Raw genomic sequence first — 258,282 nt, 5'->3', positions numbered from 1 at the left:
AAACCATTTTCAATTTTCGAAATTAAGGTGGTCGTATTAGGGTGGTATTAGGGGGGCCCCGAAATTGAATTTAAATTTTAATCGCACTTTGGAATGACTGTAATTAAATTTTCTATTGCTTTTTTTTTCGAAATACTCTTGTCATTTATATATTTAAAGCAATCGTTATCACCCTAATGAATATTCATACCTAACGTACCTCCAAAGCACATTCGGAATCGAAAGAAAACGGGACGATCCTTTGCGGCGAAAGGAAATGACTGTCGCCCACTCCAACTTCCATTAGATGAGCAAACGGGTGCAGTATTAAAGGTTGAGCTTTCGGAAACACAATGGGATATGGATTTTTTTTTGTTTTTTCTCTCCGTACTTCCTAGTGCACTGGGTGCTTTATCGAGCTCGAAGTGGAGTGGCTAGTGAGAGTGGTTCAGTTTCTTTTTCTGCCATTTCGAAATTGGATTTGATCAATGACAGTCCCATCCCATATTGCTTCGGAATAGGGTGAATGAAAAACAGTATTCAATTCAAACAACCTCCTCAAGATGCTAACAGTTTGGCAGTACTCATTGCACGTATTATCAGAAAATTCCGTTTTTACCTCTTCGCTTTACTGCCTTTTTTGTGTTAATTTTTTCCTCTCCGTGGATCAGGAAATTTAGGATACGGAATACCCGAATCGCATATGCATTATCAAGCCAGTGTTTGAACAGCTGGATAGCATATCTCACTGCTAAAAGCATTCAACCGAGGCACGTTTCAGATGGCAACGAGCAAGCGAATAGTTATTAAATAACCTGGAAAGTGAAAAGAAACGAAAACTGTGACTGGAGCGAAAGTGCTGCGAAAATGCATAACGTACCTATAATGATATTTTTTTATTTCGAGTTTACTCGGATGAGTCCTGAGAAAATATTGTGCTAAAAGCATTTTACGACGTATTTCAATTAAAACTTTTCCCTTCTGCAACAAAAGTGTCCGGCGAAACAATGTTATTTCAGATTTATGATTATGTTTTATAACGAAGTTTTGTTGAGCACGACTTCGGTAAACTGTTTTGTTTTCTAATTTGGCAAAGCTTCCATAACATAAGATTTAAATGAGAGTGAAACACATTCAATCTTGTTCAAGCTGAAACAGTTTTTCCATGTCTCAATGTTCCGATTTTGTGTGTTCCTAGTTTCTCAATTAATTCAGAATTGATGATAATGAAACCGTACTTGGGAATTCAGACAATGTGATGTAATTTAATAAATCTGCTATACTTATTTTTTTTATTCGTTACACTGATTTCTAATTCCACTCAGGATATCAGAAAGGGGATGCCTAAGCTCGAAATACAAGCAAGCAGTGGTGGGCACCATTCCGCTAATTCGCTAATTAGCGACACTAAAATTCAGTTAGCGATTTAGCGATTTCGCTAATTTTTGAGCTGGTAAGCGAAACTGTTAGCGTCGCTAAAATTTTGGCCTTCGAAACGCTAATCGCTAATTCGCTAAATTTGTAGAAAAGCGACAATAGAAATATTTAAAAAAACTGTGAATTGCTGATGGCGTACGTAAATTGCTTCGAAAGATGAACATACTTTACTGCAAAAGTTACTTTTGTCAGTTTTTTTGCCGTAGAATGGAGTTCCAGTTATCGTACAAGCCACAGGAGCATTTTGAAGAACAAGAATTCTCGGTACACCAAGAACTTTGGTAAATTGCAATGCGCTTGAAATTATGACAACTTTGGTTCTACTTTGTCGATTCAGATAAAAATTGAATTTTTATGAAAACATTCCTAAGAGTATCTATTTTCAATGCAAGCTAAATAACTTTTGTTATTCTTGTTTCTACAAAATCAAATATGAATACCGTTTCGTGAACCTCTTACTGTAAATAGCTTTAAAAAGTAATTGTTTTCGTTTGTTTAACCAAAACAGATCAAAGTTGTTCAAATCTTACAAAACACGAGCAATAAATATAGCGATATGACTATTACATTTTGAAAGTTAGCGATTAGCGAAAGTTCCGCTAATGTGGGTTTAGCGTTTAGCGTTTAGCGATTATCGAGCTCAATTTTCCGGTTAGCGACTTAGCGATTAGCGTCGCTAAATTTTCGGTTAGCGGTGCCCACCACTGCAAACAAGTTTAAATATAACTTGGAAACGTACTATTTTCCTTACAATATGAGACAAGCCTGCTTCATCAAAACATAAAGGTATTGATTTATTTACTAAAACAATTTGTATTGAATCTTATAAAACTACAATTGGGTTGTTTAGCTATATCAGTTTTTATGTCATCTGAAAGATCTGCATTTTCTAAGTAAGGCCGTTACATATTTTATTTTCATTTTATGTGTTATTTTATTTTGTGTCTCAAAATTTTGAAATCATAAGATTTTTTGCTGAAATTCTCTACAAGGTTCAATCTATAAAAAAAGGGTTGAAAAAGAAGTATCACTGAAATTTAAAATAATTTCCATTAAATTGATTAACCCCGATCGAGTGTATTCTCAAACCTTTTGCAAAAAAAAAAAATATTTTTGCAAAAAAATTATTGAAATTAGACAGGCTGTCGTAATTCTACTTTAAACTTGCGAACGAGTCTCATAAACAACCTCTTCACATATTTTTAGATAGAAAAAATTGCTCAAAACTCTTTTGAACCCTTAAAAATAAACCCGTTTAAGAAAAAAAAGGTGCGAAATCAGTCACATCATAAAGACTTTCTTTGCAAAAAAAGATTTCAGATAAACCAAAAAACTTTAAAATTCCACAATCCTTAAGCCTCAGTATTATTTAATCTCAAGATTTTTAATCAAAAGACCCTGTAATTTTGAAACCTTTGAGTCTCACAATCCCAAGGTTTTTTAGATTCCAAAATCTGAAGAATTCAAAAAATTCTTAGATTCGGAAAATCAATGAACTCCAAATTCTAAGATCCGAAGCTCTTATAGTTTTAAGTTCTGAATCCTTAGATCTTAAGATTTTCAGATCCCATAATAATATAATTCCAAAATTCTAATCCTAAAATTACAAAAAAATAAAATCTGAATAACCCTGAAAATTAAAAATTCTATAATCCTGATATAGGATACGAAATCCTCTACATTCCTTAAATCGTAAACATCAAATCCAAAATCCTTGAATTTACAAAATTCTAGAACACTAAGCCTAAAACTTATAGATACAAAAATTCTAAATCCTTCAAATCCTGAGATTTCAATCCTGCTATCATAAGATCACTGGTAAACACAGGTTTTGTTCAAACTGGAGAAAATGAAAGATTATAGCTTTATAAAATATAGACTTTATAGATTATCATTCCTGTGAATTTTGGTGCCCTTAGTGAACGTATCCTTTTCAGAGACTTAAATGAGTTAACAGATGTAGAAACGATAAACCCGGCGAGCACTTTTATACACTAACGTTTGTGTTAAAAAAAATGAACAAAATTTGACGATTTTTTATGAGTTTACCTTTACACGCACTGACGAAACTACGCATACTGCATCAATCATATTAACCCATAAGTCAGCAGACAAAAATTGGCAGCTCTATCAGTCGAACTCTAACCGTTATGGCGAAAACAGTGAAGCTACTCCGTTCAGAAGTGTGCGCGTTCAAAGAACGGTGCCCGGTCGCGTCGAAAAAGGACATCGTGCGGCTGCTCCTGGGCACCGAATACGCCCTTTCCGGCATTTACAACATCTTGGCACTATCGACAACACTCAGAGCATTGAAAGGAAGCCCGGTTCCGGACGGCCGACGACCCTGAGCGACAAGAAGCTTCAAAGGATGCTGAAGAGGAAGACTGAGGGAAAAGTGGTCACTTCGCCACGTGCTTGAACTGTCCTGGGTCGGTGGTTTCATTTGGCGAACATGGACATACATGTCAGCAAGCAGCAGTCCCGTTCACTAGTCTAGGAGCTGCAGGCAACGACGCAGCGGCAGCGCCTGAATAAGATGGTCAAATCGATTTTCCTGGCAAATCACGACGTGGCGGTTGTGATGGACGACGAGACCTGTCTCATCCTGAATGGCAACGACTAGCAGGGCACTTTGTATTTTACCTACCCCACGAAGGAAGCGAGTACTGAGGTGAAGTTTACTTTTCACACCAAGTTCCCCAAGAAGGTGCTGCTGTGGCTGACAAACAGCGATAAAGGGATGTCAAAGTTGCTCTTCTTTCGCTCCGGAGTGGCCGTGGATGGGGAAATTTATAGTACGAAGTGCCTGCCGGAAGTTGCGTCGTTCATCAGGGCACTAGTTAGGGGCACTAAAATTCACAGGGACGTCACAGTGGTTTAAAATAGCAATATCGCGAACTTAATTCTATAGTGCCTAAGTGCTTTACTTTAGGACTATAGTGCCTTCGAAGCAATTGTTTGTATTGTAATTGCCCACGTGATGGTGCTATGCAACAATAGCCATAGCCTACTATGCAAAAAATAAAATTTTTAACTTTTTTGTTTCTGCATGAAACTAAAAGTTGTCTTAGGCAAAGTTGTAGATAATTTCTTTACAAACAACTTTGCTTACAAGACTTTTGCTCTATATACTGTAGATTTTGAAATAACTTAAGTTTCGTATGACTATGTCCGTAAAATCTGTTTTTTGCTTCTAACTTTTTGGTTTGATTTTTTTTATAAACACACTGTTCTAGAGAATTCTAGGCTTTATCATGTTTTTAAAATTCCATGAAGACATTATGTTAAAATTCCTTTTGGTTTAAAAGATAAAAGCAATATTAACAATAATTTACCCTATTTTCAACTGTGGATTAGAGAAAAATGGGGACGCCCGGAAGTACACACTCACCGCCATTTTGAAGCTTCAAGTTAGTACTACAAAATGGTGGAAGAGTTACTCGTCCGACTCGTCACAATTTTGAGAAAGAGCGTTAAACATTTTCGTAGTTTTGCGTACTCTTCCTTCAGCGGAACGAGATATCTTCATAGTAACACGGTTTTGGACATTTTGAATATGTATATATGATTGCATATGTAAGTGTGTATCTCTCTGGACGTATGTGTGTGAATGTATGTGTGGGCATATCTGTGTATGTGAGTATAGATATCTATAAGTAAGAATGTCGTTATATGTTTTGAATTATTTAGAATGCTGTAGAAAACCTGCCGAAAACTTCACTACCGAAGTAGTCCGATAACCTGCTGCAATTTTCATTGATAGGTATAATCATATTCTCTGATCTCATACGTAAGTGTAAAAGCAAGAAGCAAATTGGTATTAGTCTCTATCTCCTGCTTATTGGTTTTCACAACCGCTTGCTGACGATACACACACTGCATGGCTTTTTACGATATCACACACAATCACCCAGATTTATTACATAATCCTAGCAGTATTTAGAAATAAGAATCTGAATACGAACCTCACATACACTCATTTTTCACATATATACGATTTTAGAAACACACACTTACATTTGCAACCATATATACATACACACAATGTCCAAAACCGTATTACTATGAAGATATCTCGTTCCGCTTAAGGAAAAGTACGCAAAACTACGAAAATGTTTAACGCTCTTTCTCAAAATTGTGACGAGTCGGACGAGTAACTCTTCCACCATTTTGTAGTACTAACCTGAAGCTTCAAAATGGCGGTGAGTGTGTACTTCCGGGCGTCCCCCTTTTTCTCTAATCCACAGTTAAAAATAGGGTAAATTATTGTTAATATTGCTTTTATCTTTTGAACCAATAGGAATTTTAGCATAGTGTCTTCATGGAATTATCAAAGCATGATGAGGCCTAAAATTCTCTAGAACAGTGTGTTTATGAAAAAAATCAAACCAAAAAGTTAGAAGCAAAAAACAGATTTTGCGGACTTAGTCATACGAAACCTAAGTTATTTCAAAATCTACAGTATATAGAGCAAAAGTTTTGTTAACAAAGATGTTTGTAATGAAATTATCTACAACTTTGCCGAAGACAACTTTTAGTTTCATGCAGAAACAAAAAAGTTAGAAATTTCATTTTTTGCATAGTAGGCTATGGCTATTGTTGCATAGCACCATCATGTGGGCAATTTCAATACAAACAATTGCTTCGAAGACACTATAGTCCTAAAGTAAAGCACTTAGGCACTATAGAATTAAGTTCGCGATATTGCTATTTTAAACCACTGTGGGACGGTTAAAAATCTATTATTTTTGTAGAGCAACTATTTTGAGCTTTAGAGAAACTTGTTTTTCGTTTTAGTCGACCAGTTTTATTTTTAACCGTTATGTGCTCGATGAAAAAGCCCTTATGTGCCCGACGAGGTACCCGGGTACCCGCAAATTAAAATTTTTGTAACTTGCATCAGTGGTGGCCCGAAGAAATTTCCTCATACCCGGAAATCAGGTTTTCCGGGGATATGTTCCGAAACTAAGGAATTTCATGAATATTTGAACAAAATCTCCCAAGTAAATGTTGGTTCAAAGTTCATTCAATTACTTCCACTGGCCATTTTTATGATTTTGGGTGTTATGTTTATATGCCCTCAAAATGGTCCGTCCGGAATAGGTTCTAGTAGGGCTTCTAGTGGCCATAGAAATAATTAAATGAAACAAGGTCAAATACCACCCAACGTGGGTATTTCCAGAGCAGGGATGATATCCAGAGACTGCAAAACGACCCCAGATAGTGACTTCCGGTTTCCGGAAAATATGCAATAATGATCGAATTCCTCCTAATTGAGTAATTTTGAAATCGGGGCGACCCCAGACGACATTTTTAATTTCAAAATGCCGACTTCCGATTTCTAGAAGAGCACCAGAAATTACCGAATAACACCTAATATCGGTATTTTCGGAATCGGGATGATACCCAGGGACCGAAAATTAACTTCAGATGCCAGCCGGATTTCCGGAAATGAGAGAATTATTACGGGGAGACGCTTATTTGAAAGTTAATAAGTTACTAAATCTTTTGGTGCTAAAGCTATCGGAATCGAATAAAAATAGCAAAAATCACAACAATTGCTATTTGTGAATACCCGGGTACCCCGGGCACGGTAAAAAAATTCAAGTCCATTAACCCCCTTCCCAAGTAATAAAATAGGTTATATCTAAGATTTTTTAATGCTAGATACAACGAAAACATAAAACCTTCAATGCCGACCACGCGGTTTTTAACAACCTATTAACAACAGCTATATACATCTGTCATGGCTAATTGGCCCAGGTTTATTACAGTCATAAAATCTTCATATGTGCTTCATCATAGGACCAGACGTTTTCAAAAGGCCGATTTGCTTGCCATAGAATGGCCCCGGGATTTTAACTGAGATATATTCTCCAAATTAAGTGTAAAGCAATAAATTTTATCTCGGCTTCTTTTTTTAATGACAACATTCATGGGCGCAACTACGGGGGGGCTTCAGCCCCCTCTAGAAAGTGTTTAGCCCCCCTAGAATTTCCCAGAGAATGATTGTATTCAATATCAATACATTCCATACTACTTATCAGAGCATCATAATCAACACAAATTGAGATGTCGTCATTCATTGGCTAAGAACTAGTTCTGCACCCAGGATCGTTTCTCAAACCTAGCTCTCTTACTCATCTTACCAGTCAGACAAGAGCTGTAGAAGCTCGTGCTGTATCAAAAAGTTGTCGCTATTTTACTCGGTTTTGGGCTGTGTTTCACCAGTTCCTGCGCCCCTTACTTTCTGGTGCCGGTAGGGTTTGCTGCTATTGCCATTCGCCAGGTGCACAATGGTGTTCTCCCCAAGCAGCGCTTGTAGCTAATGGTTCATGCGCTGTCGCCGTTATCCGTCGTCCGTTTGTACTCCACCGTAAATAGTTCAAAGCACCTTCCGTTCGAAAACACCAAGAGGACTTCCGTAGAGGACTACCGGTTATACCAGGGTTTTGTAGTTTTTTGTATTGAAGTAGTCATGTCCGATCAGCACTGTAATTGGTGCGTACGTATGTAATGTCTGAGAAGAACGGGCCGTCGGTGAGAACGTGGTCAATTGTTTTGCTGTACGTTGGTCGAGGAAAGAAGGGACTTTGGACTGCCAGCCCGTGGGAAGCTGCGAAGTTGGTGCATAGCTGGCCGTTGTCGTTCGTGACGGTGTACAAGCTGTGCGGGCCGATCACCGGATTATATAAGTCTTTCCTTCCGTTAATGTCCCCAATGACGATCTTGATGTCTCTACGCGAGCAGCTATCGTAAAGTTTCTCCAGCTGTGCGTAGAACGTTTCTTTCTCTGCATCAGGTCTTCCTTCGTGAGGGCAGTGCACATTGGGAATAGTGTAGTTGTAGAACCAGCCTTTTATTCCCAACAAACATAACCTGTCGCTGATTGCCTGCCACTTCATCACACGACTCTGCATCCTGCACAGCACTAAAAAACCGCTACCAAGCTCATTGGTTGTGCCACCGCTTTGGTGGTACTGTGCCTTGCGGTCACAAATCCACCGTACCTTCTCTTCTTTCAGGCAAAGCTCCTGGAGCGCAACGATGTCGAAGTGGCGTTGAGCGATCTACTGTTACATGTACCGAGCTCCTAATCGTCGTCCTTATTTCGTCGGCTGGGTCATTGCCTATTGTTCCGGTTCGTTTTGAATTCTTGATTCTTCGTAGTATGTTTATTTTATTATGCTGCCTTACTTGGGCTGCGATGCCTAGTCTCGCGATGGGGCTGCCGCCATAGGTGTAGCTGGCGAGACACCGCATTTCATAGTTCAGCCGTTCGGTCCGGATCAGTCGCTGTTCGAGCCGCCCCTAGCCTGTGGGGTTCAGACAAGCTGCTCTCTAAGGAGAACAACTACCCCTTTACTGTCAGCATACGACCAAGTTCCCACCGGTTAACCGGTTTTCCCTTGGTTGCTCGTATCGCAGTCGGTACCACGTGGAGGTAGGAATAGGGCATTATGCCTTGAACCACACTGGGGTCTATTTAATTCCAGCTAGTGCGGGTGTGCTGTTAAAAAGCACTGCCCAGCCATTTACCAAACCTGGCTCTCCTCAATATCAAATCAGTGTTGCTGGAAGAGGTTGGCGTTGGCGCTGTGTTCAAGATATTCAGTACATCTTCGGAGATTCTATCCCGAAGTGATTTTTTCTGCTGTTACGACACTATTTTAAGCGTTATTAAATAAGCGTATTAAAACTCCTTTTCCTGTTTTTTTAAATTACATACATGAAAACTAGCCCCCCCTAGAAATTTTCCTTAGTTGCGCCCATCAACATTATATTTCGACAGTGTCGTGAAAACAAAAAAAGTGTGAGTTTTTTTTTCTATAACGATTGATTATTGTCATTTAAATCGTTTTCGCGCATGCAAAAACACATGCCGTGAAACATTTATGGTGAACCCGGCTACGAATTTTATCGTGATAACTGCGCGCCGCCGTAATTCTGTTGAAAGTAAATATTCAATGAAAATTGAATTACTCTGCGCAAGGGTGATGATTGAATAAATGCCATGATTTGTCATATTTTGTTAAATGTATTTAGTATAATCTATTATTCGAATTCGAAAGCAATCCTATGGTATCGGTAATATTGTAAAATAGAATGCTGATTTAGGATTGATTTTTATAATTTTGCCTTTTTTCATTCAAGGCGACATGTTGTTTTCGGATAAATCCTTGAACGCACTAAAAATCCTCCATCAAAACTAATTCTCTTAATTTGATCAAAACATGGCAAACATTAAACCAAACAAGCCTATCATGGTATTCATCTGCCTAAGTTACGATTCCCATGTTTTATATTAGCCACAATTTCAGTTATTATAGGTTATTATTATATTAATTAAATAGTTATTATTATAGTTATTATAGATTTTTAGTTTCAATTGGCCATCAGAGGGACCATCATACAACCTCATGCATATGGCATAGGATGGCTGTAAAGAATACTTGCGGATCACATTTTATAGCTATTAAAAAAAACCAAAATACAAACAAAGACTTTAATGTAAGTTAACATAAAACGAAAATAAAACAATCTAAGTCCTTGAAGCATTTTGATTATTACTTGGGCTGTTACTATATAAAAACTAAGGTTATCAAAAGATGCCTCTTAATGAGTTTTGAGATGTCACTGATTTTAATCACTGGTGATTGAGGTGAACTATGAAATTTCGTCCTATGAATCCTTAAAAAATACCCGGGTACCCTGTTGACTGTTAAATTCTGAGATTCTAAACTTCAAGATCTCAAAATTCAAAAAACGTATGATCCAAAATTCCTCAAACCTCTAAATCGTTAAAATCAGAAGGTTATAATCTTAATCTTATTATAATTATAATTATCAGTTAAAACAATGGTATTTCGCGCCAAAAAAGTTGAAATTCGCGGGTGGCAAAACAGAAAATACTGAAATTTCGCACTGATTTTGCGGCCAAAATTTCCTTCAGAAAATATTGAATAAAGTTTTTTACATATCTATCGAGTTTTCGGGAGTCGATGAATATTTGAAGTTCAGAAAAACGTTCGCGTTTCAAAATGCTAGTGGTTTCACATTGTCGGGTACCGTAAACTGGGGTGACTTTGATCACTTTTTTTATTGTATCTCAAATATTTTCAGAATATACTGAAAACAATATTATTCGATATTTTTGAAATAAGTACTGGCATGCATTGAAGAAGATTCAGTCACTACTCCAAAAGTTTAGCAATAATTTTGCTGTTTTTAAATATGTTCTAAAAATTTAACACCAATCATCATTCCGGGGTGACTTTGATCACTTCATTGTTTTGATGAATTTGGTGTAACACTTTGCTACTTTCACTAAATTGAACAGCCCTAAACGAGTTTATAAATATGGAAAGCAATTTAGGGGCCATTTACATTCTACGTGAACAGTTTATAATGGCGAATGTACAAGATTCATACAAAATTTTTAGAATATATATGAATGATTATCCACTGAGAGAGAAGGTGGTCTAAAATCATCAAAAACTAGTCCACGAGGAATATGACTTACAAAATTGGCCAAATTTGCATGTTACTTCTCATCTTGGGTTTTTGTTAAGAAGAAATATGTAATACGCTATGGAGAATATTGGGACTCAACATTGTCTTTGAGGAAAAACTTGCAAAAATAACAATAAAATGTATTGTTATAATATTTGTTCATCTTAAGAACTAATCTGGGAACAAAATAAAAAAACTTTACGTATTGCAACTTGTTGTTTCGAATCTGCTTGAACCGATTGTTTGTATGCAACAAAAATCGCCAAAAATACACTTTATTTTCAATTGATATTTAAGCATGAAAAACACTCTTTAAATAGCAGGAAATGCATCAATAGTAGCAATGCGAACATATATCCACGCAATCAGTGAAGATTACGACAAGTCCCAAGCACTACGAGCGCTTTTTCATCACATTTTCAAAAAAGAGGTACAGTGATCAAAGTCACCCCGGTGATCAAAGTCACCCCAGTTTACGGTATTTCTAAATTTGCTTTCTTGTAGATTTCTTCATGCAATTTTGATTTTTTGGCTGCACACTCTGAAATTGTTTCATCATGCAGGTCATCAAACCCTACGCTTAAATGGATCGAAGAATTTTTAATCCAGGCTAACAAAATCAAATGATCGACATAAATTGTAATTGTTTTCAATTGATTTCACGGTATTTTGCGTTTTTTTTTTTTGTAAAACTCGCGACCAATATGAATTTCACGGAATGCGCGGCTTTCGTGAAATAGCAATTTTCCACTGTCTTTAATCATAAGATAATAAAATCTTGGAAGCTTAAAATCCTAACATCCTAAATCCTTTAATCTAACAATTGCGAAACACTTAATTCTCAAAAACTAAAAATCTCCAAATAATAAAATGCTAACATTTGAAGTTCGCAAAATGTTACGATCTCGAAGTCCTTAAATCCTTGAATTTTTAAGTATCAAATACCTATAATGCTCATATTCTGAAATCCTGAGATCCAGAAAATCATAAACAATTTGTAGCGTAGAGTAAATACGATATATTCCGTAGATTGCAGACTGATGACTATCACTTCCAATCAAATTGCTTGAGGAGCTATGTTTTGGAGTAACATTTGAACCAATCTAAGCTGAAGTAAGCCTAAAAGTCTTCATTGCTGGCCACGCCCATCTTTACCATCGATTGGGGATATTAGAAAGGATATTGATGATGCGGTACTTAATTAATAGGAGGCTACCGACTCAGCGCCACTCACGTAAATACTACGGAATTGAAGGAAATTAGGGGATTCGATAGAATCGATTGTTAAGTCCGTTTAACGTCACTCAGGTTCCACCAGAATTCTTTTGCATGAAAAAAAATAATAAACTATTTGCTCAGGCAAAAACTCCGAACAAATGATTATAACTTACTTAACTTTACTTTTTTGGCTAACGGACCGCTAACCGGTCTAGGGCCGAACGAATTAGAGATGTCCAGCTTCTTCTGTCTTGGGCAGCCGTTCTCCAGTCTCCCCGTACACCAGCAGATCGTGCATCTTCTTCCACCGCGCAAATCCACCGCGTGCGAGGCCTACCACGGAGTCGACGGCCTCTTCCTGGTTCTCTACTGAAGATAGTTTTGGCGGCTCCGTCGTCAGGCATCCTGGCTACATGTCCAGCCCACTGAAGCCGGCCCCGCTGTATTACCTTCACTATATCAGCATGTTTGTATACTTGGTACAACTCGTGATTCATGCGTCTGCGCCACACTCCGTCTTCCAGTTTACCGCCAAGTATCGATCGAAGAACTTTACGCTCAAAAACTCCGAGCACTCGTCAATCAGCTTCCTTCAGCGTCCATGCTTCATGTCCGTAAAGGGCCACCGGGAGTATCAGCGTTCTATACAGCGCTAGTTTTGTGCGAGTTTGCAAACTACGGGACCTTAGCTGGTTACGCAGTCCGTAGAAAGCCCTGTTCGTAGCTGCAACTCGTCGTTTCACTTCACGGCTCAAATCGTTGTCACATGTCACAACCCAAGTAACACACGTTGTTATAGAGCAGTTGAGATAACTCCTCTAATACAACCAGCAGTTATAGATTTCAGTTGACATAACCTTTCCCAAGACATCTCTATCACCAGAAAAGCGCAAAAATTAAAGGCTACTAGAACAAGTACTGGTACTTTATGAAGTATTATAAAGCTTCATGAAAGCAAGCCAACATGTTAGACCGAAAAAAAAAAAATACATCTCGAGTACCAATATGGTAGAAATACGTTGAGAATAGGTTATTTTTAAGTTGTAATTGCTAACTAATCAAAACATCGTTGACGCAAGCATAAAACTTCAAAATAAAAAAATCGCAGAACGACACTGATTTATATCAGAAACAATAATGGAAAAAAAGTGATTATGGCGTTTCGAATAATCAAATAAGAAACAAAAATAAATCAACCATTTGATGCTTTCAATGCAAAGTTTTACGTGCGCGTCAAATTTTATGGTGAAACATTACGTTCTACTTCTGAAAAAATTATGCGCCATTCATTGGATACGGTTTTCTATTTGTCAATCGGTGGAAAATAGATTTTGCATTACAGAATGTTCACTGATTTATTTCATTGCGAAGAGTCAGTTTACCCCACCACCGCATGGGCTTAGTTCGTGAACAACTATCTGGCATCTCTTTCTTACATGCGTAGTAAACCGCAATGTTCTTTCTTTTTTCTTGGGTAGATCTGCACTGACCCAGTGTAATGAAGAAATTCGCGCATTCGTGGGTCAGAATTCGCCATAACAAAGCGCATGCGCGAATGCGTTGCTATGACAACATTTACCCAGCGCATGCGCAAATGTATTGTTACGCGCAGTGCAACCAGTTCGATGATCGTTTTTGTCAGTGGCGCTTTCAAATCAATTATAAATTGATGATGAAAAGCAATGTTCAACCTTTCAAAAATAATTGTTTCTGTCGCTTGAATATTGAAATTGTTTTCGCATAGTTTAAACGTTATCTAGACATAAAATAATTCAAAACTAGAAAACGTTGTTAGATATACGGTAACAAAAATTAGAGTGATATTGGTAGCACTGTAAGCGTTTTGTTTACCTTTTCATGGCACATTTCGACCCATCTCGAATAGGTTTATTAAAATCGTTTAAATAATTTCATTAACAATTTGATCAAGTAGTTTTACGTTGGTTTCCGAATACCAATAATAGGAAAAGTACTTTACAGGTACCGTGCTGGATCGAAATCCGTACACCTAAGCACATGATAATCTTCGACGGTCAATATAAAATCAAGAAATCACATATTGCTTTAAACTGACATGTTTAGTTATAGGTCTACTTATATTTTATCACTATTTTCCAGTAAAATGATTGAAATCACTCCGAAACTCGAAAAAATCATGTTTAAATAGAACATGTTTTGAATCGAAATCCGTACACAGTTTTTTGTCTGGATCAAAACCCGTACACTTTTGAATCGAAATCGGCACACACGCGATATAGACTGGATCCAAGTCCATACAACAATAAATCAAACTCCGTATAGATGAAGAAGTACAAAAATGAGCATCTTTATTTATAATTTATCTTTAAATTACCGAATAAGTATATTTTGAGGATCAACTGGCACCTAAAGTTTCACACGGTTTTCTAATTTTTGATATCAGCTGAAATAGTGCAATTTTCGTAGCGTTTCGTAGTAACCGGAACGCCGGAACCTCTCGAAGCTTCCTGGTACGACTTTCCCTTGCGCACCTCAGTCACAGCTCGTTTAAAATTGTTTGCCGTATATTAATACTTGTTTTCTTCCATTATATGCTGAAAACAAGAAGAAAGTTCAACAATATATGCATGATACACACGCTGTACGGATTTCGATTCAAGCAAATAAAAAGAATCAAAATCCGTACGGCAGAGTTTTTGTTGAATAAATACAACTTACACTATTTATTAGACAATATACAGCTCGAAAATGACAAAGACTTACCTTTTCCATCAATTTTAAAAAGATTCACAGAGTAAAACACTTATATCCCACTTGAAAATCATTTTTATCTGAAGAAAGTTTCCTTAGTAAATTCTCTAACGATACAACGAAATGACAACTGAAACCGAAACACGATTGATTTTTCATTTTTAATATTTTTGTTTCATGGCCTACTGGCGCATAGTTTAATTTAACAGAAGGCCAACAACTCAACGGATATGTACATGTAACTATCATATGAATTTTCACTTTTATAATGCTTAAAACTGAAGAAAAACATCAAGGTGTACGGATTTCGATACTGTACGGGTTTCGATCCAGCACGGTACGTAGTATTGTTATTAGGCGTATAATATTGAACGCGCGCGGCTGCCCCGGCTGGGCATTTCATACACAGTTTTTCTAATACATAGTGAAAACATCTGGAGGACAACTTTAAGACAAGTGTCATTTGTGTCATAGATGTTGTTTGTTCAACTCATGTTATTGAAAAAACATCTCCAAAACCAGGAAGAAATGAGTTTGTGTTCGAAATGTGGTTGAATTACTGATGAAAAACATCTCGCAAATGTTGTATTTTAAGTTGCTTTCTGTACTGTTTTGATAACATCATAAGCACAAGTTACAGATAAGCAGCAGCAGTTTATATTCGATAATATATTAAATACACTTATGCTATGAAATAACTTCTCGAGAACAAGAATATAACAACACAAGTTTTAAATTGCGCTTATAGTATTCTTGTATGACTACTGTCATTGTGAATTATTTTCTAACATGTTTTGTGTGTTACTTAGGAAGCGTACCAAGATAAACGAATTCGTCAACCACTTCAAATCGTTCCCCATCTATCTCCACCTCAGCACCAACACCACGGAGACTCCCACGCTCTCTGCCAGCTACCATGTACTTCGTTTTGGCAGAGTTAATGACAAGTCCCAATCTCGCTGCTTCTCTCTTAAAAGGTACGAAAGCCTCCTCCATGGCCTTACGGTTGATACCGATGATATCGACGTCGTCCGCAAAACCAAGAAGCATGTGAGATTTTGTGATGATCGTACCGTTTCTTTCGACGTTTGCTCTTCGTACTGCACCCTCAAGAGCGATGTTAAACAGTAGGTTGGAGAGCGCGTCCCCCTGCTTCAGTCCATCCAACGTTACGAATGCGGCTGATGTCTCGCCAGCTATCCGCACGCACGATTTTGATCCCTCGAGTGTCATACGACTCAGCTTTATTAGTTTCGTAGGGAAACCGTGTTCCAGCATGATCTGCCACAGTTCGTTTCTTTTCACTGAGTCGTAAGCCGCCCTGAAGTCCACAAACAGATGGTGAGTCGCTAAGTTGTACTCCCGGAACTTATCGAGGGTCTGTCGCAGGGTGAAAACTTGACCCGTCGTGAAACGCCCTTGTCGAAAACCAGCCTGGTATTCGCCAACAAATGATTCCGTTAACGGTCTCAATCTAAAGAACAGGATACGAGAGAGCACTTTATATGCGGAGTTGAGCAACGTTATCCCTCGATAGTTGCCACAATCCAATCGATGGCCCTTCTTATAGATAGGGCATATGAAGCCTTCCAACCAGTCGTTCGGCATTTGTTCGTCCGTCCCAGATTCTTAGTATTATCTGGTGGATCGCATAGTACAGCCGCTCGCTTCCCGCTTCTAGAAGTTCGGCCGGGATACCGTCCTTCCCAGCGGCCTTGCCATTTTTCAGCTCACTAATCGCCTTTTTCACCTCCTCCCGTGCTGGTGGCTCCACAGCTTGTTCGTCACTCATAATCGTAATCCTGTTCCTGCTCTGCTCATCCGGCTCCTCACCGTTCAATAGCGCCTGAAAATGCTCCTTCCACCTGGCTACAACCGTCGGTTTATCAGTAAGCAGGTTGCCGTCCTTGTCATTACACATGACCGGCACAGGGAAATTCCTGCTTCTGACTCTGTTGACAGTTCTATAGAATCTCCGCACGTCGTTTTCAGCATAGCTGTCCTCTGCGCTGGCGAGCACCTGCTCCTCGTACTCGCGCTTCTACCGACGGTGAGTTCTATTTTCGGCAGCTCTTGCCACCCTGTACCTCTCTCTGTTCTGACGCGTAGCCGCAGTGAGCATGCGGCTCCTGGCACGGTTCTTCTCATCTGTCGCTCTCTGGCACTCAGCATCGAACCAGCCGTTAGGCTGTCTTCCATGCGTCATACCTACCACCTTTCTCGCAGTCGTTTCGATGGCGCCGTGGATACTGCTCCACAGCCCATTTATGTCTTCCACTCCTTCCTCCTGCTGTTCTGCGATCCGTTGATCCAGCTCTCTGGCGTATTCTGCTGCCACGCCATCAGCTTTCAACCGCTTAATGTTGAAACGCGTCGTCCTCTTTGTGCGAGATTTCAGCACGCTCGACAACTCGACAAATGATTATAACAATGAGTTCAAATTTATAAAAATAGGACGGATCATTGATGCCCGCGGAAAACAGGAGTGAAAACCTTCGCAACGATTGTGAGTCTGGGTAGCTCGCATTGGCAGAGACCGCTTAGCGTCAAGCAATTCTTCGGTAAACGGTACACGGTGCTCCCACAGACCGTTATTATAAAATAAAATGCACCAAAGAATCTGAGTACACCATTCGATTTGTTATGACGTCCAGGATCTCTGGTCAAAATTTCAAAATCATCGTACGGTACATTTTTGAGTAATGCCCTTTTGAAGGTCGTAAAGTACAAAAAAGTGATATAAAAACGACGAAATACTTATTGTAAAGCACGTTATTAACCACCATTTCATGAAATAACTTCCAAAATAGTTTCTACACATTCCAAGGGTTATATTTCAAGACATTAACAATTGGTGAAAAGATTTATTTGAAAATCCCACAAAGCACAGTGCTCAAAACTCGAAAAATCGTGATCATCTAGATTTAACTGTGAAAAATTGATTTTATGCACTCAATGGCTTCAGCAAAATTGTTTCATAGAACAAGGCCTTACTTTTGGCGTTTTCAGTTTTTCGATCAATCCACCTAACAGTTAGATCAAAAAAATATTTTTTCTAATTTTCAATATACCAGATAGCCTCCTTCAGGAAAGTTTTTTGTCTATAACTTTTTCTATGATTGTCAAAACAATAAATTTTATAAAGTTTTGAGAGAATCTTAGTTGAATGAATGAAATCTTAGAACATTTTGCATTGTTTTGACCATTACAGACAAAATTATAGACAAAAAACTATTTTTGAGGAGAGGTGTTCCACAAAAAACTCTATTTTGTCGTGTCCAACGAATAGATAGGACATCGCAGTATTGAGCAATTGTTTTTCTTTTAAAAATTTCCTCAACTTTGCTGAAGGAAGCTATCTGGTATATTGAAAATTAGAAAAAATATTTTTTTGATCTAACTGTTGGGTGGATTGATCGAAAAACTGAAAACGCCAAAAGTAAGGCCTTGTTCTATGAAACAATTTTGCTGAAGACATTGAGTACATAAAATCAATTTTTCACAGTCAAATCTAGATGATCACGATTTTTCGAGTTTAGACCACTGTGCACTGTGGGATTTTCAAATAAATCTTTTCATCAATTGTTAATGGCTTGAAATATAACCCTTGGAATATGTAGAAACTATTTTGGAAGGTATTTCATGAAATGGTGGTTAAAAAACGTGATTTACAATAAGTATTTCGTCGGTTTCATATCACTATTCTGTACTTTACGACCTTCAAAAGGGCATTACTTAAAAATGTACCGTACGATGATTTTGAAATTTTGACCAGAGATCCTGGACGTCATAACGAATCGAATGGTGTATTCAGATTCTTTGGTGCATTTTATTTTATAATAACGGTCTGTGGGAGCACCGTGCGGTATTTAATGTTACGATAAATAACACTTTTTAAATTTTAAAATTTTCAAATATTTTTAATTTTTAGATCGCCAATCGTCGAAAATGTTAATTTTATAAAGTTTGGAATTGCCTAAATCCTTAAATCTTTCAGTCACAGAATTTTCCAGTCAAGCCAAGTCTTCAAGTTTAAAGTAATCAATACATCGAAACTATTAAAAGCGAACGCTATTCTGCAGTTTTAAGAAAATCGATTTTTTAATCGAAATTATGTTTTTTTCAATCAACGTGTATGATAACTCTCTCGATTTCATCAGACCATTTTTTCAAGATTAATTGTTACATACTGAAAACGCGTAGATGAGAATTTTTCAATAGTTTTATTAGTTTAGATTTTCCCCATTCCACAAAAAAAAAATCAAGAGACTGTCATTTTCTAGGAAAATTCTGGAATCTTTTTCTAAAATATACTCTTGTGAAAAGTTAACAAAAAAATGTTGTAGGAAAATACGAGCTTATGCTATGTTGCATACCATTTCACTTGACATTGTTAAGGTATCAACTTCGTCACTATCTTCTGAACACGGATGTTAGTGTTTTGTTATAACAATCTTTAAATATATACCTATAAATTACAAAAATTGATTTTGTGTAGTTTTCTTTTTTTTTGATACAAAAATATCTTACAAACCTTTACAAGGAGCTCTCTTAAATACCGAAAGTTTTTACCCCAAAAATAGGGTTTGCAATCCCGGGAAAGATATCCCGGAAATTGCCATTTCCCGGGATTCCCGGATCCCGGGAATAGGAATATTGATTCCCGGGATTTCCGAGCTCCTCGGAAAATTTTCCATACAATATTGCAATAAAACTAAATATTGTATCAAAACACGAAACTTACGTCGTAGAAGTGTAGAGCAGCTTCATAGTGTGCATTATACGAAGCAAACATTTGCTTGAAACGACGATCAATATTTGCTTGCCGTGTAATATCAAATTATTTGCTTAATTTATTTGTCAAAAATATATGCTGTCTTATTCAGTAAACGATGAATTGAGAAATATTTTCTTCGTCTCATGTCTTTTTTTGCTAGTGAGGTTACTACTAAGCGGATAGTTGCTTGATTTTTTCTTTGTTTATTGACAAAAAATTTTGAAACCTGTAAATTGATAAAAAAAATTGAAACCCCTAAATCAATGCGACCAGAAATAAATAAATTAATAAAACTCAATCAGTTTACACTGACTTGGGTCCTAGCCGCGATTTCACATTAATTACGAAGGCATTCAAATGCTCTAAAATCTGGTTGCCAAACACTCAGATTTATCTTCAACAAACTAAAAGTATTGGTCACTTCAGTTTCTAATGAAATGTAGCAAGAGCGGGAATCAGTGATTTAGAAGTATTTTAGAAATCAGACAGCAGCGGTGATTCTGCGATTTTAAACAAAGTTTTACAGAAGGGAACTACATTATTTGGCCTAACGAAAATTGTCAGCGGATCTGAGGCGATTGATAGACGATTGTTCATGAATTTCTGGAGTGAACCTGAATAAATTTTGTTCTTCAATTGATAATTGAATTGTAAATGTTAGTTTGAATTGTAAATGTTGAATTGTAAATGTTAGTTTGAAACTTTTTATTAATAAACTTTATTTGAAATCTCATTTTTTCTAATGTTCCGAAATAGCGGAGTTGTATGAGGAACCGAGTTCTTTTTAGCAGCACGCAGTTTTTAGCGAATGCAGCTTTTAACTGTGAAATATTTATATTTAGTTGATTTTTTTAATATAATCTAATGCGACTTTCATCAACGGTCTTTCCTACAGTAATACAGGCAAATTCTGCTTTTTCTCCACTTGGCGGTAATCTCTGCTCAGACACAGTCTGTTAGGTTAGATTTTATTTTATATAACTTATTTTTTCTCAATCCTATTTTTTAATCTACTTTAATTCTATAATATGACTAATTTTATTTAAACAAATTTTAATTTATCTTTAGCTGTAATTCACTATTTAAATTTGGACAATAAGTTGTGGTTTGCAATTTCACTCTTTCACTCGACGTGTATGCAGCTGGTCTCCTAGTTGTCGTCTGGTGCTTCCGCCCGCTTGACAGCTCCACTTTCGTTTTGGGTAGCAACTTCACTATCGGAGATATTGGTAGCTGGCATAGCAGTGTCTCCAGAGCCAACAGCTAAGGATTTTTCCTTTCCCGGTTCCCGGGAATTCCCGGGAAATGAGATTTTTCATTTCCGTTTCCCGGGAAATCTATTCTCGGGAATATTGCAAACCCTACCCAAAAACATGGAGGTTCATGATTTTTTATTCGATTTTAAGAAATTATTCAATTCACAATAAAAAAACTCACAAGTCGATATTCCCGAAGTTTTTTTCAACAGAATTTTGCCTTGTTCACGCATTTTATTACGCGGATTTTAAAATTAACGCGGTAAAAGGCGACCTTATATATTTCGAATTGTATAGAATTTATGGCAAGTTGACAATGAAAAGCTTCTATAACTTTTTAGTAATCGAGTCCGCTTTTTGGTGGTGAAAGGAATTTTCGCTGTTGAATTTTGTGTGATTCTAAAAGATTGCGGATTATTGTAGCAAGTGATAACATCATTTTGTTTTTCAATTTAAATACCCTTACTTTTTTCGCTAGGTTTGAGATGCTAATAAATTTTTTGTTTCTTCAAGGCAGTGCATCAATTTATTTTGTTTTGAATTATACCATTCGTCAACCATCAAACTGATAACGATATACAAAATTTTGTACACATGAGATTGCTTTCATCAACGGTTATATTCATTTGAATTGGGCAGATTAGGTCATTTTGCCAGAACAATGGAGGCATGGAACAGGGACCAATTAAGTCGATTCCGAAGTGAAAAACACCGCTATAGCTTCGAATTACGTCTAGGGTATTCTACTTATACAGTTTCAATTTAAAATCTTTTAACTTCTTTTGGGAGAGAAGTTAAAAGATTTAAAATCGAAACTTTTTAATTCATTTGAAATAGAAAAGAACGATTATCGGAGGTACATAGCTGCTATTAATCAAAGTTATTTCAACCCGACGGCAACAATCGGTTGTAAAAGGTTACAAAAAGTTGAAAAAGATCAGTTATTTAGTCATTCCGCCAACGGGCCACTGCTGTGCGGAATACAGGGTGAACACAACCGCTACTCTACCATTCTCCTCCATAATGCACCCTAAGGCGCTACAGACACATAAACACACACAAGCATCTGAGGTGGAACCCAGCGGAACCATAAGTAGGTGTAAGTCAACCTCAAATAGCTTCAAGACGTTGCTACTGTTGCTGCTGCTGCTGCTACTACCTACTGGTGTGACTACTGGCAGTCGCGTTGGCGAAAACGAAAACAAACAGGTTTGGAATGGTGTGTAACCTCCAAGTGCCCTTCAGATGTACGGCCATTATTGTGCTAAACTATTTACTGTGCATAACAAGATCTTGTCCATTGACTATGAGGCTGCCTTGTTCAGGCAATGTGATGCAGAGCCGAAGTGAGGACATATCCTTTCCATTATACAAACGAACGAGGGAAGGATTTATACATATTAAAGATTATGCTATTTACATAGGATTTTGGGGTTTTGTGGAGCTTCGGTAGAAGACGTTTAATAAAAAAATACCGAAAAAAAACTTACAGTCTACAGCAAATTTTTTGGTATGTTTTCGCAGACGAATCGTTGTTATTGATCAGAGCAACAAATTGGATTTGCATTTGCGACAATAATCGTACCGTGTCAGAAATTACGTTAACCAGCGGACCATACATTATTCATAAAGACTTAACCGCAAGTCCTTCCTTCCTTCCATCACTCGTTTCCCACAACGTGACAAAATTCATTTTCCGCCGAAATACCGTGTAAAAGCAAACTGAGCGAATTTTTTCGTCTGCTTGCCAAAAATAATCAGAGCATCTTCCCGCTATAGGTGCGTTGAATTGACGATGGCAGTGTGATTAACGAAATAAGCTTCGCTAGTAGAACCCATATTTCACCAGTTGCGAAGGCTTTATCATCACCAGCTAGACGAAATGCGTCTCAGGCTCCGGCGCGGTAACGAGAATCGCTGCGATGAAAGAGAGGGCGTTGATAGAGAGTGAACATAAAGGATATTGCCCCAACGGGAACTGGGTTTGTTGTTGAAGGGGAATGTTGCACGACGATGCTGGGAGATGTATGTCGCACGACAGCATCTCACGAGACGGCAGTGAGAGAAGAGCTCTAGGCGGAAACCATGCGTCTCCATCGGGATGCTATGTGAAGCACCAACAAATGTGCTCATTTGGCCATGTTGGCGTCGATCTGGGAATTTTATGGTTGCTTTTGGTCGTTTTTCGCAAGAGCGTTTAATCAATTTACATCGTCTGCGCTTCGAACGCTCAATGGGGTAGCACTAAATATGATTTTGTGTGTTGTCGTTTGGAAGGTCTTCATAGAAGAGACTAACAAACTTTGTTGCTGGAGTGGCCCTAGATCGGGATGATCGTAATCGTGATTTGTTGAATTTATGGTTAGTTAGTTAGTGACTAAGTTTACCTAAAGAAACACGTTATTTATTACAAATAAAATACAATACACATATGCCTTAAAGTCAAACTACTCGGAGTTATTCAACTTTTAAAATTACATGGCTAATTTGAAATAAATAAGTTTCTGGTAGCAAAGATGTTCAAAAGTAGTACAGCTTCAAACGTATTTTAATATTTTCTCACAGAGAAAACGTGGTTAACGTTATAGTTTTTAGCTCAAACTGAACATTTTAAAACGCTCTACAGTTCGTACTTTGAATTTCAATGCCGCATGTTTGATTGTTTGATTGCCTGCTAACCATGTTTTTTCGTGAGAAAACATTAAAATACGCTTGAAACAGTAGAGTAGTAAGGGGCAAAAGTACGCACTTAATTGTTTTCGCACCATAACTATTGCAAAAAATTATCATAAAATTCGGTTTTTTGTATTTTTTTGCAACTCTCAATGAAAATTTGTATCTTTCGCAATTTTCATCCAGTTACGATGCTTACAGTACCGAAAGATTCAGTAACTTAGCTACTTTCAAATCAGCGTCGTTTTTTAATTTCTGGAAACCCGGTTTTCCGGGGATATGTGCCGAAGCATTGTTCGATATTCATAAAATTTCTACCACAGGCCGTTTTATGGGTTTGAATGGTTTGGTGATATGCCCCGAAAATGAACCTTCCGAAATACATTCCTCTGGGGTTTCTAGTGGCCACAGAAACAATTAAATAAAACAAGGTCATATACCATCCAATATGAGTATTTCCGGAACCGGGATGAAATCCAGAGACCGAAAAACAATCCCGGACGCAATTTTGGACTCTAAAATGCCGACTTTCGGTTTCTGGAAAACAACAAGAAATGGCCGAATAACACCCAACATGGGTAATTCTGGAATCGAAATGATGCTCTGAGATCGGAAATCAATTTCAGACGCTATTTTTAAGTTCAAGACTTCCGGTTTCCGGAAAAAGCTTAAAATGGCCGAAACACCCAAAACATGTATGGCCAGAATCGGGATGACACCCAGAGATCAGAAATCAACTCGAGACGCCAGTTTTTTATTTAAGATGGTGACTTCCGTTTCCCTGAAAGTATTCAAAATTGACCAAGTACCGCCTCATATGATTACCTTCAGAATTGGAAAGATGCCTTGAGACCAGAAAACGACCCTAAACGAACCGGAAGTCACTATGTTGAGTTCAAAAATAGCATCTGGAATCGAATTCCGGTCTCAGGGCATCATTTTGATTACGAAATTTCCTATATTGGCCATATTTTGTTGTTTTCCAGAAACCCGGTGTCACCTTTTAGAATTCAACATGATGTCTGGGGTCGTATTCTAGTCTATGGACACCATTTCGATTACGGAAATACACATATTGGGGGGTTTTCGACCATATTCATTTGTTTTCTAGAAACCGGAAGGCACCATCTTAGAATTCAAAATGGCATCTAGGGTAATTTTTCCTTTTCAGGGCATCATCCTGATTCCAGAAATTCTCATATTGGCAGGGATTTTGTTGTTTTCTCGAAAACGGGAATCATCTTTTGAAATCCTAAATGATGTCTAGGGTCGTTTTCCAGTCTCTGTACATCATCTCAATGCACATATTGGCTGGTATTCAACCAAATTAGAAACCGGAAGTCGCCCTCTTGATAATCAAAATGCCGTCTAGGGACATGTTATGGTCTCTGAACATCATCCCGGTTCTGAAAATACCTATATTAAATGGTATTTGATGGTATGTTCTGAAACAGAGAAATCATCGAATTCCTCAGTTTTAGAACATATCCCCGGAAAATCAAATTTTCGAGAATAAGAAAATAGTTTTGGCGCACTGCTGAGTAATGATTTAAAAGTAAATAAATTGCTGAATCTTTTGGCGCTATAACTACCGAAATCAGATGAAAACTGCAAAAGTAACAAGAACTTTAATTTGTGTGTACACGGGTGTCTCGACGGTTACGTAAAGGTGTTTTTGTCTAGTAAAGGTTAATGAAATATGTTCTTCTGCAATCGAATTGTTACCTTTATCTTTGAAGAAACATTTTTTTCACTTTTCTTTGTATCCCTAGTTATTCTCTAAAAATTTTAATACAAAAACATCGTCATTAAACACTTTTTTCCTTACAACTACAGAAATTTAGTATGTACATACTTTTGCCCCACAATGATATTTCCAAATAGTTTGATTACACAGTGCAAAAATTTTTTTGCCTTGGCTTCTATGTATGATGTATTTTGATGAGGTTTGATGCGAAAACAAATTTCCCCGAATTTGAACATATTTCAACTTAAGGGGCAACAACAGCGCCATTTTGAACTTTTGAGAAATCGAAAAATTTTCATGTTTTTTAGACGCCATTTTGTTTTAAGACCAAATATCAAAATTCCATGAGTTTGTCTACATATTAGCATTTTCTTACCCATTTTCTAAAAAAAACAGATCTTAAATCGGACAAAAACTGAGCTCAAAACGGTGATTCTACGAAACCGGGTTTGGCATGGTTTTAATATATTTCACAGAGCAAAATAATATCGAGTATGTATGAGCATTAGCGGTAATGCGCTAATATCTAAAAGTGGTAGTCGAATGATATCTTGTATTGAGTAAAAAAGTCTCAGAAATCGATTGGTAGGTGACTAATCTACGTAAAATGTCAGCAACATGTCGATTTTACCCATCAATTTTTGTTGCACTGTGTTATCGGCAGAACAAAGTCACCCTACAAACCTCAATTACACAAGAGTTTTTTACTTTTTTCGAGTTCCTGTAGTTAACGAATAAGTAAATTGTTGTTTCCAAAACCAACAAAATTAGATCAAAACAGCCTAAAACAAAATTAACCTCATAACTTCGCGAATGTATTGTGTTTACATGTGAGATACACTCAAAGTTAGAGCCACTTTATGGAAGAGCATCTAAAAAAAGATTAACGTTAGGGCAGATTTTGACGTGGGACTACGTCTTGGTTTTTTATACTGGGATGCATTCTGTAAAATTTGAAATGACTTGGCAAATGTTGCGTCAAATTTCAAACGATGATAACATCATAACCACATATTGAATAACAATAACCAATGTGTTGTTGGATAGATAAAATGTTGAACAATGTTGTAATACGCTAGTTATCGTTATTTTTTCATTGCTAAGCGCTAAAATTAATAAAAAGTATCAAGTATATTTTTTCACGAACAATGAACCAATCACATGCGATCATTCCTAGCACAGACGACGTGAATAGACACCAACCATTCCCTGTGATATTATCTGTATCAATATAAAAGAATTGACAGGATCTCCCCAATAGGTCAATTTATGCTTGCTTTCATGAATTCAGACTAATTTGATGTTTCGAAGGTAATAGTTCTCCAAAAAGTTTGAAACAACCCTTTTTCATGAACAATTTTTAAACCTGGTGGTAGTGCGAAATAAAAACTGATGTCTTAAAAGAAAACATACTGGTAAAAGCAACACAATATATGTGATGTAGAATGCCGCCAGTCTCTCGTCGTCTATGATTGCAGCGGTACACTTCTGTTCGTACATTTCAGCAGTACACTTCTATTCGTATTGCAGCGGTACACTTCTATTCGCACATTTCTATTCGTGTGCAATCGAGAAACAATTGCAATGCTGCTGCTGATGGTGATTAAAAGTTTATCTCATGAATATGATTAGCGTAAATTACGTAACAAGAATTGAACATTTTTGCAACGATTATAAGTTATTTTTATTTCATTTTATCTTTGATGTTCACTCGTAATCGTGACCGGCATAATATCGAATGAGTAAATTCCTAAATACACTAAGGTTGCTTCTTACGCGGTTTTTTTACGCGGGTTTTTTACGCGGGTTTTCACGCGGCTTTTTTACGCGGATTCCGGAATTTACGCGGTTTCTTTTTACGCGGATTCCGGAATTTACGCGGTTTTTTACGCGGATTCCGGAATTACACGTTTTTTTACGCGGCACGTATCCCCCGCGTAAAAAGCCACTTTAGTGTATACAAATTCAAAGAAGAGTAAGAGTCGGCGAATCTCCCAGGTGGTCCCGAGGTACGATGCTGGCCTAAAAAGTCAGTCGTCATAGGTTCGCGTCTCAGCTCGGAAGAGACTGTTAGTGTCAGTAGGATCGTACCGCTAGCCCCGCAATTGTCCTGTACACTAAACAGTTGTCTGCGAAGTTTGTGTATTATCAACAGAAGGTCGAGTTCCGAATCGGAACGTAGCACCAAGGCTTTGCTTTACTTTAAAAATTCTGGGAAGAAATTAAATCAAATTGACGTGTGACTGCATTTTCAATTGGACTCACAAAATTCAAATTTGAGTTATGAACACTCTCAAACTGCTGAGCAAGTCTTTGAGCCTTTTGTTCATTGGATACAAAGAAACGTTCACCATCTTTTAAAACTGGAATAGGCTTTGAAGGTTTCTTAAGAATCTTCGACAGCTTCCAAAAAGGTTTTGAATATGGTTTCAATTTTTCAACTTTAGTCTCAAAATTTTGATTTCTCAGAAGAGTAAATCTATGTTTAATCTCTTTCTGTAAATCTTTATAAATAGTGTTGAAAACAGGGTCACGAGTACGTTGATATTGACGTCTGCGGACATTTTTTTAACGAATTAGAAGTTGAAGATTTTCGTCAATTATTGGTGAATCAAATTTCACTTGAGCCTTTGGAACAGAATAATTCCTGGCATCAACAATTGCACATTTTAATGCTTCCAAAGCGGAATCAATATTCACTTCGTTTTGCAAATCAAGCTCATTATTAAAATTTTTCTCAATATGAGTTTTGTATCTTTCCCAATTAGCCTTGCTATAATTAAAAAGAGAGCTCATAGGGTTTAAAACTGATTCATGTGATAAAGAAAAAGTTATTGGAAGATGGTCAGAATCAAAGTCAGCATGTGTGATCAAATCACTACATACATGACTTTGATCTGTTAGCACCAAATCAATTGTTGATGGGTTTCTTACAGAAGAAAAGCATGTAGGACTATTCGTAGACAAAATAGAATAGTATCCTGAAGAACAATCATTGAATAAAATTTTGCCATTGGAATTACTTTGAGAATTATTCCATGATCGATGTTTAGCGTTAAAATCGCCGATTATAAAAAATTTCGAACGATTTCTGGTGAGTTTTTGTAAATCACCTTTAAAATAATTTTTGTGCTCGCGTGTGCATTGAAATGGTAAATATGCTGCGGCAATAAATAAAATCCCAAGTTCAGTTTGAACTTCAATTCCCAAAGTTTGAATAACTTTCGTCTCAAGATGGGGAAGAGCACGATGTTTGATTCGGCGATGAATAACATTTGCAACTCCACCGCCGGAACCCTGAATCCTATTAATCTATGAACCACGTAATTGGGATCATATTTTAATTTTATGTTGGGTTTCAAAAATGTTTCAGTAATAATTGCAATATGCACATTATTTACTGTTAAAAATAGTAGGAGGGTGGTATCCGGGATACGACCGCATAGTTGACGTAGGACTACAATAGTTTTATATAGGGTCTGTTTGATTTGAGCTCGTTTTACTTTTGGCACGGTTCGATTTTGGCACACATGTGCCAAAACGAGCGATAATGTCTAAACACATTTCTTAGTCTTCTTGATTATTTCAACAAATTTAAGCTCACATCTTCCAAAAGAAAGGTATTTTGGTTCTTAATGTTGCCGGAGCGAATGACCGGAATCGGTTAAACGGTTCCTGGAACATGACCGGAACATGTGCCGGTAATATGTATAATGATCATGATCTAAGCAGTACTAAGCCTCTAATTATTCGGGTAGTAATATCAAGTATCTAGGTCATCAGCCTCAATTCATCAAGTGACACCTCAAACGACTTGGAACTAAAACTAGTTCATTGGTGGAAACATCTATGAAAAAACGTCATGAAAAGAGAACCTTTCAAATTCCGCAAACCGAACCGCAAATTCGCAGCCGACAATTGCGGGGCTAGCGCTACGATCCTACTGACACTAACAGTCTCTCCCGAGCCGAGACTCGAACCTACGACGACTGGCTTGTTAGGCAAGCATCGTACCTCGAGGTCATCTGGGATATATGTCTGTATTTTGATTATTTATTTGCCGCACTCTATTTTAGAAGAAAATATATTCTCTTCAACATTGATGAATACCTTTCATTCCAATACAGTAAATTTTCTTCAATACGCGAAAAGGTAAGCTTCTATACAGACCTACATTGAGTACAACTTAGTAGAAATTAAACAATATTTATTTGTCTTGTGAAAGATGGCTCACTCTCCGATCACCAAGCGGCAAATATGTCACACAATTAAATTTTCCTGCAGTTACAAGTTCGTGGATAAAATAACGATAAAAAATTACAGTTTTTGAACAAAAATACATATTTACAGAAAATTTTAAATGGACATGAGAAAAACAGAATGTAGAGTTCAAAAATAAACAACGCATTTTATCTGTACAATGAACTTAATTTATATACCCTGCTATCTGCCTCTACCGACACGTACAGAATTTTGCTGTCCCCGCTGGTGCAATGTATTTTGCGGCACCCGAATAATCATATTGAATTCTGATATTTGCTACTACATATACGAAACAATAAGAAGAAGAAGACAATTCAAATGGCAATTCGATTGTGTTCCAGATCGCAAAACGATACCTACGCGTTAACCCAACACGCCCTACTGTGCGTCGACAACGGCAATGTAGTCTTCACTTGGCTTGGCTGCACACAATTGTATATCGAGTTCTACTGCACTGATAGGCGACGAGTGACCAGCGCTCTATTCATACATTGCTCGGTGCAGTACTGTTGCCTGTTCCAGCATGTTTTCCATCAAGACATCAGTTTTAATAACATTCAAACAGCAGAACGTAAAACTGTCTGATAGTGGAGGTGGTTACGAACTTTCCAAAAAAGCTTCACCTTCAAGACATCAATATAGTCTAGGCTCATAGAAGCAAACGTTAGTTGACCTATTGGGACGGGGAGATTCTGTCCAATATTTTTTGCCACTGCTATACAGGATATCACAGCAAGCAGTTGGTGTCTATTCATGAAGTCTGTGCCAGGGGTGCCTGCATGTGATTGGTACATTGTTCGTGAAAATTCGACCTTGAAACTTTTATTCAATTTTCACTGTTAAAGCTGAAATGATAATGATAACTGAGGAATCAAAAAATTGTCCATAATTTTATCAATCCAACGACATATTGATTATTGTAATCCATCATGTGGTTACATCAGCATTACCGTTTGAAATCTTTCATTCCAACGTTACACCTTGGTTTTAGTTTCCGCAGAATGTATCTCGATATAGTGCGGTTAGACGTAGTCCTACGTCAAAAATTAAAAAGCTCATTTCATTGGCCTTCAATGAGCGAGCATTCCAATTTAAAATTTTGATCGGTTTATTTAAAATCATTGCTAAATTTTAAATTAGAAACAATTTTGATTGTGAAATTTGTACGTATTTGAATGGCTTCAAACATTGATTTCGCCTGCAACATGGCGTTCATGAGATCGAACATTGTCTGTTGCAGAAAAGAAAGTTTACCTGCCGTAATATCCACCCCTTCTTTATTAAAAGTGTAATTTTTCTTCATTAACCATTATTTTTTGATTTTTTTGCTATAAACACATAATGTCTAGGAATAAATTGATACATTAGTCAAGGATTCCAAAAAAACATCAATGTTAAGCGTCAATGTTGCCAGGTATGTTTTCATCAACTTAAAAAACTGTTTTTTTATGAATGTCAACTGGTAACACTTCCGGTCATAATTTATACACTTTTTGGATTCCTCGGCCAATTTTCTCCAAATGACATAATCCAGAATGACCATAATCAGAAAAGTTCCAGAGGTATTAGCAAAATAGGGATAGTAATGGCAAGTAAATTGGAATACATTTGACTCTATTTCTTAAAAACCTGTAACTCGAGTTTTGTTCATAATACCTCTGAGTTATAGGTGTTTTTCATGTAAAATTGTCGTAGAAACACGATAGAACTATAAAAATTTAATTTGGAGTATACTCAGGTACCAGGAAAAGTATTTTTATTTTCCACATGAAATCTGGCAACACCGTCGCTCATAAGTGATATTTTTTTTATTTATTGACTGATTGTCTTCAGAATGCAATTTCTGGAATATCTATTGCTAAAGAATATCCAGAGATATAAAAAATCAAAGAAAAAAAATTGCTCGCTACCCAAGAAAATAAGGTAGTGTTCCTAAAAAAATGCTGTAACTCGAGTTTTGCTCATAATTCCTGCTGGTGATAGGGTATCGGCTCTGTTATCGTCACGTTTTACCTATCCTATCATCGTCCGGGGGGTTAATGAAGTCATAGGGAACTAATGTTTGGAAGAGAGGTACTCTGCATTATGAAGAACGATCCTGGACATCAGTTACCCCACTGACGATAATAGAGCCGATACCCTAAATGTTTTTCGTGCAAATTTTTTTTCAGGAGCACGATGAAATTATAAAAAAAAGCAATTTAATTTTTCGAATGTCAAATATACATATCTGGCCACACTTTCGCTTGAAATAGATATTGTTTTGGATTCTTTGACTAATTTCCTTAAAAAATTATAGTCCATTTCAGTCCATTTCTAGACAAAATGAATTTGTAGCCACAATTAGAAGAAAAAAGTGATAAAACATGGTACTTCTATAATAAATAATATAAGGAACAATTCTTCAAACGTTGAGTTAAATTTGAGAAGCTTGTTGACACGTTTGTACCTTTTTTGTTATTTTGAGATGGAATGGCCCCTATTTATTTTATAGACTTCGGCTACCGAAGTTTTAATTAACTACACTGGTCGACAAAATAAAAAAGTGCAGTGCAGTTAGTGGCTAGGGACACCAAAACTCACAATAGCTATGATCTTTCATTTTTTCCAATTTCTAAATTCTTTTTATTTTTTTCTTTTCCAAAGTCGAATTCTGCTTTATAATATTACGACCTAATTGCAGTCGAACTTCTGAGCATCATCATTTAAAATCATTGCTAAATTTTAAATTAGAAACAATTTTGATTGTGAAATTTGTACGTATTTGAATGGCTTCAAACATTGATTTCGCCTGCAACATGGCGTTCATGAGATCGAACATTGTCTGTTGCAGAAAAGAAAGTTTACCTGCCGTAATATCCACCCCTTCTTTATTAAAAGTGTAATTTTTCTTCATTAACCATTATTTTTTGATTTTTTTGCTATAAACACATAATGTCTAGGAATAAATTGATACATTAGTCAAGGATTCCAAAAAAACATCAATGTTAAGCGTCAATGTTGCCAGGTATGTTTTCATCAACTTAAAAAACTGTTTTTTTATGAATGTCAACTGGTAACACTTCCGGTCATAATTTATACACTTTTTGGATTCCTCGGCCAATTTTCTCCAAATGACATAATCCAGAATGACCATAATCAGAAAAGTTCCAGAGGTATTAGCAAAATAGGGATAGTAATGGCAAGTAAATTGGAATACATTTGACTCTATTTCTTAAAAACCTGTAACTCGAGTTTTGTTCATAATACCTCTGAGTTATAGGTGTTTTTCATGTAAAATTGTCGTAGAAACACGATGGAACTATAAAAATTTAATTTGGAGTATACTCAGGTACCAGGAAAAGTATTTTTATTTTCCACATGAAATCTGGCAACACCGTCGCTCATAAGTGATATTTTTTTTATTTATTGACTGATTGTCTTCAGAATGCAATTTCTGGAATATCTATTGCTAAAGAATATCCAGAGATATAAAAAATCAAAGAAAAAAAATTGCTCGCTACCCAAGAAAATAAGGTAGTGTTCCTAAAAAAATGCTGTAACTCGAGTTTTGCTCATAATTCCTGCTGGTGATAGGGTATCGGCTCTGTTATCGTCACGTTTTACCTATCCTATCATCGTCCGGGGGGTTAATGAAGTCATAGGGAACTAATGTTTGGAAGAGAGGTACTCTGCATTATGAAGAACGATCCTGGACATCAGTTACCCCACTGACGATAATAGAGCCGATACCCTAAATGTTTTTCGTGCAAATTTTTTTTCAGGAGCACGATGAAATTATAAAAAAAAGCAATTTAATTTTTCGAATGTCAAATATACATATCTGGCCACACTTTCGCTTGAAATAGATATTGTTTTGGATTCTTTGACTAATTTCCTTAAAAAATTATGGTCCATTTCAGTCCATTTCTAGACAAAATGCATTTGTAGCCACAATTAGAAGAAAAAAGTGATAAAACATGGTACTTCTATAATAAATAATATAAGGAACAATTCTTCAAACGTTGAGTTAAATTTGAGAAGCTTGTTGACACGTTTGTACCTTTTTTGTTATTTTGAGATGGAATGGCCCCTATTTATTTTATAGACTTCGGCTACCGAAGTTTTAATTAACTACACTGGTCGACAAAATAAAAAAGTGCAGTGCAGTTAGTGGCTAGGGACACCAAAACTCACAATAGCTATGATCTTTCATTTTTTCCAATTTCTAAATTCTTTTTATTTGTTTCTTTTCCAAAGTCGAATTCTGCTTTATAATATTACGACCTAATTGCAGTCGAACTTCTGAGCATCATCATTTCTGTTACACAACAGTTGTGGGTTCACGAAAACTATTCAGGACATCTTAAACGCTCGATTAAGATTTTTAATGTGGGTGTTCGAAATACAATGTCTCTAATCGATGGAAGTTGACTGTACAACTTAAAAAAAAAACGGATCAATTCAAAATTTCTACCTTTGAGAGATAGTGGTTTCCAAACTCTGTGCAAATAAAAAATTCAGATACGTGTTCTCGGATTCTAAATGTTCAAAGTTCACTTTGACCAGATTTAGCGTAATCAGCCGACTACTTTGCAATTGCTTTCTGATTATCATGTTATGAAATCAACCCACCAGAATGTCCCCAACTGCGGCCGATCTATCGTCACTGGAAAATTGTAAAGAGCATGGACATGACAGAAGTCGAGAAGAATTAGTTTTGTCTTGACTGCGTGTTAAAACCAGATACACATGCCAAAAATAGAATTATTCGTAATTAATTCCTGTTGTTCGAACTATGCATTTTACATAAACTGAACTATTGATATACTCTTCAGTGCATAGCTAAGAACTGCTGCTTTATTGTCGAGTGATTATTCCAAACAAATTCTCTTAAACGGATGTTACATGTGATCGATTCCTTGGAGCATGTCACAAGTATGTCCGAAATGTGAAAGACAAAAGAGCAAAATCACAGCTAATGAAAAAATTATTCAACAGTTTTTGATTCGAATGAACCTTCGTACACGTACTTGGCTTGGCAAACTGAGTATTTTTCACACATGAAGTAATTTATTAATATTTTGCTCTTCATGCTCACTGCCGATAATATTGGCAGAAGGAACGAGGCTCGGAGCCGTTTTCTTTGCGAAAAGCATATGTAAAGCAAACAAATTAGACTCTTAATGAAAATTTTGGTTAAAGAACGACATCACAAAATCGTGTGTGGCTTTAGCTTCTACAATCTGTAGTTTGGAACAAGGGAGATAAGGAAAAGCATTGACCGAAAAAGCATTTTGATTTTACAATCATAACGTAAACAATTCATCCTAAAGGAATAAATGGCACACTGCTCACCAAAGATTATAAATCGGGCACGTGTCTGTCCGGCGCCACACTTATTAACCCGCCTAGTAAAAAAAATAAATAAATCTTGATTATCCAAAAGCATCAAATAAAATTAGAGCAGCTATTCGCTGCCAATTCCCAACCGGGGCGAAGACGGCCCCAACTCCACGCAACATTTTCCGGTTATCACATCACACATGATCTGCGTTCGGTTTAACCAAACAACCACCCACATCCACCGTACCGAGCCAGCATCGGGTGCAAAGCTCTCGTCGAGCAATATCCGCTGCCCGGTGGGTGGCGTCCTTGCGCTCTTTGCTCTTGTCGCTCTCGCTCGCAGCTCGTAGACATAACAGCAACAACTTCACCGTTCGTCAGTCTACTGCTGGCAGCAGGACGTCGCTTTCTGGCAAGAAATTCCGAAGTTTTTACGCTCCCCCCACTACACACACACAAACACGCACACACAACTGAACTGTGGAAATCCCTAGGAAAAGCGCCAGCTCAGTTTTCATTCCTTCGTCAATCGTCTGCCAAGTTAGACGCGTTACCCCACGCGTGTTGTGTGTCCTTCGTAGGAGGTGTGATCTTTTAAACCTGTTTCTACTGAAACTACTAGATCCTGGGAATCACTTTCCACACCGTCCTCGGTTCGGTTTTTTCTTAATCCGGGTTTGCGTTGGGCCGTTTCAGCGATAGTCTAGATAGTGTTTCGTTTGCATAACTGCTGCTTTTTTGGTTTTTTAGCTTTCCGCCCGCGAGTTATGACTTTGTGTATTTTTTCGCTTTTCATACAATTTGCGAACTCACTGGTTTCGGATGATAAGATTCGTAGTGCTGCGAGATGGTTTTGCTGGATGACGAATAAAAAAAGGCTGGGCAAAGCATCTCTTTAGTGACGGTGTGGTGCTTCTTTGAAGTGATTTATGAGTGTTAACAGGAAAATCCGAAGCTAGCTGGAGCTAGAGCTAACATCCAGCTGCGACCAGCTTTCACTAGTGAAAAAAAATTAATTTACTTATTTCATCACTTTTCCGTCCGTTTTGTTTGTCTTTATTTGGCTAGCATCTACATTAAGTGTAAAGGTTGCCATTTTCTGCTCCTTCAGGGGGTGCCCATTAAGAAGCAAAAAAAAACTTCTATTTTATCTACACCGTAAATAGCGAATACGCTCTAGTGTTCGCACCGTTCAGTACGTGCTTGTTCGGGAAAGGAAAAAAATAGTAATCTTCATAAAAATTTCAATCGATGAGTGCTCTCTGCGATGTAAATAAATTACATGTTCCGCGCGAAGAAAAACAATGATTGGGCAACACGTGATCCGGGTTGGAAAATTCTCATCCGGTTGTGGGTTTAATTTTAGAACAGATTATCGCTCACTTTAATGAAATTTGATGAATTTGTGCTGGGATTTAATTTTCAGCTTCACTGGAGATGAAATCAATTAGTTGTAGAAAGGAAACCCCCATCGTGCAGCAGCAGCAGCCGTCGCAACAGTGTGCAATGTAGGAGATTTCCTCAAATAAAGGTAGTACAGCAGTTTCGAAGGCATTAGTTATAGCAGCGCAAAGGACGAAAAACGGCTGTTGATTGTGTGGCGTTAGTGTTAAAGTGTTAACTTGCTTATATTAAGGTTGTTTGTTACTCTTTGGAATAAAGAAATAAAGGCTGCTTCGTTGGTAGAATAAATAAATAGTTATTCAAGTGTTTTATGCTAAAGATAGAATAGTTAAAACGGAACGGATAATTTTGGCGTGAACAATTATGCTCGGTAAGTATTTTTTTAATGTTTTTGATGTGTGACGATTACTGGTTAATTCTATATATCAGTTCTCCGGGAACTCGACCTAAAATTTTTCGATAGGCTTAGTGAGAATAGGTAGTTTCAATTTTCAAACCCGTTTTTTTTTCGAAACTATGAATTAGGCGTTGTGCAAGTTTTGAACAAAAATTACTGCGAACCAGTCACGAGAGCTCTGTTTTTTTTACTAAGATGCTAACAGTTCCTTGAAGTAAATAGCACTCCGTTTCTTGATAGTAAATTCGCGATTACTGTAGTGTTCAGAAGTAGAAAACTCATTTGTACTTCAATTGAAATATGTAGTCGTCCTTAAAACGACGATAAGGTTTACTTCATGAACTAATTACATTTTTTGTCCTATGACTTACATTTCAAGTTGTAACGTAGGCAATGTATGTCATTTTTTCGAGGCTGCGAAACAGGAACATGAGCTAAGGACGTAATTTGGACCTAGAAAAAATTTCCTTTCTGGACGAGGGATATTTTTTAAAGTCTAAATCACATCCTCAGCCTGTGATCATTTTTCGCATCCTCAAAAAAAAAACATATATTGCCTACTTTACAACTTAAACGGTAAGTTTTAGTTTCCACTAAACTTGGGACATGCCTGCGTGTTGCCGGTGCTTCCCACACAAAAGGGAGATCCAACATCTAGTGCTGTGGAAGGTGCTGTTTACTCTGTTTGTCCTCTGCTATGGGAGTCAACGAGATATTTGAAATCACCGTCTGCTGCAGCTCTGTTTGCTGCTGGCCGATTCAGTTCTCTTGAATAGAGCAAGGATTTACCAATGCCGTTACCAATATTGCTACCCGCTGCTGCTAAGTTGGGAACGTTATTACCACCATCCGTTAGTAAAATGATTGGTTTGAGCAGAAGCAGGTTTTTATATAGCCTCTGAGCAAAGATGACTGGAACAAGATACCTGACTCTTGCAGTACGCAGCGGACACGATTGTCGCTGCGCGTGAAGGAAAGTCGAACTAATTTGTGTATTGATAATTTGATGATGATGGTAAGGTGAAGCAATATTTTTTTTCAATAACCTTGTATGGTCCTGCCATCTAGTTTTCAATATCCTTATACGGTGCTGCCATCTAGTTTTCATTTTCATCTGGTGGATTATGCACGATATATCGATTTTGATAATAACCAGTTTTATGCACATTTAAATCATCCGATGGCATGTATGAAGAACAGGAGGTTAGATATCTTGTTCTAGTCATATTTGCCCTGAGTGTATTACCGGTTAACTAAAGGGTGTTAAGGTCAAAAGTTGGTCAAACAAAACTGTGTGTAAATTGGTCTTTGCTTATTGAGAAATCAAAACATGTATCTTTGTCAAGTTCAACTCGTACAGAATAAAGGAAAACTATTGACTCAAGCTTTCTTTTCAGCAATTGAGAGTTGCCGGACATTTCTTTTGGCTCCTTCCATCATGTTTTGTACAGCTTCCTTGGTCACTTTGTTCGCCGCAGAATGCCAGTGAGCCTTGAACTGCATCTCGTTGACAACTGTCTTTCGTGTCTTGTTGAGGTTCCGCTTTACAATAGGTCAGTATTTTTCTGTAGGGTGGAAATCTGGTGTATTGGAATGGTTCATGTCCTCTGGTACCACCTGGGCGTTGTTCGCAGCATGCCACTCTATGACTATTTTCCGTAATGGCAAAATGCCAAATCCGGCCAAAACGGATCAACGGTTGAGGAAAGACAACATATTCTTCTTCAGTTTTTTTTCCTGTGTGGACTCGTCACTGCCCCCAGAGATTAGATCTATTGTGATATTGCCCAGGTATTATCTGTACTCCGTACCTACTATTATTGGCAGCATCACTATTGAAGTAAGTGATACGCTTATCATTCATATCCGTGCTTGTGTGTAAGTTTTAGCTTTCCGTTTCATGCTTATTACTCTACTATACCGAGCCTCTGTCCCTCCTAACAATATCGCCTAATTACAATTCCCTGGAGAGAACATTCATACGCTACTCACACCAGTTTTATTATAACAGGGACTTATTTTTATTAGAAGGAGAGATTTAGATTGAAGGAAAGGTACTTAGTGGGAAGCCTGAGAATAAACCCATGCTAAAGTCTGTTGACCTGAGATTCTACTAAGATTCGAACCCACGACCACCAGCTTACCAAGGCGGACTCTGTAACCTTGCGGCTACGGAGCTCCCCTGCTACTTCAGCTACTCCTGCACATAAGTTTCCTGGTTTGCGGAACCATTTGCGATAAAAATGTTGCTCTTCAAACCACAGCAACAGATGGCCTGCCACACGAGATATTTCTTTGCAAACTTCGACAGCTTAATGTGTTCGAAAATCTCTGCCACCTTTCCTCTTCGAGTTGCCGTATGATATTCTTGTCCAGGAAGCTGTTTAAAGTCTGCCTTAATTAAAGTGACCAGACGTCCCGCATTCCGCGGGACAGTTCCGCGTTTCAACGAAACGTCCCACGAAATGTACCGTGTTCATCTAGAGTGTCCCGCGTGCCTTCGCAATGTCTCGCGATTTCAATAAAATTGAACCACCAGATGTCACTTATTTTCACTGGGACGGTTGTCAGTATCGAGTTTCTTTATGCCAAATCTCTTAAAAATACATGGAACTTCGGGATCTGGTACTATCTATGAAAAAAATTGACTTTCTTTGACTTGAACTGGGGCCGATGTAAAGTTTTCCAGCTCAAAAATTTTTGAGTCTCAGATACGGGTTTTGTCGAAATTTGTTTTTAGGTAACACCAGATCTCGACGTTTTATGCATTTTTAAAACATTTGCATACAAAAAATTTCTATATGTTCGGTATATATTCATGAACTCCATCAGTCAAAAAAGTAAAATTTTGACTGGTTTGAGGCAACACTTCTCGAAGACCGATTGAGCTGAACTCATGTATGAGAAAATTGTTCAAGAAAACGAAACTTTTGAACCTTATTGCTAACCGAACTTTACAGTCAATTTTTTTTCCATACAAGCCATTGCCCCCCACTTATGCACGTGTAATTTTTGACCATCACAGAATTAAATTGTAGTCCCGCGTTTAAGCTCTAACTTTCTGGTCGCTTTAGCCTTGATGTAAGTTTCATCATTCTGTAGCACGCAACCAAACTTCGTCAACATCTTCACGTATAGCTTTCGCGATCGTTGTCTGGCCGACTTATTTTACTTATCGTCCCGATTTGGAGTCCCCACCTTTTTGTAAATCGAGAGCCGGCTGGTTTTTAAGCTCGATTCACAGTTATAGACGACACTCCCAGCTTGGTTGCGACATCTCGGACGGAAACGTTGGGATTCGCTTGAAAATTCTAGCCACTCTTTCCGTCGTTTTTGCGGCCTTCAGATTTCAATTTCTTCTCGATTCCTGGCAGTTAAAAACGTTCTTAAAAACACTTTTATTACGAGTTAGTAGTTAGTAGTAAAAATTTGACAGCTCAAACAGTCGAACTCTAATCGTGATACCGAAAACAGTGAAGCTACTCCATTCAGAATAGTGCGCGTTCCAAGAAATACAGTTCTCCACCGTGTCAATTATAGACATTGGCGGAACTTTGTGGACGCCGGGTATGCCTGTTCCGGCATCCACAAAATCTTAGCACTATAAGACAACAATCATAGCATCAAAAGAAAGACCGGTGGCGAGCGACTGACGACCCTGAGCGATTAAAAATTCCAAAGGATGCTGAAGAGGAAAACCAAGGGAAAAGTGGCTAAATCGCTGCGTGCGCTTGGCAATCGGTCAAACAGTATCTGGTGAACATGAACATTCATGTCAAGAAGCGGCAGTTCTGTCCACTGGTTTCGGAGCTGTAGGAATGACACAGCGGCAACGGCTGAATAGGATGGTCAAGTCGATTTTTCCGGCGAATCGTGACGTAGAAGGGTTAAGGACAACGAGGTCTATCTCACCCTGGATGGCAATGACTGGCAGGGCATTTCGTATTGTACTTCTCCCACGAAGGAAGTGGGCTTCGAGATGATATTTATTTCACATACCAAGTTTTCCAAGAAAGTGCTGCTGGGGCTGATGTTCGACAAGAAGGGGATGTTAATTTCGCTCTTTTTTCGCTCCGAACTTGTCACGAACGGGGATATTTATAGTTCGAAGTGCCTGCCGGAAGTTGAGTCGTTTATCAAGAAATACCATCACGGTGTTCTAGCCGGGTCTAGCGTTGACCCGCTATTCGAAGCAATCGTTGGAGGAGATGTAGCCACTGAATATGGATGGGGAACTCAAGCTGGTGAACCCGCCTAACGTCCCCCAGCGTCTTATTGAGAATTTCTTGGCAAACCTGAAGCGTAAGATCTACTCCAACGATTTTGTTGCGAAAACTGAGGAGAAATTGATTAATAAAACGAAGAAAGAACTCAAAAACATGCCTATGTTTTCGTCTGCCATGTTGAATGTTCCGATTAACTGCCGGAAGGCCATCCGCAAGGGCGCAGAACTTTTTTGCGAGTTAACTAATATAATTACCTTCCATGGGAAATTTATTAAACTCAACTATCTGTCTTAATTTTCAGAAAAAAAGTCTATTTTTTAATGAAAACGTTAGGGGCGAAAGGTTTTCTCCTTGGAGACAATTCTCAATCGATCGGATGCGCAGCTTCAAATTCAGCAGAAATTTCTCGATATTTGAGCGTCGCCATTATCCATTCGATAATACAGTTGCGAAACGCATTGAGCTAATAGGATATATTGTGGAATGCTCCTCTAATATCAAGAAAAGCAATTTACTCAGTTTGAAGCGATTTGTCGATTTCATTAACAAGCGATTGTAGCCCCTTTATTGTAGATCTAACCTATTGGCAAACAATTTAGTGTTTGCTTAATTGAAAACTCAATAAGCTCGTTAACTTAATAGAGTCGGTCACTAGGTTTTTCATTGCCTTTAATAGAACAGAGGAGAGACTGATGGTTCTAACAAGGCTAGAAGACTTTTCATTTCTTTGTCCCGCTTACGGAACAAAAACAGCTCGAACCTTCCTCTAAGTCTTTGGAATGTAACGCAGACTAAAACTAGCTCTGAATAATTCGGTCAACAGGGGAATTCGCACTTCTTTTTCCTGTCGAAGTGATTCTGGAAAAATTTCATCTTTTCCAGTGGGTTTAAAGGGCTGTAAAGAACTCAATGCTCATGCAACCTGGGAAGGCGCGAAGATGTCACAAGCTTTAAGATAGACATTAGTTGTAGAGCAACATGTCAAAAGCACCTATCTACTTTCATCAATTTTCTTGATCGACTTTACATTTGTTTAATGGTTCAGTATTCCCAACGTGGTTTTCTTTTTTTTTTCTTTATATCATAAAGCGTGTTTAATAAGCCGTGGCGGCTGAAAGTAACCGATTGATCAAAGCAGATAGGCCCTTTTGACATGTTGCTCTACAGTTGATCATAGTCGTCTTGTCTCATTTAAGTCCTGCGCTTCACCAGATACGGGTCGATAGACCTAGGCAAGTGAGTTGTCATCATTAATTCCGGTTTTTTAGACAGGCTTAGTAAAACGACTGCGCCGACTCTTTCTTAAGCCGATGCCATGATGAACACGAATGAAATGGTTTCATATATTTTGTCATTGTTGATATTATTTCCCGAGACAGAACGGGTTTCGCACTGCCTCGCTTGCATTATAGCATCGGCCTTACTTTCGTGAAACATAATCACATGACAGCCCGCTCGGATTTGTGCCGAAAGATTTCGCGCTGTGAAGGCTGTCACTAGCGACAGCTAGAAAGAACCAAGATTCATAAGGAGAGGGAAAATAACAGCCCGTCCGGAGTTGCATGTGTGTGCTGTCGTCGTACACAAATTACGTAACGCATGAAAGGGGGAGGGGGGGTCGAGTCTGTGTTACTTATTGTTACATAGGAGGGAGGGTGGGTTAGTAGGGACAGTTACGTAACTATGATGTTGGCTCATATTGGAAATTTGGGGGGGGGGGTCACGTTGTTCAGCGTTACATAATTTTAGGGGGGGGGAGTCATGTCAAACGTTACTTATCGTTACATGGGGGGGTCTGAAATCTAGACTTTTAGCGTTACGTCGTGTACGACGCCTTAGTTGCTGTCGGACTGTTTACCGAACGTGTGGGGAGCAGAGAGAGCCGTGCAATTCAATAAGAGCCGGATTAGTTGAAAATTTGCTGTCACTGTCTTGCAGTCATTTTCATAACCTTGGTTTCAGAGCAATCAACAGTAAAACCGCCATCGTCTTTTTTAAGATTGAAAGAACTATAAGGGTCATTCCATACGAAGTGTACATGGCACTTGGACACGACTATCACAGAACAACAGTTGAGGGAATTATTCAGAACACAAACTTGAGGGAAAAAATAATTGTGAGATTGGAGATTGGCTCATATTGCCTCGAGCTGATAAGTGTTTCTTACGTAAAATTTTTCGAGAAATACGATGAAACTATCAAATAGTAAATAAAATTAGTTGAATTTGCCGGAAAATGCAAATTTAGTTTTAAAATACAAAAAAAAAAATCTATCTGACAACACATCTGGTTGAAAACAATATTTTTTCTGGATTATTTGGTTTGTTTCTTCAAAATCCACCTATCAGTATTTCTCGGGCGTCTTACGTCTATAAATTGCAAGAAAAATGAATTACGAAATTCACAACTATTTTCGTAAAAATGTTCTATCTCAAGATTGGCTCATATTACTTCGGGGTGATAATTGTTTCTTACGTAAAATTTTCCGAGAAATACGATGAAATTATCAAATTCAAAATGAAAATGGCTACATTTGCCGAAAAGTGCAAGTTTAGTTTTCAAATACCAAAATCATTTATCTGGCAACACTTCCGGTCAAAAATTATATTTTTCTTCAAAATCAGGATTTTTTTTCTTAAATGTTATCTATCAGTATTTATCGGACATCTTACCTTATTTTGCAACAAAGAGGGGGGTCCCACAGAACAGGGAGGTATTACAATCGACCCCAAAATTGGGTTTTTTTTTTCAAAGTGCCACTAGATGAATAATTCCCCCAACTTTGAGCAAAATCTGTAATGTTCGTGTCCAAGTTTGTGCTTTTTCGTGGTCACTTCGTATGGAATGACCCGTATGCATTATAGAAGTTTTTTCTTGGTCACATTGTGTGAAATGACGTAAATACTGACAGGAATAAAATCATTAAAAATCATGAATGTGCAATATGTGCAATTGTATTCCTAGACGTGTTTCAGGAAACTACTTTACAATGAGGTTGTATGAGAAACGTCCAGAAAATTAAAAAAAAACTACATCAAAACTTAATTCGAAAGGTAAAATTTAATGCAATGCAAATATATATATATATATATATATATATATATATAGCCAATAAAACCCAATACCTTCAATGGGACACCTGAAAAAATGTCCAATAACAAGAGATGGCGCTTTTTAAGTGGTAGTAAAATCGAAATTTCTCCGAGTATTTTGCTCATTGACCGAGAATACATCTATCAATTGTCTTCTATACATTTAATTCTAACTTTCTGGTACTTACTTTCACTAGACGCAATCTATTTTTATCAAAACACATGTTTTTCCTATACAACTCCATTGCGTCTTACTACCATTCGTCCATGAGCCCGTGGTGTTGATTTTGACAACAGCTCAAAATTAGGGCGAGAGCCGTGTGGTTGAAAGCGGAGGCGCACAATACTCATTAAAAAGGTTGGTCAAGGTTGCAAGAAGCAAGTTATCTCTTAGAAATCTTCATACAAATTTAAAATGCAAAACGATAAGCGGAGTCACCAGCAATTAACTTCCGATAAGTTTAGGACTTTTGAGGGCTCAAATGGAAGCAATGAAATTTTGTTCTGGCTGTTTGCAATCAAGTTTTAACATTTCCATCTGACGATGAACCGCTTTAATACTCTTAGCCATGCAATGACATCGAGTTCTGGTGTGAATGAAAAAATCGACAGTTTCTGCAATTTTTTAATAGATGGCAATACACAACAGTTGCGCTCACTCGTGTGATTTATTGGCAAAAATTAGCGGCGGTGTCCCATTTAAAAAGTTCTAAACTTATTGCATACCTTTCATTTGGAGGTCCATATCTGTAGCAGGTAAACTATAATCACCAATATTTAAAAATGGCACCGAAGATAAAAATATAATGCTTTAAATAGAGTTCATTCCAACGCCACACACCCTTTTGGAAAATTACTCTTGAGTTTAAACAAATTTTCCACCGGCGCAAAATACTCAGTTTCTAAGTGCAAAGTTTCATTCAAATCAAAAACGGTCGATGCTTGACGCTAGATCATTTGGCATGGATTTGCTCAAAAGTCGTTTGTGTTCAAATTTGCCTCTCCTGTTAAGAGGAATCGCTTACCACAGGGTGTTCAATTAGTTCGAATACACTTATCGAATACACTCGAACTTATTGTACATCAGTAGACTGGTACATAATTAAATGGGAAAAAAACGATGATGTTATTTTCTAGCTCCAATGCACTTTTCATGTTCCTATAACAACTGTATAAATTTTCAGATCGATCGGTAGCACTATTTTTTACATCCGATTTTTTAAGTTTCCATACAATATTATATGGGGAAATCCACTTTTTCAAAATTAATTTTCACACAATATTAGGAGAAAATTGTCCTGAAAAAAAAAAACACTTCTGAAAACAGTAATGCACTACGATACTTGTGAAAAAAATTATTTACGTTATAGAAGTTATTTCTTCATTTCCTATGGCAACTTCAGGAATATATTCGTTATTACTATCAGATGAAAAGTCTTCATCCCTCAACTTTCCCGAGAAACGACTAATCTCTTTATACGATATTTGTTCAACTTACTCGACATTTCAACGAAACAAACGCCATGTACGTGTCAAACCAAAAACCATTGAGCCCGTTTAGTATTTTGAAAATTAATAAAACATAGATAGATTCATTAAAAATAATTGTAAAATATGCACACAAAACAAAACCAGGAGCAATTTATTATTTTGAAAGAATCAGCTTTTTATCAGCCTAAACTCTACGAGTTTACGATGCAGTATCGAGATTGTGCTGACGAAGTTGCAGTATAGTGAACGCTGGCAAAATTTCAACAGAAACGTTTCATAGTTGAAGCTCTGACTCAACACATTTAGTTTGGAAAGGTGGCAACAACAAATTTTGTGTCATTCTATTAGGAATTCTTTGCAATTCTTATGAAGCATAAAAATGTAGAATAAAAAAATATACGAGATATTGTGCATTCACTATCGTTTCCGAGGTAACTCCACACTCTACGCTAGGCAGAAGGACTTCCATTTGAAGGTAGCACAGCAGGGCGTGTTTTTTGTCTCGTTCTACTGTGTTTCGCTCTACTGGTTGCTGTGCTGACAACCGAAACCGGCTTACACTGGAGAATAAATCACTTTTTTCATTGAATCTCTAACGCCATGACAGCTTTCCTCGATAGTGTTTTCTACTACATACCTACTTCTGCGAATTATATGACTGAAAAAAAGAATTCTTTTTTTCATCGTATCGCGACACTTCGGCTTCGGTCCGGTCCCAACAGTCCGGCTCAGCGTGCAATTAAATTCATTACTTGGGCAGTGACCCAGATGGATACGCTCTGACTACTACCTCGGGGTGGGGGGGACCCAATGCTGGTAATCGGAGACAATCATGCAAAGTGGATAATTATTGCCTGTAGCAGAAAAATTTGTGCGCAAAGATCCGGTTTGGATTGAAAATATTTCCGAGCAAATCAGAAAATAGATTTAGATAATGGAAACTGGAGGAATTTCTGATATTAAAGAGCCATTCCGAGACTGGTCATACTTTCCTACGAGGGTATTACAGTTTAAAAAGTATATTATCTCTATGGTTCGGTTGACGTTACAATCCATAGCGTCATAACGTGTACTCCAGCGTCTACTCTAGATTATAAACGTGATGACAGTCAGCAGGTATATAAAATAAAAGTCATTCGAGTGGAAAATTAGAAAAACGCCAGCCTGTGTGGCCGGGAAGTTTTACTTTATCCATATTTTAAAATAGCTCAATCTCTGCCGTTTAGGCTCGCGTAGCTGTCGTTCGAAGTGATTTACGCTTGACAGAACATTTGCATCGCGTCGCCTTGGGCATAGGTTAGATTTGTGTTAGACATTCAAATCGTGCGATCCTTACCTGTCGTAGGAATTGGTTAAAATATAGTAATTTATCACAGCGGACGTGTAAAATGGTCCCCAAGGGTCAGATGTTTTATTCGCTCTTGCATATAGCTGTAAATGAAACGAATTTACGGTCATTTCAGGATACAATCAAGCGCAGCTGTGATGAATAATGTTGGAAAACGTGTCTTTATATTCGGCTGAAAACTCGCTTCTTTTTGGGCGAACCTTTTTAGTGGTTAATGACAAATGATAGAAACCATCGCATACCGTTTGATTGTCGAATGAATTTACAAAAGAACTGCTGTATTCAAAACTTCGTAAATGGTCTCTCTCTTATTATTCATGATACCATTCAAGATTAAAACACGTTAAAGAGGAAATGACAGCCAAGATGCCAGTCTCGAAACGAAGTAATTTGGGATGTAAAGGGCAGTTGTTAAATTGCACAATTTCTGATTATGTAGTTATACAACGCAGGATAGGCTCACTTGAAATACGCACCATAAGCACTGCCGTAGTAAAAGCAGACGCCATAACAGGGGACATTTTTCTGCTTCCCTAATTGACTAGCTTTCAATCCCAAGCAAGCAGCTGACGCCGGTTGTCTGAAAGCTCTTGCTGGTGGGTCGCTTTTTATTTGATTCTGCAAACCATTATTTATGGTTCCCGGGACCGAAACAGTCGTTCCCTTTCCACCAGGAAGGAAAGTTTTTTTTACTGCTGGTGTCTGGCTGCTCGTACCAGCAGGAGTCATTTCCTGGAAACTTAATTGACATCGGACAATTCCCTGAGTATATTTTGTTTAGGTTTGTCGTGCGAAAATTTCGAATTATAGTATTATACCAATATAGACTTTAATACTATTAGGTAATTTACAGTCTTTTACATTTCATTTGAGAACGGGATCCAAGTCGCTTTTCGTTGAATAAATCTTCTTTACTAGGAAAACTTTATCCTTTGAAAAGATAGAAAAACATGTTTAATCCCTAATGGAAGATAATAAATTTAGAGTGAGATAGTGAATGTATCCTTTTCTAACTAGTTCATTATCGAGCCAGGGTACACCAAATCCTTTATTAGTTTCCCAAAGTATTATAACGATATTATTTTTGATTGCACAGGGCCCTGGACCCTGGTCTAGTCCTTCGCTTGGAACTTAAAAATATTGACTGGAAGAATTTAGAAACGGCTGAAAAGCTATGAGAAAGAGGCCCACGCTAGACCTTCAGATGAATGGATCACCTATTTGCAGAGCAAAAGTTAAAGAGGTTGTATGTGAGACACGACCGCAAGGTGACGTAGACTTATGACAGCCTGTCTCATGTCAAGGAGTACAGTCGACTGAGATTATTCGACATTACGATAGACTATCTTGTATCAAAATGTTTATAACATTAAATCAACACCTAACAAAACAACTTTCTGAAAATAATGTGACGACTCTAAAAAGATTGGGATCGATTTACGGCCTGTGATTGTCATCCCGGTTCGGAAAATTCTCAAATTAGGTGTTACAGGTTGAACTCGATTAGCCAGAGACACAATTATGTGAGGAAATTACATGCTGATGCTGGGCCTGGGGTCGATTTTCGGCCTAAGCATATCTTTTCGATTTTGTTTCACTTCGGACTGTATCGCTTATGTTGAAAACGGGAAGCAGGTGGATGCTGTATACACAGACTTGAAAGGAGCCGTTCCTAAACCACTTTGTCATAAATAGGGGGACAGGGGGGTTTGTCAAAAGACCACGAGAGACTACGCAGGGGGTGGGGGGGTTAACGAAAAGACCACGTGGCCTTTTTTTCTGATAACTTATTATTGCCACCAAGTCAAGGTTATTAATGATTCATAATTTATTATTGCCACCAAGTCAAGAATAAAGCTTTCAATTTTTTTGAATAAATAAATTTATTCGACACGGTTTGATAATTTATAAGTGTCATGGAAAATTTGCGATTTGTCAGCAATTAGCTAATGTAATCAAATTTTTGAAGTCATACTACATATTTTTTTCAAATTTATCAGAACGAAGAAAAAAAAGATTTTAAACAGGCTTTGTCAAATGTGACAAATTTGCCTCTAAGAAATAATAATTATATTTTGCAATGAGTCGAGATTTGTGACATTATTTCTGTAAGTATATTTTAATACTCATCGACAGGTAAAAAAAAGTAGGAGGGTGGTATTCAAGACACGACCGCATGACGTTGACTACCGTATTCTTAAAAAAAAATATTCCATTGAAGCAAATAGTAGAGGGAATTGCAACGCTTCTTTTACAAAACTTCTGTAACAAAATTTCGAGGCTCCAAAAGGTACCAGTTTCTGATTATTCTCGTCCAGAATTCCAGCCATTTTAGTATTTATTACTAACAACCACCAGCATCACGGGTCAAACCGGCACGAGATGACTGGTACTATTTTGTTTTTCCTCCTTTCAGCTGCTAACACCTAGCGCTGTCGTGAAATTAACATCAACATAAACATGCATTTTTGCAAGGTTTTTTTTCCGCTAGCAACAGCAATTGTAAAACATAAAATTCAACTAACCGCTTCTATTATAAAACTGCGAGGCACCAAAAGGTGCCAGTTGCCGATTTCTTGTTTACTGGTTTCCGTCCAGAATTCCAGCCAGTTTAGTATTTTGCAGTAGCCACCAGCATCACGGGTCAAACCGGCACGAGATGACCGGTACTATTTTGTTTTTCCTCCTTTTAGCTGCTAACACCGAGCGTCCGTATGTATCCGGTACGGTTTAATAATGAAACTGATGGGGTGAAATGTTCGAACGATACGTTTTATACCAAGGCTTCGTCAGATAAATAGAAAGAGGGATGGGCTACATAGATGATGGAATGGTAGAGACAAATGTTTCTTGAAAGCTGCGCCGGCCGCTGTCATAATATTAACACCAACACAAACATGCATTTTTGCAAGGTTTTTTCCGCTAGCAGCAGCATTTGGTAAAACAGAAAATTCAATTTGCCGCTTCTGTAACAAAATTTAGAGGCACCAAAAGGTGCCAGTTGCCGATTACATTGTTGTTTTCTGGTTAATCTACTAAAAGCCACCAGCATAACGGGTGAAACCGGCACGAGATGACCAGTACTATTTTGTCTTTCCTCCTTTCAGCTGCTAACACCTAGCGCTGTCGTGAAATTAACATCAACATAAACATGCATTTTTGCAAGGTTTTTTTTCCGCTAGCAACAGCAATTGTAAAACATAAAATTCAACTAACCGCTTCTATTATAAAACTGCGAGGCACCAAAAGGTGCCAGTTGCCGATTTCTTGTTTACTGGTTTCCGTCCAGAATTCCAGCCAGTTTAGTATTTTGCAGTAGCCACCAGCATCACGGGTCAAACCGGCACGAGATGACCGGTACTATTTTGTTCTTCCTCCTTTTAGCTGCTAACACCGAGCGTCCGTATGTATCCGGTATGGTTTAATAATGAAACTGATGGGGGGAAATGTTCGAACGATACGTTTTATACCAAGGCTTCGTCAGATAAATAGAAAGAGGGATGGGCTACATAGCTGATGGAATGGTAGAGACAAATGTTTCTTGAAAGCTGCGCCGGCCGCTGTCATAATATTAACACCAACACAAACATGCATTTTTGCAAGGTTTTTTCCGCTAGCAGCAGCATTTGGTAAAACAGAAAATTCAATTTGCCGCTTCTGTAACAAAATTTAGAGGCACCAAAAGGTGCCGGTTGCCGATTACATTGTTGTTTTCTGGTTAATCTACTAAAAGCCACCAGCATAACGGGTGAAACCGGCACGAGATGACCGGTACTATTTTGTCTTTCCTCCTTTCAGCTGCTATCACCTAGCGTCCGCATGTCACTGGTGCGGTTTTGGAATCAGAATGATGGGGCGCCGGCCGCTGTCGTAAAATTAACACCAACAAAAAGATGCATATTTGCAAGGTTTTTTCCGCTAGCAGCAGCATAAACATCGGAAACAGAAAGTGACAACAACAATTACAACAAAGTCAGATCGATTGTATCCGTTAGTGTCGACTGTGCTTGGGAAGAGAGGTAGTGATTGGCTGCGCGGTATGATTTAGACAATCGATATTAATTACCAATTTTTCAATAGTGTATCTCAAACAATAGTTTGTTTTTGTTACATAAATTTAACCGTAAAAGAATTTCTGATCGATTGATGCCAAAACCTCGAAAACCTGATTATAGATGACTGCAAAATAAGCGCTCAAAACCTGACCACTTTTCTCTGGTTTTCCCTGGTTGAATTACTAGATTTTTAAATTCAGGGGCCTAACTTCGATATAGACGTTAGTCAACGTCAAAATCAAAGTCTTGATCTTAAAACAATATATAAGATTTAGAAGTCGAAAGTAGGATGAAGCAAAAATTTTCAGGGACCTTATGATGAAGATGTTAACAAATATTTTTTTAAATGTGTATCTATCATTGAAAAAAAGTGCTTTTTGACACGTGGTAAATGAAAAGACCATGTGGTTAAAGTTAGAGGGGGACGGGGAGGTTAACCAAAAGACCACGAAAGACCACGGGTTTGGTAGGGGGGGGGGTATGAAAATTGATCAAAATATGTGGTTTAGGAACGGCCCCAAAGCTGATAGCATTTGATAAAATTTACCATCGAATATTACTCCACAAACTCGCTAGTGTCTCCGAATACCTCGTTAAGAGCAAGCGCACCGGTGAGTTGCCATTTGAGTTACGATTTTCACAACGCTGGCCGTTGCTATTTTGGATAGCAACCGATGTTCGCACCGGTCGTTGCTATTGGGGATTACCAATTCATCTATTTCTTTTTAACGCCGGCAGTTGCCAATTCCTAAAGACCGTCACTAGCTAGCGTTAGCAAAATGTTTGTGTGTGTCGTATTTCCCAGAAATTCTGCCCATCTAGTAATAACCAATTTATCTGTCCGTCAATTGTTTCCGGAATGATCTGCGTTGTTTCTGCTTCATAAAATGTCCCCTTTATTTCAAGCAACTCTGCTTCAACTTTGTTTCTGTTTTACCGTAAACTGGGGTGACTTTGGTTATACTACCCCTTTTTGAATTTGTGATAAAAAGCGCTCGAAAAGCTTGATATTTGTCGTAATCTTCACTAATTATGTTTAGATATGTCTAAATTGCTACTATCCATGCATTTCCAGCTATTAAAAGAGTGTTTTTCATGCTAGAATATTGATTTTAAAATAAAGTGGATTTTGAGCGATTTTTATTGCATACAAACAATCGGTTCAAGCAGATACAAAACAAACTACGTTTTTCATTATTGCTTTCTAATTTTGTCCTCAAAGGTAATGTTGAGTCCTAATAAACTCAATAGTACATTATATGTTTTTTTCTCACGACAACCCAAGCATCATTTAACATGCATTTTTGGACTATTGGGTAAGCCATATTCCACGTGGACTAGTTTTTGGTGATTTTTGACCCCCTTTTCTCTCCGTGGACAGTCGTTCATATATATATATATCCTAAAATTTACAAATTTTGGACGTTGTACAAAATGTACAAATTTTGGACGTTCACCTAATAGACTGCTGACGTGGAATGTGAATAACCCCTGAATTGCTTTTTCATATAAATAAACTCATTTAAGTCGTTTTCAATTATTCAAACTTGGTAAAGCAGTATAGTTTCACTTCAAATTCATCAAAACAATGAAAGGATCAAAGTCACCCCGGAATGATGATTGATGTGGAAATTGTTTGGCACCTTCAAAAACAGCAGAATTGTTGCTAAACTTTCGAGGTAGTGACATGATCTTGCTCAATGCGTGCCAGTACTCATTTTAAAAATGTCAAACAATTTGGTTTTCAGTACATTCTCAAAATATTTAAGAAATATTCAAAAAAAGTGATCAAAGTCACCCCAGTTTACGGTACCAAATTATCGATAACACAAATCTGTTGCAGGTTTCTTCGTTTGTGCGTGCATGGATTTTTTATCCTTGTTTGATTAATTAACGTTGCTTTCAATAACTATTATACTCAAAATGGGCGAACTGTCATAAATTGAATTTTTTACCTACTTCGTGCTTCTCGATTCCTACAATTTGCTATTAATATTTGCAAATTTGCAGCCAAAAAAAATTTAAATGTAGAACGCGGAAATTGTTCTCGAGTATTTGGTTTATTCTAGTGACGAAGAAAAGATTTCGTGGAACAAATGTTTTTATACGCGAGTATGAAAATGATTTTTGGAAAAATTCGGGGTGGCTCTCAGCCTGGAAAACGGTCAAATATTGACCGCTATGCTGAGGAAGTTGCCATCCAGCGTTTTAACATTTTTTTCTTTTCTCGGAAACACCGGTCTATACCGATGACCATTTCCGACGCCGCTTTCGAATTCGTCTTAGGTTGTTTTCGAAGATTAAAACAGCTGTAAATGCGAAAAATGACTTTCTATTTAACAACCGGACGCAACGGGAAAATTAAGACTAACATGCCTTCAAAAGAGTCAGCAGCAATAGTCGGTAATACTCACGAGCAATTCGCTCAAACCTTCCAGGTTTATTGCTTCGTTTATTGGACTTGAGCTTTTTGCTTCGTGTAGATGAGAGTGCCAACCAAAATGGTCATCTCGAATTTCAAAAAAAACTATAAATGTTTACCCGCCCGAAAAAACACCCTGTGCAAAATTTCAGCTCAATCGAAATTAAAATGGAGTGGTTCACTGGTTCGCGCCGATACTTGCGTCCTACGACGTGTTTAACCAAGGCAAAGCAATTCGTCTTCCGGGGCCGACCAATTATGTTCGAAACACTCATTATTTTCATAATATTGTTACGAACATTTATTATCGAGCACAGCAAAACAAACAGTCCTCACAGTTTGACATTATTCATCAAATAGCAACGATGCGGCACGTTGCTATCGCGTTGCCAAATTTAATAACTCGCTACTATCCGAGGTGGGGATTGCTATTTCCCAAACCAACATAGCAACGCCCGGTGCGGTTGCCGCGTTATGGTGGGAGTTGCCAAACTAGTTTTAGAAACTTCAATTTAGCCACTGGTGGGCTTGCTCTAAGTGATTGCAATCGTAACTAAATGGTAGAAGCCTAAGTGTCTAACTTGGATCCTACACATCCCGACGATTTACAAATACCTCCGGTGTTCCTCAAAGGAGTAATCTTGGACCGCTTCATTTTGTTTTGTTTATAAATGATGTCGTAGCCCGTTTTTTTTTTAAATGGACTTCCTCACTGCGACCAGAATCGTAGATCTATTGTGAGATATGCCCGGGTGTCTGCTGTATCCCGCACTTTTGTTAATAGCAATACCGCTATTGAGCAGTGGCATGCTTATTATTATTGTTCATCAGTGCTTGTGTGTAATGTGATACTCTTCCTTACACGCTTACTGTTCTACTATACCGATACTCGTTCCTCTTGTCAATTATAATTCCCTGGAGAAGTTTCGTCGTGCATCCTTCTGGCCAGTTTCATTGATAAGAGGGACTTATTTTTTATTAAGAGGACGTTACGCAAAGGTATTGTAGATTTCAGCGTAAAGGAAGGGTAACTGGTGGGGAGCCTGAGAATAAACCCATGCTTAAGTCCTTTTTGACATCGGATGGCCTGGTTCTACTATAAGATTCGAACCCACGACCATCCGCTTGACAAAGCGGACTCTGTAACCTTCCGGCTACGCAGCTCCCATCGCAGCCCGTTTTAAAAGAGGATGTAAGCTGTTCTATGCTGACGATCATTGGTAAATTTTCCGCCTGCCGCAAGCTGCAAGAACTGTTGGATTTTTTTAAGGATTGGTGTCAAAAAAAACCAATGACTGTAAGTGCGCAGGAATGTGTCGTAATTTCATTTCATCGATCCCATAAAAGCTACTTATACATTCGGACGTGCACCTCTACCTTGTGTCAATGAAATTAATAACCTTGGGGTACTACTCGATGATAAATTGACGTTTGGGCCGCATCGAGCCAATATCATTGGCCGTGCAAGTCGTCAGCTAGGATTTCTTATGAAGGTGTCTAAAGATTTTGCCTGATATCGTTATATTCGGCGTTAGTAAGATCGACTGTGGACTCGTCAGCTGTAGTGTAAACGCCATACCAGACAACTTGGTTTGATGAATTGAGAGGTTACAAAAGGCTTCCTTGGACAGACAAAGGTAATAGTTGCTGCTAAAGTTATTTTTGGTGAAATCGACTGCTCGGCTCTTTTAAGCAAGTTTTCTCTGAATGCTCCTGGTCGAATTCAGTCTGTATTAAAAATGTCTTTTGGATGATTCCTGATGAAAAATGCTGAAGATAGAGGTGTCGTATGCTATATTTTGGTGCAGAAATGTAAACTCCCACTACGGGTTCCTTCGAGGCATCCGGGTTGTTCCGGAGGTGGCCAATGCAGCCTACATTCAGAAATATATCTTTTGAAAGATTCCTGTTGAAAAATCCTCCTGAAGATAGAGGTGTCACACGCTATATTTTGATGCGAAAACGTAATTGTCCCCTACTACAGGTTCCTCTGGGGACTTCCAGATGAAAAATAGCCATTTCTCTTCTTGACCAATTCCGGATCTTGATGAACCATTCGCTTCGGAAAGTGTTTTGTCATCTATGCCAATGATGCAAATAACCATTTTTATCGGGTAACCCATTACCAAATCGATCCAAAAATTGGCAGGTTTGACATGTCTACCAGAACTCAGGAATATTTCCTAATTCCGGTGGCCTAGGCCACATTTGTAATCAGAAAATGAAACTTTGAAAGTTTTTCAATTTAATGGTGTTCGAATTATTAAAATCGAATAACATTTGACAAAGCTACAGCATTTCAAATTTCATCAAAATTTTGCCTATCTTACTTATTCTGACTATCCCCTGTACTTCGATTATTTATAAACAGAAATTGCTATCAGCTAGACTTTTTTAATGTATGTTAACCCTCTAGTGCCCAGTGCCGCCTTTAGACGGTCTTCAGTTGAACCTCTTAAAAGCTTCAATCAATACTTAAAAAAAAAGTTTATAAAAATTCATAGTGATTTTTTCGAAGTCCGTCTGGAAATTTACTTGGGCACTAGAGGATTAGGTTTAAGTTATTTAATTTTTAATTCATGTGCGAGAGTCATGTAGCAAAGCAGGATTAGAAAAACAGTGGATTAGTGCGCTCACATCACTCATTCTCAATGCGTTGTAATAGAGATATGATTGCGGGAAACTATTGCACAGAGAGACTAATAGCGAATTTCACTATTCCACTGCTGCTTGGCAAATCTACCGAGGAGTAAAGAAACGGAATCGTAAGACGCAAGTAAGAAAAAGATGACATGACAATTCCAGCTCAATCGTGCAGAAGTCTGCTTCCTAGAACCAGCTATAGTCACAAAATTTCATTCCCACAAACAGATAGATATTCGAAGCAGCCTTTGCTGCGACGTCCGCATTACAGCGAAATAAGAATACGCCGAAAAACAAAAGTAGCGTTCAAAGTCTTCTTTGTTGGTAACAATAGGTAATAGTAATAAATCTAAGAATTAAAAAGTTAGATAATGACCCACAGAAAAATCGGAGAAGAGAAACGTTTCTCCCTGGGGTTCGAAAAGATTAGGTTTAAGCATAATTTGTTTAATGAAATCAATCTAGCAACCGCCTTAATTCCGGGTGGTTGTTATTCTCTCCGCACGTACGAGGACTTATGTATTACAAGTCTTTGGCAAATATTTCCTAATTCCTAATTCCTAAATTTTAATGATTATGTTATTTTTGTAATCGGAGTTCCGGAAGTCGTGCCTCAGTTTCACTTTTTAACCGATGGGAAAAACGCATGAAATTTTCAATGCAGATTTTTTTATGCCTTAACGCTTTAGAAATAATTGAGTCGTCAAGATCTGGTGCTGTCTCAAAAAAAATGTTTGAAGAATCGACTTCGAACTGGAAGACTTTACCACAAAATTGTATCCTTTTATGAATTTTTCTAAATAACACCAGATTTAAAAGTTTTATGCATTAACACTTGCTTTAAAAAATCAATTTCAACAATTTCATATCGACAACAAAAGATCTAAATAATAGCCGCAGTGGTTCAAATCTTGCAAAAAAAATCTTACAAAATAATGGTCGCAGTGGTTCAAATCTTTCAAAAGAGTTTCATTATAGTTTTTGCATATTTTTCCTCAAAGGGATGCTCTGAGGCAGCATATAAAAGTTTATGGAACAATCGTAAGCACAACAAACTATTTTATGTCAAGATATGATGATTATAATTCTTGGTGCTTTAGAGTCACCATGAGCGGGAAAGGGTTAATAACAACCCGGGACGTCACGTAACATATAGGGGTAATAGGGGCATAATGGGCACCCTAACTTGGTTGCTGATTTAAGCATGGAAAACGACAAAAAATTTTAACTGTCTTCAGTGCAAAATTTGAATAAACTATCTATAATTAAAGGTACGCTATTCACAAATTGAAAAGTTTATCGTATAATGGTGAAAAACACAAATTAAGCAGGTATTAAGCAGGTATTAGACGAAGCAAATATTTGCTATTTTTCAATACAGATTTAATTTTGTGCAAATAAAAATCGTACCAAATATAGCAAATATTTGCTTCGTCCATTACCTGCTTTAGACGAAGCAAACATTTGCTACTTTTGGTACGAATATTATTTGCACAAAATAAAATCCGTACCAAAAATAGCAAATATTTGCTTCGTCTAATACCTGCTTTAGATTCATGCATCAAAAACTAGCAATCAGTCGATGTGTGGGGCACAATGAGCACCCCAATGGGGCATAATGACCACCCACGGGGTATAATAAGCACTCTTATAGAACATATCTTGAAACTGTGTAGAAGTACAACTAATGGGCCAACGTTTGTCGCGAGATGCCGTGATACTTGGCGGCTTGTTTCGTGAATGTCCCGTCGCGCCTTATGGTGGCCAAATCTGCCCGCAGTTCCTTTTTCTGACCGATTCGGTCTTAGAGATTTTCTAAAATATGTTCGCACCATCACTGTAAACAAACACTGACTATGGACACAGACGAACTCACAAGTCTACTGAGATGAATTTCACGTAAGTTTATGTGACAAGGTGTTCTCATTTCACCCCACCTTAAGGTGACCATTTCACCCCTATCGAACTAGTTGAAGTTAACATGAGATTTTAATACTAATTATAGCTTAAAACCAAAACTTCAATGATGGTGAAATTTGGGGTACGACCCATACGTCATATTGATGTGTCTACATACTTGATTGAGCCATTTAAACGACCGTAGAAGCTTATTTTGTAGTGCGCAATAATAATAATTTTTCCAACACCCGGGAACCAAGTTGATTTTTTCAAATTATTTCCATATTTTAAACAGACAAATCACTTTTGTTCTACATAAAGAGGTACTGTAGTAACTACGAAAAAGTTCCACACACCACATTGTATTAAAAATGCGTAGTTTCGTATAAAAGAGGGGTGCCCATTACGCCCCGTGTGCTCAAATAAGCCCCTAATCCCCCTAACTTTGGATAATTGCGTAAACTATATTCAAAGTGGACTAGTTTTTTTTCGACCACCTTTCCGCTCCGTGGAAAACGTTCATATGTATTTTATTTTGTAAGAATCTTAGACATTCGCCAACATAAACTGTTCACGTAGAATGTGAATGGGCCACAAATTGCTTCCCATATTCCTAAACATGGGTTTAGACGACAAGACGTTTAGGCTGTTCATTTTTTTGTTGAAGCAGCAAAGTTTCACAAAAACAATGAAGTGATCAGAGCAACCCCGGTATGATGATTGATATAAATATTTTACAGCATATTTAAAAACAGCAGAATTGTTGCTAAACTTTTCAAGTAGTGACAAGATTTTTTATTTATTTATTTAACTTCAACTGACATAGTCACAATAAAGTCACAAAGGGAAAAGCCGACTTGAGATGACAATATCAAAACCATTTTCAAATCGGCATAAAAACCAATTTAAAGTACGGTTTTACAAAATTTATAAATATAAAATTACAATAGTATGAACATATAAAATCGCAATAAATCAGTCAAGGATATTATAAACTACATATCTAAATAGTAACGAATCAGTCAGGAATATCATAAACGATTTACAACAATGACACACAGTAAAACAAATCTAAGACATCGCTGCTAAGAATTTTAAAAATATCAAAAAGACAATCAAAGTTTACCCAGTTTACGGTTTTTGAATATTCATACTATGATGAGTAATGTATTGATAGTGGAAAAAATAACTGCATTCCATCCAAGAGAAAAAGAGTAATATCATTCAGTGATGCCCCGTGCCGTGTCAAATAAACTAATTTAAAACTAAATTCAGTGATGGGAAATATCGCCCAAAACAGACATCGATAACAATCGATAAGTCCGGGGCTTTTATCGATATTATCGATAAGTATCGATAATTTGACAGCTAACGTTTGCGGTAAAATTTTTTTTTTCAGATGGTGAGAAAAAAAGTATTTCAGATGGTGATGAAAAAAAAAACTATGACAGATAGTTGAGTTGGATAAATTTCCCATGGAAGGTTATCATGTTAGCTTCCTCGCAAAAAATATTACGTCTTTGCGTGCAGCCTTTCGGCAGTTAACCGGAACATTCGCCATGGCGGACGAAAACATGCGTGTAGCCATGTTTTTAAGCTCTTTCTTCGTTTTTTTATTAATTCTTCCTCCGTTTTCGCGACAAAATTGTTGGAATAGATCTTGCGCTTCAAGTTTGCCCAGAAATTCTCGATGGGGAGCAGGTGGGGGACATTGGGCGGATTCGCCGACTTCGGTACCACATCGATATTCAGCCGCGCCATCTCCTCCAACGATCGCTTCGAGTAGTTGGCCGACGTCAAATCTGGCCAGAACACCGTGTCTTCGCGCTTTTGGTATTTCTTGATGAACGACGCAACTTCTGTCAGGCACTTCGTACTATAAATTTCCCCGTTCACGGCAAGCCCGGAGCGAAAGAAGAGCAACTTTAACATCGCTTTCTCGCTGATTGTCAGCCACAGCCGCACCTTCTTGGGGAACTTGGTCTGTGAAATAAACTTTACCTCGGTGCTCACTTCCTTCATGGGGGAGGTAAAATACAAAGAGCCCTGCTAGTCATTGCCATCCAGGGTAAGATAAGTCTAGTCGTCCAATACCACTGCCACGTCGCGATTCGCCGGGAAAATCGACTTGACCATCTTATTCAACCGCTGTCGCTGCGTCATTGCCTGCAGCTCCGAGACCCGTGGACGGGACTGCCGCTTCCTGCATGTATGTCCATGTTCTCCTGATACTTTTTCACTGTTTTAGAGCTTGCACCAACCTCTCGGCCAAGTGCACGCAGCGATTTAGCCACTTTACCCTCGGTCTTCCTCTTCAGCATCCTTTGAAGCTTCTTGTCGCTCAGGGTCGTTGGCCGTTCGGAACCGGGCTTTCTTTCGATGCTCTGATCGTTGTCCAATAGAGTCAAGATGTTGTAGATGCCAGAACCGGCATACCCGGCGTCCATAAAGTGCCGCACGATGTCCGTTTTTGACGCGGCGGGGTACCGTTCTTTGAACGCGCACACTTCTGAACGGAGAAGCTTCACTTTTTTCGCCCTTACAGTTAGAGTTTGACTGATAGAGCTGTCAAATTTTTTTTTGCTAACTCATGGGTTACAATGATTGATGATGCATGAGTAGTTTCGTCAGTGCGATTAAAGGTAAACCCATGAAAAATCGGCAATTTTTGTCCATTTTTTTTACCGCAAACTTTATTTGACAAATCCGGTTGTTTGAATTCATTCGCAGTGTCGTAAGATTTGTTATTCAAGGCCTTAACACAATGGATGCGTTTGCGTTGCGTTGATGTCAATGTGACAGTAAATGTATGGGCTAACTGTCAAATTGCCGCAAACGCAGCCGCAACGTATCCATTGTGTTAAGGCCTTGAATGACAAATCTTACGACACTGCGAATGAAAATTCAAACAACCGGACGAGTTAAACGGTTTGTTTTGGAAAGTATTCGGGTTTTACGCCGGGAGTGCTTTCTACGGAGTAGTTTCAATCCGAAGTTCATTTTGAAGGTTGTATAATAAGAGAAATAATTGAAGCAGGCAAAATTCTGTCAATTTTTAAATGGCCAAAACTTCACGAAAAATGAATCAATTCTGACAAAACAGGTTTCATTTTACTGGAAAACTGTCCTAGTTTTCTTAAATTACTTGAGAACTAGACGTGACCAATACCTTTTTAGTTACCATTTTTTCTCAGAAACTCAGTGACACCCGGGGCGAACCTTTACCTAGCGGCAAAAGTAACTCCTGGGGTAGGGTAGGTGAGGTCTTCTTCTTTTGGGTCTCCTCCAGTAACCAGCCGCACTGACTTGTGCTCATTCTTATTATATCGATAATTATCGTTAACGTAAAAAAATTAACGATAATATCGGTGTCCAGCATTTATCGATATTATCGATAAGTTCCCATCACTAATATCATTAACTGGTGAATGTGATTCAGACTGCTATGTTATATCAGCGAGCTGATGCGAAGGCGCCTTTAATTTGATATTTGCTTAGTTTTTAGAGCAATCACGTTAAACAAAAGAGAGGAGGAGATTTCGCCAACGATTGACAGTAATTTGTAAATTAATTCGGGTATCCGTTAATTGATAAAATAATACAAACAACCGATACTAGCGGAGTCAGCAGTGACATTTTTTTGCGAAACTCGTGTCAACAGGGTACTAATGAATAAGTAAAATATATTGGGACACTAAGAAAATGTGTTAGGGATTACAAACCGCTATCAGAAATCCAAAAAATTCTAAGTGCTAAAGGATTAAAAAATTAAATATCCAGAATAAGCAGCGTTCTCCAAAAACTGGTTGTAAACGCTTAAAACCGAGCGAGTTCGTGGATATATATTCATGTATATTCATCGTTAATTATTGAATGTTTTAAAAACTAAAATTTGCTACTGAAACATGTTTGTTTATTCCATGCAATGAGTAGTCATTTTATCTTAGCTCAAAAACAACGCCTTTGCTTAGTGAGAAACACCGTTCGTTTCGTGTAAGAAACTAGCAAAGAGTGAAGCGCAACATATTTATTACATCTCCCGTCGGATCTCTCTGGCAGACAATGAGGAAACCACAGACTAACAAACGTAACAGTTTCAACAAATTTTCAATAAAATCATCGTTCGGAATTGATGACACCAGTACATTACGTTAGTAACATTAGTACTATCTGCTGTCATGTTTGCGCTGCTTCATGTATTTTTCGACATCAGTGCCAGCGTACGTGCATGTGTCAAATTGGGATCTAGAAAATATGTATGAGATTGCCTGACAGCGCCACAAACGGTGTTGTCGCGCGATGACTGTGATTCGATTGGAGATGATAAAAATGGAAATAAAATTATTGTTTTTATTTTGTGACGATAGAGCTGGGTTCCAGTGTTACGTCTGTTAGTTTGTGCTAAACCTTTCGTCCGTTCATGACAGCAACGCAATAGCAGTGGGCTGATGAAGAAATTATACCGAACCCGAAGAAGGATCCCGGTTCTAAAACTTCGTTCGGTGGGTGGCAGTTTTCGTCTAGCCTCTCTTTCAGATAATGCCAGTGAACAGATAATTTACTGTGCGACCTATTGCAAGCGTGGAAAGTGTGTTTTTCTTGGCATGGCGATAATTCTCCGGCTAGCATCGTACTCTTCTAAGCGTCGTAGCAACATCGCACACCTACAGACGCACATACACCCACACATCAGCTAAAGTTTGGTGATGGAGAATCATCGGGTTGTGCCTTTTTGGGGTTCGCCCGCAGCGGTGAAACGAGCATAATGAAATTTCAAGAGAAATTTTCCATCCATTCAGGATGAAACCGGAACTCGGTCCAGGGAGATCTAACTGCAAAGACTGCTTTATCAAGATCTATTTTGTGTGAGAGGACGCGCGTTGAATTTTCATATTGTTTCCATTAGCATGAAGCACAACAATCTCGGCTTCGAGGATGTTTGCTTCACCAGAGTAAATACCAGCTATTGTTTTAAAGTTCCATTATTTTAATTTTAGATGCACGGCACATGAAAAGCAATAGTATATAGATAGCTGATAATCAGGATCAGAGCTTCTCTAATAGTACTTAAAGATAATTACTGGAGAACAAACAATTCCGGGTTTAACGTAAATGGTGGGCTGATGATATTTTGATAAAAAAAAACAACAAACATTAAACAGAGGATGTTTTTTATACAAATTATATATAATGTACCTAATGCTTACGTCGTTTTTTTCCTTTCTCCTTGTTCTATTATTTTATTACGTTCTTTCTAGTGTCCAATGATTTGATTGAACAAGCAGCAGATTATTTTTGCTTGCTCATTAAATTTTATATCTCAAAATTTAATGAGCAAATAGAAATAATTTTTGTACGATTGAAGTCGATGTTGCTAAATCTTTAAAAAAAAACTGCTTTTTAGTACTATATATTCAGAGTCAGAGAGTATTGATACGTGATGCATTTTTTTTTTTTTTTCAAATTTAAACTGTAATTGAAATCATTGACGTTTAGATTTTCCCAGCTTGAAGTTTTTCGCCGCAGAGAAAAGCATTTGTGTGAAGTTTTTATATATTATTATATTATGCGCAAAAAAATTCGCTGCAGCGAAAGCTTCTGCAGTTCAATCAATTGCGGTATTATGTGAGGGCGATTTGCTGTGATGGCGGAATAGATTAAATTACCGGACGGGACGGTATGCGGATGTCGCGGGAATTACCAGTTTGGCGCTTTGCCATCTTTGCAATTCGAAGCTCGTAGCAATATTGCTGTCGCTTTACTTTGTGTGAATCAACTAAATTTCATTTGACTGTGTCTATTTTCAGATGAATCGTTTGGAAAGCAGTTGATCGTCACTTTCAACAACTATATAGGATAGAAGCTGAATCTCCACCATAGAAAATCATACACTAAATAATACCACAAAATATTCGTTTTACAAGTAAAAAAGCTATCGTTAATAAACCGCTGTTCCTTAGGCAATATAGGCTGTAGTTAGTGCTTTGTTGTGCATTCTAGCCAGGCAGAAATAAATAGACAATAATCAAGATGGCTCAATTCGTGACCCACATACAACCGACGATGATGGAAGCATCGCAGGGACATTTTCCGCACCATCATGGCCACGGAATGCAGCATGCATCCCATTTGCCGCACAGTGGCCACAACATGCCCTCACCACCAACGGCCCAGCATGGCCATCCTCACGGTGGTGGTCATCATTCTGGCTCGCACTCGACCGGCCGGGAGACGACCAATGGGAAATCTTCCAAATCGCAACAACACCATACTTCCCATCAGCCACTTTCGCCGAAATCAGTAGATCAGCATCAGTACCAATATCAGCAGCACACTCATACACACCACCATCATCATCACCAGCAGCAGCCGCTGCCACTGAAGACCATACCGGCAATGGCTGGAATGCATCACGGTCACAGCCATGCCCATCATCGATCCAGTTCGGTAAGTGGATTAGTCAATCCTTTTTATAACTCTGCTCGCACGTTGATTTAGGCACTCAACATTGTTTGATTTTGTTGGCGCTGTTAAACGTTCTTTCACTTTTGGCAAAGTGATTTACTGACTTGTTTGTTAGCGATAACTTGTGCTCTTTTCTGGTCTTTTGCGATATCAATTAAGCATGCTTGAAATTCATCGACAAATCATCCTGAAGTATCATTAATCGCACTCGTACACCGATCCTATCGTACAGTGTTGGTGAAAGTGTCCTTTGCCCAAGTTGGAAAACCGATGAAGTTATGAATAAAAACCTAAATAGCGGTGAGACCCAGCCTTTCTCCTTGATTATTTCTGCTGGATTTGTTATTCATTCTAAACAACAAATTTTTGGTAGCCAACACACAACTATACCGAACATTTAAAATTTAACATATCATCGGCTTCGTGCAACACTGGCACAACTCAAAATTTTGCATTTTTGAGTTTTTGATGGCAAACGATGCCAATACTGTTAAGTTTCATCACACGAAATCCCATTTCGAAAATCACAAAAATTCCAGAGTTATGAGTAGAAGTGCCTTTGCTGCACAAATCGAAAATTCTCCATAAAGTTAGTAAAAATAAGGTTTTAACATGGACAACGTGAGCACGTAATATGTGCATCATAGACCCAAAGGTGTTAAATAAGGATTGGTAATCTTAAACTTTAAAGTTTTCTTGAAAATCGAAAAATAAATTTTCGACGCAAATTTTCAAACGCGTTTTTCTCGAAACTATGTTTTTTGAGTTGTGCCAGTGTTGCACGAAACCGACGATATGAATGTAAATTAACACATATACATGCGAATAATATTAAATTCTTTCAACTTTATGATGCGGTTTTGTTTTTGATTGTGGTATCATCGTTATGTACTCATATACTGCCTATAAATATTCAGATTCTTTAAGTCAACGTTAGTCGGTAGATTTCAAATAATGTATTATTAAACGTTGTTCCTTATACATTAATTTGAATGATCTTATCAGTGAAATTGAAATTCTTTAACGCAGTTGATATTACTGATCGTTTCTGAGAGGCATCCAATGAATGGCCAAATACCAATCAATTGGGGTTCTTGAAACTGGATTATAGCCAGTGGCCAGAAACCGGCCTAAAACCCAATTTTCAATCCATATGACCACTTCTGGTTGCCTGATAATCATAAAATCATAAAATCTATCATAAAATTGCCGAACTGCCTAATCTGGGTATTTCTATGGCGAAGATGGCGACAGTTTCCGATCAACAGCCTAAAGTGACAAATATCATCCAATACGATTTGAAGAAGCGGTATGATACCCTGAGGCCAGAAATCATCTTCAGACGCCATTTCAAATTTCTAGACAGTAGCTTCCGGTTTCTATCAGTCTAAAAGGGACAAACATTACCCAATGTGAGTTTTTCAGTACCCGGAATGATGCTCAGAGGCCAGCAATCAACTTCATACTTCATTTTGAAATCCGAATTTCGACGCCTGTTTTCTTCAAAAAAGTCGTGTAATCTTTGAAAGAAGAGATTTTCAATATTTTTACAATAAAAAATATAAAATAAAAGTCCGATTACACTGGTCAACACAAGTGTTGCCCCGAAGATCAAACTTTGAAAAAATGAAAAATTATAGCTTTTGCTGTGATTTTTGTTTTCTTGCTAGGGCAATTATTATGAGCTTTAGAGCAGCATTTTTTTCGATTTTGTCAACCAGTGTTATAATCAAATTAAATGGGTACCAATAAAGCAACTAAACCTTCAATTTAAAACTATTGAACTATTGTTGAAATCAGTTATGCCATCTTTGGCAAAACGAGTGAATTTGATAAAGTTTTCTGAACACGATTCTTTTCATAACCTTCGAACTACATGTTCAATCATCATAAAATTCATTATTTAGGGGTTTTAAAGACAGCCCGTTCATTTGATACCTATTTTGTTCAAATCGGTTGTGTAGTTTTTGAGATAATGGAGTTTCATAACTTTTACATTTTGATACATAACAGACAAAGTTACAGTCCGATTATAATAAAATTCAATAGGGTTTTTAGCAGGCAACTTTAGCAGGCAACTTATTTTGTGAAAATCGGTCCATCCATCTCTGAGAAAAGTGGGTGAGTTCAAACAGTCTTAGAAACATGTTTCTTGTCATAGCCTGATTTCACATTATTATACATAACGGACAAAGTTAAAATCCAACAACAATAAAATTCAATAGGGTCTTATAGGGCAACACGACCTTCCATATGACACTAATTTTGTGAAAATCGGTCCAGCCATCTCTGAGAAAAGTGAGTGAGTTTAAACAGTGTTTGAAACACGTATCTTTGCATAACTTTTGAACTACATGTCCAATCATTATAAAATTATTTCACAAATGGTTCTAAAAACAAGACCGTTCTTTTGATACAAATTTTGTTCAAATCGGTTTTGTAGTTTCTGAGATAATGAAGTTTTGTGATTTTCACATTTTGATACATAACCTCGAAACTAAAAATCCGATTACAATCAAATTCAATAGGGTCTTATGGGGCAACTAGACCTCTCATTTGCAATTAATTTCATGAAAATCGGTCCAGCCATCTCTGAGAAAATCGAGTGAGATTGGGAGACCGTTACATACATACATACACACACACATACACACACACATACAGAAAATGCTCAGCTCGTCGAACTAAGTCGACTGATATACGAGATTCGACCCTTTGGAGCACTTTTATACCTTTGGTTTTTTCAGTGATTGCTATTCCTTTCTAGGAGAAAGGCAAAAAGACTTTATCTGCCTCAAAAGTCAAACAAAAAGTTTTGCTGTTGGAGCATCTGGAAAAGGTTTACTGGGAACCGCTTTGTTGAATTTGGGAACGAAATGATAACAGTTGTAACCGCAGCAACAGCAATCAGCGCCAAGGCAGAAAACTTGCGAATTGTACTGGCACTCAAAAGATATAAACTTTTACATCTATCTATCAGTATTTTTGAAGTAGAATACTTCTCTCAGGAAGTTCGGCTACATAGGGATGTGAAATGAGAATCTAAAACCGGAAAAAGTTAAAAATATGTCCAATTTCAAATGCTAATAAATCGGTTAGTATTCGATGGATTTCCTTCGTTCTTGCAGCAATAGATTGGAAAATCTTCTAAGATTCTTCTCAAAAGAAGATAATTGTAACTTTATTATTCACACTATTGTAATATTGATGATAGCCAAGCCTTGTCAAAACGAAAAATTCGACCTCTGATTGGTCGTTATATGATTGCTTCCCAAGCACGGTCGACAGAATCATATACCTTGCAATTGAAAACATGCTATTTGGCCTATATAACAGCCTGTTTCAGCCGAAGCCGCTCATAATAGTTCTAGACAGCGAAAACAGCAGTCATTCTTTCTTAGCAGCAGCACTAGCCCTGTGGTTAGTCACCACGTCTCAGGAGCAGCGCGGTTCTTCTCAGCGTGTGTCGCCAGACTGCCATTATTCCCCCCGTGTTGGGGCAGCATGAAGATTGCCATCAGGAAATCCAATTTTGAACATCAAAATGCCTTTTTTCAAGGCAAATAAACAAGTCATTGAAAGTTAATAATTTTTGTCAACGCAAGCATGCATTCTGTGTTGCATCCTAGCAATTTAAATTTGTCGCACCCGTCTAATTTACAGAATGTGAAATAGCTTCCACAGTGCATGTTGTCCGTGTATCCTAATTCCCCCAATGTTAGGGCAGCTCAAAGGTTGTAATTAGCAACCGATTTTGAACCGCAAAATGCTTTTTTCAAATTTCAAAATAATTGAAGGTTAATAATTTTCTGGCATAAACACAAGCAGACATTCTGTGCGGGATGCAATCAAATTCTGTTTTAGTTGTCTAATTTTTACTTTATTTAGTAAACCCCCACTGTAGGGGCAGCGCAAAGGCTGCGATCAGCATAACCGACATTGAATAATAAACTGCCCTGTTAGAACGCATTCACAAAAGCAGTTAGTGCAACACGCAACAGCGAGCAAACGAAATCGCTTGATGTTACAAACCGCAATAAGATACGGGTTAAAACCGTTGCGTGTGTGAGAGCACCATCGGTGTTTATTCGCTGGATACAAAAATCAAATGCGAATTGTGGAATAATTCGTCTAAAGAACATAAGGAAATGGTAAACCTGAACTGAAAGGCGTGGCCTATTACGTAGCACCCTTCGGCTATAGAAGAGTGTTTCTGGGAAAACTAGCTACATTCATTAGTCGGAAGGTGAACTGAATGGACCGTCCACAACGTTGACAGCAGATATCAGCACTCAGCAGTAACAGCAGCAACACCACGTCTCAGGCCTCTGCCAGGCTGACTTTCGTACGATAGCGGCGGTATTAGCGGTTGATGCATTTGCCAACACTTACTCCAGTAAAGCCGTGTCTAATTTTCAATGTGAAAACACCTTTCTATTGTGTTGGCCGTGCGCATTAGGCCTCTGCCAGGCTAAACGCGAAAAGCGGCGCGAACCGATTCGCCCGGCCGTAGGTTAATGTACAGTCGTAAGTAGAGCTGTGTAAAAGTATTCTACTTCAACTTTGCGGTCGTGGCTTTGCACCCAACCCTCCAGTGATTTTTTTCATTGACTCAAGCTTCCAGTACAATCATCAAATAGCTACAACATGCCTGAAAATAATGAACATTGTTCTAATCTACCGTCCGTAAAAGGAACCATTCTGTTGTTTCCCAGATGTTCTTGAAATCTTTGGAATTGCTCAGAATTATGGTTTGGTAACCATATGGTAGCCAAAACGCATTCGGGAAACATATAAATCTACTATTAATGTTACAGCTCTCCAACTTTTCATATTCAACTGACGCACAGTATAGAAAAAAAACGAAACGACGATACTCAGCGTAACTAATAAACAACTTTCGTCAGCAGCAATAATTCTCCAGACTTTTGCGTGCCCAAAAATAACACCAACTGGTTACTGGATAAACTTCTGGTTCACTGCTACAAGTTCAAGCTTTACTGTGCCGAACCAAAATGAAAGTTATTCAAATTTGCTTTTATCATCTTTCTTCCATAGAATTATGGCTGGGGTCACCTGGGATGAAAGTTTAGGAAGAGGTAGCAATCGATTCAAACCGTTACTTTTGCAATGAAATTTTTATAAACACGTTTACAAAACTTTGATCCTGAAGCAACAAACAATATTGAACAGAAAAAGTTGACAAAGAAATCATTAGAAATATTTGAAGAAACAAAAGTCAACGATCAGTTTGTATTAAAATGTGATTAAACACAATGAGCAATGAAAAATTTAACAGTAACTTTCTGTGAACTTCATTGGCGAACAGTGAACAGAAAAGCTACCGACAACTGAGCAGATTTCGATACCAAAAAAATACCATGCGTAGAGACGCCATTTCTGTTAGTTTTTAATGTCTCCGCTTGGAGAATTGTATTATTTGTGATTTCCATTTTGAAGTAGAATACTTCTCTCAGGAAGTTCGGCTACATAGGTATGTGAAATGAAAATCTAAACCCGAAATAAGTGAAAAATATGTCCAATTTCAAATGCTAATAAATCGGTTAGTATCCGATGGATTTCCTTCGTTCTTGCAGCAATAGATTGGAAAATCTTCTAAGATTCTTCCAAAAAGAAGATAATTGTAATTTTATTATTCACACTATTGTACTATTGAAAATAGTCAAGCCTTGTCAAAACGAAAAATTCGACCTCTGTTTGTTCATTATATGATTGCTTCCCAAGCACGGTCGACAGAATCATATACCTTGCAATTGAAAACATGCTATTTGGCCTATATAAGAGCCTGTTTTAGCCGAAGCCGCTCATAATAGTTCTAGACAGCGACAACAGCAGTCGTCCTCCCTTAGCACTAGCAGTGCCGTGGATACCAGCGATGGCGGAAAGCAGCCACAGCTGTGGCGTAGCAATGGATAGCGCACTAGTTGCAGCGGATTCCTGCAACGATAGCAGCTGGGCCAGCTGATGCAGGGACAGTGGATACCAATGGCAGCGTATAGCGGCCACAACTGTGGCATGGCTATGGATAGCGAACTAGTTGCAGCGAATCTCAGCTTCGATAGCGGCTGATGCAGTGTGGCACTTTAGTGAAATGCAGTCTCTGTGCGATAGTGGGCACTAGTGAATGCATTCAATGAAATGTTGACTCATTTTGACAACACGTGAGCCGTCTAGTTTTGAGTGTTATATCAGCATATCATTGTTTTGATTATCACAAGGAATACTTTATTCGCCCTGTCAGTGATAACGCAAAGATGTGATCGGCATCTTATCCGATACTAAAATAAACAACAAATCGTTTTTTTCAGTATGAAATAAAAACTTGATTGAAGAGTTAATATTTTATAATGAGTTAATTAACATTTTTAAATTTGTGAAAGTTATAAATTTTACTTCATTTCCGTGTCTCAAAACGTACTGAATTATCTTTTCCTTCAGTCATGAGCACGACATCCGAAAAAATTTCATCTCAAAATTTAAAAATTGTCAAGCCCCAACCATGACAAGCAACTTACTATATTACTGAAAATGGTCAATCCTTGTTGAAGCGCAAAATTCGATTGATCTGATTAGTCAAGGTTTATTTACTAGAAAAAATTACTGACACGCAAGCAGCCGGGTTATCTTTCTTGTAGAAGTATTCTACTTCAACCTTGCGGTCGTGGCTTTGCACACAACCCTCCTGTTTTTTTTAACACCATAAGTCAAATATATTTAAAAAAGGCCAGTCTCTCTGGAAACGTCAATGATGTGATATGGAGAGCGCAATTTTCGCTACATGCGATTATCATTTCTCACTGCAATACAAGTTTGGCCACAGAAAATATTTATATCTGTAGCCTTGGACGGATTGTTTCATCATTTATATGAAACAAATTTTCCTTTAATATTTCCTTGCATTATTGATATTGTTATGATCATTCGGGTTGTATTTTTAGTACTACCAATTTTTATTTGACAGTTAAATGCCACATAAAAATATCAATAATAAATAAGTATAGCTTTCATTGCTGGATTTTTGCATTCAATTCGATTATAGCTAAAGTCATCTTTGTTTTTCATGTTTTACAATGAACATTGAACGTTGAGATTAGTTTCGAGGATATTTTAATAAAGAACTTGAAATGATAGCTAATAAAAAAAAGCAAAACATACATAAGGTCTCAAAGAAAGTAAAACCAGAACATCCACTTACTTATTTTACTTTCATGACGACAGGTCGTTAACGACCCACTGCCGATCCAGAATACGTCTCTACATCACTCTATCTTAGGCTAGTCTACTTTAGTCGTCCTCAACACCCGGTCAACCACAAAGTTACCAACTTATGGCTGGCTCGCTGCTCTTCACTGGTCACTCCTCCGACATTCTTGCCGTGTGGTCAGCCTTCTGTAACCTGCCATATTTTATCAGCTTGATGATATCTTGGTGCTTGGTATGCCTGAACCCCGAGGTGTACGTGGTTCAAGCGCCTGCAGCACACGCAATTCTCCAGTTTTCCACCAAATATTGAACGCAGGAAGACTCCTAGTGCTCGCCGGTCGGATTCACTCATGTCCGCAGAGTACCACCGGGAGAATCAGCGTCATGTGGGCGCAAATTACATGCGGATATGCATGCTGCTGGATCTCAGTTGGCTACGTAAGCCGTAAAAGGTCCTGTTTGCAGCTGTTATCCGTCGCTTCACTTCGCGGCTAACGTCGTTGTCACACGTTACGAGATTCTCCAGAAACATCTGCAAAGCCAAGAAGCATCCCAATCCGCACGAGAATCACAAATGAAATAAGGCTTTTGTCTCAATATTGTCCCCCCAACGTTTTAGAAAAAATGTGGAAAAAGTTTTTGTAATCCAGTAACTGTTACTTTTTATGGAAAAACTTGTGTGAATTTTCTCACAAAAGACACTAAAGCTACGATTGAAAAATAAATATTTCTTATTTTTGTCTCTGTGACAATTGAATTAAAATTTATTAGTTTTTCTCTAAAGAGTCACAAACCAAATTATTTCACTTTGGAAGCAAAAGTATTTTTTCATTAGGTAGTCACGGCGATAATTTCAAGAAAAAAAGACATTTTATCATAGAATAGTCACCAAATCGTTAAGAGATACGGTAGAATTTTTCTGATAAATTCATGGTGACATACAATATATAGAAATAGTTTTTTCCAGTTGGTCCATGTGACTTTCGTGGGAAAATATACATCAAGAGTTTTGTTTGGGAGAATATGTGACCTTTTAAAAAAATGATAAGTTTTATAGCATTATCACAGTGAAAAGTAAACATCGGGCTTTGACCGACAAATGCCACTGCTTGGCCACCGTGACTTTCGTGAAAAATGAATGTTGTCACATGAGTTTGAGTTATTATCGTTTTTCAATCAAACAACAAAGAAAACATTAGTTCAATATCACATATTCCCTCAGTCTAACGTTCGATTAGTATTGTCACAAGAGTCCCCGTATCAATTAATGACCATTTAAGGATCTAGAAATTATCTATGATCATTATCGGGAAGAATGAATCTTTTCACAGAAGTCACCGAAAATAATTGGTGACGAATACCTATAGTTTTTCGGTTCGTCAAGATGGGGGTGTTGAATAATAAAAGCGATAGATGTATATGTTACAAAATTATAACATAATATTATTTATAAATTTTCCAGGAAAATTTTCATATAGTTTGTAATAATATTAAACAGAGGTTGCATTAGAACAGACATATGTTTAAAAACAAGAAATGAATTTATTTTTTGTGTTTCAGAAATGTTCAAAGATTTCCAAATATTATTTAAATCCTAATTTTTCTGAAGGCGCGTGAAAATTTTAAGGGGTAGACGATATACTTTCACCATGAAAATGGGATTGTATTTGAAAAACCTTTGGTTTTTATCGCAATTTCAACTTTAAGGCTATTACTTTATAGATACACATTCAGTCATTTCTAATTTCCATCGGCGAAATAAAATAAAAAGTTAAAAGTAATGTCCAGGAGTTGGTCACGAATGAAATATTTTAATCTAGAACTTTATCACGAAAGACATTTATGAATGTATTGATAATAATACGACTCGCGGTGACAATTTGAAAAATAAGAAACGTTTCTGGTTTCTCCTATAAATATCACCAAGTTGTTAATACGAAAAAGCAGAATATTTCTAACAAACCACTTTGTGACGATTACCAAAAGTTTGTATAAGGCCCTAAGCCCCGCCTTTTTGACGCTTTTTCAGCATTCCTGACCATTTACAGAAAATATTCTTCGTACGAATATGAATTTTCTCTTAAGGGTCACCAACATGTCATTTGTGCGGACTGGGATATGATATGTTGAGGTAATAGTACCGCTTCTTAGCACGCCAGCTCTCGGTACTGCACCCTCCAAGGCTATTTTGAACAACAGGCTCGAGTCACGAACGGATCCGAAATTATACCTGCTATCCTGACGCATGATTAAAAACCGTCAAGGGTGGCATGAATCAGTTCAATCAGTTTCGTTGGGAAACCATGACCTAGCTTAGTTTGCCACCTTGAAGTCTATGAACAGATGATAAGTCTGCAAGTTCACTTCTCTGAATTTGTCAAGGATTTAATGCAAGGTGAACATTTGGCCTGTTGTAGATCGCCCTTCCCGGAAACCACACTGGTATTCTCCGACAAAGGCTTCTTGCAATGGTCTGTTAAACAGGATGCGGTAGAGGACTTGTAAGCGGTTGTTAAGGTGGCGGGGAAATCTGGGAGCAGACACCTGAGAACTCAGGATGTGGGGATGAGACTAGGGGAGAGATGCTGGGATAGTTTCACTCCCCCAAACACCTACTGATCCCTGTCCCGACCCACTAAAACCCCTCCAGTCTCCAGCCCTGGTCTTCCCGGAACAACGGTTAAGTATTACGTCGGGGAGTGGCTTTTGTGCGTGATGTACCCTCTTATAACCTCCTAGCAACTACCTTAGTTAGCTACCACTGGCGTGTTGGTGGTTGACCCACCACACACGTTGCAGCTCCTAGACAATCTGGGAGGCGGCCGCACAGGCACAGTTAACCGCGGTGACTGTCAGTACCTAGCGCTCTGGACCACACTGGCCCACCATACCTAAGTATGGACGAAACCATGCTGGCAAGAAGTCTTCGCTTGCTGCCATAAACCGCTGAGCTATTGAATATCATACGAGATAGTGCTGCAATAGCCGATGAGGTAAGAGGGCCTTGGCATAGCCGATGTGACTCCCGAACGTAATCTTATCGTCCACCATAACCCCCAAGAGTTTCAAAGATCACTTTGAGGTGATGGTGCAGTCTTCGACTCTGGCCACCGCTCCGATTTACGTTTGTTCACAACCGTGACCTCCGTCTTATGATGCGCGAGCTCCAGTTTCCTGGAACGCATCCAGTCTACGACATTGCGTATACAGTGCGCGGCTGTTAACTCGACCCCCTCGATAAACTCGCCGTAAACCTCCAGCGTTATGTCGTCTGCAAAGCCGACCATCACAACCCCTACAGGGAACTTGAGTTTCAACACTCCGTCGTACATGACATTCCACAGCACCGGACCCAGGATAGAACCTTGCGGAACTCCTGCAGTGATTGGGACGCACTTCTGGCCCTCCTCTGTGTTGTAACCAAGTACTCGATTCTGGAAGTGGTTTTCCAGAATCTTGTACAGCGACACCGGTACATGGATGCTCCTGAGCGCGAGCGCAATGGAGTCCCAACTGGCGCTACTGAACGCATTCTTCACGTCGAGCGTGACGATTGCGCAATAGCGTATTCCCCTTCTTTTGCGCTGGAGTGCTACCTCCACCATCTTGGTGACGGAAAAGATGGCATCCAGCGTGGACCAGCCCTTCTGGAAGCCGAGCTGGTTACTTGCCAGACTGCGTACACCCTCCGTGTACCTTACCAGTCTGTTGAGGATGATCCTCTCAAGCACCTTGCCCGTGGTGTCCAGCAGGCAGATATGCCTATATGCCGATGGGTCCTCTGGCGGTTTCCCAGCCTTCTGCGATAAGACTAGTTTCTGCTGCTTCCACCTGTCCGGAAAGAGACAGTCATCCAAGCACCTCTGCATGACTGCCCTAAACAGCCCGGGGACCGTTTCAATCGCCTGTCTGATTACCAGGTTAGGGATACCATCCTGTCCAGGTGCCTTGCTCACCTTTAGGGATTTGGCGATCACGATTAGTTTCTCAATCGTAACCCTTGCCTCCCCCTCAACCTCGACACGGCTGTCGTCGCTCACGGATTGGATGTTCGGCAGGTTGGCCAACCATCCCTGGTCTATGTATGAGATGCTGGAACGTCGGACGTGTGACTCGACCGCCGAAGGTCAAGGGCTTGGCTCGTGGCGCGGAAAGAGTCCCTCGATGATACGCTCCAGCATCGCTGGTGATCGAAGCAGGCCCTCTTGCTAGCCTTTAACGCACTCTATAGCATCGATCTTGCAGAACCGAATGCTGTGCGGCGTTCTGTCCTCTCTTCTTCGTTTCGCGCACGCTGAACCTCCATCTCGCACGGAGGCACGCACTGCGAAGGTCGGCTATCGCGTCCGTCCGCCAGTAAACCGGTGGCTTCGCATTCCTAGGGTGGCGAGTACTAGGCATGGTGGCGTCTCACGCCCGCGATAGCATGGCAACTAGTTGGTCAGCAGTCGGGCGGAGCCAACTGCCCCCCACGCGCTCTCTTCTCATTGCCTCTTCGAATACCTCGGCATCGAAGTGCGATGTCTTCCACCCGCGGACGGTCGGAGTGTTGGCTCTACCCGTCGCTTGCCGTCTCTCTTTGTTGTCTACACTATAGCAGACCGGCTGGTGGTCGCTATTAGTGTAGATACCGTATACCCTACAGTTCTTGATCAGTTCTGGGCTGGAGAACGTCACGTCAATGATCGACTCCGCACCATTTCTGCTGTATGTACTGTTGTTACAACATGCCTAGCTGACCGCAGCCTGCCAATCTTAGCGGTGTGGATGATAGATAGCTGCCTAAGCAGCTCCTGCAGTTCGTGGTTCATTCGCCTTCTCCACGTTCTGTTCATCCATCTGCAGTTCACCGAAGATGGTACGCAACACCATCCACTCTAAGACCGCAAGGACGCGTTGGTTCTCTACAAGCATAGTCTATGTCTCATGGTCGTAGAGAACTATCGATCTGATTATGGTCTTGTGGATGGTCAATTTGGTGCGGCAGCGAATTCTACTCGATCGCAGCGTCCTTCGGAGACCAAAGTTTACGCGATTACCTGCCATAATGCGTCGATGAATTTCACTGCTGGTATCATTGTCGGCAGTTACCAGTGAGCCCAGGTACACGAGCTCGTACTCGTTCTTCCTCGCAAATCTTGGCAATTAACCCAGTGCACGACTCTAGCTAGTTTTTCACGTATTTCAACAGCTCGCTGGGAAGTTGGTCTACTCTAGCAGCTTTATTGCTTTCCAGGCAGCATATCTTCTCCTTACCTCCAGAGATCAGAGGCTGGAATCCTGTTGTCTTTTGCTCGTGCACCAAGATCAATTCTCATACACGTCCTGTGCCTTTGTGATAGCTGTTCAGTTTTTTCGTGGAACTTCCAAGTGTCGTTAGCTTGGCACAGCTCTTTCATCGCTACGCTATTAGCTGTTCCGTGCTCGCGTTCGCTCTCGTACGGTGTAGCAGCATTCTCACCCATGCTGCATTCTTCTACTCGACTAACTGTTTGCATTTGCCGTCAAACCAGTCATTTCTATGATCCGGAGCCTTTGTACCTAGTGGCGCTATAGCAGCGCTACCTATGGTGGATCGAATGTTCCTCCAGCCACTTTCAAGAGTAGCTACACCAAGCTGCTCCTCCGTAGGTAATGTTGACTCCAGCTGCTGCGCTTATTTCTTGCAATTCCAGGTGGTTTTGTTGATATCTTTGCGGGGGAAGAAAGTACCTCGGACTACCATACCACGACAAGCTGCAAAGTTTACGCACCAATGACCGATTATTGAATACGGCGTACAGGCTATCTGAGCCGATTACCGGTCTTTACATTGCCTTTCGTCCTACCTGAGCATTCATGTCCCCGATGACGATTTCCAAATCTCGCCGCGAAGAACGCTTCCTTCTCGTCGTGGGATCTCGCTCCATGTGGGCATGATGATGTTGTAGTTAAAGAAGGTCCCCTCAACCTCTCAGGCGAGAGACTGTGAAGGCTGGAGCTAAGTTTAATACTCCTCCAGGTTGTCAATTCATCTTTGAAGCCCAAATATCCCCCTACTCTTTAGATTAATCCAGTCATGCGGTCTTTTATAATTTATACGAACGTAGTTTTGTAATCAACCTCCTCTTGTGTCCCGATAGTCCAAGTGGTTAGGTTGGCTCTATGCATACGGTTTCATAGTATTCTTCATGTGCATTATTGTAGACACCTGTTCATAGTATTAAACTCAACTTTTTGTATCTGTCCCAATCCCACCCTGGGAGACAGTATCGTCAATTTCGTTTGCAATGTAGCTGTGATTGCTACAGAACAGGCGTAACACTTCGCACGAACTTCCAATGAAATCACCATTCGAATCATAACAATACTTTACGCGAGTAACATCTTCGCCAGCCATGTGTCAGACTAAGAAACATAAGGCATAAATAGATAAGATTGCATAGCAGCGCCCCAAATGGCATTGGTCCTAAAGGGACTAAAGCCATAGAGTTAAAGTTTGGACGTCTGTCACTGAAAAGCTCTAATCGAACTGTCAAAATTCGTTCCACTCGAACATGAGAATGTTTGACATGTCAAGTTTGCCTAGTAGATGGGAAGTATTGTGATTTAGCAATAACGAAATGCGAAAAAATTACAGATGAAATTCTATTGTAACAAAAGAAGATATTGAGTTCCAAAATCTTATGTCGTTTTTGTTTTCGCGGTGTAGCTACACTCGGACTACAGTTTTGACACCGTAAATGTTTTATTTCACTTTCCGGACTACACTTTTTCTGTCTCTGATTACACTTTTTCTGTCCCGGACTACACCCGAAAAAAGCAGAGAGTACTGTAGGGAGTTACCAGCACATTCACACGTATGTGTCAAGATGGTTTTGTTTTGATAATCGTTCCACGTGGTAAAGTGTCAGGTAATTTTTTTTAAATTGCGAGATGGACATATGAAATGAAAACGAGACAAAATGACGATGGCGATAATGACCAAAACAACACAAATTGACAGCTATCCCTATTATTACGCATACCAATACAACTACACTGAAAATGTTTTATTTCAAGCTGCAAAGTGTAGTCTGGAAAAGTGTAGCTACACCGCGAAAACGTATTCGACATTAACGATATTTTATTTTTTGAATGGTTACAAATTTTTGTAACGCCCTTGGCCTCCTTTCTATTGGCTCTGATCTTTTGCTTCTGAATAATTTTTAATTTTGTTTTTCCTCATTGTTGACAACTGGATGAGATTCTGAGTTACTACGGCTGTTGGTGATACATGGAATTTCGAGCGGACATTGGGTAGCTTGTTCGGAGTGGCCGTAATCAATCGACATATTATCCAGTGTCTCACTTGCCACTTGAGCCACAAACTTATACACAGGTCTGTGTAATTACGTTTGAGATCGTATGACAAATATTGACAGTCGTATTGGATATTTATTTTGGTTTTTTATCTCACTACGGCAATCTGTTCATGGTGGATAAAGTAAAAGAGCAACCTGATCTGTATGACAAAGAAATGAACAGCAACTAATGACCATATTCTGGTTTTATGTACCATATAAAAATGAGACTCGCATCCGCACGAAATTACTCTTTGAATCTGCAATTTCTATCTAATGTATCATTATCCACAGTTTCAATTATCGCGCGAAAAGCAAAATAAAAGTTGTCACTGCACGAAGCTGCCAACTTCTTTTCAACGACGAAAAGCATAACGAATGGTTGCCAACAAACATTCAACCGGTGAAAATCGTGCTTCACAACTCTTGGCTGTTTGAAGTAGAGCATCCAGAGCCAAAGCAATTTATGTGCCACCCCTGGTTCAGCATTTTCCGGATTCTGCGACTTGATATCGAATGCAGGTCAGCAAGCAGCAGTTATTCGTGACCCTCAGGAAGCGTTATTGGCTGCGACGTGCACCATTTTACCGCTACGGCATACGTGAAAGCTCGTCCTGTCTGTTCCGTTCCAGTTGTAGGAAAACGGCGACACGAAGTCGTGCGAACCGTTCATTTGCGACCAGACCGTGGCAAACATTTTCTGCTGCCAAGAATTAGCTCCAACAAACTACATAACAGTGAGGCAAAGTTGGCACTAATGCGGTAACTTCCCATTAGTTCGAAAAAGAAGTGATGACGGAAAACCTACAGGGATTGAATAGTTTTCGATAACTCATTTTCTGAATTGTTGCAAAACAAGCTACAGGAAACCTGCTCATGGACGTTGTTAAAGTTTCCAGGCAACTACGTGGTGTCCTAATTGCGGTCAATTACATCGAACATGCACCACAAAGCCTTGGCGTGTCGGAGTAAAGTTAGTTTAAAGATATTAATCTCAGTTGAAATTAAAATTGGAACTGATTTGAATATCTCTGGCATGCCATCAATTGTTGTGCTCATGACGAACAGTTTTCCTGTTTCTATACTATCTTTGATTAGCCACAGGGTGTTTAAAACTGAAGCAAATTTGTGGAAGGCAGCTCAGAAACTTAGCGAAATTTTCTGAATTCGAGCCTGCACTGGCAGTTATTGGTGTTGGTGTGCACCCTGTCCTTACGCGCGTGTCAATGAGTGGTTTCTTTGCAAAGTGTTGTATAATACGCACTGTTTCTATTCGTGGTTGAGAAACAATGAGTATAAAACGAAGCCCAAGGTTGCCTTCGATTGTCCTTTGCGATAGTTGAAGGCTGCTCGAGTGGCCATAGCTTTTAGGTTGAACTGCTCGCGAAGGCCGATTGAAGAGTTGTTGGTAACCCTTTCGATACAAGCAGTGGGAGAAAGTTGCCATCGTGAAGTTTTATGAGTAGAGGCATTAGAAGCAATATTTTGAAGAAATGCTAAGCAACGTACGCAAAATAGAGGTTTCCGTCTGAGAGTAAACGCACAGGTTTTGTTATAAAATGTTTGTTATTAAACGTATAAACAGCTCAGCTTAACGCCTTTCCAAGAAGGGGAAATACGCTGATCAACCAATAAGGTGATCCTTGGGACTCCATATGAAACAGAGAACACACATTAAAATTATTTTTGAAATATTATTATTATATTCTTTCATATAAAAAATTTCCCTTCCTTCCGATTCCATTGGATCTATTGTACTAATTTTGGCAATGTGTTTACTGTTTAATCCTGACTAAGGGAAAACATAAACACTTCCGGAAAGGATTCAACAAAATAACAGGGAACATTCCATACATGGAGAAGTAACATAACAATTTAAAGCAGACAATGCTTGATTGGATGATACAACTTTTACAACACCACTCTGTGAACGGCAGCACCAAACTCTATTGCGCCTACATCACTTATTAACTGCGTTACGGCCCCCTAAGTGTTATTGTTGTTGTTCCCAGCATGTGAGGTGGCAAACTCGACAGCCATTCTGGTCTGCAATGCACCTTGCTACGAGTTCCTGAAAATATTCATTTCCTTCTCTGGCACTTACTACGTATAGTTTGCTTTCTTCTGGGGAGAAATTTTATAGCGCCTTAAGAGGTGGCTCAAACACGTATATTTTCCGCCCGGTTCGTTACTGAATCATAGCTTGGCATGCACGGAAAACCTCAGACTCGGAAAAACTAAACCAAAGTGAATGCAGTTCTACGAAGAAAATTCACTGTTGATATAACGTAACATTAGTCACATTTAGGTTGAAACGTCTTTAATTCTATAAAAACAATTCAAAACGCAACAATCCCAGAGTTTCCGTGCGCAATGTGCGGAATGCAAAATTAAAGCTTTTCTTTCGCCGCAAGCTGGCGTTCAACCTGGGCGCAGCTAGAACGGGGCGGCGGCGGTGCAATTGGTACGCCTAGCATAACACAGCTCACAACTCACACGGAATAAAATGCCGTAACTGAGGCCATAAAATCAATTAAATTGCAATGGCTCTATTGCGGGATTAGATAAATTTTTCCACCCAGCGGTGGTGGTGCTTTGGTTTTTCAATTTTCAGTGCAAACGATCGAGGAAGGACATTTCACGTTCGTAGAGAGCTGGCTAGCGTACACCCAGAGGGCAGCATAAGCGCAGAAAAAGTTGGAGGTACTGTAGCGAACGGTTTGCAGCGCATCAAGACTCGCTAAGCTAAGGGATAATAATTATTTTATGGTAGATTACGGTTTTCTGCGAGTGATGGATGCGATAAAAAGTTTTACTAGACCACAACGTCGACTTCAGCTCGGCACGTGGAGTTCCCTGGTCGAATGAAAATAGTTATCAGCATGCAGTCGGCCATGACATTTGAACTCGGGGAATTTATGTACTGGATGGAGTGATAAAAAGTAAACTGAAACTTCTTTGCTTGAATTCCACAGAAACACACACATCTCTCATATTTTACTCGCTCAGCTGCCCCATGGGTTTTTTGGAGTTATTGGATTACCGTACTATACCGGTAATGAAACGAAAAACATTTTCCCTTCATTAAAACTAGTGAAATTTCCTTCTCATTAAATATGAATACAATGTAAATCGTGCAGTCTGACCAATGACCATTAACTCGTAGTCATTCGTGAAGTGTAAATCAATCATTGATATCTACACCTGTGGTTGACCGTTGATGCGAAACAAATCGCGCCGGGTATTGGATGCTGGACAGTGAGGTGTGCTTTAACAATGTGGTGTTGGAATTACGTGCCTTTAGCAGCTCAATACTGTCGGATATCACTAACAACGGAGCGCACTACTTGCTTCGTGTGGTTTCATCATTTGGAACCGTAAAACTGTACAGCATTGAACGATTATTGAGATTTTTTTATATTGGTTAATTATTATGAAAAATATAAATGATACGTCATACATGAATGTTGCGGCGTTAATATTGGGCATATTTTTTTGCCTTACAAATATATAAAATAAAATATTTCAAAAATACCTGTTTTGAGCAACCAATCAGAATTGCCAAAAATGCTTAAAAGGATAAAAACAATATCACCTCAAAAAAAACCTAGGATCGCTAAACACACTTCATAAACACAGAAAAGGACTAAATAGATAACATGTTTTAGATGAGACTCAGATTGCTCAAAAAGGATTCCAAATCGCGCTAAGAATCATCAAATTCGCTAGAGGTTAAAAGAAAAGCTACAAAACAAACACCAAAAACGCTTCTGAATGCCAGAAAAGACCAACCTGGAAAAATAGTTGTAAAATAGCCACACAAAAAAAAAACAGATTAGGCCTAAATTCGCTGAAACGTTTTACAAGCCGAGAACCGATAACTATAAAAATAATCCCAAGTTGAGTTCAAAATCACTAAAAAACTTCTGGAGGCCAAAGCAAATAATGACCTTAAAATTTATCTGGAATCGTCAAAATATGCTTCTCCGGGTTAAAAAAAAAACAAAAATAGAAAATCTAATTTGAAAAATGTAAAACGATACTAGCAAAATGTTTTTATAAAGTTGGAACAGAAAATTCCGACATTAGGCTTAAAATGTTTGAACATTTTCCGATATAAGGCTTGAAATGTTTGAAAACTCTTAAGACAAGAAAAAGTCAACACGCGAATGATCTTAAAATAGAAGTTGAAATAGCCGCAAAGGACTTTCAAAACCAGAAAGGAAACAAACTAACAAACTAAGCTTTCTATCACTGAAAATCGCTTTTTTAGAATTGATTCTAAATTGACTTCAAAACATGTGTAGAAATTAGACTGAGCTTAGGATTGCTGCAAACAATTTTGAATATTAGAATAGATCTCAGAAACATCAAACAACACTTAAGAAGACCTGAGTAAAATTTAACAAAAAAAAATGAGTTCCAAATAAACTCAAAAGTTTGAAACCTCATACAAAACACATTTCGAAACCGCTATATCCGAAAAAAGTTATCCGTGTATGACTTCTAGAGAATTATCTGAAATTTCACTTAAAAATATTGAAAAAAAAAAAAATTTGAGATCAAACACCGAAAAAAAATCATTAAAAAATAAAAGTGATTTCGAAATAAATTGGTCATCTCAGATATTTTTTCAAAATAGGTTTTCAGGATAGACAAATAAGTTGCCTAAAACTGTCCTGAATAAATCAGAAAGGGTAAATTTTTTTATGGTTCTCAACAGTGTTTCACGTTGGAAATGTTTAATAGACATGAAAAAAAAAATTTTTTTCCTCTTTTTACTTTGATTTATTCAGAAGTGTTTTAGGCAACTGAATTTTCTATCTAAAACTTAATTTTTAAGACATCTGAGAAGACCTTTTTTTTCAATTCTAACCGAGTTTTTTAGTGTAGAATGTCAAGCTCATTTTTTTATTATTTTCAAATAAATTTCAGATAATTTTCTAGAAGTTATCCCTTGACAACTTTTCTTTATCCTCTGCCATTATTTAGATATTCTGATTTATGAAAAAAAAAATTCTCAAAAACTTCAGCCCTTTTCAAATGTTAGTACAGATCAATTTTTTAAACAAAGTACTTTCAAATACTATTGACATCATTTTGAATCACAAAATGGTTACTTCCGGTGGTTGGTTGCTTTTAAAAAACAGCATGAAATGGCTGAACATTATTTGATTAAGCGCCAGAAAGATAACAACAACATAACTTCATATCCTAATTAAGCCAAAACACGTTCTCATATTCCTAAAACCCAAAAAAAAAAATGAAAAATTTTGTCAAAGGTTTTTAAGAGCGAAAATCATGAAAAATCATTTTTTCTCTGAAAAACTAAAAAAAAACATCAAATGTCTCCGAACTAACCTTAAAATCACTGAAATCCCATATTTTAAAATATAATTTCAAGAATTTCGACTTGCTAAGAACACTTATACATATGGTCGGCGTGCGACCAGACCGAACCAAGCGCCAAAAACATTAATCGATGATCAAAGTTTTACCATCCCGTATACTTCCTGCAAGTTGCTGCAGAGAAATTTTGTTATAATACCATTATAAACTGTTCAAATGATTTCGTTTTTTCATAAAAGATAGATTATCAGTTTTAACATCTACTAGTGTTAAAAACTCAATTTTAAAAAAAATGGCGCTTGGTTCGGTCTGGTCGCACGCCGACCATATGTAATGTAAAGTCAATCACTAATTAGATTAAGATTCATTCGATAGAAAATGAAATAATGCCTAATTGCACCATAACGCTGAGAATCACAATGATTTCTGCTGATGCAGTGAACGAAAAGCATCTCCAACTCATTTTGGTCACACTTTAAGCACAGACAAACAGACGTACCTCTTCGAAGAAAAATCCTGAAAAATCTTCGTCCTTATTCGAAGCGTTGGACTCATGCGCCACTATGTGAGCTTATTGCCTACTAACTTATTCTCGCAAAACGGTTTTTGTCTTTGTTAATAGGTGCGTATGCTTGCTTAAATCAACACCTGCGGCCTAGCTGACGGTTTTTGTCTTTGATAATGAATATGCACGCTAGCCTATAGCGACACTATCGGCATTACTGCCCACTAAACAAAATTTCAAATTATTCGTTATTTTTCTGGTCGATGAAACCGTCATCGAGTGGCACGTCTGTTAATCTGTGCTTTAAGTTTACGACTTATTGACTTGAAGTTCGTAAAACAACCCCAATTTAAGTCGGAATTCGTAAAATAATAAAAAAAAACTGATTTCAAATCAAACTCAGAATCTCCAACAACCTTTCTAAAAGCCAGAATGATAAAAATCGAGAACGATTTGAAACTAAGCTTACAATATCTCAGAGGTTCTCTAATAAAGCAAGATTCTCAATTTAGATATAATTGAAACCACACTTCACTAAAACAAAACTAAAAACGACCCTAAATTAAACTCTTAATCACCCAAGAAGGTCAGGAAACAGCAAAATAGGAAATGCAAAACAAAAACATTTCTAACTAAAAACTATGCTCACAAATCAAGCTCAGTGTTACCAGAAGCGCTTGAACAGCAAACAAGGTTGTAAATTAAACTTGTAACCAGTGCTGTTAGTAACACTCTCAAACAGCATGCAACCCCTCAAGTGAGGTTCTCGTAGCTGCCGATATCACACACTGGAGAATTCACCATTCAAGCTATTTCTCGTTCTTTCTCGCTGTCTTCCTTGCCCGCATTCTCTCCCGAGCTCATATGCACACACGCGCGCCTACTCTTGTACTCGCGTGTAATTCCCTTCTCGCGAGCACAACCAGCCGAATACAATTGTTTCAAGATGCATTACGATAGTTGCGGAGGGACAAAAAAAAATATTTCAAATAGGGTAACGAACTACTTCGGTAACTTCGGTTTGCTTCGGCTAGTTTTGCAATAGGCCTTTGCCATGCTGAACGCCAACGCGAGCGATCGGGCGTGAGCCTTGCCGTAGGTTATTGAACAGCCCTATGCGTTCAGCATGGCAAAGGTCATAGACTGCTACAAAAACTTACCAAAGCAGTCCGATACTCTACACGTTCCAGTATGCGATACTTTACAGATTCTTCCCTCACGTTCGGCTGTCGGTGCACGAAGCAAAACCGGGTAGATGAAGAAAGCGTTTTCGTTTTCGGGCACATTTTTCTAAGCACTTTTCCTAGTCGAGCAATTTTAGTCGAGTACTCCTACTCGCTAGCAGGAACTCGCGTACTCTTTTACAGTCGCTTAGTAGCAATACAAAAGAGTTGTAGCGTGTCGGTGCGTGCTTGCTGCTACTCAGGGGAATGTATGAAGAAGAAAGATTATCTCGGAAGCGTGTGTGCAGAAGACTTGAGAAGCGTAGCATATGTCTCGTTCACAATCAGAAAGGAGGAAAAAGATTTTGTTTCTCGCTCGCTTTGCAAAACAGACCTTAAATCTGACATGTATAGAAGCCAAGGCAGAAGAAAAAGTTAATATTTGTTACACTGTGCAATCACCAAACATACTTCTGGAGCTCAGTACACGTTTTGAATTCCTAGACAACCAAAACGAGCACCGCCAGGACTACCAGCGAGTCACTAAAAAGTCACTATTCATGCCAAAATTACTAAAGTCACTATTTTACAACACAATTTTACAAAATGATAACAGAAGTCACTATTTTAGCTTTAAATGAGCAAAAATAACTATTACTGTTTTAGAACATACATTGGAAAGAATGTTTCTCATTCACCATATGTTTGGACAGATTGGTTCATTAGGCTTTTTCGTTCACTTTCCAATCCTAAAAGTTCCAAGCCACCTGATGTCCTCGAATCTCGCATTGTCACTAAAGTAGGCTTAGGAAAAAGACTGCAGAGCGACACTATACTGACGACTTTTCACTTTTTTCACTCTAAAAGTCTCATGAATAAGCTATTCATGAGAGCTCACATACAGCTACAACTTACACAAGGCAACGAAACTGTCTTGTGTTGCACACGATAGCTCGTTCTTGCGCATGTATTTTTTTTCGTTCGGACATGATAGCCTAGGTTGCTCATTTTGAGGATGTCTTGTTGGCTTGGCTTCCACTGTTGAGAGCCTGCTGATCGGCTGCGGCTGTCATCGACTCGCACTTTTTCGTTTCTCCTTTTTCTTAGGCCGGTGACATATTGAATACAAAGCAAATCGTTTCATATGTGTTTCTATTGCTGATATTACTCTCCACGTAAGAAAAAACGTGCTTCGCACCATCTCACTTTCATTCACGACAGTATGGCCGATGCTATGTACTGTCGTGAATCATAATCACCTGACATCCCGCTCGGATTCGTGCCGAAGGATGTCGAAGATTATAGGCTGTCATTAGCGACAGCTTGGACAGCACATTGCATGTGTGTGCTGTCGTCAGTTACTATCGGGTTATGTACCGGATGTACGGACAGTAGGAAGAGCTGTGCAATGCAGTGACGACCGAATTGGTTGAAAACTTGCTGTCAATGATATGCAGTCTTTTTCAGAAGCTTGCACTAAAGGCAAATATGCATGCACAAAAGCAAAGACAAGAACCGTCAGTAATGCCGCCGCCGGTGTCGCTATAAGCAGATATAAAAACCGTTTTCATATGGTGGCGCCTAAGTGTAGCGTTTCGAACAAGGACGAAGATTTTTCAGAATTTTATTCGAAGAGACACGTCTGTTCGTCTTTAGTTAAATAATGAAAAATATTTTTGAAACGTAGAGAAAAACCTAAAATGAACTTAGTTTCGTCTTCAAAGGAAAGACCAGAAAAGAGCAAAAACGAAAAAAATGCTATGTTAAGTTTAGAATCACCAAAACAGATATAGAAAAGGCTTAAAATCTCTAGGAAATCCGAACAAAATCCGAAATCCGAACAAAATCCGAACAAAATCCGAAATCCGAACAAAAATTGCTTAGAACCGATATATTTCTTAAAGAATAAAACCGATATTTTTTTTTTCAAAGAGTAATGCAATAAAGTATCTTAGAAAAAACTCTAAGGTGGTTGAATAGTCGGAAAAGACCGAATAAGGAAAAAAAAGGTTAACCAATAATGCTTAGAATCATAGAAAAAACACTTTCAAAGTAAAAGCACATTGAGCTCTGAATTGCAAACAAACAAAAACGTTTTTACAGCCAACAAAGTTCAAAGCAGCAAGTAATTTTAGGGTTACTGAAAAAATTATGAAGGGGTAAGTGGGGTTAGACCGCCCCCTTAAGCAATTCTGTTTATAAAGAAAAAGTTGCAGCTGCAATTTCATTTTTTCTTCGCTAAGAGGTTCTTCTATTCAATACCCGCATTTAAAAAATAAGAACTGAAATATTTTTGTTTATTTTCGATTTTTTCAGTTTTTTTTTCAATTTTAAAAATTCATTGAAAATGTGCAGATCTTTTTCATGCGGGGTAAGCCCGCCCACCAGCGGGGTAAGATCGCCCACCATTTTTTGAGGATAACAAATATTTTTAGGGCCAAAACGGTTGATTTTATCGGTATACGCTTTGACAAAGTTGTAGATGGTATTTTTTTCTTTTTTAATAAAATATACACTGTGAAGAATCTGAAATTTTTTTTTCTAAGTTTTAACTTTTTTTGTTTTTTGATTATACAAGTTCAAATCAATGTTTAGGTAACTTTTTGTGGTTTTCAAAATAAATAGATTTTTCAGAATTGGGGTTTTCCAAGATATTCAATGTAAAATAAACCTGTCTTTAAGCTAAAAATAGAAACTCAATAAACCTGTCTGTATGCTTTTTTTGAAGACTTATTATGTATAGAGTAATACTAATAATTATCATTTTTTATTCATATTTAAAATTTTTTTTAAGAACAAAATTACCAACGACACTATACATCAAACAAACCGCCCAAAAAAAAAATCTTTACAAAATTTGAACTATTTATATTTCTATTAATCCATGATCTAACAACCATCAAATTTCAGCTTACCTTTTGTAGATTTTGCAGGCAAAAACATGTTTTTTTTAAATAAATTAAAAAAAATTAATTCTGTTTTTATATCTTTTCTTTAGATTTTTTAACAGTGTAAATTTTTTCTCGGAAGTAAAGAACTACTATTTTCAAATCTGCCGGTGACGTAACACCGATCAAACAAACCGTCCTGGTTCTAAAATTATATTTGTTCATTAATACCATTTTTACACAGTTTACTTTTTTCAAAAATTAGTCGCGTTAAAAAAATATTACTAGAAAAGCTTCAACCAAATCGAAAATGGTCGATTAACATCAATGTCTTATGTGGCTTGAAATTGCTTTACTGATCCTGTAAATATTCCCTTTGTAGTGTCGAGGCATTTGGGTTTCGAAGTAAAACAACAAGCAGTTGTGTTATGTAATTATACTGTAATAGACAATGTAATATTAAAATGTAATAGATTTGTTTAAAAAAAATTTCAATTATTACATAACTTGGTAGTAAAACTACGAAGGGCGGTCTTACCCCGCTAGGCGGTCTTTCCCCGCTGGGCGGTCTTACCCCGTTTACCCCAACAAGCTTGTAAACGGTCAGCACTGTTATTCGATTTAGCTTCGTTAGTGTGCGTCGCAGAAGGCTTTTGCCCGTGAATATAGAACGACCGTTGGCTTTCGTACAAAGAACAAATAGTTCATTGACATTCAAGCATGAATCGAAAGCAAGTTGTCATTTGTTCTATGATATTGTTTTGTTTTATTCTCTCTACTAACTTTCAATCTCTACTCAACTCTTCACATATGATAAGGCCACTTTTGAACCGTAAGCTGAGCGGCGTTTGTTGTTATACACGTTTTAGCAAGAAAATTACATGCATAAGGTGAAATGGAAAAAATATATCATTTCTAGAGCCAGGAAATAAATGGAACAGGAAAAAACCCTTTCCCGTGCCCTTCACCGTCGATTCGTTGACCAATTTTACATAAGAAATGCTATATTTCAGGTTGGCAGCTCAGTGGCGTATTTTTTGGGGGAATTTTGGTTCATTTTTTTTCAGTTATACAATCGTAAGTGCCAAATATCTAATGATTAGTACGGTTTCATACCCGAAAGATTCGTCACTACGAATTCGTAGGACTTCACTAGCACCTGCAGGTTGATGTCATCTACTCAGATTTGTTGGCGGCTTCCGACAAGATCAATCACAACGTACTGTTGACCAGACTGTCTCATCTTGGATCTTCTTCGAGGCTGGTATCGTGGATTAGGTCTTACTTAACTGATCGTGAACACTTCGTGTTAAAATAGACTCCTGTGTTTCTAGTATCTCTGCAACTCAATCGGAGTGCCCCAAGGCAGCAACTTGGGACCACTGTTGTTCACGCCATTTTTTTATTTGTTGATTCGTTCAATTCGAAACTGCTGAATCAAATTGCAAAAATTTGCAAAACAAGCTGAATCTAATTGCGGAATGGTGCTCTTCCAACAAATTGATCGTTAGTGTACTAACATGTTTTGTCATGGTACTTCATTGTACAAAAACTCAATTTTGTTCAATTTTGTATTAACGGGACTTCAGTCTGAAGAGTTGACAAAATTACTTGGGAGTCGTACTGGATCTAACACTATCATTTAAATACCATTACACTTCGATAATTATCTCGGTTTTATGTCGAAGTAACCAAAGTTTACACTAATTCATACTGCTGGAAGTCTTTGTATTGTCTGCTGGTGAGACCTATTCTTGAGAACCCTTGTATTGTTTGGAATCCTGTACATGAGTGCTAGGTTGATAATATTGTAGGCATGCAACGAAGATTTATCTGTCTGATCCTACGTCATCTTCCTTCGTGAAATCCTCTAGTTCTTTCTGCATATGAGAATCAATGCAGACTTTTAAACTTGGAACCACTAGAAAAAAGGTGCAGAGTTTAACAAACGACGTTCGTTGCGAATTTACCCAGTGGGGGAGTTGCCGATCCTCGGTTACTTTCCATGCTGAATTTATGTGTGGCTCAACGTTTCCTTCAGTACTTTTCACATAAATACGAATATTAATAATTATAATGTGATTTCGGCTTTCGAACCAATCAGGTATCGTATATTAATTAATCAGTGCATTAGGCAGAAATCAAAATTTGCTTTGAAAACCGTACACCGTACGGGTTCCTGTTTTTTTCGTTTCCAAAATTCAAACTAAAATTCGAAATTGGAGCTCCTAAAAGGGGTAATGTTCAGGGAGAAAATCTATACTTCTCACTGAAAAAAATCAATTTAGGTGTAGGAATTGCTTAATTTCAATTGACCAACTAATTGATTAAAAATAACATTAATTAGATTTACTGATTCAAAGCCACCCCACAGTACGGCACGGGGGTTAAGCTGACAGGTGTAACTGCATTCTGCTACTGCGCAATCTGTGGCGTCTCGTAAAAATAGCATGTTTTGTTTTGAATTCGTTCGTAGAATGCTACATATTTTACTATTGGGATAGAAGCCAATTTCACACCAGTACTGCAGAAGTAATAACATACCTACCAGCGATTGGCATGCCGCAATTAACTTTTCATCTTTGATTTTGTCGCTTACCGGCGACTGTAAGTCTAGATTCAAATATTGATTGTGACAATTGAAACGGGTTTCAGGTCGGATCATCCGATCGATGATCATTGATCCATTCTGGTTGTTGTATTATCTTTTACGGTTGTCATCACGTCACACTCTGTGTGTGAATGCAGCACTAGTTACAGTATAGTTTCGAAAATACAACGATACTGACCGCTCCCGTCATCACAGTTACAGTCTAGACACGAGTCGTGCTCGGTGCTAAGAATAGCACGCACGCTGTGCCGCCGATCGTTTATTTTGGCTCCGTGGCATTCGCAGTTTAGTGGGGTCCGTACAGTGAACGATTCGTGACACGAAAATCGATAGTAAGAAAGCACTTGTTGAGTGGTGCAAAACTTCTAACTATTTCATCAAGCTCGGGAGCTCTGGCGAAAAATCGCGAAGGGTTTTTCGTTCAACTCTGATCTTCGGGCGAATTTTTGACCCAGTGAATTTTGAGGGGGAAATTTTAACCTGGTGCTCGGTGATACAAGCGGTCAGAAGCGTGCGTGCGTGCGATGTCGAATAGAGGTTGATAGAAGGGCGCAACCGGTGACCAGTTTTGCCACTTGTTCCAGCCGAGCGATTTCAGTGAACGTAGAGTAATGCCGTTGATTATTCCAGAAGTACCACACAAAACGTTTAATTCAGTTGCTTGTGACTCTTGTTAAATCCAAAAACAATTTATCTTGATAACAAAAGCCTTTTAAAAGTCTTTCACAACATAGTGAACATAACTGAAGGATAATTTGGTTGTGCACGTAAGGTAATGGAATATTTTAGTTTCTCCTTTAATAAACCCTCATTTCACCGTGATGTATTTATGTGATTCTTGCATCGAGTGTGGTCCTTTCTGCGAATGACGTCTTTCACAAACAAGGCAATCGTCGTGAGGTGATACACGAGCATCTCACCAACCTGCCAAGGTGTGAAACGGATCAGCCTATATTTAAGTGGTCGACATTTGTAATCTTTTCCGGATTTCTCGATGCTTGAGTGTGTATTGGGTGCTAGAATCTTTCACTGATCCCCAGAAGCGCTGGGTCTGCGGGTGGCAAATAGATGATCGTAAATCTCAAGAGTAAAACATTTTCCCTCGAGGGGCAATAAAGAAATGTTCGATCGATTTGAAAGTGTGTTTATCAATCGTTAGATTTTACAGGTTCTACAGTATACGAAAAATGTGCCCTCGGGCAGGTTGAAATCCGAATCCGAAATAATCTGAAGAACGCAAAATTCGAGCTATCTTTAATAAAAAAGTGCCAATTCGAAAAAAGTGACTAAATCCACTTTCATATAATCGGCGGGAGAAACTCAAGAACCATTACAACAGCAGAGTGGTACGCGATTAGCCGTGAAATTTCAACGGTACGAGTGACGAAAAATGCTGACCTTGAAGAAAAGATTTCCATCTCTGCAGAGTCTTGGCGTGAGTATATCATATTTCTTGGTAGTCAGCGTTTTCCCAACGGCTTCGGGTGGAACATATTGCTTCGTTATTTTTTTTATCTTTTAGCACTTATTCGTGTAGGGTGCGCTGAAGTTAAAGTGCACAGTGACATTTTCAAAGCGTACGAGAAATGCTGAGTGTGATGACGCCGTACGATAAAGTTGGTCTGTTGAGTGTTGTTTATTTTGAAAGATTTCAAACTTAATGTTTTCAAAATATTATGAAGCGAGCGAAGCTTTTAATGAACATGCAGTGGAACTATTCTTTGTAGTACCCAAATTGTAGAAAACTATTCTTGCATATTATATTCAAGTTTGTATATTCGAAAATCTAGAAAATATTACGCCTCACAGTTTGTAGATATAGAAACCAGATTTTGTTCTGGTTTAATCCTGGCAGCGATAAAATAAATAAAATGGGCCATTGCTGTTTGTGTTGTTGTAAGTTTTATCGCGTACACAAAAAATCCGGCAAACACTGTCATGAATTTAAATTGAAGCATTTTCAGCTTCCATGGACTTCTTCAGATTTCCGTTGCGTCACACGCCGGCCTAGTAGCGTCTCTTATTACGCAACAAAAAAAAAAAACAGTCCGCCCATGTTTGCCGGAAATGAACTGTGCCAAATCGGTCCCGGATATGCGTTTCCTCATTTCCGTCGAATGCCTCGAAGTTATGAAAAGATAAAACTGAGCTTAGTAGTTTGGGACAAAAAATTAAATATTTGTTGCCAACGCGAGTGACATAAAAAAATGCTGAAAGATACTAAATCTCTTCCGTTCTACGTTTTATCTCCTGGCTACGAATTGATTTGCAGCACGAAAATCATTCTGCTGTCGAGCTGTGATTTTATCGTCACCAGTAATAACCGGATGGCGCGGGAAACAGAACCAATGCAGTCTATAGCCAAGGTCAGTGGATGCGCTAGCAAATTGGTTGATGAAGCCAGGGCGACTAAAAGCTGGACATACCGCTTTCAGCATCACAGAAAGACACAATAATCCCCGTTTCGCCAGGCAATTAGAAGTGCGCGTGAGCTTGTCGGACGAAATGGTAATTTCATTGCCTATTTGAGTCAGATTATGGGAAAATTATTGCCAGCAGGATACGTTGTCGGCAGTCGGCCGAAAGGATAACAGATGGGACATTTAGTATCTCCCAGTCGAAATTAATAATGTGGAGTATTGCTTCGTTTGCGAACTAGGTTATTGTAAGTCTAGTAATCGAAGGGAAGGCGGTGATGAACGGTCCTTGCTTGCAATCGTATAACGGTAATTGCTAGTATGGTATTTATTGGGTGATCAATTGTGTTTCGTTAATTGGAAAAGCTTCAATCAGAAATGGTGTATGTTACAAAAATTAGATAATGAAATAGTTTGAACCGATGATTGTCACACATAGAATTCTTAACCAAATCTTAGTAGTATATAGCCGAGAACGACATCACTGAGAGCTTCATAACTTCGGTTTCGGTTCAACTTAACTGAAATTTCGACACAAAATGAACAAGGGGACATCCACATACCACGTGGACAGATTTTTAACGATTTTGTCCCCCCCCCTCCCCCTCCGTGGACAACTGCCAATATAAATTCTAAAAAAATTGTATGGACCGTGGACATTAGCCAACCCCCCCCCCCCCCACACGGTTGTCCACGTGGTATGTGGATGGCCCCCAATCACATTTTAGTATGCAATGTTACTGAATTAAGGTTTTCATCTTTTTACATTAACGAGCTCGCGAATCATTTTCAAGTTTGTATGTTTTAGAGCATTTTTGTATACATATTACTTTATTCCAAGAATTAATATCATCCGATGGCGTGATATAATGGATCATTTCAAATCATGAAGTTTTTAGTCATTAACTTTCTAATTCTTTTTCGAGATATTTCAAATTAAAGCTTAAAAATTTCAATTTTAAAGAAAAATACGAAAATTACTTATTAAAGTCTTGAATCTACAGCAACAACCGTAGGTTCAACAAATTGTGTTATCATTATTACAAATTTAAGACAATTTCAATATATATTGGCTGCCAATCTAGCCAGCAAAAAAGATTGGATGAGTAATTCAAAAGTTATTGATTTGTATTCAGAAATAAGGAGAGCTCGTAGCCTCAATAGTACAGATTCTGTTTTGACAAGTGAATGGTCATGAGTTCGAATCTTGGTAGAATCAAACCATTCAGTGTCAAAGGGGCTTTTACGCATGGGTTTATTCTCAGGAACAAACCAACCCCTAACCCCTTCTCATAAATGGTACGCATCAGAATTTTGCAAATTGGTGAAAACGTTATTAATACTACAAAAATATTGAGCTATTAAATTCGGTTTAATATGTTTCCATCAAGTTGTGACTCGTGTTAAAACAAAGTGTAACAAAGTGAAACACAGAAAATAAGTTTGATAACAGTGGGATCAATATATTCCCATGATGCCTCAACTATCTACGTCGGACTCTGGAACGAAAAATATACTATCGCTTTGTATATTCTGAAGGAAGCAATCAACAAAAAAATTGAGCGCATAACATTAATTCATTTGAAAAAAAAAATTATTGGAATCAACGTTTCACCGATACCTTCAGTCAGGCTCAATAAAGCAAAAAGTCTCTGGCAAAATAGGGTTTGAACATCACTGAAGGCATAAAAATTCATTTTTTCATTTTTGAAGGCATAAAAATTCATTTTTGCACATGAACTGTTAATCACCATGAGCTTTTATTAAATTTTTAAAATACTACAAAACATAATCTTCAAGAGAAAAAAAAATTATATTTCTTCACCAGGAAATGTTCAGCAAAATTCATGTTAAAACTTCACAAAATAAAGAAAAACTCGATTTACTGATTTTAAGTTCTTTTTTTGTTTTTATCAGTGCATATTTCTGTACAAAGCATTATTACAATTTGTACTTATAAAGTTTTTTTCTGCAGCCAAAATTGTCTGGGCTACAAGGATTCAAATATGATGTATACTTAAATGAATATAAATTTGCGTTCAAGTCAAAAAATTTAGATTCGAATATTGCGTACTCATAGTAAATTCTGACTAAAAATGCTCTTTTGAGAGCAAGTGACGGAATAACGAAGTCATCCCTGTTGATAGGCATCGCTTTGACACTCGTATTGTATTCTAACTAACTAGTAAACTTACTTGACGCAAACTCTGCTGAGATTCGAATTTAGGACTGTGTAGGCTTGCGGATATATGCGGTTGTCAAGGGATAACTTTGAAGAAATCGTTTGATTTTTTATTCAAAAATATTGAAATTCCACACAGTAACAATTTTATTTAAAAACAAAAATTGGGCACCAGACAGAAAAAGTTTTTCATGTTCAGAATTTTTATGTTTTTTGCTTCTGAACGCCCGTGCATCGTGACGACGTACGGTAATGACAAGAATTAGAGAAAAGTTGTTGGGAAATCTCCAGAACTTTATTTGAAAATATTGAAAAATCGAGTTTGAGATCCTACCCTATAAAAAATTGATTTGTAAAACAAAAATTATTTAAAAAAACAACGAATACCTCATATTTCTATTAACCTTAGTTTTTTAGATGAACAATTTAGTTGTCTGATAGGGGAGCTCGCATTTTCAAGTTTACAAAGTCTGCTTTGTTAAACACGAAATGGTCATGAGTTCAAATCTTAGTAGAATCGTACCGGTTGATGTCCGAGGTAGTTTTACGCATGGGTTTATTCTCAAGCTCCTTCTCATCTCCTAACTTGACTTGGAAATAAGTCACACAAAGTGAATGCATACCTCTCCAAGTAATAATAATTGCCGATACTTGGTAGAGGTAACTAACCAGGCTTGGTAGAGAAGAGCAGTAGAGTGTATATATAGGCGTGTAGAAGGAAGGGCAAAAGTATAAAAATTCGTCAACGATCACGGTAACAAAAATACCTTCCTATCCATTATAGTCGTTAGAGATGCAGAGGTAAACTTGGTCTCTGGTAGCAACGGTTCTAACACTTCCTTTTTTCCTTCCCTAACCGACGGTTCTTTGTATAACTTCACTAGTTTAGATTCATCACGGAGGAATAACTACAAAATGTGCGGTCGATCAAGGTCAAGCTCTCAAGCTGAATAATTTAGTTACCTACAACTCTTCTGATCATGTCGAAATGGATAGTTATTAGGAAAAAAAGTTTTTCTAACAAAACCACTTTATATCGAAAACTGTTACATGTTTAAAATATTGCATAGACATGAAAAAAAAATTGTAAAAAAAGAAAAATTCTCGAGAGTTCTTATTTATTTATTTATTTACTTTATTCATTTGGCATTGCGCCATAATGACATGCCTGATTCACGAAGGTTTTCCAATTCACTCGGTTATTGGCTGCCGCTCTCCAATCCCTGGGATACCGTGTACTACCCGCCAGATTTCGCTCCACCTGGTCTACCCATCTCGCCCGCTGCGCCCCTGGTCGTCTTCTTCCTTCCAGGTTCAAGGCAAACACCATCTTTACAGGTTAGTTGCCCGGCCTTCTTGCATTTTGCCCTGTCCAGCGTATCCGTCCAGCTTTGGCTACCGCTTGAATACTGGGTACGCTGTAGCGTTGCGAGAGCTCATGGTTCATTTTTCGCCTCCTTATTCCGTTCTCCTGCACGCCGCCAAAGATCGTCCTAAGTCCCGTCGTTCGGAAACTCCGAGAGTACAGGTCCACCTCGAGCTTTGTCCACGTTTCATGCCCGTAGAGAATAACCGGTCTTATGAGCGTTTTGTACAGGCTACACTTCGCACGGGTGCTTAGTCTGTTCGACCGCAATTGCTTGTGGAGCTGATGATACGCCTCCAAATCTCACGGCTGGTATCATTGTCCTCAGTTACCAGTGAGCCAAGACGAACAAGCTCGTCGACTACCTCGAACTCATCGCCGTTGTAATCCAATACTCGGTGCTTCCCGTTTCAGTCCGGTCTACTGTCCTGCCACCGCCGCTGTTGTTCTGCCTTCCATGTCATCAGCAAAGCAATGTTGAATAGCAGATAGGAGAGACCATCACCCTGTCGAAGCTCCCTGTCGAGTTCAAATGGATCCGACAATCACAAAGCACTGCGTTCCATCCACCGTAGCCTTTATCAGTCTAATCAGCTTCCCCGAAAGTCATATGCGGCTTTGAAGTCGATGAATAGGTGGTGGAGTTCTGGGATCGCTTTCTCCGCCGCCATGGTCCTCTGCCTAAGCGGCATTAAGGTGTTGTCGAAGAGCAGCCTCCACCTCACCGTCACCTCACGATCGTCTCTCAGAATACTACCATCTTTATCCCACCACATTTCGGCTCGCGGTACAAAGCCTTCGTGGGATGCGTTGAGTTTCTGGTAGAACTTTCGCGTTTGCTGAGAATAATGCAGCTGTTCCAGCTCTGTATATTCCTCCTCCTCCAGGCGGTGCTTTTTCACCTGTATGTGTCTCTCCACATTTTGACGAGGGACACTGCGCAACTTAACCACTGGCGCAGCGTTCTCTTCATCCATCACTCTCCTACATTCGTCGTTGAACCATTCGTTCCGTTGGGTTCGTCCCACATGCCTGATGACGTTCTGCACTACGCTGTTAATGGCTTTTTAATAATGTTCCAACAGTCCTTGAGAGGAGTTACCTACAGCTGGTCCTCTTCCGGCATTGCAGCTTCGAGCGAATGCACGAAGAATTCATCCTTGTCGTCTTTGGTACTTCTGAGGTGAGGGCTGTGCACGTTTATGATGCTGATGCTGAAGAACCGGCCCTTGATTCTTAACCTGTACATTCGAGGACTAATTGGCCGTCTGCGAGATTTCAGTACTTCGGAGGGCACTCGTGTGCTTTCTTGGAAATTGAGAGATCGGTAGTTCCAGGTCCTGAGTTTCCAATGGTTAGTCCGTTTTCCTCGCGTTGGGTGTGCCGATTGTTCCAGTCCGATTTTTTTGTACCTTGTTCATTATTTGTGAGTGTTTTACAGTGGCGGCTTGTAAGGCCTTCGCACCAACCTCCTGTCTCGCCGGAGTCCCACGCGGCACGAAAACGTTAATCGGCGCCCTAACCTGGAGCACAGACGTCGTTTTGAACCACTCCTAACATGAAAGGCAGACTCTCGAAAATTCAAAAAAAGCCCTACTTCCCTGTCAGCATACAACCAAATTCCCACCGGGGTTGGTTACCCGATCTTGTCTTGGTTGCTCGTATCTCAGCTGACATCGCGTGGAGACAGCAGTAGCTGTATAAAAGGCTAAGCACCAGTCGTTTACCAGTTGAAGAGTACTCATTTTGAAATGTTTAGAAGAGTTTTGGGCAACTAAAATAACCATCTAAAAAGTTTGATAAAAAAAATCAAAGATGACCGTTTTTTAAAATCACATTTTGTTTTCAAAATCAATTTTTTCAGTATAGGATCTCAAAGTTTTTCAATATTTTCAAATAATATTTGAAACGAATAACTGAAAGTCATGTTGTGACAACTTTTTTCTATCTCTCGTTAAAATTTAGATATCGATATCGAAATATCGATTGATAAAAAAAAAACTTCAGCCCGTTTCAGATGTTACCCCGATCACAAGAGCATAACTAAAAAATTACAGAATCCTATCAACACAAGATAAAAATAACATATTTTACGATTTTGTATATTTCCATTTGATAACAAAATTGAATCTGAATTAGTTATAATCCTGAAATAAAGTTGTTCTGAAACAATTCCAACTTTTTATTGTTTCTATCAAAACCTGTTATGTCTAACAATGGTTGTTATTATGCTGTTCTGTATACTATCTTATTTTGTTAGAATCTGACACTGTAGTAACAAATTTTGAAATGGGTTTGACACTAGTAGAATCATTTCTGTTATAATTTCTGTTATTTTAACATCTAACGGGATCACATCAAAAACATAAGCTGAAAGATTTATCCCATAGCAAACTAACAGCTTCTGTTATATTTTTGTTTCGTCTTTCTGATCGGGACTCCATCAATTACAATTATCAAATTTCGAAAAATGAAGTATGTAACGTTCTTTAGCTTAGTAAGACCCACCCACAAAGTTTTTTTAAATTCTGAGAAATCTGTCTGTAACATGTTTTGTGATTTTTATTAAATTATTATCAAAGCACATGGAAATAAATAAGTATTCTTCGAAAATAATCATTAAAAAATCTTGCACAGATGTTCGTATAGGTTTCAGACGTCATTGTGATCGAATAGAATATTTTAAAATCACGATTCACTAATAAATCTGAAGGTTATTCCACTGGAGCTGCTCTTCTAGACATAGAAAAAGCATTCGAGAGTGTTTGGCATAGAGGTTTGATAGCTAAAATGTCTAATTTCCGTTCTCCTCTTTTCATCACAAAAATGATACAAAGTTACTTGAAAGACCGCACTCTTCAGGTTAACTATTTAAATAGTAAATCTGATAGATTGCCTGTTAGAGCTGGTGTACCTCATGGAAGTATCTTGGGCCCAGTCTTATATAATATTTTTACTTCTGATCTTCCTGATTTACCACCAGAAATCATGATGAATCATGATTTCTGAACTGAAAAATATCAATCATAGCTAGTTTGGAAACGAAAATAACGATATTTCAGGTCAAAATTTATTCGTTTTGGTTCATAAGCGGCAGTTTGCTAAATTTGCTCTCATTTGATCATCATTGGATCGATTTCAATTCGGTTTGTTGCAAAAGCTCTAAAACTAGCTCTGAGATTACAATCTTTGTAGTTTCATGCGAATTTATCAGTGTTACTTTGATGGTATGGAATAATCATTGTTGAAAATTATTTTTTATGAGCTTTTATCAAACTTTTCTCACTTCTCCAAATTTAAGGTAATTAACCCCTAATTTAAATGATTTCAAGTAAATTCAATACTTATTTTTGTTATTTAGAAACTTGTTTGATCAAATTTCATTGAGTGTTGACTGATTTAGAAATTTTTTTCAAAAATATGTTAAATTGCACCGGGCATGCAAGGGTTAACTTTGACAGATATGCGAATCTTTCAAAAGTTGCATTTTAGGACACATAAACATTGTCTAGTGTTGTAAGGTCAGTATCTTTTGATTAGTATTTTTTATCACGAATTTTCAGGTGATCAATTTCGCCCCACTGATCAATTTCACCCCATTCCACCGTATTTAGGGCTTATTTATGATGAAAATCTTACCTTCAATAAGCACATTGAGAATATCCAAACAAAGTGCAATAAATATATAAAATGTTTGTATCCTCTTTTCAACAGAGATTCTAGACTTTGTCTCAAGAATAAACTGTTAATTTATAAACAAATATTTAGACCAGCAATGTTATATGCTCTGGACAAGTTGTTGTACAACCAGAAAGAAGATGCTTCAGAATAAACTTCTGAAAATGACATTGAAGCGTTCTCGCAGGTTTAGCACGAATGAACTACACAGGCTTACTAACGTGGAAACATTAGAAAATATGTCAAACCAAATTAGTTCCGATAAAAATCGTTGCAATCCTCAATTACAACGATTAGCTCACTTTATAGTCAGTAGAATAGGTGTAAGATTAGATCAAGGTTTAACTTTAAATTCATTTTTTTTTGTTGACAAGTAAGTTTACAATTTTCCTACAATTATATTCGCTTAACTGCGGAAGCAATTACAATCTTTCAATGAAATAAAAATCAAAATCATATGTAATCATAAAAATCATATGTAATAGTGTTGATATGTCACCGTTTGTGGCAGAACTCACAATATTAATTCTTGAATCAAGGCCGGATTTAGACGGTGAGTGGCCCGGGGCAAATTTGTTTGTGAGGCCCTCTTTTCTTAAAACATTTAGAGGTAACGTTCTGTAAGGTGACGAGCAAAAAAAAAGATCACCCCAGGCCTAGGGGGGCCCCTTGAATCGAGACTAATTTAAAAACAATGGTATTAATGTCTACTATATAAAAATGGAATTCCGTAACGTTTGATCTTATTGATGTTATTGCCTCCGTCTCAGTGGTGTACAGTCACCACCATCATTTGAAATCGTTCTAAATCAAAAAAATAAGCGGTGATATATGGGTTTTTTACATGAAAATGTTTGTTAACGTTCAGGAAAGACATGTGAGGAAAAATATTAGGTATCTGATTACTAAAACTTGAGATTTTATTCACAAAACTACGTAAAACTTGCAAAATAATTACTTTTTATGCTGAATTTGCCTCTAAATTTAATTTCAAAGCGATGACATGTGATTCTTTTTTCATTAAAATGTTTGTCAACGTTCAGAAAAGACATGTGAGGAAAAATAATTAGTATCCGATTACTGAAACTTGAGATATTATTCACAAAACTACGTGAAACATGCGAATTTATGACTTTTTATGCTGAATTTGCCTCTAAATCAAAATTTAAAGCGATGACATGTGATTCTTTTTTAATTAAAATGTTTGTGAACGTTAGGAAAGACATTTGAGGAAAAACTAAAAGTATATGATTACTAAAACTTGAGATATTATTCACAAAACTACGTGAAACATGCAAATTTATGACTTTTTATGCTGAGTTTGCCTCTAAATCAAAATTTAAAGCGATGACATGTGGTTATTTTTCCATTAAAATGTTTGTTCATGTTAAAATATAAAATGTATGTTTGATGATGATTTTCTGTATACAGCACAACAATGTTGCACGCTAGCCTTCTAATAGCGTTCTCGATCAACCAGATTAGTTGAGAAAATTCGTTATCGATATTGTTTTTAGCACATTTTGCATGTTGTCGGTTGAGTACAACGATACACCGTGCCCCAGAGCTGTGTCGAAAAAAATTCTAGTTCGAAAAGATTCTCTAACTGATCGGAGATCGAACCCGATATCACAACCGTGTGGGAGACAATCGACATCGCTAACCACAGAGCCACGAGGACCGTATGTCCGTAGCATACAGAATACAGAAAATCACCTGAAAATACTTTTTTCTAAATTTATACATATTATACGTATACATGCGAAATCTTGACTTTTTATGCGCAATCAAAATTCAATTATTTGTGTTTTTTTTTTCAATACAATGTTCGTTGTTCTTTCACCATTTACATTTTTTTTTGCAGAATAATCCATGTCTCAAGCATAAACATTTTACATTTCTGATGTTTTCGAGGTTTTGTGAATAGTTACAAATTACGGCATTCGATTTACTTAAGTACTTTTGAATTTGAATTTGATTTTTTTTAGAGAGCTTTTAATCAGAAGGTCATTCAGCTCTTAACCTTAGGCGTCTTACACAAATTACGTAACGCTAAAGATCCAGACTTCAGACCCCCTCCCCCCATATGTATTGATAGGTGACGTTCGACATGACTCCCCCCCTCAAATTACATAACGCTGATCAAATTTTCAATTTCGAGCAAACATCACAGTTACGTAACTGTCTCTACTACCACCCCTCCCTCCTACGTAACAATAAGTGATGCAGATTCAACCCCCCTCCTCCCCTTCATGCGTTACGTAATTTGTGAGTGACGCCTTACTGTTTTACTTTTTTTACGTTAATCCAAACTAGAACACTTGGGACATTTAGATGGAGGAAAGGTTAAGATTCATTGGTTTGAATATCGATTAAGAGGCAGCTTAAGCATTAAAAATCTTTTATTTTCTTATTTTCTACGAAGTTTTGTGGATTAAAAAATGGCGACTTCCGGTTTCAGGAAAATAACCTAAAGTGATATTTGGCCAACAATTTCAATACTTTCGAAAGTGGAACTCCATACGTCGTTTTATAGCGATGACACATATTTTTCTTTCATTAAAATGTTTGTTAACGTTCAGAAAAGAGATTCGAAGAAAAATAACAAGTAGCTGATTACTAAATTTGAGATATTATTCAAAAAACTACGTGAAACATGCAAATTTATGACTTCTGAAGTGATATTTGGCCAACAATTTCAATACTTTCGAAAGTGGAACTCCATACGTCATTTTGAAATCCAAAATGGTGACTTCCAGTTTCTGTAAATCAGCCCAAAATCACAAAAAACAATCCAATACGGGTATTTCCGTTCTGTGCGTTCTCAGAACATTGAAGTACTTAAAGTAATGATGGAAGTATAAGATGTGAATTATATTTTTGAAGTGAGTTGAGCTAATGCAGCAATGAAATATAAAAAAAAAACTATCTTTGACACCTTTGATCCCGAGCATCACCGGGAACGTTCAACTAGTTTTAAAATATTTCTAGAGCCAAAACGGTTTGTTTGATTGGTGTGCTGTTTCCGGCAAAATTGTAGGCAGTGAATTTGTTCTTCAAAAGAAAAAATACGCTATGAAGAAATAAAAAAAAAACTAATATTATTTGACACTACAAAATGGTTGTTCATTAAAAACCAAAAAAGGAATAATTCCATTTACAGTGTTTATTTATTGGAAGGAAAAAAATATATGCACTTTATCCGAGTCTTTTTTTAATTGAAACATTTGAGGCTTGCATAAATCAGCAACTGTTGAGTTCAGAAAAAAAAACTTATTCCTAATTGCTTGCTGTTTTGTTTTGGATTCTTCATGATAATCGGCTATGACTGGTTTCAAACTTTTTGATGGGTGAATTTTTTTAGATTTTCTTTCCAACTAACACTCGGTAAATTAAACATGGGCCGCCGGAAGAGATTCAGATCCATTGGTGTATCTATTTCCAGCCGGCTATTTCGTCCTATTTCTATTTCTTTGCAGGTTGTACGATTTGTTTTTGCGTTTTTTGGAATATTTTTTATTTAAAAAAACCTATTCAACAGTTTGAAAAGCTTTCCCCCTTTTTTTTTTTGCTATTGAGTAATACTTGCTTGGACATCTAACCACAATCTTAGAATAAACGTGACACGCATTCAAGATTGAAATTTCTTCTCGGTTTTTAGTTCAAAGGGAACTCAGGAAGGTCGAAAAATAATGAATTTTCGTGATTTTGTCTAGATGTTCAGTTTTGTGTATTAATTATTGATTAAGAGGTATATTTTAAGATGTATTTTGCATGTCGTGAATGCATGTATAGTGAGTATTACGCAGTTGACAGCTGGGAACGTGGATGCTTTAGATCAGTATCTAACTGTGGTCAGTTTTTCTCAGCATCTACTGAACCGATTTGGCTGATATTTTTTTAGAATGTGAAAAAAAAATTATCTAACTAACATGGCCTTTTTTGAAAAATCTGAAAATTGCCACAATGGCGGGCATTTTAGTAAAAAAAAAATCCTGAAAAATCGCTATTTAAAAAATTGACATTGGAAAATGCAGATATTGAAAAACGGCTGTGTAACAAGTTAGACAATCTATTTTTACATGCTGAAAAAATCAGCCAAATCGGTTTAGTACACGCTGAGAAAAACTAACCATCAGCTGAAAAAAAAAGATGGTTTCAAGAAGAACGCTGTCAATAGCGTAATATTCATTATATTTGCACCCACGACATGCAAAATGTATCTTTCAATATACCTTCAAATATACCTTAGTCAATAGCCAAAATACCCAAACACTTAACCTTACCCTAAACATCCGAAAAACAAATCACGAAAAATTATTATTTTTCAACTTTCCAGAGTAGGGTCCCCCCTTACGTGTAAAAATTAGAACAAATAAATATCAAAATATCCATATGTTGGATATACATTGATGATTATTCAGACGGATGTCAGTACTTTCTATCCTCTTTAAAAGAAATGAGGAATTCACATTTAAATTTTTTGGAGGAATCTTTTATGAAAAAAACTCAGAGGCTTTATCGACAAATTCAGTCCATGTTAAAAATTCAGTTATGCTTATCATCATGTCGATGGTAGATTTGATATAGCAATTCAGAAAATTAAATCCGAATGCTCTCACACAAATAAATATTCCAAATCCAAAGTCCAGCCAGTATCAAACAATTAATTGAAATGGCATCCAGTCACAAAATCAAGCCATAACTGTTGTGAGTTATTCGTTGCTTCCACACGAGAACGATGATGTCACGTAAAGGTTGCATTTGCTTTCCCTGCGTAAACGAACCCCAGCAAGGAAACGGCGAAGAAATGACACATAAAACAGCATAAAGAAAACGACATTAAAAAGCACCCCCTCTCGACACAGTTAGCGATGCTATGCTGAACTACCACTACTGACACACACACATACCTAACTGCCGAGCAGGAAAGCACGTGCGAAGTCACCCTCCCTAGTGTTGATAAGGCGCTTCCTTATGGGGCGCATGTTGTTTTGTTCACGGACCGGACGACGAGGGTGGTGTTGTTAAGAAAGGGGAACGTTTATGTTTATGCCGGCACTTGTCGCGTTCTGTTATTGTGCCGTTTCAGGCATCGTGTTGTCCTGTCAAATCATTCGGTTTCGAAATTGCAACAATGACGCCTGCGCTTCCAGGATCATATTGAAAGTTCGAATTTTCCAGCGTTCGGCAATTGTCGGCAAGGATATATCCTAGCCGCAGGGATCCATTTCTGTTCAGTCTTAGTACAGCTCCCGAACGGATTAAAACAAAACAAAAGCAAGGAAAGCCACACCAAAGGGAAGCGGCTTTCCTTCTAGTTAACTTTTGAAAAAAAAAACCTCTATAGATCTCTAGCTAGGTTACCAATCTAGTGCTAGTAATTAAAATTCATGTAAAGTGAACAGAAAAAGTGTTCTTCGTCGCTTAAAAGTTATGCAATCAATCATTTACATGTGAAAATCTTCAGTTCATACCGTTACCACTAGTTATTTCAACAAGAAGAAATCAATCGAATCGAATTTTCCACACCCTCGAGGAATCAAGCGAAGAAAATTTCTCACATTTATAGTGCAGTTATTAGCGATAGCTTATACAAATCATTAGCTGCCTAGCCATTTTTATGGGATTTAGTGCATAGTGAACGCTCACCCTGCAGGACCTTGCGATGGTCACCGAGAATGGGACTCAGGTAAATTTTTCCTCCGCAGACGAAGAAAATTTCAGTCCGTCCACCATCTTTTTTTCACTTTCAAGGTTCTGCTCAGTGCAGAAAAGCTAGGGCGCAGCACCGGGTGGGAAGGGGGAAAATCGATCGACCGACAATGGCGGCTTGCTCATAGGTCACACACATCCGAAAGGGCAGTTTGGTGGTGAAAAAATGACTGGCTCCTTTCCGTCTGGATGTTTTGGGAGGAATTGCTTGCAGGCAAGTGGCATTTGGGGCGTCTAGAGGCAGATTTTTCCGTGCAGAACCAAGCCTGCATTCCTGCGAGCGGCTTTAGTCCTTGTCGCAACGCGATCGATATTTTCACTTACGCTTCCGCGGGTGGTGGTTCCGGTTAAAGTAGCGCTACTGCTGCAGTCAATCTGAGCGGACGGAAAATGGGAAACGCTGCACAATCTTGGCAGTGCTACGCCCTTTATGGCTGAAAAAACTGCATTGCTTGCGGCGTAATGGCGGCCGGCATTGGGAAGGGCGTTCGTAACAAACGGCCCGATTTGATGATTCAATACTTCAGGAGTTGAGAAGGTCCAAAAAGATTTTTTACGCGAATAAGAGGAATTCAAAATGGCCGACTGCACTTTGTCAAATTTCCTGCAGTTTTTTCATCTGTTATGCGTGGTGTATTCGGCTCAACTTAACATTTCAAATAATAAAATAAAACGAGACACAAATTTAAAGGTTAGAAATCAATACTCTGAAACATCGCATCAATATGATGGTGAAGAAATTTAAATATGCTACGAAAGCTTAAAAGTTACGCTTCGTTTCGTTTTAACATTCAGCGAGAAAATATCACTTGATGAGGATAATCGCTACCGGCTGGCAATACAAATTTATTACGCAAGATATTACGACATGTGGATTTCAATTCACAGTAATACTTTTTATGCTTCGGTGAACTTCATGGTAACAGTTTATACGTTTGACATTTGATCGAGAATCAACAAATCGTCGTTACATAAGGTTGGAAACTGTTTGAACCTAGAACATAAAACTACTAAGCAATAGTTTTTTTTGTCTTATAACACTGTTATACAACTTATATTCAAGTGCTAATGAGCCGATAAACCAACTGAAAGCTACAACTAGGGCTGCTATCGTTTCAAATCATGCAACACTTTAATTGCACTTTTACGTCTGTATAGGATCAAGGTGTGTTACTGAAAGGTCAATAGCTGCTGTTATGCAAGTCATATATACATAATGGCACTGACTTTAAGTACCATCTCAAACTTTCACAGTATGTAATTAAAAGTTATAAACCATGATGAAATACATAATGGCTTGAAGTTTTGAAAAGATTCAGAAAACAAACACAATAAAAAATTCTAAAAATCGAAGCTTTATTTGCAATCTTTTCTAATGTGGATTGTAGCTTTGTTTTATCGTTTTCTGATGAATAATCGACTTCACCCTAATAGAAGCCTAACAATGTGAAGAGTTTGGTAACTGTGAACGAATAATTCAAAAACACTAGTAAAATAACTAAAAACTTCCTAATAGGGATTTTGGTTTCTAATTGGGAATTGAATTAATTTGTTTTGAGAATAGAATACATAAAAATGCTGCACAAAACGTTTCGAAGAAAGAAGCGAAAACAGTATTTTTGGTTGATTAAACTTTCTAACCTGTTTTTTAAGACATTAGGTTCCACGAGTTAATCTGCCTAGCGGTGATAGGATCGTTCACATGCAAACCTTATGATTAGTTAAAATTGATCAGCAACTTACGTAACCTTCTTGATCCCATGAACCTCTTGGCAAAAGAATTGCTTAAAGCACTCAGTAAAAAATTTTGCCAATCCACAGAGCAACAGTAGCCAATATTCATTCTTGAAATCATATTTGAGTAATAGGAAAAAATAAGTTACATAATGTTATGGTTGCATTTGTGAGAGTTTCTCGGAACTTTTCGAATAATTACAAATATTTTTCTAGCCGTTTGATTTGATTTGAGCTATTATTGATTGAAAAAAATACTTGTTCTAGTATATTTCAAGGCCAGCCCGAGCATGGAGAGCATAGCAAAATCATAACTCATGAATAACATATTTTGTTATGAGATTTTATCGTGCTATTGAACAGATATTCACGTTTCCAACACGCATATCAAAGGAATATCAAATTTTGATCTTTATACCTCTCATAAGATATTCAAACATATTTTATATATCTTATTGAGGACACGTTTTTAAGTAAAAATAGTTTGTTATTGATTATTTATAACATGTTCAGTTAGGTGTTTGATGTTCAATAATTCGGATATTTAAAAAAATTCGGAACCGGCTATTTTCGTGATTTTTAATACAAGCTATTGGTTTGCTATTCACAATATCAAGATTTGTTATTTTTATCGTCTTGGAGGAATGATATTTTGGTATTATATTTTGCTATTTTACAACTGTATCAACCTTATTTATATCAAAATGACGTATGTCACAGAGTTTCCAATATCTGGTTATGATATTATGATGCTGTTTTCTTCTGCTCGGGAGATAATGACAATATTACAAAAGTTATAAATCTCTGGCGACTTTTATCAACAAAAGTTACTTTGAATTGAAGCTTTAATAAAATAAGAATTTCGACCTTATACAAAATTAACTCTATAAACTTAAGACTGTGCTTAGAAATGTGTTTACTAGAAGCATTTCTGATTTAAATTACAGCGAAAATCGTTATTTGCAACTAAGATGTAGGTATCATTTAGTTCTTATTTTGAATTTCAAAAATGTACAAAAATTTGTTCTTTCTGCGACAAGGGTTTTGAAATTTGAACTTAACTAAAATTTCAAACTAACCTTGCAAAAAAAATTAGTTTTTGCAACTTTAGTAATATTTTTTCCAATACACAAAAGTTTAGCAGAGAATAAAGTTTTTAGGATACATATTTTAAAAGATTCATGATACTAAAACTCCCCTTTAGAATTAACGCTCAAGTCAAAATTAGCATGATCTTGAACGATTGCACGATTCGTAGTTGCTCCATTGTGGATCTGAGCTAGTGAAGTTGCACAAAAAACCTCTCATGAAAGTCCAACTGGGATTAACCCTCTAGTGCCCAAGTTAATTTTTTGACGGACTTCGTAAAAATCACTATGAATCTTTATAAACATTTTTTAAGTATTTATTAAAGCTTTTTAGAGGTTCAACTGACGACCGTCTAAAGGCGGCACTGGGCACTAGAGGGTTAATTTATCGTCTTCAATGTACAACAATTCAGTAGTTTCCGCTTTGTAAAGACCGATTACGGCGCCGGCTACTTCTTTACGGCCAGTTAGGGAAGGAAAGAAGGAATGTTACAATCATACAACAACGATTGTAAGGGGTTACTTCTGTCACTGTGGTCAGTGAAGGATTTTCATTCTTTTACCCTTTCATCTACACGCCTATATTTAGACTCGATTGCTCTTTTCACCGAGCCTCGTTAGATTAAAATTAACGCTTGAATCGAGATGGTTCGAATACTTGTTAAAAATCTTTAAATGTAAATCTTTTTGAAAGCAAACACTATACTAAATACTATTTCATTCCAGTTAAAAAGAGTTTTAAGCTGCTTTTTTACTACCAACGAACGCAGCACTCCTACAGGTACACTATAGATTTTCATTCCTATAACAAGCAAATATTTCACGCGCATCGTTCACGGTCGAGAAATATATCATTGTATGGAACGGCCCAACCTAACTTTTTTCACTTTTTTGACAGTTCCGGAATGTTTGTTTAGAGGGTGTTGAATTTGGAACGATTAAATGGTTTTTTCTTTGTTCTTACGAAGATTGTGACCTATTCCATTAGAAAATGCATGAGAAACTAATAAAAATTAATATATTTCTATTGAAGTAGCTCAATCCGAAAAAGCATTAGAAAAAAAATCTTTTTGGGGCCATCCACATTCCACGTGGACAGAAAAATCGGCAGTTCCCCCCCCCCCTACGACCCTCACGTGGACAGTCATGGACATTATTAAAAATAAAATTTTGTTAAAAAAGAGCTGAAATGTTGATCTCATATTGGTTGATGCAAAAAGTTTAATAACTTCTCTTCAAACCGTCAAAAAAATCCTGTACTTGAAAAGGAACCAAAAACTATATAATCACAAGTTATGCACAGAAAGATTGAACACTTTTGAACGCGAGAAATACAATACTACAGTTTTCTATGCAAAAGTGCAATGAAACTGAATACCCCTCCATTTGTCTTCACATGATCCTCCCCTCTTTTGCGGGGAGGGGGTTGCATTTTTGGCCAGGACCGATCAAAACATAAATATCTCGCTTCAGCTATGATACAGAATCCCGGGAATATTGCAAACCCTCTTCTAATTCAGCCTAATGGTTAGAGAATGTTTCTGAACAAAAGAAAAGGCCAAAGCAGAGATTGATTCCAAATTTAGCGAAACTCTTCCGTTTCCATAGATGAATGTAATGACAAAACTTAATTTCAGCTCACGGCTCAGTTGAAAGTGCCTCGAAGAATTGAAACAAAGTTAATGAATAAATGATTTCAAATTCGCCTGAAAACACTTAAAAGTACATCTTCTTGCAAGAGACAATAAAAAATATCTTATTGTACTTGAAATTCTTGGAAGACTCTCAACATGTGCTCAACATATCTGAAAAATGTTTCCAAAAAAACGAAAAGGTCACAAATGAAATGGTTTCAAATTTATGTCATGAATCTAAAAACAAGAATATCTGTGGAATGTTTATAATAAGTCAATGCATTTTTTGTCAGATTTCAGATTTTGTACACGTGTAAAATACATAAATTTACCTTCTTTCAATTAAACAAACAGCAAACGTTATCGAAATGAAATGTCGAAATTCATCCAAAAGTGAACCTTCCCGAGCCGGTTTCTTTCGGGGTAGTAGGGGTGAGCGAAACGGCTCTTTTGCAAGAGCGGCTCTGAACCGCTCACTCACCATTCCGAACCGGCTCATATAAACGGCTCGTGGTTCACAATGTTTCACGAGCGTTGACAGTTCGTGTTTTCTCGGTAGAATTAGGGTTCGTCTGGTGCGCTCAAAGAACCGTGGCTCTTTTTCGTGAGCCGTTCGTTCTTTAGCTCTTTTATGAGAACCGGTTCATATGAACGGCTCATGAGCCGTACGCCCATCCTTATGGGGTAGTATTGTTTCACTAGTCGCATAATTCCACTGTACAGCACACAAACCAAATTCACAAAGTTATAGTTCTCACAATAAAGCTCAGAGTAATAAATTTTCAGAAAATTTGAAACTAGTGCGTTTACACCGCAACTGACGTAAAACTTGACATGCTTTGTTCTACTAATCGGAACAAAAATATAACGAAGGAGGAGAATATAAACATTTCATGATAGTGAAATATTTTTTCGTGAGTGGTTTCCAGTTTCATGCAACAGTGCTGAAATATTACAGCACAGCTCTTATATCAGTATGGCAGTCTTCACTGATTATTACAAATTATAGCACGTTTTGCCAGGTTTTTGGTAGAGAAAGATCAGAATTAGTTAGTACAATTTTTTGTCATTTGAATAACACGTTTTGTTATAAATATGCTTTAAAAACACACACTTTTAAACATTCGAGTGTATGATAACAGATTTTGATATAATTGTGTACTTTTTATCATTCTGGAATGTCAAGAATATGACAGGCTTTGTTATTTCTATCAAGTTCAGATATATTTGTGTTACCCGTTTGCTATAATCGTTTGATCGGGTATTCCTTACCTTACTTAGCTATCAGACTATGTTTAATTAAGTTAAAAAAACAGGTTCTTGTCAAAACTCTTATTTTATACCACTATATCTTTGATATTTTCACTGAACTTTTAAAACAACATCATACCCTAATTTTTAACATGTTACAGTAGATTTTATTAAAATTGATTGGATTTCTATCAATTTTTCTTGCGAAAAAACTCTTTTTTGACAAGTTCTTTTGCGTACTAATTTCTATTTATTCCAGTCAACATTCAATTTTTTTAAAGGCAGACGGTGTGTGCCGCTAGGGATGTGAAAAACAGGCGAACTTAAAATATTATACTGACTAGGAAAAATATACCGCATCCAATATGATGAACGTCGAACGATTGAACGTCCAGGGTGTTGATATGTTATCTATTTCACTAATCGGATTGTTATCCAACGACAAAAAATCTAAAAGTTTAATCTATGAAACCCCTTGGAAATGAAATCTTGAATGACCGTCTTTGTTCATAAGTTACTATTTTGTTACCACAACATCTTGTGTGCGTCATCCGAATTGTTCGAAATTATTGTAAGCACTGTTGTTCTGAACTGCTCGAAAAAATACTTTTCCTCCGAACATGGATTTTTACCTGGTCGTTCCGTAGCAACGAACCTCATGGATTTCACTTCACTTCCTCTTTCGTAACGTGATTAAAATCATACGTGTGTGATAGAACGTTGCAAATTAAGCTGGGTTTTGTTGTCTCATCTTTTTTTACGCACAAATCTGGTGTACCGTAAGGCAGTAATCTTGGGTCGCTACTTTTCATAATTTTTCTAACGACTTTGCTAGCGCCCTAGGAATAGGCTGCAGACTTATTTACGTCGATGGTTTGATTTTTTTTTTTGACAATTCGTAATATCGAAGATTGTTACCGTTTACAGTCGCTACTGGACTGTTTTGGGACATGGTGTAAACAGCAAAATGTGAAGTGATTACATTTCACCGGGCTCAATCACCGATAATTTCTACGTACGCCATTGACGGGCAGCATCCAAAAAGAGTCGATCACGTAAACTATCTTGGCGTTATCTTGGACCAAAGACTGACTTTTGAGAGTCTCCTCACGGCGATAGTTTCTAAAGCCACTAAACAACTTGCTTTTAACGCAAAAATTGGACGTGATTTCAAAGACCCCCATTGCTTGAAAGCGTTATATTGCTCGTTGGTACGTCACATACTAGAAAATGCATGCGTGGTTTGGACTCCGTATCAACTATCTCGGAATTTGAGATTGGAGCGTCTGCAGAGAAGATTTATCCGTTTGGCCTTAAGAGATTTACTCTGGCGTGATCTCCCTCCTTATCCGGATCGCTGTTGTTTACTTGGAGGCATTATTCGTCGCTAAAATGTTGAATGGCGAAAGAAATTCTACGAAATTGCTGTCTACAATTAATTTTCGAGCATCACAACGCGTGCTGAGGTCAACTTCAATGCTAGTAAATCCGTTTCACTGTACGAACTACAGTTACTTCGACCAGCTGCGTACATGATCAGAATTTTCACAAGTGTTGAACAAGTTTTTAACTTTGACGAACCTGCGCACATATTCAAACAGAAAATTGTTAGTCTTAGTTTTTTTTGTGCCCCAAGTTCATCTCAATTCCATATATACCAGGCTTAGGAGAGAAATTAAACAAATATTTAAGACAGTTCAATATTGTTTCAGCTTTTAAACCAACTGACAAAATTAAAGACATTATTTTTACAAAATTAAAAGACAAAATTGAAAAACAACGGAAAACTAATGTGGTTTATGAAATACCATGCGGTGTATGTACTGGTAAATCGTATATTGGACAGACCAGTCAATTTAAAAAAAAAAGATTAGACCAACACAAAAAATGACATTAAATCCAAAAGTGAAGGGAACACAAGAATAGTACAACATACAATAAATGAGAAACATATTTTCGATTTTGAGAGTACAAGAATCTTAGACGAAATAACCAAAACTGACACGAGGCTCATTTCGGAAACATTTCTTATAAAAATTAAAGGTCATTCTGTGCCGAACACGCATCAGCATCGGTTGTGCTTCGAAATCGCTCCGATAAATTTCAATACGTGTGTGCAAGTGGTGGCATTTTTTGACCGGTCCCGGTGTCTTTTGTCTAGATTGCTGTGTCGCAAGGTCAAGCGCCTTTGTGTTACTGTGTCGCTTTGTAGCTGCCTGCTGTCGAACGATTTGGTGGTGAGTGCAGTGTACTCCTGTGGACGTTTATCCAACACGAAGGAGAGAAGGAAAAGAAGGTACGTGCTTCTTGTCTGTCCCATCGGCGCGCTAGTTTTAGCGCGATGGATGTAGATCCCCCACCTCCCGCACCTCCATCCTCGAATACCCCCGACCCTGTCCCTCCTGCCCACCCTCCTAATATTAATTCCTCAGCTCCCCCACGTGTCAGATTGTATCCAGATGGATCGACTCTTCCGGTGGCAGTTTACCTCAGGCCTAAGGCGGGGCCGAAATCGAAATCTTTGAACATTCTACAGATTTCGAAAGACCTGACGTCACACTTTAAAGCTGTGACTGAAATTTTAAAAATCAGGCCGAACAAGCTCCGTGTCGTGGTCAATGACCTTAAAGAGGCCAACGATATAGCTTGCTCCGAGCTCTTTACACGGGAATACCGTGTCTATGTACCCGCTAGAGATGTGGAGATCGACGGTGTCGTGACCGATTCGAGTCTTTCCGTGGAGTGTATATTGAAAAGTGCTAAAGGGTGCTTCAAGAACAGCACATGTCCCGATGCGAAGGTGCTCGACTGCAAGCAATTGTGGTCGGTATCGCTCGTCGGTGACAAAAAAGTTTACACTCCGTCAGACTCGTTTCGAGTTACGTTCGCCGGGTCTGCACTACCAAGCCACATCTCGATCCACCGGGTTCGTCTTCCTGTGAGGCTCTACGTGCCCCGCGTCGTGAACTGCCTGAATTGCAAGCAGTTAGGCCATACAGCCGCCTACTGCTGCAATAAGGCACGTTGTGGCAAGTGTGGGGAGTCTCATGCGGAAGGTTCTTGCAGTGTTAACGCTAAAAAGTGTTTTCACTGCGGGGAAAATCTGCATGAGCTCTCGACATGTGCGGTGTACATGCAGCGCAGGGATAAAATAAAACGGTCTCTCAAAGAGCGTTCAAAGCGTTCCTACGCTGACATGCTGAAGAAGACCGTTACCACTTCTCCCGTTACTTCGAACCCCTTCGATCTGTTGTCCTCTGATGAAACCGATTCTGACGATTCACCAGCGGGAACATCCTATGCCAATCCTGGGAAGTCTAGAAAAAGGAAAAATATTTCTTCTCCTAAACTTCCCCGAAAAGGTCCAAAGATTTCCCAAAGTGAAATGAATGGTACAAACAAACCTAAAAGTGCAGCGGAAAAACCGAAGCAAACTCCTCCTGGGCTTGCAAATTTAAAGTCCCAGAAGGAGTTCCCAGCACTTCCTGGAACATATAAAACCCTAGTTGTTCCTTTTGCACATCCAGTGTAAAAACCAAATGCTGGACTGGTGAAATTTTCTGACATTGTGGACTGGATTTTTGAAACTTTCAATGTACCCGATCCAATAAAAGTTTTTCTTACAGCATTCCTCCCAACATTTAGAACATTTTTGAAGCAGTTGACTGCTCAATGGCCCCTCCTTGCAGCGATCGTATCCTTCGATGCCTAATTCATCTGCTAATCTGAAGGATTCTATCTCTGTCTTACAGTGGAATTGTAGAAGTATTTTACCAAAAATTTATTCGTTTAAAGTTTTGATAAATAAAAACAAATGCGATGCATTTTCCGTTTGTGAAACTTGGCTTACTTCAAATATTGATCTCAACTTCCATGATTTTAATATTATATATCGCCTTGATCGAGACACCCAATATGGAGGAGTACTTTTAGGGATTAAAAAGTGCTATTCTTTCTATCGTATTAACCTCCCCTCGATTCCAGGCATCGAAGTTGTCGCATGTCAAATGACAATACAAGGTAAAGAGATTTGTATTGCCTCAATATATATTCCTCCCAGGGCACAGATTGGGCAACGGCTGCTCTTTGATTTAATAGAACTTCTTCCCTCGCCACGTTTGATTTTGGGAGACTTCAACTCTCATGGTGTGGCTTGGGGTTCCCCTTACAATGATAACCGCTCCTCTTTAATCTATAACCTTTGCGATGACTTCGACATGACTATTTTAAACAACGGTGAAATGACACGTATCCCGAAACCTCCAGCGCGCCCAAGCGCTTTGGACCTATCCTTATGTTCGACGTCGCTACGGTTGGATTGCACATGGAAGGTAATCCTCGATCCTCACGGTAGCGACCATTTGCCTATTCTTATTTCAATTACTAGCGGATCAACTCGCATGCGACCAATTGACATTCCGTATGACCTCACACGAAATGTCGATTGGAAGTTATACGAGGAAATGATTTCAAAAGCGGTCGAGTCGATTCAACATCATCCACCACTTGAAGAATACAACCTTCTCGCGGGCTTGATTCTCGATGCCGCGTTGCAAGCCCAAACGAAGAAATATCCCGGCGTAACGATCAAAGAACGACCTCCAACTCCGTGGTGGAACAAAGAGTGCTCCGATGTCTACACGCAAAGATCCGACGCGTTTTTGGCCTTCCAGAAGGGAGGTATACCTGGCGACTATATACGGTATTCGGAGCTTGATACCAAGCTTAAAAGCTTGGCTAAAGCAAAGAAACGCGGATATTGGCGTCGGTTCGTGAACGAGACGTCGAGGGAGACATCGATGAGCACTCTTTGGAACACAGCCCGAAGAATGCGGAATCGCGTAACGGTCAACGAAAGCGAGGAGTCTTCAAGTCGGTGGATATTTGATTTTGCCAGGAAAGTATGTCCGGACTCTGTTCCTGAGCAAAATATTGTTCGCGATGCGTCTCCGGGCCACGACGCGATAGAATCACCTTTTACGATGGCAGAATTTTCAGTTGCCCTCCTGTCCTGTAACAATAACGCGCCTGGGTTAGATAGAATCAAATTCAACTTGTTGAAGAATCTACCCGGCAATGCCAAGTGGCGCTTGTTGAACTTGTTCAATAAGTTCCTGGAGCAAAACGTTGTACCGCAGGATTGGAGGCAAGTGAAGGTGATCGCCATCCAAAAACCAGGGAAACCAGCTTCTGATCACAACTCTTATAGGCCGATTGCAATGCTATCCTGTATCCGGAAATTAATGGAAAAAATGATACTCCGTCGTTTAGACCACTGGGTCGAATCAAATGGTCTACTATCAGATACTCAATTTGGCTTCCGCCGTGCCAAAGGGACGAATGATTGTCTTGCGTTGCTTTCAACAGATATCCAGCTGGCGTATGCTCGCAAAGAACAAATGGCGCCTGCGTTCTTGGACATTAAGGGGGCTTTTGATTCCGTTTCTATTGACATTCTTTCGGGTAAACTTCACCGACAAGGATTTTCTCCAATTTTGAACAATTTTTTGCACAATTTGTTGTCCGAAAAGCATATGCATTTTACGCATGGCGATTTGGCAACTTTTCGAATTAGCTACATGGGTCTTCCCCAGGGCTCATGTTTAAGCCCCCTTCTTTACAATTTTTATGTAAATGACATTGACGAATGTCTGGCAAATTCATGCACGATAAGACAACTTGCAGACGACAGTGTAATCTCTGTTACAGGAGCCAAAGCTGCCGATTTGCAAGGACCATTGCAAGATACCTTGGACAATTTGTCTGTTTGGGCTTTACAGCTAGGTATCGAATTCTTTCCGGAGAAGACTGAGATAGTAGTTTTTTCTAGGAAGCATGAACCTGCTCAGCTTCAAACACAATTAATGGGTAAAACAATTTCTCAGGTTTTGGTAGGGGGGGTGGGGGCAAGACGGACATGTTAAGGAAACAGTAAATTTGTATGTGTAGAACATCATATTTTTTGGGATCTTAATTCTTTACACTTTAGTTTGACACAAGCACTTTGATGCGTAGTATTTGGTTTCACGATTGAAAATCGTTTTCTACGTTTTTTGAAACAATAAAAAAAAGATTGCAGAATTCGCTTTTTTTGAGTGTGCGGGTGAAACGGACAGGTGGTGTGGGTAAGATGGACAGGTAGGGTGGGTAAGACGGCCATGTTAAGGAAATTAAAAATAAACGACGAGTTGAGCTTTCATAACGTTATGAATTAGCGAAACGTGAAACGAAAACACACATGGAGGATATTTTAAGGTTTTTGGCCTTACTGGGCACACTCCGGGAACAGCAAAGTGAATCTCCGGAACAATTTCTCGCTTGACACGTTTAATTGGCCTTTTCATCTTCTTGATGAGTTTTATCTCTTTTGCAGCTTCAGCTATCGCTAATTCTTGGCGGTATGAGTCAGATGTGATCTCAACCGCTTTTTCGGTTTTGCGCTTCCTTTTCGAGCCTCGGGGTCTGGAAATTTTCGGAAGCGGCAGAATTTCTTTAGGCGTAACGTTGAAAGATGATTCCATGTCACTAACAGCTTGGTCGCCAGGAATTAAACCATCTTCCAACGTAGATTCAACTACACTTTTCTCTACCGTGCAGCTTGCAGGTTCATCATGATTCTCAACAGGTTGTACTTCAGGTTGATCTGTAACTTCGGACGGCGCAAAAGATTCATCCGAAAATACGTGACGATTGCAAGGCCATATTCCGGTTGCTTTGAAACCAGAAACGGCAACACTAATGCTGGCAGCCTTAACAAAAGCTTGCGCCATCAAATCTGCAACATCGTACAGCCCAATTACAACCCCAGGATGTTGGCGCAAGAAAGCGTCTGCTGCGTAGGAAAAGTTCTTCTTAAATGGTCCCATAAATGCAACGTCTAGAGGTTGCATCTTATTACTGCAGTGGGGGGGGCAATACAAGAACTGTTACAAAACTGTTCCTTGCCTTTTCAGCAAAAGCCAGATTCTTCGTGTGACTACTATGTCCGTCGATAATAAGTAATACTGGTGTTTCCTTTGATGGCTTAGCGTACTCCAGGAAGTGGTCGAACCAATCGAGAAATACTTCCGTCGTCATATATCCCGATGCATTACACCGAAACTTAGTCCCAGCTGGAGCACCTCTCTTCAATGCTTCATTCATCCGAGCTCGAGGAAAGATCATGAATGGAGGAACATATTTACCGGTTGCAGACATGCACATCATCACCGAAGTAGTTTCTCCACGTTCCGCAGAGGAAATCGATCCCACTTGCTTCTTTCCTTTTAAAGCAGCAATTTTTTGTTTTTTTGGAGGGACCTTTGAAGAATATTTTCATTTAAAATAGCTAAAAAGGTGTGAACTGAACTATTGAACTTACTGTGCTGATTCCGGTCTCGTCTGCATTATATATTTGGGTAGGAGCAAATCTTTTTTTCTTTAAGAAATTGCTCGAGTAAATTATAAAAAGCATATACTGCCTGTTTGTTGAAACCTCGTGCACGCGCGTAAGACGTGGCTTCAGGCTTTCGAAAGCTTAATTTTGGATTTCGTTTCAGAAAGCCGAGTAACCAATCGCGCCCTGCCATTTTTTGACTTTGTTGAAGGGATGTGGAAGGAAGTTTCTTTCGGCTAGCTCGAAGCCAAGCTTTTGGACATCCTTTTGAGTAAGGCCATAGAAGCGACTCTCTAAGTCCAAGAGATGCTGTACCAATTCATTTTCCTGTTCTGCAGTGAAAACGGCTTCCTTAGGCCCAATACTCATTGTCATTGTAGGAAATGCAATTCGCCTCTTCAAAGTGGTCCTTGGAATACCGTATTTTACCGCGGTAGCAAGAACCGAAATTCCGCAGGCCACTTCGTGTCTTGCAGCAGCCAGCTGACTTTCGGTCCACGTCTGACGGGTAGTTGTCCTTTCGTAGGATCGAGGCATACCTTAATTTGAAGAACCAATATTATAAACACTGACCGTCTTACCCACCCTGGTGGTGGACCATCTTACCCCACCAGTACACACAATTTTCAAACTTTCATAGTTTTTCAATAACAATATACTTTACCTGTATCTCTTCGCGAATAGATCAGCCAAGTTTCAAATAACCGAAAAATGGATCAACATCCAATAAAACGCGACACTTACTGGAAAAAAATCTTATTTTCTGACACAAAAAAACTACATCCGCACTCGAACCTGTAGCTTTGTTATAAAGTTTGTTTATTTATTGCACATTTGACGAATGTAACCATGGTGACAGTGGTTCGAAAACCATAAACTAACTTGATGATAGATTGGCCGAGACAATTTTGCAGAAAGAAAGTCGCTAAGCTTAAGAATAAGTCACATGTCCATCTTACCCACCCTGTCCGTCTTGCCCCCAACCCCCCTACACAAATATCTTGGTGTCTGGTTCGACTCTAAAGGCACCTGGGGTTGTCACGTGAGGTATCTGATGAAAAAATGTCAACAAAGAGTGAATTTTCTTCGTACAATAACCGGACAATGGTGGGGAGCCCATCCAGGAGACCTTATAAGACTTTACCAAACAACGATATTGTCTGTTATTGAATACGGGTGTTTCTGCTTCCGCTCCGCAGCAAACACACATTTGATCAAACTGGAGCGAATACAATATCGTTGTTTGCGTATCGCCTTAGGTTGCATGCAGTCGACCCATACGATGAGTTTGGAGGTCTGAGCTGGAGTACTACCATTGAAAAACCGCATCTGGAGCCTGTCTTCTCGTATTCTTATCAAATGTGAGGTCTTGAACCGTCCCGTGATTGAAAATTTTGAAAGGTTAATCGAACTTAATTCGCAAACCCGTTTTATGACATTGTATTTCAATCACATGTCCCAAAATATTAACCCTTCTTCGAATATTCCAAATCGTGTCAACTTATTAAATACTTCTTATTCTACTGTGTTTTTCGATACATCCATGATAGAAGAAACTCGTGGAATCCCGGATCATTTACGCGTGCAGCAGATCCCCAAAATTTTTTCCAATAAATATCGAAATATCAACTGCAACAATATGTTCTACACTGACGGATCACTTCTTGATGGGTCCACTGGCTTCGGTATCTTCAATAACAATTTAACCGTCTCCCATAAGCTCGATAATCCTGCTTCTGTTTACGTCGCAGAATTAGCTGCAATTCAGTACACCCTAGGGATTATCGAAAAAATGCCCACGGACCATTATTTCATCTTTACGGATAGTCTCAGTTCCATTGAGGCTCTCCGATCGATGAAAGATGTTAAGCACTCTCCGTATTTCCTGGGGAAAATACGGGAACATCTGAGTGCTTTATCCGAAAAATCTTTTCAGATTACCTTAGTGTGGGTCCCTTCTCACTGCTCGATACCGGGCAATGAGAAAGCGGACTCTTTGGCTAAGGTGGGCGCAACAAACGGTGAAATTTATGAAAGACCAATTGCTTTTAATGAATTTTTCGCGATTGTACGTCAGAATACGATCATCAGTTGGCAAAGTTCTTGGACCAGAGGGGAACTGGGAAGGTGGTTACACTCCATTATACCCAAGGTATCGACGAATCCGTGGTTCAAGGGGTTGGATGTAGGTCGAGATTTCATTTGCGTGATGTCTCGGCTTATGTCCAATCACTATAGATTTGATGCGTCGATCTCCGTCGTATTGGGCTCGAGGAAAGTGGTATCTGTGCCTGTGGTGAAGGTTATCACGACATAGAGCACGTTGTTTGGTCATGCCCTGACGCCAGGTCTAAATTAGTAGCTTCCCTTGAGGCCGGAGGTAGACGGCCAGCTGTACTTGTTCGTGAAGTCTTGGCGAGCCGTGACATACCCTACATGACCCTTATATACGTTTTCCTAAAATCCATCCATGCCCCAGTCTAGTCCCGTTCTCCTCCGTCTACACCCAACAAAACGACAAGAACACGTTTGAACCTTAAGCACAGATTTTGGAATCAGCAACTGCACCCCACTCGAATTCGCCACCCGAGGCCTTCAGTGATATCTTGGCTCAGCGGCACATACCATATGGCCACTTGAACACTAGCGAACAACAACAACGAACCATAACCAGTAACTAGACCCCGCACAATACCTCCAGGACCCGAGGATACAAGCCCCTGCCCCAGCTCATGACATCGGCCATTCGAAGAGCACCAGACGACCATTCAACAACAAAACACTGATTGAAAAATTCATGCTAGTTCTAAGTTAGACTTAATTTCAGCTCGTAGTCGGCAGCGAGGATAAAAAATTTGCTTTTAGTTTTTAAGTCACCAGATATAATTGGCGCCGTTAAACATTAAATTGTATTTGTGCCGTGTCAAATAAATGATATATGAGGAAAAAAAAAAATTAAAGGTGAATAAAATACCTTCAACCTACAACGTGACTCGATAAAATTCCGATTCGCTTACAACGGGTTATTCGAAACACTAAAAACAAAAGAGAGAGGAGAAAAAAAAACAGATAGATAGAAGTTGAAACACCGGTAAAATCTAGATTGTGTAGCAACAAAGATAACCTGAACAAAATACCTAACTTCCATATTTTTCATCCATTTTGAACACGACCGATTTCCGACGGTTAGTGCTGCCATCTGATGACTTAAATTCTCATAAAATTGTCACTATGAGCAAAACCGATTTATCGTGCATAGTCCGTCATCGATCGTTGAGCTGCTCAAGATTGTATATGAAAAAGGTGTAGCAGTTTGGTCAGCTTGACGCTTAAGATAAAATGCAGATTAATGATATTGTCATTTTTTGCGCTTAATGCTATTGCCATATTTTTTGCACTTTAAAGTACGAAAAGAAAAGTGTGAAATTGACTGTCAGAGTGGGGGTTTATATTGAAGAGTTATATTTATTTTCAGGTCCCATTCTACCAGAACTTAAAGTTTGATATGTCGCAATCCAGGTTTCAGAACCATTGTGCATATAGTCAGGTTCACCGGGGCACCCGATTTTTGCTATATTAACCTCGGCAAGAGTAAAAAACTTGGCTGTAGAGCGTGCTCATAGCGGTTATCAGAAAATATCTGATGGCACGCTTAATTTTAAATGATGCGCCGATAATTCTTAATTCTTCCGGAAAGCTTCATGTTTGAGAACTAAGCATTCGTACACATTATCATCATTTTTCTTATGGGAGTACCGTACAGTCGTCCACATGGATACTGAAAAAATTGTTTCACCTTTCAGCAGTCATGTTTCGGCGTTGTAGTCAGTTGATTTTGACGTTAAGTATACATCATATTAACAGTGTATAATTTAGTTCGACTTTTGCTCACGCGCAGCGACAATCATGTCCGATGAATTTTGCTAGAGTCAGGTATCTTGTTCTAGTCTTCTTTGGTAGCAAGTAAGTGTTTTTTGTTAAATTTAAACCGATAATTGTATTTAAATGTATTTTAGAATCCGCTGAGGATGACCGAAAAATTTGGTCGAAACGTTCGGAAATAATTGCTTTTTAAGTCTACTTTTCACCAAAAAATGTCGATGATCCAACATATATTTTTTTTAACAATAAACTCAATCCATTAAGACAACTGTCAGATGATGTAAATTAATATTAAGTGCAAAAATAAATAAATAAATGATTTCAAAAATTAGTTTTTTTGAATGCTGAATGATTCGTGATTTTAATTAAAAACACTATTTGAAAAACACTGAGTGATGCTAATAGAACATAATGATTTACCCCTTCGTTCGAATTTAGCAGTAAGCCGATTATTTGTTGCAAATAGAATCCTATTTGATTTATTTGAAGCGATTTGTGTTACATGGAGTGAGTAACAAAAGGGCTGTACCGAGATTCAATACCACCGCCATTTTGTACAGAACCTCGAAGACCCGCACAAAGTTATTTCTTCCGAAACTTGTTCAGCAAGCATTACGGTGCCTATCGATTTTTCGATTAGGAATAATAATAACAAATCGCTCGCGTGTAAACGTTCCTTGTCGTCGAAGGCTCACATCAATCAAACGGTTAACCTGTAAGACCTTCACGCGGCCAGTAATTATATTCTAATCAGGAAAATTGTAGGTTTTTTTCTTTATTAAGGTTTTCAGCCACCGTAAAAAAACTCACATTTCATAAAGTTTCAGAAAATTCTTCCATCTACAATGTAATGAATCAAGATTTTTAATTATGCATGTGGTAAAAAATCACGACACTGATACCGACACCCCTTCGTTAAGTCACTTCATTTGTCGGTGCACCCCTTAGCATAGGTTGAATGATATTTAACCCCCAATACGGAGACAGTTGGCACCTGTTCTGCTGCCACCAGACCGTGCTCTATTCTGCACAAAGAGCTTAGCGTCCCGACCACAAGCTTTCTTTCACCAGAGGGGAGGCGCAACGTTTCGGGACGTAATTATTACACACTGAGCCTACGTTCCGTGAAGTAATTTGTGAGCCGAATATATGTACAACACGAATGTGAAATCGAAATGCGGATAAAATTTTTGTTTCTATCAAAGAGTACGTGAATTATGAGTCACCATTAATGCTGCAATAGGCAAAGTGAACGCTCACCAGTCACCAGCATAACAAAAAGGGAGGATGAATCGTTGCGGAACTAATTATGCGATTTTCGAGTGCACTCGTGGGTACTTGAATAGAACAATTGAATATGACGCGAAGGAGTAGGAATATTTCAGCATAGACGATTAAACGTGTGTCTGAATAATTTTAGGAATAAAACAAAACTAATGAGTTCACAAGTGTTGTAAACAGTTTTAAATTGACGTTAAACGAAAATTGGCTCAAATTTTAATTATGTCTAGAAACGCGGGAAGACCTCCTAATGAAGACGTAGAGAGTTAGAAAAAATCTTTACTATGGCGGCAATTTTGGAAAATACTGTTTGAATGGTACACAAGGCAGGTTTTGAAGGATTTTTTTTATAAAAATCACTGGCAATTAAAATTTCAATAAACTTTTATGTTCCAGCGGAATCTTTATCACAATAAAACTGAGTTCGGACGACTTTTATAACGCAATGACTTCATTATAACGCAATGACAATTGTAATTTTAAATTGAAGAATCAACTTGTAAAAAATCATAACAAAAAACTAGTCTATGTTAGTCTGATATGCTAAATTATTCTTTGAAACCGAATTTGAATACAAGGGGTGAACACTGGGGTAGCAGTTTTTTCAATTGAGTTGGCAGTGGACTGACAGCAAAATATAACTCCGGTGCGGGATTTTTGACAAAAAAGTACCGATTTATGTGAGATACAGTTATATGCAATTCATTCAGAAATAAATAGAAAAAAATTGAACTGAGGATATTTCCGGGAAAAAACCCAATTACATTTTCACGGTTTTAAAATATACGCGAATCCTAAAACATGCATCGTAACATTTTTTTCTGTATTAGAGAGGCTTTTAAGCTTTTGGCTGGTTCGCCTCATCATGGTAACATTAATGTTCTTATAAAAGCTTGCCTTTCTATACTTTTTTGGCATTCACACTAAAAAAGCCACATAATTTTGCAAATAATTTAGCTGCTGACAATACAAGTTTTCAGAGCCAAAATCCAGGAAAATGAATGATTGTAATTTTCAATGTGACAGCCAGAACATTGTAGAGTTAACGAAAAAAAATGGTTATGTATTAAGTCAAATAAAACTTAGCTCAAGCTCAATCTAAAGATCTTAAAATCCATTAGATAAGCCTTCTGCCAAAATAAAAATCCTGCGCGATGTAATGCATATCACCTAATCAAAATTTGTCACCAGGCCAATATCTGCGGAAAATCTTTCCGTTTTACGAGCGTTCACTGCAGTACTTTTGCGTCAGAGTCAGAGCAGGGACACTGCTTTCTGTGCACTGCCAGAGGGGCAAAATTCTGCCGCACTACGGCAGTTTTGACGTTGGAAAATAAACATTCCTTGCGTTGCAAAGTTAATAATGTACTCTCCACTGCCCCGAAGACCTTCGATGCCCCCGAAAATAATCGATTTCCCATTTTTTCTCATTTCTGTTTTTGCAGTCTGATGGAAACACCTCGTTTCTACGCGCAGCTAGAGCAGGCAATCTAGAGAAAGTTTTGGAGCATCTTAAAAATAATATTGACATCAATACTAGCAATGCGGTAAGTAAGACCTGTTTGTTCGGCAAATATTTACACTATAAAACGAGCTGCCCAATAGATCAGACCTGCTGCTTCCTTCAGCCTGAACATGACGTCACCCTCAGCGCCACCAGAGTGCTAGTGCTCTTACATCACTATGTCGATATTTGGGTGGTGAAAAGTGTACCACCACCGTAACCGTGGACATGCAGACGCCATGCAGAGTTGAGTGCCCTAACGCTTAGTCCTGTCGCTGTAGTTAGAATATGAATATAAAGATTACAAAAGATTTGTTACCGAACAAACAACAAACTGTGGACACAGTCTGATTGCCCAGAGCAAACAAAGCTGGATAAAAGTTGAAAATGAGCTTCTCAAACATGTAATTTTTGTCTGTCTGACAGATCATCACGAATCGTGCATCGCATCGGAAAGCAACACCGCGCATGTTGCGGCCGAACGCGGCAACAGTTCGGTAGTGACATGCGCTTTAGTTCCATGTTCGAAAGCCCGAAGTCGTTAGCCGGCTTCCGAGAATGCCGGCTAGCGACCACGGCGTTTCACGACGGGTTAGGTTATGGTTAGGGTACGAAAAAGGGAAAGTGAAAATCGCCTTTGTGTACGGCGTCAATCAACTCGAACTCGAACTGAATGGAACCGAATGGCGGCCGGCGGTGAAGGCATGGGCAAGCGTGAAGGAAGAATGATTTATTACCGTGACCTGATTTTACATACTAACTAGGCTAGCGGGTACCTAACCTCTTCGATGTATATTTTTTACAGAATGGCTTGAACGCGTTACATCTCGCATCGAAGGATGGCCACGTGGCTGTCGTCTCGGAGCTACTGGCTCGCGGTGCGACCGTGGATGCGGCCACCAAGAAGGGGAACACCGCTTTGCACATCGCTTCCCTAGCCGGTCAGGAGGAAGTGGTCAAGCTGTTGATTCAGAATAATGCTTCCGTTAACGTGCAATCGCAGAATGGTTTTACGCCGCTGTACATGGCTGCCCAGGAAAACCATGACTCCGTAGTGCGATTGCTGCTATCGAATGGGGCTAATCAGAGCTTGGCCACGGAGGATGGTTTTACACCGCTGGCGGTTGCGATGCAACAGGGGCATGATAAGGTTGTCGCTGTGCTGTTGGAAAGTGACACCCGGGGAAAAGTTCGCCTACCGGCTTTGCACATCGCCGCAAAGAAGGATGACGTTAAAGCGGCAACCCTTCTTCTAGAGGTTAGTCACAGAATTATAGCCTCTGGCACGAATAACACTTACTTATTTTTTCAGAATGACCATAACCCGGATGTCACATCGAAGTCTGGTTTTACTCCGCTACACATTGCGTCTCATTATGGCAACGAAGCTATGGCCAATTTACTGATTCAGAAGGGAGCTGATGTTAACTATGCTGCAAAGCATAACATCAGCCCGCTGCACGTAGCTGCCAAGTGGGGCAAAACCAATATGGTAGCTTTGCTGTTGGAAAAGGGGGCAAGTATCGAGAGCAAAACTCGGGACGGTTTGACCCCGTTACATTGCGCAGCCCGCTCCGGCCACGAGCAGGTTGTGGACATGTTACTCGAGCGTGGTGCCCCCATCAGCGCCAAGACTAAGAACGGTCTTGCACCGCTCCATATGGCAGCCCAAGGCGAACACGTGGATGCGGCTCGTATCCTGCTTTACCATCGTGCACCGGTCGACGAAGTAACCGTTGATTACTTGACAGCACTGCATGTCGCAGCCCACTGTGGTCACGTGCGCGTCGCGAAGCTTCTGCTGGATCGCAATGCCGATGCTAACGCTAGGGCCCTGAACGGGTTCACTCCGCTGCACATTGCATGCAAGAAAAATCGCATCAAGGTCGTCGAGCTGCTGCTGAAGCATGGAGCTAGCATTAGTGCCACCACGGAGAGCGGCTTAACGCCACTGCACGTAGCATCCTTCATGGGCTGCATGAACATCGTAATTTATTTGCTGCAACACGACGCTAGCCCGGATGTACCGACGGTTCGCGGCGAGACGCCCCTTCATCTGGCGGCTAGAGCTAATCAGGTAAGTTGCGGGTCATATTTCAGTTGTTTTTTTTTGTCACTATAATCATAGTTCATCTACCAAGAATAAGTAAGTGAGCCTCGTCTGAAGGAGTTTGTTCAAGACAATAAGGTTGTAACACTTGCCCCAAATTGAAAAATTGATCGAATACCTAATCAGGTTGATATTTGTATCTTTATGCCACTAACAGTTTATGAATGTTGTGCATTTGCACCATAGAGAGAACTTTCTTATGTGAATATGAGCAATAAGACCGAGAAAAATAAAAGTAAAGCAACACGTCATTCTTCAGATTTTTTATTATTCATCTGCTTATCAATCGGAACGGGTTGCCAGTTTTTTTCTCTTCATAAAGATTTAGTTCAAATCAAGTCAAATTATACATATTTATGCCATATGGCACTCAGTATGACCCTTCCAGCTGGTCTCGAGGTACGATGCTGGCCTAACAAGCCAGTCGTCGTAGGTTCGAGTCTCGGCTCGGGAGAGACTGTTAGTGTCAGTAGGATCGTAGCGCTAGCCCCGCAATTGTCCTGTACACTTAACAGTCTGTGCGAAGTCTGTGTATAATAAACAGAAGGTCGAGTTCCGAATCGGAATGTAGCACCAAGGCTTTGCTTTTTTTGGCACTCAGTATGATGTTTGTCACCCCGTTAGCTGTCGAGTGTTTTTTATTCACGAGACTCAATGGTTTAATGGATAACACGCAACAGCAGCATGCAATCTAAATTCATTCGATTTAGAGAAGCACTTTTCCGAGATGCTAAGTGTTTATAGATAAACACAAGTTTCTTTTTTTCATAAAGAACTTTTTTTGAGCGGTTGAACCTAACAAACTAAAAGTGAACATAAAAATTGATATCCAATTGCCATTTAAATTAATTTCGAAAGACTTATGTTATAAAGATAGGCTTAGACCAGCGTTTCTCAACCTGGGGTACGCCTACCCCTGGGGGTACGCGAAAGCCTTCAGGGGGTATGCGAAAGAAAAATCAGTAATGGCGAACAAAGCATTTTTTCTTTATAGAACTTCATTTGTTGTTCTATACACCAGCAGATTGTGCATCTTCTTCAACCGCTCACATCCACCGAGTGTGAGGCCTATCACGAAGTCGACGGCCTCTTTCTGGTTCTCTGCTGAAGATATTTTTAGAGGCTCTTTCGTTTGGCATTCTGCCTACATGTCCAGCCCACTGAGACCAGTCATGCTGTATTACCTTCACTATATGTTTGTATACTTAGTACAACTCGTGATTCATGCGCCTGCGCTACACTCCATTTTCTAATTTACCGCTAAATACCGATCGCAGGACTTTACGCTCGAAAACTCCGAGCACTCGTCGATGCTTCAGGGTCCATGTTTGATGTCCGTTAACGGGCCATGTTCGAAGTTGCTACTGTACCAAGATAAACGAATTCATCAACCACTTCAAAATGTTCCAAATCAATCTCCACTTCAGCACCAACATCTCTGGACCTCTTTCACTCTTTGCCAGCAAGCATGTACTTTGTTTTGGCAGAGGTTATACCTCGCTGCTTCCTTTTCAAAAGGCCTGAAGAACTCCTCCACGATCTTTCGGTTGATACCAATGACATCAATGTCGTCCGCAAAACCAAGGAACATATGAGATTTTGTGATGAACGTACCGTTTCTTTGCATGTTTGCTCTTCGTACTGCGCCTTCAAGGGCGATGTTGAACAATAGGTAAGAAAGCGCATTCCCCTGCTTCAGTCCATCTAACGTTACGATCGCGACTGATGTCTCGCCAGTTATCCACACGCATGATTTCGATCCCTCCAGCGTCATACGACTCAGCTTAATTAGTTTCGTCGGGAAACCGTGTTCCAGCATTATCTGCCACAGCTTTTTTTTTTCATTTAGTCGTATATCGCCCCAAAATCCACAAACAGATGTTGAGTCTGCAAGATATACTCCCGGAACTTATCGAGAATCTGTTGCATGGTGAAAATTTGATCCTTCGTGGTACGCCCCTGCCGAAAACCAGCCTGGTATTCGCCGACGAAAGATTTCGTTGACGGTCTCAATTTGGAGAACAGGATACGGGAAAGCCCTTTGTATGCGGCGTTGTGCAACGTTATGCCTCGATAGTTAAATTCAGTCGGTTTTCTCTTTTGTAGATTGGGCATATGAGGCCTTTCAACCAGTCGCTCGACATTTGTTCATCCGCCCAGCTCTTAAGTATGGTCTGATGGATCGCATAGTACAGCCGCTTGCTTCCCGCTTTTAGAAGTTCGGCCGGGATACCATCCTTCCCAGCAGCCCAGGCCCGTAGGTACCGGGGGGGCTAGGGGGGGCTTAGCCCCCCTACGCGTTTGTATTGCCCCCCCACGCAATTTTCTCATGTGTGTGATTGATACTAGGTGAAAAATTCCAAAAGAAAAACCTGAAATATTAGCAATAAGCATTATTGAATAGTCACCAGTTTTTTTAATGTTAACGGTATCAGTCAATTTATAAATCGAGCAAATATGCCAAAAAAGATAAGTTCTTCAATCTTTTGGTGAGTCAGTATCCCAACTTCCTGCAATATGATCTTGTGATTCATGTTCATGTTCAGTTCAATATATTTTGGCCAGACTTTTCCACATCTCGGAAGCATAACTTAGACCGTTACCTGGCCCGAACAACTCTGTTCCGGTTCGGTCCGAAATAAAATCAGACTATAAAAATTGTAGTCTGACCGGACTTTTTCTAGGCATTTCACTCTCTACCTGGTCTGATGGTAAACACTGATCAAACAAAGCCTATCGTAAAATTTAGAATTTGGGCTGTCGGTTGAATGGCTCCGTTCTCTCAGTATTTTTTCGCGAATAGATTCTCTCAGTATCGTTGGTTGACATCGGTCGGCGACTCTCGAAGCTGGATTTATTTGAATTTCGTTTAACGATAGGGCTCAAAAGTATCGTCTTCTCGAAAAAATCATCCAAAATTTTTTTTTCCGATAAGGTACACCAGATCTTGACGTTTCATGCATCTTTTAGACATTTGGCATAAAAAATTCGATATCGACGATATCATGAACTTTTACCTGTGCGTTTCATCAGTCAGAAAGTTGAAACATTGATCGCTTTGAGGGACGTGTTCCCAAAGGCCGATTTAGCTGAAATTTTGCATGAGGACTTTTGAACCCTATCGCTAAACGATATTCGAATGACCTTTTTTCATACATCTCACTGGCGCCCTACTGTATATCTTCCATTACTCGTCAATTGAGTATTTTAACGGCTGGGTATTTGAATACAAGCTCGATATGAATATAAAGTAAATGTACGAAGCTCTTACTCAGTTAGAGTAAAACTAGCTGAACCTGCGTAAAAGATTGGTCCCCTGAAGCTCAATTACACAATGTAAACCTGCTCATTTAAGTTAGCAACTTGTAGATTTTTTTTCTTTAATAAGGAGGTTTTTAACCACAAGCTGGCTCGCCACTTTAAGTCAGAAATGATAAAGTTTATATCCCTGCCCTATTTCCGGGAAATTCCGGGAATATAAACCCGGAAAATCGGATTTTAGGGTATAAGAAAATTCTTACGGGACACCCCTAACGCTTATTTGAAAATAAATGAGCTTCTGAATCTTTGGGTGCTAAAACAATTTAAATGGGACGAAAACTGCAAACGGTATAAGAATTTTAATTTGTGAGTACCCGAGAACTCCGTTGGACGCGTAAAGATTTTTTTGCCTTTCTCCTAGAAAGGTATAGCAATCACTGGAAAAACCAAAGGTATAAAAGTGCTTCAGAGGGTCGAATCTCGTATATCAATCGACTTAGTTCGACGAGCTGAGCATTTTCTGTATGTGTGTGTATGTATGTAACGGTCTCCCAATCTCACTCGATTTTCTCAGAGATGGCTGGACCGATTTTCATGAAACTAATTGCAAATGAAAGGTCCAGTTGTCCCATAGAACCCTATTGAATTTAATCGTAATCGGATTTTTAGTTTCGAGGTTATGTACCAAAATGTGAAAATCACAAAACTTCAATATCTCAGTAACTACAAGACCGATTTGAACAAAATTGATATCAAAAAAACGGACTTGTTTTTTGGACCATTTGTAAATTAACTTTTTAGTGTTTGGACATGAAGTTCTAAAGTTATTCAAAGAAACGTGTTTCGAAGACTGTTTAATCTCACTCACTTTTCTCAGAGATGGCTGGACCGATTTTCACAAAATTAGTGTCATATGGAAGGTCTTGTTGCCCCATAAGATCTTATTGAATTATATTGTAATTGGACTTTAACTTTGTTCGTTATGTATAATAATGTGAAATCAGGCTATGAAAAGTAACATTATCCTGAGACTACTTGAACTCACCCACTTTTCTCAGAGATGGCTGGACCGATTTTTACGAAATAAGTTGCAAATGAAAGCTCTAGTTGCCTGATAAGACCCTATTGAATTAAAATCGGACTGTAACGTTGTCTTTTATGTAACGAAATGTGAAAATCACGAAACTTCATCATCTCAGAAACTACACAACCGATTGGAACAAAACAGGTATCAAATGAACATGCTGTCTTCAGAACCATCGATGATTTTTACAATGAATAAACATGTGGTCCAGAAGTTATAAATATAAACGTTTTCCGATGAGTTTATATCATTCACGAACTCTTGCCTTTCTTCAAGGACAGTATAACTATCTCTGGCAAAACCGAAGGTGTACAAGTGCTCCAAACGGTCGATTGGCATATATCACCCAACTCAACTCAACTCAATGAGCTTAGCATTTTCTGTATGTGTGTGTATGTGTGTGTGTATGTGCAAGCTTTCAACCTCACTCGCTTTGCTCAGAGATGACTGGACCGATTTTCAAAAAAAAAAATTCAAATGAAAGGTCTAGTTGCCCCATGAAACCCTTATTAAATTATATTGTAATCGGATTTTTAGTATGTATCAAAATGTGGAAATAACGAAAGCTCATTAACTCAGGAACTACACAATCGATTTTAACCAAATTGGTTCTAAATTAACGGGCTACCCAAAAAAAAGCCCTTAAAATTCGAATTTCATAAAGATTGGACATGTGGTTTAAAAGTTATGGAAAGAGATGTGTTCTGGAGACTATTTGATCTTACTCATATTTCTCCGAGATGGTTGAACCAATTGTCATAAAATCAGTATCATATGGAAGGTCTAGTTGCGCCATAAGACTCTATTGATTTTTGCCTTTCTCCTAGAAAGGTATAGCTATCACTGCAAAAACCAAAGGTATAAAAGTGCTCCAAAGGGTCGAATGTCGTATATCAATCGACTTAGTTCGACGGGCTTAGCATTTTCTGTATGGGTGTGTGTGTATGTATGCATGTAACGCTCTCCCAATCTCTTTCGATTTGCTCAGAGATGTCTAGTCCGATTTTCATGAAACTAATAATGCAAAGGAAAGTTCTAGTTGCCTCATAAGACCCTATTGAATTTTATTATAATCTTATCTATTATGTATCAAAATGTAAAAATTATGAAACTTCATTATCTCAGAAACTACACAACCGATTTGAACAAAATTGGTTTTAAATAAACGGGCTTCCTAAAAAACCCTTAACTTTTGAATTTTATATAGATTGAACTTGTGGTTCAAAAGCTATGGACAGAAGCGTGTTCTGGAGACTATTGAATCTCACTCATGTTTCTCAGAGATAGCTGGACCGATTTTCATAAAATCAGTGTCATATGGAAGGTACAGTTGCCCTATGATACCCTATTGATTTTTTCTGCAATTGAACAATAACATTGCCTGTTTTGTTTAAAAATGTGAAATCCAGCTATGAAAAGAAAAAAATATTCCGAAGACTACTCAAACTCACTCACTTTTCTCAGAGAATGTTGAACCGATTTTCACAAAATTAGTGTCAAATGAAAGGTCTAACTTTCTCATAACACCCTATTAAATTTTACTGTAATCGGACTTTAACTTCGTCTGTAATGAATCAAAATGTGAAAATCACGAAACTTTATCATCTAAGAAACTATACAACCGATTTCAACAATACTGATTTCAGATGAACGGGCTAGTTAAAGGTTAACTGACGAATTATTATGATTGTACACGTGGTTCAAAAGTTGTGAAAAGCAAGTCATATTTGATGTAGAAAAAAAAATCTTACTATAAACAATCGAATCAAAAATTATATTTTAACGAATGATATATCGAGCCTACATATAATCGAGTTCAACCTGTATATGAGTACAGTGACGTTTCGATTATACCGCGATCAAAAAAACATTTCGCGTCATATATTTGAAACATATTTATTTCGTGTTATTCGCATGTGTTAATGTATGTTCATATATGTTTGAAGATTATGTTTTAAATGTTCGGTATGGTTGCACTGCTACCGTAAACTGGGGTGACTTTGGTCACTTTTTTTATTGTATCTTAAATATTTTCAGAATATACTGAAAACAATATTGTTTGATATTTTTAAAATAAGTACTGGCATGCATTAAGAAAGATTCAGTCACTACTTCAAAAGTTTAACAACAATTTTGCTGTTTTTAAATATGCTCTAAAATTTTACACCAATCATCATTCCGGTCACGATCACTTCATAATTTTGATGAATTTGGAGTAACACTTTGCTACTTTCACTAAATTAAACAGCCTAAAACGACTTAAACAAGTTCATAAATATGGGAAGCAATTTGGGGGCCATTCACATTCTACGTGAACAGTTTATGTTGGCGAATGTCCAAGATTTATGCAAAATTTTCAGAATATATATGAATGATTATCCATTGAGAGGGAAGATGGTCTAAAATCATCAAAAACTAGTTCACGTGGAATATGACTTATGCAATTGTCCAAATTTGCATGTTACTTCACGTCTTGAGTTTTTGTTAAAGAAGTTATATGTAATACGCTGTGGAGATTAATGGGACTCAACATTGCCTTCGAGGAAAAACTTGCAAAATTAACAATGAAATGCATTGTTATAATATTTGTTCATCTTAGGAACTAATCTTGGAACAAAATAAAAAAAACTTTACGTATTGCATCTTGTTGTTTTGAATCTGCTTGAACCGATTGTTTGTATGCAACAAAAATCGTCAAAAATACACATTATTTTCAATTAATATTTTAGCATAAAAAACACTGTTCAAATAGCAGGAAATGCATGAATAGTAGCAATGCAGACATATATCCACACAATCAGTGAAGATTACGACAAATTCCAAGCACTACGAGCGCTTTTTTACCACATTTTCGAACAAGAGGTACAGTGATCAAAGTCACTCCGGTGATCAAAGTCACCCCAGTTTACGGTAAATACAAATTACAAATTTTACGGTAAATACAAATAATAAGTACAAATGAGAAAGGCTTGGTCTGACCGCTAGGTGGATTAATTTAGGTTTTTGACGTAGAATTACGTCTTACGGCAACATATATAGAGGTACAATTTTTTTGTCGAGCACATAACGGTTTTAAACTGCTTAATCCACAAAAAAAAACGTTTTACTAACAAAAAATTCTCTGACCCCCCCCCTCGCGAAACGGAGTAGCTACGGCTCTGCAGCAGCCTTGCCGTTTTCAGCTCCCTAATCGCCATTTTACCTTCTCCTGAGTTGGTGACTCCACAGCTTGTTCGTCACTCATAATCCTTATTCTGTTCATCCTTCGCTTCTCCTGTCCCTCACCGATCAATAGCGCCTGAAAATGCTCCTTCCAACTGGCTGCAACCCATTTATGTCTTCCACTCGTTCCTCCTGCTGTTCTGCGATCCGTTGATCCAGCTCTCTATCGTATTCTTCTGCTACGTCATCAGCCTTCTACTGCTGTATGTTGAAACACATCGTCCGCTCTGTGCGAGATTTCAGCACGTTCGACAACCGTGCGCGGATCTTACAAACAACTAGATAATGGTCAGAGTCAGCATGCTTGTCATTCTCCTCATTATGCGAAAGGAGAGGAGAAAAAATTCACCGCGCACTTCCCTTCCAGTATGTGCCTGCGTGTAGCAAATGCTTTCACCACACTGCTTCTTTCTCCACTCCAAAGTGTCTCAACCAGCTTACAGAGAGACAAACACACTTCCAGCTCAACCCACATCTGATAGAAACGAGAGGGGTGAATCACACTACAGAGAAAACGCAGAAATACACAACAGTGTCCACTGACGAGTAGTCCGGAAGGTGAAAAAAAACCTACCGGGCTAAAATGTAGTCCTCGTGAAGCTACGAACGAATTCCACCAGAGTAAATTCGACCGGCACGAGCGGCACGAGCAACGCAGTCTATTTTTTTTCTACCAATCTCTTTTCCTCTTCTACCATGCTCAAGAAACCAACTGTGAAACGCACCGCAGATAGCTCTGCAGTTTAATTATTGTGCGTGATGTCCAAACGTGTGAGCAGCGATGCCAACCTTTTTTTATAAGAAGCTGGAAGAATTCAAAATAAAAAACTGGAGAAAACTGGATATATAAATTTGAAGCTTTTACATAAATTCATTTGATTTTCGGTTTAAAAATGCTGCACCGTATTATTGCATGTAACCAAAAAGGCTGAAAGAAAATTGTTTACACATGGAGATTATAGTCACTGGCGTACTTGAAATTGAGTAGATTTCGAATAAAATCTTACAACCAAGGCGCATGAATGCACAAAATACTGAAAAGACCATACATGTGATGGGAATGAGTTCAAAAAATGTGGTGATAAACAGAAAACTGAATAAAACTGGAACAATTTTCAAAAAACTGGAAATATTCAACCTTCAGCTGTTTCGCTGACGATCTTCAAAAAAACTGGAGATATCCAGGAAAAACTGGAGGGTTGGCAACGCTGCGTGTGAGAAAGTACACCATAGTTCATTGTCTTGCAAGAGAGAGATTTCAGATTTCACCGCAGTGCGTTCAGGTAGCTCAACAGATAAAAATCGTTTGTCGCTCTATTCTAGCATGAGCGTATTGATTTGCTCTTTGGTGTGACGGCAGTTGTTTCCGCAGTGCAAGATGTTCTCCTGCACTCTAGAGGTTTCCTGAGGAGAAAAGACAAGCATGGGAGTCAGTATTTGGTCCCCGAAAAGACCTAACATTAGTAACATTTGAAAAGTGCCTACCGTCAATCAGTACGTGATCGAGCTGAGAACAGGCTTCTACATTTGGATGCCTCCAGGTGTGTTTCCGAATATTGAAACGTGGAAAATATGAGCTGCATATGGCCATTCCTTTGGCCGCGGCAAGGTTTATCGGCCTCAGGGCGTTTTCATTGGTTGACGAGTGAAGGCTATGCCTTCCAATGACCGGACGGAAGAAATCCTCCCTCCCAACTTGTGCGTTTACATCCCCGATGACGACTTTTGCGTCGTGTTCTGGACACTCGTCATAGGTTCGTTCCAGCTTTTCATAGAACCCGTCTTTGACTTCATCGGATATGTCGTTTGCCGATGCGTACGTGTTGATTAAACTGTAGTTGAAGAATTTGCCCTCAATTCTCAACACGCATATATGGTCATCTACGGGCCTCCACCGGATAATTTTGTTTTCTGATTTCCCAGCACTACGAAACCGACGCCCCGTTCCGCTGCACTATAGTCGGAAACGTGAAATTTCACGACAAAAATCTGTAAGTCGGAAACCATAGATGCTAGAGATTTCTTGTCTTCTAGAAAGTTACTCTACTAAAAGAAATCTATCTTTTGGTATGACTGGTTGCTAGGGTGGTCCTATTGTACTCAAAATAAAAATTGTAACTTTTTTATCTTACTACTTAGAGCAATATTGTCTTCCACAAAATTGTAGCTAATTTAATTTCATGAAACTTTGTTAAAAAAATTATTGCTCTACCTCGTTTCTTCACTGTTTTAGGTCAATTTTTCCAAATTCATTCGGGGTGGGTCTAAAAAAATTACTATTATTGCTCTAGTTTTCTCAGCTTTATTCGGATTTGAAAGTGGTGTTCGAGTGACTTTTAGGAAGTGAAAAACTGCATATTTTGACACTAATAGATAATTGCTAACTTTTCAGAAAAAAAAGTTACAGGTATTTTTCCGTTTTAAAATGACACTTTCTGGAGGCACCCTACTCCTTTGTTTGCACATATATACAACAACAACACATTTCGGATAAAAGTTCGAGTTTTACCTTCAAAATGCATTTTGTAGAATTAGTCAACTTTTGTTCCCTTTAGGGTTAAAATGCACTTAAAAACTTCGAGTTTTCACACAAAAATTTGCTAATCTAGCATTCAAAACCATCTAGTTATTCCAATTCGATTTTTATTTGGAAAATTTCTCGAGTGACTTTCGGGGCATGAAAAAGCGCTTATTTTGATGTCAATAAATAGTTTCTAACGCTTGTTAAAAAATTATAGTTGTTTTGAAATGTTGTTTATGTATCATATTGTTGTAAAAGCAAAATAAATGCATAAAATATACTCAAATATGGCGTTATTTTGTAACAACGTGTAAAATTCAGGTTTTTATATGTTGATAGCATTGCATAGTACTCTCTAGTAGTGTTTTTAGTACTTGTTTACATGTTCCTGTAAGCTAAAGATAACATTTTGTGCATTCGAGTGTTTATAAATGATCAAAACTGTTTCTAGCATTTAAACGGTTTGATTGATCGGTATAGTATCTCCGGCAAAGTTGTAGATAATAGTTTTGTCCTTCAAAAATAAAGTATTTGGTATCCCATGCCTGCGACACTTCATAAAATTTTAGCACATTCTACTAGGATCATGGCAAGTCTACCCCTTTCAACGGGATTTATTGAATAAGGCCCTGAAGCTGGAAACAAATATTATCGGAACGATCGCCAATTTCACGCCCGAAAAAATTCTAGAGCTGCGAATTTTACGGATGTGCTATGGATTCTTCAGATCTGCCAGAAAAAGAACAGATATTCAAAGGTCTACGATTGAGTGGAAAGAGTACTTGGATTAATATAAAAACAATTCAGGTTCGTAAATATTTGAATATGTAGAGAACCCTATAAAATGACGTTTTTCAATTTAAAAACAACGATAATTTATTTTCTACGAGCATTGGAAACTATTTATTGACATCAAAATAAGCGCTTTTTCATGCCCCGGAAGTCACTTGAAGAAATTTTCCAAAGAAAAATCGAATTGAAATAACTAGATGGTTTTGAATGCTAGATTAGCAAACTTTTGTGTTAAAACTCGAAGTTTTTAAATGCATTTTAACCCTAAAGGGAACGAAAGTTGACTTATTCTACAAAATGCATTTTTAAGGTGAAACTATGAACTTTCATCCTAAACGTGTTGTTGTTGCATATATGTGCAAACAAAGAAGTAGGGTGCCTCCAAAAAGTGTCATTTTAAAACGAAAAAATACCTGTAACTTTTTTCTCTGGAAAGTTAGCAATTATCTATTAGTGTCAAAATATGCAGTTTTTCACGCCCTAAAAGTCACTCGAACACCACTTTCTAATCCGAATAAAGCTGAAAAAACTAGAGCAATAATAGTATTTTTTTTAGACCCACCCCGAATGAGTTTGGAAAAATTGACCTAAAACAGTGAAGAAACGAGGTAGAGCAAATTTTTTTAACAAAGTTTCATGAAATTAAATTAGCTACAATTTTGTGGAAGTCAATATTGCTCTAAGTAGTAAGATAAAAAAGTGACAATTTTTATTTTGAGTACAATAGAGTTTACGATCCCGACCATAGTGCGCTGCTTTGTCGCCACTGTAGTAGATGTGGTACTTTGAAGAAGTGGGTGCAATAAGGTCTACTGCACAGATTTCCCGTTCTCAGGAAATTGGCCACCGGACCTCTTGAATCGCTGCGATATCGACTACCTGCCACTGTTGTTCTCGAGCACGCAAGCCAGCTCACGCCGGTTTAATAAGAGATCGGACGTCCCAAATACCCAATTTCCAATTGTTTACCTTTGCTGTTTCCGTGTTCGAATCCTAGGTCTTTGGCGATTGATCCGTTCCGTATTTCTGTTTTCGTTGTTCTTGATAAGGAAAGAGTTTGGTTTGCTACCTTACCAGGGTCGCGATACCTACAGGGGATAGTCGAAATAAGTAGGATAGGCAAAATTTTGATGAAATTTGAAATGCTATAGCTTTGCTAAACGTTATTCGATTTTAATAATTCGAACACCATTGAACTGGAAAACTTTTGAAGTTTCATTTTCTGACCCCAGATCTGGCCTAGGTCACCGGATATAGGAAATATTCCTGAGTTCCGGTAGGCATGTCAAACCTGCTAATTTTTGGATTGGTTTGGTAATGGGTTACCTGATAAAAATGCTCATTTGCATCATTGGCATAGATGACAAAATCATTTCTGAAGCGAATGGTTCATCAAGATTTGGAATCGGCCAAGAACTCATCGAGAAACGGCTATTTTTCATCCGGAAGTCCTCAGAGGAACCTTTAGTAGGGGACATTTACGTTTTTGCACCAAATATAGCGTGTTACACCTCTATCTTCAGGATTTTTTATCAGGAATCTTTTAAAAGACATATATCTGAATATAGGCTGCATTGGCCACTTCCGGAACGATCTGGAGGCCCCGAAGGAACCCGTAGTGGGAGAATTCACATTTCTGCATCAAAATATAGCATGCGACACCTCTATCTTCAGGATTTTTCATCAGGAATCATCCAAAAGACATATTTTTTTAAATACAGATTACGTTGGCCACTCTCGGAACGATCCAGATTCCCCGGAGGAACCCGGAATTGGGACATTTACATTTTTGCATCAAATAAAGCGTGCGACGCTTCTACCTTCAAGACTTTTCATCAGGAACCATCAAGAAGACATATTTTTGAATACAGATTACGTTGGCCACACCCGGGATGATCCGGATACCCCGAAAGAACCCGCAAATGGGGACATTTACATTATTGCATCAAATAAAGCGTGCGACACTTCTATCTTCAGGATTTTTCATCAGGAATCTTACAAAAAAAAATATTTCCTAATATAGGCTGCATTAGCCACTTCCGGAATAACCTGGATGCCCCGAAGGAAGATCCGGATGCCCGGAGGAACCCGGAATGGGGACATTTACATTTCTGCATCAAATAAAGCGTGCGCATAAAGCTGCAAGATTTTTCAAGATTTTTAATCAGGGTTCCTCCGGGGTATTTAGATTGTGCCGGTAGTGGCCAATGCAGTTTGAATTCAAAAATATGTCTTTTTGATGATTCCTGATGAAAAATCCTGAAGATAGAGCTGTCGCACGCTTTATTTGATGCAGAAATGTAAATGTCCCCATTCCGGGTTCCTCCGGGGCATCTGAATCGTTCCGAGAGTGGCCAACGTAATATGTATTTAAAAAATATGTCTTTTGGATGATTCCTGATGAAAAATCCTGAAGATAGAGGTGTAGCATGCTATATTTTGATGCAGAAATGTAAATTCTCCCACTATGGGTTCCTTCGGGGCATCCAGGTTGTTCCGGAAGTGGCCAATGCAGCCTATATTCAGATATCTGTCTTTTAAAAGATTCCCGATAAAAAATCCTGAAGATAGAGGTGTAACACGCTATATTTGGTGCAAAAACGTAAATGTCCCCTACTGAAGATTCCTCTGAGGACTTCCGGATGATAAATAGCCATTTCTCGATGAGTTCTTGGCCGATTCCGGATCTTGATAAACCATTCGCTTCAGAAATGATTTTGTCATCTATGCCAATGATGCAAATGAGCATTTTTATCAGGTAACCCATTACCAAATCCATCCAAAAATTAGCAGGTTTGACATGCCTACCGGAACTCAGGAATATTTCCTATATCCGGTAACCTAGGTCAGATCTGGGGTCAGAAAATGAAACTTCAAAAGTTTTCCAGTTCAATGGTGTTCGAATTATTAAAATCGAATAACGTTTAGCAAATCTATAGCATTTCAAATTTCATCAAAATTTTGCCTATCCTACTTATTTCGACTACCCCCTGTACATCCTGCTGATGAGGCTGCCATCTTAGGTGGGATACAGCATTTCATGATTCAGCCGCCCGCTTTGAGTCAGACGCTGTTGTACGCCGCCCCTGACATGGGGAGAGTCGCGTACGACTCCCTTTCCCAGTCAGCATACGACCAAAGTTTCCACCGGGGGTATGTTACCCGATCTCCGCTAAGGTTACTCGTGTCCCGGTCGGCACCTCGTGGAGGTTGGGATAGGAGTTGCTGGACAAAAATGAATGACCACAATAGGGTCTCAAATTACATGAGTCCAGCCGTTCACCATCCCGGGCAAAGCTATACCCGGAATGATATCCGGGCCCCTAGGTTGTGTTCCTTCGGCCCAAATCAAAGTTAGCAATTCCCGCGAGGACAGTTTTCGCATGTTCAAAAATTATACCAATTAATGCAGAATGTTGTTATTGCTATAGGTATATACTGTTGTTTTCATTCAATAATTCATTTAAACGAATCGACGAACAGTGTACCTAACGAAATTCAGTCAATTGATTAACCCGAATCGACCCAATGATATGACATCATTCGACACATTGTACATTTCTTGAAATGAAATGAATTTCAATGACATTTCTATCATTTGGAAATACTTTTATGAACACCAATAGATGCCACTAGACAGAGAAAATCATATCAAGTTAGTTGAGTTTGGTAAGTGGACGCAGTAGCTATCCAAAGTTGAAAATAGTTAAATATTCACGGAGAATTCTGGGCTGATTCGGGTTGGAGGCCATTAAGCAATAACAGTGCGTGGGTGCATTTACTGCCCATAAACTAGAAATACTGACTATCCACACCATACGCACACCACAGCGCGTCATGTGTTGAGCTGTTTTAAGCTCTATTTCGAAAAACGACCTGAATGGCAAGACAAACTCGATATTCGCCTAATTTTTTGTATGTAGTTTAAAGCATTTGTATCTCAGCTTTCTAATGGTGGTGTCAAATTTAAAATCAGTGGTCATTCGTCCTCAAAGCGGTTTCAAAACACGAATTCAAGAGAAATAGACAAAAAACTCCTAAAAACCGTTTACCAAAGTAGATTTCTCATTTTTCACTACTTTCAATCATTTAAACACAAAAATATCAATTTTTAAAGACTTCGTGTCACCAGTGGGACGGTTTCAGCGAGAATTGCTCTAGTGTAGATATGCAAGGATCTGGCACGGTTTTCAATCACTGAAGGTTGCCCCAATAAAGTGCGTCTTTAATGTAAAGCCTGAAGGAAGCAAACGTTCGTGAGCTTTTTACGCTGAAGTACACGAACATTCCAGATCGCGCAGTAGAGATGGACGGCGTGGTCATCGACTCGAGTCTGACCTTCGATTTGCCTAAGGCTGGATCTGGCCGTTTTAGATATTCCAGCCTTCAGCCGGTAAAGATACTGGATTTTAAGCAATTGCATTCAGTATCGCTCGACAAGGATGTAAAAACTTAACTCTATCCGACTCCTATCCTATCTGTATTGATCAATCCATCATTTTTTCAATGATTTACCTTCCACAACTTCCCTTAGAATGGTTTTCATTCAGAAAGCGAGAATATATCTTCCAGTTTCGAATAGTATATTGTGTCGTGGCGGTTGATGGATGGTTTTGAGAAAATAAATTTGGTATTCTCAGAGGTATATTAACTTCCCTAAGTATTTCCTTTTGTTTTGATCTGGGGATTTCAATACAGTAATGTCATAATTAACATCACTGAGATACAGTCAGGTTTTTAAGCTTTTTCTACGCGGGTTGCTTTGTTTAACAACTCAAAAACGGTACAAAACATCGACCTTATTCTAATTACGTTTTCCGGTTTTAGATCAAAAGTTTTCATATATCAGTTTTAAAAAAATCACAATTTTTGGTGTAAATACTGAAAATTTATAATATTCCCTTTTGGTCTTTATACTGACCAATTTCATATTCAGTAAAAGTTCAAAAGTTTTGGGACAGTTTTCTACGTCATTTTTTCAACTAAATTTAGTCTCTCTTGACGAGGTGTATACAAATTTAAACGCATCTAATCGCGTAAGAAAAACCTTACTGTGATGTTCGCACCCTTGCAGTCTTTCTATTATAACACCGTATTTTACTCCAACAGACCGACATCATCCGCATCCTGCTGCGTAACGGAGCTCAGGTCGACGCTCGGGCCCGGGAGCAGCAGACACCGCTGCACATCGCATCCCGTCTCGGTAACGTGGATATCGTGATGCTGCTACTGCAGCACGGTGCCCAGGTCGATGCCGTCACCAAGGACATGTACACCGCGCTGCACATTGCAGCCAAGGAGGGCCAGGATGAGGTAAAGAATCTGGTAGCTAAGAAACTGATGGATCACATAGATACCGTCTATCTGATGCAACTGTTCTGGATCAGACATCAGGAGTACTTTATCTAGGGCATAGGGGCGCTAGTTTATTTTTTGTTCTTCTTGTCGGTACTTTTTATTATTACATTTATATGCAACTTCCGAAACGCAACAAAACGAAACCATTGGTATTCAATAAAAAAAAAGTTCAGTAGCTGGACAAAGATATTTCGAGAACGAACGCACAGCATACGTATAAGCTTGTAAAATACGCAAAATGTTAAATGTTGGTCAATATCAGGCTCTAATCTAGTCCAATTATACTTATGATTTGTCCTGTTTATTTTTGTTTGTATTTTCAATAAATGTTTTATTACTTGCAAAAAGCCTTTTATGTTCGTTTATATTTAGCACTTTACCCTATTGTCTTCTGCTTACAAAGACTAGTTTTGCTCGTACTATTATTGAGCGCATCATTTTCAGCAAAGTTCTTCCAGATAGGTTTGAACGGGAAGCCTAGCGCAGGTAGTTATATTTATATTTTCATTATTTTTGGGTTTTCAAAAGAAGCATGCTTACGACTTCAGAGAAACTAAAAACACTAATTTTAAACTAAACCGTACCGTGATTGAGTGACGAATTCCCTAGTTTTCCTCGTTCAACTAAGCATCCCACAAACGTCCGGTAATGCATCAGTCTGGTCGAGTGATAGCCACACATAGAATTGTGTTGTAATAACATGTAAATAGCTTAGTTAAAAAATATCTATGCGTTTTCAGGTTGCCGGAGTACTGCTGGAAAATGGTGCTCAGATTGACGCGGCCACAAAGAAGGGTTTCACTCCTTTGCATCTTACTGCCAAGTATGGCCACATTAAGGTTGCCGACTTGCTGCTTGCCAAGAACGCCCCAGTGGACGCGCAAGGCAAGAACGGCGTTACACCACTTCATGTCGCTAGTCACTATGATCATCAGAACGTCGCACTGCTGTTGCTCGAGAAAGGAGCAAGTCCCCACGCAACTGCCAAGAACGGTCACACACCACTGCATATTGCCGCTCGTAAGAATCAAATGAACATCGCTACCACGCTGCTACAATATGGAGCACAAGCCAATGCTGAAAGTAAGGCCGGATTCACACCGCTACATTTGAGCTCACAGGAGGGCCATCACGAGATGTCGGCCCTGCTACTGGAACACAAGGCCAATCCGGATCACCAGGCACGCAACGGACTAACTCCGATGCACCTTTGCGCCCAGGAAGACCGTGTCAACGTTGCCCAGGTTTTGGTTAAACATGGAGGCGATGCGCACGCCGCTACCAAAGCCGGATACACTCCGCTACACGTTGCTTCTCATTTTGGCCAGGCTAATATGGTGCGCTATCTACTGCAACAGGGCGTAGATGTCAACGCTGCAACCGGCATCGGTTATACACCACTGCATCAAGCTGCTCAGCAGGGTCATTGCCATATTGTTAATATTTTAATCGAAAATCAAGCTGACCCTAATGCGGTCACCAATGTAGGTTTCTTACAGTTAAGTTTTGCACTGATTTACTTACCTGTATGTTATTGTTTCAGAATGGACAAACCTCACTGAAGATTGCCCAGAAGTTGGGCTACATCAGTGTACTTGACTCGCTGAAGTCGGTTACCGAAGCCAAGACAACACCGGATTCACAGCCTACTGAAGAAAAATATCGCGTCGTCGCTCCGGAAGCCATGCACGAGACGTTCATGTCCGATTCCGAAGAAGAAGGAGGTTAGTTCTGGAGTGTGCATTTATCGAACATAACCTCTACTAATGTTTTCACATTCGTAGGCGAAGATACCGTTCTTTCTGATCAACCGTATCGCTATCTAACCGTGGATGAGATGAAATCACTGGGTGACGATTCGCTGCCAATCGATGTCACCCGCGATGAACGCCACGACACAAACAGGATGGCTCAGAGCAGTGACTCGCACCAATTTCCGCCGACTGCCATGGAAGATTCCATCAGTCCACAGCACGCTTCAATGGTTCAGTCCGGCATTTCGGTTACTGATTTCGCTGACAACATAAACATCGAACGTCAGCCGCACGTCGGGTAAGTAGACGAAACCTGTCCCTTGTTCTCCCCTCACTGCATTGCTTAAGGTTTAACACAATAACACTCTAACACGCTGCTGGATTAACCCTTCGTCCCTACCATAGAAAACTACACTGGAAGAAGTGAGTATTGTAGCTTCCGCGTCAAGATCAACCATCAAAATAACACCGTTTTCATTCTCCTCGCTTAGTTTCTTGGTTTCCTTCCTGGTGGACGCTCGCGGCGGGGCGATGCGTGGATGTCGCCACAGCGGAGTACGTATTATAGTTCCACCCAGGTCGGCGGCCCAACCGACACGTATCACCTGTCGCTACGTGAAACCGCAGCGCACGATGCATCCGCCGCCGCTGATGGAAGGAGAAGCATTGGCCAGCCGAGTCCTGGAGCTGGGCCCGGTCGGTGCCAAATTCCTAGGGCCGGTTATCATGGAGGTACCGCACTTTGCTTCGCTACGGGGCAAGGAGCGTGAAATCGTGATCCTCCGCTCGGACAACGGGGAAACGTGGCGCGAACATAACATCGACATGTCGGACGAAATTGTGCACGACGTGCTGAACGAGTGCTTCGAGCCGGAAGGTGAGTCGAAATTGGAAGATTCTTATCTCATTTGGGACTTTTTGTTGTATTGTAAGAGAGAGTAGATTTAAAAGGTTACGCATGATTGAGAAGTTACTTAGTACTGTACTATTTCAGTACTTAAGAATTCTACACTGAAATCTACACGAAACAAAAGGGTTGAATTTAGTGAAGCGGGCAATGTAGGTAGATTTACGAGGGTGTGTGTGTGTGTTTTTACAATTCATCTCCCACTGGCCGGCAGTGCTTTTATGGAAAAAAACCTATCTGCATCTATTTCTATTTAAAGCTGATTTTTTTTATTGATTTTTTTAAATGTTACATAATACAAAGATGCAAATATTTTTAGCCCTGGAGATGAAAAGTGACAGCTCTAGTGTTCATCCAACGACCCATTTCAAGAATGCCTGGTAATACACGTACATTCCGAGATCGTCTTCATAAACACTAAGCCCCGCATGAATACGTTGTTATATCTATGGGACATAACATTGTATTCACACTTCCAGACTAATTTACATTAGTGGCTCGTATTTAATATTACTTGATAATACAGTTACAGTTCAGAACGATCTTACCAACGTCTTCTTAAAGAAATTCTTCGCAATTAGTTTACAGATTCGAATCTGCCGACGTTTTCCATGGCAGCTAATTCGTTTACCCGCCACCGAACGGCGGTGGCGCTGCGAACGTATTAAATTTTACTTCTTGGTCGATGAGTTTTGTGGCTGGTTCAAGTGTTCCTCAAAAACAAAACACTTCGAAAATATAGCGATACCTATCCTGCCCAGAGCGGTCCGTTGATGCTCTTCTTTAGAGATGGGAAATATCGCCAAAAGCGGACATCGATAACAATCGATAATTCCGGTGCTTTTATCGATATTATCGATAAGTATCGATAATTTGACAGCTAATGCTGGTGATGAAAAAAAAGCTATTTCAGATGGTGATGAAAAAAACTATGACAGATAATTGAGTTGGATAAATTCCCCATGGAAGGTTATCATGTTAGCTTCCACGCAAAAAAAAACATAAAGTCCTTGCGTGCGGCCTTCCGGCAGTTAACCGGAACATTCGCCATGGCGGACGAAAACATGCGTGTAGCCATGATTTCAAGCTCTTTCTTCGTTTTTTTATTAATTCCTCCTCCGTTTTCGCGACAAAATTGTTGGAATAGATCTTGCGCTTCAAGTTTTCCCAGAAATTCTCGATGGGAAGCAGGTGGGGGACATTGGGCGGATTCGTCGACTTCGGTACCACATCGATATTCAGACGCTCCATCTCCTCCAACGATCGCTTCGAGTAGTTGGCCAACGTCAAATCTGGCCAAAACACCGTGTCTTCGCGCTTATGGTATTCCTTGATGAACGACGCAACTTCTGTCAGGCACTTCGTACTATAAATTTCCCCGTTCACGGCCAGCCCGGAGCGAAAGAAGAGCAACTTTGACATCCCTTTCTCGCTGATTGTCAGCCACAGCCGCACCTTCTTGGGGAACTCGGTCTGTGAAATAAACTTTACCTCGGTGCTCACTTCCTTCGTGGGGGAGGCAAAATACGAAGAGCCCTGCTAGTCGTTGCCATCCAGGGTGAGATAGGTCTAGTCGTCCAACACCACTGCCACGTCGCGGTTCGCCGGGAAAATCGACTTGACCATCTTATTCAACCGCTGTCGCTGCGTCATTGCCTGCACCTCCGAGACCAGTGGACGGGACTGCCGCTTCCTGCATGTATGTCCATGTTCTCCAGATACTTTTTCACTGTTTTAGAACCTCTCGGCCAAGTGCACGCAGTGATTTAGCCACTTTTCCCTCGGTCTTCCTCCTCAGCATCCTTTGAAGCTTCTTGTCGCTCAGGATCGTTGGCCGTCCGGAACCGGGCTTTCTTTCGATGCTCTGATCGTTATCCAATAGTGTCAAGATGTTGTAGATGCCAGAACCGGCATACCCGGCGTCCACAAAGTGCCGCACGATGTCTGTTTTTGATGCGGCGGGGTACCGTTCTTTGAACGCGCACACTTCTGAACGGAGTAGCTTCACTTTTTTCACCATCACATTTAGAGTTTGACTGATAGAGCTGTCAAAGTTTTTTTGCTAACTCAATATCGGTGATCTCAGATTATTTTAAATGAAGTACTTTAGATAGACAATTGAGCTGCCTAAAACGTTCTATGCGTTGCAAAAATTTACACTTTACACACACTCTTGAAATCCGAAACATTTTCGGTGTAGGTTAGTCGCACCTAGTTCCCAAGTAATACTAATATGTTTTCCAGTGAAATGAAACCGGTTATCAAAATTGATTCATTTTTCGTAAAGTTCTGGCCATTTATCTCAATTATTTTGTCTACCCCCTGTATAAATCAGGATACTTTTTTTGGCGCAACAATTTCGTTGATTTGGATTTTTAGTGGAACTAAAAGTTCCACTAACAGATACTTTAAACTTAAACAATTCCAAGTTAAACTAAACAATTACCAGATAATTACCAATAGACTGCCGCTATGCATGTCCTTCATATTATAAGAGTTGGCAAGCCAAAAAAAATGTATTTTATTACAATTTCCAGGGTGGCCACTCTACCGGAAAAAACGGGAAAAGCGGGAAAAAGCCGGGAGTTTCAAATCACCGGGAGAAAAATACGGGACAACCGGGAAATTAGGCTTCACTCCGGGAAAATCATCCTCCTTCATTTCTACCGTTTCATTTGTTCAACAGTTTCTGAGGAAAGTTCAACATAAAAACCTGTTTTTTTTGCACGATGACCTAACTGGCATGATTCTGCCGGTTAGGGGAAAGCTGGTTGTTGGTTTCAGCCAAAGTCGACAACGGCTTCGCAGCAAGATCTGCGTCAAATAAAATCAGGCTTGGTCAGGTGGATAAACTTACTACTTCGTGACATATTGTCAGATTTTTAAAGAAGTCAAAAAGTAACCAGCGTCGCGGGAGGCGTATTAAAACTTCTTGTGAATGGTGTTCGACATCGAATCGGGTAGAATCCAGTCAAAAGTCAGATAGGACCGGACACTTCGAGTCTTGATTTTATTTCGAACCGGGCCGGAACGGAACTACCCTGTTTGTACTTCTCGATTTTTTATATGATTTTAATCACAAGCAGCACATTTATATTGCGGATCACTTTAATTTCATTTGCAAGTGACATATTTTAAAGAGAATATATATCAAATATTTCTAACAAACTGTGTTCGCCTGTCATGTTGCGGAAACTAGGTCAATATCTGCTGAAATTTCGTTATTAATATAAATAATCAAGACTCTGTTGTTTTCAGCATTCTCCATATTAAGTGTTTCGCAGAAAAATACAAGTTTTGTTGTATGCTGTGTTCGACCTTTGGATTCTGTTGGGGAAAGACGCCACCTTGAAGAGCTATTTGTTGAAGATTTCTCAGATTTTTTCTATATCAAAATCAAACAGTAACTAATAACATTTTTTCAAATTGTTTATTCAGAGTGTCAGTTGAATTTATTATACGGATCATGAGAAAATTTCTTATACATTCCTTTGGCCCCAGCTCGAAAATTTTGTAAGCCCCAGAATCGAAGTTTTTCGAAAAAAAAATTGTTTTGAAAGAACAGATCTCAACGTTTCATGCATTTTGCAAAATGCATCTTGGCAGTTTCATGTGTATTTTTTCATTGGTCACTCTGAGGCTCTTCTTCCCAAAGTCCGTTTGAAATTTTGCTTGAGGACATTTTTCGAGAAGACAAAACCTCTATGCCCCAACTCCTAAATTTATCCCATGCATTTCAATGCAAGCTCGAGAGTAGGTTGACAGAGAAGGAAGCAAGAAAAAGCGAGAAGGCGAAAATTGTCAACGATTTTGAGATAAAGAGGGCGAAAAATGTTCAACAGATCACTATGAAGGTACTTGCTAACGTCGATGAACAGCTGAAAACGATTAAGGAGAAATGTTTTTCATAGTTTTGTAACACTATTTTTGCAAGGCATAAATAAGCATGTAAAAATTGATTTTTTCTCATATGTTTTAAAAATAAAACATCGGGAAATTTTATTGTATATCATCGGGAAAACCGGGAAAAAACCGGGAAATCGAAAATTGATATTGAGTGGCCACCCTGAATTTCGTATCATTGCTTTTTATGAGATGGTGCAAAAAGTATGGATATTTTTTAAAGTTCTCCAGTATTAAGTTGTCGAATTAATCTGTTCTTAGGAAACTAAAAACTATAAATACCTTTTTAGTTACCATTATTTCTCAGAAACTTAGTGACACTCGGGGCGAACCTTTACAATGCTAAATCTTGTCGAAGAGCAGCACCCAACAAATACCTAGCGGCAAAGGCAACTTCTGGGGTTGGGTTGGTAAGGTCTCCTTCTTTTGGGTCTCCTCCAGTAACCAGCCGCACTGACTTGTGCTCACCCTCATAATATCGATAATTATCGTTAACCTCAAAAAATTGACGATAATATCGATTCCCAGCATCAATCGATATTATCGATAAGTTTCCCATCACTACTCTTCTTCACTTTTCTAGATATCAGAGGAACCGGAACTTCGCGATTTCACCAATAACTTCATTTGTAATCCGCGGGAAACTGCCTTTATCACTAAAATTTTACGTTGAGGTAGAACGCGCACAACACTCAGTTGGCCTTGTTCAAATCAAATGAATGAAAAACTATTCTCTAAAACTGGTTTTAGTTCATTATTTCTTGGAAAAAAATTTAGCAAGCCACTGACTGACTGTCACTTGAAAATCCACGAAAAAATATATAAATTTAAACAAATTTAAATTGGTTCCAAGTTATACTCAGCCGTTCCGATGTTGAACGAAGTTTCTTCACTGCCATCATCTGCTGGCTAGTGCAAACGCATTCACTCCATGTCACATATACACATAACACACAGTGATAAATAGCAAACGGGTGGCGTAGCACCACTCGATGCTGCAATTTTTTCGACCGATGCTCACGGTACCACCGTAAAAGAGTGAATGTTTCGTAGCACAAACAATACAGCTATACGTGAACTTTCCTCAAAACACTTGTAAATTTCGAATATGAACTCACTTCGCGATAACACTAATACCACAGACTAACAGACGTAACACTGGAACCTAGCTCCATCGCCACAAAAAACGTTCATTTCAAATTTTCAATCGAATAACAGTCATCGCGCGAAAACGTCGTCTGGTGGCGCTGTCATGCAATCTCATACATATTTTGTAGTTCCCCATTTGACACATGCAGTAACGCTGGCGCTGATGTCGAAATACATGACGCAGCGCGAACACGACAGCAGATGGTGCTAGTGTTATCAACGTAAAGTACTGGAATCATCCAAACGATGACTTTATTGAAAATTTGTTCGACGTGTTATGTCTGTTAGTCTGTGCTAATACCTTACACGAAATACCATATTAAGCAAATTTTATTCCGAAATATCGCGCGAGCGAAAATATTAATGTAGGTAGATTTACGAGGGTGTGCAAAATGAACGAGAACAGAACGTGTAACTCATCCTCATTTTCCTCATTCCGACGGGACTCGAACCCGCAATCTTCGATGTTTGCGGCATGGTTTTTTAGCCAATTAAACTAATGGGAATACAATATCATATCACCCTCTACTATTGTGTCCCGTTCCTAGCACGCCTCGATAAACCACACACGCTGCCTTATGGGAGTTATTTTTGTAATGGAGATTATCTTTTTTTCACACGCTTTGTATAGCGTCGAGAGTCTGTGAAACTCCCACCGAAACGTTCTAACCTTTTGTTCTAACCTTTTCCAGGAATTTTTTTAGTGTGAATATTTTCCGCTACTGGATTAGATTTTTATTTGTTTTATTATCTCTTTTAATCAGTTATTGAAGCCAATTTTGACATTCTTTGTATCCTCTAAAACCACTGTTAGTCTTACTCAACCAAATGCTTTCTACTGTCGCTTGCAGATCTTGCCCAGCTAGATGAGCTCGGAGGTGGCCGCATCTGTCGCTTCGTGACGTACGATTTTCCGCAGTACTTTGCCGTAATTTCCCGCATCCGCCAGGAGGTGCACGCTATCGGACCGGAGGGCGGTATGGTGTCCAGTACCGTGGTTCCCCAGGTGCAGGCTGTCTTCCCGCAGGGAGCTCTCACCAAGAAGATCAAAGTCGGTTTGCAGGTAAATTTGTTCAAACCACGTAAAGGCGTTGCGCCCGAGAAATTGCGAAAAATCAGTGTCAATCATGTACCGAAAAAGAAGCGCTTTTCGCTGATCTGGTAAACGCGGTAATGGCCAAAGCTATGACGAAAAAAAATTCTCATAACGGTTTAGAATCAAGGCGTTCCAGAAAGACAGCCTACATTGAATTTGGCTATAAGCGACCAGGGAGGCTTCCAAAGACATTTGAGATTGTGTTCACTTGTTTGGCTAAATTAAGTTGAGCTGATTTATAAGCGATAAATTCTTGTAACTGCATGGTATCAGAAATTGAATGACAGCTCCAAACTGGCTTCTATGACAAGCTTTGTACTCCTTATTGCTCATTGAATGAAGTGTAGTTTCTTGACAACAAGTATTTAGTATTTTTTCTTATATGTAAACTGAAATTTATTTACGAGACAAATACGTTATTACGAAGTTTGCAAAACCAGAGTGATTAAGAATTTCCATTGTAACGCATGTTACTGAGAATTGAAGTAGATATTGTTCAGTTTATTCTCTTTGAAATAATATTAGCAAGTATTCGATTAGCGAAATAGCTTACATATTTTACATCCAAACAGTAAAAGCTACAACGACACGATATATCTAGCTCTATCATCTATCAAGCATATAGACACCAAATAGAATCAAACGCGTAGATGACAGGAGTGATGAAGCATTTTGCTACATTTGTCACCAAATGTAACGATAAATTTTCATCTTCTGCTACGTCAAAAGATCACATACAGAATGTGCAATTCGAAACATTTACTGATATGAGCAACAGAATGCATATAAACGCCGGCAATCGAATCATTTTCGCTGTGCACTGCAGCATAATTTACACCCATACTCACGCGAGCAAACAATAGCATACTCTTTATCGCCCTTTCAACATTACAGCGAAGCTAATAGAATAAAAATAATGCCAAAGGAATACCAGGAAATAACTCTTGCAAACTAACTTCAAAACAATTGATATCAAATATTTTCAAACTCATCTCAATCTTAAAGGAACTCAAGCTTAACTAACCAATCATACATGACATAACCAAATCAGATAACCACTTGCTCGACTTTGACAGTTCAATTGTGCTAACAATGAGTGCAGAATAATTATACCAACTATTCGAATTGCTAGCCTACTCTAGAGAGTGCCCAATAAATTTAGTTCTTTTGAAGAAAACTAACCATAAACTGAATTGTTTCATTTCTGTACTTAAGTTTTGCGCGAGTTCTTGGTCTAAAAATTTCGATCCCATCATTGCAGACTGGAAGCAATCAAAACAAAAACAAATCTTGGAGGCAGGGTTGTTGTGGAGAAGAAAAAATCTTTGAACAGAAATGTACTTTCTAGTTATTCGATCAAATTCACTAATCATACCCGGAAAGCTTAACTGAGATTACCTACCGCCGCGGGAAGAGTTGATTCAAAATTGCTAAATTTATTGGGCATCACGAAATGCTCACGCTCGTACGTAAATGCCAATAGAAAAAATCTCGTAACAAAGCTAAACACAAGAGAAAGCACTTAATTCAATATTGAACAGTAAGCAATAAGAATAAAATCCTAAATACTTTGAGCTTTTCTTTCAAGCATAGCAATTATATCCGCATCATGTTCAGTTGTACTAACTCGTACATACTTTTGTTTGTGCCATTCCGTCAACTTTCAGTTTCGCTTTCACGTGCAACTAACAACTAGCCACAGTCTTTTCATTATTCTATGTGCCACCGTATACTTAATTTTCTGTTGCTATCTGCTTCTTGTTAAACTACTAGTCTTACTAATTGTTTGCTGGTGTCACTTAATTTCGCTGTAAATATGCAAAAACCTTTTGTTCATGGACACACGAACACTCATGTAGCGACGACTAACGAAAAACGCCTTGCTTCTAAAAATTTGTTTATGTTTTGATGGTAGCTGGTTGAAGGTTCTGAATTTCGCCTGTGTCCTAATGTATATCACAAAAAGGATCGGGAACTAACAGCGATGCAGCGATAATGTGGAGTGTGTGTTGAAATGCTCATAGCTAACAGTTTACTTTCATGAATACTAATTCAAGTACAGGTAAGATCGAATCGATAAACAAAGAAGAGGGTAGGAAACTTTTACCCGTGTTGAGTTTTTTAAACAATTTGAAAACTTTGAATTTTCTGTCAATAAGACCCAGTTACCCAGGTTTTAATCCGAATTGTTACAATCGAATTGGAGCATTAGTCATCATATTTAGTAATGTAATTGTCGTAAACCCCAAGATACAAATCAAGATGGGAATGAATTGCTTGAAAATCATCCCAAAAGTTTTCTGCATCCAAAATCTAATTTCTTTAATTTTTATCACGACAGGTAGTTATCGACCCAATCCACATGCGTCTCTACTTCACTCCATCTTGGGCTAGTTTTCTACAATCTACCTCAACACTCGCCAATCGGGCGTTTTCATCCATACCACACACCCAACGAGTACGGGGTCTACCACGGAGTCGTCGACCTCTGTTCGAATCTGGCTAGCCCAACTGTAGCCTACCGTGTTATATTAGCTTGACAATAACCACATATTGGTAGGCTAGATACACCTCGAGGTTCATACACCTGAATCACATTGCATTCCACACGTTTCGTGTATTGAACGCAGAACCTACGCTTGTCCTATACAGTCCTATACAATGCGAATTTCGTTTGGACATGCAGGCTGCAAGATCTCAGCTGGCTACGTAAACTGTGGAGGTTGTGTTCACGGCTGCTATCGGTGTCTTTACTTCATGGCTAACCTCACTGTCGCATGTTACGAGAGTACCAAGATATTCTTCGAGTACTTCAAAGATATACCTATCTATCACAATAACAGTACCAACACTCACTACAAGTTCACGAGGAATCCAATTAGTGAAGCTTCCCTCTTAAATTGCACGAAATCCTCTTCCAGTGCTTTGCGGTCAATATTTACAAAGTCTATATTATTTGCAGAACCAAAGAGGATATTCAACTTCGTGAAATTTAATTTCTTCCCTATGCATGCCTGCTCTTCAAGGGAACGTTAAATAGGAGTTTCACCTTGATTCAAACCGTACAACGCAACGTGACGAACGACATTGTGCCCGCTATCCTGATGCATGATAAACTGTCATGGGTGGCACTTATCAGCTTTATTTGCCACAACTCGCTTCGCTTAACTGAGTCGTACGCCGCCTTGAAGTTCATGAATAGATAATGAGTCTGGAAGACCCCTTCTTTAAACTTACAAGTTTCACATATAGTTTGCTGTGGATCGCCCTTCCCTAAAATTGCACTGGTACTCTTCAACGAAGGCTTCCTGCGACAGCTTAAGTCTATGAAACAATGCGGTAGAACATTTTGTAATTCTGAGGGGCCTCGTTAACGCTGCCCTTTTCCCCTTCCTGCAGACTGGATAAATGAATCCTTCTAACCAGCCCGCTAGAAGTATATCTTCGGCTCACACCTTTAACCCTTTCCGACCCAGCCCACAAAATTGTGTAGATAGAGGGTGCCTAAAACAAAACCTTGTTAATCTCTCTTTGAAAGTTAAATTCATTGGTTTTATCGCTCACAACGCTTGTGTCAACATTACAGCTGCGGAAAAAAAAACAATAGCAAACAAGTTTATTTATATACGAAAGACTTCGATTTAGGTTTTCAGATCGATCCTTGAACCGCCCGATTTGCGTCCGATTTTCAAAGCTTCCATACGATTTTATATGGGAAAAACCACTTTTACAAAACTTTTCTATAGAGATGTCCAGTTGGCTCCTAAAATTATATCAATACAAAATATTTATAGAAATTTTTCCTGGGAAAAACTCTTCTGAAGACCGCAAGGCGCTACCTTGCTTGTGAAAAAAGATATTCACCCCAGACTGATTGAATATCTGACGAACGGCTCACTATTGAATTTTACTAGCAATACTGTTGCAGCATGCTGCTGTTGCAAATTCAACCATGTGATGAGAAATAATATCGCTTAAATTTATCTTGGAGGCTTCCCCGAAGATACTATGAGCAAAAATCACACTTTGAAAATTAATTCCACGCGAAATTATTTGTCATACTTAAACAAGTTTGCAATAGCAGCATGTTGTAGCAGTGTTGCTGAAAATTTCGATGGTGAGCCGTCCGTCAGACATTCAATCAGTTTGGGGTGAATAGCTGTTTTTACAAGCATCGTAGCGCCTTACGGTCTTGAGAAGAGTTTTTCCTAGGAAAATTTCCTACAAATATCATGTATTGATATTTTTTAAGAGCCAACTTGACATCTCTAGAGAATAAGTATTGAAAAAGTGGATTTTCTCATATAAAATCGTATGGAAACTTTAAAAATCGGGTGCTAATCGGACGTTTCACCGATCGATCTGGAAAGTTACACCGATCGATCTGGAAAGTTACACGAAAAGTGCATGGGAGTTAATATTTATATTTTGTCCCACCCTAGTGTCCATGTTCTCCAGATACTTTTTTGACGTAGAATTACGTCTTACGGCAACATACACAGGGGGCCAGTTTCATTACAGGGATCCAATTTCAAAAACCAAAAACATCGAGAGCGTCACAAAAATTGTCCATTTTCAACCGTTTTAAGCTCAGTCAGTTTCCAACCGATTTTCGTCATTTTTGCAGTAAGCGATTGGAAAATCAACCAAGCACCCGTACAAATGGAGAAAGTTGTAATCTGATTGTTCGAACTGTTGTACTATTGAAAATTGTCAAGCCTTGTCGAAACGCAAATGTCGACCTCTGATTGGTCGCACAATGCTTCTTTCCCTAACAAGGTCGACAGAATATACCTAGTTGACTAAGAATGCGCGCTTTGTGTTTTATGTATAATTCATTCCATGATTGTGCCGATACCACACGGACTGCTAGATGGCAGCAGATAACAGAAATGCAGCACTTACGCTATTGCGTCTTACAACAAAACGGTTATAAATCGACATCACAATTTCCACCTTCATACTCATGTCTACCGTCGGCAGCATAAAACATGCACGATCTGCTTCCATGCGACTTTAGTCATATCTATTTTTTCAGTTATCCCAATCCACAACGTGCAAAAAATCTATGTCAGATCGGATATTGCGCGCTACTGGACCATGAAGCATCTATGCGATAATTGAACGAAATTTGCAACTACAGCAACCAGTCTTTCTCAAGGCTGCTAAATATATTTGGAAGAGCATAATGAATGGTTATTACTAAATTGCAACTTTGATTGCAGTTTGATGCTGCTGCAATTGCGCAGCAGTGTGATGTATATTACGATTCATTAACACTGTGCATCACAAGTGGTATATGCGAAACAAATCCGATTCCAAACAGAAAAGTTCAGCCAGTTCTGCTCACGGCGGTGAGTCCGTTTTAGAAAATTCATAACACTTCATTAACAAATATGTAACGTCTTAAAGAAGACGGTTGTTACGAGAACGGAAACATATTCTTCCTTCAAGCCGTGCAACACACGATACATGTTATATTGTTGCCTTCATAAGGCAACAATTGGTTGATGATGATGATGATGATGATGGTCCCGCCACATACCCCTACAAAGGTTTGAGCTGGACGATTTATCTATAGATAATTAATGTGATCACATTTTAATCAGTTATACAAAACAAAAAAAAAAAAAAAAAAAAAAAAAACGAACTGATTTTACCTCCAGATATAAACTTCTTCAAAAACTGTATACTTGATTGTGAGCAGCGTCTTTTTTAAGTACGTTGGAGAATGGCATAAACTGGAAATAATTTTTCCAGTTATCCCAATCCACAACGTGCAAAAAATCTATGTCAGATCGGATATTGCGCGCTACTGGACCATGAAGCATCTATGCGATAATTGAACGAAATTTGCAACTACAGCAACCAGTCTTTCTCAAGGCTGCTAAATATATTTGGAAGAGCATAATGAATGGTTAATACTAAATTGCAACTTTGATTGCAGTTTGATGCTGCTGCAATTGCGCAGCAGTGTGATGTATATTACGATTCATTAACACTGTGCATCACAAGCGGTATATGCGAAACAAATCCGTAAATGTCAATTTACTAAGTTTTCATCATTACAAACCAGTCACTTCTTACAGCATCTCGATCATACTCATGGTTCATAACAATTTACAGAAGGGGCATCTTTGCCGATTGAGGATTCCGGCCTTTCTCTGGTTAAACTCCGTCTTCTTACAGTATCATGAAATACAAACAATCTTCATATTCATATACTTGACCATGGATTCCGACGATACCTTCGGAAAATTAAAATTCTTTCTGCTTTGTTTATTTTAAACATTTAACAAGGCTGAAATTATTAACTGTTACTGCACAGTTTAGTTGTCTGGTAAATACAACTAATATCAAACATTTATGAATTTATTATACGATTTTTTTTATGTTTCTTTCAACAGAGTCGACTTAAGCACATCGGTTAGTGCGTTTTCGATGTAGAATTATGTCTTACGGCAACATATATAGGGGTACAAACTGTAAAACCGAAAGCATCGAGAGCGTCACGAATATTACCCACTTTCAAAAGTTCTGAACTCAGCTAGTTTCCAACGGATTCCGTTTATTTTTAAAGCAAAATTAATATACGAAACAAATACGGAATATATCGCTTCACACCATTAAAATGATTAACCCTAATCGAGTGTATTTCCAAAGCTATTGCAAAAAATTATTGACATAAGACAAGCTGTCGTAATTCAACGTTAACCTTGCGGTCGTTTCGTATAAACAACCTCTTCCACTTTTTTTTTTAAAGGGGGGATTTGTTAGTAGCTTAAGTATTTATGATAAATATTAGTAAATAATGAGTATGTGTGTCCAATCACAAATGGTAACTTCTCAACACTGTTAGAAATTTGTAATTTTAATTGTTAGGATTTGTTTGCTTTCGCAATTAGGACTAATCATTCGTAGGGATTTAAACCTACTTGTCAGAAAAGGGGAAGTAAACTTACAACTAACTTAATTGCTAACTTATTGGCTATAAAGAGAGCTCATCGTAGCAATTGAGGATTGCAACGATTTTTGTCTAAAATTGTTAATAATTTTATTTGACATAGCTTCTAATGGTTCTACACCAGTAAGTCTATGTAATTCGAGTGTACCAAACCAAGCATGACGCTTCAAAATCATTTTCAGAATTTTATTCTGAATCCTTTGGAGCGTTTTCTTCCTTGTTGAACAGCAACTTGACCAGATCGGTACAGCATAAAGCATTGCTGGTCTGAAAATTTGTTTGTAAATCAAAAGTTTGTTCTTTAAACAAAGTTTAGAATTCCTGTTAATGAGAGGATATAAACATCTCGTATATTTGATGCACTTGGCTTGTATACTCTTAATGTGCTCTTTGAAAATAATTGAAATTTATCATAAATTAGTCCCAAGTACTTAACCTTGTAGGACCAACTTAAAATAACCCCATTCATCTTGACAACGTGATTATTGTTTGGCTTGAGGAAAGAAGCCCTAGGCTTATGCGGAAAAATTATCATTTGAGTTTTAGAAGCATTGGGAGAGATTTTCCACTTTTGCAAGTAGGAAGAAAAAATATCTAAACTTTTCTGCAATCGACTGCATATGACACGAAGACTTTTTCCTTTTACGGAAATGCTTGTGTCATCGCAGAACAATGACTTTGTGCATCCTGGAGGCAAATCAGGAAGATCTGAAGTGATTCTCCAGATACTTTTTCACTGTTTAACCGCATGCACCAACCTCCCGGTCAAGTGCACGCAGCGATGTAGCCACTTTTCCCTCGGTCTTCCTCTTCAGCATCCTTTGAAGCCTCTTGTCGCTCAGGGTCGTTGGCCGTCCGGACCGGGCTTTCTTTCGATGCTCTGATCGTTGTCCAATAGTGTCAAGATGTTGTAGATGCCGGAACGGGCATACCCGGCGTCCACAAAGTGCCGCACGATGTTCGTTTTTGACGCAGCGGGGTACCGTTCTTTGAACGCGCACACTTCCGAACGGAGTAGCTTCACTTTTTTCGCCATCACAGTTAGAGTTTGACTGATAGAGATGTCATTTTTTTTGCTAACTCATGGGTTACTATGATTGATGATGCATGAGTAGTTTCGTCCTATTACTCGTATGTCACTTTTAATCTGATCAAGCCATCGTGCACTCTGTACTCCTCTGTTTCTGGTTCCAGAAGGGTTACTGAAAAGAATCGTTTTAGGCGGGTTGTCGTCCGGCATCTTTTCGACATGTCCGGCCCATCGCAATTTGTTAACTTTAACCAGGTGTACAATGGAGACTCTTCTAGCAGCGCGTACAGCTCATGGTTTGTGCGTCTACGCCATTCTCCGTCTTCAGTCTTTACTCTACCGTATATGGTTCGCAGCACCTTCCGTTCGAAAACTCCAAGGCCGCTGAGGTCCTCTGAGAGCAGTGCTGTCGTCGCTAGCCCATAGAGGACCACCGGTTTAACTAGTGTTTTGTACAGCTTCAGCTTCGTACTGCTCCTGCTCCGGCTCCCGCTTGAATGCGTCTTCGGATCTCTTTGCTGGTGTTGTTGTCAGCGGTCACCAGCGATCCTAAGAACAATAACTCGTCTATCACCTCAAGCTCATCGTCGTCTACGATGATCCGGGGTTAACATTGTTCTCCTTGGAGCCTCTTCCCTTCTTAAACTTTGTTTTTGACGCATTGATCAGCAGTCCAATACGCTTAGCTTCCACTTTGAGTCTGGTGTAGATTTCTTCCACCGTCGCAAAGTTTCGCAAGTAAGCTGAACCCGCTTCGTGAAAATCGTACCACTCGTGTCGATACTCTTCGTATAATACCTTCGAGGGCGATGTTAAAAAGTAAACAGGAAAGTCTATCACCTTGTCTCAGGCCTTCGGCACGACTCGAAGGGACTCGAGAGTATCCCCGAAACACGCACGTAACACATAACACGATTCATGGTAGCCTTGATCAGTCACGTCAGTTCTTCCGGAAAAATATCCTCGTTCTTGTGCATAGTTCTTGCCATAGCTGTTCTCAATCAACTGTATCATAGGCTACCTTGAAGCCGATGAAAATGTGATGCGTGGACAAATTGTACTCACGACATTTTTGCGAAATCTGTCGGATTGAAAATATCTGGTCCGTGGTTGCGCGGGCTCTCATGAAACCCACCACGTACTACCTCACAAACTTCCTGGTTGAAGATGTTAGACTCTGGAATAGAACTCGGGAGAGTATTTTATGAGCAGCGTTGATGAGCCTTGTTATAGATGGGGCAGACGACTCCCTCCATCCACTCTTCCGGCAGGCAGAAAACTCTTCCCAGATAATGACCTAGTGCAGAGCTCTACCAAGTGTTTCTTTAATTCGTGGAGGTCGGGAGATGATACCCGGTCATCTACTGCTGGCACTCCTAGGTCCGTTGCAGTTCCGCTTCTGTTTTTTGCATCGCTATTCAGATGTTCATCGAAGTGCTGCTTCCACCTGTCGACCACCTTGCTATCGTTCGTGATGAGATTACCTCCCACATCCTAGCAAAAGTCGGGTAGAGCACATTTTCGTAGAACTTTTGCGTATCAGCAGTGAATAGCTCTTCATGGTCACAATCCTCCTGCTGGCGCTTGTTACGTCTCAGGAACGTGGTTTTGTCGTTCTTTGCCCGTCTGTACTTGACCAGATTCTGTCTCGTCCTTACCTTCAGGTAATTAACCCAGGTCCGGCTTTTCTCTGTCACTGCTGCCTTACATTCCCCATTAAACCAGTCGTTTCTGTCAGACGGCGCCTCTGTTCCTAGTGTCGTCGTCGTGGATTCCCTGATGGCCGTGCGGGTCATGATCTAGCCATCTTCAAGAGAAGCTGCGCCGAACTCCTCTGCCGTGGGTAGTGCCGCTTCAAGCTGTTGCGCGTAGACTTCGGCAGCTTGCAGGTTCCGTAGCCGCTTGATGTTGAGCCGTGGGGATCGACTCTGTCGCGACTGATAGACAGTCGACAGTTTTAAACGTATACCATAAGCCACTAAGTAGTGATCCGAGTCAATGTCCGAACCTCGGTAAGTGCGTATGTTGGTGATGTCCGAGAAAAACCGTCCTTCGATGAGCACATGGTAAATTTGGTTTGTTGTTCTTTGGTCAGGTGGTTTTCAAGTGGCTTTGTGGATGTCCTTGCGGGGGAAAGATGTACTTCGAACTACCAATCCTCGGGAAGCTGCAAAGTTTACGCATCTTTGGCCGTTGTTGTTCGTCTCAGTGTGCAGACTTTCGTGTCCGATCACCGGTTCATAAAGGTCTTCCCCTCCGATTTGAGAGTTCATATCCCTGATGATGACCTTGATGTCCCGCTGCGAGCAGCTGTCGTAGACGTCCTCCAGCTGTGCGTAGAAGGCTTCCTTTTTAGCATTGGGTCTTCCTTCAACCGGCCTTTAATTCTCGATACACACATCCTGTAGCTGACCGCCTGCCACTCAATCACACGACTTTGCTTTCTGCCCAACACAATAAAGCTGGTAACCCGCTATTTGTTGTACCGCCGCTCTGGTAGTACTGTGCCCTGCAACCACACAGCCTCTGTGCATTTTATCCTTTCTGGCAAAGTTTCTGCAGCACTACCGAATGCCGAAGTGACGGGGTTTCAGCTGATCCAGTAGGATTCTGTCGCCACCCGGGATGTTTAGCGATCTACAGTTCCAAGTTCCGAGTTTAAACAAAACCTAAAAATCTACGTAATTTATGCATGCTCCCTTAGTAAGGCTAGGTTCATTGAAAGAAGATCCGTTGATGTTGGATCAAATGTTATCTCGTTTGTTTCGCAACCAAATCCAAGAAAGAAGTGATTTTGGGGGAGGGCGAGGGAGTTAATTCCAATTGACACTAAAATTGAGATTTTTTCGAGAGCCAAAGACTCGAAAATGATTGATGCACCACTAACCAAAGCTTTGTTGTGGTGATACCAAAGTATAAAAGTGTTTATACAGATGACGCTTTACCCTATTCTGAGTTTTGTGCACTTGAAAATTCAAAGTCGGCCATTTTTTGGCTCGTGCAATGCATCACCTTACAAAATACCGTAATAGGATTTTCAAAAATAGTGATATGTTAACAATGCTCCATTCAACACTTGAAAAAAGCTAACGGTGAATCGGGAATCTTCACGAAACATTTCATATAACATAAGTTCGCTCCACTCTTTGTTTTTTTATAACTAAGCATTTATTTTATTTTTAATTTGTAATCAGTACAACCGTGTAGCTTCGGTATTTTATTTTTTTATCAAAACTTTACTATAGTTGTCCAACGTTAGATTGATCAAAGCGGTGATGGATCGAGTGATGTGTGTTGTGAGAGTATCGGGGACACTCTCGGGTCCCTTCAAATCACGAAGAAGGTTACGACAATAGAACCATGTGATTTATTGTTTCCTTGGAAAGTGCTGAACACATAAGTGTGGTCGCCGATGATATCTATATGGTGGCACTAATCTTTGGAGGAAATGTTCATCACCAATTAAAAAAATAAATTATTCGGAATGGACTGGGTATTATCAGGTGTTTGCGGGGCCCCGTAATTAAATGATTATCAGGCTTAATTAGAATATAGAAAGTCGAGGATTTGTGACTTAGTTAAATCAAACTTTTTCAAAGGTTAAGATGTTTAAGCTTCCGTTTTGTAGTTTTTAGTTAGTTCCTGTTTTTTCACGCTGAGAGCAGCTTACTCTACGCATGATGGCGATATTTACGAAAGCACAGCGCAGAACATCGACAAGGCAGCCTATACCATCAAAACATAATCTCATCGATCGTCAGTATCTACACTGCATCATAAATTCACTACCTTCGCCTATTTTCACAGGCTCAACCAATCGACCCGGATCTAACTGCGAAACTGCTGGGTCGAGGTGTTGCGGTATCGCCCGTAGTTACGGTTGAACCCCGGCGGCGTAAGTTCCACAAGGCGATCACCTTGAGCATGCCGGCGCCCAGAGCCCACAGTCAGGGCATGATCAACCAGTACTCGGGTAGCGCTCCCACCTTGCGTCTACTGTGCTCCATAACCGGTACGTACGCCACTGTTCCTGGCTTTACTACACTACTAAGCTCTACCCATTACTTTTCTACTCCTTTTTCTATTCAACTGTCTGTCGAACTCTATTCTACAAGTTTCTATTGCTCACTGTATCGCTCCTGTTTTTTGTTATATTTTGTTTTGAAACAAGTGTGATTATGAACAAGAGTTCAGTGTTGCCAGTAAATCAAAAACAGTACTTTTTTAATTCAAACGATGAAACACGTTGGTATTATGACGTGTGTGTAGAACTGTAATATTAAGCGCATTTTGTTTATGAAAATATTTTCGGCCATATTTAATTTTTTTAGTACAGAAAACAAACCAAAATCTCATCCCTTCCACTAATTAGTGTTACCCTTTTGATTAAACATACTGGTAGAATTCATCTTAAGTCAGATATTTCAACAAACACACATACATGCGTTAATACGTTCACTAGCTCATTTTTACTGCATACAATATCTTGTGAGTTTCCTGTGCATTCTCCTGTTTTACGTTGTAGAGGGTTTGTTTTTTTGTTTCATTTTTCAACCTCGACCTCTTTCGAAATCAATCAAATTTCCCACATGTAAAAAAATGCGAAGAACCACTTTCGTACTAATCCTCCGACAATATGCCTGTTACCGCACGCATTCCTATTACCCACTTGAAGGTGTGTTTCGGAAAAGATCTCTGAAAGGTAACTAACACAGAAAAAGTCTACTAAAAATAACCAAACAGGAAAAAAGCGATCTGCAAAAATTGTTTGATTCTTACGATTATTTACGTTTTTGAATTTGTTTTTATTTCGATTTCGGATTGTTCCCCGCTCGAGTTTCGTTTCCACTTACGTTCTCTTAAACAGTACAAGTGCTAATTTAGGACCCGTTCAATTGCTACCCTTGAAATGGTTATTACAAAAATGCCTGCACTCGCTGGTAAATGTCAACTGAAACAAAACGATACAAACACTTTGTTTTACGAAATTTGGAAAAGGAATTCAACTATTGCTGCCTATTTTCTTATTGATATTGTTATTCCTACACGAGCACCTACTAAGATATTCCAGGCCACACAAAACGCACAGTTGATAATTGACGTATACTGCATTGAAGTAACATTTAAAACTATCTACAGTAATGATAACTGCAAATGTTATAAATATGCGAGTCCCTCCTAGTTTGTTACCCAAGTGACCAATAAAAGATAAATATGTGTATTATCTGATCTGTGACTGAAAAACATGCGAATGTTAATCTCTAACTCTTTTGCTACGCGAGTTACGCTTTCTTCAGTTATTCAACCGTCGGTTCACGGCGAAGCTAATCTCTAGTTTCCAAAAGAAAACCAACAATTTGATACCATTTCTTTCCCGGAAAAAACTTCCTAGAGATCGGATTAGTTTCGGCGTGATCTGGACTCCGTTTTGCAACCACATATGTAATTGTTTATTTTCCGATCATATCAAGCTCTGCCAAAAAGACTGACTAACTAGAGAATATCGGACGCTTTCAAATGCGGTCTAACTTTGGTTGGAAACAGTCCTTCCGTTTTTCGTTGCTGCTTCGCGCTCTTTTTTGAAAACCAACCAAAAATACAGTTTAGCGAAATCTTAAGCTATTGTCAGAAATGTCACGCCATTTGGCCGATTATGTACAATTCACTCAAATAAAAACAAAGCATTTTCCAATATTATTCCTTTTTGTCAAATTAACATCTTTTGAGAATGCGAAATACTTTTTCTTTACTATGCCCAAGTAACAGTAACAGAATTAAAGCTTACTAACACGTTAACACTTATTTAACTTAATTATTTGATAACTTCCGTTTGAATATCTACTCCGCCCCCTAAAGCTATAAGTATGTTGTTTATTTGTTTCGAGTTTATTTGCGTCCTTATTTTAGTTGCATTGAGTTGAAAGAAGTGAAAAACCACAAATGAGAACAGCTCAGACGTTAGTTGCCCAAAAGGGGACTTTTCTGAAACCGTTGCTAAAAACCTCAAAATCCTTCAACAAACGTACCGTTGTCTACAAAACATCGATTAAAAACCAGATGAACGGTATTTGAACAATAACCCGGGTTATACTTGGCAGCCTTGTGTTGGTACGAATTGCTCACCGCAAGAGTAAAGGGTGACCTGCTGTAAGCATGATTTTGTTATCCATTTCCGGTTAGTAGGAAACGAAAAAACAACGTAATTTCGATCACTCACACATACACACATTTACGTACACAATCGAAACACGAATACTTTTTTGTTTGGTTAGAATTTTCTCAACACTACCACTAAGCTTTCATTAAACTTATAACTTCATTCTAGACCCTTTAACCCAAGTAGCGTTCAGTAATTTACGACCAGTTCAAGCCAGTTGGTTGTTGTTACCTGATATCCTTTGCCATTTCCTCTTACTTCACTGCGTGTGTTTGTGTACCCTCTCTTCATTGTTTGGCAATAGTTGTGGGAAAAAAATTATCAGAACAGACTATTCATATGCATGAAATCCCTTCAACTCGTTTTGCTACTCTGTTTTTTCCATTGGATTTTTTTTCTGGTTCTTAATTCGCTCTATCGTTCTTCCATCAATCGCTCATCGCTCAAACTCACAGACATACGGTGGATAGTAATGGTTTCAAGCGTAAAATAAAAACAACAACACAAATGTTTTCAATCTGCGTTATACGTTTCAGTTCGTTTTTATCTGTTCCATTTCACTATTGTTTTCGTTTTAATTTTATCTGAGACAAATTGGCCGAACATCAGTTTCAACTTTCGTTCATATCATTTACTTTTCTTTGCTTTAGTCTCTCATGTAGTCCTAAAGTACGTGGAGGTTGTTCTGATCTATTTATCATGTGGACATTTTTTTTTTTCAAAATATAGATGAATTATGTTCAGAATAGGCTTCATCAAATGCTTCTCGATGTGGTTTGAGGCGGTGATCCGTTTCATCCCACTCGAATGCTTTAGGTATTGTGATCTCATTGTTATATCACTTACAACATGCTTAGCATTATAGTAATTCCCAGCTGTAATTTACTCAAATGTGTACAAATCAACGATGTTGTTCCCTTCCCCATCACTAGGTGGTACCACTCGCGCCCAGTGGGAGGATGTCACCGGTTCCACTCCGTTGACCTTCGTGAACGATTGCGTCTCGTTTACCACCACCGTTTCGGCCCGCTTCTGGCTAATGGACTGCCGTAACATAGCTGACGCAACCAAAATGGCAACCGAGCTTTACAAGTAGGATCAATGAAACTCCTCGGATGTTGTCGAAACTTATTCTAACTAACATTTTGTTCCTTCGTTTACAGAGAAGCCATACACGTACCGTTTATGGCTAAATTTGTAGTATTCGCCAAACGTACTGATCCGCTAGAGGCACGCCTCCGCGTCTTCTGCATGACAGACGACCGTGAGGACAAGACCCTTGAACATCAGGAGCACTTTACCGAGGTGGCCAAGAGCCGCGACGTCGAGGTATTGGAAGACAAGTCGCAATATATAGAACTGGCAGGCAACCTGGTCCCGATCACCAAATCTGGTGAACAGCTAAGCCTGCCATTCAAAGCATTCCGTGAGAATCGTCTACCATTCTCGGTTCGTGTGAAAGACCAACACGCGGACATTGTGGGTCGCACCCTCTTCATGCGTGAACCAAAGATTGCAAAGGGTGAACCACCACAGCAGCCAATTTGCATCCTAAACATCGTACTGCCAGAAACAATCATTCCAGATCAAGTCACTACCATCGAAGACTCGCAGGAGGTAGTGGTGCGCCTTGGACATAGCACCCGCGTATCACCCCGCGATCAAAACTACCTTGGCGAACTGCGGGTCGTGGACATCTCGAATCTTCTCGGCGAAGATTGGGTCAAGCTAGCACCGGAGATCGGTGTTAACGAAACGGACGTCGACAACATCATTGCCCAGAACCCGACTAGCAGTGCGCAGCAAGCCCAGGCCATGCTGAAGTTGTTCCAATCGAAGGCTCGAAACGACTTCAATATTCTGGAGAACGGTTTGCGAACAATTCAACGAGACGACATTGTCGATCGGTGTCTGCGAACTACAGCGACAAGTACCTCGACGACGACTACCGTAACGATGCGTAACAAGACGGCATTCTCGATCAGTAAACGAAGCCATGATATCAACATCATCGCTGAGCAAGACTCCATTGCGAAGTTGGTGCAAAAAGATGGTAAGTATTACTTTCGCTCCCCTATTGAACAGCAAAGACTAATAGATTCCACCTCCGGCAGACCAATTCACCAAAGAGGAGTACAATAAATACTCAGCCGAAGAGAAACAGGTCGACGAGTCCGAAGAATCCGAAGAGGACACCATCAAGAAAACTGTAGCCGAACGTCGAAAACAGATCGAGAAGCGCTTGTCGGCGGACCGATCTATCCCTGCATCAACCCAAAAGAAGGAAATCGTCGAAGAAATCATCACTATCAAGCGAGCCAGTGTGATAGACGATACCCGTGCGAAGCACGAAGAAGAAATCCTGATGCAAAAACCCATCGACAATTCGTACAAATCTTCGGTAATACCAGAACCGGTAGTAAAACTGAAAACCTCCACCGTCAAGGAAGGAGGGGCTGCCATTGCGAAGGACGAGTTCGATCGAGAGCTACAAGACAAATTCAAATCCACATTGAAGAACGTGGACGATTTCGAGCACAAATCTCAATTGTTGACCGGGGAGACAGTCGACAACTCAGCTAAAATTGTTGATGAAATTGCCAAGAAAGACGCACCCGAACCGAGCCGAAAGCCAGACGATGACAAGAAAAAACCGGACTCCGAGGACGAATCTCCAATTCCGAAGGAACGAATCCCAGTTCCTAGCAAGCGGACAAGCATAACACGCGAAGATGCGACTGATCAGGGCGTTGTGATCGAATCCATCAAAAATGTCCATGAGAAGATTTCTTCGTTCGAATCGAAATCATCTGCTGAATCTAGCAAGCGCACATCATGGGCAAAGGATTCTACCAGCTCGAAGCAGTTGTCCGAGGAACAAGATTTTCCAACTCACCAAACACACCTGGACAAACTGCAAGAACAACTAACCGAAAAGAAAACACTTCCCGACTGGACGGAACAGGATGAAATCCTGGCTCAAAAACGAGACTTCGAAGAGATGGAAAAAGAAACAGAAAAATGGACCGAAGAAAAGGAGATAATGGCACAAAAACAGCAATTCGATCAATTGGAGGAACATTTCTTGCAACAGCAACAAAAAGTGATGAGCGATACGCAAGAAAAGTGGACTGAAGAGCAGGAAATTCAAGCCCAGAAGGCTCAGTTCGAACAGATGGAGAAATCTGAGCAAATATTCCAAGAGCGGAAGTCTGAGGTGATAAGCAAGGTAGAAGAGAAAATGTCCTCTCAAACGAAATCTTTTGCGGAGACCATTAAAACAGATACCGGTTTGGGCGATGCATACCGCCAAGAAATTCAAGAATTTGCCGCACAAAGTTCTCAAACCAAAACGACGGTGGATCAAAAAGTAGACAAAACTGTAACGGAAATGCGTGATTCGGAGGTTGTGTCCGAGACGAAAGAGTCAAGCCAACAAAGCAAAGAAGCTTACGACAAATTGGCGGAAGCTTTCGCCAAAGAAACTGTAACCAGCTCGCACGAACCAACGCCCAAAATCCAGGAAGCCTTTACTAAAGAAAGCTTCGAGAGTATCCGGGAGGAAACCGTTAGCAAGGATCGCTCTGGAACACTAAAAGAAACGGCACAGAAAACAAAAACCGAAATCGAAACCGGTGTCCGGCAGGGAGAGGATATTTTAGCCGAAAAAATATTCGAAGTAGGTGAAGAATTCCGAAGAACCGAGGAAACACCAGCTGTCAAACCAGACGAACAGCCATCGATCGTTGAAACCATCACAAAAACAGTCACTCAAGAAGTAACTTCAAAAATTCCGGTATTCAGCAAACGACCATCACCGGACGAACCTGCCAAGCCGAAGGTAGTGCCGAAACAACCAACTGTGGAAGATTTAGAAGTTACAACTAAACAAACAGATGCACCGACATCAAAAATACCACGATTTGATAGTAGTAAGCCAGCTGGGGTAAAGATGGATACGGTACATATTAAATCGCCAGAAGCAGACACAAAGCAAACCAAGATACCAATTTTCAAGGATCGAAAAGTTTCGGAACAGATCTCCAGTGATTCAGGTGACACGGTCATAACGCAAAAAACAGTTCGCGAACAGGACTCGCTTTTGAAATCGGACAGCGATGAGCGACCGATCGAAACGTACACTGCCGCTTTGGTGGAATCTGGCGAAATCACCAGCAAGGAGGTGAAAGAGGTCCTGAGCTTTACAACGATCGACGAATCCATACTGAACGAACTAATCACCGAGGATGAGCGAGCGGTCACACCGGACGATTTCATCGATGAAATTATCATAGAAGCTCACGATACGGTTCAGCAAATGCAGCAGGCTGAAATTTCCGCGTACACCTTGGATCTGAGCAGATCCGAAGATGGTAACGGAAGAAGCAACATACCACGGAAGGTCACACCTTAACTGTATTCCCATTTCACAGATGTTCTAGAAAAATCACCGCACCCAATTCCCGAGTACGTAACGGAACGCTACGAGCTCGAGGAAGATGACCGCGAGCACGAAAAATGGCAAGGTAAGTGAAGGCTACATGGTGTCTTCCATTGTCCACCTTCAGAACGAAATAGCATCCGATTCATTCCAACCACTATCATCCGATAAATGTTTGTTCTTTTGAAAACCCTCATCAACCGGTAACAAATTAGTACTAGTCCCCAGAGAAGAAACCGAATTAACCCTGATTGAAGTTTAGCGACAGAGCGACCTGTGTTTGATAAAGATAGAGTGTATCTATTTCTTAACGTCCCGGCCTTCTCATTACTAAACACTGCTTAATTCTTTGATTTCTCTCGGTTGATTCGATTTGATATGCCTAAATATTAACCAGTTTGATAGTTTTCTACCACGTTGTAATTTCTACATTTATAATAATAACATTTTTAACAATTACGCTTGGCTAATTTTAAGTACCTTACATACAGTTGTGATACAATCCACACTTACGCATTCCGTATTTTGTTAGTTTGGTTGTTTATTTTGATTTTCAAATGTATTTTCTTCATTTTGCTTATATTTTCTCTGGGTTTCTTCGTTGAAAAAGAATTGCGATGGACACCAACATGCAATGGCAAATCTTAAGGCGTGTATCTAAATTTTCTCCACTAGTTGTAGCAAATTTGGCAACACTGCTACATTCGGTCGCAGCGAGGTAAGTTAGTGTGCGTCGCAAGCCACATTCATGGTTTGGTACTTAATTTGCTGATTTTCGAAATACGTTTCCGTTTCCGTTTCGATAACCGATAGTATCACTATCATTCATAACTGCAAAAGCAATATTTCGTAGCTCGGATCTACCCAACATTCGTAGTGGTCAATTTATTTGCAAAACTCTAATATTTAGTCGCATCTCTGAATGGGAATTTACCTTTAGAATATCGTCCAACTTCCACCATCATCCATACTGACTTGCACTCAGGTACGCAGGTCGGCAAGCATCAAAACGTTTAACTAAATCAACCACCAATCAAAATTAGCATTTCTAGAGCTCTATCTTTCACCGCGTGCTCCGGAGCTAGCTTCGAGGCATTACAAAAAATAGCATCCATGGCGCATTGTTTCCTCCTGCGTCCTTTTTCTCAAGGTATCGTTTGCTCCTTCGATAATGTCTTTCTAGCGCGTTGATTATTCAAAAACCAGACGAAAAACAGCCATACAAACACTACACCTACCATTTTCGGAAAGCTCTTCGACGCGCACATTTTCAGATTACTACTTGATTTTAAACCGCAAACGCTAACAAATTGAACTGACTGAGACACGCAATTCGTACCATTAGCCAGGGAATTCGATCTTGTAGAGCTTGTACGCATGAGTTTAGCAGTATATTTCAAAAACATCAAAGGATTTCAGTTTAATAAAAAAATAAAATATTTTCTAGGAAAAAAATTAAAAGCAAGCTGGCACCATTTTAGTCGTTGAATCTCGAAAAAACTATCTTATTATGGAAATTCGTTTTCAATAAGAATCATAGCTTTATAGAGTATTCTTTCGGAATATTGTAGTTTGCAGATACTGTGGTTGCACTTCGCTTGTTTCTTATCAAACTTCCGTGATGCATTAGAATTTACCTTTCCATCTTCAAATGTAAAAATCATAGATTGAGAATTGTTCAAAGCCCTACTAGTTTCGAGATCAGATTGCAGAAAAAGATATGCAAATATTTTAAAAAGAATGCTGAAGGTTTTTATTAATTTTTGCACAACTTGGTTATTGAACAAAAGTATATTAAAAATAACCTTGGTCGATTAAAAAAAAAAACATCAATTATTTCAGAAAATCGTGACTCAGGAAACGTACATCGTTAATAATTGCAACACTTTGCGGTTGCAGTTTAAAAAAATTCAATCTGATATTTATAAATATTTTTATGGTAAAATCAATTTGGAAAGAATTGCCGAAAAAAATTTTCCCGAAAGGTTTAGTATTCTCCTTAAAATGTGGAAAGTGTAAAGTGAATATTCACTTCTTGCCCAGACCAGCCCATTTTTTTGCACCACGCTTTTCGTTTCTGTTTTGTGTACTGTTTCTACTGTTCGCAGAAAAATTAATACACTTACTGCTTACAACACAGCTGAGCGAAACAAGAGTGGTGAATCATTCTAATGACAATACACAGAAGTACACCGCGGTGGACACTGCTGAGATAAATTCGATTACATTCGAAGAGCAAACATGCGTGGCGGACGGCTAAATTTATTTGCTTCAGTTCAGAGATGCAAAGCAAACAACACTATATACTTTCCTACCTAGATGGTCTCTTCGTTTGTATACATATGCTTAGAGACAAACAGTGAAAGCACTGAAGTGATTTTTTTTCCAAAATATCACTGTGAAACTGTTTTTTCTAAAGTTTTGTTTTCATAATACGATGATTCGTAAGAGTACACAATATGTAATAAACATTTATTATCTCTTAAACTTTTCGCCAGAATAATATAGCATATCACCTTGTTTTTGTTGCTAACCCACTCCACAAGTTTGTCATCGAGAGAAGTTTTCAAAATGGTGAAAGCAGATTGAAAAATGAGGTCATTCCATCTCAAGTGTGCACAAAAGTACAAACGACCCTTTTTTGATTTCTTTCAAAGTTTGGGGAATTAAAACATATTAAATTGCAGTTCTGTCTGTCTATCTGTCTGATCCATATAGACTTGGAAACTACTGAACTGATCGACAAGGAAATTTGTACGTTGGGGTTTTGGGGGCAGGGAGAGGTGCTTATGATAGGGTTCCATATAAATAAAACAAATTTCTGCATAACTCGAGAACTAATAAAAAAAAAACAAATTGGCACGTGAAGGTTTTTAGAAACAAGAAATATTTCTGTAATAGTTTGGCCCCTCTTCCCTCTCTGAAAGGGAGGGATCTCATACAGATGAAACGAAAATTTCTACACAACTCCAGAACTATTGATTAGAACTAAATTTAGCATGTTAAGGTCCCTTCACTGGAAGGAAGGGCTTTTATACAAATCAAACACTTATTACTGCATAACTCGGGAACTTATCAAGCAAATGGAAAAAATGTGAAACATGGAAGTTTGGAGGGCGCAAGAAATGTTTCTATGATAGTTGGCCACCCCTCCATAGTCTGGAAAGCGAGGAGGGGAAACCCCAGAGAAAGAAAACAGATTTTTCAACTGTTTTTTTTTCGGGAAAATAGCCTAAAATGATCAAGATGATGCACAGTAGCCAAATATCGACTACGGACGTCATTTTGGAATCCAAGACGAAAACTTCTGATTTTTGGAAAACACCCGAAAGTGTCCAAATACCATCCAACACAAGTATTTTCGGTATCCTAATGATGCACAAAAAGCCAAAAATTGACCTCAGACATCAGTTCAAAAAAAAGTCCAGAATGACCGATTTCCACCTCACTTGGGTTATTTTTGAAACTAGAACGATACACATAAGTGAAAAATCGACCACAGACACCGTTTTGAATTCTAAAATGGCGAAAAATAGAAAAAAATGGGTGAAACGATGTTTGCCGGGTCAACTAGTCGATCATATAAAGTTTGGTGCAGATCGCTCCCTGGAAAAGTGCTTAATCACGGCCACAGGTACATAATGTCTAGAAATAAACTCAAAAATTATTTTTGGAAAATAAAAATGGCCAAGGAATAAAAGAATCAATTTTTAACAGTAATGTTACCAGAAATGTTCTCGCCAATGAGTATATTAGGAATTCAAATCTGACGTCGTGTTCCTGACGAAATTTACTCGTAAAACACTTATCGCCCCGAGATATTGTGAGCAATGTGAACATTTTAAAAAAATAAAATCAAATTTTCTGATTTCAAGCAATCTTTTTTCCTGTTTTTTCATAGTTTTTTTTTATTAAATAAAGTTAAATTTACTCTGATTCACCCACAATTTCTATTCCTGTTTGCTAATATCTTTAGAACTTATTAAAATATGAACATCTTGGATGATGTAATACGAAGGAAATTAGCCAAGAAATCCAGAGAGTATATAAATTTTGATCAGAAGTGTTGCCAGTTCGTTGGATATCCAGATAAAAACAGTTTTTAACCATTTGGAATTTTTGTGTTCATGCTTGAACATCGCAAGGATTTTTTTTTATTAATAAAAATTTCTCTAGGAGTAGATTCTTGAACCTCAAAATCGTTAATATTTCAATGTAGGCACTCACTTGTTAATTATTTTTACACCAAATATAGCATTGTCAGCAAACGACTTAGAATTTCTAAGTTCCGATCAAATTTGCTAGTTTTCTTTTGGTTATATTTCCAAAAACGCTTTGAGTATATTTTCAAAGATCATATAACTTTTCTCAAAAGCAGTGTTGTAAATTGTTGTTTCATGCTCTATGAATAATAACTTTCTATCTATCTTCAATATAATATTTTATAACAATCTGTGGTAAAATAAAAAGAAATATTTACTTCATCAACGAAAATCTATTCACGCAAAAGTTCAAGTTTTGTACAATCATTGTACTTCCCGATTCGCACAAATTTTGCAATAAAATCGCACAATAAATGTGTGAAAAGGATAACGCAACAGTTGTACTGCGAACACATTGACACAGATTGAAGTTAGAATGTGTATCGACACTTTATTTCTCACATCGAGTGTATTAGTGACTGCTACTCATGGAGCAGTGCAAGCAGCGAACAACTTGTGAAGATTTATATAGCTATAATGCCCGATCGATTTATCTCGATAAATTTGGTCATTTGAAAGTACCATTGAATGATTTGCAAAAAAATAACGGAACAAAATTCTGTTCACAACATTTTGTAATCAGCTTCACCGAGAACCCTTCATTCCTCAAAGGATTAAGGAGAAGAAATCTCGGAAAATATTTATAATGACGACGTAATTAACGAAACAAAGTGAGAGAGGAGAGAGTCTCTCATTATTACTTAGGCCCTTTTGAAAAATTACGCGAGATTTGTCATCCTGTGCACGCGCTTTTTTCTCTTTTTTCCCCTCCCATACAATTTGCTGGTTGCTTTTTCGCTTCTCTTTCGGTTAAGGTCCCGCCGCTTTACGAAATGAGCAAGATGCCCGTGCTGTACATACTTGATACCAGTGTTGTTAGTGTCACTCATACTGGCGGTGCGTGCTTGATGCGGGGAATGCATGAAGAAGAAAGAGTATCTCGAAAGCGTGTGTGCAAAAGATTGGAGAAGCGTAGCATATGTCTCGTTCTCAAGCAGAAAGGAGGAGAAAGGTTTTGCTTCTCGCTCGCTTTGCAATGCTGCTTGATACCAGTTGAAACTGTTTAAGTGTAGTAGTTTGGAGCTGCCAAAACATTGAAAAATTGCTAGAATGTTATGCCCAACACGCAATCACTGTACTGGTTCCAAATTACATCAACTTTCGCGCTAAAACGCACAATTTTGTACTGGTTTTGCACATTCCAACTTCTGCGTGTTCATAGGCAAATTTCATCAATGGAAAACACTTTAAGTTAGAACCTAAAAATTCCACCGTAATAAAATAAAACTGGTTTTTCAGAATATCCAAGCAACTGGCAACATTTCCGGTTAAAATTTATACAGCCGCCGTTCGATAACTGCAAGACTTTTAACTGCACTGCTTTTTAACTGCAATACCGAAACTGCAACAACTTTGCAGTTATCGGACCGCAATCCGTCAAATTTGATGTCAACGTCATATTTGACATTGAAGCGACAGATCTCGCGGGGGGATTCTAAATGCATTAGAAAATGAAAATTGTTGAATCTCTAGAAACATTTCAAAAGGACTTTTTAATTTCTCTAAATTTTTTTTTCGATTTCGTTTACTTGTTGTCTCTTCATTCTAGATGGGAGATTATAGATCTCCACTATTAATCGATAAAGCAAAATCACCATGTTATGTGGTTCACTTTCCGTAATTATTATAAGAGAAAAAAAATCCTTTTAGCATTGTTTGGCTAGCTTTCACTAATCAGCGAGGCAGTCCATAGTAGATCACAAACAATATTTTGTGACCTAGCGTTAAACAGAAATGTTTCTATGATAGTTGGCCACCCCTCCATAGTCTGGAAAGCGAGGAGGGGAAACCCCAGAGAAAGAAAACAGATTTTTCAACTGTTTTTTTTTCGGGAAAATAGCCTAAAATGATCAAGATGATGCACAGTAGCCAAATATCGACTACGGACGTCATTTTGGAATCCAAGACGAAAACTTCTGATTTTTGGAAAACACCCGAAAGTGTCCAAATACCATCCAACACAAGTATTTTCGGTATCCTAATGATGCACAAAAAGCCAAAAATTGACCTCAGACATCAGTTCAAAAAAAAGTCCAGAATGACCGATTTCCACCTCACTTGGGTTATTTTTGAAACTAGAACGATACACATAAGTGAAAAATCGACCACAGACACCGTTTTGAATTCTAAAATGGCGAAAAATAGAAAAAAATGGGTGAAACGATGTTTGCCGGGTCAACTAGTCGATCATATAAAGTTTGGTGCAGATCGCTCCCTGGAAAAGTGCTTAATCACGGCCACAGGTACATAATGTCTAGAAATAAACTCAAAAATTATTTTTGGAAAATAAAAATGGCCAAGGAATAAAAGAATCAATTTTTAACAGTAATGTTACCAGAAATGTTCTCGCCAATGAGTATATTAGGAATTCAAATCTGACGTCGTGTTCCTGACGAAATTTACTCGTAAAACACTTATCGCCCCGAGATATTGTGAGCAATGTGAACATTTTAAAAAAATAAAATCAAATTTTCTGATTTCAAGCAATCTTTTTTCCTGTTTTTTCATAGTTTTTTTTTATTAAATAAAGTTAAATTTACTCTGATTCACCCACAATTTCTATTCCTGTTTGCTAATATCTTTAGAACTTATTAAAATATGAACATCTTGGATGATGTAATACGAAGGAAATTAGCCAAGAAATCCAGAGAGTATATAAATTTTGATCAGAAGTGTTGCCAGTTCGTTGGATATCCAGATAAAAACAGTTTTTAACCATTTGGAATTTTTGTGTTCATGCTTGAACATCGCAAGGATTTTTTTTTATTAATAAAAATTTCTCTAGGAGTAGATTCTTGAACCTCAAAATCGTTAATATTTCAATGTAGGCACTCACTTGTTAATTATTTTTACACCAAATATAGCATTGTCAGCAAACGACTTAGAATTTCTAAGTTCCGATCAAATTTGCTAGTTTTCTTTTGGTTATATTTCCAAAAACGCTTTGAGTATATTTTCAAAGATCATATAACTTTTCTCAAAAGCAGTGTTGTAAATTGTTGTTTCATGCTCTATGAATAATAACTTTCTATCTATCTTCAATATAATATTTTATAACAATCTGTGGTAAAATAAAAAGAAATATTTACTTCATCAACGAAAATCTATTCACGCAAAAGTTCAAGTTTTGTACAATCATTGTACTTCCCGATTCGCACAAATTTTGCAATAAAATCGCACAATAAATGTGTGAAAAGGATAACGCAACAGTTGTACTGCGAACACATTGACACAGATTGAAGTTAGAATGTGTATCGACACTTTATTTCTCACATCGAGTGTATTAGTGACTGCTACTCATGGAGCAGTGCAAGCAGCGAACAACTTGTGAAGATTTATATAGCTATAATGCCCGATCGATTTATCTCGATAAATTTGGTCATTTGAAAGTACCATTGAATGATTTGCAAAAAAATAACGGAACAAAATTCTGTTCACAACATTTTGTAATCAGCTTCACCGAGAACCCTTCATTCCTCAAAGGATTAAGGAGAAGAAATCTCGGAAAATATTTATAATGACGACGTAATTAACGAAACAAAGTGAGAGAGGAGAGAGTCTCTCATTATTACTTAGGCCCTTTTGAAAAATTACGCGAGATTTGTCATCCTGTGCACGCGCTTTTTTCTCTTTTTTCCCCTCCCATACAATTTGCTGGTTGCTTTTTCGCTTCTCTTTCGGTTAAGGTCCCGCCGCTTTACGAAATGAGCAAGATGCCCGTGCTGTACATACTTGATACCAGTGTTGTTAGTGTCACTCATACTGGCGGTGCGTGCTTGATGCGGGGAATGCATGAAGAAGAAAGAGTATCTCGAAAGCGTGTGTGCAAAAGATTTGAGAAGCGTAGCATATGTCTCGTTCTCAAGCAGAAAGGAGGAGAAAGGTTTTGCTTCTCGCTCGCTTTGCAATGCTGCTTGATACCAGTTGAAACTGTTTAAGTGTAGTAGTTTGGAGCTGCCAAAACATTGAAAAATTGCTAGAATGTTATGCCCAACACGCAATCACTGTACTGGTTCCAAATTACATCAACTTTCGCGCTAAAACGCACAATTTTGTACTGGTTTTGCACATTCCAACTTCTGCGTGTTCATAGGCAAATTTCATCAATGGAAAACACTTTAAGTTAGAACCTAAAAATTCCACCGTAATAAAATAAAACTGGTTTTTCAGAATATCCAAGCAACTGGCAACATTTCCGGTTAAAATTTATACAGCCGCCGTTCGATAACTGCAAGACTTTTAACTGCACTGCTTTTTAACTGCAATACCGAAACTGCAACAACTTTGCAGTTATCGGACCGCAATCCGTCAAATTTGATGTCAACGTCATATTTGACATTGAAGCGACAGATCTCGCGGGGGGATTCTAAATGCATTAGAAAATGAAAATTGTTGAATCTCTAGAAACATTTCAAAAGGACTTTTTAATTTCTCTAAATTTTTTTTTCGATTTCGTTTACTTGTTGTCTCTTCATTCTAGATGGGAGATTATAGATCTCCACTATTAATCGATAAAGCAAAATCACCATGTTATGTGGTTCACTTTCCGTAATTATTATAAGAGAAAAAAAATCCTTTTAGCATTGTTTGGCTAGCTTTCACTAATCAGCGAGGCAGTCCATAGTAGATCACAAACAATATTTTGTGACCTAGCGTTAAACAGACCATTTTACAAACGGACAGGTGTCACGGATCCTGCTGATATTGATGTTGCTTTTACTTGCGTTATGTCAGCGGTTCCGAGCTTTCTGTCAAATTTCATTCAAGAATTGAGTTTCAGAAACGTCTCGTAGAATGGTCAATTGAAGTGATGAACTTTATCTTCGCCCGGGTCTTCGCCGACATATTGGTTATGTAAAGTAGTTACTAAAACGCAATAAATTATGATGCGGATATATGAATATCAAATTGATTAATCGAAAAGCTAGCCTATTTTGGTTTTCTGCTATTTTTTGCCACTACAGTCCAATCGCTTCATAGTGACATCGCAAGGGACCGTCGTTATAGAGAAATGTCGCAATAAAACGAATCAGTTTTATGAATATGAAGCAGAAGGGACCATTGAGAATGGCGCTATAGAGAGATTTGTCGCTATATGAATTGTCGTAATAGAGAGATTTGACCGTATTCCATTAAAAAATAGACCATTTTACGAACTGACAGGTGTCACGGATCCTGCTGATATTGAAGCTGCTTTTACGTGCGTTATGTTAGCGGTTCCGAGCTTTCTGTCAAAATTTCATTCATGAATTGAGTTCAGAAACGTCTCGTAAAATGGTCTATACATATCAACATCATTGAAAACAAAAATGGTAGTCACGAACCCCTCTCTTCATTTCGGCATGTGTCAAGTGTTGCAGTAATCGAACGACGGCTGTATTCTTTTGGATTTGAGATTCTTTGGCTTATTTTAAATAGCATCAACTAGAATGTCTATAATCAAAAAAGTTCTCAGAAAGAGATGTTAGCACAAAAGGAATAGAAATTGTAAGCAAATCAGAGTAAATTTGACTCTCTTTCTTTAAAATGCAGTAACTCGAGCTCTGCTCACAATACTTCAACCAACTGCATATACGGTAATTCTACCATACGATTTATGATTTTTCTACTAACAAAATTTGGGCTTAAACGAATGATAGGGAATGACTGTTATTCAAAAGGTTGTTCGCACCTACGCGAGCTCTCATATGTAATTGGTTGAATGTGCGGGATGACAAAGGCAAAAGCAAATTCAACAATTTCATTTTTCAAATGCAAAACGAATATATCTGGCAACACTTCCGCTCAAAATTGATATTTTTTTGGATCTCTAGACTAATTTTCTTAAAAATTTTTATAATGTCCATTTTTATAACATATCCGGATATATAGAAAAATTCAGAAAAGAAAAGCAATCTTCTAAAAACTAAAGAATATTTGACATTATCTCTTAAAAATGTTATAAGACGAGTTTTACCTCGAGGTTATAAGTGTTTTTCGTGTTTTTTTAGGATTACGATGAAATAATCAAATTTGAAATCAAAATATACTCATTTACCGAAATGTCTAATATGTCACATCATATGTCTAGCAACTCTCGCGCCTAAAACTGATGTGGATAGCTTTTAGATACCTTGACTAATTTCCTCCAAAAATAATGTGTTTCTTTATTTCTAGATATTATGCATTTGAGACCATATTTAAAAGATAATGAGAATTTTTGACGGAAAAGGGTCACTTCTCTCAAAAAAGAGGATGATCTCACAACAGTTAATGCTGTGTACAAAGCAAAATGATAAAATATATTGAAAAATATTCTATCGATATCATTCTTGTGCTTACTAAAAATTTTGAATTAAATAATCCTAATTGGGGTTAAGAAAATGGCTCCTTTCGTAAGCTGTCAGATTGTGATCCATAATGGTTTCTGAATGATAGCAATGCATCAAATTGTATAGAATATTATTTGAAAACAAAAAGAGAATGAAAGTAAATTCTCGTTTGCTTTGGGTACAGATTCTACAAAGGAACCGGCCAACATTAACGAACTCCGAAAATCACACTCTGAACTGCAAAATAACGACCGGGGACTTTGGGAGCAGAATGATCATAATTTCTTCAGCCGCTTCGCAAAAGTCCTTCACAGCCAGTCGCTGGCTGGTTGGTTGCACAATACCAGATTTGTATGGCTTCACACGTTGCTGCTGGTTAGCGTATTAGAGCTCCAGTCCAGTGTCATACAGCGTGGACATAATGTCCATAAAATACGCATCAAGGGTCCATACTAAACCAGCGGAATAATAATTGCTGTTTAGTACATTCCATGAAGAAGAATTCGCGAAAACCAATATGGGTATTCATGTCGAGCTCGTAAACAAATACCCAGCCGTAAAAATACTCACCTCCATTGACGAGTAATGAAAGATACACAGTTTACGGCTGGATATTCGTATACGAGTTCGATGTGAAGACCCCTAATAGCGACAACTACAATGCAATACGCTCGTAACCAAAGTTCAGGATAATAATCTTGTTATGGCTAGCGGTTCCACCGCAAGCAAACAGGTGACAAGCTTTGTTCCACTTGGACTAAGGAACATCGCATTTCAGTGTTTTAAGGGGACCGGGCGAATACACTTGTGCGTTGGTTGTTTGCGATATTGGAGGCGTTTTCGGTGCATTCAGAGATTAATTTGTGAAACTTGGATTTTCCGAACCATTTTGTTAGTGCAACAAATTTCAGGGCGAGAAAGTTGATCGGATTAAACCTGGTGGTAAGAATTGTAAAGAATTTCTAGCATGCAATGGCAAATTTTGTATGTAACAGTCGTGTGGCGTGATTCTGCTGAAACTAACAAGAACTAGTTTTACATTTTTAAGTAAGTTTGAAACTGCAACAACAATTGTGTCTTGGATAAAACGCAAAATTCGTCAAGCTGATGTTTATTTCTTCTATCAGTGAATGAAGTAAGCAAAGAAGATGTTGACAGAAAATGTGCATGAATCATTTTGATATTCGCAAACTAATTTGAAATAAAAAAAGTATAAGCTTTCGAATGGGCACTTGTTCAAAAATCGAATTTTCCGAAACTGATGTTTTGGTTTATTCTCAGGTTCCCTCCCATCCCCCTACATAACCTACCCTCATTCTAAATTCCAGGAAAAATAGACCCATTTCGCAGAAACATCACAGGAGGGTTGTGTGCAAAGCCACGACCGCAAGTTTGAAGTAGAATACTTTTACAAGGAAGATAACCCGGCTGTTTGCGTGTCAGTCATTTTGAAATCGGATTGGTTTCGTATATACCGTTTGTTAAGCACAGTATCAACAAATCGTAATAAACATCACACTGCTGTGTATTTGCAGCAGCCATTCGCCATCCATTACTCCACCGCTATCCGCTATCGCTGGTATCCACTGCACTGCTACTGCTAAGGGATGACTGCTGTTTTCGCTGTCTAGAACTATAATAAGCGGCTTCGGCTGAAACAGGCTCTTATATAGGCCAACCAGCATATTTTCAATTGCAAGGTATATGATTCTGTCGACCGTGCTTGGGAAGCAATCATGTAACGAACAATCAGAGGTCGAATTTTGCGTTTTGACAAGGCTTGACTATTTTCAATAGTACAATAGTTTGAATAATAAAATTACAATCATCTCAATTTGGGATGAATCTTAGAAGATTTTCCAATCTACTGCTGCAAGAACGAAGGAAATCCATAGAATACTAACCGATTTATTAGCATTTGAAATTGGACATGTTTTTAACTTTTTTCGGTTTTAGATTTTCATTTTACATCCCTATGTAGCCGAACTTCCTGAGAGAAGTATTCTACTTCAAAACAAACACAAACGGGTTGGTTAAATTTCCACTCTTCAGCTATTTTATCTCCGGACATTGATAAGAACTAATTATATTCCTTATTTTCTGTCAAGAAAGAAATGATATGCTTGTTTGTAAATTACAAATTTAATCGGTAAAAGGGTTTCAAGTTATCGTGCAAACCTCAAAAAAGTTCTTATAATGGCACTTAAGACCCGATCAATTCTAAGCATCATGGACTAACATTTTAAAATATATTGTTTCAAAAAAATACATGTCGATAGTACATATTATTTGGACCATTCAGTCCATAATTACACAATCTTGAAACTATTATCTAAAGTAATAGGGAAGTGACCACAGATATTACTTAAAACTACAATCTACAAATTTAAAAAGATTATTTTTAGTCCACATGTCACGCAGTAGTTCCATAATAGTGTAACCTTGTAGAAAAACTAAGTCATTCATAAGTACGAACTTACGCAAGACTTTCAGTAATTGACGTGCAGCTTCATGTACCCGTGCACCCCACCGTATTACAGATACGCAAATACCCCTTATACGAAAAAACAACCGTAACACGAATAATAACACGTCATAATACACACATACACATGCGTTCACAGCTGTATAGTATATACGAAATTGTGCTACAAAACTCATGCATCCTTCACTAGAGCACCAAGTTTTACATACAGTGCTTGAAGGACAGTTGGATTTTCCAGTTTCGCCTTCCACCCACGTGTTTCGTGCATGCACCGGGCGGTCTTGGACTTGATCCAATTTGAAACCAATCGTTGCCCATCTAGCACAGTCAAACGCACTCGAAACCTCCCCCGGTCCTTTGACTTCTATTGGCTTTTTTCTCTTGCGTTTGTTTTCAGTTCTCTGTTTGTATTGATTTTGTCAAATGAAATTCCGGTCCAGCTTGAGAAAAGCAATGTCAGCAAGAAATAAGATTACAAAAACGATTTTATTGTAGCTACACAATTCATGTCATTGTGAAAGAAAAAAGAACGTCATAGGGTTTAGTAGTTTCCCAACACCCCTCACGATACCATTTATAATATTATTATTATTGTATTGATATTCATGCATAAATAAAGTTATGGCTATGCACACATCCATAGAAAATCTTCATCAGACTAGATAGGAAACCTACCAACAGTGCCTTAGCAGGATCGAACGTATCCATTTTTTTGTATATCAACATACATGTCAACCGAGTAACAAATGCTGGTCACATATAACGTACGCCTAACACATGAACATTTTCGTCATTCAAATGGATACCATTCATACTATTTATGCAAACTTCCATTCATCGACAATATTTCCATTTTTTAAATAAAACTATTGTGATTAATTACACGCTGCGACCACTCTCTTACTATCGGTGGATAAAACCAAATAACACTCACTAACTTGCAACCCAACCAACAAAAAATGCGTACGACAAAATTCCACCGATCGAACTCCCGAATGTCTCCAACCGTGTATCGAACCCAATAAAAAAACGTTCAACAAATACCAAAACCAACCGCATCGATTGACTGTGCGCGCGCATCGACTGTCCACCTAACACACTCACAATTTCCCCTCCTCTTAACTCAATCTAACCAACCATCCAAAACTACTACTCACAACCATATACCAAATCGCCTATTTCGGGGGACCATTCGCAGACGATGCCCACTCGCTAGTACCGGACGATGCCTCAACGACGGATCTAGAGGCATTCCGGGACTACCATTGGCTGGACACCCCGGACTCTGGTACCGGTATCACCGTAGCGAACCCAGCGATAGCGCAAAAGCAACCTAAGGGTACCCAAGCTAAACAGTCCGTCCTGAGGCAAGGCGTTGTATTGGCCTCCACCGAAGACTTTGACACTGAGAGTCTCCAGTCGTCCGACGTTGGTGACGATCGCAAAAAACCTGCTGTTCAAGACGCTGACGAAATTACCACCAAAACTTACAAGACACGCAAAGAATTCAATCTAGACCTAGACACAGACGCAACTGCACCAAGAAAAACGGAACGAAAGACGCGCTTCGAAACGCATCTGAATCAGGGCACTTCTCCAATGACAGATATAGTAGAATCTCCGGACAGTGTACACCACTATTCGGCTCGGGGTGAATCACCGGCAATTAAGCTTGTTATCGGGCGCAAAGAGATCAAAACTTCCGATACTTCTGCCATAACCGAAAGTCGGCTGACGGTTTACGGGCATAAGGATGTGGAAATATCCATTAGTTCTCAATCGACTATTAGCCTAACTACTACGACTACGTCTAAAGACGGACGGGAGGTTAGCTCCGAGTTTGTCAGCAGTGGCACGGGAGCGAAAGAGTCTACCACAACTACGAAACGCTACAAACAGTTCAAATTGATTGACGAAGATCAAGATTCGGAACGGGTTGAACGAAAGCGAGACGATACAGTTTCATTCTCGAAAAAGAAGAGCGTCTACCTGTTTGGTAGCTTTGACTCCAGTAGCGAGTCACCTATAACGGAAGCAAGCGGGTCTGGTCATGTGACAGACACAGGTATTTCTCTGACAAGAGGCTTCACCGAAACTATGACCTCACCAGGTATTGTATCATCTACGGAAGAAAAGAATAAAAAAATCAGCATAGTAACCGATACTGCTGTTGACGTGGAAATCGAAGAACTAGAACTAACCGATGCAGGTTTAAGTCCAATTCTACCAGATGAAACAGATGTTACAGCTGATTTCCAAATGGCCGAAGAAGATGTTCAGTATGCACACATGGGAACTAGTCCGGTGGACTTTGAGGAACAATCTGTGTCTGCAGCTCTGGACACTTCCGAAGCAGCCACACTAACCGATCGAATAGAAACGAAGGACGCATCGAACAGTCCACTGGATACCAACATAACATCCATCCTAAAACGGGACCTAACTAAAATTACCGACGAAGAACTACTAATCGGCCGACGAGGTTCTGGCGATGTTAAGGCGAAGATTAAAATCCTGGAACAAAACCAGAAAATACAGAGCGCACAAAGTTCACCGAAAAAGAAGGTTGAATTTGAAGACTACCAGGTGAGAGCAACTGAAATACATGAGTCTCCCAAAAAACAAAAAGTCGCTTCCGCTAAGATAAGTGAGCTGAAGAAAATATTCGGCGAGGAGCAAGAACCAGAGGAGTCGAATATAATGTCGGACTCGATACCACCCATCCAGGAGGTTATCAAGCAGCTAGAGAAACGAATTGCCGTTGAACAGATTGACAGGCGTGTGATTGACCAAATCGATGCTTCAGCGATCCGCACATTGCCACCTCCAGCCACCAAGAAGGAAACACTAGAGGTTCACGAACTTGCTGACTTAGAAGCTCAAATCATTCCAGATGAGACAATCAAAGCAATAAAGGCACCAGCCCCGCTAGATTCAACCGAAGAAGTAAAACTAACCAAACTTGTACGAGGGGTGCAACAGCTCGGACTACAAGAACAACACAAACGTCAATTGACTGAGGAATTACAAGAAGCAGAAACCAAAGCTTTGCTCGACGAACCAGTCTGTGAAAAGATTATTTGCAAAAAATATGTTCCAGGATTGACAGAGGATGCACTAGAAGAACTTGAGCCGAAACGTACAAACGATTTAATTAAAATGTTCGAGAGTAAACATACCCAAGATTTAGAAACCACACCTCACAGTCCTAAAATTACCAAGATTCAGCAAGACGAAAAAACAAGAGCAATTATGTCGGCAGTTGAAGTGGAAAAAACTATCCACAGCCGTACTACTGTGACCACGAGAGACGAAATCCGAAGTGAACGGCAAATAATCGAAATTGAGGAGTTGGAATCTGAAACTCAAGCAGTGGGAAAATTATTTATAAAGACTCAAATACATAAGGAACCAGAAGAAATAATACAACCTGAAGATGAGAGTGAACAATATGAGGAAAAACTGAAGCAAGGAGAAATTTGCAAATTGAATCAAAATTTGATTTCAATGTTTGACAAAACTATAACCGTAGGCAAATATGCACAGCAAGACAAGCAAACAAAACAAGAAACCAAAGCACAAATCAGCCACTCTATGAAAGAACCAAAATTAGAACAGAAGTCACCAGAAGAAGTGCAGCAATCTGTAGCAAACATTAAGGCACGATTCAATCAAATGTCGGGAGAAGACCAACTACTTAAACAAAAACAATATATACCTAATCCATCAATCAAAAAACAAGTCTATGCAACTGAAAAAATACACAAAAAACCAGAACCAGCAGAAACACAAACAGACGAGGAAATAGATCCACTAGCTGCTGGAGAAAAGCTTGCTACAAAGCAAACCGAAGCAGTAGCAGGTATAGGAGAAAAAAACAAAGAAGACGGAATACAACTCGAGCAAAAACCACATCCGCCAATCGATAAACCCAAGTATGCTGAGGTTGAGAAATCAATTTCACTAGTTCCTGATGAAACTGAAAAAATTGAAGAAGCTAAAAAGATTGTGACAAAGACCAAACTTGACGAAAAACAACTCGAGGCCAAGCCAGTTTCGCCTGTCGAAGAGACCAAGCCTGCTGAGGTTGAGAAAGCAGTTTCACCAGTTGCTGCTGAAACTAAGAAAATTGAAGAGGTAGAAGAAATTGTGACTGAGACCAAACTAGACGTGACACAACTCGAGGCCAGGCCAGTTTCGCCAGTCGATGAGGCCAAGCCTGCTGAGGTTGAGAAAGCAGTTTCACCAGTTGCTGTTGAAACTAAGGAAATTGAAGAGGTAGAAGAAATTGTGACTGAGACCAAACTTGACGAAAAACAACTCGAGGCCAAGCCAGTTTCGCCAGTCGACGAGACCAAGCCTGCTGAGGTTGAGAAAGCAGTTTCACCAGCTGCTGCTGAAACTGAGAAAATTGAAGAGGTAGAAGAAATTGTGACTGAGACCAAACTTGACGAAAAACAACTCGAGGCCAAGCCAGTTTCGCCAGTCGATGAGGCCAAGCCTGCTGAGGTTGAGAAAGCAGTTTCACCAGTTGCTGTTGAAACTAAGGAAATTGAAGAGGTAGAAGAAATTGTGACTGAGACCAAACTTGACGAAAAACAACTCGAGGCCAAGCCAGTTTCGCCAGTCGACGAGACCAAGCCTGCTGAGGTTGAGAAAGCAGTTTCACCAGTTGCTGCTGAAACTAAGAAAATTGAAGAGGTAGAAGAAATTGTGACTGAGACCAAACTTGACGAAAAACAACTCGAGGCCAAGCCAGTTTCGCCAGTCGATGAGACCAAGCCTGCTGAGGTTGAGAAAGCAGTTTCACCAGTTGCTGCTGAAACTAAGAAAATTGAAGAGGTAGAAGAAATTGTGACTGAGACCAAACTTGACGAAAAACAACTCGAGGCCAAGCCAGTTTCGCCAGTCGATGAGGCCAAGCCTGCTGAGGTTGAGAAAGCAGTTTCACCAGTTGCTGTTGAAACTAAGGAAATTGAAGAGGTAGAAGAAATTGTGACTGAGACCAAACTTGACGAAAAACAACTAGAGGCCAAGCCAGTTTCGCCAGTCGATGAGACCAAGCCTGCTGAGGTTGAGAAAGCAGTTTCATCAGTTGCTGCTGAAACTAAGAAAATTGAAGAGGTAGAAGAAATTGTGACTGAGACCAAACTTGACGAAAAACAACTCGAGGCCAAGCCAGTTTCGCCAGTCGATGAGGCCAAGCCTGCTGAGGTTGAGAAAGCAGTTTCACCAGTTGCTGCTGAAACTAAACTAATTGAAGAGGTAGAAGAAATTGTTACTGAGACCAAACTTGACGAAAAACAACTCGAGGCCAAGCCAGTTTCGCCTGTCGATGAGGCCAAGCCTGCTGTGGTTGAGAAAGCAGTTTCACCAGTTGCTGTTGAAACTAAGGAAATTGAAGAGGTAGAAGAACTTGTGACTGAGACCAAACTTGACGAAAAACAACTCGAGGCCAAGCCAGTTTCGCCAGTCGATGAGGCCAAGCCTGCTGAGGTTGAGAAAGCAGTTTCACCAGTTGCTGCTGAAACTAAGAAAATTGAAGAGGTAGAAGAAATTGTGACTGAGACCAAACTTGACGAAAAACAACTCGAGGCCAAGCCAGTTTCGCCAGTCGATGAGGCCAAGCCTGCTGAGGTTGAGAAAGCAGTTCCACCAGTTGTTGCTGAAACTAAGAAAATTGAAGAGGTAGAAGAAATTGTGACTGAGACCAAACTTGACGTGAAACAACTAAAGGGCAAGCCAGTTTCGCCAATCGACGAGGCCAAGCCTGCTGAGGTTGAGAAGGCAGTTTCATCAGTTGCTGATAAAACTAAGGAAATTGAAGAAGTAGAAGAAATTGTGACTGAGACCAAACTTGACGAAAAACAACCAGAGGGCAAGCCAGTTTCGCCAGTCGATGAGGCCAAGCCTGCTGAGGTTGAGAAAGCAGTTTCACCAGTTGCTGAAGAAACTAAGGAAATTGAAGAGGTAGAAGAAATTGTGACTGAGACCAAACTTGATGAGAAACAACTCGAGGCTAAGCCAGTTACGCCTGTCGTTGAGGCCAAGCCTGCTGAGGTTGCAGTTTCACCAGTTGCTGATGAAACTAAGGAAATTGAAGAGGTAGAAAAAACTGTGACTGAGACCAAACTTGACGAAAAACAACCAGAGGCCAAGCCAGTTTCGCCTGTTGCTGAGGCCAAGCCTGCTGAGGTTGAGAAAGCAGTTTCACCAGTTGCTGTTGAAACTAGTGAAATTAAAGAGGTAGAAGAAATTGTGACTGAGACCAAACTTGACGTGACACAACTCGAGGCCAAGCCAGTTTCGCCTGTCGCTGAGGCCATGCCTGCTGAGGTTGAGGAAACAGTTTCACCAGTTGCTGATGAAACTAAGGAAATTGAAGAAGTAGAAGAAATTTTGATTGATACAAAACATGACGTGAAACAACTTGAGGCCAAGTCAGTTTCGCCAGTCGATGAGGCCAAGCCTGCTGGGGTTGAGAAAGCAATTTCACCAGTTGCTGATGAAACTAAGAAAATTGAAGAAGTAGAAGAAATTGTAACTGAGACCAAACTTGACGAAAAACAATTTGAGGCCAAGCCAGTTTCGCCTGTCGATGATGCCAAGCCTGCTGAGGTTGAGAAAACAGTTTCACAAGTTCCTGGTGAAACTAAAGAAATTGAAGAGGTAGAAGAAATTGTTACTGAGACCAAACTAGACGTGAAACAACTCGAGGCCAAGCCAGTTTCGCCTGTCGATGATGCCAAGCCTGCTGAGGTTGAGGAAACAGTTCCACCAGTTGCTGATGAAACTAAGGATATTGAAGAAGTAGAAGAAGTTTTGATTGATACTAAACTTGACGAAAAACAACTTGAGGCCAAGCCAGTTTCGCCAGTCGATGAGGCCAAGCCTGCTGAGGTTGAGAAAGCAGTTTCATCAGTTGCTGATGAAACTAAGGAAATTGAAGAGGTAGAAGAAATTGTGACTGAGACCAAACTTGATGAGAAACAACTCGAGGCCAAGCCAGTTACGTCTGTCGCGGAGGCCAAGCCTGCTGAGGTTGAGAAGGCAGTTTCACCAGTTGCTGATGAAACTAAGGAAATTGAAAAAGTAGAGGAAATTTTGACTGATACAAAACTTGACGTGAAACAACTCGAGGCCAAGCCAGTTTCGCCAGTCGATGAGGCCAAGCCTGCTGAGGTTGAGAAAGCAATTTCACCAGTTGCTGATGAAACTAAGTCAATTGAAGAGGTAGAAGAAATTGTGACTGATACCAAACTTGACGTGACACAACTCGAGGACAAGCCAGTTTCGCCAGTCGATGAGGCCAAGCCTGCTGAGGTTGAGAAAGCAGTTTCACCAGTTGCTGATGAAACTGAGGAAATTGAAAAAGTAGAGGAAATTGTGACTGAGACCAAACTTGATGAGAAACAACTCGAGGCCAAACCAGTTACGCCTGTCGATGAGGCAAAGCCTGCTGAGGTTGAGAAAGCAGTTCCACCAGTTGCTGATGAAACTAAGGAAATTGAAGAGGTAGAAAAAACTGTGACTGAGACCAAACTTGACGTGACACAACTCGAGGCCAAGCCAATTTCGCCAGTCGCTGAGGCCAAGCCTGCTGAGGTTGAGAAAGCAGTTTCACCAGTTGCTGATGAAACTAAGGAAATTGAAGAAGTAGAAGAAATTTTGACTGATACAAAACTTGACGTGACACAACTCGAGGCCAAGCCAATTTCGCCAGTCGATAAGGCCAAGCCCGCTGAGGTTGGGAAAGCAGTTTCACCAGTTGCTGATGAAACTAAGGAAATTGAAGAGGTAGAAAAAATTGTAACTGAGACCAAACTTGACGAAAAACAACCAGAGGCCAAGCCAGTTTCGCCTGTCGCTGAGGCAAAGCCTGCTGAGGTTGAGAAAGAAGTTTCACCAGTTGCTGTTGAAATTAAGGAAATTGAAGAGGTAGAAGAAATTGTGACTGAGACCAAACTAGACGAGACACAACTCGAGGCCAAGCCAGTTTCGCCAGTCGATGAGGCCAAGCCTGCTGAGTTTGAGAAAACAGTTTCACCAGTTGCTGATGAAACTAAAGAAATTGAAGAGGTAGAAGAAATTGTGACTGAGACCAAACTAGACGTGAAACAACTCGAGGCCAAGCCAGTTTCGCCAGTCGATGAAGCCAAGCCTGCTGAGGTTGAGAAAGCAGTTTCACCAGTTGCTGATGAAACTAAGGAAACTAAGGAAATTGAAGAGGTAGAAGAAATTGTGACTGAGACTAAACTAGACGTAAAACAACTCGAGGCCAAGCCAGTTTCGCCAGTCGATGAGGCCAAGCCTGCTGAGGTTGAGAAAGCAGTTTCACCAGTTGCTGATGAAACTAAGGAAATTGAAGAGGTAGAAAAAAATGTGACTGAGACCAAACTAGACGTGAAACAACTTGAGGCCAAGCCAGTTTCGCCAGTCGATGAGGCTAAGCCTGCTGAGGTCGAGAAAGCAGTTTCACCAGTTGCTGATGAAACTAAGGAAATTGAAGAGGTAGAAGAAATTGTAACTGAGACCAAACTTGACGAAAAACAACCAGAGGCCAAGCCAGTTTCGCCTGCCGCTGAGGCCAAGCCTGCTGAGGTTGAGAAAGCAGTTTCACCAGTTGCTGTTGAAATTAGGGAAATTGAAGAGGTAGAAGAAATTGTGACTGAGACCAAACTAGACGTGACACAACTCGAGGCCAAGCCAGTTTCGCCAGTCGATGAGGCCAAGCCTGCTGAGGTTGAGAAAACAGTTTCACAAGTTGCTGATGAAACTAAAGAAATTGAAGAGGTAGAAGAAATTGTGACTGAGACCAAACTAGACGTGAAACAACTCGAGGCCAAGCCAGTTTCGCCAGTCGATGAGGCCAAGCCTGCTGAGGTTGAGAAAGCAGTTTCACCAGTTGCTGATGAAACTAAGAAAATTGAAGAGGTAGAAGAAATTGTGACTGAGACTAAACTAGACGTAAAACAACTCGAGGCCAAGCCAGTTTCGCCAGTCGATGAGGCCAAGCCTGCTGAGGTTGAGAAAGCAGTTTCACCAGTTGCTTATGAAACTAAGGAAATTGAAGAGGTAGAAAAAATTGTGACTGAGACCAAGCTAGACGTGAAACAACTCGGGGCCAAGCCAATTTCGCAAGTGGATGAGGCCAAGCCTGCTGAGGTTGAGAAAGCAGTTTCACCAGTTGCTGATGAAACTAAGGAAATTGAAGAGGTAGAAGAAATTGTAACTGAGACCAAACTTGACGAAAAACAACCAGAGGCCAAGCCAGTTTCGCCTGTCGCTGAGGCCAAGCCTGCTGAGGTTAAGAAAGCAGTTTCACCAGTTGCTGATGAAACTAAGGAAACTAAGGAAATTGAAGAAGTAGAAGAAATTGTTACTGAGACTAAACTTGACGAAAAACATCTTGAGGCCAAGCCAGTTTCGCCAGTCGATGAGGCTAAGCCTGCTGAGATTGAGAAAGCAGTTTCACCAGTTGCTGATAAAACTAAGGAAATTGAAGAGGTAGAAGAAATTGTGACTGAGACCAAACTAGACGTGACACAACTCGAGGCCAAGACAGTTTCGCCAGTCGATGAGGCTAAGCCTTCTGAGGTTGAGAAAGCAGTTTCACCAGTTGCTGATGAAACTAAAGAAATTGAAGAAGTAGAAGAAATTGAAGAAGTAGAAGAAATGACTGAGACCAAACTTGACGAAAAACAACTCGAGGCTAAGCCAGTTTCTCCTGTCGATGAGGCCAAGCCTGCTGAGGTTGAGAAAGCAGTTTCACCAGTTGCTGATGAAACTAAGGAAATTGAAGAGGTAGAAGAAATTTTGACTAAGACCAAACTAGACGTGACACAACTCGAGGCCAAGCCAGTTTCGCCTGTCGATGAGGCCAAGCCTGCTGAGGTTGAGGAAGCAGTTTCACCAGTTGCTGATGAAACTAAGGAAATTGAAGAGGTAGAAAAAATTGTGACTGAGACCAAACTAGACGTGAAACAACTCGAGGCCAAGCCAATTTCGCCAGTGGATGAGGCCAAGCCTGCTGAGGTTGAGAAAGCAGTTTCACCAGTTGCTGATGAAACTAAGGAAATTCAAGAGGTAGAAGAAATTGTAACTGAGACCAAACTTGACGAAAAACAACCAGAGGCCAAGCCAGTTTCGCCTGTCGCTGAGGCCAAGCCTGCTGAGGTTGAGAAGCCAGTTTCACCAGTTGCTGATGAAACTAAGGAAACTAAGGAAATTGAAGAGGTAGAAGAAATTGTTACTGAGACCAAACTTGACGAAAATCAACTTGAGGCCAAGCCAGTTTCGCCAGTCGATGAGGCTAAGCCTGCTGAGGTCGAGAAAGCAGTTTCACCAGTTGCTGATGAAACTAAGGAAATTGAAGAGGTAGAAGAAATTGTAACTGAGACCAAACTTGACGAAAAACAACCAGAGGCCAAGCCAGTTTCGCCTGTCGATGAGGCCAAGCCTGCTGAGGTTGAGAAAGCAGTTTCACCAGTTGCTGTTGAAATTAGGGAAATTGAAGAGGTAGAAGAAATTGTGACTGAGACCAAACTAGACGTGACACAACTCGAGGCCAAGCCAGTTTCGCCAGTCGATGAGGCCAAGCCTGCTGAGGTTGAGAAAGCAGTTTCACCAGTTGCTGATGAAACTAAGGAAATTGAAGAGGTAGAAGAAATTGTGACTGAGACTAAACTAGACGTAAAACAACTCGAGGCCAAGCCAGTTTCGCCAGTCGATGAGGCCAAGCCTGCTGAGGTTGAGAAAGCAGTTTCACCAGTTGCTGATGAAACTAAGGAAATTGAAGAGGTAGAAAAAATTGTGACTGAGACCAAACTAGACGTGAAACAACTCGAGGCCAAGCCAATTTCGCCAGTGGATGAGGCCAAGCCTGCTGAGGTTGAGAAAGCAGTTTCACCAGTTGCTGATGAAACTAAGGAAATTGAAGAGGTAGAAGAAATTGTAACTGAGACCAAACTTGACGAAAAACAACCAGAGGCCAAGCCAGTTTCGCCTGTCGCTGAGGCCAAGCCTGCTGAGGTTAAGAAAGCAATTTCACCAGTTGCTGATGAAACTAAGGAAACTAAGGAAATTGAAGAGGTAGAAGAAATTGTTACTGAGACTAAACTTGACGAAAAACAACTTGAGGCCAAGCCAGTTTCGCCAGTCGATGAGGCTAAGCCTGCTGAGGTTGAGAAAGCAGTTTCACCAGTTGCTGATAAAACTAAGGAAATTGAAGAGGTAGAAGAAATTGTGACTGAGACCAAACTAGACGTGACACAACTCGAGGCCAAGCCAGTTTCGCCAGTCGATGAGGCTAAGCCTGCTGAGGTTGAGAAAGCAGTTTCACCAGTTGCTGATGAAACTAAAGAAATTGAAGAAGTAGAAGAAATTGAAGAAGTAGAAGAAATTGAAGAAGAAGAAGAAGTAGAAGAAATGACTGAGACCAAACTTGACGAAAAACAACTCGAGGCTAAGCCAGTTTCTCCTGTCGATGAGGCCAAGCCTGCTGAGGTTGAGAAAGCAGTTTCACCAGTTGCTGATGAAACTAAGGAAATTGAAGAGGTAGAAGAAATTTTGACTAAGACCAAACTAGACGTGAAACAACTCGAGGCCAAGCCAGTTTTGCCTGTCGATGAGGCCAAGCCTGCTGAGGTTGAGGAAGCAGTTTCACCAGTTGCTGATGAAACTAAGGAAATTGAAGAGGTAGAAAAAATTGTGCCTGAGACCAAACTAGACGTGAAACAACTCGAGGCCAAGCCAGTTTCGCCTGTCGATGAGGCCAAGCCTGCTGAGGTTGAGAAAGCAGTTTCACCAGTTGCTGATGAAACTAAAGAAATTGAAGAAGTAGAAGAAATTGAAGAAGTAGAAGAAATGCCTGAGACTAAACTTGACGAAAAACAACTCGAGGCTAAGCCAGTTCCTCCTGTCGATGAGGCCAAGCCTGCTGAGGTTGAGAAAGCAGTTTCACCAGTTGCTGATGAAACTAAGGAAATTGAAAAGCTAGTAGAAATTGTGACTGAGACCAAACTAGACGTGAAACAACTCGAGGCTAAGCCAGTTTCTCCTGTCGATGAGGCCAAGCCTGCTGAGGTTGAGAAAGCAGTTTCACCAGTTGCTGTTGAAACTAAGGAAATTGAAGAGGTAGAAGAAATTGTGACTAAAACCAAACTAGACGTGACACAACTCGAGGCCAAGCCAGTTTCGCTAGTCGATGAGGCCAAGCCTGCTGAGGTTGAGAAAGCAGTTTCACCAGTTGCTGATGAAACTAAAGAAATTGAAGAAGTAGAAGAAATTGTTACTGAGACAAAACTTGACGAAAAGCAACTCCAGGCTAAGCCAGTTACGCCTGTCGCTGAGGCCAAGCCTGCTGAGGTTGAGAAGCCAGTTTCACCAGTTGCTGATGAAACTAAGGAAATTGGAGAGGTAGAAAAAATTGTGACTGAGACCAAACTAGACGTGACACAACTCGAGGCCAAGCCAGTTTCGCCAGTCGATGAGGCCAAGCCTGCTGAGGTTGAGAAAGCAGTTTCACCAGTTGCTGATGAAACTAAAGAAATTGAAGAAGTAGAAGAAATTGAAGAGGTAGAAGAAATTGAAGAAGTAGAAGAAGTAGAAGAAATGACTGAGACTAAACTTGACGAAAAACAACTCGAGGCTAAGCCAGTTACGCCTGTCGATGAGGCCAAGCCTGCTGAGGTTGAGAAAGCAGTTTCACCAGTTGCTGATGAAACTAAAGAAATTGAAGAAGTAGAAGAAATTGAAGAAGTAGAAGAAATGACTGAGACCAAACTTGACGAAAAACAACTCAAGGCTAAGCCAGTTTCTCCTGTCGATGAGGCCAAGCCTGCTGAGGTTGAAAAAGCAGTTTCACCAGTTGCTGATGAAACTAAAGAAATTGAAGAGGTAGAAGAAATTGTGACTGAGACCAAACTAGACGTGACACAACTCGAGGCTAAGCCAGTTTCGCCAGTCGATGAGGCCAAGCCTGCTGAGGTTGAGAAAGCAGTTTCACCAGGTGCTGATGAAACTAAGGAAATTGAAGAGGTAGAAAAAATTGAGACCAAACTAGACGTGAAACAACTCGAGGCTAAGCCAGTTTCGCCTGTCGATGGGGCCACGCCTGCTGAGGTTGAGAAAGCAGTTTCACCAGTTGCTGATGAAACTAAGGAAATTGAAGAAGTAGAAGAAATTGTGACTGAGACCAAACTAGACGTGACACAACTCGAGGCCAAGCCAGTTTCGCCTGTCGATGAGGCCAAGCCTGCTGAGGTTGAGAAAGCAGTTTCACCAGTTGCTGATGAAACTAAAGAAATTGAAGAAGTAGAAGAAATTGTTACTGAGACCAAACTTGACGAAAAACAACTCGAGGCTAAGCCAGTTACGCTTGTCGCTGAAGCCAAGCCTGCTGAGGTTGAGGAAGCAGTTTCACCAGTTGCTGATGAAACTAAGGAAATTGAAGAGGTAGAGGAAATTGTGACTGAGACCAAACTAGACGTGAAACAACTCGAGGCCAAGCCAGTTTCGCCAGTGGATGAGGCCAAGCCTGCTGAGGTTGAGAAAGCAGTTTCACCAGTTGCTGATGAAACTAAAGAAATTGAAGAAGTAGAAAAAATTGTGACTGAGACCAAACTTGACGAAAAACAACTCGAGGCCAAGCCAGTTTCGCCTGTCGATGAGGCCAAGCCTGCTGAGGTTGAGGAAGCAGTTTCACCAGTTGCTGATGAAACTAAGGAAATTGAAGAGGTAGAAAAAATTGTGACTGAGACCAAACTAGACGTGAAACAACTCGAGGCCAAGCCAGTTTCGCCTGTCGATGAGGCCAAGCCTGCTGAGGTTGAGAAAGCAGTTTCACCAGTTGCTGATGAAACTAAAGAAATTGAAGAAGTAGAAGAAATTGTGACTGAGACCAAACTTGACGAAAAACGACTCGAGGCCAAGCCAAATACGCCTATCGCTGAGGCCAAGCCTGCTGAGGTTGAGAAGCCAGTTTCACCAGTTGCTGATGAAACTAAGGAAATTGAAGAGGTAGAAAAAATTGTGACTGAGACCAAACTAGACGAAAAACAACTCGAGGCCAAGCCAGTTTCGCCTGTCGATGAGGCCAAGCCTGCTGAGGTTTACAGAGCTGTTTCACCAGTTGCTGATGAAACTAAGGACATTGAAGAAGTAGGAGAAATTGTGACTGGGACCAAACTTGACGAAAAACAACTCGAGGCCAAGTCAGTTACGCCAGTCGTTGAGGCCAAGCCTGCTGAGGTTGAGAAAGCAGTTTCACCAGTTGCTGATGAAACTCAGGAAATTAAAGAGGTAGAGGAAATTGTGACTGAGACCAAACTAGACGTGAAACAACTCGGGGCCAAGCCAATATCGCCAGTGGATGAGGCCAAGCCTGCTGAGGTTGAGAAAGCAGTTTCACCAGTTGCTGATGAAACTAAGGAAATTGAAGAGGTAGAAGAAATTGTAACTGAGACCAAACTTGACGAAAAACAACCAGAGGCCAAGCCAGTTTCGCCTGTCGCTGAGGCCAAGCCTGCTGAGGTTAAGAAAGCAGTTTCACCAGTTGCTGATGAAACTAAGGAAACTAAGGAAATTGAAGAAGTAGAAGAAATTGTTACTGAGACTAAACTTGACGAAAAACATCTTGAGGCCAAGCCAGTTTCGCCAGTCGATGAGGCAAAGCCTGCTGAGGTTGAGAAAGCAGTTTCACCAGTTGCTGATAAAACTAAGGAAATTGAAGAGGTAGAAGAAATTGTGACTGAGACCAAACTAGACGTGACACAACTCGAGGCCAAGACAGTTTCGCCAGTCGATGAGGCTAAGCCTGCTGAGGTTGAGAAAGCAGTTTCACCAGTTGCTGATGAAACTAAAGAAATTGAAAAAGTAGAAGAAATTGAAGAAGTAGAAGAAATGACTGAGACCAAACTTGACGAAAAACAACTCGAGGCTAAGCCAGTTTCTCCTGTCGATGAGGCCAAGCCTGCTGAGGTTGAGAAAGCAGTTTCACCAGTTGCTGATGAAACTAAGGAAATTGAAGAGGTAGAAGAAATTTTGACTAAGACCAAACTAGACGTGACACAACTCGAGGCCAAGCCAGTTTCGCCTGTCGATGAGGCCAAGCCTGCTGAGGTTGAGGAAGCAGTTTCACCAGTTGCTGATGAAACTAAGGAAATTGAAGAGGTAGAAAAAATTGTGACTGAGACCAAACTAGACGTGAAACAACTCGAGGCCAAGCCAATTTCGCCAGTGGATGAGGCCAAGCCTGCTGAGGTTGAGAAAGCAGTTTCACCAGTTGCTGATGAAACTAAGGAAATTGAAGAGGTAGAAGAAATTGTAACTGAGACCAAACTTGACGAAAAACAACCAGAGGCCAAGCCAGTTTCGCCTGTCGCTGAGGCCAAGCCTGCTGAGGTTGAGAAGCCAGTTCCACCAGTTGCTGATGAAACTAAGGAAACTAAGGAAATTGAAGAGGTAGAAGAAATTGTTACTGAGACCAAACTTGACGAAAATCAACTTGAGGCCAAGCCAGTTTCGCCAGTCGATGAGGCTAAGCCTGCTGAGGTCGAGAAAGCAGTTTCACCAGTTGCTGATGAAACTAAGGAAATTGAAGAGGTAGAAGAAATTGTAACTGAGACCAAACTTGACGAAAAACAACCAGAGGCCAAGCCAGTTTCGCCTGTCGATGAGGCCAAGCCTGCTGAGGTTGAGAAAGCAGTTTCACCAGTTGCTGTTGAAATTAGGGAAATTGAAGAGGTAGAAGAAATTGTGACTGAGACCAAACTAGACGTGACACAACTCGAGGCCAAGCCAGTTTCGCCAGTCGATGAGGCCAAGCCTGCTGAGGTTGAGAAAGCAGTTTCACCAGTTGCTGATGAAACTAAGGAAATTGAAGAGGTAGAAGAAATTGTGCCTGAGACTAAACTTGACGTAAAACAACTCGAGGCCAAGCCAGTTTCGCCAGTCGATGAGGCCAAGCCTGCTGAGGTTGACAAAGCAGTTTCACCAGTTGCTGATGAAACTAAGGAAATTGAAGAGGTAGAAAAAATTGTGACTGAGACCAAACTAGACGTGAAACAACTCGAGGCCAAGCCAATTTCGCCAGTGGATGAGGCCAAGCCTGCTGAGGTTGAGAAAGCAGTTTCACCAGTTGCTGATGAAACTAAGGAAATTGAAGAGGTAGAAGAAATTGTAACTGAGACCAAACTTGACGAAAAACAACCAGAGGCCAAGCCAGTTTCGCCTGTCGCTGAGGCCAAGCCTGCTGAGGTTAAGAAAGCAATTTCACCAGTTGCTGATGAAACTAAGGAAACTAAGGAAATTGAAGAAGTAGAAGAAATTGTTACTGAGACTAAACTTGACAAAAAACAACTTGAGGCCAAGCCAGTTTCGCCAGTCGATGAGGCTAAGCCTGCTGAGGTTGAGAAAGCAGTTTCACCAGTTGCTGATAAAACTAAGGAAATTGAAGAGGTAGAAGAAATTGTGACTGAGACCAAACTAGACGTGACACAACTCGAGGCCAAGCCAGTTTCGCCAGTCGATGAGGCTAAGCCTGCTGAGGTTGAGAAAGCAGTTTCACCAGTTGCTGATGAAACTAAAGAAATTGAAGAAGTAGAAGAAATTGAAGAAGTAGAAGAAATTGAAGAAGTAGAAGAAGTAGAAGAAATGACTGAGACCAAACTTGACGAAAAACAACTCGAGGCTAAGCCAGTTACGCTTGTCGCTGAAGCCAAGCCTGCTGAGGTTGAGGAAGCAGTTTCACCAGTTGCTGATGAAACTAAGGAAATTGAAGAGGTAGAGGAAATTGTGACTGAGACCAAACTAGACGTGAAACAACTCGAGGCCAAGCCAGTTTCGCCAGTCGATGAGGCCAAGCCTGCTGAGGTTGAGGAGGCAGTTTCACCAGTTGCTGATGAAACTAAGGAAATTGAAGAGGTAGAAAAAATTGTGACTGAGACCAAACTAGACGTGAAACAACTCGAGGCCAAGCCAGTTTCGCCTGTCGATGAGGCCAAGCCTGCTGAGGTTGAGAAAGCAGTTTCACCAGTTGCTGATGAAACTAAAGAAATTGAAGAAGTAGAAGAAATTGAAGAAGTAGAAGAAATGCCTGAGACTAAACTTGACGAAAAACAACTCGAGGCTAAGGCAGTTCCTCCTGTCGATGAGGCCAAGCCTTCTGAGGTTGAGAAAGCAGTTTCACCAGTTGCTGATGAAACTAAGGAAATTGAAAAGCTAGAAGAAATTGTGACTGAGACCAAACTAGACGTGAAACAACTCGAGGCTAAGCCAGTTCCTCCTGTCGATGAGGCCAAGCCTGCTGAGGTTGAGAAAGCAGTTTCACCAGTTGCTGTTGAAACTAAGGAAATTGAAGAGGTAGAAGAAATTGTGCCTAAAACCAAACTAGACGTGACACAACTCGAGGCCAAGCCAGTTTCGCTAGTCGATGAGGCCAAGCCTGCTGAGGTTGAGAAAGCAGTTTCACCAGTTGCTGATGAAACTAAAGAAATTGAAGAAGTAGAAGTAATTGTTACTGAGACAAAACTTGACGAAAAGCAACTCCAGGCTAAGCCAGTTACGCCTGTCGCTGAGGCCAAGCCTGCTGAGGTTGAGAAGCCAGTTTCACCAGTTGCGGATGAAATTAAGGAAATTGAAGAGGTAGAAAAAATTGTGACTGAGACCAAACTGGACGTGAAACAACTCGAGGCCAAGCCAGTTTCGCCTGTCGATGAGGCCAAGCCTGCTGAGGTTGAGAAGCCAGTTTCACCAGTTGCTGATGAAACTAAGGAAATTGGAGAGGTAGAAAAAATTGTGACTGAGACCAAACTAGACGTGACACAACTCGAGGCCAAGCCAGTTTCGCCAGTCGATGAGGCCAAGCCTGCTGAGGTTGAGAAAGCAGTTTCACCAGTTGCTGATGAAACTAAAGAAATTGAAGAAGTAGAAGAAATTGAAGAGGTAGAAGAAATTGAAGAAGTAGAAGAAGTAGAAGAAATGACTGAGACTAAACTTGACGAAAAACAACTCGAGGCTAAGCCAGTTACGCCTGTCGATGAGGCCAAGCCTGCTGAGGTTGAGAAAGCAGTTTCACCAGTTGCTGATGAAACTAAAGAAATTGAAGAAGTAGAAGAAATTGAAGAAGTAGAAGAAATGACTGAGACCAAACTTGACGAAAAACAACTCAAGGCTAAGCCAGTTTCTCCTGTAGATGAGGCCAAGTCTGCTGAGGTTGAAAAAGCAGTTTCACCAGTTGCTGATGAAACTAAAGAAATTGAAGAGGTAGAAGAAATTGTGACTGAGACCAAACTAGACGTGACACAACTCGAGGCTAAGCCAGTTTCGCCAGTCGATGAGGCCAAGCCTGCTGAGGTTGAGAAAGCAGTTTCACCAGTTGCTGATGAAACTAAGGAAATTGAAGAGGTAGAAAAAATTGAGACCAAACTAGACGTGAAACAACTCGAGGCTAAGCCAGTTTCGCCTGTCGATGGGGCCACGCCTGCTGAGGTTGAGAAAGCAGTTTCACCAGTTGCTGATGAAACTAAGGAAATTGAAGAAGTAGAAGAAATTGTGACTGAGACCAAACTAGACGTGACACAACTCGAGGCCAAGCCAGTTTCGCCAGTCGATGAGGCCAAGCCTGCTGAGGTTGAGAAAGCAGTTTCACCAGTTGCTGATGAAACTAAAGAAATTGAAGAAGTAGAAGAAATTGTTACTGAGACCAAACTTGACGAAAAACAACTCGAGGCTAAGCCAGTTACGCTTGTCGCTGAAGCCAAGCCTGCTGAGGTTGAGGAAGCAGTTTCACCAGTTGCTGATGAAACTAAGGAAATTGAAGAGGTAGAAGAAATTGTGACTGAGACCAAACTAGACGTGAAACAACTCGAGGCCAAGCCAGTTTCGCCAGTCGATGAGGCCAAGCCTGCTGAGGTTGAGGAAGCAGTTTCACCAGTTGCTGATGAAACTAAGGAAATTGAAGAGGTAGAAAAAATTGTGACTGAGACCAAACTAGACGTGAAACAACTCGAGGCCGAGCCAGTTTCGCCTGTCGATGAGGCCAAGCCTGCTGAGGTTGAGAAAGCAGTTTCACCAGTTGCTGATGAAACTAAAGAAATTGAAGAAGTAGAAGAAATTGTTACTGAGACCAAACTTGACGAAAAACGACTCGAGGCTAAGCCAAATACGCCTATCGCTGAGGCCAAGCCTGCTGAGGTTGAGAAGCCAGTTTCACCAGTTGCTGATGAAACTAAGGAAATTGAAGAGGTAGAAAAAATTGTGACTGAGACCAAACTAGACGAAAAACAACTCGAGGCCAAGCCAGTTTCGCCTGTCGATGAGGCCAAGCCTGCTGAGGTTGACAGAGCAGTTTCACCAGTTGCTGATGAAACTAAGGACATTGAAGAAGTAGGAGAAATTGTGACTGAGACCAAACTTGACGAAAAACAACTCGAGGCCAAGTCAGTTACGCCAGTCGTTGAGGCCAAGCCTGCTGAGGTTGAGAAAGCAGTTTCACCAGTTGCTGATGAAACTCAGGAAATTAAAGAGGTAGAGGAAATTGTGACTGAGACCAAACAAGACGTGAAACAACTCGAGGCCAAGCCAGTTTCACCTGTCGCTGAGGCCAGGCCCGCTGAGGTTGAGAAAGCAGTTTCACCAGTTGCTGATGAAACTAAGGAAATTGAAGAAGTAGAAGAAATTTTGACTGATACTAAACATGACGTGACACAACTCGAGGCCAAGCCAGTTTCGCTAGTCGATGGGGCCAAGCCTGCTGAGGTTGAGAAAACGATTTCACCAGTTGCTGATGAAACTAAGGAAATTGAAGAGGTAGAAAAAATTGTTACTGAGACCAAACTAGACGTAACACAACTCGAGGCCAAGCCAGTTTCTCCTGTCGATGAGGCCAAGCCTGCTGAGGTTGAGAAAGCAGTTTCACCAGTTGCTGATGAAACTAAAGAAATTGAAGAAGTAGAAGAAATTGTGACTGAGACCAAACTTGACGAAAAACAACTCGAGGCTGAGCCAGTTACGCCTGTTGCTGAGGCCAAGCCTGCTGAGGTTGTGAAGTCAGTTTCACCAGTTGCTGATGAAACTAAAGAAATTGAAGAGGTAGAAAAAATTGTGACTGAGACCAAACTAGACGTGACACAACTCGAGGCCAAGTCAGTTTCGCCTGTCGATGAGGCCAAGCCTGCTGAGGTTGAGAAAGCAGTTTCACCAGTTGCTAATGAAACTAAGGAAATTGAAGAAGTAGAAGAAATTTTGACTGATACTAAACATGACGTGACACAACTCGAGGCCAAGCCAGTTTCGCCTGTCGATGAGGCCAAGCCTGCTGAGGTTGAGAAATCAGTTTCACCAGTTGCTGATGAAACTAAAGTAATTGAAGAAGTAGAAGAAATTGTTACTGACACCAAACTTGAAGAAAAACAACTCGGGGCTAAGCCAGTTACGCCTGTCGCTGAGGCCAAGCCTGCTGAGGTTGAGAAGCCAGTTTCACCAGTTGCTGATGAAACTAAGGAAATTGAAGAGGTAGAAAAAATTGTGACTGAGACCAAACTAGACGTGACACAATTCGAGGCTAAGCCAGTTTCGCCAGTCGATGAGGCCAAGCCTGCTGAGGTTGAGAAAGCAGTTTCGCCAGTTGCTGATGAAACTAAGGAAATTGAAGAGGTAGAAGAAATTGTGACTAAGACCAAACTAGACGTGAAACAACTCGAGGCCAAGCCAGTTTCGCCTGTCGATGAGGCTAAGCCTGCTGAGGTTGAGAAAGCAGTTTCACCAGTTGCTGATGAAACGAAGGAAATTGAAGAGGTAGAAGAAATTGTGACTGAGACCAAACTAGACGTGACACAACTCGAGGCCAAGCCAGTTTCGCCAGTCGACGGGGCCAAGCCTGCTGAGGTTGAGAAGCCAGTTTCACCAGTTGCTGATGAAACTAAGGAAATTGAAGAAGTAGGAGAAATTGTAACTGAGACCAAACTTGACGAAAAACAACTCAAAGCCAAGCCAGTTTCGCCTGTCGCTGAGGCCAAGCCTGCTGAGGTTGAGAAAGCAGTTTCACCAGTTGCTGATGAAACTAAGGACATTGAAGAGGTAGAAGAAATTGTTACTGAGGCCAAACTAGACGAAAAACAACTTGAGGCCAAGCCAGTTTCGCCAGTCGATGAGGCCAAGCCTGCTGAGGTTGAGAAAGCAGTTTCACCAGTTGCTGATGAAACTAAGGAAATTGAAGAGGTAGAAAAAATTGTGACTGAGACCAAACTAGATGTGAAACAACTCGAGGCCAAGCCAGTTTCGCCTGTCGATGAGGCCAAGCCTGCTGAGGTTGAGAAAGCAGTTTCGCCAGTTGCTGATGAAACTGAGGAAATTAAAGAGGTAGAAAAAATTGTGACTGAGACCAAACTAGACGTGAAACAACTCGAGGCCAAGCCAGTTTCGCCTGTCGATGAGGCCAAGCCTGCTGAGGTTGAGAAATCAGTTTCACCAGTTGCTGATGAAACGAAGGTAATTGAAGAAGTAGAAGAAATTGTTACTGACACCAAACTTGAAGAAAAACAACTCGGGGCTAAGCCAGTTACGCCTGTCGCTGAGGCCAAGCCTGCTGAGGTTGAGAAGCCAGTTTCACCAGTTGCTGATGAAACTAAGGAAATTGAAGAGGTAGAAAAAATTGTGACTGAGACCAAACTAGACGTGACACAACTCGAGGCTAAGCCAGTTTCGCCAGTCGATGAGGCCAAGCCTGCTGAGGTTGAGAAAGCAGTTTCGCCAGTTGCTGATGAAACTAAGGAAATTGAAGAGGTAGAAGAAATTGTGACTGAGACCAAACTAGACGTGAAACAACTCGAGACCAAGCCAGTTTCGCCAGTCGATGAGGCCAAGCCTGCTGAGGGTGAGAAAGCAGTTTCACCAGTTGCTGATGAAACCAAAGAAATTGAAGCAGTAGAAGAAATTGTTACTGAGACCAAACTTGACGAAAAACAACCAGAGGCTAAGCCAGTTTCTCCTGTCGATGAGGCCAAGCCTGCTGAGGTTGAGAAAGCAGTTTCACCAAATGCTGATGAAACCAAAGAAATTGAAGTAGTAGAAGAAATTGTGACTGAGACCAAACTTGACGAAAAACAACTCGAGGCCAAGCCAGTTTCGCCTGTCGATGAGGCCAAGCCTGCTGAGGTTGAGGAAGCAGTTTCACCAGTTGCTGATGAAACTAAGGAAATTGAAGAGGTAGAAAAAATTGTGACTGAGACCAAACTAGATGTGAAACAACTCGAGGCCAAGCCAGTTTCGCCTGTCGATGAGGCCAAGCCTGCTGAGGTTGAGAAAGCAGTTTCACCAGTTGCTGATGAAACTAAAGAAATTGAAGAAGTAGAAGAAATTGTTACTGAGACCAAACTTGACGAAAAACGACTCGAGGCTAAGCCAGTTTCGCCTATCGCTGAGGCCAAGCAAGCTGAGGTTGAGAAGCCAGTTTCACCAGTTGCTGATGAAACTAAGGAAATTGAAGAGGTAGAAAAAATTGTGACTGAGACCAAACTAGACGAAAAACAACTCGAGGCCAAGCCAGTTTCGCCTGTCGATAAGGCCAAGCCTGCTGAGGTTAACAGAGCAGTTTCACCAGTTGCTGATGAAACTAAGGACATTGAAGAAGTAGAAGAAATTGTGACTGAGACCAAACTTGACGAAAGACAACTCGAGGCCAAGACAGTTACGCCAGTCGTTGAGGCCAAGCCTGCTGAGGTTGAGAAAGCAGTTTCACCAGTTGCTGATGAAACTAAAGAAATTGAAGAGGTAGAAGAAATTGTGACTGAGACCAAACTTGACGAAAAACAACTCGAGGCTGAGCCAGTTACGCCTGTTGCTGAGGCCAAGCCTGCTGAGGTTGTGAAGCCAGTTTCACCAGTTGCTGATGAAACTAAGGAAATTGAAGAGGTAGAAAAAATTGTGACTGAGACCAAACTAGACGTGACACAACTCGAGGCCAAGTCAGTTTCGCCTGTCGATGAGGCCAAGCCTGCTGAGGTTGAGAAAGCAGTTTCAGCAGTTGCTGATGAAACTAAGGAAATTGAAGAGGTAGAAGAAATTGTGACTGAGACCAAACTAGACGTGACACAACTCGAGGCTAAGCCAGTTACGCCTGTCGCTGAGGCCAAGTCTGCTGAGGTTGAGAAGGCAGTTTCACCAGTTGCTGATGAAACTAAGGAAATTGAAGAGGTAGAAAAAATTTTTACTGAGACCAAACTAGACGTGACACAACTCGAGGCTAAGCCAGTTTCGCCAGTCGATGAGGCCAAGCCTGCTGAGGTTGAGAAAGCAGTTTCACCAGTTGCTGATGAAACTAAGGAAATTGAAGAGGTAGAAGAAATTGTTACTGAAACCAAACTTGACGAAAAACAACTCGAGGCTAAGCCAGTTTCTTCTGTCGATGAGGCCAAGCCTGCTGAGGTTAAGAAAGCAGTTTCACCAGTTGCTGATGAAACCAAAGAAATTGAAGTAGTAGAAGAAATTGTTACTGAGACCAAACTTGACGAAAAACAACTCGAGGCCAAGCCAGTTTCGCCTGTCGATGAGGCCAAGCCTGCTGAGGTTGAGGAAGCAGTTTCACCAGTTGCTGATGAAACTAAGGAAATTGGAGAGGTAGAAAAAATTGTGACTGAGACCAAACTAGACGTGAAACAACTCGAGGCCAAGCCAGTTTCGCCTGTCGATGAGGCCAAGCCTGCTGAGGTTGAGAAGCCAGTTTTACCAGTTGCTGATGAAACTAAGGAAATTGGAGAGGTAGAAAAAATTGTGACTGAGACCAAACTAGACGTGACACAACTCGAGGCCAAGCCAGTTTCGCCAGTCGATGAGGCCAAGCCTGCTGAGGTTGAGAAAGCAGTTTCACCAGTTGCTGATGAAACTAAAGAAATTGAAGAAGTAGAAGAAATTGAAGAGGTAGATGAAATTGAAGAAGTAGAAGAAGTAGAAGAAATGACTGAGACTAAACTTGACGAAAAACAACTCGAGGCTAAGCCAGTTACGCCTGTCGATGAGGCCAAGCCTGCTGAGGTTGAGAAAGCAGTTTCACCAGTTGCTGATGAAACTAAAGAAATTGAAGAAGTAGAAGAAATTGAAGAAGTAGAAGAAATGACTGAGACCAAACTTGACGAAAAACAACTCAAGGCTAAGCCAGTTTCTCCTGTAGATGAGGCCAAGCCTGCTGAGGTTGAAAAAGCAGTTTCACCAGTTGCTGATGAAACTAAAGAAATTGAAGAGGTAGAAGAAATTGTGACTGAGACCAAACTAGACGTGACACAACTCGAGGCTAAGCCAGTTTCGCCAGTCGATGAGGCCAAGCCTGCTGAGGTTGAGAAAGCAGTTTCACCAGTTGCTGATGAAACTAAGGAAATTGAAGAGGTAGAAAAAATTGAGACCAAACTAGACGTGAAACAACTCGAGGCTAAGCCAGTTTCGCCTGTCGATGGGGCCACGCCTGCTGAGGTTGAGAAAGCAGTTTCACCAGTTGCTGATGAAACTAAGGAAATTGAAGAAGTAGAAGAAATTGTAACTGAGACCAAACTAGACGTGACACAACTCGAGGCCAAGCCAGTTTCGCCAGTCGATGAGGCCAAGCCTGCTGAGGTTGAGAAAGCAGTTTCACCAGTTGCTGATGAAACTAAAGAAATTGAAGAAGTAGAAGAAATTGTTACTGAGACCAAACTTGACGAAAAACAACTCGAGGCTAAGCCAGTTACGCTTGTCGCTGAAGCCAAGCCTGCTGAGGTTGAGGAAGCAGTTTCACCAGTTGCTGATGAAACTAAGGAAATTGAAGAGGTAGAAGAAATTGTGACTGAGACCAAACTAGACGTGAAACAACTCGAGGCCAAGCCAGTTTCGCCAGTCGATGAGGCCAAGCCTGCTGAGGTTGAGAAAGCAGTTTCACCAGTTGCTGATGAAACTAAAGAAATTGAAGAAGTAGAAAAAATTGTGACTGAGACCAAACTTAACGAAAAACAACTCGAGGCCAAGCCAGTTTCGCCTGTCGATGAGGCCAAGCCTGCTGAGGTTGAGGAAGCAGTTTCACCAGTTGCTGATGAAACTAAGGAAATTGAAGAGGTAGAAAAAATTGTGACTGAGACCAAACTAGACGTGAAACAACTCGAGGCCGAGCCAGTTTCGCCTGTCGATGAGGCCAAGCCTGCTGAGGTTGAGAAAGCAGTTTCACCAGTTGCTGATGAAACTAAAGAAATTGAAGAAGTAGAAGAAATTGTTACTGAGACCAAACTTGACGAAAAACGACTCGAGGCTAAGCCAAATACGCCTATCGCTGAGGCCAAGCCTGCTGAGGTTGAGAAGCCAGTTTCACCAGTTGCTGATGAAACTAAGGAAATTGAAGAGGTAGAAAAAATTGTGACTGAGACCAAACTAGACGAAAAACAACTCGAGGCCAAGCCAGTTTCGCCTGTCGATGAGGCCAAGCCTGCTGAGGTTGACAGAGCAGTTTCACCAGTTGCTGATGAAACTAAGGACATTGAAGAAGTAGAAGAAATTGTGACTGAGACCAAACTTGACGAAAAACAACTCGAGGCCAAGTCAGTTACGCCAGTCGTTGAGGCCAAGCCTGCTGAGGTTGAGAAAGCAGTTTCACCAGTTGCTGATGAAACTCAGGAAATTAAAGAGGTAGAGGAAATTGTGACTGAGACCAAACAAGACGTGAAACAACTCGAGGCCAAGCCAGTTTCACCTGTCGCTGAGGCCAGGCCCGCTGAGGTTGAGAAAGCAGTTTCACCAGTTGCTGATGAAACTAAGGAAATTGAAGAAGTAGAAGAAATTTTGACTGATACTAAACATGACGTGACACAACTCGAGGCCAAGCCAGTTTCGCCAGTCGATGGGGCCAAGCCTGCTGAGGTTGAGAAAACGATTTCACCAGTTGCTGATGAAACTAAGGAAATTGAAGAGGTAGAAAAAATTGTTACTGAGACCAAACTAGACGTAACACAACTCGAGGCCAAGCCAGTTTCTCCTGTCGATGAGGCCAAGCCTGCTGAGGTTGAGAAAGCAGTTTCACCAGTTGCTGATGAAACTAAAGAAATTGAAGAAGTAGAAGAAATTGTGACTGAGACCAAACTTGACGAAAAACAACTCGAGGCTGAGCCAGTTACGCCTGTTGCTGAGGCCAAGCCTGCTGAGGTTGTGAAGTCAGTTTCACCAGTTGCTGATGAAACTAAGGAAATTGAAGAGGTAGAAAAAATTGTGACTGAGACCAAACTAGACGTGACACAACTCGAGGCCAAGTCAGTTTCGCCTGTCGATGAGGCCAAGCCTGCTGAGGTTGAGAAAGCAGTTTCACCAGTTGCTAATGAAACTAAGGAAATTGAAGAAGTAGAAGAAATTTTGACTGATACTAAACATGACGTGACACAACTCGAGGCCAAGCCAGTTTCGCCTGTCGATGAGGCCAAGCCTGCTGAGGTTGAGAAATCAGTTTCACCAGTTGCTGATGAAACTAAAGTAATTGAAGAAGTAGAAGAAATTGTTACTGACACCAAACTTGAAGAAAAACAACTCGGGGCTAAGCCAGCTACGCCTGTCGCTGAGGCCAAGCCTGCTGAGGTTGAGAAGCCAGTTTCACCAGTTGCTGATGAAACTAAGGAAATTGAAGAGGTAGAAAAAATTGTGACTGAGACCAAACTAGACGTGACACAACTCGAGGCTAAGCCAGTTTCGCCAGTCGATGAGGCCAAGCCTGCTGAGGTTGAGAAAGCAGTTTCGCCAGTTGCTGATGAAACTAAGGAAATTGAAGAGGTAGAAGAAATTGTGACTGAGACCAAACTAGACGTGAAACAACTCGAGGCCAAGCCAGTTTCGCCAGTCGATGAGGCCAAGCCTGCTGAGGTTGAGAAAGCAGTTTCACCAGTTGCTGATGAAACGAAGGAAATTGAAGAGGTAGAAGAAATTGTGACTGAGACCAAACTAGACGTGACACAACTCGAGGCCAAGCCAGTTTCGCCAGTCGACGGGGCCAAGCCTGCTGAGGTTGAGAAGCCAGTTTCACCAGTTGCTGATGAAACTAAGGAAATTGAAGAAGTAGGAGAAATTGTAACTGAGACCAAACTTGACGAAAAACAACTCAAAGCCAAGCCAGTTTCGCCTGTCGCTGAGGCCAAGCCTGCTGAGGTTGAGAAAGCAGTTTCACCAGTTGCTGATGAAACTAAGGACATTGAAGAGGTAGAAGAAATTGTTACTGAGACCAAACTAGACGAAAAACAACTTGAGGCCAAGCCAGTTTCGCCAGCCGATGAGGCCAAGCCTGCTGAGGTTGAGAAAGCAGTTTCACCAGTTGCTGATGAAACTAAGGAAATTGAAGAGGTAGAAAAAATTGTGACTGAGACCAAACTAGACGTGAAACAACTCGAGGCCAAGCCAGTTTCGCCTGTCGATGAGGCCAAGCCTGCTGAGGTTGAGAAAGCAGTTTCGCCAGTTGCTGATGAAACTAAGGAAATTAAAGAGGTAGAAAAAATTGTGACTGAGACCAAACTAGACGTGAAACAACTCGAGGCCAAGCCAGTTTCGCCTGTCGATGAGGCCAAGCCTGCTGAGGTTGAGAAATCAGTTTCACCAGTTGCTGATGAAACTAAAGTAATTGAAGAAGTAGAAGAAATTGTTACTGACACCAAACTTGAAGAAAAACAACTCGGGGCTAAGCCAGTTACGCCTGTCGCTGAGGCCAAGCCTGCTGAGGTTGAGAAGCCGGTTTCACCAGTTGCTGATGAAACTAAGGAAATTGAAGAGGTAGAAAAAATTGTGACTGAGACCAAACTAGACGTGACACAACTCGAGGCTAAGCCAGTTTCGCCAGTCGATGAGGCCAAGCCTGCTGAGGTTGAGAAAGCAGTTTCGCCAGTTGCTGATGAAACTAAGGAAATTGAAGAGGTAGAAGAAATTGTGACTGAGACCAAACTAGACGTGAAACAACTCGAGGCCAAGCCAGTTTCGCCAGTCGATGAGGCCAAGCCTGCTGAGGTTGAGAAAGCAGTTTCACCAGTTGCTGATGAAACCAAAGAAATTGAAGCAGTAGAAGAAATTGTTACTGAGACCAAACTTGACGAAAAACAACCAGAGGCTAAGCCAGTTTCTCCTGTCGATGAGGCCAAGCCTGCTGAGGTTGAGAAAGCAGTTTCACCAGTTGCTGATGAAACCAAAGAAATTGAAGTAGTAGAAGAAATTGTGACTGAGACCAAACTTGACGAAAAACAACTCGAGGCCAAGCCAGTTTCGCCTGTCGATGAGGCCAAGCCTGCTGAGGTTGAGGAAGCAGTTTCACCAGTTGCTGATGAAACTAAGGAAATTGAAGAGGTAGAAAAAATTGTGACTGAGACCAAACTAGATGTGAAACAACTCGAGGCCAAGCCAGTTTCGCCTGTCGATGAGGCCAAGCCTGCTGAGGTTGAGAAAGCAGTTTCACCAGTTGCTGATGAAACTAAAGAAATTGAAGAAGTAGAAGAAATTGTTACTGAGACCAAACTTGACGAAAAACGACTCGAGGCTAAGCCAGTTTCGCCTATCGCTGAGGCCAAGCAAGCTGAGGTTGAGAAGCCAGTTTCACCAGTTGCTGATGAAACTAAGGAAATTGAAGAAGTAGAAAAAATTGTGACTGAGACCAAACTAGACGAAAAACAACTCGAGGCCAAGCCAGTTTCGCCTGTCGATAAGGCCAAGCCTGCTGAGGTTAACAGAGCAGTTTCACCAGTTGCTGATGAAACTAAGGACATTGAAGAAGTAGAAGAAATTGTGACTGAGACCAAACTTGACGAAAAACAACTCGAGGCCAAGACAGTTACGCCAGTCGTTGAGGCCAAGCCTGCTGAGGTTGAGAAAGCAGTTTCACCAGTTGCTGATGAAACTAAGGAAATTGAAGAGGTAGAAGAAATTGTGACTGAGACCAAACTTGACGAAAAACAACTCGAGGCTGAGCCAGTTACGCCTGTTGCTGAGGCCAAGCCTGCTGAGGTTGTGAAGCCAGTTTCACCAGTTGCTGATGAAACTAAGGAAATTGAAGAGGTAGAAAAAATTGTGACTGAGACCAAACTAGACGTGACACAACTCGAGGCCAAGTCAGTTTCGCCTGTCGATGAGGCCAAGCCTGCTGAGGTTGAGAAAGCAGTTTCAGCAGTTGCTGATGAAACTAAGGAAATTGAAGAGGTAGAAGAAATTGTGACTGAGACCAAACTAGACGAAAAACAACTCGAGGCCAAGCCTGCTGAGGTTGAGAAAGCAGTTTCACCAGTTCCTGATGAAACTAAAGAAATTGAAGGAGTAGAAGAAATTGAAGAAGAAGAAGAAATGACTGAGACCAAACTTGACGAAAAACAACTCGAGGCCAAGCCAGTTTCTCCTGTCGATGAGGCCAAGCCTGCTGAGGTTGAGAAAGCAGTTTCACCAGTTGCTGATGAAACTAAGGAAATTGAAGAGGTAGAAGAAATTGTGACTGAGACCAAACTAGACGTGACACAACTCGAGGCTAAGCCAGTTACGCCTGTCGCTGAGGCCAAGTCTGCTGAGGTTGAGAAGGCAGTTTCACCAGTTGCTGATGAAACTAAGGAAATTGAAGAGGTAGAAAAAATTTTTACTGAGACCAAACTAGACGTGACACAACTCGAGGCTAAGCCAGTTTCGCCAGTCGATGAGGCCAAGCCTGCTGAGGTTGAGAAAGCAGTTTCACCAGTTGCTGATGAAACTAAGGAAATTGAAGAGGTAGAAGAAATTGTTACTGAAACCAAACTTGACGAAAAACAACTCGAGGCTAAGCCAGTTTCTTCTGTCGATGAGGCCAAGCCTGCTGAGGTTAAGAAAGCAGTTTCACCAGTTGCTGATGAAACCAAAGAAATTGAAGTAGTAGAAGAAATTGTTACTGAGACCAAACTTGACGAAAAACAACTCGAGGCCAAGCCAGTTTCGCCTGTCGATGAGGCCAAGCCTGCTGAGGTTGAGGAAGCAGTTTCACCAGTTGCTGATGAAACTAAGGAAATTGGAGAGGTAGAAAAAATTGTGACTGAGACCAAACTAGACGTGAAACAACTCGAGGCCAAGCCAGTTTCGCCTGTCGATGAGGCCAAGCTTGCTGAGGTTGAGAAAGCAGTTTCACCAGTTGCTGATGAAACAAAAGAAATTGAAGAAGTAGAAGAAAGTGTTACTGAGACCAAACTTGACGAAAAACAACTCGAGGCCAAGCCAGTTACGCCTGTCGCTGAGGCCAAGCCTGCTGAGGTTGAGAAGCCAGTTTCACCAGTTGCTGATGAAACTAAGGAAATTGAAGAAGTAGAAAAAATTGTGACTGAGACCAAACTAGACGAAAAACAACTCGAGGCCAAGCCAGTTTCGCCTGTCGATGAGGCCAAGCCTGCTGAGGTTGAGAAAGCAGTTTCACCAGTTGCTGATGAAACTAAGGAAATTGAAGAGGTAGAAGAAATTGTTACTGAGACCAAACTAGACGTGAAACAACTCGAGGCTAAGCCAGTTTCGCCAGTCGATGAGGCCAAGCCTGCTGAGGTTGAGAAGCCAGTTTCACCAGTTGCTGATGAAACTAAGGAAATTGAAGAGTTAGAAAAAATTGTGACTGAGACCAAACTAGACGTGAAACAACTCGAGGCCAAGCCAGTTTCGCCTGTCGATGAGGCCAAGCCTGCTGAGGTTGACAAAGCAGTTTCACCAGTTGCTGATGAAACTAAGGAAATTGAAGAGGTAGAAGAAATTGTTACTGAGACCAAACTTGACGAAAAACAACTCGAGGCCAAGCCAGTTTCGCCTGTCGATGAGGCCAAGCCTGCTGAGGTTGAGAAAGCAGTTTCACCAGTTGCTGATGAAACTAAGGAAATTGAAGAGGTAGAAAAAATTGTGACTGAGACCAAACTAGACGTGAAACAACTCGAGGCCAAGCCAGTTTCGCCTGTCGATGAGGCCAAGCCTGCTGAGGTTGAGAAAGCAGTTTCACCAGTTGCTGATGAAACAAAAGAAATTGAAGAAGTAGAAGAAATTGTTACTGAAACCAAACTTGACGAAAAACAACTCGGGGCTAAGCCAGTTACGCCTGTCGATGAGGCCAAGCCTGCTGAGGTTGAGAAAGCAGTTTCACCAGTTGCTGATGAAACTAAGAAAATTGAAGAGGTAGAAAAAATTGTGACTGAGACCAAACTAGACGTGAAACAACTCGAGGCCAAGCCAGTTTCGCCTGTCGATGAGGCCAAGCCTGCTGAGGTTGAGAAAGCAGTTTCACCAGTTGCTGATGAAACTAAAGAAATTGAAGAAGTAGAAGAAATTGTTACTGAGACCAAACTTGACGAAAAACAACTCGGGGCTAAGCCAGTTACGCCTGTCGATAAGGCCAAGCCTGCTGAGGTTGAGAAAGCAGTTTCACCAGTTGCTGATGAAAGTAAGGAAATTGAAGAGGTAGAAAAAATTGTGACTGAGACCAAACTAGACGTGAAACAACTCGAGGCCAAGCCAATTTCGCCTGTCGATGAGGCCAAGCCTGCTGAGGTTGAGAAAGCAGTTTCACCAGTTGCTGATGAAACAAAAGAAATTGAAGAAGTAAAAGAAATTGTTACTGAGACCAAACTTGACGAAAAACAACTCGAGGCCAAGCCAGTTTCGCCTGTCGATGAGGCCAAGCCTGCTGAGGTTGAGGAAGCAGTTTCACCAGTTGCTGATGAAACTAAGGAAATTGAAGAGGTAGAAGAAATTGTGACTAAGACCAAACTAGACGTGACACAACTCGAGGCCAAGCTAGTTTCGCCTGTCGATGAGGCCAAGCCTGCTGAGGTTGAGAAAGCAGTTTCACCAGTTGCTGATGAAACTAAGGAAATTGAAGAGGTAGAAAAAATTGTGACTGAGACCAAACTAGTCGTGAAACAACTCGAGGCCGAGCCAGTTTCGCCTGTCGATGAGGCCAAGCCTGCTGAGGTTGAGAAAGCAGTTTCACCAGTTGCTGATGAAACAAAAGAAATTGAAGAAGTAAAAGAAATTGTTACTGAGACCAAACTTGACGAAAAACAACTCGAGGCCAAGCCAGTTTCGCCAGTCGATGAGGCCAAGCCTGCTGAGGTCGAGGAAGCAGTTTCACCAGTTGCTGATGAAACTAAGGAAATTGAAGAGGTAGAAGAAATTGTGACTAAGACCAAACTAGACGTGAAACAACTCGAGGCCAAGCCAGTTTCGCCAGTCGATGAGGCCAAACCTGCTGAGGTTGAGAAAGCAGTTTCACCAGTTGCTGATGAAACTAAAGCAATTGAAGAAGTAGAAGAAATTGTGACTGAGACCAAACTTGACGAAAAACAACTCGAGGTTAAGCCAGTTACGCTTGTCGCTGAGGCCAAGCCTGCTGAGGTTGAGAAGCCAGTTTCACCAGTTGCTGATGAAACTAAGGAAATTGAAGAGGTAGAAAAAATTGTGACTGAGACCAAACTAGACGTGAAACAACTCGAGGCCAAGCCAGTTTCGCCTGTCGATGAGGCCAAGCCTGCTGAGGTTGAGAAAGCAGTTTCACCAGTTGCTGATGAAACTAAGGAAATTGAAGAAGTAGAAGAAATTGTTACTGAGACCAAACTTGACGAAAAACAACTCGAGGCTAAGCCAGTTACGCCTGTCGATGAGGCCAAGCCTGCTGAGGTTAAGAAGCCAGTTTCACCAGTTGCTGATGAAACTAAGGAAATTGAAGAGGTAGAAAAAATTGTGACTGAGACCAAACTAGACGTGACACAACTCGAGGCTAAGCCAGTTTCGCCAGTCGATGAGGCCAAGCCTGCTGAGGTTGAAAAAGTAGTTTCACCAGTTGCTGATGAAACTAAGGAAATTGAAGAAGTAGAAGAAATTGTGACTGAGACCAAACTAGACGAAAAACAACTCGAGGCCAAGCCAGTTACGCCTGTCGCTGAGGCCAAGCCTCGTGAGGTTGAGAAGGCAGTTTCACCAGTTGCTGATGAAACTAAGGAAATTGAAGAGGTAGAAAAAATTGTGAGTGAGACCAAACTAGACGTGACACAACTCGAGGCTAAGCCAGTTTCGCCAGTCGATGAGGCCAAGCCTACTGAGGTTGAAAAAGCAGTTTCACCAGTTGCTGATGAAACTAAGGAAATTGAAGAAGTAGAAGAAATTGTGACTGAGACCAAACTTGACGAAAAACAACTAGAGGCCAAGCCAGTTTCGCCAGTCAATGAGGCCAAGCCTGCTGAGGTTGAGAAAGCAGTTTCACCAGTTGCTGATGAAACTAAGGAAATTGAAGAAGTAGAAGAAATTGTGACTGAAACAAAACTTGACGTGAAACAACTTGGGGCCAAGCCAGTTTCGCCTGTCGCTGATGCCAAGCCTGCTGAGGTTGAGAAAGCAGTTTCACCAGTTGCTGATGAAACTAAGGTAATTGAAGAAGTAGAAGAAATTGTGACTGAAACTAAACTTGACGAAAAACAACTGAAACTCGAGGCCAAGCCAGTTTCGCCTGTCGCTGAGACCAAGCCTGCTGAGGTTGAGAAAGCAGTTTCACCAGTTGCTGATGAAACTAAGGAAATTGAAGAGGTAAAAGAAATTGTTACTGAGACCAAACTAGACGAAAAACAACTCGAGGCCAAGCCAGTTTCGCCAGTCGATGAGGTCAAGCCTGCTGAGGTTGTGAAAGCAGTTTCACCAGTTGCTGATGAAACTAAGGAAATTGAAGAAGTAGAAGAAATTGTGACTGAGACCAAACTTGACGAAAAACAACTTGGGGCCAAGCCAGTTTCGCCTGTCGCTGATGCCAAGCCTGCTGAGGTTGAGAAAGCAGTTTCACCAGTTGCTGATGAAACTACGGTAATTGAAGAAGTAGAAGAAATTGTGACTGAAACTAAACTTGACGAAAAACAACTGAAACTCGAGGCCAAGCCAGTTTCGCCTGTCGCTGAGACCAAGTCTGCTGAGGTTGACAGAGCAGTTTCACCAGTTGCTGATGAAACTAAGGACATTGAAGAAGTAGAAGAAATTGTGATTGAGACCAAACTTAACGAAAAACAACTCGAGGCCAAGACAGTTACGCGAGTCGTTGAGGCCAAGCCTGCTGAGGTTGAGAAGGTAGTTTCACCAGTTGCTGATGAAACTAAGGAAATTGAAGAGGTAGAAGAAATTGTGACTGAGACCAAACAAGAAGTGAAACAACTCGAGGCCAAGCCAGTTTCACCTGTCGCTGAGGCCAAGCCTGCTGAGGTTGAGAAAGCAGTTTCAGCAGTTGCTGATGAAACTAAGGAAATTGAAGAAGTAGAAGAAATTGTGACTGAGACTAAACTTGACGAAAAACATCTTGAGGGCAAGCCAGTTTCGCCTGTCGATGATGCCAAGCCTGCTGAGGTTGAGAAAGCAGTTTTACCAGTTGCTGATGAAACTAAGGAAATTGAAGAAGTAGAAGAAATTGTGACTGAGACTACATTTGACGAAAAACAACTTGGGGCCAAGCCAGTTTCGCCTGTCGCTGATGCCAAGCCTGCTGAGGTTGAGAAAGCAGTTTCACCAGTTGCTGATGAAACTAAGGAAATTGAAGAAGTAGAAGAAATTTTGACTGATACTAAACATGACGTGACACAACTCGAGGCCAAGCCAGTTTCGCCAGTCGATGAGGCCAAGCCTGCTGAGGTTGAGAAAACGATTTCACCAGTTGCTGATGAAACTAAGGAAATTGAAGAGGTAGAAAAAAATGTTACTGAGACCAAACTAGACGTGAAACAACTCGAGGCCAAGCCAGTTTCGCCTGTCGATGAGGCCAAGCCTGCTGAGGTTGAGAAAGCAGTTTCACCAGTTGCTGATGAAACTAAGGAAATTGAAGAAGTAGAAGAAATTGTGACTGAGACCAAACTAGACGTGACACAACTCGAGGCCAAGCCAGTTTCGCCAGTCGCTGAGGCCAGGCCTGCTGAGGTTGAGAAAGCAGTTTCACCAGTTGCTGATGAAACTAAGGACATTAAAAAGGTAGAAGAAATTGTGACTGAGACCAAACTTGACGTGACCCAACTCGAGGCCAAGCCAGTTTCGCCAGTCGATGAGGCCAAGCCTGCTGAGGTTGAGAGAGCAGTTTCACCAGTTGCTGATGAAACTAAGGAAATTGAAGAAGTAGAAGAAATTGTGACTGAGACCAAACTTGACGAAAAACAACTCGAGGCCAAGCCAGTATCGCCTGTCGCAGAGGCCAAACCTGCTGAGGTTGAGAAAACAGTTTCACCAGTTGCTGATGAAACAAAGAAAATTGAAGAAGCAGAAGAAATTGTGACTGAAACTAAGCTTGACGAGAAACAACTCGAGGCCAAGTCAGTTTCGCCAGTCGATGAGGCCAAGCCTGCTGAGGTTGAGAAAGCAGTTTCACCAGTTGCTGATGAAACTAAGGACATTGAAAAGGTAGAAGAAATTGTGACTGAGACCAAACTTGACGTGAAACAACTCGAGGCCAAGCCAGTTTCGCCAGTCGATGAGGCCAAGCCTGCTGAGGTTGAGAAAGCAGTTTCACCAGTTGCTGATGAAACTGAGGAAATTGAAGAGGTAGAAGAAATTGTGACTGAGACCAAACTTGACGAAAAACAACTCGAGGCCAAGCCAGATACGCCAGTCGCTGAGACCAAGTCTGCTGAGGTTGAGACACCAGTTTCACCAGTTGCTGATGAAAATAAGGAAATTGAAGAGGTACAAGAAGTAGTGCCGGAGACCAAACTTGACGAAAAACAACTCAAGGCCAAGCCAGTTTCGCCAGTCGCTGCGGCCAGGCCTGCTGAGGTTGAGAAATCAATTTCACCAGTTTCTGATGAAACCAAAGAAATTGAAGAGGTAGAAGAAATTGTTACTGAGAACAAACTTGACGAAAAACAACTCGAGGCCAAGCCAGTTACGCCAGTCGCTGAGACCAAGCCTGCTGAGGTTGAGAAAGCAGTTTCACCAGTTGCTGATGAAACTGAGGAAATTGAAGTAGAAGAAATTGTGACTGAGACCAAACTTGATGAAAAACAACTAGAGGCCAAGCCAGTTACGCCAGTCGATGAGGCCAAGCCTGCTGAGGTTGAGAAAGCAGTTTCACTAGTTGCTGATGCAACTAAGGAAATTGAAGAAGTAGAAGAAATTGTGACTAAGACCAAATTTGACGTGAAACAACTCGAGGCCAAGCCAGTTTCGCAGGTCCCTGAGGCCAAACCTGCTGAGGTTGAGAAAGCAGTTTCACCAGTTGCTGATGAAACTAAGGAAATTGAAGAAGTAGAAGATATAGTGACGGAGACCAAACTTGACGAAAAACAACTCGAGGCTGATCCAGTTACGCCAGTCGCTGAGACCAAGCCTGCTGAGGTTGAGAAAACAGTTTCACCAGTTGCTGATGAAACTGAGGAAATTGAAGGAGTAGAAAAAATTGTGACTGAGACCAAACTTGATGAAAAACAACTAGAGGCCAAGCCAGTTACGCCAGTCGATGAGGCCAAGCCTGCTGAGGTTGAGAAAGCAGTTTCACTAGTTGCTGATGAAACTAAGGAAATTGAAGAAGTAGAAGAAATTGTGACTAAGACCAAATTTGACGTGAAACAACTCGAGGCCAAGCCAGTTTCGCAGGTCCCTGAGGCCAAACCTGCTGAGGTTGAGAAAGCAGTTTCACCAGTTGCTGATGAAACTAAGGAATTTGAAGAGGTAGAAGAAATTGTTACTGAGAACAAACTTGACGAAAAACAACTCGAGGCCAAGCCAGTTACGCCAGTCGCTGAGACCAAGCCTGCTGAGGTTGAGGAAGCAGTTTCACCAGTTGCTGATGAAACTGAGGAAATTGAAGTAGAAGAAATTGTGACTGAGACCAAACATGATGAAAAACAACTAGAGGCCAAGCCAGTTTCGCCTGTCGCTGAGACCAAGTCTGCCGAGGTTGAGAAAGCATTTTCACCAGTTGCTGATGAAACTGAGGAAATTGAAGAGGTAGAAGAAATTGTGACTGAGACCAAACTTGACGAAAAACAACTCGAGGCCAAGCCAGATACGCCAGTCCCTGAGACCAAGCCTGCTGAGGTTGAGAAAGCAGTTTCACCAGTTGCTGATGAAACTGAGGAAATTGAAGTAGAAGAAATAGTGACTGAGACCAAACTTGACGAAAAACAACTAGAGGCCAAGCCAGTTAAGCCAGTCGATGAGGCCAAGCCTGCTGAGGTTGAGAAAGCAGTTTCACCAGTTGCTGATGAAACTGAGAAAATTGAAGTAGAAGAAATTGTGACTGAGACCAAACTTGACGAAAAACAACTCGAGGCCAAGCCAGTTACGCCAGTCGCTGAGACCAAGCCTGCTGGGGTTGAGAAAGCACTTTCAACAGTTGCTGATGAAACTAAGGAAATTGAAGAGGTAGAAGAAATTGTTACTGAGACTAAACTTGACGTAAAACAACTCGAGGCCAAGCCAGTTTCGCCTGTCGTTGAGGCCAAGCCTGCTGAGGTTGAGAAAGCAGTTTCACCAGTTGCTGATGAAACTAAGGAAATTGAAGAAGTAGAAGAAATTGTTACTAAGACTAAACTTGACGAAAAACTTGAGGCCAAGCCAGTTTCGCCTGTCGATGAGGCCAAGCCTGCTGAGGTTGAGAAAACAGTTTCACCAGTTGCTGATGAAACTAAGGAAATTGAAGAGGTAGAAGAAGTTGTGACTGAGACCAAACTTGACGAAAAACAACTCGAGGCCAAGCCAGTTTCGCCAGTCGCTGAGATCAAGCCTTCTGAGGTTGAGAAAGCAGTTTCACCAGTTGCTGATGAAACTAAGGAAATTGAAGAGGTAGAAGAAGTAGTGACGGAGACCAAACTTGACGAAAAACAACTTGAGGCCAAGCCAGTTTCGCCTGCCGCTGAGGCCAAGTCTGCTGAGGTTGAGGAAGCAGTTTCACCAGTTGCTGATGAAACAAAGGAAATTGAAGAGGTAGAAGAAATTGTTACTGAGACCAAACTTGACGAAAAACAACTCGAGGCCAAGCCAGTTACGCCTGTCGTTGAGGCCAAGCCTGCTGAGGTTGAGAAAGCAGTTTCACCAATTGCTGATGAAACTAAGGAAATTGAAGAAGTAGAAGAAATTGTGACTGAGACCAAACTTGACGAAACACAACTCGAGGCCAAGCCAGTTTCGCCTGTCGATGAGGCCAAGCCTGCTGAGGTTGAGAAAGCAGTTTCACCAGTTGCTGATGAAACTAAGGAAATTGAAGAGGTAGAAGAAATTATGACTGAGACCAAACTTGACGAAAAACAACTCGAGGCCAAGCCAGTTTCGCCTGTCGCTGAGGCCAAGTCTGCTGAGGTTGAGGAAGCAGTTTCACCAGTTGCTGATGAAACTAAGGAAATTGAAGAGGTAGAAGAAATTGTTACTGAGACCAAACTTGACGAAAAACAACTCGAGGCCAAGCCTGCTGAGGTTGTGAAAGCAGTTTCACCAGTTGCTGATGAAACTAAGGAAATTGAAGAGGTAGAAGAAATTGTGACTGAGACCAAACTAGACGTGAAAGAACTCGAGGGCAGGCCTGTTTCGCCTGTCGCTGAGGCCAAGCCTGCTGAGGCTGAGAAAGCAGTTTCATCAGTTGCTGATGAAACTAAGGAAATTGAAGAGGTAGAAGAAATTGTTACTGAGACCAAACTTGACGAAAAACAACTCGAGGCCAAGCCAGTTACGCCAGTCGATGAGGCCAAGCCTGCTGAGGTTGAGAAAGCAGTTTCACCAGTTGCTGATGAAACTAAGGAAATTGAAGGGGTAGAAGAAATTGTGACTGAGACCAAACTTGACGTGAAACAACTCGAGGCCAAGCCAGTTTCGCAAGTCAATGAGACCAAGCCTACTGGGATTGAGGAACCATGTGTCTTAGTTAATGACACAACCCAGATTAAAGAAATAGAACAAATATTGTCTAAGACCAAACTGACGGCAGAAAATCAAGTATTCATACAAAGTCAGAAAATAATTACAAAGTCAGAAAAACCTAGTTGTTATGCGAGTGTAGACAGTAAAATGCAAAAAGAATCATTGCAGTTGACTTTAGGTGAATCAAAATTATCGATAGATCATTCGACAGAGTCTGTGAATCTTTCAGATACAGCGCAGGAGTCTGGGTATGCTTTTGCTGTCAGCAAAAGACGTGATTCAGATATGGAACGAACTTGCAAATTAGAACTTTCCGCACCATCTGATCGATCAGATATTACGGAAGAATTCAAAAAAGATGAAATGGGAAAAGATGATTTACGGAAGAGCTCATTTTCAGCTGTTGAAGGATCAATCTACGATGACGATTCCCCATTGCTTACAGATTTTACTACGTCTTCTATAACTTACGTTAGTGAACGAATTGATTCATCTTCACTTGAACTCATGGCAGGAGATAGCTTTGGAGACTATTTGAAAGCATCTGCTGCAACAACTGTAAAACCCGATGAGATAAAAATTGAAGCACAATCTCCTGGATCGTGTATTTCGGGTACTACAAACGTAAGTGAAACACTAGACTGTAGTATACACGAAACCGATAAAACGTTACAAACTAGTGGATCGGTACAACAGGATGTTCCGACAGAATACGAAAAATCAGTATCACTAAGTGACAACGCTGCATCCGATTTCTCAACCGAGTCCACTACCAAGTATAACTTACCCTATGACGCAGAATCTGATAGCCATGATGTTTTATCAGGCTTACCCAAAATACGCGACGAACGCACAAAAGTAGAAGAAGTACAGGATGTTAAGATAATGAAACCTTGCAAACTCATGTCGATGGACCCACGTCATGAATCCGCTTCACCACAAAGTGACATTACCGAATACACAGAAAGTGTATCCTATGTAGAGTCAATTATTGACAGTACAAATTACGAGAACGCCTTAAAACAGAAAGAGAAGCAATCTGATCAACAAAAGCAGGATGAAAAGCATGATACGCAGGAGAAGCAATTAATCATAAAGAGTAAGATAGAATATGATGAAAAGATCATTAAATGTACGGAAGAAACTGCTGCCGAAAAGAAAGAACTAACTCAGGTAAAGCAAAAACCTAAAACAAAAGCTACTGTGACAAAAATAAGCTTGCAAAAGCAAACGCCTATCGAAATTTCTAAACAATCTAGCAAAACCGTGGACATCAAATCAGCGTCTAAGAATGTCGAGTACTCTTCCAGCACTAGTCGAACAACAACGGTTTCGCGCACTTATACCAGCACCAGGACGCATGGATATATGCAGTCAACACTTTCGCGGGACCAAAAGGTTTTGAAGCCAATTAATTTAACCGATTCGACGCAATCTTCGCCGGCAAAGTCTTCCTACCGTTCTGCGTCGACTGGATCGCAATTAATTGAGAAAAAAACCAAATCTTCCAGAGAAACCCCCAGCAGCAAATCAGTGAAAACAGCTACAAAACATGCCAGTCAAAATGACCCTGCCGATTCTAGCACTGTGAAAAAACACGAACAGCAAAAACCAGCTATTCAAGGCACGAAATATTCACAAATTTCCACTGACCGTTCAGATCGAACGACCAGATCGTCAACGTCGTCCATTACTAGCAGTACCAGCAAATATCATCGCTCTAAAAAGTCGACCGATCCGATCGAGAAGCAAGAGCCTACAATCAAAAAGGCTGACAAGGAGCAAGCAAATCAGGCTACGAAAACTACAGTTAGTACTTCCAAAAGTACCAAGGAGCGTACCAATAAAAGCTTGATACCGGTGAAAGGCCCCAGTGCCAAAGGATCACCACGAAAAGATCATTCAGCCAAAACAAACGCAGAAAAAACTACCGTCAAGAAGGTCAGCCAACCAACAGCAGAACGAACCACGCAAATCATGATCATTACTACAACTCAGTCCGTTGATACGAGTGTGACCGATGTGCAAACGACAACGTCATCTAAGATTGGTTTTGTCAAAACTGCACCTCGGGTTACAAAAACTGTACACAAGTCCGGAGATTCGAAACAGGACGATACGTACCGGTGCAAATCTGCCATGCACTACTCGTACAAAGATGCCGTCACTTTTGACCACGCCGAAATTCCGTCTTCTTTGCCATCTAGTCCGAGCCGTCTCAATAAGAGTTCCTCCAACAGTACAAATGTGTTGACTAGTGAAGTTTTTACACGCACCATCGACTCCTCGAAATCGATCGAAGTAATTTACCGACAACCGTCGACTTCCAACGAATTGATACGTAAGATTAACGAGTACCGATACAATGACATAGACTTGACCACTGACTCGAGCCTTTCGGACTCAATTGCCCTCCCGTCGTCATCATCTGAGCACGAAAACGACGTGCTAGGTAGGCGTAAACGATCCGGAAGCCCTGCCTCACCCAAGGCGTACACTGCGACATCGTCCGCACCGCCACCATCTACGGGTACCGTAAGCCGTAAGCAGGGCCAAGTTGCAAGCGATCAAAGATATCGTAAGTCGGACATTTGGATGCGTACCGGTCCCCCGCCGGAAGTGCTACCCGACGGTGACGATGGTGAGATCTATCAGGCACTGCATGCTGATCGTCGCACTGTAGCATCGCTTGACGGGATCGTGCTGGAAAGTCGCATCTCGCCGATACTTGACTTCCGAGCATCTACGCCGCCCCGTCTGAAGTATAAGTTTGACTATGATAGTTCCCTGTTTACAGGTAAATTTTCCTACTCCTGCTCGCAATCTAAGCCAAATTCTACCAACACGCGCCCAAAACTAAAATGACATAATACTATTATAGAGACATTCCTCCAGTGACTGTTTCGTGCATATTACCGCTGTATGCATCCGCTCGTTTTCTGTCCGCTAAATTTTTTTAAATTAGGGAGCAGCATTCAACAGAAGGCTTTTTTATCTATATATAAATTATTTTTCCAAATTTAAAGCTTTGCGTTCAACACAACTTGTTGCACAGTTTGCGTTCGTGGTCCTGCCTATAGCAGTATTATGTCCATCGTATCGGCCATAAAGTGATGTGTGTTATCTGATTATTAGTACTTGAACACTCCAAAGCCACTCGTAAGTAGGTTAGCCACGCGAACAAATCTAATCAGTAACAAATGAGGGTAAAATAACGAGCCGAACTGAGCAGAAACAGGAGAAAAGTCTAGTAGTCAGATAATTCTCTGTACGGTAGCGCAGCAATATCCTATATAAATACATATCTAGCGACATACTCATATAATCGATGTGTTACTTAGGTTTTTTTTCTTTTACTGATACATGCATAATTTGCCTTGCAATGCCATTACTTTTTTTTGATTACGCATTTTTAGTTATGTATGTTTTTTAAATTTTTTTAGTTTATGTTCCACTCTTAATACGATTACGTTTCGATTGACACAGGTTGAGTATTCAGGCCATAAAAACAGCATCATGTCGGAAATACCGGTTATCGCCATCACTCAGGAGTGTTCTGACGACGAGGAACTAGATGATGTTGCCAAGTTGAACATTAACGATGCCCACACGGATACGGAAGATTTGGTCATGGAACAGGATACATCCCGCTTTCGAAAGGGCACAAAAACTGGCAACGCAATGATCGATGTTATCAAACCAACCATGAATGGTTCCGTAACGGATGTAGAGGACTGTACTGATTCGGACGATGACGAGAGTGAAGCAAAATCAGCCACCGATGCCGATATCGTACTTGATAGGTTCCTTGATCAAGGATACGTAGACGAAACGACAAAAGCGGAAAGTAAAGGAGGGAAGCCAAAATTGCTAACACGATCCTGCTCCAAGGCAACTGAATCCAATACACTGCGAGTTTTTGCCGACGTGACTAATGCGTTGACTGATTGCGAAGACATGAGCGATGATGACGATTCGTTGGATAAAGCATCGATCCCCGACTGTCCTGAGGACATCCTAGTGAAGGACAACGAGAATGATGCAGTTGCTATTCACAATGTTGTAAGACGCAAGCCGGATAAACACTTCCACAAGCAAGAACAAGCGAAAGACAGCTCCTCTGAGTCGGACAATGCGGATAACACTGTACGCCACCGAAAGTGTCACCGGAAGGTGGAAGAACGACCAAAGTCGGAGTACGAGAATCTAATGATGTCAGATGATGAAATGGCGGGAGCGTGTGCCAGACCGCAAGAGAATCGGCGATCGGTACTCTTCGATGCGGAGGAGTTGGTTATGGAAAGCAGTGACGTTGAAGAGGACAGAACAAACGTATTTCCCGAAATTACTATAACTTTTGTCACCAATGAACGTAATTCGCCTATTGAACAACCGAAGAAAAAAAGACCCTCGTCATTGATGGTGCAAAAGCCAAACCCGGATGACGCGATGACGGATGTGGAAAATCTGGACTCCTCGGAAAGTGAGGATGAAAAGGGAGCAGCTGTTTGTCGACTGATTCCGCGGGCTGTTGTTCGCCCTGGGAAAACAGGAGGTCTAACCGATGTTGAGGATTTCAACGATAGTGACGATGACGAAGATCAAGAACCCAAGAGGGAGGTTGGTTCCGAGTTTCTACCGTCGCCTGTACGCGAGATCGCTATCCTAAAGCAGAACGCATCCGGAGAGCAAAGGCAAAACGTGATGCCGCTGTTGACGATTCTTACGCCGGATCTCGAACAGGCAATAACAGATGTAGAAGACATGTCCGATAATGAGGATTGCGATGAGATGTACGATAGTTCAAAGTATGCTATAGAAAGCCTCCCGGAAGCTGTGCATGATGATGTCTACTCGAGTGACAGTACCCTGATTAACAGTGCCAAGCTGGATGTTAAAAACATGGCTGGAGATCCAATCACGGATACAGAAGATTTGTTTTTTGATCGCAGCGCTTCCAACAGCGGCAATGGAAGTGAACTAAGACGTCGCCGCAAGCCTAAGCATGGTCATACGTCATCCGGTAGTGGCATGTGCCAGACGTACAAGGGAAAAAAGTTCCTGGACATGAAAAGTGTAGCTGTTCCGGCCGCTACCACAGATACCGAAGACCTCTACCTTAGCGATGATGGTAAGGAATGTAGGTCTACATGTGCAAAACAGCGCCGAGCAACTATACAGTTTACGGCAGCAAACGAAAACGATGGCAAAACAGACGTTGAGTTCCTATCCGGCGACGAGCTAACAAATGATCGTGCACACTCACCCCAGCTTTACCATGATGGGTTTTCATCCGTTATTAAAACACGAGAGCATAATGGGCCTTTGACGGGACGAGTAGTGAATGTGACACCCATTCCGAAGGTTCGTCATATTTCACCTAGCCCGGAAGCGCACTGCAACTGCAATACAGATTGCGAAGACATTCAGGGTGTGTCCGACTTGGATGATGAAACTTACTCGCGGGCTCAAACAGCAACTCCGATGGAGTTGACGCGACAGTTACAGGAGAGTGGAAGAAGCGAAATTTACGATACCAGTACCCGCCCGAAGGGTGAATTGCTGGACGTGAAGGGTGCGATAGCCGGTGACATTCAAGAGATTCACACTGACGTAGAATTTCTGGACGACGAAGGCGCAAACGGAGTTTCTGAATAGTTAACAAAAACAAACCATAACCACATACTTTGACACGTCTCAGCAAACGGTATAGTATGGAAAGATTTCTTTTTTTTTTCTAATAAGTTTTTGTTTAGCCAAGCAGTGTTGATTTTAGTTAGTTTTCGACTCAGTTGGTATGCGTGACTTACTTTCTAGGCTTGATGTTGGAATAGGCTTACTTATCGATAAGTTGGTAATCTTTCTTTATGCTACATAACTACATAACCGTATGTTACCAGTTTAGCCATTTTCTACTTTGATATTATACTAGTCGTTTATAAGCTAAGATAAGCAGTTGAAATGAGCAACAGCCCCTCAAAGTAACCAACTCGACCGAGACATTGTTGAATACCTTGTTTTATCGTTGTGCTTTTGTTCCTCTAATTTGTATTGCAGATGACAAACAACAAGAAGACAAACATACATCGGCAAGTTTCGAAGGTTAGTATGGTGGCTCGATTATTGTCCACTCTTTGTTAGTGTTTTTTTTTTCTTGTTTTCGATAGTTCGATATCTTTGGTCTCTGTTTCCAAATATTAACTATATGTCTTTCTTCGAGCACTTCCACACAAACACGACAGCACCAACACATTCACACATACACACATATAAGCCCATCGAATCCATCGCTGAAAGCAAGCTGAGTTCGAGCTGATTCTGGTTGCAAAGTAACAAACTTTTTCCGCAGGTACTGCTGTTCTCCTTGCGATCTTTAGTCGTTTTTGGGTATCTAGAAATGCTAATTTTATACTAATTGACGAAAAAAGCGAAATAGTATTAATTGCAAATGCTGGCATAATTCATCCATCATTCACGATCATAACCGTTTGTCATCTGTTCCATCCATTTCATCATACTGCGGTCGTTATCGTTACGCTAAAAGATCAGTCGTAACACCATAGCTGTACCATTATTGCCATTAGTAGGCCGAAGATCTTGCCCGCAAGACTTGCGAACCGCAGTTCGACACGTACACAATCAATGATAACTGGTTTCTCCTAAATCCCTTTCTCGTTTCAGGCGAAGAATATCTAAATTTAGTACAGTCGGAAGCCAGTAATTTAGTCGATAGTATATTGGAGCAGAGCGTTTCGATTGTTAGCTCTTCGCAGCTGCAGGCGAATGCAGCGATCGATGCACAGGCTCAGTCGGAGAGCGAACAGTACGCAATCCGTAGCGATATACTGTCGTCTAATGAGGCTGACCTAGTCGTTAAGTCGCCCACCATAGAATCTATGTCAGGCAAGTCTTTCGACGATAACATTAGCAATCCCGACTATGACAGTAGCGAGGCTATCCAGCAGCTAGCCCAATTCACTATTACTCCTACTAGCGGTGAGACGGGAGATGGTGCCGCGCCAACGGTCACCGACTCGCGGGAATCCGTTGGCGATGGCATTGTCGACGACGCGGCGCAGAAGAAACGCCGCGCGAAGAAAATCGATCGACACTTTGCCCGACTCTCGTCCGATATTGAGCCAGAAGCCCTGCTTGACAAAAACCGCGAATACGATGAAGCCATAGCCCAAATCAAAGATGAAGTTTCAATGCTGCAGAGTGAATTTTCGAAAATGAGCTGGGATGAAAGCATTTCCGCTACTACCGGTGATTTCGGTTCCAGTACTCCCGATCATGATCTGCAAGGTAGCGCTGTGTGCAAACTAAAATATAACCACGCGTCTAAACTAACTAGATCACGTTTCTAAAACGCATGCCAGTCTCTCTGTTCTTTCGGTTTCGTTACATTATGTTGTTTTGCCCCACAGTTTACATTTGAGAAAACCAAAACAATAAACAAAAAGCATTGGAGCTCCATTTTCGAATACAAAACAAAAAAAGTATTTCCAATTGGCAATCGAACCGAATACGTTTCGCTTTATTCTCAAAAACAAAACGATACCGCGCGTCAAAAAGTCGCTGCGACCTAATCTGAACGGTTTTCAAAACGACCATAGCTTATTAATTCAACCAGAATCAGAACTCATCGATTTTTTCGTTTGTTTTAGTGTTCCATTCGACCCGCCCGAAAACAGAAAAAAAGATAATCTCACTTCTCTTCCATCCGTAACCTTAACACGCTTTTTTCACCGCTTTTATTCTTATAGAAACAGATACGCAACTTCAAACAGAAATAACCATTCCAAAGCCAACGCCTAGATCGCAATCTAATCTAATCGCTGATACTGATGCCTCTGCTGCAACAATCACAAGCGTCACTAGTACCACTACCACAAGCTCTGCTGCTGCTGCTGCTGCCTCTTCATTAACCACTTCGGCCGCGCTAGGTACCAAGACTACCGAAGATTATGCGGCTTCCATACTGGAAACTGATCTGGACAAACCGTCGGCATCGGTTGATATGAGTGAACTCTCTAGTAGCCAGGAACCGATGCCGGTTCCAAGACCTCGAACTAGCATCTCATCACGTACGGACACGCAGACACGATCAAGCATCATCGAGTCTTTCGACCAACCGGAGGATTCCATCGAACAGTATCCGGAACCAAGTCAGCAACAACAGGAATCGCTGGCATCGGAAGATCTTTCAGGTACGGCTCAAAAGGATGTCGATTTTGAAACCAGTGATGAAGATCAATCTGCAGCGAAGTTTTACATTGGTGAGAAGAGCACCGATATTATCACTCGAACATCTGCCGATAAGCGAGCAGATTTTGCTTTTGATAACATAGGCTATGAGTACTCTAACGAATCATGTCCCGAAAGCGAGAATGACGCATTCAAAGCATACCGCGGTCAGACGAAGAAAGAGGACGAATTCACACTAAAATCGTTACAGGAAGTCGAAAGCGGAGCGGCACTCGATGCTGAAATAAAAGCTGAAGTCATCGAGGTGATCGAAGGAGTTGAAAACGAGAAAACTTTCGAACTCGATTTAGATAGACCGATAGGTTCGGCACGTCAACCGGTCGTACATTCCCCTATCAAGCCACAGGTTGCCACGTTGGTTGAGGGAGCCAAACCGCTCACGCAAACACTACCCGACGAATCTTCCACTTATCATTACACAAAGCGCACAATCGATGAATTGGTTATCGAGAAAACACTGGAAGAAGTGAAAGAATCCCTGGACGCTGTGCAGGAGGAACTGATCGAGACTGTCGTCGATGGAAAGTTACTAAAACAATCGCCATCAGAGTTTGAATTTAAGGTTTTACCTTCGGCAAAGTACATTCAAGACCCGATCTATGAAACCCAACAGGAGGAAGTAACGGCAGCTGTTACTGTAGTACCACAAACTGTCACAACAACTACCATCCTTTCAGAACCCACCAGTCTATCTGAAACCAAAGCACAATCTTTCGAACAAAAAACAGCCGAAACCGATGACAAAATATCACTCCTGAAAACCGGAGAGCTAAGCTCTCTGTCCTCTGATAGTTCTCCAGCGAAGCTGGAAGTGTCAGCCCGCGTACGCACAACAACCTCACATGCGAAAGGCAGTCGCTGGTCGGCAACGGACGTGGATAGCTCTGGAGAAAGTCACTATCAGAGTTTTGAACATACCGACAGCAGCCGGCCATTATCGTCCGATGTCGACAACCTTACGCAACAGTACGCTTCATCAGAGTACGAAACCGCACTGGATCACTCCATTTTACCAGCATCTACCGAATTCCACAGCGCCGTCAGTACGTTAAATTCATACAACGTCAGCTCGCACGATAGCATGAAAAGTTTCGACTCGGAAAGCTCCGGTAATCTGGCGAGTGGAGAGTCTGAGGCAACGGAAACCTTGGTTCCATCTACGATGGATATTGATTTCGATTCAGAAGATGCAGCACTACTGCATGATGACTCCGAGGATGACCTTCGAGACAAGCTCATAGAACATGAAGAACTTTCGGCTGTGTCTAATGCAATTCCGGTGGCAATGAAGCGTTCCCAAGAGATGAATTTTACAACCGACTTGAGCAGCGACTTGCTCGCAGATTCATCGGACGTTTTCCAATTCCAGGAAGAAGCTGAAAGGGTTGCTCAAGCCCACGCAGAACAATTAAGCTCTAGCATCGGAACCGCTTTGGATCTGGTAGAATCGATGAAGGCAGCTAGCTTAGAGGATGTTAAAGCAGAAGGCATCGAGGAGGCTAAATTAGGAACCAGTATGGAGGACGGCAGTATACTATCTATTAGTTTATCCAGTGCCTCCAACTTGGAAACAATCATGGAGAATTTACCGGATAAAATGGACAGCTTACCAACTCACGTCGAGGTTGGACTAGACGCGATAACCCCCACTACAAGTAGCACCAAAGAAATCATCGGTGACATCACGCTGACGTCCACTGTTGTCAAAGAAGGGGACATCAACTTTCTGAATACGCAGGCAACAACGGAGATAGCGTCGGTCGAATCATCTGAAGAGACTTCCAAAAAACGAGGTCATAAACGCACTGAGAGTACTATCCCCGGTAAATTACTATCGGAAATCGCCGCCGAAGCACGGGACTCGTTGGATTCACAAGAGGACTCCATCTCGCAGGAAGTTGCTGCCAAACAGTCCAGCTCGGAGCGAGATGAAATGCGCGATGAATCTTCCGATTCCGATTACGATCGGTACGAATCGGAATATGCACGATCCTTCCGAGCTCCGCTGAACCAAGGACAGAAGAAGAAAAAGGATATCATAGCGGACGGATTCGAGGTGGACATGGAACACGATCGTAGAAATTCGTTCTCGCCTTCGAGTGCAGTGATCGAAACGATCGTTGAAGATATTCATGCTGAGATCGAGCAGGGCAACGAAGCACAGCTGCTGATGGACACTAAACGGGAAGAACTGCAGGAGTATCAGCAATCGTCAGTGCAGTGTATTCCAGATATTCAGGTGACGGAGGACTTACAGCAGTACGATTCAGACCAAGAGGAGATTCCGCCGCAGCCACAAGAAACCGAACAAAAAATTCAATTCGCCAAACAAGAGGAGTTTAAAATAAGTGAGGAACAGTACCAGGAGATGATAGAGCAAAAGTATAAGTCCAAGATGGCTGATGTGGGAACCAAGTTTGAGTTTGAGGCAGATGATAAAGACGACTCAGCTGGGTCTGACTCATTCGAATTGTTAGAGCAACCAGATATATCGGACGAATTCGTGATTGTCGAAGAAGTTGCCCGTGAAGCTCACGAATGTGACACTGAGGGGAAAAGCGTTTCAATTAAGCCTGTTAAGAAGGAAAAAAAGCACGACGAAGAAGTTGAAAAGTTACTAGTAAAATCAGCACCCGCGCATACCAACGCGGGTTCTTTGTATGCCAACATGAGAGAGGACATGATGTATGACTTTGAGGAAAGTCCGCCGACCGGTAGCGAAGATGTTGATCCGAACGGAGTAACAATGGATCTGTTGAACAACGGATATCCACTAGAGGAGAGTAAACGCTGGGTTGAAATGCAGCTGGCTGAGACTCAAAATTTCCGCTACCCCCTGGAGGATAGGCTGGAGGATATTAAGGAGGAGGATACTGATTTCGAAGTCGGCAGCAGCAGGATTGGAAGCATCAAAGATTCCTTCTCCAGTACTCCAGATTATGATATGTTGGCTAAAAGACTTGCTTCGCGAGAACATGATGATATTTCGATGAGCAGTTTGCAAGAGTTTGAAAACTTGGAGCATGTAATTTCGCTGGAAAATAGAAAAATGCAGCAAGGCTCGCAAGATTCGTTGAGTAACGGTAGCTTCACCAGGAGATTTATGAGTCGTGGTCATGGAGATGATATTAGTTTGTCAAGTCTAAAGGAGTTTGAAGGATTAGAGTCGGCCTGTTTGGAGGCGCAACGTATTGAGATAAAAGCTAAAGAAGAAGCTGCGCTTCTGTCGAGATCAGACGAATCGAACAAATCGGACAAATCGACGGGTTCCAAACGTAGTCCGCCTACTAACGGCACTATCGTTAAGACATCTTCGACAGTTAGCACAGTGACCACCGGACCGGAAAAGAGCACAACAATTGAAGTCAAGACTGCGACCAGTGAAACCAGCAAGGACTCTGTGTCAACTACGACAACCGTAACCACGTTTACCACAATATCTCACGACAGTCCTATAAGACATGCGTTGGATGAGGAAGATACCTCGCATATGTTGACGGTATCCACCGATAGCCTAGATGGAAGTCGAGTTCAGAAGCAAACCATCAGCAAAGATAGATTACCGTCAGCACACTCCAGTAGTGACAGTTTAGAAATCAACAATAAAAATAATGTCGATATTATGACTAGTAGCCTAGACTCGATTGAGTTTTCCAAAGCCGGAGCAATTACTACCAGATCATCGCAATCGGATTCCATCGAACAGATGGCGCTACAGCAAGCACATCGAAGTGATAGTACAGATTCGATTGAAATGCAGCATGCCATCTCATCGAGAGCTAGTGAGACCAAGCGTGACTCGCTAGATTCCTTACCATACAGTATTGAAAATAAGAGCGGTTTCAGTAGTCCTACCAAGCCTGTTGGAGGTCACCGAGGAACTACTTTAGATGCAGCAGCTTTAACGGGAGCAGGCTCCAGCAGTAACCAAATCACTTTGCAAGCAGGAATGACGAAGGATATTTCTGTAGATTCCCTTGCAGGACAAGAAGCATTTTTGACAAGTACCGAAAGTTTGGAAACCAGTTCTACAGCTACCAATGCGACCTACCAGAACGAAACCGACTCACAGATGTCGTCCAGCGTCACAAGCTGCGGCTCAATTACGATGGTTGACACCCTGGATAACGTCGGAGATTTTGAAGGTTTTGGCCTACAGGAAAACATCACTTTCAAGAGTAGCACTACAACAGCTTCCAGCTCCAGTTACTCTGGCCAGCAGCAGCAGCAGCATCATCAACAACAACAACAACAACAACAATTTGTTACGCAAGCGTATCGCGGCTCTTCATCGACAACCACAACTACGACGATGGGCGGCGCAACGGGAGAATTCTCGATTTCGGAAATCGAACTGTTAAGTAGACAAATGTACCCAGGTTAGAATCCGCAAATATAATACTATTCGCTCAACTTTTTTGATTTGGCCTTTTGCAAAAGAACTGTTTGAATCATTTATGGTTTAGCTAAGCGTTATCAAGGCAATTTTACGAGTCGAAATGGAGCTCAACAGAGTTTATGTTTATGTAATTATAATTTAACTCAACACAAGCTTTACAAAAGTCATGCATGCCAATTAGATAATGCTAGTTTAAACGTTTCTTCTCGAACTTCAAAACTGTGTTTATAAACAAAACTGAGCACTATTTATTCTATACTTATAGGGGAACTAACATTCGACGATGCAAAGGAGTCCGCTAAGGAGAAATCGCAAAGCGTGAGTTACCTGCTAGCTTAGCCAATAACTACATATAATAAGCGACATTTTTTACCCCACACAGAAAACTACTGAAAAGGACGACTAAACACAACAACACACTTCGATCGATAGCTTACGAGGAAGTCAGATGTTTTGATTTCCATCCATCTTAAAACAACCAATAGATTACTTTTTCTGGAAATACAATATATAATCTTACTTCTACTCAAAGTCACGGGAGAAAAAAAAATCATACTAAACCTATTCACTTACTTATCGTATTAGTATCGCTGCGAAAAAAAGTAAACAAACAAAAGCAAAGATGTAAGAAAGCTTAGCTCAATTTTTGTTACAATATCTGAAATTACTGGAAGGGGTACACCTAAAACTGTAATATTTTCGAAAAGTAAGCTTGCCACATTACACTAATCTCTAGCAAAAAAAAACTCTAGTAAACAAATAACACAGCAAAAACAAACAAACACGAATATATTCGTACTGTTACCAAAACACAGCTGTAGAAAGGAGGATTTTCCTACAACAACCAAACTGAAGAGTCTACGAAAGCTCATTGAAAAGTGATACTGCTAGTCACCGATTGACAGACGATAAAGGAAGCTCCCAACATCTGGCCTCTTACCACTGTGCTGAGTTATATTTAGTCATGAAATTTAAAAATAAAAGTGAGAAAATATCCACTTATCCACTCAATTTAGATTGTATAATCTGTGGCTTGTTTGACATAGTCAAAGACCATTAATAAGCTTGATCTTATCTCGAAAAATAAAAATAAAACGATATCATTGGTCTCCTTTTGGGTCGCTTACTGTTCAGTTGGGAAAATATTAAAATTAAAAATCGAAAATCACTTAGATGTTGATATGTTTGATACTTAAAGGAAAATAGCAACATTCAAGTGGACAATTGGGTTATAGTAAAGATGGGCAAGCAAAGATCGTTATCTCTTTTAGTGTTGATACATGATGCAAGCGAATATTTACCGAACAGGAAAACAAAGTAAAGAAATAGGACAACAAACGCAGTGAAAATAACAGCAAAACTTTAGCAAACCAAGTATTTTACATGATATTTAAGGTAAACAAACATCTAAGCAAGGTGAATATTATACTGAATCGATGTAACATTTGCGAAACTATCAAATAAATGCTTAATACAAAAGTAAAGGTATTTGTTAGAAAGAAAAAGTTGAGAAATACTTTGTCAGTTGTGAACAGTGCACAATGGTCGGAAAATTGAGATTTACGGCCAAAATTTTTTGTTGTTGTCAAATTGCTGGTTTCCTACTGTAAAGATAATTTTGTCATATGAGAAAGTGTTGTAGTAACAAGGGGCTGTCTCTAAACCACGTGAATTGAGGCATATCTAAGTTTTTTTTCGAAACAATAAAAAAACTCGTCAGTGTATACAAACAAATAATTATACTAATTTTACGTATTAACAATGTGTTCTGGAGTAAACTCGTGTAGTATACGAAGAATTTCGTTGATAAATCACCCAAAAACTCAAAATATACAGAAAAAAGGAAAAACTTTTAATCATCTTTTTCTGCAAAAACGCAAATTTTTAATATTGATAATATTGATTCTCGAAGGGTACAAACAGGGCTCTCAAGCACACTATCAGGAGCTGTGCAGCTGTGCTTACATTTGATGTTCTTGAAGGTCAAAATTAGGAAAATTCCGAATATTTTCAATGTGGCCTGCGGCACACTCTGCAGGGTTAAAATCAAATACTCTTCCGGTCTTAGGAAGCTAATACAATAAGCTTCTAATTGTGTGCAAACATACCATAACAGCTGTAGTAGGATTTTATATATTCTAAAATGTTCAGAAAAACTGTTTTTCTTCATTTTTGAAAGAGGTAACTTTGGAGGCGTTTTTCAACATGAACCGTTTCATATATCAAGATTTCATTGATAAATTATGAAAATATAGATTAAAAACTATAAAATCATGTGCTCAAAACTTTCTAAATATGAGATTAGCATTTTGGTAATTTTGGCCACTCCTTTATATGGAGACTGCCTTATGTGCAGTGGTCTGGTTTTTGCTGCAATGATAGCAACATGCTACAGCGAAAAATATTTACAGTTTTCTAATCTTTTTTTTTTTTTTTGAATTTTTAATTATGTTTACTTTTGTTTTTTTTTCATGTAAAAAAGTATAAGCTTTCGAATGGGCACTTGTTCAAAAATCGAATTTTCCGAAACTGATGTATTGGTTTATTCTCAGGTTCCCTCCCATCCCCCTACATGACCTACCCTCATTCTAAATTCCAGAAAAAATAGACCCATTTCGCAGAAACATCACAGGAGGGTTGTGTGCAAAGCCACGACCGCAAGTTTGAAGTAGAATACTTTTACAAGGAAGATAACCCGGCTGTTTGCGTGTCAGTCATTTTGAAATCGGATTGGTTTCGTATATACCGTTTGTTAAGCACAGTATCAACAAATCGTAATAAACATCACACTGCTGTGTATTTGCAGCAGCCATTCGCCATCCATTACTCCACCGCTATCCGCTATCGCTGGTATCCACTGCACTGCTACTGCTAAGGGATGACTGCTGTTTTCGCTGTCTAGAACTATAATAAGCGGCTTCGGCTGAAACAGGCTCTTATATAGGCCAACCAGCATATTTTCAATTGCAAGGTATATGATTCTGTCGACCGTGCTTGGGAAGCAATCATGTAACGAACAATCAGAGGTCGAATTTTGCGTTTCGACAAGGCTTGACTATTTTCAATATTACAATAGTTTGAATAATCAAATTACAATCATCTCAATTTGGGATGAATCTTAGAAGATTTTCCAATCTACTGCTGCAAGAACGAAGGAAATCCATAGAATACTAACCGATTTATTAGCATTTGAAATTGGACATGTTTTTAACTTTTTTCGGTTTTAGATTTTCATTTTACATCCCTATGTAGCCGAACTTCCTGAGAGAAGTATTCTACTTCAAAATAATCACACAAAAATGAATAAGAATACAATCATACCTCGATATACGGCAACTTTATTTTTATTTTCGTTACGTTATATCGAGCTACGTTATATCGAAGCAAAATTTTTTTTTTTTAAATTCATGCAAGAATGTTAATGAGTAACCATTAACATTAGCTGCGCGATCAGTGCGTCTTGAACTGTCCTACAGATCAGACGTTTTTTCGGTTGCTTGTGGACTGGTCTTTGACTGCCTATAGCTTCAAAGTTTGTGTTTTGTCAGTGTGTCTTTTAAAGACTACCTGAAAGTTATTTCCCATCAGTCTTTCTCAAGACTACCTACTTTTGAATTTAACATTTGTTTTAACTTTTTTCGTATCACCTGAAATGGCTGGACGGAAAAAGAAACCTCGCATCGCTGCGGGGAGGAAAAGAGAGGCATCTCTTTCTGACACTTCGAGTGTCTGTAGTGACAATCCTTTTGATATTTTGCCTGAGCAAGAAGCTGGTGAAATGGAAGTTACCAATAATGAAACTATAAAAAATATAAAATCTTTAAAGAAGGAGAAAGTTCCACCTATTGTGGTAATTATTTCTTCTGAATTTAATATATTCAAAAAGGAACTTTCAACGTTTGTTTCTGACGTTAAAGTTACCTATCAAATTGGCCGTAGAGGTGAATGCCGCTTATTAGCCGACTCAGTAAAGGGTCTTGATCGTCTTGTTCAGTATTTAACTGACAAGATGTACAAATTTTTTACATATGACACCAAGAACGCCAAGCCGTTCAAGGTTGTCTTGAAAGGTCTCACCAACGATCAAACCGTTGATGAGATCAAACTTACTTTAACAGAATTACTTGGCATAGCCCCTACCCAAGTAATTCTAATGAAACAGAAATCACGAGGCGAAAACAGTCAGAGAACTGGAATTTCCCTTGTTAACTATTTAATTCATTTTAACCGCAATGAGGTTAAAAACTTAAATTTTTTTGAAAAAGCACATGCTTTGTATAATGTGCGTGTAAAGTGGGAAATTTATAGGAAGTATGGCGGAGGTGAAAAGCATATCACCCAATGCCGTACTTGCCAACGTTATGGCCATGGTTCCAAATTCTGTAACATGGACCAAAAATGTTTTAATTGTGGAGACTCTTCTCACAAAAAGGACACATGTCCTGTGAAAGAGAGTAAAAATTTTCGCTGTGCGAATTGTAACGGCAACCATATGTCAAATTTTTATCAATGCCCAATCCGTTTAGCAATTGTTAAGGCAAGGCAAGGTAAACAAAATTCAATTTCTCAATTAAAAACAACTTCAAAACAAAATTCTCCAAGCGTACCAGTGACGCATAGTTTACCTACTTCTTTGCATACCCGTTTAACATATACACAGGTTACAGGTAGTTCGAACATTATACCGCCTAGTGTTGGTAGTTCGAAAATGACCGTTAATATGGGTAAGCAAAACACGCTAGAAAATAATTGTACACCTATTACTCCAGCTAATATTGCTGCCGAAAGTATTTTTTCTAATGTCAACTGCCTGGGGCCTATTACGGCAGGTAAACTTTCTTTTTTGCAACAGGCAATGTTCGATCTTATGAACGCCATGTTGCAGGCAAAATCAATGTTTGAAGCCATTCAAATAGGCACAAATTTTACTATTAAAATTGTTTCTTATTTAAAATTTAGCAATGATTTTAAATAAAACAATTAAAATATCAAATTGGAATGCTCGCTCATTGAAGGCCAATGAGAATGAGCTTTTTAATTTTTTAACAGTAAATAATGTGCATATTGCAATTATTACTGAAACATTTTTGAAACCTAACATAAAATTAAAATATGATCCCAATTACGTGGTTCATAGATATGATAGGATTCATGGTTCCGGCGGTGGAGTTGCAATTGTTATTCATCGCCGAATCAAACATCGTGCTCTTTCCCATCTTGAGACGAAAATTATTGAAACTTTGGGAATTGAAGTATAAACTGAACTTGGGATTTTATTTATTGCCGCAGCATATTTACCATTTCAATGCACACGCGAGCTCAAAAATTATTTTAAAGGTGATTTACAAAAACTCACCAGAAATCGTTCGAAATTTTTCATAATCGGCGATTTTAACGCTAAACATCGTTCATGGAATAATTCTCAAAGTAATTCCAATGGCAAAATTTTATTCGATGATTGTTCTTCAGGATACTATTCTATTTTGTCTCCGAATAGTCCTACATGCTTTTCTTCTGTAAGAAACCCTCCAACAATTGATTTGGTGCTAACAGATCAAAGTCATGTATGTAGTGATTTGATCACACATGCTGACTTTGATTCTGACCATCTTCCAATAACTTTTTCTTTATCACATGAATCAGTTTTAAACCCTATGAGCTCTGTTTTTAATTATAACAAGGCTAATTGGGAAAGATACAAAACTCATATTGAGAGAAATTTCAATAATGAGCTTGATTTGCAAAACGAAGTGAATATTGATTCCGCTTTGGAAGCATTAAAATGTGCAATTGTTGATGCCAGGAATTATTCTGTTCCAAAGGCTCAAGTGAAATTTGATTCACCAATAATTGACGAAAATCTTCAACTTCTAATTCGTTTGAAAAATGTCCGCAGACGTCAATATCAACGTTCTCGTGACCCTGTTTTTAAAACTATTTATAAAGATTTACAGAAAGAGATTAAACATAGATTTACTCTTCTGAGAAATCAAAATTTTGAGACTAAAGTTGAAAAATTGAAACCATATTCAAAACCATTTTGGAAGCTGTCGAAGATTCTTAAGAAACCTTCAAAGCCTATTCCAGTTTTAAAAGATGGTGAACGTTTTCTTGTATCCAATGAACAAAAGGCTCAAAGACTTGCTCAGCACTTTGAGAATGTTCATAAGTCAAATTTGAATTTTGTGAGTTCAATTGAAAATGAAGTCACACGTCAATTTGATTTAATTTCTTCCCAGAATTTTTTACCTGCAGAAATAATTGAAACTAACTTGAATGGGATTAAATCAATTATTAAAAATTTCTGTACCGATCTGGTCAAGTTGCTGTTCAACAAGGAAGAAAACGCTCCGAAGGATTCAGAATAAAATTCTGAAAATGATTTTGAAGCGTCCTCCTTGGTTTGGTACACTCGAATTACATAGACTTACTGGTGTTGAACCATTAGAAGCCATGTCAAATAAAATTATTAACAATTTTCGACAAAAATCGTTGCAATCCTCAATTGCTACGATAAGCTCTCTTTATAGCCAATAAGTTAGCAATTAAGTTAGTTGCAAGTTTACTTCCCCTTTTCTGACAAGTAGGTTTAAATCCCTACGAATGATAAGTCCTAATTGCGAAAGCAAACAAATCCTAACAATTAAAATTACAAATTTCTAACAGTGTTGAGAAGTCACCATTTGTGATTGGACACACATACTCATTATTTACTAATATTTACCATAAATACTTAAGCTACTAACAAATCCCCCCTTAAAAAAAAATAAAAATAGCAGCAATTTTGATTGATTTTTTTTTTAGCTGCGCGAAAACCTATTTTCATAACCTATCAGTATTTTTAAACCTTTCTTATGCCCATTTAGAAATATTTTCAGAAGCAATAAAAATATATTTTTTTTTACAATTGATACAAGAGGTTACTGAAAGATGCGTGAATAGCTATTTCCCATCACTTATCAGTATTTTCAAGCCATTCTTATGCCCATTTAGGACAATTTTTAACAAGCAAATAATTTTTTTTTACTGATGCAAGACTGTTGGTGGTTACTCACATATGCACGAAAACCTATTTCCCGTCACCAATCAGTATTTTTAAACCATTCTTATGCTCTTTTAGAGAAAATTTCAACAAGCAAAAAAATTTTTTTTTTATTGATGCAAGACTGTGAATTGTTACTGAAGGATACGTGAGAACCTATTTTCCATCATCTATTAGTATTTTTAAATCTTCCTTATGGCTATTTTGGACAATTTTTGCAAAAGCATTGGTTTCATTGGTTTCAAAATTTACTACAAACATTTTTGGTAGCAATTTATAATTATCCAGTTTATCCAAAAATAGTTGCTGTATCATTTATTTTCAATTTCAATTCATTTTAAAAAGTTACGTTATATCGAAGTAAAAGTTACGTTATATCGAGTTACGTTATATCGAGGTTGCCTTATAACGAGGTTGCCTTATATCGATGTATGACTGTACCTCTTCAGGCAGTTAGAATTGCCGATACTTGGCAGTGGTAATCATCGAAGCTCGGTAAAAAAGAGCAGTAGAGTCTACATATAGGCGTGTGGAGGGTATAGTAAAAGTATGAAAATCCGTCTCTCCGACCACGGCGACAAAGTAACCTTCCTTTCCGTTAGAGTCGTTATAGATGCGGAGGTAAACTTGATCTCTGGCAGCAACGATTGTAACACTCTCTTCTCCCTTAATCGTCCGTAAGAACGTATCCAGCGCCATTACTAACCTTTACAAAGCGGAAAATTCCATATTGTTGTACATTGATGGTTCTTTTAAAGCCGAACGAATTAAAGATATCCAGCGTCTTCTTGAGCAGCCTTTCTCTAGTCACCTCGTACACCAACAGATCGTGTATCCTTTTCCACCGCGCACATCTACCGAGTGCGAAAACTACCACGGAGTTGACGGCCTCTTCTTGTTTCTCTGCGGAACATAGTTTTGGCGGCTTTCTCGTCAGGTGTTCTGACCACATATCCAGCCTACTAAAGCCTGCCCCGCTGTATTACCTTCACTATATCAGCATGTGTGTATACCTGGTACAACGCGTGATTTATGCGTCTGCGCCACACTTCATCTTCCAGTTTACCGCCATGTATCGATTGTAGAACTTAACGCTCAAATACACCGTGCACTCGTCGATCAGCCTCCTTCAGCGTCCATGCTTCATGTCCGTAAAGGGCAACCTGGAGGATCGGCGTCCTATACAGGGCTAGTTTATTGCGAGTTTCCAAACTACGGGACCTTAGCTGGTTACGTAGTCAGTAGAAGACCCTGTTCACCGTTTCTTTGCCACCTTCAAGGGTGATGTCTCGCCAGCTACCCACACGCATGATTGCGGTCCCTATAGCGTCATACAACTCGACTTAATTTGTTTCGTCGGGAAACTGTGTTCCAGCATTGTCTGCCACAGCTCGTTTCTTTTCACTGAGTCGTACGTCGCTTTAAAATCCACAAACAGATGGTGAGTCTGCAAGTTATACTCCCGGAGCTCATCGAGGATCTGTCACCGGGTGAAAATTTGATCCGTCGTGGAGCGACCCTGTCGAAACCCAGCCTGGTATTTGCCGACGAATCTGAAGAACAGGATACGGAAGAGCACTTTGTATGCGGAGTTGAGCAACGTATTGCCTCGATAGTTGCAACAGTCCAGTCGATGGCTCTTCTTGTAAATTGGGCATATGAGACCTTCCAACCAGTCTTTCGGCATTTGTTCATCCATCCAGGTCCTCAGTATGATCTGGTGGATCGCATGGTACAGCCGCTCGCGTCCCGCTTTTAAAAGCTCGGCCGGGATGCTATCCTTCCCAGCGGCCTTGCTGTTTTTTTAGTTCACTTACCGCATTTTTAACCTCCTCCTGTGTTGGTAGCTCCATAGTTCGTCGCTCATAATCCTGAATATTGATATCACCAATCGATTTTTTGACCAATTTTACAAAAGAAATACTATATTCCAGGTTACCAGCTCATCGGCTTCAAATTAGTGGGAAATTGGGTTCATTTTTTTCCAGTGTGCGTCGGTTTATCCGTAAGCAGGTTGCTGTCCTTGTTATTACACATCACCGGCACAGGAACTGTTGACTATTCTATAGAAGCTCCACACATCGTTTTTAGCTAAGTTGTCCTCTGCGCTAGCGAGTACCTGCTCTGGAGGGTAGACTCTATTTTCGGCAGCTATTGCCTCCCTGTATCTTTCTCTGTTCTAACGCTTAGCCGCAGTGAGCATGCGGCTCCTGGCACGATTCTTCTCGTCCATCGCTCTCTGACACTCAGCATCAAACCAGCTGTTGCGCTGTCTTCCACTCGTCATACCTGCCACCTATCTCGCAGTCGTTTCAATGGCACTGTAAATATTACTCCACAGCCCATTGATGTCTTCTACTCATTTCTCCTGCTGTTCTGCGATCCGTTGATCCAGTTCTCTGAGGTATTTTCCACAACCCCATCAGCTTTCAACCGCTGTATGTTGAAACGCATCCTCCTCTCTGTGCGAGATTTCGACACGTTCGACAACCTTACGGCTAGATAATGGTCAGAGTCAATGTTTGGTCCCCGAAAAAAACCCTAACATCAGTAACATCCGAAAAATGTCGACCGTCAATCAGTACGTGATCGATTTGGGAGCAGACTTCTTCATTTGGATGCCTCCAGGTGAGTTTCCGAATATTGACACGTGGGAAATAGGAGCTACAAATGGCCATTCTTCTGGCTGCGGCAAAGTTTGTCAGCCTCAGGCTGTTTTTATTGGTTGACGAATGGAGGCTATGCCATCCAATGACCGGACGGAAGAAATTCTCCCTCCTGTCGTGTTTGGACACTCGTCATAGGTTCGGTCCAGCTTCTCATAGAACTCATCTTTGACGTCATCGGATTTGTCGGTGCGTAGGTGTTGATTGAACTATAGTTGAAAAATTTGCTCTCAATCCTCAACACGCAAATATACGGTCGTCTACGGGCCTCCACCGAGTGACTCTTGTTTTCTGATTTCCCAACACTACGAAACCGACCCACCGTTCCGCTGCTTTGCCGCCACTATAGTAGATATGCTACTAGAAAAAATTGCGTGCAATAAGGTCCACTACACGGATGCTTAGTCCGGAATTTGGTCCTGAATCGCTGCGATTTAGACTCCCTGTCGCTATAGTTCTCGAGCAGCTCGCGCCAGTTCATTACGAGATCGGACGTTTCAAGTGCTCAATTTCCGTTTACCGTTTTCTGTTTCCGTGTTCGTAGCCTAGGTCTTTGCCGATTGTTCCGTTCCATATTTCTAATTTCGTTATTCTTGGTTTGGAGGGGTTTAGGTATGGTAATCTTAGGTGTAACTAGCGGGATACAGCATTTCATGATTCAGCCGCCCGCTCCGGATCAGCCGCTATCGTACGTTGCCCCTACCATGGGATACAGTCGCGTACAACCCCCGGGACTGATAGGTGGGCGAATTTCTTTCTTCTAAAACTCCGAAACATTTTCAGCAAGCTATTTCTGTGTTTTCTTGGCACTATGAGCAGGTGCTCCGTCTTGTTGGAAGATAGAATGACTCGGGATCTACGGGAAGCTAAAAAGACTACGGGAAACGACTACGGAATCTAAGGAATAGCAATATCCTGCAAAACTTACTGTTCCTTTACTGCCGTTCCAATCATAGTAGTCCCATGTTCTACACAAATCTTATGCACGCTGGGACAACTATGCTTGGAACGGCAGTTTAGTCTTTGATCAAAAGAATATGTGAACATTACATCTCTCTCACTGGAGACTAGGCCTGACACCATAGAATGGTGCAAGCCAGCTGTCAATATGTCGATTTACCTTTTGATTGAAGTTTTTTTCATCAGAGAAAAAGATTACAGGATTAGTATGAGAGCAATTCTCGCTGAAACTAGGCCACTATGTGCACAAGGTCTTTCAAATTTGATATTAATGCACATAGTTATTCGAAATAGAGAAAAAATGATAATGCCATTTTTGTTTGATCGAATTTGTTGACCCCTTGGTCACCAAGGGGCGAAACAGTTTTCAGAAAAGTTGAAATTTTAGCAATTCTTGATGTATTATTTGAGCTATATCTCTAGAATTCGTAATGTAAAGTACTACAAATAGCACTTTTCTGTAAAGAGGAATTATGGGGCTTTTATTTGAAGTGATCAGAATTTAGGCCGCCATCCTGAATTAAAATATACATTTTAAAATGATTTTTTATTGAAAAACAAGGTAGAGAAAAATGTAAATTTATCGTCAGGTTTTAGATATTATCGCCCGGGGGGCCAATGAAGACATAAAGAACTAATCTTTTGCAGGAAGATAATCTGCATTATGAAAAACCATCATGCAAAAATTCAACGCTCTAAGACATCATTCACCCCCCGGGCGATAATAGGGAAAATCTGACGATAATAGAGCCGATATCTATCTAAAAAGCTAATTTTTTTCAATCTTTTTTTTTATAAGAACTACAAAAAATTACTGAAACAATGCAACCAAAAAAAGTGATAGAGTGTTTTTTTTTCGGAAAGACAAAAGTATTATCTACAACTTTATCGAAGACGTCATACCGATCAAACAAACCGTTATGGCCCTAAAAACATTTGTAATCATACATACCTTCCCAAAATAGCATTTTCAGTAGCTTCTCAAAAATGAGTCGTGCTCCAAAACATTAAACCAATAGCTTAAAATGACATTTTTTGCCTATAGAAACGTCTATGCAAAGTTTCAGCCAAATTAAAAATGACAATTTAAATGAAATATTAAAACTGGGACATTTTTTGTGGAACTGCTAAGTATTAAAAAACCTATCGCTTTGTTAGTATCACACATGCTAGTGTTGTACTCATTATTCTCACTAAACTTAAAAAAAAACAGTAGTGGCGTACTAGTTGTATCATCAATCGATTATGATATATGGACATAACATGTGCAATGTGCATCCACTTGGTCTCAGTAGACAGGTTACTACGTTGATCGTGCGATGTACGATGAATATTTTGAAACTCAACTTGGAAAATAGCTCCAATCAATGGATTAACACTGATGCTCACCAAATTTTTTTTTTTGCATCTTATAGCATTTTTTCTCAGCTTTCCAATGCTGGTCTTAGATCGAAAATCGGTAGTTGCGAACACGGTCAAAATTGCATTTTTCTGATATAATCCAAAGATGGCGGCCAAATTCAAGATGGCGGCCTAAATCCTGATTACTTCAAATGAAAGCCCTATCATTCCTCTTTACAGAAAAGTGCTACTTGTAGTACTTTACATTACGAATTCTAGAGATATAGCTCAAATAATACATCAAGAATTGCAAAAATTTCAACTTTTCTGAAAACTGTTTCGCCCCTTGGTGACCAAGCGGTCAACAAATACGATCAAACAAAAATGGCATTATCATTTTTTCTCTATTTCTAATAACTATGTGCATTTATATCAAATTTGAAAGACCTTGTGCACCTAGTGGCCTAGTTTCAGCGAGAATTGCTCATGATGAGGATGCTTCAACCGACTCGGGAGTTTCTTAGCTTTCTCCAATCGCAGCGTTCGAGAATTAGCCTTTGCGTAGCGCATACGACTTATAGCCAAGCATTTGACAATTACTTTGACACAATTACTTGACAATTACAGGATTGAGAAGTCCGAACACCCGATTTCTTAAGGCTCATAGCCTCATTGACCTCAATGGATATTTTTTTCCACTTTTTTACTCGGAGCAGCGGTGTTGGAACGAAACTTGTGTTACTTCCGGGTAAGTGCGTGTCATAGTCTATATCTTTCCCAAGCCTATTTTATATGATCACTATTCTTACAGACACTTTTTCTTTTACTGTTTATTCACATTTCTTACCTAACAGTATAAGCTATCCAGTGCTTTCAAATTTATCTGAATCTTGCTCCGCGAGCATGGAAAATTGCTATTCAAAATTAACTGTGATGTTCGTTATGCACCCTGTATTTTCGAATTTTCGAATGGTGCGTCTGTTTTAAAATAGAACAAACAGTTGAAAGAGGATTATTACAGTCATACCTCGATATAAGGCAACTTTATTTTTGTTTTCGTTACGTTATATCGAGTTACGTTATATCGAAGCACGAAAATATTTTTTTTTATTGATGCAAAATTCTTTATGGTTACTCAAAAGTGCACAAAAACTTATTTCCCTTCACTTAAAAGTATATGTAAACCTGTCTTATGTCCCTTTAAGACAATTTTCGTAGACCAACATAACCAGTCACAAAACATTGAAAAAATGAATGTCAATTTTACCCCATTTTACGGCACTTATTGGTTTCAAAACTTACTTAAAACATTTATTCGGAACATTATACACCCCAAGAACAATTGTTGTACTTTAATTTTGGGAAATTGAAAAAAGTTACGTTATATCGAGGTAAAACTTACGTTATATCAAGTTACGTTATATCGAGGTTGCCTTATATCGAGGTATGACTGTACTCAAATTTATCGCTTCAGACCATCAAATTGATAAACCCCAATGTAGTTGTACACATTTTTTTTGCTGGAAAAATCTAAACATATAAAATGCAGCTCTGTCTGTCTGTCTGATCCATATAGGCTTGGAAACTACTGAACGGATCGGCGTGAAATTTTGTATATAGGAGTTTTAGGGACCGAAAAAGGTGACTAAGATAGTTAGAGACCCCTCCATCTTCTGTAAGGGAAAGGTTCCATACAAATGAAACACAAATTTATGCACAGCTCGAAAACTAATCAAGCAAATTGAACCAAATTTGGCATGTGGATGTTTTTAGGAGAAACAAATATGTCCATATTGATTTGACACCCTTCTCTCTCCTGGTAGAGGGGGGTTCCTTACAAATGAAACACAAATTTCTGCACATCTCGAGAAATATTCAAATAAATGGAACCAGATTTGGCAGGTGGATGTTTTAAGGGTAGTAAATATATCTATAAAGGTTTGACACCTCCCCCCCTCTTTTATAAGGGAGAGGTCTCATACAAATGAAACACAAATTTCGCACAGCTCGAGAACCAATCAACCAAATACAGTAAATTCTGTTTTTACACGGTTTTATTTTACACGTTTCTATTTTACGACGATTTTCCAAATAACGCGATTTTTTTGCGTCGTTTTCTCAAAAAACGCGATTTTTTCTACACGGTTTTTTTTGCACGATTTTTCGTCTTCGCGTAAAATTGTTACAGTAAGCAACAGTAATGGTAACAGACTATACTAAACTGTTTTTATACAGTTTCACTTTTACACGATTTTTGTTTTACACGATTTTTTTACGACGTTTTGCAAAATAACGCGGTTTTTTTACGACGTTTGTCCAAATAACGCGATTTTTTTTACACGGTTTTTTTTTGCACGGCACTTAGAATCGTGTAAAAAGAAACTTTACTGTACAAATGAAACACGGATTTCTGCACATCTCGAGAAATAATCAAGTAAATGGAACCAAATTTGGCATGTGGAGATTTTTGGGAGCACTTCCCACTTCTTGATATGAGGGCTCTTAAACAAATCAAACACAAATTTCTATAGTGCTTTGCCACCCCTCTCCCCCCCCCTGAAGGGGAATGTAGGTTTCCCATACGAACAAAACAGATAATTCAACCAGGTTTTCCGAAAAACAGCCTAAAATGATCGGGTCGATGTACAGGAGCCAAAAATCGACTCCAGACGCCATTGGTTAATTTAAGATAGAAACTTCCGGTTTCTATCTGGAAAATGTCTCCAAAGACCATTTTAAAATCCAAGATGGCGACTTCCGGTTTCTGAAGAACAGCAGAAAATGACCAAATACCTCCCAATATGGGTATTTCCGGAATCGTAATGATGCACAAATCGATCTCAGACAACATTTTGAATTGTAAGATGGCAACTTCCGGTTTCTGGAAAACAGCCAAAACGGCCGATTTCCATCCAATATGAGTATCTCGAGCTAAAAATCGATCACAGACAGGATACACAGGAGCTAGAATCGACCACAGACACACTTAATAATCTTATAGCATTTTTTCTCAGCTTTCCAATGCTGGTCTTAGATCGAAAATCGGTAGTTGCGAACACGGTCAAAATTGCATTTTTCTGATATAATCCAAAGATGGCGGCCAAATTCAAGATGGCGGCCTAAATCCTGATTACTTCAAATGAAAGCCCTATCATTCCTCTTTACAGAAAAGTGCTACTTGTAGTACTTTACATTACGAATTCTAGAGATATAGCTCAAATAATACATCAAGAATTGCAAAAATTTCAACTTTTCTGAAAACTGTTTCGCCCCTTGGTGACCAAGCGGTCAACAAATACGATCAAACAAAAATGGCATTATCATTTTTTCTCTATTTCTAATAACTATGTGCATTTATATCAAATTTGAAAGACCTTGTGCACCTAGTGGCCTAGTTTCAGCGAGAATTGCTCATGATGAGGATGCTTCAACCGACTCGGGAGTTTCTTAGCTTTCTCCAATCGCAGCGTTCGAGAATTAGCCTTTGCGTAGCGCATACGACTTATAGCCAAGCATTTGACAATTACTTTGACACAATTACTTGACAATTACAGGATTGAGAAGTCCGAACACCCGATTTCTTAAGGCTCATAGCCTCATTGACCTCAATGGATATTTTTTTCCACTTTTTTACTCGGAGCAGCGGTGTTGGAACGAAACTTGTGTTACTTCCGGGTAAGTGCGTGTCATAGTCTATATCTTTCCCAAGCCTATTTTATATGATCACTATTCTTACAGACACTTTTTCTTTTACTGTTTATTCACATTTCTTACCTAACAGTATAAGCTATCCAGTGCTTTCAAATTTATCTGAATCTTGCTCCGCGAGCATGGAAAATTGCTATTCAAAATTAACTGTGATGTTCGTTATGCACCCTGTATTTTCGAATTTTCGAATGGTGCGTCTGTTTTAAAATAGAACAAACAGTTGAAAGAGGATTATTACAGTCATACCTCGATATAAGGCAACTTTATTTTTGTTTTCGTTACGTTATATCGAGTTACGTTATATCGAAGCACGAAAATATTTTTTTTTATTGATGCAAAATTCTTTATGGTTACTCAAAAGTGCACAAAAACTTATTTCCCTTCACTTAAAAGTATATGTAAACCTGTCTTATGTCCCTTTAAGACAATTTTCGTAGACCAACATAACCAGTCACAAAACATTGAAAAAATGAATGTCAATTTTACCCCATTTTACGGCACTTATTGGTTTCAAAACTTACTTAAAACATTTATTCGGAACATTATACACCCCAAGAACAATTGTTGTACTTTAATTTTGGGAAATTGAAAAAAGTTACGTTATATCGAGGTAAAACTTACGTTATATCAAGTTACGTTATATCGAGGTTGCCTTATATCGAGGTATGACTGTACTCAAATTTATCGCTTCAGACCATCAAATTGATAAACCCCAATGTAGTTGTACACATTTTTTTTGCTGGAAAAATCTAAACATATAAAATGCAGCTCTGTCTGTCTGTCTGATCCATATAGGCTTGGAAACTACTGAACGGATCGGCGTGAAATTTTGTATATAGGAGTTTTAGGGACCGAAAAAGGTGACTAAGATAGTTAGAGACCCCTCCATCTTCTGTAAGGGAAAGGTTCCATACAAATGAAACACAAATTTATGCACAGCTCGAAAACTAATCAAGCAAATTGAACCAAATTTGGCATGTGGATGTTTTTAGGAGAAACAAATATGTCCATATTGATTTGACACCCTTCTCTCTCCTGGTAGAGGGGGGTTCCTTACAAATGAAACACAAATTTCTGCACATCTCGAGAAATATTCAAATAAATGGAACCAGATTTGGCAGGTGGATGTTTTAAGGGTAGTAAATATATCTATAAAGGTTTGACACCTCCCCCCCTCTTTTATAAGGGAGAGGTCTCATACAAATGAAACACAAATTTCGCACAGCTCGAGAACCAATCAACCAAATACAGTAAATTCTGTTTTTACACGGTTTTATTTTACACGTTTCTATTTTACGACGATTTTCCAAATAACGCGATTTTTTTGCGTCGTTTTCTCAAAAAACGCGATTTTTTCTACACGGTTTTTTTTGCACGATTTTTCGTCTTCGCGTAAAATTGTTACAGTAAGCAACAGTAATGGTAACAGACTATACTAAACTGTTTTTATACAGTTTCACTTTTACACGATTTTTGTTTTACACGATTTTTTTACGACGTTTTGCAAAATAACGCGGTTTTTTTACGACGTTTGTCCAAATAACGCGATTTTTTTTACACGGTTTTTTTTTGCACGGCACTTAGAATCGTGTAAAAAGAAACTTTACTGTACAAATGAAACACGGATTTCTGCACATCTCGAGAAATAATCAAGTAAATGGAACCAAATTTGGCATGTGGAGATTTTTGGGAGCACTTCCCACTTCTTGATATGAGGGCTCTTAAACAAATCAAACACAAATTTCTATAGTGCTTTGCCACCCCTCTCCCCCCCCCTGAAGGGGAATGTAGGTTTCCCATACGAACAAAACAGATAATTCAACCAGGTTTTCCGAAAAACAGCCTAAAATGATCGGGTCGATGTACAGGAGCCAAAAATCGACTCCAGACGCCATTGGTTAATTTAAGATAGAAACTTCCGGTTTCTATCTGGAAAATGTCTCCAAAGACCATTTTAAAATCCAAGATGGCGACTTCCGGTTTCTGAAGAACAGCAGAAAATGACCAAATACCTCCCAATATGGGTATTTCCGGAATCGTAATGATGCACAAATCGATCTCAGACAACATTTTGAATTGTAAGATGGCAACTTCCGGTTTCTGGAAAACAGCCAAAACGGCCGATTTCCATCCAATATGAGTATCTCGAGCTAAAAATCGATCACAGACAGGATACACAGGAGCTAGAATCGACCACAGACACAATTTTGAATTCTAAGATGGTGACTTCCGGTTTCTGGGAAATAAACGAAAATGATCAAATAACACCCAATATAGGTGTTCCCTGAACAGAATTACGCTCAGGGGCCAGAAATTATCTCCAAATGCCATTTTAAAATCCAAGATGGCGACTTACGGTTTTTGAACAATATCCTAAAGTGACCAAATACCACCAAATATGAGTATCATCGGAACCAGAATGATGCAAGGAGCTAAAAATTTAGCTAAGACACCATTTTGAATTGTAAGATGGCAACTACTGGGGAATAGTCGAAAATTAACGATATCATATATTATATGTGGATATTTCCGTAATTGAAATGATGTATAGAAGCCAAGCATTGACCCTGGACACCATTTTGAATTCGAAGATGACCACTTTCAGTTTTTCGAAAACAACGAAAATATCTGAATACCACCCAATATGGAAATTTCCGGAATAGAGGTGATGTACAAAAGCCAAAAGTCTAGAATGTTGTCATTCCGATAAAACCAATCATTCAAGACGATATAAACAAATCGCAAGGAATCAATGAATTTGTAATGTTTAAAATTAAACACAAAAATAGGTGAAACGAAGTTTGCCGGGTCAGTTAGTATACACTAAAAATACACTAAAATAACGCACAAAGCTTTGCAGCGAGAGCTGCCAAAACCTCTTCATCTGTGGCATTCTACAGTCACTACATACACAACCGCTTATATTTTGTGTTTTCTACAGAGACATGGATTTTATGATGTTGTATAAACAATTTTTCTCCTCGGCAAATCCTTAAAAGCAGAAGACTTTTATCCAGAGCGCAGTTAACATCATATGAAATGCTGCCACAAGTCTATGATTGATAAATAGAGGGACTGTGACATTGTGATTTATTTACAAAATAAAACTGTTTTTTTATTTGTTACGTTTTCCTTACACGCTCATTATTTGTTACTCTAAAGTGAGTTAGATATGACCCATTTTTGAAAAAAGTGGAGGTACCCTAATTTGAGCACTTTTACGGTTACTCACTTCTGAGTAAGGGCGTCATACGTCAAAAACTGATTAGAATCTACTCTGTTTAAGCAAACCAGGAATTAACGAAAATGAGTACAAGTTACCCAATTTGCCTAAATTTTGAAATTTGATGATTTCTGGTTTTTGTAAATCTGACTCAATAAATAAAATAAATTCAGAACAATCAAAATCATAGATTTATTTTTCATCGAAACTTTATAAAAGTTTTAAATCATTCACGTGTCTTTATATAATGCGGCAACCAACCGGTTCACAGTTGCCCGTGAACTGTGGCTCATGTTTTTGTACAGTACGCACACCAGAAAATCCGTCATCATCCGTCACCAAACACTGTGAAGGATTTAAATTGTATCGATTGCATGTATTGGGCACTGTACTTCGATACAAATGTTTCCGTTCATTATCACGAATAAAAGCCCGACCTAAAACGGCATCGCAGGACACAACCGTTCATTTTGAAGAGATGTTTTTTTATGTTTTCAAATCCTCTGCAATAATGATGTTGGGCTGAAATTGTTATGGAATATTGTTACATGTTGTTTGTAATGTAATTGATCAGAAAATTATTGATTTGATGAAAGATCAAATACTTACTGCTAGCAAACGAATAAAAAGCGACACCAATTGTCCTTCGGAAACAGATAATATCGCTGTTGAAAACTTTTGACATATACATATACTCAGGGGTGAGTAAACATCATGGATAATAACTCAAAACTGAGTAAACATGGTAATTATGAAAATTTGGGTAAATGATACTCAATTATCCAGTACCCGATAACTCACTTTTTGACATTTTGCATAAGAATACCAAACTGAGTAGATCCTAATCAAATTAGAGTTAAAATAAAGCAGCGTGTACAAAAAAGGGAGGATGGTTTATTCAATGCAACGTTTTTCCAGATGGTTGAAATTTTGTGACGAAATGCTATGAGGAGGGAAAAATGGTACGCCATTTAAGTATGGACCCGTTTTAAATGAAAATTCAGAACATTTCGTGAAAGCCATCCCTATTTTCTAAGCTCTTGGCAGTATTTGCTTGATTTATAAAGAAAAAGTTCAAAAACTTCAGACCTATTCAAGGATTGGTCGAGATAAATTTTTAAAAACAAGTGCTTAGCTTGGTAGAGGCCACACACACACAATATTTTATTTTATTCTGAGACGGCGCTGCCAGTCACTCATTTGAGTTTGCGCGGAATTCGTCCATAACGGAAGAGTAAAATCGTTTAAGAATCAATTTTAAGGAACTAATATTTTTGTTATAAATAGTAATACTAAATTTGATGTTATATCACAGAAATTTAAATTCAGCAGAATTAGCAAACATTTCACAGAGTGTCGCCGTGAAAGTGATACACACATTTGAGTGCCTCTTTTCGAATCGGTAAGCCTACGCTGTTAATCGGCTGTGTTTGTTTTGATTGCTACACATGTTTATAGTTGACTTGTAAATGTTGATGGCAGTGTTTCACTTTTTTTAGAGGAAAATGGTAATGGATTCAAGTAGAAAACAAATCAAGACTTTGTATCTTGCTGGAATGAGTAACAGAAAGCTCTCAAATCTGAATTCGAACAGATTTTTCGTGTACAGGAGCATCAAACGACTCGAGGAAACGGGCAAATTGTTATCATTATTATTAATAAAAACAGTACCTAATAGAATGAGCGGGGGCCTAGTGTGGTTGGTAACGTCTCCGCCAACCACGCTCGACGCCTGGGTTCGAATCCCACCGCCGACATAGGTGTCGATGGTTATGAGGTGGCGTGATCCACTCACAACCAACCCAACTGGTCTAGATTCAATCCTAGCCGACACCGGGAGATTTTCTGAGTCGAAAAATCTCTGGGATCACGCCTTCCATCGCATGAGGAAGTAGAGCCGTTGGCGCCGGTCCGTTAATAAACGGGTCGTGAGTTAGGGACCTGGGTGTGGAGTCGCCTCCCTGGGCGTCGGTAATTGGCCACAACAGTGGCGGAAATAGACCGACGGAAAATAAGCGAGAATAAAAAAAAAAGTACCTAATAGTCAAAGCAACCAAAAATCGAATAAACTACATGTGAAGTGTTTGGAAACATAACCATAGCCATTCGTATGCGATTGCGATTTAAACTAGCAATTGGCGTTTCACTCCCAATCTAAATCCTTTTTATGTTGTTTTCCACTGACGCACTTCTCGCACTGTTCATAGCCCAATTTGACCAAGGATATGTTGAGCCGCTTTAGTACCCTGCAGTAAAACGAGTAGCTGACTTGGAGCTTCACCTCGTGGGATCTTTGGTATTCGTTATACATGTTTTTCTCAGACAAGTCTGAGGGCAAGTATAGACGGTTTGGCGCATGTTCCCTTCGATAATGGGACACAGTAGGGTTGTAGCTCATGATATGGCTCCTAACGGCGTCGTATTTCGAGGTGCTACGGACGTATTTGCCTCGTTTGAAT

At 39.8% G+C, this 258,282-nt stretch overlaps 4 protein-coding genes across 4 annotated transcripts; all 4 read left to right on the top strand.

Annotated features, from left to right (window-relative positions):
• The first annotated feature begins 35,429 nt into the window (after positions 1-35,429).
• LOC129730485 (ankyrin-3-like) lies at positions 35,430-154,874 on the top strand. The gene is made up of 13 exons (XM_055689832.1): positions 35,430-35,571; positions 36,345-36,692; positions 63,703-64,342; positions 126,471-126,572; positions 127,335-127,787; positions 127,842-128,606; positions 144,629-144,832; positions 145,618-146,361; positions 146,421-146,601; positions 146,662-146,929; positions 147,037-147,054; positions 147,123-147,508; positions 153,442-154,874. Exons 3-13 carry the CDS (start codon positions 63,926-63,928, stop codon positions 153,753-153,755), a joined length of 3,852 nt encoding a protein of 1,283 aa, XP_055545807.1. The 5' UTR covers positions 35,430-35,571; positions 36,345-36,692; positions 63,703-63,925; the 3' UTR covers positions 153,756-154,874.
• Positions 154,875-165,164: 10,290 nt separating this feature from the next.
• On the top strand, positions 165,165-192,633 carry LOC129729071 (ankyrin-2-like). Its single transcript, XM_055687552.1, has 11 exons — positions 165,165-165,173; positions 165,488-165,692; positions 168,770-168,929; positions 169,001-169,890; positions 169,952-172,210; positions 172,271-172,363; positions 183,096-183,239; positions 186,595-189,482; positions 191,133-191,315; positions 191,691-192,155; positions 192,628-192,633. Exons 1-11 carry the CDS (start codon positions 165,165-165,167, stop codon positions 192,631-192,633), a joined length of 7,302 nt encoding a protein of 2,433 aa, XP_055543527.1.
• Positions 192,634-201,473: 8,840 nt separating this feature from the next.
• Positions 201,474-211,126, top strand: LOC129729070 (neurofilament heavy polypeptide-like). The gene is made up of 5 exons (XM_055687551.1): positions 201,474-203,953; positions 204,368-205,436; positions 206,886-207,179; positions 208,590-209,153; positions 211,118-211,126. The coding sequence occupies exons 1-5, from the start codon at positions 202,050-202,052 to the stop codon at positions 211,124-211,126; spliced, it is 3,840 nt and encodes a 1,279-aa protein (XP_055543526.1). The 5' UTR covers positions 201,474-202,049.
• A 2,179-nt stretch (positions 211,127-213,305) lies between these two features.
• On the top strand, positions 213,306-238,367 carry LOC129730484 (microtubule-associated protein futsch-like). Its single transcript, XM_055689831.1, has 6 exons — positions 213,306-227,013; positions 230,274-230,318; positions 230,898-231,521; positions 231,983-236,863; positions 237,149-237,201; positions 237,266-238,367. Exons 1-6 carry the CDS (start codon positions 214,704-214,706, stop codon positions 237,287-237,289), a joined length of 17,937 nt encoding a protein of 5,978 aa, XP_055545806.1. The 5' UTR covers positions 213,306-214,703; the 3' UTR covers positions 237,290-238,367.
• Positions 238,368-258,282: the final 19,915 nt, after the last annotated feature.

Source organism: Wyeomyia smithii, chromosome 3 (genome assembly GCF_029784165.1).
Source record: "Wyeomyia smithii strain HCP4-BCI-WySm-NY-G18 chromosome 3, ASM2978416v1, whole genome shotgun sequence".
Taxonomy (NCBI): domain Eukaryota; kingdom Metazoa; phylum Arthropoda; class Insecta; order Diptera; family Culicidae; genus Wyeomyia; species Wyeomyia smithii.
Note: the sequence above shows the minus strand (reverse complement) of the source record. Positions and strands in the feature narration are given on the sequence as shown.

Coding starts and splice junctions, on each gene's coding strand:
- LOC129730485 (XM_055689832.1), top strand. CDS start 63,926: ATGGCTCAATTCGTGACCCACATACAACCGACGATGATGGAAGCATCG. Junction 127,788..127,841: donor CGGCAACCCTTCTTCTAGAG/GTTAGTCACAGA, acceptor TTATTTTTTCAG/AATGACCATAACCCGGATGT. Junction 146,602..146,661: donor CGATTCCGAAGAAGAAGGAG/GTTAGTTCTGGA, acceptor TCACATTCGTAG/GCGAAGATACCGTTCTTTCT.
- LOC129729071 (XM_055687552.1), top strand. Junction 165,693..168,769: donor TCTACTGTGCTCCATAACCG/GTACGTACGCCA, acceptor CCCCATCACTAG/GTGGTACCACTCGCGCCCAG. Junction 168,930..169,000: donor ATGGCAACCGAGCTTTACAA/GTAGGATCAATG, acceptor CTTCGTTTACAG/AGAAGCCATACACGTACCGT.
- LOC129729070 (XM_055687551.1), top strand. CDS start 202,050: ATGACTGAGACCAAACTTGACGAAAAACAACTCGAGGCTAAGCCAGTT. Junction 203,954..204,367: donor GAAGTAGAAGAAATTGTGAC/TGAGACCAAACT, acceptor AGAGGTAGAAAA/AATTGTGACTGAGACCAAAC. Junction 207,180..208,589: donor AAACTAAGGAAATTGAAGAG/GTAGAAGAAATT, acceptor GAAATTGAAGAG/GTAGAAAAAATTTTTACTGA.
- LOC129730484 (XM_055689831.1), top strand. CDS start 214,704: ATGACTGAGACCAAACTTGACGAAAAACAACTCGAGGCCAAGCCAGTT. Junction 227,014..230,273: donor TGATAGTTCCCTGTTTACAG/GTAAATTTTCCT, acceptor TTTGTATTGCAG/ATGACAAACAACAAGAAGAC. Junction 237,202..237,265: donor CTAAGGAGAAATCGCAAAGC/GTGAGTTACCTG, acceptor TACCCCACACAG/AAAACTACTGAAAAGGACGA.